Source organism: Typopeltis vanoorti, chromosome 17 (assembly GCF_054136105.1).
Source record: "Typopeltis vanoorti isolate ZY-2024b chromosome 17, IOZ_Tvanoo_1.0, whole genome shotgun sequence".
Classification (NCBI taxonomy): domain Eukaryota; kingdom Metazoa; phylum Arthropoda; class Arachnida; order Uropygi; family Thelyphonidae; genus Typopeltis; species Typopeltis vanoorti.
The window spans coordinates 6271405-6499107 of NC_143565.1; the positions used below are offsets into that span (position 1 = coordinate 6271405).

At 35.3% G+C, this 227703-nt stretch overlaps 1 protein-coding gene across 4 annotated transcripts; it reads right to left on the bottom strand.

Moving 5' to 3' along the window:
* Positions 1-4353: 4353 nt before the first annotated feature.
* On the bottom strand, positions 4354-210237 carry Dic1 (Dicarboxylate carrier 1). 4 transcript variants are annotated; one of them, XM_090407718.1, is made up of 11 exons: positions 210190-210237; positions 209876-210056; positions 170636-170751; positions 141449-141568; positions 112674-112837; positions 103663-103704; positions 97901-98015; positions 83373-83465; positions 40327-40407; positions 30397-30453; positions 4354-8453 (listed from the first exon to the last, which is right to left on the bottom strand). In XM_090407718.1, the coding sequence occupies exons 3-11, from the start codon at positions 170729-170731 to the stop codon at positions 8355-8357; spliced, it is 867 nt and encodes a 288-aa protein (XP_090263844.1). In that variant the 5' UTR covers positions 170732-170751; positions 209876-210056; positions 210190-210237; the 3' UTR covers positions 4354-8354. The 4 variants fall into 4 exon arrangements, with proteins under 4 accessions (XP_090263844.1, XP_090263846.1, XP_090263845.1 ...); XM_090407720.1 differs by lacking the exon at positions 209876-210056 and having other exon boundaries at positions 210190-210228; XM_090407719.1 differs by lacking the exons at positions 209876-210056; positions 210190-210237 and adding an exon at positions 208988-209348 and having other exon boundaries at positions 170636-170748.
* Between the last annotated feature and the right edge of the window lie 17466 nt (positions 210238-227703).

Here is a 227703-nt window from a genome sequence, read left to right on the forward strand (position 1 = left end):
ATTGTGCACTTGATCAACGATTTCTGGTGTTGTTACACTTTTTGGACATCCTTCACGTGGATCATCTTCAAGGGTGGTATGGCCACGTTTAAACTCGGCAGCCCATTTCTTAATTGTCAAAACGAATTAGAAGAGTGCCCATAAACTTTTTTTATGAACTTTGAATGAATTTCTTTTGGCGTTAAACCTTCTTTTACAAAGAATTTTTTAACCATGCGATACTCAATTTTATCAATTTCAAGGGATACAGACAGCAGTTTTGCTTCAGACAGCTGTATAAAACAAACTACTTGATAGAATGACTTGCAATTTCACATGGATGCTCATGACAGATGTACCAACTTTGAAAAAAAAATCTTGCCGATAGTGTTCCCATATATGGTCGACAACTTTTCAGACCACCAACATATAATAGCCCTGTAAGACCGTTGTATCTACATATATGAATATTTTTGGTTGAATAACACCTACTCGAACTGCCTTGCCACATTTCAGGTTTTCTTATTGGCTTTTTCTACATCAAATAAAGCCAAACATTCTATTATTCTTTGGAAATTGAATCAGTGGATGGTGGAAAATTAAAATATACATATAATATATATATATATATATATATTATACTTATAAGGATAATATATATATATATAAATAAAATAAATCAGCTAATGCCTTTTATTCCTTATAGAGGTGAAGCCTTTTAATCCTACCTAGCTTTTGGAGACTGAGTGGGAAGTTCACTCTCCATCAGTAGCCAATCAGAGATAGCTGGACCTAGACCTCTTACTAATTATAAGTGGCAACTTATAATTAGTGACTGGCAAGCAAGTGCTGCCATCTCTTGGTACCTAATCCTAACAGGATATATTCTTGTCTGAATAGTGCATGTCCTATGGTCGAATTTCTTGGGTTGACAGATTGAAAAACCTGCTTGCCCATGCCGCAGATCAACTAACTCAGGAACTGATTGAGGAAAGGCTTAGAAAAAGTTCCTCCAGTCAGTGACAAGACTTGAACTTAAGCCTATTTTTGGGTGGCCTAGCACAGAGTATGCAAGCACCACTTCCACTGAGCTACACAGGCCTATGATAATATATTGCAATCACAATAAATTTAGTTTAACCTTTTATCTAAGTGTAAGCAAACTAAGTCTGCGCCTAAAGTATCTTCAGGACTGAGGCAACTCGTGGACCAAGCTCTCATCACTCCTTTTCTTAGTATCTCCCATAATGCAAAGCACATCTCCTTGTGGACATGTATAATGCTATGAATTAAGGGAAGGGCCCACTACCCAGACTGGTTTCGACCTTTATTGAGGTTTCGTCAGTGGGAGCTAGACCCAAAGATGTGGACCAAGCTCTCATCACGCCTTTTCTTAGTATCTCCCATAATGCAAAGCACATCTCCTTGTGGACATGTATAATGCTATGAATTAAGGGAAGGACCCACTACCCAGACTGGTTTCGATCTTTATTGAGGTCTCGTCAGTGGGAGCCAGACCCAAAGATAGTGATACCAAGGTGGAAGCAATGGAGAAGTCATATTTATCTATATGAGTTGCCAAAAGGTGTCTCACCTTATTAATAAATTGCTCTTGATTTAGAGAAAGATGTTGGAAGTTTTTTCCCCACTTGGTTAGATTATAATAAATTTAGTCCTTAATCCTTTATCCAATTGTAAGCAAACAAAGTTTGCACCTGAAGTATCTTCAGGACTGAGGCAACTTGTGGTAAAGGTGGACCAAGATCTCATCACTCCTTGTCTTAGTATTTCCCATAATGCAAAATACATCTCCTTGTGGACATGTCTCTGATTTTAAAAATTTGTTCTCGAGAAAAAATCATTGCAACTTTCTGAAATTTTAAAATATCTGGCTAACTATTAATGAAATCTAACTTAAACTTTGAGTTTTGGATACTCGTATAAGCTATACTAAGACAAGGAGTGATGAGACCTTGGTCTACATTTACCACGAGTTGCCTCAGTTCTGAAGACACTTCAGGCACAAACTTTGTTTGCTTACATTTGGATAAAGGATTAAAGTAAATTTATTATAGTCTAAGTGGAAAAAAACTTCCAATATTGCAATTACATTTGTGATCATATGATCATAATTCTTTATATCCCTCTTGTTTTGTACTTCAAAAAAAAAAAAATAATAAAAATAAAAATATAGTGGTGTCATTCTGGCTCCACAAACTTCAGCACAGGTACTTTACTATCACAGTATTTAAAAGAAAGATGTAAAAAATAAAATCTTATTAATGCAATTGTTGGTTCCATTACCTACCAGACAGCACCATTTCAAATTTGTTGATTTTTTTTCATTTTAATAAATAATCGTTGTCAGATCAAAAAAATGTTATCAATAATAAAATTCAAGTTATTCTTTTAGGACAAAAGTGTGATGTTAAAATAAATATATATAGTATATTTGAGATGTACAATCTTTAATGGACATATCTGGCATTGCTTGTTTTTCTTTGCTTTCACTTTTTTCAATAAAAAGTGAATGTATCTTTTAAGTAATGTGATGCTAAGGCAAAAATAAAAGTTTACAAGTAACTGACTACAAGTTCACGCAGCTACCACTATATTTTTATGTTTTGTTATTCAGATAAAAAGGTTGACATGTTTTATAGTAGAGTGTGTAATCTCAAATATATCATCATCAAATTTCTGATATCATCTCCAAGGGAGTGCACGGAATGCTATGATAGTACCACATGATTAAGTTTACATTCAGGATTTCAATAATAACATCAATGATATGCACCACTTATAGACATTCGAACACAATCTGTTATTAATTATATACTTGGTTTAATCCTTTATCCAAGTGTAAGCAAACAAAGTTTGCACCCAAAGTATTTTCAGGACTGGGGCAACTCATGGTAAAGGTGGTATAAGTTCTCGTCACTTGCCCTAGTATCTCCCATAATGCAAAACACATCTCCTTGCAGACATGTATAATGCTATGCATTAAGGGAAGGGCCACTACCCAGACCGGTTTCGACCTTTATTGAGGTCTCATCAGTGGGAGCCAGACCAAGAGGTGATACTAAGGTAGAAGTAATAGAGAAGTCATATTTACCTATAACAGTTGCCAAAAGGTGTCACACCTTATTATTAAGATTTTCTGGATTAGAGATAAGTTGATGGAAGTTTTTTCACTTAGCTATGCTACCAATTATATATTTGGTTTAACCCTTTATCCAAGTGTAAACAAAGTTTGCACCTGAAGTGTTTTCAGGACTGGGGTAACTCATGGTAAAGGTGGTATAAAAGAGTTACCCCAGTCCTGAAAATACTTCAGGTGCAAACTTTGTTTGCTTACACTTGAATAAAGGATTAAACCCAATATAGCATAGCCAAGTGAAAAAACTTCCAACAATCTGTTATTCCTTGCTGAAACTCAAACCTCAATTGGCATCCTCTACAACTACGTCTCACCTTAACTTTCCACATTACTTCATGCATGATGTCTGCAAGGGGAGAACAAGAGCTTATGTCAGATCTCATGCCAAAGGCTATCAGAACTGGAATTTCCTTTATATGATCTGCTCTGGTTCAAGATTTCAACTATGAAAGTTGATCAAAACAGTCTAATTACTCAAAGGACAAAAAAATTTTCCTTGGAGATTCCAAAATCCATAATTCAATCTGGCTTCCTTTCTCTAATTTCATAGACCAGTTGGAAGCTGAATTGTTTGCTGTCAGTAATGATCTAGCACAAATTGTTCAGCAACACCTACCAAAATACTAGATATTGTCATCATGAAAAATGAGGATATTAGGAAAGAACTTGCCGTTGTGTGCATTCAGGAAAATGTGTTAGCAGAGCTAACCTCAGATGGCAATGGTCACTTAAACAGAATGGGAGAGGAATTATTAGCAAAACAAGTGTTCTTTGCCAGGTTGGCAGGAAGAAGACTCAGAGGAAAACCAAGATCTAGGTAGATTGATACAATAAATAGTGCTTTAGAAGACAGAAATATAAGATCTGATAATGTTGTAGTCTTGACAGATAATAGGAGGAAAGTGGTTGATTAGAAGTTAGTAACATGTAGTACTATCATAATATTGTGTATACCCCTTGAGGTTACATATCAGGAATTTGATGATGATAAATATATTTATAGATCACAGAATCTCAAATGTAATATACCAAAAGAGTAGAGATTACAAGAACAATTTCAATGTGCAATTCTTTCTAAAGTTGAATATATAATATGCAAATTATTTCAATAGATACTTTGACATGCAATCAAGTGTTTTGGTAATAGTCAAATCTCAATAAAAGCTGTATGATACCAATCAAGGCAGTAATGATGTGGAAAAATAACACAATCGCAATACTTTAAGTAATCAATCATATATTCCATGAAAAATATTATGGAAGAAGGAAGTACATGAAGCAGAAGATGTGCATTTTGTACACTTCAAAGAGTAATATGTATTGCTTAATTATGTCATTTCTTTCACTTTAGTCAGTGTCCAAACAAAAACAAAAACATGTATGATGCTTAGAGTGAAAGTATTACAATTCTTCTGTTGTTATAAAGTACACCCTGCTTATTGTTAATCACACTGGATTTATGAAATTTGATAACATTAATAACATCAGTTTATAAAATTTGATACTACTATTATGGGATTATAATAACTTATCACTCAAAAACTTTTTCTCATCATTTTAACCTATTTTACTTCATTACTATATATAAAATTCACATAAAATTATCACATTTATCTAACAGAGATAACATGTATTAAGATACATTTGATAACATGGAAACCTATACACCAAGAGGTATATACATTTTTTTTTTTTTTTTTAACTTTCTGACTAAATCTGAAACACTGAAATATGTATCTAAATTTTATTGCTTGAAATCTCTCATAATTAGATTTTAAATTTGTTGCTGTAAACTCTGCAATATTTGCAAGAATTATTTTAATTTCTTGAATATCTGGGAGCATACAATGTTCTTTGAGTAATACAAAAATAATGACTCATCATTATGTCATATCATATTTCAAATTGGGATAAACAGTACTTGCAAGATGTTATAATTACACTTTCACAGCTTAGGGAGAGCTTCTGAATTCCTGATGATGATTTTGTACTCTGACCACAAAACATAATAATTTTGCATTATTTGTATATAAAATACTGAAAATAAATACCAGACTGATCCAAATATGTAAAGGATATCATGTGTATTATGTTTTTTTTTTTTTTTAAATTTCATATATGTTGCAATGAATGAGTGATATCAATAACCTCTAATAAACAATTGGAACTCACTCTAGAAATAAAAAAACACCCCTCCCGAACGCATATATATAACTGGAAATTATATATGTGATGACTTAAAGTATATTAAATATAATCAGAAAAGGGCACTTTTCACATTAATCAAATTATAGTATGATTCATCTCTTTTATCAACTAATCAAAACAAATTATATCCAAAATATAACATTCCTTTCTTATTTTTAAGCTAGAACTACATATATAACCCTTCACAAAAGCTAATTTTAAATTAATTTTCAATAATTTTCATTTATGCTACCTACATTAGGCATCACTGTAATTTAAGGATAAAGTAGTATTTTCTAAAATAATGTTTTCAGTGATAGTAATAATGAATATTAAATGTAATGAAAACATTAAAAAAATTGGAACTCAAGCATCCCCCCCCCCCCGTTTTATAAATTATACATGCATTATACCAACTGGAGAAAAAACTATGAAAAACTGAATGATTTTTGAAAAAAAAAAAAAAAAAAAAAAAATATATATATATTAAAGATGGGTATCACTGCATATTCTGGTAGGAAGAAATAGGAAAATAAAATGAATGAATGTGTGTGTGTGTGTGTGTGTGTGTGTGTGTGTGTGCGTGCGCGCGCGCGCGCGCGTGTGTGGAAATGTTTGCTTAATGTGTACAACTGGTAATAATGGATTTGGAAATTTTTTTAACTCTTATTTTATGTAAGAACATCCAAATATATAAAAATCTATATAGCCTTTACCAAATTTAATGAATGTATATGGTATGCGTGTTTATAAAAAACATTAAACATTATCCGAATTTTGTGTAAGTAAACACACAGCTTTTGCATTAACTGCAAAGCAACAATGAGGTTAATGCAAAAGCATCAACACAAAATATGGAATCCAATCTTTTACAAAAATAAATTCAGTTATCTTTAACAGGTTTTTTTTTATGTTATAAATATTGAATGCCAAATATATAATTTTTAAAAACAACTACAGATACTACACATGTGAAAACTATGCCATCATTTGAAATGAATGAACAGCATCTACTAAGGATGCTGGATATCAAAAACGGAAAGAGGAATGACTCTTTAATAAACATGCATACTGATGCTTAAGTAAATAGTAAAAAAATGAATAATACTCTAGAACATTATAGACTTAAAATATGTTGATTAATTGAATGGAGAAAATGCATTTCAAAAATATAGACACTCATGCTATCTGATTCAAATCAAAAAAGATTTCTATTAATGATTCTTTATAAAGTAAGTTGACAAGTTCAATTAGTTGTATTACTAAAAGCTTCACATCCATAATTATAGGATAAAGTAAGCTTATATTTAGCCAGTCGTATCTTAGAAATTAATGTTTACAAGAGGATGAAATTACATGTACTGTTCAGGAATCTATTGGGATCATGAATATTTTAGATGCTATCCTGCAACAAGTTATGACTACGAGGTGAAAAATGAGTTAACTTCTTAGGGTCTGCTTCCCTCATAATCCTATATAAATGTCATGGATTAGTCATTTGGGCAATCTAATTGCAGAAAAAGTTACAAGTGACCTTGTAATTTTGTTTATTCACCTATTTTACAAAAAAAAAAAAAAAAAAAAAGAAGAAGAAGAAGATACAATACAACACTGAGGAAGTACTAGAAACTTTGAAAATTCCACGACAGGCCATCTCCAAGTTTGTGCTTCAGCTACAATGGACTATTCTATTACCTGCTTATTTAATTATTTAATTCAGAAGTTGCAAGGCTCTTCCTTCAAATATCTATGAATCTATAAACAAGAATGCATTATTCAAATACAGAAGAAAGAAAGGGTCATATACTGGGCATTCTGATTCTGTGAAGTGAACTTTTGACACCAATTGTGAAGTGAAATTTAGAAGTGGATGATCTGTGATGTGTTGATGTTATTTGAATGGAGGAAATGTATTTCAAAAATATAGACTATAAATAAACAATCATGCTAACTGATTCGAGACATATCCACTCATAACACAAATAAAAAAAAAATTGTGTTAATGATTTCTTTAAAAAAATGATTCACCGAGAAAGTTGCTCATAAATAATGTTAGAAATTATCAAAATTATCAGCATTGGGGAAGCAGTGTCAATCATTTCTAATATTTATGAGTGACTTTTTCAGTGAATCATTTTTTTTTTAAAGAAATGATTAATACAAATATTTTTTCCCCTTTTGAAAATATCAGTGGTTGATTTTCGCTATGGGGATATGTGAATCACTATACACTGATGAATTTCAAAGATATCATTGTCTACAAAGTATCAACCATAGTCAGATAACATGTATATTTAATACAGTATGAGAGATATAATTAAGTTATATTTCTTTAGCCAACAAGTTTTAATTAAAAATTAACTTTTGTGTTACAGTAAATGGCAAGTGAAGCATTCATTTTCTACAGATTCCTGATGAGTTCTGTGTACCTTTACCCTCTCATGTTTGACAGTCTCTTAACCAATACAGCTAAACCATTAACTTATTTTATAATTCTGTAGAAATCTCCAAATGACTATATAAACATTTCAGAAAATATATGATCCTAAACTTTATAATAATAAAAAAAAATACACCTATACAGACAAAAAATAGACAGATTAATAATTTTGATAATGAAAAATATCATATTAAGCTCTCTAGTGCATATGGAATGTACTTCATATATAAATGTTCAAGTATTAACTACAATCTCATTAATTATAAATGCAGAACTTTAAATGCAACCATTAATTTAATTCTTAAAAAACTAAGTTGAAAATTCAATCTTCATTTATATAAGGCAGCTATATTCATCAGATCATCATGGAAGACTCTCTGGCAAGGCAAACAGTTTCAATAATCTTATTTAATTGTAAATCTTTAGCTTGATATATTGAATCTTATGCAAAGAGAGGATCAGTGACTGAGCTTTTCTTTTTTTTTAATTTTTTTTGCAACATTGATTTATTCAGTGGAATTTTCCAAGCTCAATCTGTAATAGTCCAGAAGCAAACTTTAGGTGCATGGTTTTAAATGCTTAGATATATAACTATTGCTGTATATGTCCAAACCTGAGCCGAAGCTGTTCAAAGAAAATAAAGGTCAATATAGTCTGCGGAGCTAGACGAATAAATGCAGGTACATATCCCTGTAAAAAGATAAGAATATTACATAATGAAAAAAGATAGTAGAGAATGTTACTTAAAAATTAAGAAACAGTTTAAATATCAGTTTAAATATCTTATTTCACACTAGTCAGGATGAGATACATTCTGGTGTGAATGTGTTAAACAAGATGCTAAGTGTTTAATTCATTCTTTGGTTCATAATGTGTAAGTTACCTTCTAGTGGAAAACTATTATTATTTTTCGACCTCCATGAAGTTACAGGACTCACCATGGAAGATCAACGCTAGTCAATACAAAGTCTGTTGTACAACTCCTTAAACTCTCATCCACTATCAACACTTTTACCATCCTCTCAGACAATGCATTTCATTTCATACTACTACTTTCCATGCAAAAAAAAAAAAAAAAAAACTTACTTCTTACTCTTTTACCCACTACTTTCTATCCAGAGATGTCCCCTTATCCTTGTTCCTTCCCCTCATTCTACCATGTGAAACATCTCCTCAGTGTTAATATGGAAAATGGAAATAACCCTTCAACAGCTTAAATGGTGCAATTACCCCCCCTTCCCCTCATCTATCTACCAAACTCTGTCTACATGCTCTCTGTCCATTATCATAATCAATATTGTACAGTCCTGATATCATTTTTGTTATCCATCTCTGCACCCTCTCCAAGGTTACTTCATTCCCTTCAAAACCAGGTGACCAGATCTGAGCACAGAAATCTAGATGTGGTCTGATCAACCTTTATACAATAAAACTAACACACTTTTATCTCTCATCATCAAAACAGTTCTGTGTGATGTCTTCACAACCTTCGCAATATGTACTCTGAACTTCAAATTTTTATCTACAATTACCATAAGATCTCTTGCTTCCTCCATTTCTTCCAATATAACTCCACCAAGTGAGTACAAAGCATCCCATCTGCAAATCCGAATTTTCAAAACCTTACATTTAGTTGCATTAAACTGATATACCCATTCATTTGCCTATTCTATATCTATTCTACTACAATATATAAGATTTCTGGAATGAGAAGATTCAGGCCTTGCTTCTCATGCCATCGACACTAGACACAGAGTTCACTAGAACCAGACCAAGATGCAGCAGCACAGTAGGTTCAAATTTGATTGTGTATTTCTTGAATCGTGTGAGGCCCTATGCCACTGTACGAATTTTAATTGAATAGATTGTATGCCTATCTCTAAGTTCTGGGAAGGAATTGCTATTAATTGTTTGTAAATTTTTTTATTTTTTAAATACAACCATACTTACATCTCTAGAACTCTAATAGCATTTCCTCCTACTTGTACAGCTGCAACTAAGACACATGGAGGTATATGCTTTGGTGGCATTGCATGCCCATTTAGGTTGGGTGTGCTGTCACATGGCTTAGCAACCTGTGCTACAAAATTCACGTCAATTTGACCATCATCATCATCATCATCAAATTCCTGCCATGTACCCTCAAGGGGTGTACAGGATATGACAGTACTACAAGAAAAAAATTACATCATTACTAACTTCCTATCTACAATTTTCCTCCAAATCAGTCTGTTACTTGTCAAGACCCCAACATTATCAGATCTTATATTTCTATCGTCTAAGGCACTTTGTACCGTATCAATCCACCTATATCTTGGTCTTCCTCTGGGTCGTTTTCCTGCCAACCTGGCAGAGAACACTTGTTTTGCTAATCTTTCCTCTCCCATTCTATTTAAGTGACCATACCATCTGAGATTAGCTCTGCTAACGCATTCCTGGATGCTGACAATGTCAAGTTCTTTCCTAATATCCTCATTTTTAATATGATATTGCCATTGATGCCATCTGTTCACGCCTCTAATCTTTCTCAGGACTCTCATATCTGCGGTCTCTAGTCTTTGGTCAAGTGTTTTACTTCTGACCCAGCTCTCAGATCCATAAGTTAAAATTGGTTTGAACACAGTCTTGTATACAGCTAATTTAGTGTTCCGACTAATTTCTTTCTTATTCCATATGAATTTATTCAATTGACTTCCCACGATACCAGCTTTGCTGATTCTGTTGTCTATTTCTATATTTAGTTTACCATCTTCAGTAAAAATTGTGCCTAAGTAGCTGAAATGTTTTACTTGTTCCACAGGTTCTCCATTCACAACACAGTTGACATTTTCAATGATTCTGCCTATTTTCATTGTCTTTGTCTTTTTATTGCTGACCTTCATACCATATCTATTACAACAGCTATTCAATTTAGTCAGAGAATCTTGCAGACTTGTAGCGGATTTATTTAGAAGTATAACATCATCCGCATAAAGCAAACAGCTGACATTAGCATCTCCAATTTTGATATCAGGTTTAATACCACATTCCTTCATAATGTCATCCATATAGATAATGAATAACAGAGGGGATAATGTACATCCTTGTCTCACACCAGATTTAACATTAAACCATCTTCCTGTACTTCCTTCAATTCTAACTGCTGACTCACAACTCAAATAAAGACTAAGTATTGCTTGATATAATGCCCCATTGACACCATATAACTGCAGCGTATTGAATAGCTTCTCTCTTGGCACCTTGTCATATGCCTTTTCCAAATCGACAAAACTTAAATACAGATCTTTGTTATATTCCCATGCTTTCTCGACTATTTGTCGTAAAGTGAAGATCTGATCCTGACAGCCTCTATTCGGCCTGAATCCAGCTTGTTCTTCACCAAGCTTTTCTTCCACAATTCTTCTCAACCGTTTCTCAAGTATACTTGCATAGATCTTGCCAGGAACACTCAGTAGGGAAATACCTCTGTAATTCTCACATTCAGTTTTATTTCCCTTTTTATATATGGGTGCTATGAGAGCTCTACTCCAATCATCGGGAATTCGTCCCTCTGTCCAGGCTTTCTGAACTATGCAGTGCAGCCACTGTAAGACTCTTATACCACCATACTTCAGCATTTCTGGTCGAATATCATCTACTCCTGCTGCCTTTCCACATTTCAAGCCTTTGATGGCTTTTTCTACTTCAAGTATGGATATGTATTCCTGACTGCATGCCTGGTCAGTGTTTTTTATCACTGTGCTGTCATCACTGCTTGTTTCATTTAGCAGTTTTTCAAAGTAATTACTCCATACTTCAAGGATATCTTTTTCTCCTGTTTTCATTTCACCTTTATCATCTCTAATTCCTTTTACAGCACTCTTTCCTCCATTCCTAAGCTTCTTCAACAACCTCCAGAATATTTTGCCACCTTCTTGATATTTATTTTCTATATTCTTGCCAAAGTCCTCCCATGACTTTTGTTTAGCTAGTTTTACACACTGTTTAGCTTTCTTACATTTGTCTCTGTATTCTGTAAGAGTAAAAGCTGACTTATTTGCCAGGAACTTTTGATATGCTTTCTTCTTTTCCTTCACTGCCTCTTTAACTTCCTGTGTCCACCAGGGAGTTCTGATTTTTTTTTATCCTTGCACACAACCTCACCACATGCCTCTCTGGCAGAATCAATCAATGTTTCCTTCAGAGTTTGCCACTGAATCTCCAAGGTTTGATTCCTGTTCTCAAACTCTTTTATTTTCTTTTCAATAATATTTCTATATTTTAGTCTACAGTTTACATCTGAGAGCTGCTCAACTTTTATTCGCTTTAAAACTTTCTTACATGTTATTCTTTTCAATATGAAATTCAATTTTATCCTGCTCAAGACTAAATAGTGATCACTTCCAATTTCAAATCCTCTGTACACTCTGGTGTCCTGCACCAGGGAGAAAACATCACTATCAACAATAACATAGTCAATGAGACTTTTCTTATTCCTAGCCTCTTCTCTCCATGTGAATTTGTGCACATTTTTATGTTGGAACATGGTGTTAGTAATAACCAGTCCATGTCCTGAGCAGAAATCCAACAGATATTTGCCATTATTATTAGCTTTGCTCTTTTCTCCAAATTTTCCCAAAATATTTTTGTATGTCTCACAATCATTTCCTACTCTACTATTTAGATCCCCAACAAGGACCAACTTTTCCTTTTTCATTGTGTCAGTTGCTTTTTCTAAAGCCTCAAAAAATTCCTCCACTTCTACCTTAGTAGAACCTTCTGTGGGACCATAGGCACAAATAAGTCTCATTGTCCAGTTCCCCATTCTCATATTTGCCCACATTACTCTACTTGAGACTGACTGCCATTCAAGAAGATTAGCCTCGTATTTTGTGTTGAATACTATGGCTACTCCTTCTTTTCCTTGATTGTTATTGCCTGAATATAACATTTTGTATTTATTGCTCAGAAAGATCTCACCAGTTTTGGTCTTTTTTGTTTCAGTCACCCCTATTATGTCGATCTGGTACTTATCTAATTCCTCAGCTAGCTCCATTTCTTTGCCATTCAGGCTTCTTACGTTGATAGTACCGATCTTTAACTCTGGTGATGTTGAGTTGGGGTTTGTTTTCAGATTTGTTCCAGTAGCTGACTTTTCGCTGTTCGCCCTGGTTCCCTGGCGAAAACAACGGGGGCCTTGTTTAACCGGGCGACGCCCCAGCCGGCATGAAATTTTGTCATGTGATTGCATTTTTATTGATTCATGAAAGTTTTAAGAGAGCATAGCGCATCAGCACTTATTTTAACTGGTCTAATGCAATTAATTGTAGGATAACTTTGAATACTTTAATTTATCAATTAATATAATTTTTAAAATGGAATATAATTTTAAATGTGGAAAGCATAAAGGTCAAGTGAACAATAGCTATGCTTCATGCACACTGTTTATGTGAGAAGCACAAAGGGTTTATGCTTTTTTTTTTTATTTTAATCATTGATAAATACTAGATTGAGACATGAATAATTTGAATTTTGATAAGACTGTTAAATACAGCCATATAATACACACAGAAATCAGAAAAGTAATCACTTAGGAAATTATTTTTCCAGACTGAACCAAAGAAAGGCTGAAATAACTTGTTTTACTTACTTTATTTATACACAAGTTCCAATCTGTTTTTCTTTAGGAATTGTGTTTAGCACATCATAAAATTAAGTTTTATGATGTGGAACTGAAGGAAAATTTTTTCCTTCAGTTCCATCAATGTCTTTTCAATAGCAATTAAGCTTAGGCCACACAGTCTTTCTGTGTGGTTTGTGTTTCTCTATAACATGTACATATTCTCTTCATAGCCGAAAAAGAGTGCTCGACTATAGCAGTAGAGTTCGGAATTGACATAATAAGTTCTGCTAACTTATAACTTTCCTTGAATACAATCTAAAGTTGATTTTCTTGCATGAATTTTAATAAGTGATGCACTGGTTTTCTGGCAAATTCTTCAGAAAAAAATAGTACTTTCAGTTCATTTTTCAAGCGAATGTAGTCAAAAAATGGGCCATAGAAATCCTTTAAGTTTTCTAAATTACCATCAGGAAATGTCTTCATATACTGACCATATCTTTCACTACAAAGAAGTCGAAAAAAAATTCAAGTTTCAAAAGTGAAGAGTATCTTTCTTCCATCTCCAGGCACATGCAGTCAACTATTCCCTGGTATAATTGAAGGCACATACTTTTCTCTGTCTCTTCCGGTCTTATTCGTCTCTTAGGTCTCAAATCATCAACTGTATGCTTCTCTTTTGATACAGAAACCCACATATCATCAAATCCATGTTCCCTGTCATTCCTAAGCTGCTTCATAGTGTCATGCACTTTTTTACAACAGCACAATATATCATAGGATGAAGTTCGCAGTATATTATTCAAGACATCAGTATAGTCAAATAAAACAGAAAAAATTTCTAACAACAAAATTGTTTGAAAATTTTGCAAGAAATGCAAAAGAAAAACCCACGAATTTTGATTACAGCATCCAGGTCCCATTCCCCAGAAATCTCCACTATGTGTTCAAAAAATTCAATGAGTTGATTTCTGTGATGTTTTACTGTGCTTATTAAACAGGAAGTAAAGTTCCATCTGGTTGGTGCGACGGAAGGCAATTTTTTAGCAACAAAATCTTTCAAAGCATTTATTATTTTTGATAATTTAGAAAAATATGCTACTAATGCACTAATAGTTTGGAAAAACAATCTACATTCTTTGATATTTGAGAGGCTTTGCTTCAGAACGAAATTCAAACTGTGGGCATAGCAATGTGTAAATATTGCTAAAGGATATACCTCGATAACTTTCCTCTGTAAGGCATTAATATGGCCACTCATTACACAGGCACCATTATAAGTTTGGCCGACTAACTTGTCCTTGATATTAAATTCCTCAACTCTGTTTACAACATGTTTAAAAAGACCCTGTATTTACCCATTATGGACAAAACGGAAAACAGCTGATAGCTGCAATTTTGACATGACATCAGATGTTCAATCCAGAATAATGGCCACAAATGTAGTGGCAGCAATTTCTTTTTTTATAGCATCTTTAACCACATCAGATATATCGCTAATAATGTCATTTTGTACTGGGGAAAAAGTTCCTTGAAATACAGTCAAATCCTTTAAATGACTGTCTAAAAGTGGATCATACTAATGAAGCACATTTAAAAATTCTGTATAATTTCCTCGATTAGTTGAATCTTCAGACTCATCATGACCTCTCAAAGGAAGCCCTTGCTTGCTTTAAAAAGATTAATTGATGCTGTAAGCATCAATTAATCTTTTTAAAATGTCGCTATTTTTCTTTACCTATTTATTATTATTATTATTATTATTATTAAGAGAGATCTCCAGGGAGTCAGAGACTCATTGAGGGAGGCCACATACTGCACACACCAGCTATCATACTTATTCTTGAATTCATTCACACTGCTTGCACTCACAAGATCCAAAGACAATCATTCCAATCACACAACTCCCTCTAAGAGAAAAATCTAGCTCTCACTCCCTTTTTGGCAGCCTTCATTCTCAGTTTCCAAGGATGCCCTTTCATTCTTTCCCCACCCTCCATAAATTGAAAAATTCCATCAATTGAAATCCTGCATGATCCTTTCAGAAGTTTGTAAGTCTCAATCATATCACCCCTCTTTCTCCTGTTTGATAGAAATTCTCAATCTGTCTTCATAATCAGTATTCAATCCTGATATCATTTTTAACACTCTCCTTTGTACTCTCTCTGATATATCAGAATCACAATGGAAACCAGGAGACCAGACCTGCGCACAAGTCCAAGTGAGGTCTTATCATGGCCTTGTAAAGAGGCAAAATAACATCCTTATGTTTACATGTGAATGTTTGTTTCAGCATTGCAAGTATCTTTTGAGCTGTATTTGCGGTCTTTGCTACATGGCCCCCTAAATTTCAACTTCCTATCTATTAATATTCCAAGATATCTAATCCCACCAATGTAATATGACATTGGATATCTAATCATGCTGAAGTGAATGACTTTACACTTACTCACATTGAACTGACACCCATTTTTCCAAGCCCACAATTCCAGCCTATTCAAATCATTCTGCAAGTACTGCATATCAACAGCATTCCTGATCACCCTATCTATCTTTCCATCATCAGTAAATAGCTATATGTCGCTTGTCAAATCCTTCCCAATATCATTAATGTACAGATTATATAACAGTGGACCAAGCACTGATCCTTGTGGTACACTACTTGTTACCTTAAACCTTGCAGACTCAGATCCCCCGTATAATACATTTTGATATCTGTCAGTCAGCCATCCTCTTATCCATGCTAATATTATATAACCCAAACCCATTTTCTCCAATTTATGCAACAGTCTGCCATGCTGTAATCTGTCAAAAGCCTTAGCAAAAGCCAAAAGTATCATGGTGTATCCATTCCCCTTGTCTAGTTCAATGGTAGCATTGTTACAGAATGTGAGCAAGTTGCTAAAACATGACCTTCCCTTAGTAAACCCATGTTGTTCATTGCAAAGTAGAGATTCACTGTCAACCTATTTCTGAATGCGAGCCCTAACCAATTTTTCCAAAATCTTCACCACCACTCCTGAGATACTAATTGGTCGATAGTTGGATACATCGGTCTTTGAACCACCCTTGTGCAATGGAATTACCAAACATTCCTTCCATTCCTGCAGAATCTTCTCTGTTCTGAGACTCATATTAAACAGCCTGGTCAAAGGAATGGCCAGTTCAGCTGAACACTCTTTTAGCACATGTGCTGATATTCCATCAGTCCCTATTGCTAAGTTCTTATTAAATTTGTTCAACAGTTCTAAAACATCGGCCTCACACACACCTGTGTTTCTTCATCTAGTGAGGAAGTAACAGTGAGCTCAATGTTGCGTTCACCACGTTGATAGCTTTTAACAAAATGGGCACTCATTAGCTGAACAACCTATTCTGCATCTGTAACCCTCATGCCATCTGGATTTAAAAGAGTTATTCTTTCATATTCATTTGTTCTTTTACTTGCAGCATATCAATAGAATTCTTGTGAATTGTCTTTAGCACGCAGAGCCAGTTTCTTTTCATACTCAAACTTTGCTTTCTGTACAACAGTTGTGACTATTCTAGCCTGCTGCTTATAACGGACAGTACCGTCGACGGTGTAGCATAGAGGCAGCCTGCCTCATGGTGCCGCTTAATTAAGGGCACTCATTTAGCCATATTATGATAGGTGCCGTATTAGGGCAACAAGATATTTTACGTCTGATGTAAATGCAATAGATTTATTTGAAGAATTAAAAATTCTCTCAAAAATAATACAAAAGAAAAGTGGTTCTCACTAAATTTTATCATATATAACCAAAATCTTGTAGAAATTTATCCTAATGCAACCACCATCCTAAGGATATTGTTAACAATTCCTGTTAGCTTAGCAAGTGGGGAAAGAAATTTTTCCAAGCTTAAGCTGATTAAAAATCATTTCCAAAAAAAAGCAATGACCCAAGAAAGATTGGTTGGTTGGTCTAGCAAGCAACTATATCGATAGAGGTGAACATAGCTTATAATTTAAATTTAGAAGAGCTTATAAACAGTTTTATTGTGCGATATCCTCGTAGAGCAAACATTTAATTACTATTATTATGTAATAATTTTGCATTAATGTTTCTCTTGTAATAAAAACAAAATAGCAATTGGAGATTTTCTTATTTTATATTTTTGTCTTATAATCCATCAGGGGCGATATTTAATTGTTTGCTTCAAGACACGATCTAATCTAGCGATGGCCCTGATAATGGACATCATCCTTATGTAAATGGTATTCCTTCTGCATCGTCCTTTTCTTACAAATCTCTTGCTTAATAAGATTACACATCTATTTGACTCCTACTCTATTTATTCTTCAAACTCTCAGAACACATTCTGATATCAAATCATTCAAGTGTTGTTTAAATGCCTCCCATGCGCACTGTCGATATTCTTTCCATCCAGCAACTGATCCCATTCATTTGTCGTTTGTAGATTACATGCTGCTTTGTAGTTCAGCATGTAACCTTTTCTGAATGGAACATTCATAAACTTATTCACTTCCCAAGTGAGTACCACATGATCACTGTACTCACGAACCAGAGGCAGAACAGTTACATCTTTAACTGAAATGTCCTCTGACACTATTAATCAAATCTAACACTCTTTGCCCTTGAGTTCCTTCTGTCATGTGCTGCTTGAGGAAGTTGTCCCACAACAGCTCATTAAATGCATTTTCATTCTTCTCATGAGATTCTACTGCTACCCAATCAATATTTGGATAATTAAAATCTCCCATTATGATTACTCTTTTTTGCACTCATCTTTTCTATTTGGGGATGCATTTTTTCATCACTAGCAACCGATCCATCAGGTCTGTAATAACACCCCACCATGTAATTAGTCTTGTTAGATTCCACCTCACACCAGATGGCTTCAAACTCACTGCCACATGAAATATTGTTAGTAGTAGTACTACAATCATAGGTCTCAACTCTAACTGGATTCAAGTCATCTGATATCATTAGCAGCACGTCCTCTCCCCTCCTATCCTTCCTAAAAATATTGTACCCTTGACACTCGATACCAGTTAGTAGGTCTGATTCGGATAGCCAAGTCTCACTAATACCAACAATCTCAGATCGCAACATATTGACTAAGGCAGCAAACTATCTCTTTTGTTTCTGATACTCCTAGCATTCGTGTACACACATAATAATCTACCTATTTTTTCTCTTTTGTACTGTCTTGTCTGCAGCCTATCTGACACAGTTGGACAACTTGCAGTTGTCCAATCATGTGCAAAGATGTTTACATGTGTAACGCATTAGAGAATAGACATTTTTGTACACATCTGATGGGTCAGAAGCGGACGAACACAAACCCGAAATTATTCTCTCCTCGTCAAGATTTCCATGACAAAGCTCATTTGTGTCATTAACACAGTTATATAACATTGTCTCTCTTACACTTACATTCATACCATTCCTCCCTTTATAATTTAGTTTCCCTGACTCTCTGTGTTATTTCTCATACCAGTTATTAGTTTTTCTAGACTCCTGATACCAAACGCATTCAGGTGTAGGCCATCTCTCTTATACAAATCCAGTCTTCCCTCAAACTCACTCCACACATCCAAAAACTCTCATCCATTCCTTCTACACAGCCTATGCATCGAATAATTTGTCATCATAGCCCTTCTTCTTAATTAATTTTTATCATAGCGAGGTAAAATACTATGATGGGTAACTTTAATTTTTCTTTGTTTGTTTGTCAATGAGAGTGTCAATTCTTTGTTTTCCAAACATCTTGAGATTTAGAAATGATTGATCATGTGATTGGGAGCATGCAGATTTTTGCACTGCTGCTGTTAAATGGTTAAGATCAGAATATCCATGCTTATTCTAAATGCCTTTCTCTCTGGAGAATAATAAAAAAGGCCAACAAAAGTCTTGACTGCACTTCACATCCAGTTAACCATTCTATTGTACTGTATTGTAAAATAGAGACACGTCTCATATATACTCAGTTTCTGCATCTTTGTGCATGCTCAGTAAATTTGGAAAGGAGGACGAAGTTTACATCCTTTGAGTACAGTCATACAATCCACAAAAGTTCTGGCAGAAAATGGGACACTCAGTAGATTGTGAACACTGTTTCCCATTCTAAACATGGGCAAAAAAAGTTACAAATTTATAGAAAATTATACACTAAAAACTTGTTTATGTTATATATAAAAACTTGCCTACCATGTCAGTTCACACTTCACGCACGCAAAACAGATGAAACTCAGAAAATAAAAACAGCAACTCATGACAAATGACAACATTCAATTCGATTGGTTGACACAATAACCAATCACAGCCTCTAGATGCTATTGTTTCAGAGCTCACCCTGCCCAGCCTTCTCAGCAGGTTAAAACTACCAGAATGCTAAGAATTTGGCCTACTGTGCCCGCTTTACATCTTTTCAAAGGGTTCAAAGGTGTATGTATTTTGAAAGCACCTCCATGCTATTAACGCAAATGTGATGCAATGTTTATGCGTCGAAAAGTGCCCTCTTCATGAAGCACTAATGGTTCATTGCCCTCATGAAGAGGGGAATGAAGAATTAGTATACTGTGTAATTTTAGGAATCACGTGAAGCCAGGAAACAATTACGGGAGTCTTTAACGGGAATAAATGCAAAAATATAATATCGGTAATACTGATATTTTGTGGATGAGCACTGCACGCCTAGCACACCCAGAATATTCACATCATGAATAGGAAGATGAGAATGGCCGGACATATAATGAGAGGGTCAGCCAGAGATTTTAGTAAAGTAATTTTAGAAGGAATGAATTCCTTCTTTACTAAATTATATGGTGACATCAAAAGAATGGCAGAAAATAGAGTGGTGTAGAAATCCATAATTGCGAACCTTCAATACGAAGATGTTCCCACAGAAGACTGTACTAAGGTAGAAGTGGAGGAATATTTTGAGGCTTTAGAGAAAGCAACTGACATGATGAAAAAGGAAAAGTCAGTCCTTGTTGGGGATCTAAACAGAGTAGGAAATGATTGTCAGAAATATTTTGGGAAAATTTGGAGAAAAGAGCAAAGCTAATAATAATGTCAAACACCTGTTGGATTTCTACTCAGGACATGAACTAGTTATTACTAATGCAATGTTTCAACATAACAATGTACACACATTCACATGGAGAGAAGAGGCAAGAATAAGAAAAGTCTCACTAACTATGTTATTATTAATAGTGATGTTTTCTCACTGCTGCAGGACACTAGAGTGTACAGAGGACTTGAAATTGGAAGTGATCACCATTTAGTCTTGAGCAGGATAAAATTGAATTTCATATTGAAAAGAAGAACATGTAAGAAAGTTTTAAAGCGAATAAAAGTTGAGCAGCTCTCAGATGTGAACTGTAGGCTAAAATACACAAACATTATTCAAGAAAAAATGAAAGAATTTGAGAACAGGAACCAAGAAGAAAACACTGACTGATTCAGCCAGAGAGGCATGTGGTGAGGTTGTCTGCAAGGATAGAAAAATCAGATAAAAGTTACTGGCAAATAAGTCAGCTTCTGCTCTTAGAGAATACAGACAAATGTAAGAAAGCTAAACACAGTGTAAAACTAGCTAAAAAAAACTCATGGGAAGACTTTGGCAAGAACATGGAAAATAAATATCAGGATTATGGCAAAATATTCTGGAGGTTGTTGAAGCTCAGAAATGGAGGAAAGAGTGCTGTAAAAGGAATTTGAGATGACAGAGGTGATGTGAAAACTGAAGAAAAAGATATACTTGATGTATGGAGTAATTACTTCGAAAAATTGCTAAACAAAACAAGCAGTGACAGCACAGTGGTAAAAAACACTCGACACTGAACTACTTAAGTATTTAAGTAGTTTTCTTTTTGTTGCTTTGCATGGGGTTGTAATTTACCATTTGGTAGGTGTTGTGGTCAGATACCGAATGGTTCATTTTTTCTATGAACAAGCTCTTAACCATGAATATGAGACCATCAAACATACCTTTGTAAAAAATGGATACAGTATAAAAACCATTCACAAGATCCTCCACAAAGATCCTACTAATAACAAAAACGATTTCAAGAATGCTATTGTTATACCATCTGTTAGAGCCATATCTGAAAAAATAGACAGAACACTACACAAATACAACATCAAAACCACCTTTAAACCCCTGACAAAATTAAGACACCTACTCAGTTCTTCCAAGGATCCTCTGCCACACCTAGCCCACCCAGGGGTTTACAAAATACAATGCACATGTAACATGCCATACATAGGGGAAATAGGGCGAACCATCCCAATCAGGAAGGATGAACACAAACGACACATAAAATACCTCCATTTTGGAAAAACCGGCCTTTCTTACCACGCACTCCAAACATACCACAGAATTGATTGGAAAGGTACCAAGTCCCTACACCTCACCAAATCCTAGTTCGAACGGAAATTCAAGGAAGCATGTGAAATGCTCAAACATGATCCGAATCTGAATAAAAATAATGGTCTAACCATTCAAAGAATGTGGAGGACCGATTTGCAACCTTCATATCAACCACAAAGAAAAAAAAAAATCTCAATACAAGAAGACTTGGTGAAGTGTTTTTTTTTCCCTGACCATTCAATAGCAACCTTACTGTACAAATCCAGAAGATAATCGTAATATAACAATATGAACTGTATAATTCCAGAAGAATCCTAGTACATGAGGACTTTAGCAAAGTTTATTGTAGGTTTTTTTTTTTTTTTAAATCACTAGAGTGCAGGCTAAGAAAAAAGATTAGTTAACAACATAGATGTAATTTACCTGTATAGAGTGCAACAGCACGTAGCTTGGTTCTCACACACACGTATCCTTCTGATGATGACCTCAATACAGGGGTCGAAACGTCAAGTTATTATTAATCAGTAAAATAATCTTTACAACACGTGTGTTTTGTGTCCCTAAATTCATAAATATGAATGCTGATCACTGTGTAATAAAAGAAATAGTCTTTATTTGATTAGTAAGTCAGCAGTTAGAATGGAAGGAAGTACCGGACGATGATTTGATGTTAAATCTGGTGTCAGACAAGGATATACATTATCTATATGGATCATGTTATGAAGGAAAGCAGTATTAAACCTGATTTCAAAATTGGAAATGTTAATCTCAGCTCTTTATCTTCTTCGGTACTACAGCCCTATATAGGGCTTTAGCCTCCCATTTTTGGGCGTCATAATTCACTATGAGGTGGGGTCATTACCCCCACACTCAACCATGTGTAATTATCTGTGAAGCGTTCTGTTCTTAAGACTGGTTTGCCTGCTTTGCGAGAGGAAAAACCCTAGATAAACTGGAGAGAAAAACCCTGCAGTCCATGACCAAGACCAGCTAACTTGGATATATCTGAGAAAGATCCTTAGCTCCTCATGTTAGTGATGAGAATCGAACGCAGGACACTCCTTTCCCAGGCATTTGGTTGTGGAATGCGAAACCACTCGGCTAACCACACAGACTAAGCAGATGCTATAGTTTTAAATAAATCAAGTGCAAGATTCCCTGATTAAACTGAATAACTGTTTTAATAAATTTGGTATGACAATCAGCAATAACAAGACAAAGACAATGAAAATAGGCAGAAACATTGAAAATATCAACTACAATATGAATGGAAAACCTACAGCACTAGTAAAACATTTCAGCTATTTAGGTACAATTTTTAGTGCCTAAATAGCTAGTAAATTAAATATGGAAATATCCAACAGAATCAACAAAGCTGGTATGGTAGGAAGTCAACTGAATAAATTAATATGGAGTAGGAAAGAAGTTGGTCAAAACACTAAATTAGCTGTATACAAGACAGTGTTCAAACCAATTTTAACCTATGGATCTCAGAGCTGAGTTAGAAATAAAACATTGGAGACAGATATGAGAGTCCTGAGAAAGATTAGGAGTATGAACGATGGCATCAGTGGCAATATCATTAAAAAATGAAGATATCAGGAAAGAACTTAACATTGTTAGCATCCAGGAATGTGTTAGCAGAGCTAATCTCAGGTAGTGTGGTCATTTAAACAGAATGGGAGAGGAAAGGTTGGCAAAATGGATGTTGGAAGTTTATTTTGCACTTGGTTAGACTATAATAAATTTAGTTTAATCCTTTACCCAAGTATAAGCTGCCAAGGGATGTACTAAATTAATTCAGTCCTGAAGATATTTTCAGGTGCAAACTTTGTTTGCTTACACTTGGATAAATTATTATTAATATTTGACACCTCCAGGGAGTCCAAAGACTCATCGAAGGAGGGCACCTGCTCTACAACTCTCTGTCTCCACCACTATCCACCAACTGACAGCAACTACATCAACACCATCTACCGCCGACCAGCACCACCACAGACAATTACAAACATCCATGCCCACGGCGGGATTCGAACCCGGAGTCTTTTGGCTGGAGACTAACCACTCGGCCAACCAGGCCGGCAAAGGATTAAACTAAATATATTAAATTAAATTAAATATATAATATATTTAATATATGATATTAAATAATATTATTATTAATATTATTATATTAATTTATATTTACATATTTATTATATTATTATATATATAATAAATATATATAATTATAATTATTATTATTATTAATATTAATAATATATTAAATATATAATAAAAATATAAATATATTAAATAAAAATTAAATATATATTAAACTAAATTTATTATAGTCTAACCAAGTGCAAAATAAACTTCCAACATCTTTCTCTAAATCCAGAGTAATTTAATAAGGTGGTACACTGGCTGGCAACTCGTATAGGAATATATGATCTCTCCATTGCTTCTGCCTTGGTATCACCACTCTGGGTCTGCCTCCCGCTCTTAATGCACAGCAGTATACATGTCTGCAAGGATATGTGCTTTGCATTATGGGAGATACTGAGACAAGGAGAGATGATAGCTTGGTCCACCTTTGCTACGAGTTGCCAAGGGATGTACCACCTTACCTCAGTCCTGAAGATATTTTCAGGTGTAAACTTTGTTTGCTTACACTCGGATAAAGGATTAAACTAAATTTATTATTGGCAAAATGGATGTTGTCTGCCAGGTTGGCAGGAAAAAGACCCAAAGGAAGACAAAGATATAAGTAGATTGATATAGTAAAAAGTGCCTTAGAAGACAGAAATAAGATCTGATAATGTTGGAGTCTTGATAGATAACAGATTGATTTGGAGGAAAATTGTTGATAGGAAGTTAGTAATGATGTAAATTCTTCATGTAGTCCTATCATAATATCGTAATAATATTCCCTTGAAGGTACATGTCAGGAATTTGATGACAATTTCTTGTTCTGGCTGTATCAATTATGTGACTAAAGTAATAATAATAATAAGTAAACATACCACCTGCAGTTAGCTCTGTTCAGCTACTACTAACAGTATTAAGTTTCTTTCTAATATCCAGGGTGCTTAAGGGTCAAAACTGCATAACTGAGAGGAGACCTCCACATAGCCTTTAAAGGAATGCGAAGAACCAAACCAGGGCTTCTGACCTAATGTCCAATCCTCACCTTCTCGTGGTGCACCTTGTTGGGTATCTTATTAATGAGACTTATTTGTGCCTATGGTCCCACAGAAGGTTCTACTAAGGTAGAAGTGGAGGAATTTTCTGATGCTTTAGAAAAAGCAACTGACACAATCAAAAAGGAAAAGTTGGTCCTTGTTGGAGATCTAAATAACAGAGTAGGAAATGATTGTGAGATATATAAAAATATATTGGGAAAATTTGGAGAAACGAGCAAAGTTAATAATAATGGCAAATATCTGTTGGATTTCTGCTCAGGACATGGACTGGTTATTACTAACACCATGTTCCAACATAAAAATGTGCACAAATTCACATGGAGAGAAGAGGCAAAGAATAAGAAAAGTCTCATTGACTATGTTATTGTTGATAGTGATGTTTTCTCCCTGGAGCAGGACATCAGATTGCACAGAGGATTTGAAATTGGAAGCGATCACTATTTAGTCTTGAGCAGGATAAAATTGAATTTCATATTGAAAAGAATAACATGTAAGAAAGTTTTAAAGCGAATAAAAGTTGAGCAGCTCTCAGATGTGAACTGTAGACTAAAATACACAAAGATTATTGAAGAAAAAATGAAAGAGTTTAAGAACAGGAACCAAACCTTGGAGATTCAGTGGCAAGCCTTGAAGAAAACCCTGATTGATTCAGCCAGAGAGGCATGTGGTGAGGTCGTCTGCAAGGATAGAAAAATCATAACTCCATGGTGGACACAGGAAGTTAAAGAGGCAGTGAAGGAAAAGAAGAAAGCATATCAAAAGTTCCTGGCGAATAAGTCAGCTTTTGCTCTTAGAGAATACAGAGACAAATGTAAGAAAGTGAAACACTGTGTAAAACTAGCTAAACAAAAGTCATGGGAGGACTTGGGCAAGAACATAGAAAATAAATATCAAGAAGGTGGTAAGATATTCTGGAGGTTGTTGAAGAAGCTTAGAAATGGAGGAAAGAGTGCTGTAAAAGGAAATTATAGATGATAAAGGTGACATGAAAAATGGGAGAAAAAGATATCCTTAAAGTATGGAGTAATTATTTTGAAAAAACTGCTAAAAGAAACAAGCAGTGATGATAGCACAGTAGTAAAAAACACTGACCAGGCAGGCAGTCAGGGATACATATCCATACTTGAAGTAGAAAAAGCCATCAAAAACTTGAAATGTGGAAAGGCAGCAGGAGTAGATAATATTCGACCAGAAATGCTGAAGTATGGTGGTATAAAAGTCTTACAGTGGCTGCACTGCATAGTTCAGAAAGCCTGGACAGAGGGACGAATTCCCGATGATTGGAGTAGAGCTCTAATAGTACCCATATATAAAAAGGGAAATAAAACTGAATGTGAGAATTACAGAGGTATTCCCTACTGAGTGTTCCTGGCAGATCTATGCAAGTATACTTGAGAAGAATTGTGGAAGAAAAGCTTGGTGAAGAACAAGCTGGATTCAGGCCAAATAGAGGCTGTCAGGATCAGATCTTCACTTTACGACAAACAGTTGAGAAAGCATGGGAATATAACAAAGATCTTTATTTAAGTTTTGTCAATCTGGAAAAGGCATATTACAAGGTGCCAAGAGAGAAGCTATTCACTATGCTACAGTTATATGGTGTCAATGGGGCATTATATCAAGCAATACTTAGTCTTTATTTGAGTTGTAAGTGAGTAGTTGGAATTGAAGTACAGGAAGATAGTTTAATGCTAAATCTGGTGTGAGACAAGGATGTATATTATCCCCTCTGTTATTCATTATCTATATGGATCACATTATGAAGGAAAATGGTATTAAACATGATATCAAAATTGGCGGTGTTAATGTCAGCTCTTTGCTTTATGCAGATGATGTTATACTTCTAAATAAATTCGCTACAAGTCTGCAAGATTCCCTGATTAACTTGAATAACTGTTGTAGTAGATATGGTATGAAAGTCAGCAATAAAAAGACAAAGACAATGAAAATAGGCAGAATTGTTGGAAATGTCAACTGCGTTGTGAACGGGGAACCTGTGGAACAAATAAAACATTTCAGCTACTTAGGCACAATTTTTAATGAAGATGGTAAATTAAATATGGAAATAGACAACAGAATCAACAAAGCTGGTATGGTAAGCAGTCAATTGAATAAATTCATATGGAATAAGAGAGAAATTGGTCGGAACACTAAATTAGCTGTATACAAGACAGTGTTCAAGCCAGTTTTAACTTATGGATCTGAGAGATAGGCCAGAAGTAAAACACTTGACCAAAGACTAGAGACCGCAGATATGAGAGTCCTGAGAAAGATTAGAGGCATGAACAGATGGCATCAATGGCAATATCATATTAAAAATGAGGATATCAGGAAAGAACTTGACATTGTCAGCATCCAGGAATGCGTTAGCAGAGCTAATCTCAGGTGGTATGGTCACTTAAACAGAATGGGCGAGGAAAGATTAGCAAAACCAGTGTTCTTTGCCAGGTTGGCAGATAAACGACCCAGAGGAAGACCAAGATATAGGTGGATTGATATGGTACAAAGTGCCTTAGATGATAGAAATATAAGATCTGATAGTGTTGGAGTCTTGACAAGTAACAGACTGATTTGGAGGAAAATTGTAGATAGGAAGTTAGTAATGATGTAAATTTTTCATGTAGTCCTATCATAATATCCTAATAATATCCCCTTGAAGGTACATTTCTAATCATAAGTTAAACTAGCTCTATACAAGAACACTGTCTTGTATAGAGCTAGTTTAGCGTTTTGACTAATTTCTCTCTTATTCCATATAAATTTATTCAGCTGACTTCCTACGATACCAGCTTTGCTAATTCTGTTGTTCATTTCCATATTTAATATGTCATCATCACTAAGATCACATCTAAATAGCTAAAATGCCTCTGTTGTTCTATAGGTTCTCCTTTCAGAATGAGGACGAAGTTTTCAATGTTTCTACCTATTTTCAGTTTTTTCCTTTTATTGCTGATTTTCATACCAAATTTATTACGGCAGTTACTCAGTTTAGTCAGGGAATCCTGCAGACTTACACTGAATTTATTTAGGAGGATACCATCATGTGCATAAAATAAAGCACTAACATCTTCAATTTTCAAAGTCAGGCCCAATGCTACTTTCCTCAGTAATGTGATTTTATTTATTTGAATGGGGTTATCCCATTCTTCAACCATCCCTTAAGGCTGGTTGAGCCCTCCTAGTGAGGGATTATATGTATATTTTGTGACAGTAAATTTCTGTGTGTGTGTTCACAGGTTGGTCTGCCTGTTCTGAGGGACAAAAAAACCTGAGTTTCTGGGTGAAAAAGCCCTCTACCTCTGTATGAGACTGGCTAACTTACCTTCAGTCGAAAGAGACGAGATAAAAGTTCCTCACTTAATGAATGGGAATTGAACCCACAGCTTTCCGACCAAAGATCTTCGTCTATACTGACTGAGCTACGGAGGCTCTAGTAATGTGCTGTATATAGATGAATAATGGTGGATATGTACACCCTTGTCTCACAAATAACTCAAACAACCTTCCTGTACCATCTTCAATTTTAACTGCTGAATTACAACTCAAACATAGACAATGTATTGTTTCATATAATGTATTATTCACGCCATAAAATTATAGTGTTTCAAACAGCTTTTCTCTTGGCACCCTGTTATATATCTTTGCCAAGATCTACAAAACTTAAATATAGATCCTTATTATATTCCCACGATTTCTCAACTATTTGTCTTAATGTGAAATCTGATCCTGACAATCACTATTTGGCCTAAACTGAACTTGCTCTTCTCCAAGTTTTCCTTCCACAACTTTTCTTAAGTACACATAAATCTTACTAGGAACACTCAATAGAGATGTTACTCTGCAATTTTCACATAAGTTTAATTGCCCTTTTAATAGATGGGTACTATGAAAGCTCTACTAAAATCATCTGGAATTTGGCCCTTTGACAGTACCTATATTTCCAATGTATTTTCACTATATATGGTAAATGTAGAGCGAAAATAACTGCTACATTACTTCAGTTAGAGCACTACAAGGGTTGTTTGAAAAGTTTGGTAAAAAAATAAGTTAAGCATATTTTTTTGGAAAAAATCACCTTTATTTCTCAACAATCTCCATCGAGGTCTACACATTTGGTTCAGTGAGTTTCCAATTTTTTCATCCCATCTAAAAAGTAGGATTTGTCAAATTGTGCAAAATAGTCATTGACAGCATTGATGACATCCTCGTTTGAAGAAATTTTTTCCCAATGAGCCAAATTTTTAAGTTTGGGAACAAGAAGAAGTGACATGGGCCAAGTCTGGAAAATACAGTGGATGTGGAACCAATTTGAACCTCAATTCGTGCAATTTTGTCATTGTGACGGCCAATGTGTGGGACGGTGCATTGTCTTGATGAAAGAATACTTTTTTGGTATTATGCCAATCTTGGCTGTTCTTTATTCAGTTCTTCTTTTAAATGGTTCAACAATGATACATAATAGACTCCTGTTATTGTCTTATCCTTTTCCAAATAGTCTATCATGATAATTCCTTGGGAATCCCAAAAAACAGTGGCCATCACCTTCCCAGCTGACGAAACGGTCTTCGCTTTTTTTTGGTTTTGACTGCTGTTTGCTGGATCCAAGTTTCATCTACAGTCATGAATCGATGCAGCAAAAATCCTGCAAATTACAATTAAACTTCGCCAAACATTGCATTGAAATGTCTTTTTGCATGCGTTTTTGATCGACAGTCGACAATTGCAGCACCCATTGCGCACACAGCTTTTTCATGTGCAATTTTTTGTGCAGGATATTATACACCCATTCAGTTGAGATGCCTACAATCTCAGCAGTCTTATGCACTTTTACTCGGCAGTCTTCTATAACAATAACATGGATTTTGTCAATCATTTCTTTCATAGTGACCTCAGTCGGGCGTCCGGAGCATGCTTCATCTTCGATGGACTTATGACCATGTTTAAACTCATTTATCCAAAAATAAATAGTTTTTAATGCTGGTGCAGAGTCCCCATGAACTGCATGTAACTCGGCTTGGATCTGAGCGGCCATCCACTTCTTCAAATAAAAGTGTTTTATCACTGCACGAAATTCTTTTTTCTCCGTTTTTATGAAAAGTGAGAACACGGCCATTTTAAATGTTTGCCAAATGAGAACTACGCATCGCACGTGGCTAAAATTTTGCCTGCGTTCATAAAGATGTTACGTGCCGACACTGGTATGAATGAACGAATTATGTCGCCTTCTATTGGAAATTTACCAAACTTTTCAAACAACCTTCATATATCTCTAAGATAACTGTCTGAATTAATCTTAAGAATTTCAAAATGCCTTATGAAAAAATGTTATATAAAACTCTTATGCTTTTATTTACAATGCAAATTTAGTGTTTTCTTGAAAACAGCATTGTTCTTGATACATATGAATGAAATGCATTTGTGTCAAATGCAATTTTATCAACTGAATGATACTGTATAGTGAAGTAATATGATAATTTCGTAAACCTACCTTGAAAAATCCTAAAGGTCCTAATCTTGCTGTTTCAGTAATACAATGAAATAAATTCTGAAAAAAAAAAAAAAAAAAAATCAAATTGATTCATTTTTAAAAATGCATTTCTTGTTATATTTATTTTTCTTTAATTTTTAAAGGAGTTATTGTTCTGTAAAATAAATAATATCAGTCGGTCTGTTTGGGCTCTTATTATCTTTAATCTTTTTGTATTATATAATTACAAGTTTACAAAATTTACATAATACACCTAACAATTCTGCTATTAATAACAGTTATTGGAACATGCAGATAACACTGTACTTCCAAAACCTTGTAGAAAATTGTTCTGATAACATTTGTCATATAGAGAATGAACATGAATAATTTCAGCAGGTTCAAAAATTTACAAAATTGTTATAAACTTTTTTTTCCCCCAAATACAAATTGCTATTTATTTATTTTTTTTTGGACAATGATTGAAATTGTACAATCTCCAAAAGCTGTTTTTTTTTTTTGCTTGATGGTTTTCTTTTGTCTTATTAGTAGAGGGACTTCCATGGAGAAAACAAACTCACTGTAAATAGAAAAGATTTCAAACGTAAGAAGAATCTCATTACTAATGTAAGCACACCAACCTGTTTACTGGAGGCCTGAAATGCTTGGACAAAAAAAAAGTGTTTGATCTCTAGAACCAGGGGTCACTAGATTACCTAATTTTAACCCAATGATGATATTATTGTATTACAGGTTTACCTATTGTGGGTGGAATTCATATAAAAAAAAAAGGGTGATCACACAAAACTTTACATTTATGGTACATATTGGCAAATGCATTTTGCTCGTTAACCACTCTTCATTATCAAATTTATTTCTCACATCCTTGTTCACTGCACCCTTATAAAACTTCCAGGTACAGATTTCTTTCTCTTTGCTCTACAAATGATCAGCCATCTGTTTTAATCTACTAAAGCATTTGCACTGCCTTAAGTCTGTATCACCTGTTTTCTTCCTATCCATTAACTTTGCAATTTACATTTCCTTGATATCTTGTTCTTTTTCACATCCTTTCTAATCACTACAGCAAATTATGGGAATATAGGTTTCATCTGCATAAAGATGGTATATCATGTCACAGTAAAATAAATAATTGGGCATCAATTTTTTCTCATCATGTATTAGGCATTTGTCTGTTCTAGTTTCACTGGTCTTCCCAACTCCCCCCGTCTGTATTTATCACTTCTACTGAGCTGTGGCCCCCATAGTGATTGACTATATTTTTTAATTGATTCAAGTTAAATTTGGAATCCTCATCAAAGACCCATATATACAGATGCACCTTGAAGAACTAAGCTTTGCAGATGATACAGTCCTCATTGACTCCAACATCACAGATGCCCCAAACTACTTCAACAGTCTTATGAGAACCAAAGAAATATTTGGACTAAAAATAAACTCACAAAAAATAAAGATATTAAAAAATCAGACAGACTGGCACATCTATATAAATCAAAATGATCACCTTGACGAAGTAGAGGACTTGGTATACTTAGGATCACGCATTTCAGATTTTTTTTTGATTTGGTGTTGGATTGGTGGCCGAGCCATTTTATTTGGTTTCTTTGAACAGATTTTTTTGATTTGGAACAGATTTGGTTTCTTTGAAAAGATTTCAATTCTTTAACAGACATTAAGACAAGAAAACAGAAAGTCCAGTTCCACAGAAGTCTTAATCAAGTATGAAAGTTGCGCCTCATTTCAAAGGAAACAAAGATTCATCTTTACAAGTGCACCAGTCTATCTTTCCATATAGCTCCCAGACCTGGAACATCTGAATACAAGCAGCAACCAATATTATAAATAGCTTTGGAACTATTTGTTTGAAGTATATATCCTGGATTACTCCTGGCAAGATCACATTCCCAACTCTACTATATTAGATGAAACCCAGCAAGATCCTTTAGTCAGAGAAAAGAAACCAAATAAAACGGGTTGGCCAACAATTCAACATTACAGATGCCCCAAACTACTTCAACAGCCTTATGAGAACCACAGAAATATATTAGATGAAACCCAGCAAGATCCTTTAGTCAGTACTGTTCAAAGAAACCAAATAAAATGGCTCAGCCACCAATTCAGACACCCACCCTCTGCACCTTTTGATGCTCTAGTCCTCTATGCCCCTACAGATGGGAAAAGAAAAAGAGGCAGACCCTGAACTCAATATTGGAAATACATCAGCAATATTCTCCCCATTCCCCCCCCCCCCAACTCTTTGCATTAGAAATCTGTCAATTAGCATATGACACAGATGCCTGGTTTTACTTCATGTCATAAGAACCTTGAAATCCTTTTCTTAGTGTATAAAGACTACTTATTTGTTTTGATTGGTTTTCCTATTCATAATTGTAAAATTATAAATAAACGATGATGATGACTGGTAGCTGATATTTTTCCATTTCTCTCTATATTCCTTCTTTTCATTTTTAACTTTAAATACCCTCTCTCTTTTCTAATGTTTTTTGATTTTATGGATTCTTCCTTTTAATAGTCATTATTTCTGAATCATAGAATAGTAGTGAATCATTACTTAATAAAATTAAAGTTGGTTTCTACAAATTTTCTGAAATTATTTTCTTCGTCTTTTGTGATATCTTTACATTGTATTACAGGCTTATTTTATTTAATTCATAAATTGCTTTTGAAAGTCATCTTCATTATTTTGTAATATAATTATTATTATTATTCAGGCCTCCATGGAGTCAAGAGACTTATCATGGGAGGTCCTTCCTAGGAAACACAAAGTCTATCATACCACTCCTTGAACTCATTGACCGTTCTTGCTCTCACAACTCTATCGTGGTGAGATGCATTCCACGGTTCAACCGCCCTCCACACAAAGAAACCATTCCTCACCTTCTTGCTCACAGCTTCCTTTCATAACTTCCAGGGATGGCCCCTTGTCATCATTGCTCTTTCCCGCTGTTCTACCAAGTGAAAGAATAATCTGATCATATGCATGTAGAATTGCACTGATAATGGCTCTACTGGTTAAATGGCTACTTTGTTTTATTGTTATTTTCCATATTTTTATAATTTGATCATTATATATATATATATATATATATATATATTGAACAGATATACTACATCCTTGTCTTAGACTTTTATTAATTTCAATCTCTTCTGTTAGTTTATTACATAACTAACTTTATTTCTGTGTCTTTACATAAACTTTATATAGATTGAATTAAATGTAATAGATATTGTGGTTTTTTTGATTACACTTCATAATTCTTCTCTGAATACTTTAATAAAAGTTTTCTCATAACCTGTAAAGGCTAAATGCATCTCCAAATTCTTGTCTTCTTTTTTTAATCAAAATAATTTGTTTAAGACATACATGTTACACACAGCAACTGTGTAATGTTCTGGAAAGCTTAAGTTTATAGGAATGGAGGAAGGAATGAAAGCAGATGTTTCTAAGAACTGTCCATATTATTACTTAAATATAATAGTAATGAGAAATTATCTACTCGAAGCAAAATACAGCAGTAAAAATTTCAGAGGATCACAAAGACATTATCATTATTCTCTTGAACTCTATGGAGTCACAAGCCTCATTATGGGAGATCAACAAAGTCTATCATAGTGCACCTTAAACTCATCCACCATCTGCACTTTCACCATCCTCTCAGGTAATGCATTCCATCTCCTACTACTTTCCATGTAAAAAATTTACTTCTTACCCTTTTACTCACTACTTGCTTTTGGCCCCCTTGTTCATTCTTCTCAGACTACCATATGAAAAGTCTCCTCAGCATTAATATGAAAATAATCTTTCAATAGCTTCCAGCATAACTCTAGCAAGTGAGTATGAAGCATCCCATCTGTAAATCAAAAATTTCAAAACCTTACATTTAGTTGCATTAAACTGATATATGCATTAATTTCCCCAACCTTTCAGCTTATTCAAATTCTCCTGTTGAGGAGTCAAAACATCAGTACCATTACTAATAGGTCTCCCAAGCCTTTGTTTTTGCATCATCTGCAAACAAATGAATATCTACCTGGAGTCCAGTGACCATATCATTGACAAAGATTGAACAGTAATGGTCCCAGTATTGAACCCTGTGGAATGAACTCCATATATAAACTTCCTGCTCCATATACAACTCTAATATCTATCAGAAAGTCAGTTACCAATCCAATCCACTAACCTGATATCCAAAACCCATATGTTGCAACTTAAAAACCAACTTGTCATGTGGCACCATGTCAAATGCCTTTGCAAAATCCCCAAAAAGGCAGAGTACATCTGACCTTCATCCACTGCTCTTGTTACTCTATTGTAAAAATTAACCAGATTACTAAAACAAGAGCACCCTTTAACAAATCTATGCTGGCCTGCGCAAATAATATTGTCTTCATCTGCCATTTCTGTATACACCAGTTCTTATCCAAAATCTAAATTACAGAAGAAAAACAAACAGGCCTATAATTTGATACCGTCATTCTACCACCATCTTAATGCAACGGCACAATCTTATCCTTCCTCCACTATCCAGAAATCTTTATATTTGCAAGATTTTCAATAAACAGGCCAAGTTAATGGCATAGTCAGTTCCACAGCACATTCCCTTAAAATACGTGGTGAAATTCCATCTGGTCCCTCTCAGATTTACCAAGATTTACTCAGTATTCAGAATTTATCCGCTTTATTCACTTCTAACACTTCACCATTCCTTATTCTTCTAAGAATAAAGCCTGCTGAACCAGGATGTCAGTGATCATTAAATAGCTCAACTATGTCATCTGCATTGGTCACCCGAGTTCCATCCACATCCAGCAAGGAAATCCATATACAATAATTTTTCCTCCTATTTGCAACAGAGCAAAAAATAAAAAAATAATATAAAAAAAATTCTTTGGATTCTCCATGGACTGCAGTGCTAGTCTCCATTCATATTCTAATTTTTCTCTCCTTGTAAAGGTGTATATTGCTCATTCAACTTTTCTACGCTTCTCTCTGTATATGTCTTCCACAATATTTTTTTCACCAGCAATTCCTCTTTAATTTTCTCTTGTCATTCATTTCACTCCAAATCTCTTTATCTTCTTCACTTCAGGTATAGAATCTGCCACTGTCAAAAATTTTTTCTTAATATGTTTCCTGAGAGAAAACTGTGTATTATTTATATTGTATAAGTTACATGAAGACAAAATCAAAAAACATTTAATTAAGATAAATTAACTAGAGATATTTTGATTCATATATCATGGATCATCATCAGCGTAATATAGTTGAAAGCAAAAAATTACACACCAATGAAGGTATATGGAGAATGGAATTTATCCTTATATGAGTTGTGAAGCGGTGTGCCACTTTTTTTTATTAAATTACTCTGGATTTAGAGAAAGATGTTGAAAGTTTATTTTTCACTTGGTTAGACTATATCAGTATCTCCCATAATGCGAAACACATCTCCTTGCAGATATATATAATGTTATGCATTAAGGGAAGGGCCACTACCCCAGACTAGTTTTGACCTTTATTGAGGTCTCTTCAGTGGGAGCCAGGCCCAAGTGGAGATACCAGGCAGAAGCATTAGCAAGGTCATCTCTACCAATAGGAGTTGTGAAACAGTGTGCCACCTTTTTATTAAATTACTCTGGATTTAGAGAAAGATGTTGAAAGTTTATTTTTCACTTGGTTAGACTATAATAAATTTAGTTTAATCCTTTATCCAAGTACTGAGATAGGAGTGATGTTAGCTTGCTCCACCTTTGCAATGAGTTGCCCGGTGTCGTACCACCTTACCCCAGTCCTGAAGATACTTTCAGGCAAACTTTGTTTATTCACATTTGGATAAAGGATTAAACTAAATTTATTATTGTTGTTCAATTTAGTTAGTGAATCCTGGAGATTTGCACTAGATGTGTTTAGGAGTACAGCATCACCTCCATAAAGCAAAGAGCTAACTTTAACCTCCAATCTAATATAAGGCTTGATGCCACTTTCTTTCATAATGTGATCCATATAGATGATGAATAAGAGTGGAGATAATGTGTATCATTGTTTTATCTGTGATTTTAAATCAACAAGTAGAGAAATTCCTCTGTAATTCTCACATTCAGTTTTATTCCCCCCCCGCTTTTTTTTTTATATAGATGAGTATAGTTCGCCCACGGATTTGAGGTCCCTCGACACTTCTGCGCATCTCAGAAAAAGAAGAATCCATTCCGATAATAGGGTAATCAGTCCTTATAGTGGGATGAGTTGTTTATTATTACCGGTCGGAAAATTAACTTCTCTTTTATGATTATTGTAGTTAACTATGTTGCTTGTATAACAGTTGGAAAATTTTACCTATAAAGCACGTGATTTCGCGTGTTGGCGACCAATTCGGACGTCCTTCATTTTTTTCTCTCCTTCAGCATGAATCGACTATTCTTGGAAAGACGCGAAGCAGGGACCTGGAAACGGTGGGCGAACTATACTATGAGAGCTCTACTCCGATCATTGAGAAGAATTTGACCTTCTGACCAGGCCCTCTGAATTATGCAGTATAGCCACTTCAAAACTTTTATATCTCCATACTTAAGCATTTCTGGTTGAATATCATCTACTTCAGCTGCCTTTCCACATTTCAACTTTTTGACAGCTTTTCTACGTCAAGTATTGATATGTTGAAAATTTTCTAGTATGGTTCTATCGCTGCATTTTCTCTGTATTCTTTTAGGGCATCTGCAGACTTATTTGCTAGGAACTTTTGTATGCTTTCTTCTTTAATTTCTTGTGTCCACCATGCTGTTCTTATATCCTTGCAAACAACTTCACCGTACCTCCCTAGCTGAATTAATCAATATCTTCTTCAGAGTTTGCCACTGAGATTCCAAGGTTCTTGTTTTTTCAATTTGTTTCGATTTTTCTTCAATAATGTTTGTACAGTCGAGCCTACAATTTAATTGTAAATCCATTTTTATCTTACTTAATACAATAGACTCTCAACTATCCGGCCTCCGTACTATCCGGAGCCGGGATTTTATCACAGAGAATTATAATAATACAGTAATTCTCAGTGATAAAATGAGGAATACGTACTGTAATTTACTTTGCAAGGCGTTGCAAGCAGGCATCTGCTACAATCCTCCAACGTGCCGTGTGCATAACACACGTTCAGACATGCAAAGTACGGATTTCCCCGCTTCGTCAGTTGTGTATCAGATGTCCACAAGTGCGGAATACGTGTATATACTCTTGTATCCTGAACCAGCAGGGCTGCCATTTTGACTGATTATATGTATAATAAAATTCTTAAAAATTCTTATTAAGAATTTATCTTATCTTAAAAATATGTATCTTAAATTATACATATCTTAAAAATATGTATAATAAAATTCTTAAAATTAATAATTATATTTAAATTTTAAATACTGAATTGTAGATGTCAGAAAAAGAATATTGTAAGGAAAAAAAACAACAACTTTGTCTGGAGCCCAATACTGGAAAAGAAGATCAGAGAAATTGCAAAACAAACAAGAATTCACTGGTTTCTTAGATAAATTCTTGACTGCAGAAACATTACATTTGGAAAAGAAATGAAAGATTTCATCCACTGATGTTGAAGCTTTTTGTGATATTAGACAGTACTCTATCATTTTAAGGTTTATGTTGTTAAAGAAAAATAATGTAATATTTAAAATCATCCATAATGTCAAGGAATTGAAACACTGGAAAGAGAAAGATATCTTAAAACATTGCAAAGATTTACACTTGAAATTAAGCAACAATAAAAGTCATTATGATCGTGATACTGATGACAATGTTCTTTTCGAGAAACTCAAAACTTTACAATGTTTCATAAAAATAAGATATATCCCCTCATGATTTGTTGAACTTCATATATGAGAACAATTTACATGATATGTTTCTGAATATTTCAGTTGTTTTAAGAATTTATCTAACACTACCAGTATCAGTGGCTTCAGTGAAAAGAAGTTTCTCAAAACTCAAAATAATTAAAAATTATTTATGATCAACCATAACCCAAGAACATTTAACAAATTTTTCTATAATATCTGTAGAAAACGATATTATGGATAGTTTAGACTTGTGTGAATTAAGAATTTTGTGGCATTAAAAGAATGAAGGGTAAAAATTTTGTGATTTTGTAATTTGCATGATATCATTCATGATGTGATTGTATTTATAAACTTATGTATTTTTCATGTATATATGATCCAAAAATATTTTGTTATACATATAATATATACTTTACTTTTCATATGTGATTTCCTTGTTTATAATACATATTTATTACAGTAATAAGTATATTACTGTAATAAATATGTATTATAATTATAGAAATGTTTCCTTTTTTAATTACTTTACTTGACTTTCAAGGGGGGGAGGACATGGTTTTTTAAAGTTTGCACAAAGGCAGTTTATATGCACCTGGCAGCCTTGTGAACCAGCCTTATGATATCGCAATCGACAACGACAATCAATGAGGCTTTTCTTATTTCTCGTGTCTTCTTTCCATGTGAACTTGTGCACATTTTGATGTTGAAACATGGTGTTAGTAATGACTCCATGTCCTGAGCAGAAGTCCAGTAAATACTTACCATTATTATTAGCTTTTCCCTTTTCTCCAAATTTTCTCAAAATGTTCCTATATACCTGGTGGGATTCATTTCTTACTCTAATGACTCAAAAAAATTCCTTGATAGAACCTAATGTGGGAGCATAAGCACAAATAAGTTTCATTGTCCATGTCCCATTTTGAAGTTTGCCCACATAACTCTTTTTGAAATTTCTTCCAATCAAGAAGTTTATCTTCATGTTTGGTGCTGAAAGCTATTGCTACTCCTTCCTTTCATTGATCATTATTAGCTAAATATAACATCCTATACTCATTATTTAGTAAGATCTCACCTTGTTTTTGTCTTCTTAGTCTCAATAATGCCAATTATGTCCATGTGGTACTTTTCCAATTCTTCTGCAAGTTCAATTTCCTTTCCATTAATACTTTCTTATATTGATGGTTCCTATCTTCAGTTGGCTTTATTCTTCTTCTTCTAGATGTTGATAGGAACTTGATACCTCTACATGCTCCTTCATCCTCTCTAAGTCAGGACTACTTGGCCACTCTCACCACTGAGGACTAGTATAATATCTCAGTCACAACCAGATCATCTGTATGACCAAATCCAAAACTCTCGGTCCTTGTGTTCCCTCCACCATATGCTGCCTAATACAGTTGTTTCACAAGACAGCCAAAATTCAGTTCTATAGTGCAGGCTGCCTCCTCTGCCCAGTTTATATTGTTATAGTTGAAGATCCCAAATGATCACTCACTTTGCACTTGCCAAACTAATTTGCCTAAACATTTCCAGCTTATCATCATCTATATGGTCTAAAGCAACATCCCACTAAATATCTTGTCTTAGAAAGATCTACCTCAATGCAATTAGTATTATTTCAACTGAGATTCTCCATCCTGAGAGGGCATAATTTATCTCTTATCATGAGTAACACTCTACCACCATGTTTATCTTCCCTATCCTGCCATAATATGCAATACCCTTCAATTTCTATCCCTGTAAGAACACCCTCCTTAGTTAACCAAGTTTCAGTGATACAATCTTTGGAGAGAATGAGTCAATCAGTGCCATAAACTCATTCCCTTTATTCCTACATATACAAACAGATTAATGTAGTTTTGAGAAGACAAAAAAAGTAACAGCTATCATATCAGGAACCTGGTAAAAATAATACCAATCTGGGAGACAATTTTGATAAGATAATAGGAATGAAATCATAACTGCAGTTTATCATCATAGTAATGAGTATATTCTTAGAGGATATATACACCAGGCAAATGATGAGAATTTCAACTAACTACTGCAGAGGTTTGAAGTTCATATAATGAAAATAAAACTTACTTTATACTCTCCTGCTTTTGCATTCATAGTTCTAGTTTTAAGTACATCTAATGGCTGTGTCATTGTTGTAGCAACAGCACCCTAAAAGATAAACAAAGGAAGTGAAATTTCTTGTGATTTCATTATAATTAATTGCTTTTATATATGAAGGGTGTCCACGATAATGACTTCTGAAAAAAACGTAATTAAATTTTCCTTGTTGTCAAAATGCAAGTAAACATAGAATAACAAAATAAAAAAATAATAGATATGGTACATTCATGTATATTAAGCATAATTAATTTAAATAGTACTTAAAAATTAAAAAAACAAATGGCAAATAATGGCCTTTTTGTCGAAATGGCTGGACTGAAGTGGTTTTTTCCTGGCTAAGTTGGTGCCTATATAAAAAAATGGTTGTTATGCACACTTTTTTATTAATTGGATTGGTAATATCTGATTTTTTAATTAATTAATTATTTAATTTATAAATAATGATCAGATCGCATCCCTTGTTTTAAAGATAATAAATACTAAGGGAATTATTATACTAACAAAGGTTGGTAAGTGCTTCTTTATTAAGTAAGCAATAATACACAAAAAATGAAATATGATAAAAAGTAATAAAAATTTAAGTAGTTAAAATATTGTAGTTTTAAAATAATCATTTATTTCAATCATCTATTGGATGGTCATCAACGTTGTCGTCATCGCCATCCTCTGGAGCATCATTATTCAGCAAGTCTTCGTAAAATTTTTTTGAATTTAGCCACTCTAAAAACTGAATCAGGTGGAGTAGGTCGTTATACTTCGCTAATTTTATGGGTACTTTAGCAGTGTATAAGCTCTGTAGCGCAGTTTCTCTGTTATTTATTTTTTTATTCTTCTGATTCTTTATAGTATTCTTTACAATAGATGGACGCTTTTCTAGAAAAGCGGCCTTTACTAGGATGCTTTCTCATTATGGGAAAGATTGTAATTAGTACACTTAAATAAGAGTTTTGGTCATTATAGTTCCCTAATAAGTTAAAATCACGAATAATTCTTTTTCGTTCGGCATCAGGAATAGTTTCGAAACAACGATACCTTTTGCATAAACAGTCAGGACCAACTTCGTGCGTTGTTGCGTGAAGAATTTTCATTACATCTCTTGTCCTACCTGTCTTTTTTTGTTTCTTTGTGAGTTTTTCTTTAGTATCAGCTGCACTTTCATTAGAACTATTAGAATAATCACTTATCATTTTCGCATTACTTTTTATTATTAAAAAACAATTAAAATACTTGTAAAACCAAACAGTAAAACTATAATCAAAACTAGTAGTGATTCAACAAACCACTGATAACAAAATAATGGCTGATGCAATAGTGATAATAGTTGATGTGATTGGACCGAAATTGTTTTTCCATACAACCGCTCGGACTGAGGGTGTTCTTCACAAGTTTAAGAAATATTCTCCGTTCATTTGTCTGGACTGAGGTTGTTTATGCAGAAAGTCTTATTTATGAGATGAAATGAAACCTTCCTTTAATCCCCAACAGATGGCAGACATATATTATATGTATTGCTTTTTATATATAAATATATGCTAATAAACTGAAAAGGTATTCAATGGATTCTAGCATACTTATAAAGAACTAATGAAAAGTCTGGACCCAACAGGTATGGCTATTCTAAAGGAAATATACTATAAAAACTGTGCTCTAACAAACATTCTTGTGATTCTAATAATAATAATAAATTTAGTTTAATCCTTTATCCAAGTGTAAGCAAACAAAGTTTGTGCCTGAAAATATCTTCAGGAGTGAGGTAAGGTGGTATAACACTTTGGCAACTCGCAGCCAAGGTGGACCAAGCTCATCACTCCTTGTCTCAGTATTGGACTGTATGTTGGCAACTTGTATAGGTAAATATGACCTCTCCTATTGCTTCTGCTTTGGTACCACCACTTCTGGGTCTGCCTCCCACTGACGAGACCTCAATAAAGGCCGAAACTGGTATGGGTAGTGGCCCTTATCTTAATGCATAGCATTATACATGTCCGCAAGGAGATGTGCTTTGCATTATGGGAGATACCGAGACAAAGAGTGATGAGAGCTTGGTCCACCTTGGCTGTGAGTTGCCAAAGTGTTTGTACCACCTTACCTCAGCCCTGAAGATATTTTCAGGTGCAAACTTTGTTTGCTTACACTTGGATAAAGGATTAAACTAAATTTATTATAGTCTAACCAAGTGCAAAATAAACTTCCAACATTCTTGTAATTCCTAGAAGACTGCTATATTGGGAGTATACTGTACTTTAAAACATAATAAGATATATTCCATATGTCTGCTATTGATTTTGGGTTAATTAGTCAGAACAAATGTAGCAGTATGTTAGCCAAAAAATAACAGTATATTTTCTTAATTAATCAGAAGCTAGATAAACTTAGTTCCAGTCATATTAAAATAACTTTAAAAGCTTACAGATGTAAGAAGAAATATATAGAATTTAATCAAAAACTCCAGCTGAAGTATATAATATTACACTAGTAGAGTTCAAAGGAACAATTGTAGTAAGTGTAGTTAAAAATAATTTAAAATAAATATTAAAAAAAAATTATGAACAATTAATAGTGATCACTTTGCAAAACTTGGATATTAGCATACAGTCTGATCAGTTCAGACTACAATCTGATGTGAAAAGAATATCAATACCATACCTTAAAGGAACCTCTGAACAAATAGCAACAATGCTTCATAAATCAATCTATATGTTTCCTTCAAATCAGCTTAGATACTGTCTTCCTTCCTCCTATCAATTATCATTATATCTATCTATCTGTATATCTGTCAAGTACCTAATTTTGGACAAACTGGCCATTCTGTTTTGATTAGAATTAAAGAACAAGAGTATTTTACGTTTTTCGAATCTCACAAGCCTGGCCTTGATTCTCACGCTACTGACACTAGGCACAGAGTTCTTTGGAGCCAGACAAAAAAACTTATTCATTCCAGCAAGTTCAAATTTGATTGTCCAAACATGAACCAATCAGATTGCATGCCAATATCAAATTACTTAATAGAAATACAGAATTATATAGAAATAGTGGATAATAAAGATCACATTTCAAAACCAAATATATGTAGAAACTTCAGAAGTTTGGAAAATTTGACCAGAGAGCTTATGAGAATATAATTCTTGGCAATGGAGTTGCCTTGTGCTGCTTAAAAGACATGAGTGCCCAGGCTTCTGTATATTTGCCATTTATTAGTGCATTTGATAAATGTTTCACTGGCCTGACAGCTGTTTCAAATTGGTTTCTCTTCAGAGACCTTGTTTAAGTATAGGCCTCCTCCAAAAACTTGGGTGATCCCTCAGATCACCCACTCAATGAGTGACTTGAAGGATCATTTGACTCATTACTCAACAGTGGTTCTACTCAGTGACAGGCTCATCCAACCATCAAGCAGAAACACTCATATTCCAGGAAAAAGCATCTACAAAAATTGCCCTGCTAAATGCGATTTATATGGATCCCAATCCAAGGAAGCTCAAGAGAGCAAGAACTCTTATTCAATAGCAAAGCAATCCTATATCAGAGAGTTATATTTGTCATAAGTGTATTCATGGTCGATGTGCAATAGTAAATAACAAAGAGAGAGCCAAACAGCTTTATTTTATTTAAATAAATTATACAGAAATAGCAGATATTGAAGATTCAACATTATTTCAAAGCTGATTAAATATGTAGAAACTTTGGAAGTTTCAAAATTTTGACAGAAAGATTATGATTAATCCAGAATATATATGATACAGTCATATTACCAGAAGATATTTATTTGCATTTTGGTACCAAAAATGAATAATGCAGCAGAATGTAAAGGTTTTAGAACAATTAGTATCATATCCCATGTTTCAAAAATACTATTGAAAATTGTAAACAATAGAATTCTTTCTGGAATGAAATGATATATTTAATGAACAGCAAAGAAGATTCATGCTAGAAAATAGCATAATTAATGCAATTTATGAATTAAACACTGTTATTGAAAGATCAATAGAAATAAATAATAACATACATCTATGCTTCACAGACTTCCAAAAATAATTTAACACAGTAAGCCATGAAAAGTTGATAGAAATATTAAAAGACATTCAAATTGAAACAAAAGACCTTAGAATTATACTGGAATCAGAAGACAACTTATAAATGAAATAAATAATGAAACTACAAATATCAAAAGACTTTCTACATTTATATCTCCTCCTGAGATTTTTATTTAATAAGGTTATAACACCTTATGGTAACTTGTTTTGGTAAAATACTTACAAGCTCTGCTTTACTAAATCTTGATATTTCTAGCCTGGCTCCCACTGATGAGACCTCAATAAAGGTCGAAACCGGTCTGGGTAGTGGCCCCTTGCCTTTAATACAAAACATCATACATCCCCTTCTTGGAGATGTGTTTTGGCATTAAGGGTAAATATTAAGATTAGTGATCAGAGCTTGCTCCACCTTTACCACGAGTTGCCTTGATCTTGCACTACCTGTGGGATCAGCTAGTCTTGCATCAATTGCAGGCGCAAACTTGACATCTTGTCTGTTTGCTTACTTGGGAAAAAATGGAGTAAAACCAGGTTTAAAATTGCTTGGTATCTTTAACATAATTATACCCAAGTTAAAAATACTTTCTACAAATATCAAAAGAGGTATATAATATTCTCTACACTTTTCAATATATGCAGTGAAATGATAATGAAAGAACATGAAGAAATTGAAATGGGAATAAAAATAAATGGCAAAAGAATTAATAACATTAGATTTGATAATGATTTGATATTCGCAGCAAAATCAAAAACAGAGTTACCATATATGGTTGAAATACCAATCAAAAAGAGACAGAATTAGCTTAGTATTAAATCCAGATAGGATTATTCCTAAAGACCATCTTATTTCCATAACTGTTGTTCCATATTCTTTAATTATTACTCATAAATAATATAAGCCTTTGCATTTTGAGTGAATCATTATAATATCATAAATTTTTTTTTATTTATTTTTTATTTTTTATTTTTTTTTTTTTATCACCATATACTGAATTTCTTGAGAGACAACTATCTCAGGCAATATGTAAAGGGGGGGGGGGGATATGCGAGAACTGAGTTTTAGACATGATCATTTTATCAGAGGATGTAATTGTGAATGTGGTTTCACACTTCCATCTAGTGGATGAGAGTGATCATGAAGTGCTCACCTAGGTTGTGGCTAGCCATATTAAGACTTCTATAAGCTTAGGAGGCAGCGTGGAACTATAGCATGAAATGAAGAGTTTAGTGGGAAAAGAAATAAATGAAGCTTGGGAACTGACAAAGAAATACTTAACAGTATTAATGTGTGAATGTATTCCAAAGGTAAAAAGACTGAATAAAGTAGGTGTAAAATGGATTTAAGCATGAAATCTAGAAAAAGAAGGCATTTTGGAGGCAGCATAAGATGAATAATGGTAATAATCAGTTGTATGAAGAGCAGGTAATGAAAGCGATTCAGTTGGTAAGGACAGCAAAAGTGCAGTACAAGTAGAAATTAGCAAATTAAGCCAAGAAAAACCTTGGGAGTTTCTTTTAACATGTGGCAAGCAGAAAGAAGAATAATTATGGTAAGATGATATTATTGGATGAAAATGGAATACTGGTAACTGCTATAGAGCATATAGTTCAAGTGTTCCACGAGCAGTTCATCAGGGTGTTTCATCCTCAGTGTGAAATCAGAAGCTCAAGTGTAGAGAATGAAATTAGAGAAGACTTAATGGTGAATAAGCAAGAGGTATACAAGGAGTTAGGTAAGCTAGATGTCAATAAGGCAATAGGATTGATGACATATCACCATGTGTCTTAAGGGAATGTTCCAAGGAGTTAGTATTAGCCTTGGCCTACCTGTTTACAAGCCTTGCAACAGCACACGTTCCAAAGCATTGAAGGAAGATAAAATTGTTCCACTTCACAAAGGTGGTGTACATAAGCAAGCTGGTAAACTTGCTTATGTACCAAGTAAGCTAAGGTAAAGCTAAGGCTAGAAATTATTGGCAGATCTGTATATCTGGAGTTGTAGTTAAGGTACTGGAGAGATTGGTGAGAGATAGGATATAAAAGAGGATTGATAACAGTGGTATACTTTTGTGCTTGTCAGCATGGGTTTGTTAAATAGGGAGGTTGTTTTTTACCAACTTGCTTATGTCCTATATTATGTACTATTGCAAGGTAATAAATATATTGGACAAGGGAGATGCATATTAGTGGTATACTTAAGATTTTGCAAAGCCTATTGATAGATTGCCACACAACAAATTGGTAACTAAACTGAAGCAGATGGGACTGGATGATAGATTAGTGAGTTGGATAGGCAACTGGCTCTCAGACAGGTATCAGCAAGTTGTGTAGAGGGATGCAGTATCCCAGAGTTACTATTGGTGTACCACAGGGGTCTGTTTTGGGACCATTATTATTTAATTTGTATATTAATGATACTGGGATGGGTTTAACTGGTGATATACATCTGTTTGCAGATGATGAAAAACTGTGGAGAGTGATGAGGAATCAAGCAGATGTTGTGGCCTTACAGGAGGATTTGAACAGATTGTAACAGTATGCAACTGTCAGTTCAATGTTGCAAAATGTAAGGTCCTGAAATTTGGTAGGCAACAATGGGATGCAAAGTATGCACTTGGTGAGGAAATTCTGAAAGAAGTTGAGGAAACAAGAGAACTGGGAGTGTTGGTGGACAAGGATCTGAAGTTCATAGGTCACACACTGCACAAGTTGTCAAGTTATCATATCAGACTATGGCAATGATGGAGGACCTTAATGTGCAAAAATAGGAAGGTTCTGGATTGATCAGACCTTGTATGGATTACTGTGTACAGATCTGGTCCCCCCAGGTTTTCATGGTGATGAGGATATACTGGGAGGTTCAGAGAAGACTGACTAAGGTAGTACCTAGTCTTTGGGATGTGGGATATGAAGAGAGATTAAGGGAATGCAGTTTGCAAAGCCTTGTGAATAGGAGGAAGAGAGGGGATATGATTGAGACATTTAAGTTAGTAAAGGGTGTTACCGGATTAATGTGGAAAAATTTTTTTTATAGAATACTAGAAAGGGGGTAGAACAAGGGAACAATCCTGAAAGCTGTATAAAGAGGATGTGAGCAGGAGCATAAGGAGCAGGTTCTTTGTATAGAGAGTATAGTGAGCGGAATGCATTTCTTGATATTGTGGTGAATGCAGATACAGTGCATGAGTTTTAAGCCACATTTTGATGGGCTTTGTGCGCAACAGTGTGTACCTCTATGAAGGTTGATATATCTTAGCAAAGTGTGCATTCATTAACTGAGCAATCTCATTAGCTTCTGACGCTTGAGTACCATTTGCATTCAATAAAGTTATTCTTTCATATTTTCTTTCTTTCGATTGTGGCATGAAAATAAATAATTTTTCTGGATTGCCTTTAGCTTGCATGGCCAATTTCTTTTCTAACTCAGATTTAGTTTTCTGCACAATACTTGTTACTTTTCAGGCCTGAGCTTTATATATTTCATAACTCTTCTCACTTTTATTCTCACAATATTCTTTCCACATCAACTTCTTGTGGATATCTTGTTTAACAAGGTGGTATATCTCTTTCACTCCCAACCTATTTATTCTTCAAACACTAGGGATACATTCAAATATACTGCCTTATTTAAGCACTTTTTTTAAAGATTCCCATTCGGTAACTGATACCAAGAAACCAAAGATAGTATTCTCCTAAGTTGATCATAATTTCCAGCTTTGTAGTTCAGCATGTAACCTGATTTAATCGGAGCATTAATACAATTAGATACTTCCCAAGGAAAGCACAGCATGATCATCGTCACCGATTGGTAGTAAAAAAGCCATATTCTTAACAGAGGACCCCCCCCCCCCCCTTCTGATGCAATAAATTCAATAAATTCCTCTTCTTTCTTATCACGAGATTTCTCTTTTACAAAATCAATGTTTGGAAAATTAAAGTCACCCATAAGGCTAAATTGGCGATGCATTTCTTTGTTCCCTGCAACTGAAGCGTCAGATCTGTAGCAACACCCTACCATTCTATTAACCACCACTTCACACCAGATAGACTCAAACTCACCGCTACATGGGACATTGTTACCATCATTGTTTTTTTGTGTTTCTATCCTAACTGGACTTAAGTCATCTGATATCATTAGTAGCACACCTCTTCCTCTCCTATCTCTTCTGTCATTCCTACAAATAGTATACCAATTACACTTGATCCCACTTACCATATCTGATTCTGATTCTGATAGCCAGGGTTCACTAATGCCTATAATCTTTGGGCCACATCATATTCAATAAAGCAGTGAACTCAACCCCTTTGTTTCTAATGCTCCTGGCATTTATTAATTTATTATGTATAGACATAATAAATTACCACCTAGCCTATTCTTATAATTAGATAGGCTATCGATTTGGTTTTATTCTAGAATTTTCTCTTTTCCCTCCCCAGACATAATTGCAAGGTCTAAACCCAAAGCATATTTTTCCACCCCTTCGTCACATTCATAACCATGTTCGAAAGCATTCATATCGATATCATATTTGCATAACATAGCTAACTTTCACACACATTTTTCCCATTCCTACTTTGATGATCTAGTTTCCCTGACTTTCTGAATTAGGTCTCATACCAAGAAGTAATTTCTCCAGGCTCCTGATGCTAAATGAATTTAAGTGCAGGTCATCCCTCTTATACAAGTCTTTTCTGCCATCAAACACACTCCACACATCTAAATTTTTGCCATGTTACTATTTCTAGCTGCCTCCTAAGTGTATCATAATCACCTATCTTACAGTTCTATATATATCTCTTATTAACTGGAATTGCCACATGTTTTGCTACCTCCCAAGTCCACATGATCACTTTCCCTAATTGGAGGCAATGTAGCCATCTTAGTTATGGACAAGTCTTCTGACCCTAAAAAAAAAGATTAAACACTATAAATTAAAGATACCAAAAAGTTATATTCTTGGTTTAATCCTGTATCGAAGTGTAAGCAAACAAAGTTTGCACATGAAGTAACTTCACGACTGGGCAACTCATATATAGAGGCTAATGACGTAACATCATTTGTCTTAGTATCCCATAATGCAAAGCACATATCCTTACGGGCATGTATCATTAAGGCGACACTTACCATAATATGTAGCATTATAAATGTCCGTAAGGTACTTTGATTATGGGATACTAAGGCAAGTGATGTGAAGTCATTTGGTTCTATATATATGAGTTGTCAAGTCATGAAGTTACTTCACGTGCAAACTTTTTGTTGGAAGTTTTTCCACTTGGTTATACTATAAATTAAAGATACCAAGATATTATATACTTGGTTTAATCCTTCATCGAAGTGTAAGTTTGCACCTGAAATATAATCAGGACTAGGGCAACTCATATATAGAAGCTAATGGCTTCATATCACTTGCTTTAGTATCCCATAATCCAAAGTACATATCTTTACATGTATATGTAATACTATGCATTATGGGAAACGTCACTACCCAGACTGGGTTCAATCTTTATTGAGGTCTCATCAGTGTGAGCCAGACCCAGAGGTGATACTAAGGTTGAAGTAATGCAGAAGTCATATTTTCACATACAAGTTGTCATGTCAAAAGGTGTCATACATTATTATTAAAATATTCTGAATTAGAGATAGTTGTTGGAAGTTTTTCCACTTGGTATAAATTAAAGTTACCAAGAAATTATATACTTGGTTTAATCCGTTATCCAAGTGTAAGCAAACAAAGTTTGCAACTGAAATATTATCAGGACTATATGAAAATATGACTTCTGCATTACTTCAACCATAGTACCACCTCTGGGTCTGGCTACCACTGATGAGATCTCAATAAAGGTCAAAACCCGTCTGAGTAATGACCCTTCCCATAATGCACAGGATTACAGATACCCATAAGGATATTGTTGTGTTGTCTTATCTTGCCAACTGATCCATTTATGTTGGTTAGTTAGATCTATTCTTATTTCTTTAAATTCCGTTTTTATTTTGTTAGATGCTGATTGATACTGATCCGAATATAAGAAAATTTATACTATCCTGCGCCACCCTATATTCAGATTAGTCTATATAATACAGAGGAATCAATCATCAACTAACTTTTGCAATCTCACTTTATACAGGCCGAGGTTAATATTATCATTTAAGGCTTACACAAGGTTCGAATAAGTTTTATGAGTGGTGTAATGAAGAAAAATCAGGTAAACAACAAATGAATTCAATAAAATAAACATTTAATACAGGGTTATAGAACATGTACATTTAAGCATAATTTTCTAAGCAAGATAATCTAAATGAACAATATTCAAAATATTTCTGAGACACTAGTAGCCTCTCGGTTTGGTTTAAAGATTGAAATTAAATTTATAGATCTTATTCTCCAACGCTTAAATATTATTATCACAACTTGTCTCTATTCAATGAGATAATTCAATTCTTTTATACATCAACTCAGTTCAAATACTCATAACAAACATAAAACATTAGGCATTAAACATTCAGCTGTCAATTCTATATTCTTCCGAATAATTGAAAATGGTTCACACAATTCAATGTTCCAGAATTTTACAGTAATTATTCTTAAGGTAGAATTTTCTAATTCTCTCTTAGTCAACAAACACTTAATTTAATTATGAGGCAGTTATCATTTCAAAGGGGAAACACTTTAAAGCTCCATACTTCGGCTATTTTTAGTAGAACGCCACAGTTAATGTTAAGATATATCAGGCGGAGCTAACTCTTATTTCTTCACACTGAAATACAAAAAGGACTGCTCTTACCGGGTTACACCTTTTACACACTGGATTCACTATAGGCACAGTTAAAACTGTAGTTAACTATTACTTTGAAGTAACACTATTCAAAAGAAATCTTCACTATAATAATATTAAGTATAAATATGAAATATTAAGCATAGAGTTTCACAAGTCTTGATGCACTTGTTTTAGGTAATCTACTTATTTCTTATTTTCTTCTATGCATTAAATTCAGCTATTCTTTCTCAAAACAATTGGAATTCGTCATAATTTCAGAATTCCGTAGAAATATTCCGAATTGCCTATTAATTTCCCGGTCCTTTCTTAATCTATTTACGGCATTTCCAAATCCCCTTACTGCCACCGATTACTTCACTCCTTACCGTCCTGAATGCTTCTCCTTTTTCTTTACTTTCGTTTTCCAATTAAAATCGTTCGTTCTTCCTGCCAAAATCCTGTTCTAGCCAGTTCAGCTTACATCTACTGGCTTCACTCCATATCACTGAAGTTCACATTCTAAACACGTGCTGACTAAAACAAACTCCGTTTCTCCTTCAGCAGCCAATTAAATTCAATCAGAAGAATTATATAAAATCACTCTTATGTACAGAAACAAAATAAAAGGATATTTTACAATTCATATAATATACATTTAAATACAATAAATACTAATTCTTGTAATAAATTTTACAGAATAAACTAAATAAAATGAATGATATGTTTATATAGAGTATTTTCATTATTATTACATATTCTAAGATTAAATAATTAATTAATAATAAACAAAACTCAAAGTAATTATATGAATAATAATTTACAAGCAAGAGATTAACATCAAATAATATTTACAAGTCTTGCTTAAGTTATGGCAGATTATGTTAAATGTGAATGAAGAGTTATAATTCCCAAATATCTTCATTCACAATTTACTTCAACCTTAGTACCACCTCTGGGTCTGGCTACCACTGATGAGACCTCAATAAAGGTCAAAACCGGTCTGGGTAATGACCCTTCCCATAATGCATAGCATTACACATACCCATAAGGATATGTGCTTTGCATATTATGGGATACTAAGGCAAATGATGTGAAGTCATTAGCTTCTATATATGAGTTTCCCCAAACCTGAAAATACTTCAGGCGCAAACTTTGTTTGCTTACACTTGGATAAAGGATTAAACTAAGGATATAATTTCTTTTTTTAATTTATAGTATTATTATTATTATTATTATTATTATTATTATTATTATTCGTGACACCTCCAAGGAGTCCGAATAATTTGCACAATGGGTGTTCAATAAGTTGTACAATAGGTGTCCTCCTTATCGCGGGAGGACACCTATTGTACAACTCTCCTCTCCATCTCCACCACTACACTGACCCTCTGCTATCAATCATCTACATCAGTGCCATCTACCACCCACCACAACTAGTATTTTTTGTCTGTAAATTGCATGTGTTCTGAAGGGCCGATTTGTCTGTATGCGGGATGAAAAACCCGAGTTTCTGGGAGAAAAAATCCTGCTACCTCCGTATGAGATCAGCTAACTCACCTTTGATTGAAAAGTCCATATAAAGATTCTTCTCATCATGACGAGACTCGAACTTAGACCTTTTCCAACTGAAGGGGGCACCGTACCATCATTCTTCCAATTGCGCTATGGAGGCGCTTAACCAAGACATAACCAAGTGGAAAAACTTTCAAGATCCAACACTCTCAGTGGTTATGGTATTATTTTAGTTTAATTTAAGCCAATAAGTATAATTTAATCAACTAGATCCCAAATTGTCAGTTCACCCTTATTCATTTAATATTCATCTGCTAACAATGTGCACATCAGTATGGTGAGGATTGTACATTAGGTCAGAAGCTCCAGTCATTTCTCCATATTCCTTAAAAGGCAATTGGAGGGCTCCTCCCAGTTAGCCAGAATTGACTCTTAAGCAATCCATGCATTAAATTAAGAAGCTGTAATTATAAGGGCATATAGAATGAGAGAGAAAATTATAGTAAATTAGGCTGATGAAGAATGGAAGACTAGTTTTGTCAAGAAAGAAAAGTGAAAAGTATAAAAGTGACTGATTTGGTTGAAAATCAATCCCACTTCTCTATCTGAACTGACTGCATTTTAAAAGTTACCAGAATATTCATCACCCTGGTTGTTCGTCTCATGCTATGATTCCTAATGGGTGGTAGAAGAGCAGGATAATTCCATTATACAACAATGGATTGATTGAATGAATTATAGATCAGTGGCAAATTCTCGATGCTTGCTGCACAAGCTCATTACTTGAGAAAGAAGTAATATTTATTTGTTAATAAATGCATGCATTTATAAGCATTCCATTTAGGCTTTTATGTAGACAGAAGATGTTTTAAGCTTGCACAGCAATAAATGAGCTTTGCGTTGTGTATCAAAGGCCAACTAGTCAAGCTACCTTGGCTTGCTCGGTTGTGGGAGCATCCAGGTCTTCGCTTCAGCACTGTGATTTCATGTGCGTGCATAGCCATTTCCGTTCCCTCCACGTCATCTCGCCCTGTTGCTTAAACACGGGCCATATGTAGTCAAAGTAGCTCTAGTGAGCTTCAGCCAGCCTTTACAAGTGTGTGTTGCTTGGGAAAATTAAGTTACAACCAACTTTTTATGACGATGTTATTAACCAGTTCATAAGAAGAACCGTAGGGTAGAATTTGTATTCAAGTAGCTAAATTGAAAAAGAATATCATTTGTAAAATAAATGTTGTATTTATTTCACAAATATATTTCAAAAAATGAAAGATCAGCTCCTGGATTATTCAAAGTTTCCAAAGATAGAATTACTCTACTGTTTTGTAGTAATGCATCAGGTAATTACATGACAAAACCAGTGTTTATTAACCAATCCTCAAATCCTCATGCTATGAAAGATTAAAATATGCACTATTTTATTTTGCCTAAAACATTTATGCATTATGTGCAATGAAGTTTAAGTACAATTTGTAATTGTTATACTTTTATACTATGTATTTATTTCATAGTTTATATGTTTTCTTAACTTACATGAATTACCTGAATTAAATAAAAATATTTTTTTTTGTTTGATATGTCATTGTTGTTTATATAATTAAAAAAAAAACCGATTTCGGAACATAACCCTACTTTTTCTATGTGATCTAAGACTCGCATAATGCGATTTATATAACACGGCATTTCTGCGGAACCTAAGATCCGTGTTATACCAGGGTTACCTGTACATAGTTTTAAATGGTCAGTAATTCATTATTCCACTAATCAGACTTCAATCACACCTCTCATTCCCTGAATGATAACAAGAGCAAGTGTGAATTTCAAGACCAGCATTCGCCCTGTTGTAGATCAATCAGTATTTCTGGTGTGATCATGAAGGAATTATTGAAAAAGCTAGTTAATAGCTAATTCAAATGGTGGGTAGATAGCACAATGATTTTCAATAGAGGACAGAATAATTTTGTTATGAATAGGGCTTGCTTTAGCAATCTGCTCATGTTTTATATGACAGCAGAGATGAATAATGAAAATGGATGTATTATGATACTTTTGGATTTTGCCAAGGCATCCGACAGGATTTCACACAAAAGGCTATTACATCAAGTCAAAGGGATTGGTAGGTAAAACAGACTTGTGACATGGATAGGAGAATGGATATCTGACATGTATCGGAAAGTGATATATAGAGATGCTAAGCGAAGTTCAGCCACAGCTGAACTTAGACTACTGTTATTTAACTTGCATATTACTGATACTAGGATGTCCTACGTGCTGACTGCCAGTTATCACTCACAACTAATTTTGGCAATCAATTCCACTCATTCACCACTCTCCAAGCAAAAAAATCTAGTCTGCACACCCTTACTAATCAACTCTTACGCAGCTTCCAGGGGTGACTCCCTAGTTCTTTCTCTATTCATCACATACCGAAAATTTTTTTTTGTATCAATCTTATAGAGCCCCTTTTGTAACTCATAAGTTTCTATCGTGACCTTTCTTTTCGCCCATCAGCCAAATTTTGCAACCCATACAGCTTCAACTTATCCTTACAGAGAACATTCCACAGAACTATCAGCAACTTTAATAAATTTAGTTTAATCCTTTATCCAAGTGTGAGCAAACAAAGTTTGCACCTGAAAGTATCTTCAGGACTGGGATAAGGTGGTACAACACCAGGAAACTCATTGCAAAGTTTCTCTAAATCCAGAGTAATTTATTAAAAAGGTGGCACACCATTTGGCAACTCTATAGGTAGAGATGACCTTGCTAATGCTTCTGCCTGGTATCTCCACTTGGGCCTGGCTCCCACTGAAGAGACCTCAATAAAGGTCAAAACTAGTCTGGGGTAGTGGCCCTTTCCTTAATGCATAACATTATATATATCTGCAAGGAGATGTGTTTCGCATTATGGGAGATACTGATATAGTCTAACCAAGTGAAAAATAAACTTTCAACATCTTTCTCTAAATCCAGAGTAATTTATTAAAAAGGTGGCACACCATTTGGCAACTCTATAGGTAGAGATGACCTTGCTAATGCTTCTGCCTGGTATCTCCACTTGGGCCTGGCTCCCACTGAAGAGACCTCAATAAAGGTCGAAACTAGTCTGGGTAGTGGCCCTTCCCTTAATGCATAACATTAGACATATCCGCAAGGAGATGTGTTTTGCATTATGGGAGATACCGAGATAGGAGTGATGTTAGCTTGCTCCACCTTTGCAAGGAGTGCCCTGGTGTTGTACCACCTTACCCCAGTCCTGAAGATACTTTCAGGCACAAACTTTGTTTGCTCACACTTGGATAAAGGATTAAATTAAATTTATTATAGTCTAACCAAGTGAAAAATAAACTTTCAATATCAGCAACTTGTTCACTCATCACTGGATCTTTTCTATCACCTCTTGATACCCAAGAAGTCCAGGTGACTAAATCCGTGCACAGTAGTAAAGATGCAGTTGAATCATAGCCTTATAAGCAGGAATACCACCCTATATATTTACCCCCCCCCCCCAGCATTCAAGTAATCTGAGCTATTTTGGCAAGTTTTGTAATACGGTACTCTGTGTACCATTACCCCAATCTCTAGTTTCATCAATTTCCTGCAATCTGGTATTGTTATATGCACTTTGTTATCTGCATTTTTGCATATATGCAGTTTTATTTTGGTAAATAAGGACTGTTATTTTCTATCCAGGGTTGTGGTAACTTGCACACATTAGTCTTGTTTCATAACTCTCTCTGCTGTACTCAGTGTTCCTATCACCTTATTAGTTTATGAAGTTTTGTCTTTATCTGTAAATGACTTATGCACCTTGAGCAATGAAGATCTTCTAGTTATGGAAAACTATACTGGTAAGGAATCTGAGTCACTGTGGATGCCGAGCCTGAGAAAATTCTCAAGTTTTTAAGCTGATACATGTCAAGGCTCTCTTCAAAAACACGACTGATGATACAAAGAGTTCTAAAGTAAAAAGAAAGATTGATAACATCCTTAAATGCTACAAGGATGCCTATAATCAGAAGTTGAGAAATGCAAGTCAGGTTTCTATTGAGAGATTCTTCAAAAAGCAGTCTTCAGTCTCCTATAAGCCTTCAACTTAAGCATGTCCTCTAAAGAAAATGCAATTAAGAAGTGGTTACAATGTATTAATCTTGAAAATAAAGAACTATTTAATAGTTACTTGTTTTCAATGTACTGAATAAATATTTACTACTCTTTTACTGAATTTACTGAATAAATATTATTTTGTAAGAAGAATAGGTACATTTTTTATTAAATTAATCTTGAAAGATCAGAATTTTACTTCTTAGGGAATGCAACTTCCATTATCTCATGTTAAAAGCCTCCCATTTTGTATATTTTCGATATACACAATGATTCTTCAGAACACAAACCTGCATACAATGAGAGTTACCCTATACCATGAATGCAATACACAGCATATAACCTTTGATTTTGCAACATTAAATTGACAACCATTATCCTTTTCCCACAATGTCAATTTATCAAAATCATCCTGCAGGATATCTACATCTCCTTTATCAAATATTGCTCGCCCCAGTTTGTATCATCAGCAAGCAACTAAATATCCTCCCCCCCCTTAAATCATTCCCTATATCATTATATATTAAAGATTAGTGGCAATAGTATAGAGACTTAAGGCACTCTACTAGTAACCTCATGTGCAAAGTCATTCATTTTGGATTAAGGACAAATACAAGTTGTTATATCCCTGTTTTTCTTGTTCTATCTTTAATGTCTTCTTTACTTTACCTTAACTTTAACATTAGCTTTAAGTTTTGTATCTCTTATTCTCAGACTTCGGTTGCCGACAAATTTGTATAGATTTAAGACTGCGCCAGCCTGCAACTAAATTCTGATACACTATCTAAATTACTTAAAGAAAATTGTAGGGATCAAGATATATGTAGTCGTGGTCCCTATTCTCATATTACTATTGGTTCCCCCTTTAAATGCAAGGTACGAAATTTTCCAAACGGTAATTCAAATCCGCAGAAGATATGACAAACTCAATTGATTATGTAAAAGGAAACACATTTATTATTTCACAAAGACAAGTATACATGTTATTTAAATTCTTAACCTTAAAAGAGCCTGGGTTCCCCTTACTTAATTAAACACATTCAAACTTCTGCACTATGATCTCTTACTAGACATGAATTCCTCACTTCTGTACATATATCTATCCTCAGACTCTCACAATTAAGTTACCTGATAATATCATACATGAAACATTACATATAAACATTAGACAATTCAAAAAATCTGACATGTAATTCTCTAGGACAATAGTACTTATTTCTACTTAATTCTCTCCCCCAGAATATCTGTTTAACACTTAACTACTTTCTGAACGTATGACATTACTTTTCTTAAATTACTTAAACAGTTCGGAGCTTGGCCTCCTGTTCGGCTGGAGCCTAACATGTTTTCTTCTTAACAGTAGACACAAGTGTCCAAATTGTAGACTGTTCTTGTGGCACAACACGTAAATAGCGTGTGTTCTTAACTTCTGTTTCTTTACTCCACGGATACTTTAATCCTACACTAATATAAGAAAATCTTCGCTTACCATTCTTGCTTTGACTAGGTATTCTGATCTGTTCACTGTACCTCCTCTGATGGCGGGCTTTGTTCCTTTGTTCTACATGAACCGAAAACACTCATGCACAGACCTGTACACTGATGTGGATTTCATCAGCGGCTCTTTCTCCAATGTGTTTGAACACATTGTAGTTGCAGCTTTGACCGATGTAACATGCATAGCAAGGGGAGATTCTTGCTACACGTGGCAGCAAGCTCTACATAGCTCTCCTACAGGAAACTTGGTGCCGACGAAACTCGGAGATGAGACACAAGCGATCAGAGATCGGAGATAAGAGAGCGATTCGAACTCCCGCCGAAACTTTTATACTCCGGAACAGCTCCTTCACTCGGCGGTGTCGTCACGCATACGGCGGCAGCCGAATGGACGCCGTGGCTACGAACTGTCCTTACATGCTTTAATACTCGTACTTAGCTTATACATATTTACTTGATAATACTATATGACTTTCTACTATAATTCATTCACAATTACTATCTTAATAAACTTTGGGCTATCTTGACACTGTTTAGAATTTACACATCTTGATTATTTACATTTTCTTAGGACATTATACGGTACACTTCCCATCAGGAGGCATAAGCATGTCCTTATCCCTTCCTTTTGAGGTAACTTTAATGTTGGGTGGGAAAAAGGGATGACTCATCACTTTTTCCGACACAACAAAGTAAACTGGCAGTAATTAAATGGAAAAATATTATAGCGTAGGATAGAAGAATACAAGTTTGAGAGACTATTTTTAAAATCAGCATATAGAGTCAGGCAAATATTATATTAATGGGAATTTGCTGAAAGTAATCAATGAAACTAGAAACATGAGGAATTACTATGGATAATGAGTTGAAATTGAGGAACCATGTTACCATAAGGAGGTTAAGTCACCACATCAGATAACTGTACTGCTAAAGACAACATGTAATAATAAGTAAGTCATTTCTCACTTTCCAAGGCTTTGATAAGATCACATTTGCATTACTGTGGGCTGATATGTCTTCAGATTCTAAGGAGGTGGGGAGAAAGTTGAAAAGATCCAGTGGTGCATAACCATGATAACTGACCTATTGAAATGCACATATAAAGACAGATTAAGAAAATGTGATCTTAAAGTTTAAGGAATAGAAGAGGAGAGGAGATTTGATAGAAACAAACACACAAGTTAGTAAGGGGATCGCGTACAATACATGTGCACATTGTGGTTAAGAAATATGTGAGGTCCAGGTTCTTCTCATGGAGTTTGGTGAATGTGTGGAATGGGATAGTGAGTGTATTTTGGTCAGTGTGTTTAAAAGAGAGATATGACAGGTATTTTCAGGCATGGTTGGCTGAGTGGTTAGCATACCCACTTTCCAACTTACAGGCAAGGGATTCAAATCCCATTGTGAGCATGGATGTTTGTGATTGTCTTTAGGTGGGAGATGACTTTCATCATCTGGCATGAGACTACTTTCCCACTTGGAAGCTTGAAGTAGCTTGAAAAAAAAAAAGTTCTATGTTTGGTCTCTAGAGTGGGATTTCTAGATTAGGTAAAAAATAAATTAAAAATACAATATATATATATATATATATATATATATAAAATTGATAAAAATGGAAAAAATCTTTAGCCCACTCATAACACAAAATAAATGTACCTATAGATTTGCAAATAATCTTTCATTGTTTCATTCTACATGTTTAAACCTTTCATGGGTGGGAACAATATAAAAATTTCAATACAAGTAACTAAAAAGGGTCCTTACTCCTTGGAGGGGCAATATTAATAATCATGGCAACTCAGGATAAGCAGACCACACTTTGGATACCCATTCAACACAGGCTTTTTAAATGGAGGATGAAACTAGAGTAGTGATGTAGAAAAGTTGCTATAAGTTTGAGACATATAGAGAGAAATTTTTAGAGTCAGAATTAGTTATAAAAAAAAAGTTATGAAACAAAGTATGTTTGCATTAATTCGTCAAAAATCTGAGAGACGGGTATGTTTAAAACAACCTCTACAGGTTACATTGATAGGACATTAGTTCTATTTTTCATTACAATTTGAATTGCTTCCACAACTACTTGACTGAGTGCCTTTTGTACAGTGACAAGTACTTCTATGCACCAAAGATTAGAAATCCAGCATCATATTAGTGGTGTAATAAACAATTTGATTTGTTTTGATTTTTTGGCATTGTGTTCATACCATTAAATATTAATACATTTTGTTTGAATTAAAATATAAGCACATTTCAAAATAAAATGAAAAGCAGGCAAAACTACATATATCTAGGGAGGAAATGGAACCCATCTGAAATAGTACAGGATTTACTGTCTCTAGTACAGAGCATAAATCTTAATTAAATAAAGAAAGAGGGAGTGATATCATTAAGGTCCAAAGCAGAAGACAATTATTATTTTAATTATTTTATTATTATAAATTTGATATTGGGGTAACAATTACTGATGTACAGGGTGGCCATAAATTAACTGTCCCTCTTTGGAGTTATCTGTAACTAAAACTAATACACGGAATGAGACCACATTTTATATCGAGACTTTCGGAGGCATGGGGAGATGAATTCCGCGAAAAAAAGATTTAGTACCAAAAGTCGCCGATAGGGGAAATTTTGCTGTTGCTGGTGGAGCCAAAAAGCAGTCAAATATTTGCAGAAAATGCAGGTAAAGAGGATTATGCAAATTTTACTCTGCGCACATGACAGCAGTGGCACCAATTCCATTTAAAAAGGGATTGCAAATGTTCGAATAACTAACGAATTGTGCTCAATATGCACCCTACCTTGCCTCAGCATGGTTACGTTGTTTTACCTTAAACAGTGCAATGCCATAGTGGCCATTCGGGAATTTAGAAGGAGTCTTGAAAGAGATCATAAAGCAGGCTGTTATGAACACCCAATCCGACTCCTTACGCTCAGCTGTAGAGCATGTTGCACACCGGATGCAATTTGTTGTACACAAGAAAGGTCAGCACATTGAAAATCTGGTATGTGGTCCAGGGAACCCTGATTCTGATGAATAGAACATTATTTCCTGTGAGTTCAATCACTACATTAATTTCTGTCTCTTGCAAGTTGTCGTTTTAGTTTAATTATTATTATTCTTATTATCATTGTAATGTGCCACATATCCAGCTGAAATGAGTGACGCGGCTGTTGCTTACACCGTCAAAATGTTATTATTCCATTTTATCTGTCTTTAATGTAATTATCCGTTTGTTCCCGGCTCTGCCAGCATCAAAATTTCCCCTATCAGCGACTTTTGGCACTAAATCTTTTTTTTGCAGAAATCATCTCCCCATGCCTTCAAAGGTCTCAATATAAAATTTGGTCTCATTCTGTTTATTGGTTTTAGCTAAGATGCCTCCAAAGAGGGAAAGTTATTTTATGGCCACCCCTGTATATAAAAGAATATGTCGAGTATCAGTATTTCTGGGATAAGATTAAAATCAGAATGTACCATCAATATCAATACAGAACAGCTAAATTTTTGGATTTTATGCATAGCATAGCTCAACCTTATTGAAAGAGTGCTTCATATAAAAGATACCATGAAAAATAAAGGATACCTAACCCCATACTTGTTACTCCAGTTTGCTTATAGTGTTCTTATAAAGTTATATAAAAAAAGAGAGGGGAGAATTCCCTTGCTAACTTTTATAATGATTAAATTATTCTGACAAAATTCTGCTATGCTATATTCATGACATTTTTTTTTTTATTTGTTCTGCTAGTGTAGAAACACTCAACATATTCTTTACGCTTATGATTACATCAATAATGAAACATCCCTGCATCAAATTTACAATACAGAAAGAAGTAAAAGTAAAGAATTTACAATGGCTATACCTCATAATTCAGAAGGCTGGATCCCTGATGATTGTAGTGGATCTCACATTGTAACCAATCTACAAAAAAGGGAAATAAAGCTGAATATGAATTACAGAGAAAATTTCCCCACTGAGTATTCCAGAAAAACTTATTCAAACATACTTGAAAAAATGGATAAGAAACTGTCAAAAGTAATAAGAGTAAGCAAAAAAGAAAGAGACTGAAAAGTCAAACCCAAGAGAAACAGAACTTCTACACCCAGTATCATTAAAACTGATCTGCATACTATCCTTCAATGGGATAATGACAAAATGGTTACCTTCACTGCTTCTAAAATGCAATTTTGTCTTTAATCTCACAAAAATCCCCCTTTTTTCATTTTTAATAATAATAATTATTTTATTTATTTTTCTTGATAACACTCAGCTCACCAGTTAAACCAGATCTCTTTTTGGATTGACACTTACCTGTAACCCTTTTCTGGCATAAACAGAACTTTTATAGCACCCTCTGCAGATGGCACTGGATTTATTTAGGAGTATAGCATCATCTGTAGAGAGTAAAGAGCTGGGTTGAATATCTCCAATTTTGATATCAGATTTAATGCCACTTTCCTTCATAATGTGATCCACAGAGATGAATAACAGTGGAAATAATGGGCATGCTTGCCTTACACCTTATTAAACATCAAACCATCTTCCTGTACACTTTCAATTATAACTACTGACTTATATGTTACTTTTCATCTGTTCAGTTAATACAAATCTACCCAACCTTAGAATAATATTCTCATTTTGGATAGTGCATTAAATACATCATCATCAATTTCCTGATAAGTAGCCCTCAAAGGGTATAAAGGCTAATATGATTAAGTACTACATGGTTAAGTTTATGTTATTACTAATCTACTATTAACGATTTTCCTCCAAATTAGTCTATTACTTGACAGCATTGTCAAATCTAACATTTTGTTCTTCTCAGACAGTTCTGACTGAATCAATCCACCCATTCTTCTTTGGGTCTATTTCTTGTAATCTTAGCAAGACCTGTTTTTCAATCCTTTCCTCTCCTATTCTGCTTAAGTGACCATATCATCTTAGATTAGTCCTCCTCACACATTCTTGAATTAACAGTGCTAAAGTTCCTTAAATTATCTTCATTATTAATCTGGTTCTGTTATTGATGCTTTCTGCCTGAACCATAATTTTTCTCAGAACTTTCATATATCTGGTTTCTAGTTTTTGATCAAGAATTTTGTTTCTAACCTCACTCTCAGATCGATAACTTAAAACTGGTTTTAAGTTATACTGCTAGTTTAGTGTCTTGGCTAATTATTCTCTTATTCCATATAAATTTATTCAGCTGGTTCCCCACCATACCAGCTTTGCTTATTCTGCTATCTATTTCCATATTTAATTTGCCATCTTCACTAAAAAGTGTGCCTAATGAAATATTCTACTTGTTCTATAGGTTCTCCATTCTGAAAGCAGCTAAAGATTCCTATATTCCTGCCTATTATTATAGTTTTGGTCTTTCTATTGCTGATTTTCATACCAAATTTGTGATCATCATCATCAATTTCCTGATATGTACCCTCAAGGGATGTTTAGGAAAAAATGTTTTCAATATTATCTTCAGAGTTTGCCACTGAGATTCCCAGGTTTGGTTCTTGTTTTCAAATTGTTTCATTTTTACCTAAATAATGTTTGTATAGTTGAATCTAAAGTTTATGTATAAAAACTTCTCAACTTTCATTTTTTTTAAAACTTGAAGTATTATTTTTTTTTTCAGTGTGATATTAATTTTTATCCTACTGAAAAGTAAATGATGATCATTCCCAATTTCAAGTCCTCTGTGATATCTTCATAGTGATATGAAGATATCACTATGAACAATAACTTGAGTCAACAAGGCTTTTCTTATTTCTTGTGCTGTTTCTCCACGTGAACATCTTCATGCTGGAATATGGTTTTAGTAATGACTAGCTCATATCCTGAACAGAAATCCAGCAGATACCATTTTTATTAGCCTTGCACTTTTCTCCGATTTCTCCAAAAACATTTCTGATGGGATTCATTTCCTACTCTGATGTTTAGATCTCCCACAAGGACATTTTCTTTATGTCTGCTGCCTGCTGTAATTACTTAAAATATTCCACCCCTCTTACCTTAGCATAAATAAGTTTCATTTTCTATTTTGATAATTGTCCACATACTTGAAACTACCTTCCAATCATGAAGCTTATCTTTATGTTTGGCGCTGAATGATGCCGCTACTCCTTTCTCTCCTTTATTGCCAGCAAAGGTTGGTCGATTGGTAGAGCCTCTGCTACTAATGGCTCGTAAAAAAGTTAAGAAAGTTTGAGCACGGTTAGTAGCTGGAAGGGGATCAATCATTCGCTGCTGTTGGCACACTCTCCCTCGATGAGTCTTTGGACTCCCTGGAGGTGTTACATAATAATAATAATAATTGTTCTTTTATGAACATAACATCATATACTCACTATTTAGTAAGATTCCACCTGTTTTTATATTCCTGATCTCAGTAATGCCAATTATGTCTATGGAGTACTTTTCAGTTCTTCTGCAGGTTCAGGTTTCTTTCCATTAATACTACTTATGTTGATGGTTCCTATCTTCAATTCTTCTGACAATGCTTTTGTTGTTCTTCTTTGAGATGTTATATTCAAGTTTCTTCTAGCAGCTAACTTTTCACTGTTTGCCCTTGTTCTCCGATGATGCAATCAGGCAATGCACCAGTCAGCACATGAAATCTCATTATGTGTATTTCTGATTTAACCCAAAAGATAATACAATTTGGCTGATTAAGTCCCAAATTGCCAGTCTATTCTCACTTGTTTGGTACACAGTGGATACTTATTAACAAGGTACACAGTGCCGGCTCGAGAGTATGTGGTGCCTCCAGGCTAGTTTTATCAACGCATTGTAAGACAAGACAGGCATCATAAAATTCTTTATTGTTAAAAGCAGTTTATAGTTATTGCCAAAAAAAAGTGGTAACTTTTTGTACTATTACTTCAACTAATACCATTACTTTTTTTTACGATGTTGGTGTCCCAAAGCCATTGCACCCCTAGGCCAGTGCTTCTTGTGCCTAAGCCTAGAGCCGACCCTGAAGGTACACCATGGGAAAATGAGGATTGGATATTAGGTTAGACGCCTCAGTCCATTCATTGCATTCCTTAAAGGTGATGCAAAGGTCTCCTTCCAGTTATCCAGTTATTTAGAGAGGTATTTGACTCCTGCACAAATACCTCTCTAAAGATTTTTGATGTTGTTTGGAAGGAGGAAGTTCAGGTAAGTGACAATTCTTCTCTTACAGATAATCAGTTTCCATATTCTGTCTCTTCTACAGATATTTCCGTGGTTGCTCTTCAGCAGAATTGATTACTGTCTGAACCTTCAACTTTATTCATCTGTGGAAAAACTGTTCTTCATGAAGCATTCCTCAAAGACTATAGCTTTCAGCTCTTCAAAAGTACAGATTCATTCTCTTTTACGTGCCCACACAAGGCATCAATTTGCTATAGGTTCTGCAACATCTAAAAACTTTTCAGGTTTTTGGCTAAAATCTTTTTTATTCAAATCATATTGTCTCTATTATATGCATAATTAACAATTATAATTTTATTTTTTCCCCTTTTTGTTTATTTTCTTTCTTTCTTTTCTCCAATTTAACCTACTAAACAGAAAGTCACATTCAGATTTCTTCTACACTCAGTTTTGTGCTGTAGATTCTTCTTCATCTAAGTATTTATACAGTGCTTCCATCTTAAGTTTGGTCTTCCTCTCTGCATTATCACAGCATTCTTAATCCTTGGTTTGTACTGAATTACATTGTTTGATATCAGCACAATCTTGCTTCTTAGGATTTCTCTGAGATATCCAACACTAACTATAGCTCTTATACTATCTATCTTTACTACTAACACCAGTCACTCATTTCAACATCTTAATTTCAGCAACATTTAACTTTATTCCAACCTAAATCAGAGAGACTGATCAAGATTTCTGAATGGATATCAAAAAATTTCCTAAGTACTCAGAAAGAAAAAGATTTCTGATTTGACAAATTCCTTGCACCACAAATGAACAAAACTTCTATAGGCCATCTGTGCAATGTTAATTATTGATTTTAAAACTGTTTTTCATCACAAATCAAAACTTTAATTTCAGTGCTAACAAAATCCAGTCCTCTCTATTGCTAACAAAAACTAACCCTGCCCCCTCCCAGGTGCATATTAGCTTTGATAATTTCCAACCTCTACATATGATGAAGTTTCTCTTTCTGACATAATCTTTACTTCCAATCTTTCTTGGCATAAATATATAATATTACTTTTCTGCATCTAAAAAATAAGGAATTTAATTCTACAGCTGACATTACTTATTAACTATTTACAGAAAGTTACAAAGCCATCCAAATACAGGAAACTTATCTCATTTCAGGAGTTACTCCAAAAAGCTCCTAAAAATTCATTCTGTCCAAAAGAAAGCAATTAACTGATAATGGTGACTTATAGTTCAATTATTCACTCCATTCCATATCCCACAGATGCTTAATTGCTTACTCATTTTCTACATATATTTTCATGTCACTGTTAAAATTCCTATGAGTTCATCTAAACACATGCAATAATCAGTAATTATCTATTTACATTTAGAATTTACAGAACAAGTTTGTCTTTCTTTATGTTATCCTTCTCCTTTGGAAATGCTTCCCTTTTTTTATATATTTCCAACAAAGTATAGTCTACAGGTGTTTGAATCTGATGCTAATAAATTTCTGCCTCCTTAACAGCTTCCCATTGATATTAGTTAGTGTATTAGTGAACAACTACTCATGTTTGTAACTACATTTTTAAGGAAATTACAATGTAGAATAATTATTAATTATAATACAATTTAATTAATATTTTGGATATTTCAGCAAAGTCAAATCATCATCATCAGGAAACACAGTACAGTACAGTATGACATGTACATGCAAGGCACTAACAATAGGTAAATGAGACTGAAGCATGACAACCAAAGTTGAGCCTAAAGTCCTAAATAATGTCCCATAATGGGTGGGCTAAATGGTAGTCTTGGCTGTTGGGCTAAAGTTCAGAGGATGGAGTGCTTACCAAATTTGGAGAAGTTTTTTAAGATTGTGGCAGATTCTAGGAATAATCTCTGATATTTTTATTTGTTGCAGTGTAATAGAGTGGACTTTTTCTAGCATATCTTGTGATGGAACCAGATGTGGTCCTTGTGTTCAGCAAATCTGATATTGACTGTTCTGCCTGTTTGGCCACAGTAGGACAATTTGCAACTGCAAAGAGCCTGGTAAACACCTGGCAGGTGTAGGAGTTGGCTGGGCATTCGTGAATTGGAAAAGAGATGCCAATTTCCTCCATAGTCTGTGAGTGGTTGTAATGTTGTATTTTTTTTTAAGGAATTTTGTTAATTTTTCTGATGTACTCCAGACTGGATATATGGGATGGTGTAGTCTGTTCTTGGGTGAGGGTTAATATTTTTTTAATTCTGGAAGCAGGTGGTGGGGACTGTAGCATTGGCGTGTAATGAAAGTATTCAGGAAGCAGGAAGGGGAAGCTGACAACAGTTACCCCTTTCTAGGACATTTTGATTACATGCCAGCCTAATGGATCCCTGGCATTCTCTGTCTACAAAACATTTTCTGGTAGATACATTCACCAAGAGTCGCATTACCTTCCTCCCAGCAATATGGATTATAAAATATAACAGGGAAAATTAAAATCCAGTTTGGATAACAGTGCCCTCACCACTGAATTTGACCACATTCTCAACACCTTCTTAGCCAATGGCTACAATCCCAACTAAATTCAAAATATATTAACACATCTCCCTCAAGAACAGACTACAGTAAATCTATCACCATTCCATATATCTAATCTTGGGTAAATCAGAAAATTAACAAAAATTGCAAAAAAATACAATATTACAATCACTTAGACATACAGAAAATTTGCATCACATATCTGCTCCACCAAAGACCAACCACAATCTCTAGACTTGCCAGGTGTTTGCTAGGTTCCTTACAGTTGAAAATTGTCATGCTATAGCCAAACAGCCAATATCAGAATTGACGAACACAAAGACTACATCTGGTTCCACCACTATATAAGCCACTCAGGATTTGCTGATCATACTTTGGACACCTACCAGAAGACCAGTCTACTGAATCAGCAAAGATAAGTACAAGAAATTATCCCTAAAATCTACCCCAGCCAAAATAAATTACCCAGACCTCAACAACTTTGGTTGCACGACACTGCCCCAAATTTGGGAAGCACTCATCCTCTGATCTTCAGCCCAACAGCTAAGAGCTTCCATTCAACTCACTAGGGGAGGGGCACTATTTAGGACTTTAGGCTCAACTTTGTTTGCTATGCTGTTGTTAGTTTTTCCACTTGGTTATACTATAAATTAAAGATACCAAGAAATTATATACTTGGTTTAATCCTTTATCCAAGTGTAAGCAAACAAGTTTGCGCCTGAACTATTTTCAGGACTGGGGTCATTCGTATGTAGAAGCTTATGACTTCACGTCACCTGCCTTAGTATCCCATAATGCAAAGCACATATCCTTATGGGCAGGGGCGGCTCGTCTATAGGGGTCGGGCCCCACCTATATTTGTATAAGTAGCCCAATAATTGTAGTTTTAAAAAATATTTTCCTTGTAATTATTATTTTTTGATCTATTTCCAACATGTTTTATCGATTAATAATAATAAAAAAAAAATACAGTAGTATTTTGCAGCAATATTGTATAATGAGATTTAGTACGGTCTCTGGGACTAGTCATGGTTGGTCCAAATTTATACGTGTAGAACACAGGGCATGTATGAGCACGTACGTCCTATGAGACAACCACCATCTTTGAGTAAAACTTTAGTTTAATATAAACCAATGAATTCAACCAATCAGCAGATCTCCTCCCCGGTAAACAGCACCAACAGTGAACAACAAATAAGGGAGACAAGGAGCCACCAACCACCTGCAAGCAAGAACCATGTGATCAATTTATCAAGCCACACCTTAAATAGCAGCCAACTTGCACTACTTGAAAAAGGCCTTAACTATGCAATAGCACCTAAAAAGGTCAATAAATTGGATTTTATTTACCATATAGAAAGAGGCATTAAGTCCCTACCCAACAATATAGCCAATAAAATACGATTAGAAACCAGCAATGTTCTGAACAATAAGAAAACCATACATAACAATCTTACAAAAACAGAACTAGCAGCAATAAAGTCATTAAAAGCCAACCATGGCATCATTATAACGAAATCGGATAAAGGTAATGCCACTGTGGTCCTTGACAGGTCAACATCCATCCAGCAGATGAATCAACTAGTATCCGATAACAGCACCTATCAGCTGGTAAACTATAACCCAAGGATAAAGAATAAAACAGAGAAACAACTTAAGTCCGTCACTTCATGGCCATCAGACACAGTTAAAAAACTTATACCCCACAATGCCCACTCTCCTAAAAGTACACAAACAAAATGTGCCACTTCGACCTATTGTGGAAGGAATAGATAGCCCTAATTACCACTTAGCCAAGAAATTAGCATCAACACTCAAGGAGTTGGTAGGTCATTCCCCCTCCTACATAAAGAACACACAACACTTTATAAACAAAATTAAAAACATAACACTCGACAAAGATGACTTATTAGTCACGATGTTTCTGCCCTTTTCACAAATGTCCCAATCAATGACACAATCCTTTTACTACGGAACAAATTTCCACCCGACATTACGGCTCTCTTTGCCCACATACTACGGTCCGGTTACTTCATGTTAGGTACAGCGATGGGCTCGCCACTATCCCCCCCCCCCCCCCCAAATCGCTTCTATATGGAAACTTTTGAACAAAGTGCTCTTGATTCCGCCACACTAAAACCTACAGTGTGGCTTAGATACATTGACGATGTTTGTTATCTGGCCACATGGGCGCCAAATGCTAAACACATTCCTTAGCCACCTGAACAAACAACATGAACGCATACAATTTACCATCAAAATTGAAAATCAGAACTCGTTCCTCTTCCTTTAGGAATGGGAGCGAGTCACACGATACACTGGTCACACATATCTTCCTTCAGGCAGTCTATCCTTCACGGTCTACCGCAAACCGACACACACTGGCCAATACATACAAGCTAATTCATACCACCACCCATCACAAAAATATGGAGTCATTAACACCCTTAAAAACAGAGCAATAACAATTTGCTCCAACCAGCAAGCTCTGAAACAGGAACTAAAAATCATCAGCGACACATTCATAAATAATGGCTATAACAAAAATACTATCAATAAAATACTTCATAAAACATCAACAAAAAAGGAATCTAGACTACAGTAAAACCATAGCCATCTCATACATTAAAGGGTTATCGGAAAAAATCAACAGAATCCTACACCATTATAACCTCAATGCCACTTTTAAACCACCTACTAAACTTAAAAACATATTCAACTCCTTTAAGGATCCTCTCCTTCCATTAACACATCCTGGAGTTTATGGCATCCATTGCACCTGTAACTTACCATACATTGGTGAAAAAGGACATACAATCCCTATACATAAGAAAGAACACATAAGGCACATTAAATATAACCATTTTGGTGAAGCAGGCCTCTCAGATCACGCTCTCAACACCTTACACCAAATCGACTGGAAAAGTACCCGCTCTTTACACCATACTAAAACCTGGTATGAAAGAAAATTTAAGGAAGCCTGCAAAATTCTGATAAACCACCCAAATATCAACAATAATGGCGGCATGAAAATTCCAAGAATTTGGAATTTTCATGCCGCCCACCTAACACGTAGTATCCAGCATACATCAGGACTCTAGGCAACCTTCAGCCAGTATTGGAAACCATTCCATACCAACTGGTTGGAATGTATATGTATGATAACAGTGTTTATTTATATATATATATCCCCAAGGTAAAAAAACTTTTCACACACACACACACACACACACACACACACACACACACATATATATATATATAGACATATATATATATAGACTTGTTGCTCCCAATGTAATTTTACAAGTAGATAACATTAATAATAGGACTCTAGCGTTGATGTATATTTTTATTTTTCATTTCTTATTTTTTTATTTTATTTTATTTTTTCGCCAGAGGTCAGGTCAATAACTGTTGTAATGGTTGGTCAGTAACTTTAACAAACCATGTAGATTGTAGTGTAGCTTGTTTTCTGTATATAGTGCATATGCTCCAGAAGATGACCTTGATATAAAGGTTAAAACGTCGAAAGTGGATCTTAGTTTATATGAAACTAAAGTTTTACTCAAACACGGTAGTTGTCTTCATAATTTTCCAAAATGTATTCGGATCACCATGTAAGCCTAAAAGAAAGGATTCATGTGCAAGGTTTGTTGTTTACATTTGAATAAAGGATTAAACTAGAATATAATTTTTTGGCATTTTTAATTTACAATAATGCTATTCTCTCTCACTGCAGCACTGGGCACTTCAAAAAAGTGACTAGAACATTAAAGAAATATAATCTCTGTGGTGTTTTGAAACCAGATACGAAACTAGCAGTCTTTATTTGCTCTCCTTCAACTCTTAGTTCCAGATTTATACCAAATTTCTCTTTCTTGCAAGTCATCATACTATGGATCATACTATAATAAATTAGAACTGTGATATTCATCTTGAAGAACATTAAAGATATATCCTTTCAGGTGTATATAATGCTATGCATTATGGGAAGATCCACTACCCAGACCTTTATTGAGGTATCATCAGTGGGAGCGAGACCAAGAAGAAGTCATGTTTCAGCGCTTGACTAGAAAGGTAAGAACGAGAAGTCAACCCTGGAAGTTAGGTGAGAGTATGGTTAGTAAGGGCATGAAGACTCTTTTCACTTGGAGAGTGATGAATGAATGAAATGAGTTGTCTGGGTAAGTTGTGAGTACTTTGTCTGTTAACTGATTCAAGAAGAGGTGCAATAGATACTGTTGTTAGTTTGGATTTTCCACGATGAGTCATAGGACTCTGTGGAGGTGCCTTTGCAATAATAATAATATTTGCTGGCACAGTTATGGTTAGTCAGGTCAGTGATGATGGCTTTAACATCTTGGACAGAATCAAATGGGGAAAAAAAACTACTATGTACATTGACGCTTAGGTGCTGGTTTAACCTTAAAATTAGGTTTAATGGAAAGAAAACAGCACAAAGAAATATAAGGTGCTTAAGATTCAAAGCTGCATAACTGAGAAGAAATCTCCAAACAGCCTTTAAAGGAAAGCAGAGAACCAACCAGGGCTTCTAGGCTTCTGACCTAATGTCCAATCCTCACCTTCTCGTGGTGCACCCTGTTAGATACCTGGATACTGAACGAATGAGGATGGACTGGCAATTTGGGATTTAGCTAACCAAATTGTATTCTTACTGCTTAAACCACAATATAAAATGATGGCACAACATGACAGAATTTCATGCTGGTTGGGACATTGCCTGGTTAAACAAGGCCCCTGTTGCTTTTTGCCAGGGAAGCAGAGCAAACAGCAAAAAGTCAGCTACTGGAACAAATCCGAAAACACACCCCAACACAATATCACCAGAGTTCAAACATCAGTACTATCACCATAAGAAGCCTGAATGGCAAAAGAATGGAGCTAGCTGAGGAATTATGAGGATGGTCTGAAAAGTTCTCGGTCTAACAATGAAAAAAAAACAAATTTATAATTTCAAAATTATTTTTATTTTTCAACATAATCTCCCTTAAGACTAATACATTTATTCCAGCAATGCTCCAGTGCCATTATCACATTCCTGTAGTGGTTCTCAGTAAGATCTGCAAAATACCCCTCTACAGCTGCGATCACCTCTTGATTCGAAGAAAAACGCTGACCAGCAAGGAAGAGTTTTATTTTTGGGAAGAGAAAGAAGTCAGAGGGAGCCAAATCTGTGGAATAGGTATGTTCCAACAATTCATAATGCAGATCCCTTAATTTTCCCATTGCCAAAACACCTTTGTGGGCAGGTGCATTGTCCTGATGAAAGATGATTTTTATCTTCTATAAAACCAGGTCTTTTCTCACAAATTTTTTTCATCTAGTCTGGTTAAAAGATCAGAATAATATTCCCTGGTTACTGTTTTACCGTTTTCAAGATAATTAATAAACAAAATGCCTTTAGCATTCCAAAACACTGATGCCATGACCTTTTCTACTGATGGAACCGACTTTGTCTTCTTTTGTGCTGAACAACTGGCTTCTATCCACTGTTTTGCCTCTGGTGTATAATGGTGAACAAGTCTCATCCATAGCAATAAATCGATGCACAAAATCAGTTTTATTCTTGTTAAAATGCTCCAAGCACTGTTCAGAGATTTTCATGCAAGTGCATTTTTGATCTGCTGTGAGCAAGTGTGGCACCCATCTTGTGCAAAGCTTTTTCATTTGCAATTCTTCATGCAAAATATATACTACACATTCTTTTGAAATGCCTATAGTCTCAGTAATTTCACACACTTCAACTCACCAATCAAAATTGGAGAAGGGTGCCCATTAATTTCTATGTACTTTGAATGAATTTCTTTTGATGTTAAATCTTCTTTTACAAAGAATTTTATAATCGCACGATACTCAATTTTATACATTTCAAGTGATACAGACAACACTTTTGCTTCAGACAGCTGTATAAAACAAACTACTTGATAGAATGACTTTCAATTTCATATGGATGATTATCACAGATGTAAAAACTTAGAAAAAAAAATCGTACCGATAGTGTTGCCATCTATGATCGATGCCAAGAACTTTTCACACCGCCCTTGTAGATAAGTACCAGATCAACATAACATGGGTAAGTGAAACAAATAAGACAAAACTGGTGAGCCCTTTCTGAGCAATAAATAAAAAATGTTATATTCAGGCAATGACACTCAAGGAAAATAAGGAGTAGCCACAGTATTCAACACTAAATATGAGGCTAATCTTCTTGAATGGCAAGCAGTCTCAAGTAGAGTGATGTGGGCAAATATCAGAATGGGGAACTGGACAATGAGACTTATTTGCCTATGGTCCCACAGAAGGTTCTACTAAGGTAGAAGTTTAGGAATTTTTTAAGACTTTAGAGAAAGTAACTGACACAATGAAAAAGGAAAATTTGGTCCTCGTTGGGGATCTAAAGAGCAAAGTAGAAAACGAATGTCGGACATACAAAAATATTTTGGGAAAATTTGGAGAAAAGAGCAAAGCTAATAATAACGACAAACACCTGTTGGATTTCTGCCCAGGACATGGACTGGTTATTACTAACACAATATTCCAACATAAAAATATGCACAAATTCACATGGAGAGATGAGGCAAGGAATAAGAAAATTCTCATTGACTATGTTATTGTTGTTGATAGTGATGTTTTCTCCCTGGTGCAGGACAACACAGTGTACAGAGGATTTGAAATTGGAAGTGATCACCATTTAGTCTTGAGCAAGACAAAACTGAATTTCATATTGAAAAGAAGAACATTAAGCGAATAAAAGTTGAGCAGATCTCAGATGTGTACTGCAGACAAAAATGCACAAACATTATTCAAGAAAAAATGAAAGAGTTTGAGAACAGAAATCAAACCTTGGAGATTCAGAGGCAAGCCCTGAAGAAAACACTGACTGATTCAGCTAATGAGGCATGTGGTGAAGTTGTCTGCAAGGATAGAAAAATCAGAACTCCATGGTGGACACAGGAAGTTAAAGAGGCAGTGAAGGAAAAGAAGAAGTAAAACTAGTTAAACAAAAATCATGGGAAGTCTTTGGTAAGAACATAGAAAATAAATATCAGGAAGGTGAGAAGACATTCTGGAGGTTGTTTAAGAAGCTCAGAAATGGAGGAAAGAGTGATGATAAAGGTGGCATGAAAACTGGAGAAAAATATATCCTTGAAGTATGGAGTAATTACTTTGAAAAATTGCTAAATGAAACAAGCAGTGGTAAAAAACAAACATGCGGTCAGGAATACACATCCATACTTGAAGTAGAAAAAGCCATCAAATGCCCGAAATGAAAGGCAGCAGGAGTAGATGATATATGACCAGAAATGCTCAAGTATGGAGGTATAAACGTCTTACAGTGGCTACACTGCATAGTTCAGAAGGCCTGGACAGAGGGACGAATTCCTGGAGTACTGGAATTCCTGGAGTACAGCCCTCATAGTACCCATATATAAAAAGGGAAATAAAACCATGTGAGAATTACAGAGGTATTTCTCTACTGAGTGTTCCTGGTAAGATTTATGCAAATATACTTGAGAAACAGTTGAGAAGGATTGTGGAAGAAAAGCTTGGTGAAGAACAAACTGGATTCAAGCCAAATAGAGGACGTTGTCAGGATCAGATTTTCACTTTACAACAAATAGTTGAGAAAGCATCAGAATATAACAAAGACCTGTATTTAAGTTTTGAAATCTGGAAAAGACAACAAAGTGCCAAGAGAGAAGCTATTCAAAATGCTACAGTTATATGGTGTCAGTGGGGCATTATATCAAGCAATACTTAGTCTTTATTTGAGTTGTAAGTCAGCAGTTAGAATTGAAGGAAGTACAGGAAGATGGTTTAATGTTAAATCTGGTGTGAGACAAGGATGTACATTATCCCCTCTGTTGTTCATTATCTATATGGATCACATTATGAAGGAAAGTGGTATTAAACATGATATCAAAATTGGAGATGTTAATGTCAGCTCTTTGCTTTATGAGGACGATGTTATACTTCTAAATAAATCCGCTACAAGTCTGCAAGATTACCTGACTAAATTGAATAACTGTTGTAGTAGATATGGTATGAAGGTCAGCAATAAAAAGACAAAGACAATGAAAATAGGCAGAATCGTTGAAAATGTCAACTGTGTTGTGAATGGAGAACCTGTGGAACAAGTGAAACATTTCGGCTACTTTCAGGAACACTTTTTAGTGAAGATGGTAAATTAAATATGGAAATAGACAACAGAATTAACAAAGCTGGTATGGTAGGAAGTCAACTGAATAAATTTATATGGAATAAGAGAGAAATTAGTCAAAACACTAAATTAGCTGTATACAAGACAGTGTGGAAACCAATTTTAACTTATGGATCTGAGAGCTGGGTCAGAAGTAAAACACTTGACCAAAGACTACAGACCGCAGATATGAGAGTCCTGAGAAAGATCAGAGGCGTGAACAGATGGCATCAATGGCAATATCATATTAAAAACGAGGATATTAGGAAACAACTTGACATTGTCAGCATCCAGGAATGCGTTAGCAGAGCTAATCTCAGGTGGTATGGTCACTTGAACAGAATGGGTGAGGAAAGTTTAGCAAACAAGTGTTCTCTGCCAGGTTGGCAGGAAAAAGATCCAGAGGAAGACCAAAATATAGGTGAATTGATATAGTAAAAAGTGCCTTTGAAGATAGAAATATAAGATCTGATAATGTTGGAGTCTTGACAGATAATGGATAATTAGAAGGAAAATTTAAATACAAAATTAATAACGGAAAAAACTCACGTACAAAGATTATTTAATAGAATAATTTATTGACCCTTTTAGTTATCTTACTTACACCAGCTACTTAGGTGGCGCTTTTTGGAATTGTCAGTCATTGTTTAATTTGAGCTTAATACTGAAGATGCCTGTGATACACAGGCGAAAATTATACTATTAAATAATCTTTGTACGCGAGTTTTTTCCGTTATTAATTTTGTATCGATATGTCTACTCACGGTATACCTCTTTTAAAACTTAGAAGGAAAATTGTTGATTGGAAGTTATTAATGATACAAGTTTTTCATCTAGTACTATCATAATATCCTGTACACCCTTTGAGTGTTTATGTCAGCAATTTGAAGATGACTAGGTTTAATAGTTTTGTGTTTGTGTTGTTTTATTTCCATTAAATGTAATTATGAGAAAAACTACGATTCCATCCGTCCATATGTTCACTGGGCCACAGATGCAATATGGTCACTCCAATGCTCGATGATGTGCCACACCAGGCTTCACCATATAGTCTTGTTGTATGCTTTTCTGGCAGCTTCAACTCTCTGAAGATCAATCACTCCACACACACACCATCCACCTCATTGATGGTCTACCCCTTTCTCTTTTTCCAGGAACTTTACCTTCTATTACTATTCTGAGAAGTCCTCCTTCCATCTTTTCAATGTGTCCAAAATATTTTAACTATGCTTCACTGTAATAATAAATAATAAATAATAAATAAATATAATTTATTTATTATTTTTTTTTTAATCAGCTGGATAAACTTCTTACCCTCTTATTTCCCAGTTTATACAAGATTCCTTGTTCTTGTAATTAATCATATGAACAAAATGGAAAAAATGCCAATATTCATCTTGAAGAACATACGAGAGAGGGGGGGGGAGTCTGGAAAGTTCTGATAAACACATAGACAAAAATTATATTAAAGCAACTGATACATCCACAACTAAGAACATACTAGTAGCAGAGTTATGAAGGTAATTTATGTTCTTATATCTTTGTATGTTTTCTTCTGGTTATATTAGTTGCTTTAATATCATTTTTCTTCTAGGTGTTTATCAGAACTTTCCAGCCCCCTCATAAATATATCTGCTCTCATGATTCTGGCCAATCAAATCTAGCAGACTGCCTTGCACAGAATCAAACAGGGAAAAAAAACTTTCATGTTTATATTTACTGCAGTTAAGCACAGGATTTTAATCTTCTAGCCTAAGATCTTCCACTTATTGTTTGAGTGTGTTATTGCAATTTTTATATATATATCCCAGATGATGGCTCTGTGACAGAAAAGAAGCATTAGAACTGTTTAAACTAAATATATTTGGTCATTTTATAATTAAAATACAAACTTATTTAATACTGACCATTTACAAACAAACTTACATAGCCTACCAGTTTCGCCAGCAAACTGCCTGGCTTTTTCAGGGTAAGATGTTTCATGGAAAGACATAAAAACTAGTAAATGCAAATTGAAAGGAACATAAAAAACGTTGTAAAACAACTAGTAGCTAAGGTTACACGTTCGCATGACAGAGCGGACTTATTGTTCTTATTTATTATCATGCTTGCGTGTTTGTTGTAAACGTGTAATGTTACATTCCTTGTTCCTGTGGTCTTGCCTACATCGGACAAACTTCACGGAATTTAGAAATCAGACAAAAAGAACATGTTGGTGATGTAAACCACAACAGAAGTATCTCTTCCAGCTTAGCACATCATTTCTGTACATCTAACCACACGATAGAGTGGCAAAACAGCTCCATGCCATATCTGGATGACAACTACAGACATCGTTTATTCAAGGAAGCCACAATAGTGTTAATAACCTGCGGAAACTTCAACAGAAATCAGGGTGCAATCCTAAACAGTTCGTGGAAAAACCTGATCCTCTCTCTAAATCAATCTGAACTACACCTAGCCAGTAATCACATTACACGTTTACAACAAACACGCATGTGTGATAATGAATAAGAACAATAATTCCTCTCTGTCACGCGAGCGTGTAACCTTAGCTACTAGTTGTTTTACAATGTTTTTTATGTTCCTTTCAATTTGCATTTACTAGTTTTTATGTCTTTCCGTAAACGCCTTGAAAAAGCCAGACAGTTTGCTGGCAAAACTGGTAGGCTATAATGTAAGTTTGTTTGTAAATGGTCAGTATTAAATAAGTTTGTATTTTAAGTATTAGAACTATTAAAACTTTGTTTATTTCACTGGGCTGTTTTCATTCCATTAACCATAATATGATATTTAGTGGATGCTTTCAAAAAAAAAAAAGATATGATAGGTATTTAATTGGTGTGTTACCTGATAAAGAGGTCATTGACTCATCAAACTCCCTGGAAGAGTCAATAACTCCAGAACATTAGAGTCAGTAAATTCAAATAATTGTTTGAAGTGGATGTGATTGATATCATGATTTTCTGTTTCCATGGCAACAAGAGGTTCTGCTTCTGATATTATCCTGACAAGCCAAACATACCTTAGTGTAAAATACTTACCACTGCTGTTAGAGTCCTACCTACACCACATATATGTGGAATGATTGGGAAAACTGGAAATCAGAAACATAATCTGTGAAATTTCAATTCCTTATAACTTATGGATGGAGGTTAATATATAATGTTGCAGCTCACAAAAACTGATATAATAGAATTTAATGAAAAACTGTTCAGAATAAAATTTTATTGCATCTCTGTATATTCCTATTAATGTATTAAACCAAGTTAAATTAAATGTTTATAAAAGGCCAAAGTTATGTTTTGGTTGAGTCAATTTCCATACATTTTTTTTTCTTTTAACTGTAATATGGAAGTGTAAACACACACACACACACACACACACACACACACACACACACACACACACACACACACACACACACACACAATATCAGTGGTGTTGTATGCCCATTTAGGTTGGGTGTGCTGTCATGTGGCTTATGCAACCCACACTACAAAATTCACATCAGTTTGACTTTATGATTGTATTTTTATTGAAGTACAAGAGAGTTTTAAGAGTGCACAGCACATCAGTGTTCATCTTAATTGGTCCTATGCAATTAATTGTAGGATAACTTTGAATACTTTAATTTATCAATTAATATAATTTTAAATATGGAAAGTATAAAGGTCAAATGAACAACAGCTATGCTTCATCATATTGGAGGCTTAATGGATTGTATACAGCACTCGGAAAAGATTAAAACAGAATTTAATACTTCCTATATATTTCGTCTCAGTAAATGAGACATCTTCAGGGATTACAAAAAAACTAATGTAACATAAAAACAAATAACACACAATACTAAGCCCAACCACGTGAGTGACACTAAAGTCCTATCTAGGTGGAGCGCCCTCTAAGGGCGGTTGCAGTTGTAGGTGGCTTGGAATGTAAAGTGGGACCTCTGGTGATAAGCGTTTCCCAAATCTTAGGAAGCTTAATGCAACATATTTGTTGAGATTTGGTTGATTCCTGAGAGCTGCTGCTGATTCTAAATTCCAAGATTTTAAAAAAGTACAACCTACACACAGTATTTAAGCCCCACTGCAAACGTGCTACCCTTATCTGCTCTACAAAAGATCAGCTCCCTACTCTCTCAGTGCCTGGAGTCTATAAAGTACCCTGTTCCTGTAAACTGGCATACTTGACAGACAGGCAGATCAGCCACTATCTGCCTGGAGGATGATTTCATGGAAAAAAAACCACCATGCCCACCACAGGAAATTCAAAAAAGAGAGACTATTCTCAGAATCAGCAGCAGCTCTCAGGAATCAACCAAATCTCAACAAATATGGTTGCATTAAGCTTCCTAAGATTTGGGAATCACTTATCACCAGAGGTCCCACTTTACATTCCAGGCCACCTACAACCACAACTGCCCTTAGAGGGCGCTCCACCTAGATAGGACTTTAGTGTCACCCATGTGGTTGGGCTCAGTATTGTGTGTTATTTGTTTTTATGTTACATTAGTTTTTTTGTAATCCCTGAAAATGTCTCATTTACTGAGACGAAATATATAGGAAGTATTAAATTCTGTTTTAATCCTTTCTGAGTGCTGTATACAATCCATTAAGCCTCCAATATGATGTCCTCACAGCACTTAAGCCTCTACACACGGAAGCTATGCTTCATGCGTGCTGTTTATGTGAGAAGCACAAAGGGTTTACACTTTGTGGTGAGATTATCATTGGCAAATAGTAGAGTGAGACATGGATAATTTGAATTTTGATACAATTTTCAAATACAGCCATATAATATGCACAAAAATCAGAAAGAGTAATCACTTGGGAAATTATTATTTTTCCAGACTGAACCAAAGAAAGGCTGAAATAACTTGTTTACCTCCTTCGACTATAATCAATCATACAATCTGCAAAAGCTGTGGCAGAAAATGGGCAAAAAAAGTTATAAATTATTTATAGACAATTACTTGTCTATATCGGTGTACTAAACATGTCAGTTCACACTTCATGCATGCAAAACAAACGAAACTCAGAAAACAAAAATAGCAACTCATGACAAATCACAGCCACTGTGAAAAATAGTAACTCATGACAAATGACAACATTCAAATTGGACTGGTTGACATAATGACCAATCACAGTCAATGATTTGTGAGTGCTAATATCTCAGCGTGCACCCTGTCTTGCCTTCTGGGTGCTTTAAAACTACTGGAACACTAAGAATTTGCATCACTGCACAATCTATATGTCTGTTCAAAGGACTCAAGGGTGTCTGTATTTGTGACTGTACACCCGGGATATTAATGCAAGTACGATGCAGTGCTTACATGTCGAAAAACGCCCTCTTCATACAGCATTAATATATGGTGTTTAATTTTAGAAATCACGTGAAGCCAGGAAACGATTAAGAGAGCCTTTATCAGGAATAAATGCAAAAATATAATATTTCAGTGATACTTCTATTCCCACTGCAAACCTTGAATATATGCCCCTGATATATTATATATTATTCCCCTGCAGACAAAATATAATAAACTGTACAAAGTATATTATTATACAAAGTATATCCGAGCATAAAGCAAAACAAACTTTCTTGTCTTGTAATAATGAGTATACAATGGGTTCTGGAGCTATATTGGTTTTCATGAATGCTATTATGCAAAATCAAAACTAATAATTTTACGCTATTCAGTTCAGAGTGTAAACTGCATAAGAAATATTATTATTTCAAGAAACCTCCAGGGTGTCTAAGACTCACTGAGGGAGGCTACATATCACTCACACCACATGTTATACATTCTTTTGAACTCAAACTATCTGCACTCACAACCTCTAATTTTGTGTAAATGGAATGGCCATCCGCCGTTTCAGTTATACAATGACAACGAGAGAAAAAAATCTAGCTCTGATCCCTTTCTTAACTGCATTCATTCTCAATTTCCATGAATGCATTTTCATCCTTTTCCAACCCTCTATAAAATGAAAAATTCCATCTACTGGTATCCTGTATGACATTTTCAGAAGTTTCTAGGTCTTTTTAATATCTATAATATCACCCCTCTTTCTCTTGTTTGTTGATGTCTACAGTCCATAAATTCTCAAAATCTACATTTCATAGTCCTGATATCATCTTTAACACTTTCCTTTGCAACCTCTCCACTGTCTCTGCATCGACTTGGAAACCATGATATAAACCTGATCTGCACATAGCAGTCCAGATGTGGTCACATCAAAGCCTTATAAGGAGACAAAATGACTTCCTGATTCTTATATGGCAATGTTTGTTTCATCATTGCAATTATCTTCTGAATTGTATTTGCAATCTTTGCTATATGGCCTATGAACTTTAACTTCCTATTTACTAAAACTCCAAGATCCCTGACCTGGTCAGTTTCTTGTAGAATAAACCCATCAATATAATATGTCACTGGATAGTCTATTACACTAAAGTGCATGATTTTACATTTGTTAATATTGAGAACTAACAATCATTTTCACATGCCACACAATTCCAGCTTATTGAAATCATTCTGCAAGTGTTACATGTCAGCTGTATTCCTGATTACCTTGCCTATCTTTGTACTAGCAGCAAATTATTAATGTAAAGGCTGAATAACATCAATTAATTTAAATTTGTTATTAATTTAAATTAATAACAGACCAAATTCTGGTTGCCTTTGATCTTGCCAACTGACATCCCCATACACTACTTTTTGATATCTGTCAGTAAGACATCTTCATATCCAAACTATTAATTCAATCCCATATCTTTATGCAAAAGTTTTTTGTATTTTTTTTTACATTATCTAGAAACCTCACTTTAGAAACTCAACCTGACACTTTTTCAAACCACTTCAGGCCTCCAATAAACAGTGGTCTCATATCAGGCAATGAAATTCATCTCCCACTGAATAGCAAATATATGTGCCTTCAGTGGGATTGAAACTCAGAGCCTGTTTGATTAGTTTACTTTCTAAAAGGAAAATATGATGCATTTCTCCTTCATAAAAGGACATATGACAACCAAATAAAAATAAGAAATTCAATTTTGAAGAAACTGTATCCCCCACCCCTCTGTCTTTAAAATATAACTTTACGTTATTTGAGCATATGGTATTTTATTTTTTTTAATAATAAAAAAATAAAAAAATTGAATATACTTATTTGAAATACAACCACCATAAAAAAATGAAAATAATAATTACTTACTGCCATAAAGCTTGCAGTGAAATGTGTAATAAGGTTATCAGTAAAATATGAAGTTTGAAGAAGCATTTGCTTGAACTGATCATACATAGAAAGCTATAAAATATAATAAACTGATTATTAAAAAGAAGGTAATATATATATATATATATATATTATACACAGTAGATACTGCTTATTGTGATCACTTTGGGAAAGTTGCTTTTCAATAACAATAACCAGCTGATAACATTAAGGATATCAAAAATTGCATCATTTATTTCAATTTATTGTTATAAACAACTTTTTAATAAGCAACAACATAAAATTTATTTTAAAAACTTATCTAGTGTTATCTGTCATGTGTTTGAATATAGTAGTTCATGAATAAATTGCTAAAACTCATAATGCCTTTTGAAGTTTGTTACTCTGTGTTGCACACCGCGATGAAGTATTTTTAGAGCTTCTTGCATCTGGGCATTGGTTGGAGGAGCTTCTAAAATTTGTTCTTCTATACTTGTATTAGGTTCACTTTCTTCTACTAGTTTAAAGTTCTCATTGGAAGCAGCTTGACATATTTCCGACACCGTCATTGTAGAAATAACTTTAACATTGTTATCAATATCCAACCAATTTCAAATTCTTGTAAGATATTAAAATTCTTTGAAAGAAGGAGTTTCAGAGTTTGGCTTAAAAAATCCACCTTTTTGGAAGCAGTTTTTAATAGTCTTCTCTGAGATTTGCTTCCATGACATTGCTGCCAAATGCAATGCACCAAGAAGCGAAATTTTTTTTGCAATTGCACTTGCATCAGATTGGTCTTTTGTGCAATCAAGTTCAGCTATAATTCTTGCCCAAACTTTCCTGCGATAATAAGCTTTAAAAGCTTGTATGATGCGTTGGTCACATGGTTGAATTAATGATGTAGTGTTCGAAGGCAAGGAGATTACTTTGATGTTCTTTACCAATAAATTGTTTCTGAGTGCAGTGCAGTTGTCTACTAAGAAGACAATTTTTTGCTTTAAGATCCCACTTAACCAAGTATTGAAAATGGCATTAGTCATCTAAGCATTTGCAAAAGAACAGTAGTCATCAGGCAAACTTTTTTTGACATCTTTAAAACACCAAGGATTTTTACTTTTTCCAATCACTAGGAGCTCTCGTTTCTCATCTTTCACAACAAAGAATGTCATTCGCTCTTTTGAAGATTTATATCCTCATCATCATCAAATTCCTGCCATGTACCCTCAAAGCGGTGTAGAGGATATGATAGTACTACATGAAAAATTTACATCATTACTAACTTCCTATCTACAATTTTCCTCGAAATCAGACTGTTACTTGTAAAGATTCAAACATTATCAGATCTAATATTTCTATCGTCTAAGACAGGGATTGTCAACCTTTTCCAATGGCATACCGCTATATTTAATTCAAGATATTAGATGTACCAGTAAGGCAGTGACTCACGTACCACCAGTGGTACGTGTACCATAGGTTGAGAATCCCTGGTCTAAGGCACTTCGTACCGTATCAATCCACCTATATCTTGGTCTTCCTCTGGGTCGTTTTCCTGCCAACCTGGCAGAGAACACTTGTTTGCTAAACTTTCCTCGCCCATCTTGTCCAAGTGACCATACCACCTGAGATTAGCTCTACTAACGCATTCCTGGATGCTGACAATGTCAAGTTGTTTCCTAATATCCTCGTTTTTAATATGATATTGCCATTGATGCCATCTGTTCATGCCTCTAATCTTTCTCAGGACTCTCATATCTGCGGTCTCTAGTCTTTGGTCAAGTGTTTTACTACTGACCCAACTCTCAGATCCATAAGTTAAAACTGGTTTGAACACTGTCTTGTATATAGATAATTTAGTGTTCTGACTAATTTCTCTTATTCCATATGAATTTATTCAATTGACTTCCTACCATACCAGCTTTCTTGATTCTGTTGTCTATGTCCATATTTAATTTACCATCTTCACTAAAAATGGTGCCTAAGTAGCTGAAATGTTTTACTTGTTTCAAAGTTTCTCCGTTCACAACGCAGTTGACATTTCCAACGATTCTGCCTATTTTCATTGTCTTTGTCTTTTTATTGCTGACTTTCATATCATATCTACTACAACAGTTATTCAATTTAATCAGGGAATCTTGCAGACTAGTAGCGAATTTATTTAGAAGTATAACATCATCCGCATAAAGCAAACAGCTGACATTAACACCGCCAATTTTGATATCATGTTTAATACCACTTTCCTTCATAATGTGATCCATATAAATAATGAATAACATAGGGTATAATGTACATCCTTGTCTCACACCAGATTTAACATAAAACCATATTCCTGTACTTCAATCAATTCTAACTGCTGACTTAAAACTCAAATAAAGACTAAGTACTGCTTGATATAATGCCCCATTGATACCATATAACTGTAGCGTATTGAATAGCTTCTCTCTTGGCACCTTGTCATATGCCTTTTCCAGATCGACAAAACTTAAACATAGATCTTTGTTAAATTCCCATGCTTTCTGAACTATTTGTCGTAAAGTGAAGATCTGATCCTGACAGCCTCTATTTGGCATTGAATCAAGTTTGTTCTTCACCAAGCTTTTCTTCCACAATTCTTCTCAACTGTTTCTCAAGGGTACTTGCATAAATCTTGCCAGGAATACTCAGTAGGGAAATACCTCTGTAATACTCACATTCAGTTTTATTTCCCTTTATATATATATATGGGTACTATGAGAGCTCTACTGCAATCATCAGAAATTCGTCCCTCTGTCCAGGCTTTCTGAACTATGCAGTGCAGCCACTGTAAGACATTTATACCACCCTATTTAAGCCTTTTTTGGTCAAATATTATCTACTCCTGCTGCCTTTCCACATTTCAAGTCTTTGATGGCTTTTTCCACATCAAGTATATGGATATGTTCCTGACTGTATGCCTGTTCAGTGTTTTTTACCACTGTGCTATCACTGCTTGTTTCATTTAGCAATTTTTCAAAGTAATTACTCCATACTTCAAGGATATCTTTTTCTCCTGTTTTCATGTCACCTTTATCATCTCTAACTCCTTTTACAGCACTCCTTCCTTCCTCCATTTCTAAGTTTCTTCAACAACCTTCAGAATATCTTACCACCTACTTGATATTTATTTTCTATGTTCTTGCCAAAGTCCTCCCATGACTTTTGTTTAGCTAGTTTTACACAGAGTTTCGGTTTCTTACATTTGTCTCTGTATTCTCTAAGAGCACAAGCTGACTTATTTGCCAGGAACTTTTGATATGCTTTCTTCTTTTCCTTCACTGCATCTTTAACTTCCTGTGTCTGCTACGGAGTTCTGATTTTTCTATCCTTGCAGACAACCTCACCACATACCTCTCTGGCTGAAGCAATCAGGGTTTTCTCCAAGGCTTGGTACTTGTTCTCAAACTCTTTCATTTTTTCTTCAATAATCTTTGTGTATTTTAGTCTACAGTTCACATCTGAGAGCTGCTCAACTTTTATTCGCTTTAAAACTTTCTTACTTGTTATTCTTTTCAATACGAAATTCAATTTTACCCTGCTCAAGAGACTAAATAGTCCAATTTCAAATCCTCGGTACACTCTGGTGTCCTGCAACAGGGAGAAAACATCACTATCAACAATAACATAGTCAATGAGACTTTTCTTATTCCTTGCCTCTTCTCTCCATGTGAATTTGTGCACATTTTTATGTTGGAACATGGTGTTAGTAATAACCAGTCCATGTCCTGAGCAGAAATCCAACAGGTGTTTGCCGTGATTATTAGCTTTGCTCTTTTCTCCAAATTTTCTCAAAATATTTTTGTATGTCTCACAATCATTTCCTACTCTGCTATTTAGATCCCAACAAGGACCAACTTTTCCATTTTCATTGTGTCTGTTGCTTTCTCTAAAGCATCAAAAAATTCCTCCACTTCTATCTTAGTAGAACCTTCTGTGGGACCATAGGCACAAGTAAGTCTCATTGTCCAGTTCCCAATTCTCATATTTGCCCACATCACTCTACTTGAGACTGCCTGCCATTCAAGAAGATTAGCCTCGTATTTTCTGTTGAATACTATGGCTACCCCTTCTTTTCCTTGATTGTCATTGCCTGAATATAACATTTTGAATTTATTGCTCAGAAAGATCTCACCAGTTTTGGTCTTTTTTGTTTCAGTCACCCCTATTATGTCGATCTGGTACTTATCTAATTCCTCAGCTAGCTCCATTTCTTTGCCATTCAGGCTTCTTATATTGATAATATCGATCTTTAACTCTGGTGATGTTGAGTTGGGGTTTATTTTCAGATTTGTTCCAGTAGCTGACTTTTCGCTGTTCGCCCTGGTTCCCTGGCGAAAACAACGGGGGCCCTGTTTAACCGGGCGACGCCCCAGCCGGCATGAAATTTTGTCATGTTTACCATCATTTTGTATTTTGGTTTAAGCCAATAAGAATACAATTTGGTCGGCTAAATCCTAAATTGCCAGCCCATATTCATTCGTTCAGTATCCAGGTAGATACCCAACAGGGTGCACCATGAGAAGGCAAGGATTGGACATTAGATCAGAAGCCCTGGTCGGTTCTCCGCATTCCTTTAAAGGCTTTGTGGAAGTCTCCTCTCAGTTATATATCGTTGACCCTTAAGCAGCTGAATTTAAATCCTTTATTACTTTAATTTTTAAACAAATAAGTATGCTGAAGCATTGCACGAAAATAGAGTCATGTTTCGTCTGCATTGTAAATATCCTCAGGAAGCAATATCCTTCAGCAATAATTTTTGGCCAGTTGGTCTTAATCCACGCATCAGCTGATAAAAAATCAGCACTTTTTTCTTCACCATGAATATGCTTGTACATAATATTCTCTTGCTTTTTCCACCTGTTAAACGATCCATCAGTTGCGGTGAAAATTTATTTTCCTGTTGTTTTTGTGAGTTCTGCTTTTTGACACATCAAAGGCCCTATTCACAAACTTTACTAAACTAAATTTTTAATGCTGATTCAACTTGAGTATCCTTACCAAATCAGGCTCTCTTCCAATTAGTTCTCATTAGTAAGAGCTGAAGTTTCAATGTTTGATCTGTTTTTTAAGATCTTACGCAAGAGTGGTTGTGAAATTTTTAAATGTACAGCTGTACTATGCTGCCTCATTTTGGGCAACTTATCATAGCACTCCAAAATTCTTTGTTTTTCTTGAAAAGATAAATCTTTACATTTTTTTTACTTGCTCCTGTAATGCTAAGGGCTACTTTAATGAGCGCTTAAAGTCAAATTCACTTACTGAAAGAGAGCACGAAAATAAACTCGAAAAATCACAATTCAACTGTATTTATACCGACCTGCATTTGCCTGAAAGATATCAGATTTACGGAAGAATAAGATTAACAGAAGATTAACACAAAAGTCAGATTTCGACAAATGTTCTTTGTTAAATTTTCTCCTGATTAACCCTTAATGTTCTTAATTCTGAGATGCAAAAGGCTAAACATTCGAGGATTTTGGAAGTTTTTTTATCACTTGGCTATGCTACTAATTATATATTGGATTTTATCCTTTATTCAAGTGTAAGCAAACAAAGTTTGCACCTGAAGTATTTTCAAGACTGGGGCAACTCGTGGTAAAAGTGTATAAGTTCCCATCACTTGCTTTAGTATCTCCCATAATGCAAAGTACATCTCCTTGTGGACATGTATAATGCTATGCATTAAGGAAAGGGCCACTATCCAGACTGGTTTCGACCTTTATTGAAGTTTCATCAGTTGGAGCCAGACCCAAGTGTAAGCAAACGAAGTTTGCTTACACTTGGATAAAGGATAAAACCCAATATATAATTAGTAGCATAGCCAAGTGAAAAAAAAATTCCATAAACTTATCTCTAATCCAGAGAATTTTAATAATAGGGTGTGACACCCTTTGGCAACTCACACAAGTAAATATGACTTCTCCATTACTTCCACCTTAGTATCACCACCTCTGGGTCTGGCTCCCACTGATTAGACCTCAATAAAGGTCAAAACTGGTCTGGGTAGTAGCCCTTCCCTTAATGCATAGCATTATACACGTCCACAAGGAGATGTGCTTTGCATTATGGGAGATACTAAGTGATGTGAACTTATACCACCTTTACCACGCGTAGCCCCAGTCCTGAAATTACTTCAGGCGTAAACTTTGTTTGCTTACACTTGGATAAAGGATAAAACCCAATATATTCAAGGATTTTGGTACCAATAACTGGAACTTTGATTATAATAGATGGATTATTTTTAATTCATTTTAAATTGTGTTTTGGGACTGCCTGATTATGATAACAATATCTGATTGATAATATTATCTGCAATCACAATAAGTGGATTCTACTGTATGTATGCGTGCGCATGCACACACACACACACACACACAAATTTCAGAGGGCAGTTGTTATATAGTTAACTGATAAAAATGTAAATGCAAGAGAATTAATTTAATAGATATTTCAGAGATTCCATTATCAGTGATACCAGATTAGAAAAATTCAAAAGAAGGCTAAACTTACAACTGTCGACTAATTATTCATGCAAGTTTATATGTTAGAATAATAATATCCAGATTTAAATAATATTAAAGATATATATACAAATTATCATTATTTAGAAACAAAACCTCTCAAACTTCACGGAAGTCTATTATTATTATAGGATGTAACCATACATAGCTCACTATGGGGATAGGATGTTAATCCTATCCCCCATAGTCAGCTTACCAACAACATAGTCAGCTATGTCTGTAAACTACATGCATTATCTTGTTTGTCTATCTTGTAGGAATAAAAAACCAGTTTCCAGTAGGGAAAACACTTCTACCTGCAAAAGAGTTCAGCTAACTCAGCATCAGATCAAAGAGTTTATAAAAGTTCCCACTCAGAATGTAAGACTTAAAACCTAACTAAGTTTTGGTCTATGTAGGTTCATGGTATATTATAAAGGACAGAGAGCCTCATATGTCCACTGTGTTAACAGAAGAGAGGGCATTCCCAAATTCAACATTGGACTGAATATAATTATGCTGATTGTTAACACAGATGAAGAAGGTGAGAGACCTAGAGTCAACAAAAACATCAAAACATTAACTAAACTTTGGATTTTAAAAGGAGAGAAATTAAGATCAGCTTGCTCAAATGCTTCCATATAGAAATTTGCTATGGAGTAGGGGAGATGGACACACATGGCCATGTATTCTTTCTACAAGCAGAAATTGATCTTTTCATATAAAGTACCTAGATTAAAGGATGTGAAAAAAAAAATAAAAATAAATAAAATAACTATAATATCATGTGGAATTTGTTTTGCATAAGAACAGCATTTTTGAGTGGCAAAAAGAAGAAGAAATTTACCAACTCAACTCTATAAGTGTTACTACTAATTTCCTGTGGAAGTAATCATTTGCACTACCTGGTCAACTGCATTTTATGAAATGAAAAGGCCTTAAATTTTGATAGATCAAGGCATGATGCACAATGAATTTTTTTAATATTTTATATGACCAAAAGGTAACTGATTATAATATATATATATCTTTTTCTTCTCTCCAAGGATTAGGCATATCTGTTCCAGCTTCACTGGTCTTCTTCTTCTTCTCTCTCTCTCTCTCTTTCCTTCTGGTCTATATCTATCCATCTCCTTTGGCAACCAATATCTTTCCATCCTAAATAGAGGTTCTTTCCATTTCTCTCTATATTCCTTGATGTTTTCATTTATGTTATAAATATCAAGTTCTTTTCTGATGTCTTCATTTCTTATATAGTTCAATTTGGTTAATCCATTAATTGTTCTTAAATATCTCACTCTGCATTTTGTATTTTACTTTCATCTTTCTTTTTAACCGTCCATGTTTCTGAACCATATAACACAGTGGGAGTGGCCATTACTTTTAAAATTTTAGTTGAGTTTCTTGTCTTGTTTTTTTATTCAGTGTCCTTTTAATTGTTCCACAGATTTTCTAAAATTTCTTTATTTTTTCATCTATATCTTTATCTTTTTTAGATATGTTATTATGCAGCCTAAATAATTAAACTGTCATCTGTTCTATTATTTTATTTTCTATAACTATTTTTGATCTAATATGATCCCAACATTTAAATGCTGTGACTTTTGTTTTCTTTTGTGAAATTATAAAATTATATTATTGTCTTATTTTGTTTAATTTATAAACTGATTTCTTGAAGGTCATCTTCAATGTTTTGTAATATAATCTGATCATCTGCATACAGCATTGTATTGATAACAGTTCTTCTGGTTAACTGGATACCTGTTATATTGTCATCATCATCAAATTCCTGCCATGTACCCTCAAGGGGTGTACAGGATATGATAGTACTACATGAAAAATTTACATCATTACTAACTTCCTATCAACAATTTTCCTCCAAATCAGTCTGTCACTTGTCAAGACTCCAACATTACCAGATCTTATATTTCTATCGTCTAAGGCACTTTGTACCATATCAATCCACCTATATCTTGGTCTTCCTCTGGGTCGTTTTCCTGCCAACTTGGCAGAGAACACTTGTTTTGCTAATCTTTCCTCGCCCATTCTGTTTAAGTGACCATACCACCTGAGATTAGCTCTGCTAACGCATTCCTGGATGCTGACAATGTCAAGTTCTGTTTTATTGTTGTTTTGTATATTTTAATCCATCTATCCTAATGGCTTTAACAGGCCTTTAAGGCCCACAACCTTCCAAACATGCTTGGATTTCGTAACCGAAATACGAGGATAGAATGGTCACTCCTATGCCTCAAAGTATTTTTGGCTGTATTCCTGTGTGTTCACGGGGCCGGTTTGCCTGCTTGCGGGATGAAAAACACCAGATAAACTGGCGGGAAAAACCCTACTGCCTGCGCCCAAGACCGGCTAACTTGGCTATGGCTGAGGAAGATCCTTCAGCTCCTCACGTCTCCGACGGGAATCGAACCTAGGACACTCCTTCCCCAGGGGGTATATTTTAATAATCTGATCAATATATATATATATTCAATAGAGTTGGAGATAAGTTACATCCCTGCCCAATACCCTGATTTATTTCAATCTCTTCTGTTAATTTATTACCTAACTGTATTTCTGTATCTTTATATAAACTTTGTATAGCTTGTACTAAATATAACGGATATCCTTGTTTTTTAATTATATTCCATAGTTTTTCCTCTGTGTATTTTATATGGTCATTAATATTAATATGTAGTCATTTTTATTATATTTATTTAATTGTTTTTGTAGTTCCTCATAAAATTGTTTGAAATCATCTTTCTTACCTTCTATAAGGGCATATACTCTTATGATATTTAAGTAGCTTCTGTTTAATTTAACTGTTATAATTCGATCATTTACAAAATTGTACTTTTTTATTCAATTTTTTCATTTATTATTGATTAAAATGGCCACACCATTAGAAGCTCTGATATATTGGTCCACTCCATTATATTGTATAGTAAAACCATCTGTATCTTTGTCACTTTCTTTTTTTTTTTTCTGTTATCATGGCTATATTAATATTTTTAGTTTTTAGTTGTTTTACCAACTCTAATTCCTTTGTTGTTATACTTCCAGCAGCTTAGCTACCACTGGCATAGCTTGAGAGCAATGGTGCATGCAAGCCTCCTTACCGTGTGTGTGTGTGTGTGTGTACACACACACACACACACACATATACATATTATTTTCTTTCATAATCTATTGGTAGCATTATAGTTCTGTGTTAAGTAGCCACTGGAGTTCTACAGCCTAGTCATATTTTTAATATATGAATTTTTTTGGAATTGGTAGTGATTGTCACTTAGTTTTAAGTAGGATGAAAATGAATATCACACTGAAAAGAAAACAGTATGTAATAAAATTTTAAAAATAATAAAAGATGAGTAGCTTTTACAGGTAAACTTTAGACTAAACAATACAAACATTATTGAAGAAAGAATGAAACAATTTGAAAACAAGAACCAAATATCAGAGTCTCAGTGGCAAACTCTGAAGAAAACAACTGATTCAACTAAGAAGGCATGTGGTGAAGTTGTCCACAAGGATAGAAAAATAAGAATGCCATGGTGGATACAAGAAGTTAAAGAAACAATCCTGGAAAAGAAGAGAGCATACTGAAAGTTCTTAGCCAATTAGTCAGCAGATGCTCTAAAAGAATACAGAGAAAAATGTAAGAGAGAGCAATGTGTGAAAGTAGCTAAACAAAAGTCATGGAAAACTTCAAGTAAAAATATAAAAGGTAAATATGAGGAAAGTGGCAAAATGTTCTTTTGACTATCGAAAAGCTTAGAAAGAGTACTGTAAAAGAAATCAAAGATGATAATGGTGACACAAAAACTGAAGATAAGAACATTCTATATGCCTGGAGTAATTACTTGACAGAACAGTAGTAGGAAATATTCACGAGGAAAGCAAACAGAAATACATATCAATACTTGAAGTAGAAAAGCCTGAAAAGGCAGGTGGATTAGATGATATTCAACCAAAAATGCTCAAATATGTAAGTACAAAGTTTTGCAGTGGCTTCACTGCATAATTCAGAAGGTTGAACTGATGATGATCTTTCATAGTTCATATTTATAAAAAAGGAAAATAAAACTGAATGTGACAATTACAGAGAAATTTCTGTACTTAGAGTTCCTGATAAAATTTATGCACATATACTTGAAAAGAGGCTGAGAAAAATTGTGGATGAGAAAACCTGTGGATGGAGAAGAACAAGCTAGATTCAGCCTAAATAGAGGGTGTCAAGATCAGATTTTCATTTTTAACAAATACTTGAAAAATCATGGGAATATAACAAGGATCTGTACTCAAGTTTTATAGATCTGGAAAAGGCATATATGACAAGGTGCCAGAGAAAAACTTTTCAAAATAATACAATTATGAGGAAAATCGAACACGATACAGAATGTCTATATTTACGTTGTAAGTCAATAGTCAGAAATGAAGGAAATACAGGACAATGGCTTGATGTAGAATCAGGTGTAAAACAATGGTACGCATTATCTCCATTCATATTTATCATCTATATGGATTACATTATGAAAGAAAGTGGCATTAAACCTGATATCACAATCAGAAATATCAAACTTAGCTTTGTTCCTTGTGCAGATGTTTTACTCCAAAACACAACCACTGCAAGTCTCCAGGATTCAACAACTAAACTGAATAACAGCTGTAACAAATTTGGCATGAAAATTAACAACAGAAAGACTGAAACCATGATAATAAATAGGAACAAAGAATAGCAACATTCTCAATGGAGAACCTATAGTACCAGTGAAATATTTCATCTATTTAGACACAGTCTTTAGTGAAGATGGCAAATTAAATATGGGAATAGATAATCTGTTATCTATTTTCCTTTGCTGGTATGGCTCCCCACCATATCAGCAAAAGGAAGAGTGGAATTAAAAATAAAGCACTTGATCAAAGACTAGAGAACACAGATATGGTAGTTCTAAGAAAAATTAGGGAAGTGAGCAGATAGCATCAATGTCAGAATGTTAATATTCAAGAATGTATGAGCAGGGCTAATCTAAGGTGGTATGGTCACTTAAACAAAATGGGAAAGGAAAGGACAGCAACAGGTATTTGATGCCAAGATTGCAGGAGGGGGGAAAAAAGGAAAGCAAGTGGATTGATTGAATCAGAAGTGCCTCAGAAGATTGAAACATTAGTTATGTAATATTGGGTGCTGACAAGTAATAGACTAACTTGGATAAAAATTGTTGATAGGAGATTAGTAATAACCTAACCATGTAGTGTTTAATTTTAACTTAATCATGTAGTAGTGTTATAGTAGCCTGAACTCCTCTTGAGGATATGTATCAAGAAATCGATGATGATGAATTTTTGTGACATACTACAACTGTTGCACTATTTTTTATCAGCATTTTAGCAACTCTTCTATAGTGAGCAGGGGCTCTAAACAACTGAAATAACAACCATTATTACATATTTACATATAATGGTTTCAGCTAAAGAAAAAAAATGATAAAATTATTAACAGATACCAGACTTAGCATATAAATATAGGAAGGGAATTGCTATTCTTATTTCAAAGGGTGTTTCTGAAATATCCTTCAGAAATATGACATCTAAAAACTCCTTACAAAGATACAAATCACTGTACCATATTAAAACGCATCTTTTGCTCTTCCAAGAATCTCTTTATGCCACTGCCATAAATAGCAATAGGTATGACAAGTTGAGATGGAAAACAAGGATTATGAATACTATGTTGACAGAGTTATGTAAGGAGAAGGGAGTACAGTTGTAAATATGTGGGATGCATTTGAGGGAAGAACGGATTTGTACAAAAGTAATGGGTTGCATTTAAATGGATTTGGTGTACGTCAGAGAGACTGTTAATGCAAGGAGAAGCAATGAGTGATGTAAGCAAGAGAACAAAAGGAAGTAAGAGGTGAAGCAAAAGATAAGGAAAGAAGAACTGGTGAGACTGAAGTGGTTGTAAATGAGAATAGTAGTAGTAGTGTGTGTATGTGTGTGTGTGTGTGTGTGAGAGAGAGAGAGAGAGAGAGAGAGAGCAAGAGATAGTGATGAGAGAACAAGAATGCATGCAAGATGGACATGTAAACAGGAGGAGTGAGGGTGGCCAGGGAGCCTTATACTATGTCTCCCTGTCAGCATAGGAATGGGATGGCCTAGGATATAATGGGTGTAGTTGAATCTGAGGAGATAGGGTAAGTGGTGATAAAGGCAGTTGGAAATGATTAGGTGTGGGGAAATCACAACCAACAAGTGGCATGGGCAGGGCTGGTTATAGAACTAAAAGTGAACTGCTGTGTTTACTTGCAAATAGCAGGAACATCAGAAATAAGAGAGATGAAATGGTTTTGTTGATTGAGTTTCTGTTCCAAAATTGTTAGAATAAGTGAAACATGGTTGGATGATATCTTGATGGGAATAGAAATGGAAGGGTATGATGTTTTCTCTGAGGATAGGAAGGACAAGAAGGGAGGGTAAGTACTGTTAATGATAGCAAGTAAATTTGTTTGCACAAAGTGGAGATGTGAGAGGGGAAAAAGTGGCAATGATTTTGAGGTCAGCATAGTGTGTGGTGAAGAATGATAGGAAGAGATATTTAGTTGGATGCTGTTATATGCCAGAACATGTGTAGTGAGGTCATGAAGAAATGTATAAGCAACTTGAGTGTTAGTGAACAAGGGAAAAGTGATTATTATGAGTGATTTTAATTAGGACAGTATAGACTGGATTGAAGAGATAACATTTGGGTATAAAGAAGATTAATTTCTTGAGAGACAACTATCTTAAGCAATATGTATGGAAGGGCATGCAGGGATTAAACGTGTTGGATCTAATCATTTCATTGGAGGATGTGGTTGTGAGTGGGGGTGTCACATTTCCACCCAGTTGGTGAAAGTGACCATGAGGTGATCACCTAGGTGGTGGTGGCCAGCCATATGAAGACTTCTGTTAGGAAAGGATATATGTGGAATTATAAGGCCAGGGACTATGAGAAGCTTAGGAGACTGCTTGGAGCTATAGCATGGAACGAGGAGTCAAGCAGGAGGGAGATAAATATCTTTTAGTTAGTTCCCATGCAACATTTAACATCAATGTACGAATGTATTCTGAAGGTCAAAAGGCTAAGTAAGGTAGGTGTCAAATGGATGAATGATGGGATTAAGCATGAAACTTGGAAGAAGGGCATACTGTGGAGACAGCACAAAATAAATAATGGTAACAATCAATTGTATGAGAAGTATAAAGAGCAGAAGGTGACAGAAGGTGAACAGAAATTAGCAAATCAGGCCAAGAAAAACAACAAAGAGTTTTCAGATATGTGACAAGTAGAACGAAGAATGATTATGGTAAGATGATGTTAATGGACGAAAAGGTGGAAGAATAACTGCTGCAAAGAACATAGCTGAGATATTCAGTGAATAATTTATAACAGTGTTTCATCCTCATCAGGATGAAATCAAGAGCTCAAGGAAAGAGGAAAGGATGGCTTAGCTGTGAACAAGCAGGAGGTATATGAGGAAATAAATAAGCTTGATGTCAATAAGGCAATAGGATTTCATAGTATTCCACCATGTGTCTTAAGGGAATGTTCCAGAAATATTTTCAAACATAGTTAGATGAGGATGATATCCTCATTCAACTATGTTTCACTTACTGAAACAATTTTTGGGCAAATAAGTTCATCAGGGAAGCAATTTTACCTCCCTTATTTTTGATGCGCATGGAATTCTTAATAAACACAGCAGTTCACTTTTAAGTCTATGACTAGTTCTACCCATCTCTGGTGTGAATTTTCCACACCTGCCCATTCCTGATCACCTTTATCACCACTTACTTCATATCTACTCAAACTCAATAGTCTGCTTACATTCCAGGCTATCCCATTCCTCTTGCTGACCATCCCCATATAAACATAACGACAATATCAAAGTTATTCAAAACAGGAAAGAAATTCCATTATGATAATGCAAATACACTTTACTTTTCTCAAATAATTAAAAATTAAAAAAAAATTACCTGTCCTATGGTTATAAATACTGCTCTGCTTGTTGCTAGTGATGCCCCAGAAAAAAGACGAGGAAATCCTTCATTTTTATATACTTGCCATAAGCCATCTATTGCATGCCTGTAACTTCATGAAAAAAAAAAAAAAAAAAAAACTTTCAAAGCTGCTAAATATTTCTGTATTACAAATGCCTGATTTAGTACAATTATTCATATCATATATATAAAATCATCAAATCTGCAAATAGTGCTGACTGATAATAAAATAATAATCTACCAGAATGGCCCAAAATTCCCACTTTGGGTTTGGAAAGTGTCATGTAGCTTGTGTCTTGTAATATGTAAGTTTTCTGAGGCAGATTCCAGGAATAGCCTCTCATATTTATATTTGATGCAGTGCAACAGAGTGGCCTTCTAGTGTATCCTGTGGTGAGTGCCCAAAGCATAGTCATAGCAAGTTCAGAGTGGCTGTAATCTCTGAACATGGACTACATCCATGTGTTCAGAGATTCTGATATTGGCTGTCCTTAAGAAAGATTCTGGTAATTGGACCACATGTTTATTAAGATAACTAACAATAAAATAAACAAACATAACATCAAAGTTGCATTTCTACCTCTGGAAAAAATTTCAAGATTTCTACATCCCCCCAAAACCTCCACATCATCCTTTAAAAAAACCAGGTGTTTATAAAATTCATTGTTCCTGTGGCATCTGCTACGTAGGCCAGACGAGAAGATCAGGGGAAATTCGCATGAACGAACACCAAAAAAAAGACATGCAAAGAAGAGAACACATATCAGGCCTAGCATACTATCCAACTTCCGCTGGCTATAACGTAGTCTGGCAAAAAACAAACATCTCTTACATTAAAAAAAATCGTTACATAAGAAAATTTAAAGAAGCTGCAAACATGCTTAGAATTCCAATGCAATGCAACAAAAACCAGGGCCTAATTCTACACCAAGTTTGGTCAGCATTGATAAAAAACATACCCAAGTCAGACCTCGGACAATGTGAACGTGAACAACAGAATGTGATTCCAGCATTGTTCAAACTTAGCATTGCACTGAATCTGCATTCGGATATTTAATTTAATGAACAGTTAGGCGGCCACAACTGTATAGAATGAACTATTTTGAGTAATATCTCATTTCTTGTGTTTAAAATTTAGTTACCTTTGACCCCTGAAGATGCAAGTCAAACAACTTACGAAACTTGTCGGGTTTTTTTATTGTTAGTTATCTTAATAAACATGTGGTCCAATTACTAGAATTTTTCTTATGAACTGCTAAACCACAGAAACCTATGCCTACAATTGGCTGTTCTGTTGGCCATAGTAGGTCAGTTTAAAACTGCAAGAGACCTCGTAGAAAAAATAGATAGAACACTACATAAATACAATATTAAGGCAACCTTCAAACCTCCTGCAAAATTAAGAAATTTACTCAGCTCATCCAAAGATCCTCTTCCATATCTTGCCAACCCAGGAGTTAACAAAATTCAGTGCACCTGCAACCTACCTTACATAGGGGAAATAGGGCACACCATCCCAATAAGAAAAATGAACACATAAATAGTCATTAAATTCCTCCACTATGGTAAAACAGGCCTGTCAGAACTACGCACCTCAAACATGTCACAGAATTAAATGGAAAGGCACCAAGTCCCTGCACCACACCAAAACCTGGTTTGAAAGAATGTCCAAAGAAACCTGTGAAATGCTGAAACATCATCCAAATCTAAACAAGAATGATGAATTAATAATTCCAAGAATCTGGAGGACCCATCTTCGACCCATATAGCATCCAGAACAACCCCAAACAGAAGAAAACCTTAATATGAGAGGACTTGAGAAATTGTTTAATGTAGTTCTGCTCTAAACTCCCCCCCCCCCCATCAGTATATTATTATACTGACATGTGTAAAAATTTATTTTATTTTGTGAATTAATTTTTAATTTTGTTTAGTAATTTTTTTTGATTTATAGTTTTTTTTTTGCACCAGAAGCCAGGCTAGGGTAAACGATTAACAAAGCATTTAGATTCATCTTATTTTTGTGTAGTGTCATGTACATATGTATGTTTTCCTGATGATGACCTCGATACAGTGGTCAAACATCAATTGTTATTTTCTTAATTATAAGTAAAGTAATTACTCCAACACGTGTTTTTGTCTCTATAAATTCACTATGAATATATAACTCCCTTCTTTAAAAAGGGTAATAAGAATGACTCTTCAAATTACAGAGGCATTAGTGCGACGGTCTCCATGAATACGCTGTTATATAAAATTATAACAAGGTTAGAAAAGAGGGTTATCTTCTGTTTGTCAGATGAACAGACTGGCTTACTGCTGTAAGTCATACTGATAATATTTCCTTCATAAGACAGATCACAGAAAAAAGGATTGCAAAAAGGACAGGAAATATGGTTCTCATTAGCAGACTTGGGTTCGATAAGGAAGATGAATGTGAGCAAGTCAATCATCGGTTCGTGAACATACAGAAGGTGTGGAACACCAGTTAAGTATGGTGGACTGGCATTGGCTGAGTTTGTAACATCCAAAGGGATATGAGACAAGATTGTGGGATATCACCAACCTTGTTTAAGATTTACATTGATGCAGTGCTGGCATGTTGGAATGCTTCATGTAGAGCTATGGAAATTTAGACTGGAAAGAGTGTGATTCTTTCACTATTGTTTGCTGATGATCAAGTGATAATTGTTCAAGATCAGGATGATACTGATTCCATATAAGGAAATGGTTGATGTTATAAACATGGAAGGTGTAAAAGTTAATATTACCAATATTGGTGGTTTGTGGAGAAGGCAGAGACTTAGACCTCCTAGTCTGTAAAATCAGGGCAGTAGTGTCATGTAGATAATTTCAGATAAATAAGATCTATTATTCATAAGTCAGGAACATGTGAGAAAGATGTAGGTAACCATGTCAAGCAGGCATATAATACTATTAAGCAATTGAATGGTGAACTATGAAGTCAAGACATTCAACAGAAAACAAAGAAGATACTTCAAATGACAGCAGAGAGTATGAGGGAGAAGAGTCATATAAAAGTTTAAGATGAATGGCTTATGACGATGTATATTTGGCCTTCAAAAAGAAGTTTGGAATGAGACTATTGTCCAAGCCTAGTATAGGAATTCACTCTTTCCAAAGTATACTACTATTTATCATTTTAGAAAAATCAATATTAAAATGATAAATCCTATATTTTTCTGGATTCTTATCATTTGGTGGTTGTTCACCTTTTGAAAGAAGAATACTTTCAGATAAATCAATAATGTTGCCAAATCTGTTCCTTCAACTTTTCAAAAGGAATCCATCCTAATCTTCACAACAACAAAACCAAAAAACTGTTGTTTAGCTGTGCTACTGCCTCAATGTCTACACATACAGACATTCACTTCAAATTACTGATTAAAACTCAACAGTGCTCTCTTTGTTCAGGTAGGATGAAACAATGTGTAAAATAAACTTTCAGGTAAGAAAGATAGCTTTATTATTAGTTTTAGCCTATTAAAGTAAAATAATGATAATTTCTTGATATCTGCTGGTCTAAATGTAATGCAGTTCTTAAACTTGAAAACTGTCAATTTCATGCATTATCTCAATCATCATCATAAAATGTTGCTGAAGTTTTGCAATATTTTCATAACATCAAAATTTTATGAAATTATTTTATTAACATAATTTTTTTTTTATCTTTGAGGAGATGAAGACAAGTTCATTTAATTATAATGATAAATTAAAATTCACAACAGAGTAATAAAAGAAAACTACATATAACAATAGAGCCTCTGTAGCTCAGTCGGTATAGACGAAGCCCTTTAGTAGGAAAGACCTCGGTTCAATTCCTGTCCAAGACACGAGGAACCTTTATCTGGTCTCTTTTGACTAAAGGTGAGTTAGTCGGTTTTTTCACCCGGAAACTCGGGTTTTTTGTTCCTCAGAACAGGCAAACCAGCCCTGTACACGCACTGATTACAGCCATGAATACTTACAACAATATGTGGAAGGGATAGGGTCCTCACCCCATGTCGTTACGCCTGTGGTTAGCCATGAGTCACATGGTAGTCAACCTCTTTAGGATAGAAGATGGCACATAAATGGGAATGGGGTATATAACAATAAATGGAAAGGGGAAATGAAATACATTTCTTTCCAACTTTTTTATAACATTGCTTAATCAAGCCTATCAAGGATTTAGGCCTAGAGTGGCCCTGTTCTGGCCTTAGAAGTCATCGTTGAATCTTTTAAGAGGACGTCCTGGTTTTCTTTTTCCTAATGGCTTGTACTTTAAGGCTTATTTTGGTAATCTTTCTGTTTTCATTCTTTGAACCTGTTCCATCCATTTATGTTTATATTTTTTAATTTTTTCTATTACTGATTCCTGGTTTAATTCTTTCATAATTTCTTCATTTCTTTTGTGATCAAACAGAGTATACTTTGCAGTTTTTCTCATTAATCTTTGTCTTTTTGTTTTATTGTCCAGATTTCACTTCCATACATTAGGACTGGTAGGGCTAATATATTGTATACTTTTAGTCTGGTTTATTTTTGAACTAGGTTTGGTTTAAATATAGAGTTAATCAACCTGTTATTTTTAAAAATTTTGCAATTTTTAGCATAGCTTTTTCATTTTCATATGTAATCATACAACCTAAGTAGTTAAATTAACTCACCTGTTCTAAAATCTTGTTATTTATTATTATTTCAGTTCTTACTGGATCTTGTCCTTTAAAGGCCGTCGTTTTTGATTTTGCTTTGATATTATTGCACCATAATCTTTGGCTATTTCATTTAAATTTAAAATATTTTTCTGTAAGTTATCTTCAGCATTTGTAATTATTATTTGGTCATCGGCAAAAAAGGAGAGTGTTTAAGTTCACAGTAAGAGAAAGTTTAATACCTTCATGGAAAATTTTATTCCATTTTATTATTTCATTTAGGTAAATATTGAAAAGAGTTGCTGAGAGGTTGAAAGTTAATTTTTCACTTGGTTAGACTATAATAAATTTAGTTTAATCCTTTATCCAAGTGGGGGGAAAACAAAGTTTGTGTCTGAAAATATCTTCAGGACTGGGGTAAGGTAGTAAAGCAGCAAAGGTGGATCTTTGATCTCCCACTGATGAGACCTCAATAAAGGTCGAAACCGGTATGGGTAGTGGCCCCCCTTAATGCATAGCAATATACATGTCCGCAAGGAGATGTGCTGTGCATTATGGGAGAAACTGACAAGGAGTTGAGAGCTTGATCCACTTATGCTGCGAGTTGCCTGGTGTTGTACTACCTTACCCCAGTCCTGAAGATATTTTCAGGTGCAAACTTTGTTTGCCCCCACTTGGATAAAGGATTAAACTAAATTTATTATAGTCTAACCAAGTGAAAAATAAACTTTCAATATCTTTCTCTAAATCCAGAGTAATTTAATAATAAGGTGGCACACCTTTTGGCAACTCCTATAGGTGAGAATGACCTCTCCTATTGCTTCTGCCTTAGAATCTCCACTCTGGGCCTGGCTCCAACTGATGAGACCTCAATACAGGTTGAAACCGAAACCGGTTATTTTTATGGCTTAAGGCTTTTTTTTTTTTTTTTTTTTTAAAGTAAATATTTTAATTTTATTCTAAATCTGTTTCAAGACACCTGGAACAACAATTAGTTTCTGTATTTAAAATTTTTTTTTTATATTCTTAAACTGTTTAACTGATATACACATATTACTTATAATGCATTATGCTCATACTTACTTCCGGCGTTTTTCTACTGGAAGCTTTATGTCATTCTGCATTCTAAATGAATAAATAATGCAACAGAAAAATAGAGAATCAATAACCAAAAGTATAAAAAAATTATGACAAACACTGTCAATTCAACACACACACACACACACACACACCATATAATTTAAAAGTGAATTATAAAATATGTGTTTAATGCAGTATCCTGATGTTTTGTAAAGTCAAACATAAGTTTAGATTACTTCTACTGTGTTAGAAGATGACTTTCCTTTCTTACAATTTAAGACTGCTCTCACTGTTTCTAAATTTCCTGATAAGATGGCAGATGATGATCTTGAATGGTAATTTAACTCCCAGCATTTATGTTTTTATATGATCACTGAGCTTAGTATGAGTGATTTTGTACAACGCAATGTGTGTTCAACGTATTCATCACCAATGATTTATGGTATGAAAGCAAGAGTGGAGAGAGGGAGAAGGAGAGAGTGTGTAGGAAATGTTTCATATGTGAGTGAAAGAAAAGTGAGTCATGTGGAAAGTGAGAATGAAGTAACTAATATTAATGATGTAAGGAAGGATAATGAAAGTGTTGTAGAAAACGTGAAAGGGGTGAATGATAATGGATGAAATATGAACGAGAGTATGAAAGAAGTGGTTGAATGTAATGCAGATGAGGAGGTGGCAATGAGAAGCAAAAGAGTGTGCTTAGGCAGAATTGTTTGCAGTACAAAAACGTGACCTAGAGTGACTGTAGAAACAATTAGCATGTGATACAGTAGTAGGAGGGAGAATGAAAGAAAAAGTGAATGAGACAAGTATGAAAGTGAGAGAAATTGGGAGTAAGGAGAAGGTATTGTATGGAGATTTGACAATAAGAGGTGTACTTATGAGAAAGTGACAAAAGCAAGTTTCCTGGGAATGAAGATCAAGTATATTAGTGAAGCAGTTTGTAAAGGGAAGAAATGAAATAATTGTTTTGGCTGGCATGAATGATTTCAAAAGGTGAGATTAATTAAGCACATGACGATACAACGGTTATGAGTCTCTCTCTCTTTTTTTTTTTTTTTTTTTAAATGGGAATGCAGGGCCACCATCTCAATCCCCCAATTTTATCTGGGTTCGGAACTGGCATACAGCTAATGAATCTGGCCTATGGTTGGATCTAAAGTATTGCTGACTGTAATATCTGTGTTCACAGAGCCGGTTTGCCTGTTCTGGGGGACAAAAAAACCAGAGTTTCCAGGTGGAAAGCCCACACCTCCATATGAGACTGGCTAACTCACCTTTCATCAAGAGTCCAGATAAAGGTTCTTTGCATCATGGACAGGAATCGAACCCAGGTCTTTATGACTAAAGGGCTTTGTCTATACTGACTGAGCTACAGAAGCTCTAAAAGGTGAGAAATATTCAATGAAAGAGTTAGTAATAGAATGGGGGAAAAAAAATGAGAAAATAAAGATTGTGAGTCTGCTGCCTCGATATGATAGGAACAAGCTGAGAAGGGCCATGACAAAAAGAATTGTAAATGCTTGTTGCATTTGAATAGTTTTGAAGTTAGATGTTTGGGGAGAGTTGGTTAATGAGTAGCTGGAAGTACAACATCAGACAAACCAGAAGTACTGGGGGGGGGGAATACACTTGTGTAAGTTCAGCCACCCTGCTGGGACAAATGAATGTGTACAGAAATTATCATGCAATGCTGAATGAATTGGTAATGACATTGCACAAGAGTAACTGTGGGTCTCATCCTACAAGTATCAGAAATAATGCATAAGAGGTTTTTGCCACTGTCAGTTCAACTTAGCCAAAAGCCCTTGTTGACAGAAAATGATATAGTTATAGGGATAGAATATAAAAGGTATTGTGTTTCCAGGGAGGAGAGAAGAGTTACAAAGCTAAAAATTATGATAAACTCAAGAGAATACCATCTTTGGTCATGTGATATCGTTACTGCAGAGCTTTCCAAACTGTGTGTCGGCTGCAGTGTGAAGGTGTGTCGCGCGAACATAAAGCGTTAAACAGAATAATTGCTGAAAATTTCACAGCAGAATCCATTTTGCAAAGTACCGGTACGACTTTTAGTTAGCGCCATTAAAGAAGATATTTGGTCAACCGCTTGGAACCCCCTCCCTGAGTCTATACCACATGCAACCATCACCATCAGTTTCATTTTCACTGGGGTTTTCTATAGTTCATTCAAGTATGAGTGACAGTAAATGTAAACAGAAGCTAAATTGTGCAGAGCTGTACTAAGGAGTCCCAAAAATACTTTAAATAGAATGTAATTGCAAGATGTTTTACGTTCTAGAATTTAAATTTCACTTTCAAAATTATATATACAAACTATCTTTTAATTATTTTTAACCTTTAAGAATATTTCATATCAATATATTTTGATAAATAATGGAGAATAAATGCAGCCGAATTCATCCCTGTGGTTTTATCACGTAGTAGTTGCTCGGTTTTATTATCGTTCGACCAATAAAAATAAAGCGCCCTACTTATTCATGCAAATGTTATTATTGATGTTTACTCTACTGCAATGTGAATAAACGAAGAGCTGGTGTTTTTATTTTATGTTTACTTACTGTTAAAGCTTCACAATAAATTCGCTCAGTTTTATTTATCAAATTGGTGTTGAATTAACGGTCTGCATTAATACGGAAGAAGTGTAAAGGAAAATTTTCCATGCCTCGTTTATACAATAAAGATTATATGAAATTGGGGTTCACATTTTCTGGTAATGAAAACCATCCTTGTCCCTAGTGTTTAGTTTGTGGGATGATACTTGCAAATGAAAGTATGGTACCAAACAAATTAAAGCGCCATTTTACCTCAAAACACAGTCATTTGTCAGAAAAGCCAGTAGAATACTTTATTGAACTTTCAAAATCTATAAAGAAACAGTCTACATGGTTCACCAAGACAATGAAGACATCAGAGAAAGCTCAAAAGTCAAGTTACTTGGTTGCTCAAATAATTGCCAAAAACAAGGAGCCACACACTATTGCCAAAACCATTATAAAGGAATCTTGCTGTGCTATTGTTCGAACAATGTTTGGGCCCGATTTTGAGATAAAAGTTAATAAAATCCCTTTGGCAGATTACACGATTGGAAGACGTATTCAAGACATGGCTGCTGACATTCAGCAACATCATCATCATCATCATCATCATCATGCATATCAAGGTTTTAGGCCTAGCATGGCCTGTTCCGGCCTTAGAAGTCATCGTTGAATCGTTTAAGAGGACGTCCTGGTTTTCTTTTTCCTAATGGCTTGTATTTTAAGGCTTGTTTTGGTAATCTTTCTGTTTTCATTCTTTGAACGTGTTCCATCCATTTATGTTTATATTTTTTTAATTTTTTCTATTACTGGTTCTTGGTTTAATTCTTTCATAATTTCTTCATTTCTTTTGTGATCAAATAGAGTATACTTTGCAGTTTTTCTCATAAACTTAATTTCTGCTGTTGTTAATCTTTGTTTGTCTTTTTGTTTTATTGTCCAGGTTTCGCTTCCATATATTAAGACTGGTAGGGTTAATGTATTGTATACTTTTAGCCTGGTTTGTTTTTGAACTAGGTTTGGTTTAAATATAGAGTTAATTACACCTGTTATTTTTAAATATTTTGCAATTTTTACGTTTATATCTTTTTCATTTTCATATGTGATCGTACATCCTAGGTAGTTAAATTAATTCACCTGTTCTAAGATCTTGTTATCTATTACTATTTTAGTTCTTGCTGGATCGTGTCCTTTAAAGGCCATGGTTTTTGATTTTTCTGTTGATATTATCATACCATTATCTTTGGATATCTCATTTAGATCTAAAATAGCTTTCTGTAGTTTATCTTCAGAATTTGTAATTATTATTTGGTCGTCGGCAAAGAGGAGAGTGCTTAAGTTTACTGTAGGAGAAAGTTTAATTCCTGGATGTAAATTTTTATTCCATTTTATTATTATTTCATTTAAGTAGATATTAAAAAGAGTTGCTGAGAGGGGACATCCCTGTCGGACCCGTTGGTTTATCTCTCTCATATATGATAGCTCGTGATTTAATCTTATTTGTATTTGATTATTTTCATATATACTTGTGATAGCTTTTAGGATATTATTTGGTATTTGTCTTTCTTTTAATATGTTAAATAATATGTTTCTTTTAACTTTGTCAAATGCTTTTTCAAAGTCAATAAATGCAATATGTGTTTCTAAATTCTAAATTTGCAGCTTAATGTCTGTTGACATTAAGCTGCAAATAAAAGATATTTTTCAAGATGATAATATGATTTTTACATTGCAGTTAGATGAATCAAGAGATGTCAGTGGGTTAACGCAATTACTCGTATTTATGCGTTTCATTCATACTAATAGAATTATTGAGCAATTCTTGTGTTGTCTAGAACTTCCAATGAAAACTAGAGGTGAAGATATATTTAAAACAGTAGATTGCTTAATGAAGGAAAATAATTTGCTATGGTTAAACTGTGTAGGAATATGCACAGATGGCGCTCTTTCAATGGTTGGTTCAACAAAAGGTTTCATAGCTTTAGCAAAGAAAGAGAATGAAAATATTATAATTACTCATTGCTTTTTACATCACGAAGCACTAGTCACGCAAACCACTGGTAATGAATTAACAAAGGTTATTCAAACAAAGTTCAGACAAGTTGTTCAAATGGTCAATTACATTAAAAGTAGACTTCTTAAATCAAGATTATTTGCTAAAATTTGTGAAGATATGGAGGCAAAATTTAAAAAACTTATACTACACTCAGAAGTTCGTTGGCTGTCAAGTGCTTTGTCGTGTATATGAATTGAGGGAAATGACGCTTAAACTTTTTGAGGAAAATCAACAAAATGAATTCTGCGATCTAATTCAAAACAAATTATGATGCACAAAATTGGCATATCTTGTTGACATATTTGAACACTTGAATAAAATAAACACTAGTATGCAAGGAAAAGGAGAAAATATCTTAACAGCGGTGGATAAAATTTGTGCTATGAGAGACAAGATAGAAATTTGGAAAAGGAAAGTGAAAGAAGGAAATTTTGAAATGTTTTCCAAAATTGCAGATTGTGAACTGAAATGTGATATCAGCTCGCTAACTGTTGACCATTTAACAATGCCCGGAGAGAAAATTCATCACACTTCCCAAATATTGAAATACAAGACTATGATTGGATCAGAAATCCATTTTTTTCAACTGCAACGATTAACTTGTCACTTATTGAAGAAGAATTAACTGAAATAAAAAATGATCGAAGTCTGTTAATGATGTATGAAGAGGGTGATTTAGACAACTTTTGGATTCGTGTTTCAAAATTGCATCCAAACATAGGTAAAAAAGCGTTAAAAATTCTTTTGCAGTTTTCCACTACATACATGTGTGAAGTATCCTTTTCAACGATGGCAAACTTGAAGACATTGAAACATGGAAGCTTAAGAATGCTTGATGATGAAATGCGAGTGTCTTTATCTACTATTCCACCAAATATTGAAAAGCTGTGTTCATCCCATGAAGCTCATATATCTCATTAAAATTCTATTATTATATATTTCTTTCTTTTCTTTCTGTTTCTTATAACAATGACATTAATGTTGGAAATAAATATAAATATATTATATTTTTTTATTTTGTATATTTTATTATATATAAAAATACAGTATGATTAAAAAAACTCAACAAGCGAGCTATGAAAGTTGTTTTCCCTATATTAAATACATTGAAAATGCAAATAAATTTAACTTCCATGGATGCCTCCGTGTTCTCTCCTCGCCTTCCATATAACAAAAACTTCATTTTTGTTATATGAAATGCTCATCATTTGAAATGCTATAACACCCAATCAAAAGTTTATAGACCTCTATCATATCACCCCTCTTTCTCCTGTTAATCAGTCTGCAATCCACATACTCACAATCTGTCCTCATAATCTAAATCCCATAATCCAGATATAATCTTTGTAACTCTTCTTTGCACCCTTTCCACAGCTTCTTTATCTCCTTGGAACCCAGGAGACCAAATCTGCACACAGTAATCCAGGTGTGGTCTTATCAAAGCTTATAAAGAGGCAAAATTACTTCCGTATCCTTACATGTCAAGGTTTGCTTCAACATAGCAATTATCCTCTGAGTTGTATTTGCTATGTGACCTTTGAACTTTAAATTCTTATCCACCAATACACCAAGATTCCTTACCTCTTCAGTTTCTTGTAGCATAACCCTGATAATATAATATGCCGCTAGAACTCTAATCACGCCAAAGTGCATAACTTTACACTTACTAACATTAAACTGACAGCCATTTTCGTTTACCCAGATTTCCAGTCTATTCAAATCATTTTGTAATTGCTGAATATCAGTAGTATCCCTGACTCTCCTGCCTATCTTTGCATCATCAGCAAATAATTGCAAATCTGATGATAGACCCCTGCTTGATGTCATTAATGTATAGATTGAACAATAATGGCCCAAGGACTGAACCCTGAGGTACACCACTGGTTACCTTAAATCTGGTAGATTCACACCACTGTATATCATTTTTTGATATCTGTCTGCAACAATCCCCTGATCCAAGTCAATAAATTATATTCCAATCCCATATTCTCCAGTTTAAGCAACAGCCTATCATGTGGTATCCTATCAAATGCCTTAGAAAAATCGAACATTATCATAGTGTATCCATTCTCTTTATCCAACTCGGCCGTAACATTGTTATAAAATATGAGCAAATTGCTAAAACATGACCTTCCTTTAGTAAATCCATGCTATTCCCTGCAGAGTATAGAATGCTTGTCTACCCATTTCTGTATGGGAGTTCTTACAAACTTCTCTAAAATCTTCTTAAAAACTTCTCTAAAATAGTAATGAAGTAGACTACATAATAATTATTTCCTATATTTTGTCAAAGTTAAATTGGCATCTTCAGGGATTAAACATGTGCATGCAGGCCCACTTCAGTAAGAAAGATGGAACAGGAAAGAATATAGGATGAGCTAAAGCCCTATAATTATACCACCTACTGGCTTTGGTTGGGTGTTCTTGGCTGTTGGGCTGATGGTCTGCCAATGAGAGTTTGCCATATGAGAGGCAGTTTGAAACAATCATATTTGTTTAGGTTTGGAGGATAGTTCATAAGAGCTGCAGCAGATTTGAGAAAAGCTTCTCAAATTTAAATATTCTTCGGTGCAGTAAGGTGGCTTTTTTTTTTCTAACAGATTCTGTGCCAGGTATTGAGTGCATGGTCTGCTAATCCTGAACAGCCATAGTAGTGGAAATGGATGTAATCTTGGTGCTCCTATATAAGATGTTGGCTAACCTACCTGTTTGTCAATAGTATGAACATGTATGAGTTTTGGCCAAAACGTTTCTATCATGTCCAGACACATACTGACTAAAGATTTCATGATCACAAAATTGCCAAAGTTGCTTGCAAGCACTAAAAAAAAGTAGCCAGAACAATGAACCAGTTCACACAGGATGACACCACTTGCCAGACTGGCACAGAAAACTGCATACTCATGATGCCTAGTGGCATTATCCGTAACTAGAAAATGTGCATGTGCCAAGTTCAAATTCCATTTATTTTTGGGTAATCTCTCATATATGGAATAGAGCCCCACCATACAAGTTCAGAGTTTCTGGGGACAGACTTGTAACTGTCAGGGATGTGTAATCTTTCTTGAGGTAAAGCTATTCTGTGCCATGAGGCTTTGGATGGTGTATTCTTGTTGGATATCCTCAGGATTGGAGCATACAGCATGAGCTCTTAAGTATGGATTTAATGATGTCCTTTTATTGAGATGGATGATGGGTTGATATGTCCTGTGAAGGAGGGTTTGCAATGAATAGATGTTGCAAGTACTCCAGATATTTCCAATAATATAATTATTAATTCTTGTAAATATGCGTTTCTAATATGCATTTTTAATAGTACTATGTCAAAAGTACTATTAAAAAACTCATTTATGCAGCAGAATGACTTCAATCCAAAGAAGATCCAGAATATCATAGATACCTATACAAGTGTATTCCTAATAATTCTGATCCTGTATGTAGAGTTGCAATCCCTACACTGCTGGAATTTCAGAACCTTCAAGGATTCTAAAGAACAATATAACTTGATGCTTTCTTTCCTTTAACAATGAAGGGTTATTCTTAACACTATATGTCAGAACAAAAACATTTACTGATGTTCTAATGAAGGAAGATAAATTAAACTGCTTAAAAACTGACACTTATAACAAACAAACTGAATAAAGACATTACTAAAAATATTTCCAGTTCAGTGGTGTTCAATATAGCTGCATTTGCTATTTGTAGCAAATTGGTTCTTTTCTTTTTCACAATATTATTTTAAGATGCCTTTCACAGTGAGATGACTCAATAATAAACATACTGCTTTAAATATATTAATGATTCTTTAACATTTAACAAAAAATTAATTTATAATTCTACACACATTTAAATATAGGACCCAGAAAACAATACTAATTGTTGAGCATACATTGTTTTCTCCTCACTGTAAGTGTACAACACCTACTACAGTTTGAGACTGTAAAAAAAAGAGGCCTATTCTAAAATATCTTCAAAGTACAGTTCACAATTTTAAAATCTTAAATTTAACATAGAAGGTACAGAAATTTAAGAATAAACAAATATTTCTTTATAGAATGTCTTCAATTATGGAAATTATTAAACTGTTTTCACTTATCTCAACATCTATCCCAAATGTGCATCAAGTCACCTGCATCTAATTAGATCAATAAAAATTTTGCCATATATCCTCATAAAAAAGGCAATCAATTTTAATTACTGAGGCAGTGTGGGGGAGTCAATTTGTTATGTGTCAGAACACTTAAATTGGCATTCTTCTAAGAATAGCAACTATTTAAATATTTATATAAAATAACTATATGCAGCAGTAATTATATTTATTCCTTCAACAATGTTATTGAGTAAATTTACTTTTATGATATGCTTACTTCAGTTTATATATATAAAAATTTGAAACTAACCTTACATTGATCATATCTGCTGGTGTTCCAACAAAACCTCCTGTTGCTCCACCTATAGCAGCTAATAAAACTTTTTGATAAAATGGAAGCAGAGCATCTCCAGAACTGGTTAATTTTTGCTTTATGACTTCATATATTCCAAACCGGGTTGTACTATAAGTCAGCTGAAGGATTCAAAATTGTGAAAGTAATATTAGCAATTGTAAATGAAACAAAATATAATTTAAAACTATTAGTAGTACTTATACACTGTATTTCAAAATAATGTTACCACTTTTTAATAGACTGAAAAGAAATTTAATTTATAAAATAAATAGTAAGTTGTATTTATGTATTCACACAATGCTGTCTGAGGTTTTTTTTTTTTCTATTATTCTATAATGACCAACATGAACAATATCCATTTCCATGTTTTCTCATTATCATTGAAGGGGATAAATTAACTGTGGAAAAGGTACAAAGACGGATGCCAAAGATGGTCTCAGGACTGTACAAGGATAGTTATGAGGATCGGCTGAGGGAATGTGGACTGCAGAGTTTGGTGGATAGAAGAAGGAGAGGTGATATGATTGAGACTTTTAAACTGTTGAGAGGTGGTTACAGGGTTGACAATGGAGAGTTCTTTCGCTTGATTGAACAGCGGGAAGGAGTGATGACAAGAGGGCATCCCTGGAAGTTACGAAAGGAAACTGTGAGCAAGAGGGTGAGGAGTGGTTTCTTTGCATGGAGGGTGGTTGAATCGTGGAATGCATTGCCTGATGGGGTGGTGAGAGTGAGAACGGTCAATAAGTTTAATTATTATTATTTATTATTATTATTCAGGCCTCCAAGGAGTCAAAAGACTCATCGAGGGAGGTCCTTCCTAAGACAAAGTCTGTCAAGACTCACTGAGGGGAGTTCCCCCCCCGAGAAACACCAAGTCTATCATACCACTCTTTAAACTCACTGACCGTTCTCGCTCCCACCACTCCATCAGGCAATGCATTCCACGGCTCAACCACCCTCCACACAAAGAAACCACTCCTTACCCTCTTGCTCACAGTTTCCTTTCATAACTTCCAGGGATGGCCTCTTGTCATCACTCCTTCCCACTGATCAACAAAGTGAAAGAACTTCCCAGTGTCAACCCTGTAACCACCTCTCAACAGTTTAAAAGTCTCAATCATATCACCTCTCCTTCTTCTATCCACCAAACTCTGCAGTCCACATTCTCTCAGCCAATCCTCATAACTATCCTTGTACAATCCTGAAACCATCTTTGTCATCCGTCTTTGTATCCTTTCCACAGTTAATTTATCCCCTTCAAATCCTGGGGACCAAATCTGAGAACAATAGTCCAAGTGTGGTCTGATCAGAGACTTATACAACGGAATGATAACCCTCTTATCTCTGCAGGTCAGTGTCCTTCTCATAATAGCAGCAATCCTCTGTGTTACCTTCACCACCTTTGCAATATGTCCCCTAAACTTCAGGTTTCTATCAATCATCAACCCCAGATCTCTTGTCTCCCCTACTTCCTCCAGTATAACTCCTCCCATAGAGTATGCAGCATCCCATCGATGTTTCCCAAACCTCAAGACCTTACATTTTGCTGCATTAAACTGATATCCCCATTCATTTGCCCATCTATCAAGCTTATTTAAATCCTCTTGCAGGGCTACCACATCTGCACTATTACTAATAATCCTTCCCAGGATTATTAGTAATAGTGCAAACAACTGAATATCACCCTGCAATCCACTGGCTATGTCATTGATATAAAGGTTAAACAATATAGGTCCTAGTACTGAGTCTTGTGGGACCCCACTTGTAACCCTCTGCCTCCTGGAAACTGCTCCACCATACACAACTCTCTGATACTTATCAGACAGCCAATCCTGAATCCAGTTGACCAATCTGACATCCAGACCCATGTGCTGCAACTTAAATATCAGCTTATCATGTGGCACCCTGTCAAATGCCTTCGCCAAGTCTAAGAAAATTGCTGTATATGCCTTTCCCTCATCTAGGAGTGGTATGATAGACTTTGTGTTTCTTAGGGGAGACCTCCCCTCGATGAGTCTTGACAGACTTTATGTTCTTAGGAAGGACCTCCCAAGATGAATCTTTTGACTCCATGGAGGCCTGAATAATAATAATAATAATAATTCATCATTATCGCACATGTGTGATTAGTCTGCAATATTTTATGGATTTTTGAAGCTGTATTGCTTAAATAGCAGAATTTTAAGACTGGAAGTCCAAATCCACCATGCTTGATATCTGAAGAAATTCCTTTTTAAACTTCTTGGTATTGACTGGACCAAAAAATTGCACAGGTTTACTATATAATTGCTTTTCTTCAGCTTCTCTGATGTCTGTAATATTTATTATGTACAACTGAACAGGAAAGATTATGGTTTTGAGTACTATGGCTTTAGAAGAAAAGGAGAGTGGCCCTATTTTCCAGTCTTCTCACGTTTCCAAGTTTTTGTATATAAGTTCTTGAACTGGTAATATTGGGGTGGAGCCAAGTATAATGAGGGGTTCTTTCTTTCTTAGGGGTTAGTTCAAAAGGAATGGCTCCAAGATCCCACTTTCCAAAAACTTTTAATTTTGTCTTGTCTGCATTAATAGTTAATCCACTGCTTTTGCTGAATTTTTCCAAAATACCAATATATATATATGGAATCATTAATGCTTCAAAGTTCCTACTACATCATATGCCATATTATCATATGCTAATACCTTATTTTCCTTTATTGTTGAAGGAACTGTTATTCCTTGCAAAGCATGTGTATTGTTGACTTCTTGTAAAAAAGATTCAAGAACCAATGCAAAGAGCAGTGGACTAAGAAGGCAACCTTGCTTGATTCCTTTTTGAATTTTTACCGGATCTGAAGGGAACCCATTAACTAGAAGGCAGGTAGTTGAATTGGCATAGGTTCCTTTGATAACAGATAGCAGCTTTTTACCTACACCAATTTGCTGGAGGATGCGGGACATTATCAAATAATTGAGTAAGGTCTACTGATGGCACTGCCATCGACTGCTTTTTCGTGTAAACGGATTAGATCACGTAGCAGAAATAGATTAAACTCTACTACTCTACCTAGTACTCCATACACCTGTATGCTTTTAATTATGTATCTCATTCCCATTCAAGCCTGTTATTGATAATGCAGAAAAATATCTTGTAGTCAATATTAGACAGAGAAGGTCTCCAGCTGTTGATTAAGGTGTGATCTCTATTAGGTTTTGGAATGAGGACACTATGGCTTGCTACAAATTCACTTGGTATGTGTCGTGATGAAAGAAAAGAATTAAATAGTGTAACTAGAATTGGAAGAATAAAATCCCAGGGCTCACGATAAAGTTCTATCCCTAGACCATCAGGTCCTGGGATTTTCTTGTCTGACATTCTTTATAGGCTATGGTAATTTCAGATGCTGTAATGGGTCTGTCAAACCCATCTTGGATATGAACAGGAAAGCCATTAATGCTCCAAGAGTTATAATTTCCAACAGTATTATTGTCTTCAAACAGATTTTTATAGTGTTTTTGAAAGGAGTCAAGGATGTCTTGAGTGGTGGACATGTCTTTTCCATCAACGCAGATTTGAGTGATAGTCCTTTTTTTGTGAAATTTTGTGAATTACCTATTGAAAAATGCAGCTGAAGGGATATCTGCTAAGTGCTGCTTTATTTTCATCTTAAAATTTCTTTCTTTTACTTGTTTCTGTCTTTCCACTTCTATCTCTATGTTAATGTTTCTAATAATGGGCAACGTATAAATGTGGCTCCAATTCCTGGAAGAATTTTCATCTAACTGTTCCATTAGATGGAGCATAAACATTTATAAACCTTATTACACATACACAGTATTTTCAGTCTATTTTCAAGATTCCCTCTTCTGCATTCCTTTGGATATTACAGAATAACCCAAGGCGGGGATGGGGGGGCAAGAATAAGAACTCCTACTCCAGCCCTATCAATTCTTCCAAAGCTCCAATAAGAAAGAAGTGAATATCTATTAAACTTTTTATATCTTTATATTTCTGCAGAAGTATGTTTCTTGGAGAAACAAAAACCTGATATTATGGCATAGCATAAGTTTCCATACAGTTTCTTGTTTAATTTGTCTGTGGAATTTTTGTACATTTAATGAGACAATGCAGAAATGAGATGATATGATTAATGAAGTGTTACTGGTAAGTCTTTAACTTCTAAATTTTGGATGAACCCGATGAGGTCTTCAATATGTGAAGGAGCAATTGTAGCCTGCTTCTTGTAAATTGTTTTCCAGTTTTTTTCCAGTTTGCTTTCCATTATTTCCATTTCATGCCTATCGTTCTTGATTTGGAAGCTAGTTATTTTCTTTTCATGTAGATGATAACTGTACTGAGAAAACTTTGAATCAGTAAGCTTTATTATATTTTCTTTAATTGTATTCTCTTGCTTTCTCTTTATTGGCACGAGTTGGTTCTTCATAATCCATAAACTGTTCTGAGCCTGAAGAGTATTCATTTGATGATCCACGGCCTTCTCCATCTTTACATTTTTTATTACTTCTTTTTTCTTTTAGATTTAGTTCCTTTTTTTAATTTTTTTTTTGTTTATCTTTAATTTTTTTTTATTAATTCATCTTTCCTTTTTGATGATCTTGTCTGCATATTAAGTTCTTTCAGTTGTTTTATTTCATTTCTGTTTCTAACCAACCATATCTCAAACCGAAATGATGGCTTAAAAGTGCCAAAAATGGATGGCTCATTTACAACCCACATAGTACCTAGAAAAGAAGTGCAATAATTGTTTAAGCAGGAATGACCCACATATTGGATATTGGGATAGAAATTTAATTTGATAATGATTCAATGACCCTTAGATAAAAAAAACAGAACTACACAAAAGAAACTAACTGCTGATATAATTTTACCAATGTATTGTTTCATTTATTTATTTATTTTACTATATTTTATATTTTATTTTTCTGTTGACCTTTGGTCAACAGTTGACTAAAGCAGTTATACTTAGCTCACTGTGGTGTGCACCAATGTAGCTTATGATTCAGTATTCCTGAGGACGACCTTAACATAAAAGTCAAAACATCGAATTTTATTTTAATTTAATTAAAGTGAGTTCTATAACACAGCAGTGTGTCTCAATAATTATTCATAATGAATAACATACAATAAGTTTCAGCCTTTTCAGATTTAGATTAAAACAAAAATTTACAATGAATAATTGAATAATTCAGGATGATTGGAGTAGGGTTCTCAGGATCACCAGCTATAAACAGAGAAAAAAAATTGAATGTGAGAATTACAGAGATGAGGTTCCAGGTCAGATTTAATTAGGCATACTTGAGAACATGCTAATAAAAATTGTGGAAGAGAAGAACAAGCTGAGCATGTGCACACCAGTCAAAAAGGGGAGTGCACACACCTTGTAAATGAGCACACAAAATTTTTGCTTTCAGAATTAAAGTTACAGTCAATAATTACTGAATGTACTATAAAATGAATTATATGATAAATCATACTTGTCAATTATTTTATTTAGTAATTTCTCAAATGTTCCCTCTCCTACCTAACCTATATCCCTCTCCTACTCTAACCTATTTCAACTTAACTCACTAGTTAGTTACTTTAAGATTGCACCATGTATATGAACTGCAGAGACATATTTGTTTAGAGCAGGGGTGGCCAACCTTTTATAGTTCATGCGTCAATTTTTTCACTTTTAAGTTAAGATGCGCCATGCAAACTTATACCACTTTTCAGTCCTTTAAAAATATGGTAATATGGATATATTTAACAGCTTTGCATAAATGATTTATTATATATATGGTACTACAGACACTCTTAGCAGTTTTAAATAAAAAGATTTCATATAAAGACAAGATAAACATTAATTATTTTATTGAGACTTTTGAAATTGCTTTGCTTTTGCAAAGCTTGTAGTGTCTGGAGTTAAATCAGTAACAGAAAGCATCAAACAGTTTTTCAAATTTGAATCAGTCAGTCGCGACTGTAGTTTGTTCTTAATCATTTTCATTGATGAAAATGCTTGTTTGCATCTGTATGTAGTTCCAAAACGACAGATATAACTCTGAGCAAATTTTCTCAGGTCTGGAAAATGTTCACAGGGCAACGATCGCCAGAAATTAATTATATCAGAAGCATCTGGGAGTGATGGAAGTTCATTAAATTTCATTTTCAATAAAGAATTGGTTCTGAGATCAATAAGTTCCATTTGTATGTTACTAGACATCGTCAAGATTTTTTGTTCAGTAAGTGAAAAGGGATTTATGAATGCAAGTATGTGGTCTTCTTCTTCGGCAAAATCGCTAAAACGACCGTTAAAGAACTCTTGCAATAATTTGAGTTTCTCAGTATATTCTGTAAAGTTGCCATTATCTTCAACAGATTCATTATGTTCTTTTAAATGTGGAAATTGACTTAAATCCTCGTTTTCTAACTGGGAGATGAACAGTTTTAATTTTATTTTGAATGCACTGATGTCATTTACTAAGCTAGGAAACAATTTGTTCTTGCCCTGCGGTTTCAAATTTAGATCATTGAAATGGCTGGTAACATCAACTAAAAATGCTAAATCAAATAGCCATTTCTCATCACACAACAGGGCTTTTTCCTCATGCAGCACATCCTTCTATTCCAGAAAATTACGAACACTTTCTTTCAGCTTCCAAAATCTACTGAGAACTTGTCCTTTGGAAAGCCAGTGCACCTCACAATGAAGGATGAGTTCACCATATTCCATATCTAGCAGTTCACAACATTCTCTGAATTCTCTTCTGTTTAACCCTCTTGCTCTAATTTTATTCATACACTTTACAACTGGTATCATAACATGCTTCAAATTTAGAGTTTTCCCACACAGAGATTCGTTATGTATAATACAGTGATGCTTTAGTAGAGAACGACCTAAAAACCTTTCAAGTAAAGTTTAAGTCCCAGAAATTCTACCTACCATTGACGGTGCTCCATCAGTGCAAACACTGATGAGCTTACTAGAATCTAGTTGTTGATTTTCTAGACATGACTTTACTTTGTCAAATATGTCTGACCCCTCTTGTTTTTTCATGAAGTGACTCAAGACCGATAAGTTCTTCAAAGATGTTAAAATTACCATCAATTCCTCTTATAAAAATGCTTAATTGGGCTACATCATATATGTCAGCTGATTCGTCCAAGGCTAAAGAAAAGAAAGAACAAGCATGGACATGGAGTTTCAATTGCTCATTAACATCATGGGAACGTTCTTCGATGCGTATTGTAATTGTTTGCTTGGACAGAGCAATTTGGTTTACTTTTCTTTCAACATTCTTATCACCAAGACATTTTGCAAATTTTTCGAGCCAGGGCTTAACAACTTCCTCTCCATCAGAGAAAGGCTTTTGCTTTTTAGCCAACACAAAGGAAATTTTATAAGCTGCCTCCATCATTGCCACAATTTCACAACTTCGTTTCACAAATATATTTTGTCTCTTTTTTTATTTCTTCCTTTTTTTTTAACCACATATTCTTTCAGCAACTCAGCCCCAGGAACTAACTTTAGTTTTTCTTCTAATTCAGCTTGATGTTTTCTATAGTGTCTGTTAAGATCATGTCTTCTGAGAGAGTGCATTCACAAACAATGCACAACAGTTTTCCTGAAGGACCTGCAATAAATAAGAACTCATTTCCCCACAGTTCATTAAACTGGCGCTTGCTATCACCTTCTGCTTTTCTTCTGCTCATTTTCTTTTGCAAAGTAATGGGTAACTGACTGTAAAAAAAAAATTATCCCAAAAAGTAAAGCTCATTATTAAATAATTTATTTAAATTATTAAATTATTTAATAATAATTTAAATTATTTATTTAAATTATTTTATCATTTTTAACATTATGAACATTCAAAAACAGTTCTACAAGTTTAAGATAAGATTCCTGTTTTCATGAAGGCCAAATACAGTTCTATAAGTTTAAAAATCGTATATATATATATATATATATATTTTTTTTTTTTTCATAGAGAGTTTTCGTCTCTCTCTCGTAATATATTATGTCCAATGAAATACAAGATCGCTTCCTGCCATAAAACAGTCGATCAGCTGGCAATCCCACACACACAACCCAAACATCCTCATTACAAAAGCTTTGCTGATGATCAGTTAAATTTTAGGAATAAACCTACTATACGTAAATAAAAAGGAAAGATATTGTATAAAAAAAAATATAAAAACACGCACATACAAATACACTGAATAATTGCAGGTTTCAGTAATCAGCAAATTAGTTGAGCGGGAAAGAACTTGACATATGCGTTCAAAATGAAAAAAAAATTATTTTTAAATTTACAGAACTATATTAAGCCTTCATGAAAACAGAAATCTTAGCTTAAACTTAAAGAACTGTTAATAAAAACATATAAGTTCGAAAACACGGGATTGTTCAGTCACATCGAATCAGAAGTTCATCAAACGTTATGACACAAGAGTCAGCTGGAAACTGATTGAGTAACTGGTGACGCATGTCAGCATTTGCCAGTACCTGTTGCTTCAAGATCAAACAAGTATAATAAGTGCGCACTCTAGAATTCAGTGGTAGGTTAATTGTGTGTTTATATATAAATCGTATAGAAAATTTAAAAAAAATTTTTCTCTGGAGTTCAGTTAGCCACTTGTAATCATGCGATGCGCCACTTTTGGTGCATGCGCCATAGGTTGGCCACCCCTGGTTTAGAGTGTCTATGTCTAGACAGTACAGTCACTTGAACTTGTGCAAACTGTTAGATTTTTGTAGCTATGTGGATTTAAGTGAATTTAGTGCTCACAATTTTATAGGTTATAACTAGACTAAAAATAGGGCAACACTAACATGAGAAATATTAAATTAGCAGTTTTAGTGCATTAAACCCTTAAAATGTCACCACTGAAATTAAAGTGGAAAAACTGCAAATTCATTTAAATTTGAGTGGTTGGACAAATGCGACATATATAAACTGCATGTATATGCAGTACTTAAGTAGAGGGACTATTTAAGTTGCTATTATAGAAATGTTTAGCATACAAAGTAGAAAATCTTTTAAAAAAGATATGTGTGGCACACATACTGAGTTTGAGACTGGAAACTGGCATGGAAAATGTTTTTCATGCACACATAAGCTGGCAAAAATCAAAAGGTATATGAGTTGTCAGGATCATTTTCATGATAAAATAAAAGATTCTTGGTATTAATGATTTAGTACAATTTATAGTATGAGAATATAGTATGATGAATATGTTTCAGCCTAACATTGTTGGCATTAGTGAAATGTAGCTATCAAAGTCAGATGTTGTACCTAGGATAAGTGTAAAACGTACAGTAATTTCAAGAATGACAGAAGAGACAGGAGATGGGGGGGAGAGTACTACTAATGATATCAGATGACTTCAGGCCAGTTAAGATTGAACTTGTGAAAGCAATAACAATATTAATTACCCATATAGTAGCAAGTTGGAGACTAATGGTATACAAATAATGATTTAGCAACAAATATAGTATGAGAGAGGTATGGAAGGACTGTTGAAAGAAGCAAGAAATAAAAGTGAGAGAATTAAAACTGTCGGTTTGCTACCAAGATATTACAGTACCATTGGCCTTCATCTGAATCAGGAGTATGGAGAAATTATTTACTGGGGTAAGACCTAATGATGAGCATCAGAAAAACTAGATCATTATGGGAGGAATGGTGAAAATGTGTGCGAGTTCAGCTATATGATGCATATGTGATTGATATGAATGTCTTTAAGCATGGTTATGTATCTGGTGAAGGGGTGGAAATGTATATTTTGGGTTCAGACCCTCTGAATGTATCTGGAGAGAGAAAAAGAGAAAATTGTCTAACTGAGCAAGACTGCAGATTTAAGTATAAGAAAAAGCCAGGAGCATAAGGAACAAAAGGGATCGAGTTCACTGCTCTGGCGAATATATTGCAGCCAAAGATTGTTGGCATTAGTGAAACATAGCTATCACAAAGTCAGATGTTGTAACTGGGATCGAGTGTAAAGGGTACAGTATTTTAGGAATGACAATAAGAGACAGGAAATGGGAAGAGTACTACTAATGATTTCAGATGGCTTCAAGGGCAGTTAGGGTTAGAAGCTCATGAAAGCAATAATGACATTTATGACGCATGTAACAGTGAGTTTGAGGCTAAATGGTGTGAATTGGAAGTTAACAGGATTATATACATGGTAGGGTGTTGATACAGACCTGGAGATTCAGCTGCTGGGTACGATGAAATGCATTGCCAATTTATCCTGATGGGTACCAAACAAATGTTAATTATGGGTGATTTCAATTATGCAAAAACTGATTGGGTAGAAGAGAAATCTCATAAGAATGAGAGAGAGAATTTATTTAATGGTTGCAAGAACAACTTCTTGAAACAGCATATAAAAGAATGAACTGAAGGTCAAAGAGTGTTATATCTGATCATAGTGCCCAATGTGGTCTCAGAGGAATGTGACTATTTTATGAACAGTTGGTGACAGTGATCATGCCATACAATCCTTGGAAGAGTTAACTTTATGGATTTTCCAATTAGGACAGTTTATATGCTGAACCACTATGCTAGAAATTATTATGAACTAAAAATACAATTATCATTGGTCCCATGCTATCAGTTACTGACTATGAAAGATATCAGTAATGAATGGGAATCTTTGAAAAAGTGCTTAAATGAGGCATTATCTGAATTTGGAAGAACAAATAGGGCAGGAGTGAAATGGATGTGCAACCTTTTTAAGCAGGAGATCAACAAGAAGAACTTGAAGTGCAAATAGTGAGAAGGGTTATGAAATGTATAAAGCACAAGCCATAAAAGTTAGGGATATTGTGCAGAAAGCCAAATTAGAGTTTGAAAAGTAACTGGTTATGCAGGTTAAAGGCAATCCAAAAGAATTTCATCATTATGCTGCAAGGAAAATTAAGCATGAGTGTGGAAGAATAACTTTACTGGATGCAGATAGTATCCTTGTGTCAGAAGCTGATGAGTTCTCAAACAAGTTGAAAGACTTGTGTTGGCTTGTTTAATGTTATTGATCACACAACATGGAATGATGAGAAAATAATTAATATTTATTTATTAATATTATTAATATAATATTAATCCACGCAGTCAGCCTATTGGCTATGCACTTTGCAACCATATGCCTGGGGAAGGAGTGTCCTAGGTTCAATTCCCGTCGGTGACGTGAGGAGCTGAAGGATCTTCCTCAGCCATAGCCAAGTTAGCTGGTCTTGGGTGTGGACAGTAGGGTTAAAACTGGTTTCATATGAATTTATTATTCATTATTCCATATGAATTTATTCAATTGACTTCCAATACCAGTTTTGTTGATTCTGTTGTCTATTTCCATATTTAATTTACCATCTTCAGTAAAAATTGTGCCTAAGTAGCTGAAATGTTTTACTTGTTCCACAGGTTCCCCGTTCACAACACAGTTGACATTTTCAACAATTCTACCTATTTTCATTGTCTTTGTCTTTTTAATGCTGACCTTCATACCATATCTATTACAACAGCTATTCAATTTAGTCAGAGAATCTTGCAGACTTGTAGCAGATTTATTTAGAAGTATAACATCATCCGCATAAAGCAAAGAGCTGACATTAACATCTCCAATTTTGATATCATGTTTAATACAACTTTCCTTCATAATGTGATCCATATAGATAATGAATAACAGATGGGATAATGTACATCCTTGTCTCACACCAGATTTAACATTAAACCATTTTCCTGTACTTTCTTCAATTCTAACTTACAATTCAAATAAAGACTAAGCATTGTTTGATATAATGCCCACACCATATAACTGTAGAGTATTGAATAGCATCTCTCTTGGCACCTTGTCATATGCCTTTTTCCAAATCAACAAAAACTTAAATACAAATCTTCGTTATATTCCCATGATTTTTCAACTATTTCTCATAAAGTGAATATCTGATCCTGACAGCCTCTATTTGGCCTGAATCAAGCTTGTTCTTCACCAACCTTTTCTTCCACAATTCTTCTCAACCGTTTCTCAAGGGTACTTGCATAAATCTTGCCAGGAACACTCAGTAGGGAAATACCTCTGTAATACTCACATTCAGTTTTATTTCCCTTTTTATATATGGGTACTATGAGAGCTCTACTGCAATCATCAGGAATTCGTCCCTCTGTCCAGGCTTTCTGAACGATGCAGTGCAGCCACTGTAAGACATTTAAACCACCCTTTTTAAACCTTTTTGGTCAAATATTATCTACTCCTGCTGCCTTTCCACATTTCAAGTCTTTGATGGCTTTTTTTACATCAAGTATATAGATATGTATTCCTGACTATATATATGCCTGTTCAGTGTTTTTTTACCACTGTGCTATTACTGCTTATTTCATTTTGCAATTTTTCAAAGTAATTACTGGTACTTCAAGGATATCTTTTTCTCCTGTTTTCATGTCACCTTTATTATCTCTAAATCCTTTTACAGCCCTCTTTCCACCATTTCTGAGCTTCTTCAACAACCTCCAGAATATCTTACCACCTTCTTGATATATATTTTCTATGTTCTTGCCCAAGTCCTCCCATGACTTTTGTTTAGCTAGTTTTACACAGTGTTTCGCTTTCTTACGTTTGTCTCTGTATTCTCTAAGAGCAAAAGCTGACTTATTTGCCAGGAAATTTTGATATGCTTTCTTCTTTTCCTTCACTGCCTCCTTAATTTCCTGTGTCCACCATGGATTTCTGATTTTTCTATCCTTGCAGACAACCTCACCACACGCCTCTCTGGATGAATCAATCAGGGTTTCCTTCAAGGCTTGCCACTGAATCTCCAGGGTTTGATTCCTGTTCTCAAACAATTTCATTTTTTTTTTCAATAATCTTTGTGTATTTTAGTCTACAAATCACATCTGAGAGCTGCTCAACTTTTATTCGCTTTAAAACTTTCTTACATGTTATTCTTTTCAATATTAAATTCAATTTTATCCTGCTCAAGACTAAATAGTGATCGCTTCCAATTTCAAATCCTCTGTACACTCTTATGTCCTGCACCAGGGAGAAACATCACTATCAACAATAACATAGTCAATGAGACTTTTCTTATTCCTTGCCTCTTCTCTCCATGTGAATTTGTGCACATTTTCATGTTGAAACATGGTGTTAGTAATAACCAGTCCATGTCCTGAGCAGAAATCCAACAGGTATTTGCCATTATTATTGGCTTTGCTCTTTTCTCCAAATTTTCCCAAAATATTTTTGTATGTCTCACAATCATTTCCTACTCTGCTATTTAGATCCCCAACAAGGACCAACATTTCCTTTTTCATTGTGTCAGTTGCTTTTTCTAAAGCATCAAAAAATTCCTTCACTTCTACCTTAGTAAAACCTTCTGTGGGACCATAGGCACAAATAAGTCTCATTGTCCAATTCCCCATTCTGATATTTGCACACATCATTCTACTTGAGACTGCCTGCCATTCAAGAAGATTAGCCTCGTATTTTGTGTTGATTACTATTGCTACTCCTTGTTTTCCTTGATTGTCATTTCCTGAATATAACATTTGGTATTTATGGTATTTATTGTTCAGAAAGATCTCACCAGTTTTTGTCGTTTTTGTTTCAGTCACCCCTATAATGTCGATCTGGTACTTATCTAATTCCTCAGCTAGCTCCATTTCTTTGCCATTCAGGCTTCTGATGTTGATAGTACCGATCTTTAACTCTGGTGATGTTGAGTTGGGGGGTGTGTGCTTTCAGATTTTTTCCAGTAGCTGACTTTTCGCTGTTCGCCCTGGTTCCCTGACGAAAACAACGGGGACCTTGTTTAACCTGGCAACGCCAACAGCCGGCATGAAATTTTGTCATGTTGTACCAATATAGAAAATGAAGCCAATAAAAATACAAATTGGTCGGCTAAATCCCAAATTGCCAGCCCATCTTCGTTCGTTCAGTATCCAGGTAGATACCCAACAGGGGGCACCACGAGAAGGTGAGGATTGGACATTAGGTCAGAAGCCCTGGTCGGTTCTCCGCATTCCTTTAAAGGCTATGTGGAGGTCTCCTCTCAGTTATACAGCTTTGACCCTTAAGCACCCCGCAAAAAAAAAAAAATTAGTCTCATTCTGTTATTTTTCATCCCTTCACCCAAAAGAGCTGTTTCAAAAAATCAAGAAACCTGCAATTGTTTTGTTGCAAATTTTTGTTAGAGGAAATGTGTCACATTTAGTACTATACAAATGAAAAAAAAATTTTTTTCTGCATACTTCTTATACACTGGTGTCCAAAAGCCAAGAAAGAACTACATTTTTATCAATATATGAAAAAGATTTTCATGACTACAACCAAATGTCGACATAAGTTTATTGCCAGCATAAATTCTTACTGATCTTGTTAACTTTGATAAGAATTTGTACTAGTTCTTCCTTGTCATTACAAAGGAGTATTATATCATCAGCGTACCTCAGATTATTGATTAATCTGCCACCTATCCTAATTACTGTGTTGAGCTCATCCAATATTTCAAGCATGATGTCCTCAACATAGGTACTAATAGGTACCTGATAGTAAACTGGTTATTTTATATCCAAACACAAGTGGTACAATAGTAAGTAATTGGTACAACATTATTTACAATAAATTAGGATACATTACAAATGAGAACAGCTTAAATTTAGTAGGTAAATTTATACAGGAAATAATAAGTAAAATATGAAGGAAAAAGAAACTATACATAAGTTATATACAATAAATATCGTCAGATGTTCCTCCAGAATCTTGCAAAATCAACTACTCTTCTGTGCAGGATATAAGGTCCTCTTTTGTGCATGGTGATTAAAGAAGGGAGCAAAAAAGGTGTTCCATAGACTGGGTTGTCCCACACTCACAATTATCTGGTCCAGTGAGGTAGCCCAATCTGATGAGGTTTTGTTTGCAGTGTCCTGTTGTTCGTAGTCTGCTGAGGCTTTTCCAAGTATTCCAGTACAAGTGAGAACCATGTGGAAGATGTTCGGCTGTTGGAATATCAGTATTATTCTTGGGGTATAATGCAAACTACTGCTGAAGTTTTGCCTCTGGAGGGTTTTTAGGTGGTTCAACGGTTGATAGGAAGATATGCCGGGATCTTAGTCTTTGGGGGATGGCCAAATAGTGGGTGGCGCTCATTATTCATTTGTCTGCTTCTTTCTTCAGCTGAGAATGCAGATCTTCGAATTGAAAGGGGTGCAATCAGCCAAAGAATACAGGTCTTAGTGGTGTTGGTTTCAGGCATCCTGTAATTAAGCGGCAGCTTTCATTCAGTGCTAGGTCAAGTTTTTCAGCATGGCAGGATCTGGACCATACAGAGCAGGCATATTCAGCAGAAGAACAGCAAAGGGCCAAGGCAGAGGATCTCAGTGTGCTATGGTCTGCATCTCATTTGGAGGAAGTAAGCTTTCTTAGTATATTGTTTCTTGCATTAACTTTTTCTTTTGTTTTTTTCTGTGTGTGTTTTATATGAAAATGAATGTGATCTAGAGTCACACTAAGGTAGATTGGGTTACAGGAATGTTCTATATTACAGCCTTCACAAGAAATCTGCAGCTTTCTGTTCGCTTCCTCATTGTTAAGGTGGAAAAGGCCAGTCTGGGTTTTCAAGGGGGTTTGGTTTTAATTGATTACTGCTATAATACGTGGTTAGACTATTTAAGGCAAGTGATAGAGTAGCTGCAATGGACTTGAAATTTTTTGATTGAATAGCTATGGCAAAGTCATCAGCATAGATAAAATTTCTAGTTCCTGGAAAGATGGGGAGATCATTGATGTAGATGTTGAAAGTAATGGTGATAACACACTTCCCTGGGGAAGTGTGCTATCACCATTACTTTTCAACATATGCTGCAGTTAGGTCTACAAAGACTGCTCCTGTGGCTAGTTTTTGCTCAAAACCATTTTTTATATATATTGAGTGAGGTTGAAATTTGTTATGTACAGGATTTGCCTGGTCTAAACCAGCCTGCTCAGCAATGAGATGGGGTTCGATTAGGGATTGTAGCCTATTCAAAATTAATCGTTCATAGAATTTAAAGAGGTTGTTGAGTAGTGATATAGGTCTGTAATTTTTTGCTTCAGTTGGAGTTTTTCCTGATTTCAGAAAGGCCACCACTTTAGCATGCCCCAGATAGTTGGTATCCTTAGGATTCTGAGGCAAGTGTTGTATAAATTTAATAACCACTCTTTAGTCCTGGATCCAAAATATTTAATTTGTTCATAGAAAGGGGGATAGTAAATCCCTTTATGTTTTTATAGCCGGGTACGAAACTCGGATCGAAATCCATCAAAATCCATAGAGTTTCATGCCGAAAAAACTATCGGCGAGCCCAAGTGAAAATGATCACTTGGGTAGTACAACACCAGGACAACTCCATGCAAAGGTGGAGCAAGCTCTGTCACTAACTTTAATATTCTCTCATAATGTAAAACCCAGCTCTTAAGAGATGTATATATATTGTTTTATTATGAGAAGAGGTCACTACCCAGACCGGTTTCAACCTTTTTTGAGGTCTCATCAGTGAGTAGGTAGACCTGGAATATCAAAGTTTTAAGTGAACATGAACTTACATACCACTACTATCAAATTACTGAAGTGGTGTACTCCTATATTTATTGTTAGTTACTAATTTAATAAGCCGAAAGGTTATTTTACCGGCGAATATGTTAATAGAAAGGGGGTTAGTAAATCCCTTTATGATTTTATAGCCAGGTATGAAACTCGGATCGAAATCCATAGAGTTTCATGCCGTAAAAAAAAACTATCGGCAAGTCCAAGTATAAATGATCACTTGGGTAGTACAACACCAGGGCAACTCCATGCAAGGGTGGAGCAAGCTCCGTCACTAACTTTAATATTCTCTCATAATATAAAACCCAGCTCCTAAGAGATGTAAAGGGATTTACTATTCCCCTTTCTATTAACATATTCGCTGGTAAAATAGCCTTTCGGCTTATTAAATTATTTAATTTGTTCATTACAGATATCATCAAGGCCTGTAGATTTTCTAGGTTTTAATAGGTTTGTGGAGGCGATGAGTTCAGTGATCGTGAAATCCGAGTTAATCATATTTTGTTCCTCACTTCGGGTTCTAAATATCTTATTTTTTGGGTGCTTTTTTAGGGAATTTGCCATTCAGCAGCAGCTGGTAAGCAATTTGATTAGCTGTTACCTGTGGATGCTCATATTGCTCAGCAAAATCCTTCCTAATTCTGTTGATAAAGTTCCATGTCTTTCTGCTACTGAGTCATATGAAGGGCTTCTATTTCTTTTTTCCATGAGGAACGCCTTTCCTCTGCCAGCTCGGAGCATAATTCTTCTCCTGCATGGATAGTCTCCTCTGAGAAGGGGTTGGTGTTGTAAAGTTGTAAGTAATTTAGTATACTGGGTTTGTATATCACTGGAAAGGTCTGGAATGTAGTTTGTGTGGCATCCTTGGGAGATGTGTTTGGTGGAGATTTTCCTCAGTACTTATAAATTGGGGATGAATTGAGGGTTTGGAGGATCTGGCCGTATGGAGCGGTCAAGATCTTCCACAAAACCCTTCCAATTAGCTTTTTTTTGAAATTAAATCGTTGTCTGTAAGGGACTGTGTTAGGCATAATGGCTGGGTTGAACTGAAGCATTATAGGTCTATGTTGAGTATGTAGAATGGGATTTAAAACCTTTTTAACATAAGTGTTGGATATTTTTTGAGCTAACAAATATGAGGTTGGGGTTATATCCCTGCTTCCATCTCCCTGCATCACTGAAAAGATGCAGGGAGTTTTGGATTATGTATCAGGTTTAGAGAAAAGTTTTCAGCCCATTTTTGAACAAGCTCTCCATCATCATTGGATTTTGTGTAACCCCAGTTGGAGTTTTATCACCCAATACATCATTAGTCATGTATGCATTATTATTGAGAAGGATGTTGGGGAAGGAGAACGCTTCTGGCAGTTTATAAACTGAGGTGACTGAGATATTTTTAAATGTGATTGTAATAATCTCAATGTTTCTGGAATTAAGTTTTCTTTCGTAAATATTGCACTACCATATTTATCATGGGGTATCTCTTGATGAGTTTCATGCCATGGATGTAAGGGCTGGTGGTGCCTTCCCCTCTGTGAGTTTCTTGCAGGCAGAACATATCGCAATCATTATCTCTGCAAATATTTGCAATGAGATCTTGCTTGACACTGGAGAAACCTTCAATATTAAATGATATTATTTTTAGGCCTGGCCCCAGGTGGGATCCTTCAGGGCAGGAATTTGGGGGCATTTTAGTTTGATCACTTGCATTTGGTTGGTAGCAGCTTTAGCTTCCTCTAATGGGTACTAAAAGGGTACAGGAACGAGAACCTAACTGCTGCGCACCCCCACTAAATAGGTGAGAAGATAGTAGGCAACCTTGCCGACCTGAAGCCAATCACAGTTAATCTAATATCTGTTCTTACTGTGGCTTCCTGCTCATTGTACAAATTAGCTATCAACCTGATAATGTGTTTTTCGTTCTTTATATCGTTAATGCTTGTCGTAATTAATTACTTTAACTAATTCTTGTTTGGCTGCGCCTTTGTCAGATTCACTGTTGTACCCTTCGTGACTTCGTTTTAATGCTCTCTTATCTTAACCGAAACTATTTATTACTTAGATCATCTAAACTATCAAGATTTGCTTTGCAGTCGTAGCCTTCTTTACTTTTATTCCCTCCCTGCCTTGGTTCTACTTTTGTGAGCGGTTCAATAGGAAGAAAATCAGGCAAGTCAATAAATTACCATAACAAAAACATTTAATCATCAATTTCATGAAAGTATACAGTTATGAATCATTTCAAGCATATTATTATATCACTACTAAAGCTCTAGAGTACTCTGTTAATTACTTTAAATTTTTACACATTCTCTAAGACATTAATTAAGGATTACAGTTCAATTACAGGGCAATCTTATACTCTGCCAACAGCATTTCTGGAAGAGATTTGCACATGACACGGTGAAAATATCTCTAAAGCAATTCTACACAGCTCTTCAGATTAAAGCTCAAACCTTCTCTAATTTCTTGAGTGAGAACACTAAAGTCCTTTCACTATTCAGTCTTAGCAATTTGAAAGTCCATCATACTAGCAACACATGATTCTCTCAGTACAGTTATAAAACATATCAAAAGTCTACTTTACTCAGGCATGAAGAGATACTTGGCCTTCTACATGTGCGTCCAGGCAGCACATCCTTGGTCTCGTCCTAATTCTTATGAGACTTCATCTATGCAAATCTGCAATGGTCTCGGGTAGGGCACATCTTCATGGAAGCAACAATGTAGGTTCGCTGCTCTCAGGTCAATCAGCTCAGCATGGCACTCTGTTCTCCGATGGGCTCCTTGCTGGATCGGGAACTTTGCTCTGCTTGGCTACAGGTTGACTCTCGAACTCCCCTGGACACACCCACGTGGCCTTCCAACCTCCTGACTTCGTTGACCACTCCATTGAAAAAAAGGACCAAGAGACCTCTATAGGCACCAAAACCAACTTTATATTGCGTGCCCTATGTTTTTCTTCCTACAACACTGCTTTTTACTTCACTGCGCATGGCACTTGCTTCTCCCTGGCAACTAGCATCACACCATACTCTGGTGAGCTTCCTGGAGAAACTCGCATGCTACTCTGCCCCTGCTCATGTGTTTTGCTTTGGGCCATTTCCTTTTATAAGCCGATTACTTCGTTCTCCCTCTCGTACACAATTATTTATAGAAAGCACACAGTTATTACATTAGGAGATTTACAAGAATTATTGTTATTGTTATTATTATTGTTCCGGGCAACTCCAAGGAGTCGACAGACTCATCGAGGGAGGCCCTAACATCATGTCAAGAATAACTATTCGACATTGACACAGTATCTATCATACCTTGCCTTGAACTCATTCACAGTCGTAGCACCCACAACAGACTCTGGAAGCTTATTCCACTCATTCACCACTCTCCAAGTAAAAAACCTAGCTCTAACACCCTTGTCAACCATGCTCTTGCCCAGCTTCTATGCATGGCCCCTAGTCCTCCCACCACCAGTCATATTTTCAAAAATATCTTCTGGATCAATCTTATAGAAACCCTTCAGTAATTTGAATGTCTCAATCATATCACCCCTCCTTCGCCTATCGTCCAATCTCTGCAATCCACAAATCTTCAACCTATTCTCATAAGGTTCATTCCACAGACCTTCTATCATCTTGGTCACTCGTCTCTGGACCCTCTCCACTTCCTCCCCATCACGAAGAAACCCTGGTGCCCATAACTGGGCACAGTAGTCCGGATGGGGTCTTATCAAGGCTCGATACAGAGGAACAACAACTTGTTTGTCTCTGCTTGTTAAAGTATTTTTCAGAAGCCAAGTGATTTGATGAGCTGATTTAGTCACTTTTGCAATGTGCCCCCTAAACTTCAATTCCCTATCCACCAACACTCCCAAATCCCTGGCCTCATCAATCTCCTGGAGTACGGTTCCACCAATGCAATATACTGCTGCTATTCTTTTCACCCCAAAGTGCATAACCTTACACTTTGCCACATTAAATTGACATCCATTTTTCCTAGCCCAGTCCTCCAAACTATCCAAATCATCCTGTAACATTTTGACTTCCTGTGCACTCACAATTGCTCTACCCAACTTTGCATCATCAGCAAACAAGTGAACACTTCCTTTCAAATCCTTTCCTATATCATTGATGAACAAATTGAAAAGCAGTGGTCCAAGAACAGAGCCCTGTGGCACACCACTAGTCACAAGCCATCTTTTAGACTCCACTCCTGCATAAACCACTCTCTGGTATCTCTCCTTCAACCACCCTCCTATCCATCTCACCAACCCTATATCTATCCCCATCTGCTCCAGTTTACTGATTAGGGTTCCATGTGGTATCCTGTCAAAGGCCTTATCTACAATTAAATGACTCGAAACGGCATGTACAAAGAAAAAGGAATTATGTTGGTAAGTCTGATAAACCAATACTGACTCTGAGAATGACGTTTTGTGTTAAACTCGGAATGAAGCGCTTATAGGTTCAATCTTCTTTCATTCCGAATTTAACAGTATCTCTTGATGAGTTTCATGCCATGGATGTAAGGGCTGGTGGTGCCTTCCCCTCTGTGAGTTTCTTGCAGGCAGAGCACATCGCAATCATTATCTCTGCAAATATTTGCAATGAGATCTTGCTTGACACTGGAGAAACTTTCAATATTAAATGAATTATTTTCAGGCCTGGCCCCAGGTGGGATCCTTTAGGGCAGGAATTTGGGGGTATTTTAGTTTGATCACTTGCATTTGGTTGGTAGCAGCTTTAGCTTCCTCTAATGGGTACTCAAAGGGTACAGGAACAAGAACCTAACTGCTGCGCACCCCACATCTGTTCTTACTGTGTCTTCCTGCTCATTGTGCAAATTAGCTATCAACCTGATAATGTGTTGAGGAAAATCCATTAATTTCATACCTTCCACAATTTCATATGCTGAATAGTTTCACTTGTCATCCACTGTTGAAGAGCCAGGATGTAATCAATCTGGTGGTGTCCTGACCTATCAATATTAGATGTTCAAGTATAGGCCTGTTGTGGTTGTTTCTGGAAGCAAGTATTGGTGATAATTACGTTCACCCAGAACAAACATGCCTCACTCTCATATTCTTTCCCACTTTTGCATTAAAGTCCCCTATGATGAAAAGTACATTCCTTCTTGGCAGACAGTCCAACACAGTCTGTAGGAATATGTTGGACTGACTTTGAGGAGTTCTACTAACTTTGTAGAACTCCTCACTCTCTTCATCAGGCCTATCTGTGTAGGGTGCATAAACTACAATGGCTGACACATTGGTAGCCTTAAGTCTAATACAAAGAATCCTGTCATTAATGGGATTATAACCAAGAAGAACTTTTCTCAGTACCATAGCTACTCCATGATGCTTTGAGTAACCTCCTGAATAAATAACTAGTTTACCATTCTGAGTTTTGAAATGACCTTCTAGGATGTCAATTTTATACCTATACATCTCTTTACAGACAATAACAAGAGTACCAATCTGTAGACTACATACATAAAGTTCACCTTTGAGGTTAATCCCATACCTTCTGTATTTCTGTATTGCAGTCTCCAACATAGTAACGCTGACTTGTGTTGGAGACTGCAATATACTTCTCAAACAGGACCCTCTGCCTAAGCCCTGAATGTGGTGCTGATTATTCTGTGTGGCAACTTATGTGGCATGAGATGTATTATAAGGCACAAACATATTAGGACTTTGCAGTGAAGTCACAAGAAAAAAGTGGTAGGGTTGCAGAGGCCCTTTCCACATAACTGGGTGGGGGGGGTGGACCCAATTCATCCCAGATTGACCAGGTGGGGTTTGACTTTAGTCTAGTAGGTGGGGCAAATACCTGAGAGAGAAAGTAGACTCCCACTGCATAAGATGAAAAGAAATAGTAAAATAGGAAAGATTCACCCCCATCCCTCAAATACTCTAATAGCATTGGGGAGAAGGAGCAAGAAGAAAACAAACAAACAAAGAAAAAAGTGAAGGGACCATCTACAGATAATATAACAGGTGTATATTACATGAAGTAAGGCATGATCCAGAATGAGGTACCTCGGGTTTCCCACTCTCGTACTTACTAAAGTGAGCCTTTAAAAGGGAAATACTGGTAACACTCAATAATTCATTTATTTCTTCTGTTGGTGTTTATAGTTTAACGTACTATTATAAAGACTAATTTAAAATTTAAAAAAAAAAAAAAAAAAGAAATGTTGACATGAGTAGTATGTCAACATTTCTTTTTTCTAATCTAAATGTATCATGTGAGTACTATCATTGTATCCTTTTTGCACCTAAAGTATACATCAGGAATTTGATGATGATGATAATAATAACAACAACAACAATTAACACCAGACCTCCATGCACTCACTGTTACACGCAAAGCACATCAAATCGTTTTGTGGATGGCATCTTTGCAATCTGGCCTCACTTTGAAACTACTTGAGTTTCTGAATAAAATTAACTCCTTATATACCTCGCATGAGGTTCACTATCGAACAAGAATTTAATAATAATCTTCCCTTTCTGGCTACTTTAATACATTGTAACTCTGCTGGTAATATTGAATTTTCTGTTTACAGGAAGCCATTCTTTACAAGCCAATATATCCACATCTCCATATCATCATTCTTCACAAAAAATAGGTATTATCAAAAGCCTTGTACACTGAGCATGCATAGTTTATTTTTCTGAGTCTTCTATTAGAAGAATTGAATTAAATATAAAATTTTCAATAAGGAAATTCCATGAGTAGGCATATTTAAATAAATTATAATACAGGAATTAACTCATGTAAAATATTATTTATTAGTATAATTTTCACCTGAGTATCAAAGGGATCTTCAGTACAAATCTAATAGAACAATAACTGACAATTCCAAAAGGTGCCTTACCTATCTAGTTATTGTCAGTTATTGTTCTATTAGCTTTGTATTGAAGATGCCTTTGATACTCAGGCAAATATTATACTAATAAATAATATTTTGTGTGAGTTAATTCCGGTATTATAATTTATTTAAAAATAAAACTTACTCTATTACTTAATGGATGCAGCGAGATCTTGATAAATAAAGTATTTGATAATTACCATCCCTCTTCCAGATTGCAACCTGATGTTAAAAGGATCAGCATACCCTAAAAGGATCGTCTAAACAAATAGCAAGGACCCTTCGCAGATGTTATTTGTACACCACCTTCAAACCAGCCTGGAAGTTGTCATATTTCTTACTACCTATCAAAGATACATTATCACCTCTATCCTTGCTTGGTGTTTATCAAATACCCTGTTCCTTGTCATCTTTGCTACTTTGAACAGACTGGCCATTCTGCTACTATTAGAATCCAAGATCATCAAGATTACATAAGATTTTTGGATTCTGAAGGTTCAGACCTTGCTTCTCATGTCATTGACACTAGACACAGGGTTCACTGGTACCACACCAAAATATGGTACCATACCACTGCAATACATTAGATTCAAATCTGATTGTCCATTTTTTGAATCGTGTGAAGCCCTACACCAACGTCCTAATCTTAATTGAACAAACTGTATGCCTATAGGAAGTTTTCAGTATTGAGACCACATTGTAATATAAGGAATTTATTAAAAATAAACAATTAAAACCCGATCAGTAGTTTCATAAGACTTACATCATCAGGGGTAATGGTATGTATACATAAAAGTTTTACACAATAAAAGCCTATTAATGATTAGCAACAACTAGCAATGTTCCAACATGCATACAGTAATGAATGCATCATTTGTATTCTGGTTTATCAATTATTTAATAGATGTGAGGTTATTAAAAACATGTGATATGTGTAATTAATCATTAATAGGCTTTTAATGTGTAAAACGTTCATGTGCTATTAACCCTGATGTAAGTCTTATGATGCAGAAAACTTGTTGGGCTTTAATTGTTTATTTTTAATAAACTCCTTATATTACAATGTAGTCTCAATACCGAAAACTTCCTATAGAACTGCTTAACCATAGAAACCTACGTATACAGACTGTATGCCTATTTATAAGTTTGGGGAAGTAACTGCTGTTAATTGTTTATAATTTTTTATTTAAATTAAGGGGATATTAAATCCCACATAGTTTTAAAACCGAATAAGAAACTCAAAGATTGGAATCAGAGAGTTTCTTGCCGAATATAGTAAACTATAAAGTATCGGCGAACACTAGCGTTAGCCAATGCAAGTGATCCTAGTACGTAGTACAATACTGGGCAGCTCGTTGCAAAGGTGGAGGAAGAAGTTAAGATCGCTATTCTTAGGTATTTTCCATAATGTAAAAACACATTTCCTAGGAAATGTATGCTGTTATTACATTATGGAGGGAGGTCACTACCCAGACCAGTTTCAGCCTTTTCACTGATGAAGCCTCAAAAAAGGCTGAAACCGGTCTGGGTAGTGACCTCCCTCCATAATGTAATAACAGCATACATTTCCTAGGAAATGTGTTTTTACATTATGGAAAATACCTAAGAATAGCGATCTGAACTTCTTCCTCCACCTTTGCAATGAGCTGCCCAGTATTGTACTACGTACTAGGATCACTTGCATTGGCTAACGCTAGTGTTCGCCGATACTTTATAGTTTACTATATTCGGCAAGAAACTCTCTGATTCTAATCTTTGAGTTTCTTATTCGGTTTTAAAACTATGTGGGATTTAATATCCCCTTAATTTAAGTAATGTTTTCATTGCCGAATTGAAGCTTATTAGCTCTTTATACTTAAATAATTTTTTATATTTTATTTATTTATTATTTTAAAATTAATTAATTAATTATACATCTATTTCCATGTCTCTGAACTCTAATAGTGTTTCCTCCTACAGCTGTAGGAGGAAACACTATTAGAACAAAATAGCCTGAGTTCATTGTGAACTGAAAAAGGGCTGTGATATCGGGAGGAAATTTAGCTTGGATTAGCTCTAAGATTCTTTGAGTGGGACATTTGTGAATAAGGAGAATAAAAAAAGTTAATTGTGATCACTTCCCAGAATCTTGAGATGGGCATGCAATCAGAGTGGTGTGGTTAAGATTTATAAGATATTATTAAAGTTTTACAAGTTTCAAGGAACAAGCAATCAAATTTAAATCTGATGAGATGATGAACGTTGGTTAGTTTCCAAAAAACTCTTTGTGTTTAGTGTCAATAGCACAGCAAGCAAGGTCAGACCCGTTTGATTCGCAAAGGCCAGACTTTTCTGATTCTAAAAATTTAATGTAGTCCTGATGTTCCTGGATTCTAATGCCTTGTTCAGGTCAACTTTGTCATTTTGTAGATTGGTAATTCTGCTAAGGAATATCAACACTATATTAAATTTTTAGAATCAAAAAGTCTGGCCTTGTTTGCCATGCCACTGACACCAGACAGAGTTCTTTGACCCTAACCAAGATTTTTCACCCGAGCAGATTTAAACTGCCACTTAAATTGCCTCATATAAAACCTATTCTTATGAAGGGTAACAAATCTTTATCTTCAAACTACCATCCAATTTGTCTCAACTCAATTCTTTCTAACGTATGGAAAGAACCATCAACACTGAACTCCTATGCTACCTCGAAGATTTTCATCTAATAATTGACCGACAGTATGGATTCTGTCACTGTCGATCAACAGAGGATCTACTAACCTACATTACCTACCTCTGGACAAACAGCAGAATTGATGTTTGTCCAGAGATGGTTCATCAGAATTGGCTTCAATAATTCCCTCACCCTACACCCTATTGCAAATCCATCCAAATGTGCAGCAGCCAATGAACATCCTCTCACAGTTCAACTCCAAACCCAAAGAACAAATTTCTCCTCTTTTTTTTTTCACCCCCCTTCACTGCTGCCCTCTGGAACAGTCTGCCACCTCGTGTTTCCTATGGAATACAATCCACAGCTGTTCAAATTGAATGCGAACAAGTTCTTTATTGCCAATCATGGTACTAGCGTACAACAGCTTGACCAACTGCTCGTCGATGGATTATCCATAAAATTCAGAAACTCTGCAGAGACAGCTGACTTGTGTCTCACATTATTGCAATCTAATTTCATCACATCTCATCTGTTTCTACTAATTTGTGTTTTAACATCGGTTGCTTATTTTATTTCTTATATTATAGCCCTGAAAAAAAGGCTATAAGGAGAGAAATATAATATGCTACCAGAATATAGGCATGTAAAACTAGTTGGTATATTTTCTAGTATAACTGCCGGCCTAGTTGACTGAGTGTTAGTGTATCTGCTCTCCAGCCAAAAGGCTGTGGGTTCGAATCCCGCCATGGACATGGATGTTTGTGATTGTCTGTGAAAGTACCAGTGGTGGGCGGCGGTAGATGGCGTTAGTGTAGATGATGAAGCTGGTTGCGAGTGGTGGAGACAGAGAGTTGTAGAGTAGATGCCCTCCCTCGATGAGTCCTTGGACATCTTGGAGGTTACATAATAATAATAACTTAACAACCAATAAAATTTTCTATTATTGTTAAAAAAAAAAAAAAAATATCAGCTAACGCCTTTTTATTCCCGTATACGGGGAGTAGGCAAGGCCATTTAGCCCTATCTAACTTTTGGAGACTGAGTGGGCAGTTCAATCTCCACTGGTACCAATCAGAGATAGATGGCCCAAGGCTATCACTAATTAAGTGGTGCACAGTGAAAAGAGACGGCTCAAATGTGCCGCCATCTCGTGGTCCCTAACACAATATATTTAATGTCTGAAATAATGTGGGTTCTACGGTCGATTTTCTTGAGTTTACGGGACGAAAAACCCGAGTTTCCGGGAGGAAAAACCCGCTTGCTCGTGCCAGAGATCGACTAACTCGGGAACCGGTCAAAAAAAGGCTTAGAAAAATTTCCTCTAGTCGCCGACTAGACTCGAAACCAAGTCCTCCTTCGTGCGTCCAAGCGCTGTGGTATGCAAACGCCACATCCACTGAGCTACACAGGCTTCTATTATTGTTATGGTGTTTATTTATTAATGCTATTGCATGTGAACTGAGAGTGATAAATTCAGTTATTTTCTAATCATACTAGGGAAAGATAAGGAGTGATGCGATGTTAAGTCCCTTCAGAATGATTTAAACAGCTTTTTTTTTTTTTTAGTCAAATAAGCAGAGTAACTGCAAAGCTGATAAGTGCAATATGTAAATAAACAGAAATAGGTGAATAGAACCCACTGCTGTTATGAAAAAAAGGAAACAAACAAGTAGAAACAAGGAAACAGTTGTATCACAGTACCAGGTCTTGATCAGACCACACTTGGGCTACTGTGTGTGTAAGAAAAATAAGAAAATCTGGGGAAAAGTTTGAGGGAAGAATGTAAATTGCAAACTTTAGTAGGTAGACAAAGAAGATGAAAGATATGATAGAGACCTCCATTGGTGATGAAAGATTACCAGATTAATATTTAAGGAATTACACATTGAGTGAAGGGAGTGATGAGTAGATTTTTTCTTCAATGTGAGAGGGAAAGCCCGCACTAATATGAGAGTGTAAATGAGTTTAAGTACAATATGGTAGATATATTGCTGGTCAAATGAAACCTTTTAATGCCATCTTCACTAGACATAGAGTTCATTGGAGAAAGACAAGAGTTCTTCACAAAAGTCAGTTCCTCGTGGAACGCTTTTATAAAGAAATATGTGAAACTCTACTTCATTCTCCTAACTTAAACAGATCCAATGGCTTATTATGGGAGATAGTACTTTACAAATCAGCTAATCTTTCCTAACTTTTTATTGTATTGATTTTTTTTTTTAAGGAAATTTATTGACCTTTTAAGTTATCTTACACCAGCTACTTAGGTGGCACTTTTTGGAATTGTCAGTAATTGTTTAATTTGAGCTTAATATGTACTGAAGATGCCTGTGACACACAGGCAAAAATTATACTATTAAATAATCTTTGTACGTGAGTTTTTTCCCATTATTAATTTTTTAAAACTTTTTAAGAATGAATTTACATACTTCGTGGCGTTTTGGGAATAATAATAAAGCAATAATTTAAAATTTGTAAAGATGATAGCATGTTTTTTGTATTATCTTTTGCAAGCACCGGGAATCTCATGAAGAGAGCCTTTGCTAATTAAATTATACTATTTAGCAGATGGATAACAAGAATCATTAGTTCAACACATTCAGTTAAGATATATTCATATAGTAAAATTTTTCACTTACTTGCCTTAAAAGAGATGCAGAAAGACCATTATAAAGTGCCAATACACCCTGTTTCTTAATAATATTGATGCTATTTGCAATGAGACCTAGTTTTCCATTCTGTTGAGTTTGCAGATGTACCTGTAATGATGCAAAAATAACAGAAACAATTACATTTGTGTACAGAGTGGTTCCCAAACTGTCTGTGCTCTGGAGCATTACCACAGTGAACTCAATTTAAGTGTATTATTTTTTTCAAATGAGTACTAAATATTTATGACACAAATACTTCAGTACCATCATTTGTGGTTTAAGCCAACAGAAGTACAAGTTGGTCAGCCACGTTCCCAAGTGCCAGCCCATCTCCATTTGTTCAGTACCTAGTGGATACCTACTAACAAGGATGCACCAAATGAAGATGAGGAATGGATATTAGTCAGAAGCTCCAGTCAGTTCTATGCATTCTTAAAGGTGATATGGAGGTATCATAGTTATTTGGCTTTGACCTTAAGTCACAAAAGTCCCATCTATAAAAAAGGGAAAAAAGCTGAATGTCAGAATTACAGAAGAAATTCTCTACTAAGTGCCCAAGATAAGATTTATGCAAGCATATTTGAAAAGAGGTTGAGAAAAATTGTGGAAAAGAAACTTAGAGAACAAGTTGGGTTCAGAACAAATAGAGGTTGTGAAGTTCAGATTTTCATTTTATGACAAATAGCTGAGAAATCATAGGAATATGATAAAAGGTCTGTATTAAGTTTTGTAGATTTGGAAGTTGGTGACATAACAAACATTGACACGTACAGATATGGAAGTCATTTTGCTTCTTTACAAAGCCTTAATATGACCAGACCTGGACTACTGTGTGTAAATCTGGTCTCCTAGGTTCCAAAGTAATAAAGAAGCTGTGGAAAGGCTGCAAAGAAGAGTTACAAAGATGATATTGGGATTATGGAATGTAGATTATGAGTATGTGGACTGCAGACAGAAGAAAGAAGGGCAATATGATAGAGGTCTATAATCTTTTGAGAGGGGTCTTATAGGATATCGGCTGATAAAAGTTTTTGTTATATGGAAGGGAGAAGACAAGAGTGCATCCATGGAAGTTAAGTTTGTATGCACTTAAGAAAGCGGCAAGAGCTAGATTTTTCTCTCTTAGAGCTGTGAGTGAGTGGAACAGTTTGCCTGTTGAAATATACTGTGAGTACATCTAGTGTGAAGGATTTTAAGAAAAGCTATGACAGCTGGTATGGCCTTCCTCAATGAATCCTTGACTCCCTGGAGGTCTAATAATAATAATAATAATAATAATAATTTTAAGAGAATTGGCACTGAAGATGTTGTTCAGTACGTTAGGAAGAGAGAGAACAAGGGGGTAACCCATGGAAATTGTGTAAGAGTGTGGTTAGCAAGAATATTAGGACTAGATTTTTTTGGTTGGAGGATGGTGAATGAGTAGAATGAGTTGCTAGAGGTTGTGAGTGCTTCGTCAGTGAATGAGTTTAAAGAGAATATGACAGGCAAGCAATGTGTGAATAATAGATTTCCTGCAATGAGTCTTCTGATTCCATTGAGATTCTCATATAATAATACTAATAGTAAATAACTCAAAAAAATTGCTTCATATGATATCAAGCTGATCAAACCCATTCACACCACTTCATACCACATTTCTTCATTCACCTTTATATTCTATTCATGGCATCATCTCTTAACTCCTTGCCCACTGTTCTGTATATAAAAAATATTATTATTATTAGTTGTGACACCTCCAAGGAGTTCAGGAGGACACCTACTGTACAACTCTCCGTCTTCACGACTACACCGAACCTCTAATACCAATCATCTACATCAATGCTATCTATTGTCCACCACCACAACTAGTATTTTTTGTTTGTAAATTGCTTGTTTTCTGAAGAGCCAATTTGTCTGTATGCAGGATGAAAAACCCAAGTTTCCAGGGAAAAAACCTTGCTACCACCAAATATAGGAAATGATTTGCAGAGAACTAACTGGTTGGTTGCAGATGATGCAAAAGGAGAGAAATATAGATAATAAAGATGTGGAGATCTGCAGGTTGATTTAAATTACACAGTGTGCCCATTAAGTAATGAGACAACAATTGTTATATCAAAGCAAAGAACTATATTTAGAATTGTCAATTACACAGATTCAAAAGAATCTCCCTTCAACTCCAAACAACATTTACATCTATGTCGAAAGTTTTTTCACTTGATTATACTATAAATTAAAGATGCCAAGAAATTATATTCTTGGTTTTATTCTTTATTCAAGTGTAAGCAAACAAAGTTTGAGTATTTTAATAATATGTGATACCTTTTGGCTACTTGTATATGGAAATATAAGTTCTGCATTACTTCAACCTTGAATCACTTCTGGGTCAGGCTCCCACTGATGAGACCTGAATTAAGGTTGAAATCAATCTGTGTGTAGTGGCCTTCCCATAATGCATAGCATTATACAAGTAAGGATATGTGCAATGCATTACGTGATACTAAGACAATTGATGTGAAGTCAGCCTATATGCAAGTAGCCCATTCATGAAGTAACTTCATGCACAACTTTGTTTGCTTAAACTTGGATAAAGGATGAAACTAAGAATATAGCATTTACATCTGTTATACAGGTGTTCAAAGTAATCTAACAGATAAGCTTAAGTGTTGATGGTTATTCATGACTTCTTTTTCATGGTTTTAACAACACCACACACTTTTTTTCATAAAAATGTTTTATTAACGCTTATATCTTGTTAATTTTCAACTCAACGCATCATCACAGCACAACACACTTGTACATGCGACAGTGAGTGAGTGAAACAATATAACTGCAAAAGACCTATTTTTGGTGCCCTCTAACAACAACAACAACAAAAAAGCTATGCAGGAGTTTTTCTTAGGATAACTGTCTCCCAAATTTTTGGCAAATTAATGCAACCGTATTTGTTAAGGAGTGTCCAAAGCATGGTCTGCCAGTCCCGACTTGCCATAGTAATAGTAGCGAATGTATCTTTCATGTTCTTCCAGGCAGATGTTCACTGATCTTCCTGTTTGCCCATAATAGGCCAAGTCACAGTCACAAGGAACTTCATACACTACTGGGTGTATGAAGGAACTTCATACACCCAAGAGTGAAGTTTATCCTTCTTAGGCGAGCGGATCAGAGTTGCCAGCTTGACATGAGGTTTGAAAGTGGTGCGAAGGCCATGTTTCAACAAAACTTTGGCTATCTTTTCCGATGTACCTCTGATATAGGGAATAGAAATGGTCATGTTGTATTCTTGTGTATTAGGGGAGGGCAGAGTAATGGGCCTATGTAGTATTTTGTAGGGATTATAGCCGTTGGTTAAGAACGTGTGGCACAGATATTGGAGTTCTGTGGTCAAAGCTGTATCGTTAGAACAAATGGTTCTGGCTCTGTGTGCAAGTGTTTTTAAAATGCTGTACTGTTGGACTGGATGATGATGTGATTATTTATGTAGTATCTTCCTGTGTGTGTAGGCTTTGTGTAAATAGAAAAAGATAGTGATCCATCTGAAAGGCGGGTGACTAATGTGTCAAGCAATGATAAACAGTTATTTGATTCTTTTTCTACTGTGAAGTGGATTTTTGGGGTGTTGGCTGTTTAGGCAGGTGACAAATGCATCCAAAGTGTCTTGTCCATGGGGCCAGACGGCATACACATCATCTACATAGTATAACCACACTTGTGGCTTGTATGTAGCTGTGGTAAATACTTTGTTTTCAAATTGTTCCATGTGAAAATTTGCTAACGGAGGGAGGGGGGGAACCCATAGCAGTACCATTTTTGTAGAATTTTCCTCCCCATGTAAAGTAACCTGCATGTATGGTAAATTTAAATAATTCAAAAATATCACAGGGAAATTTAGACATGATTAAATTAAGACTGTATATAAGTGGTGCATTGGTAAATAAGGAGGTGACATCGAAACTATTATGTCTGAATCTTTTAGGATTAGATTTTTAATCAGTGTTTTGAAACGGACTGAATTTTTTACAAAAGTAGAGGAGTTGCCAGTGGGGGGGAACAAGCGACTTGGCTAAATACCAGGCTAGTTTATATATGGGACTATCTATACTATCGACTATGGGGATATTAGTTTTGTGGATTTTTGGTAATCCATAAATACGGGGTGGTTTAACATGAATTGGTTTTATTTTCCTGATGATTTCTTTGGGCCATGATATCACTTTTTTCAGTAATTTTCAGAATTTTTTCTTTTGAGACATCATAGGGTCTTGATGTATAATTTGATTACATTGAGATTATATTACTTGGAACTGTCACATAGGAGATCTTGCATTTTTCTGTTATACTCTTCTTGAATCATGATAACTGTTGCATTTCCTTTATCGACTTTTGTAATAATATTTTTATTATTATATAACTTTTTTAGGGCAGTTATCTGCTTACATGGCATATTGCTTTTTGGAAGCTTAGCCTTGTTTATCGATACAAAATTAATAACGGTAAAACTCACGTACAAAGATTATTTAATAATATAATTTTCGCCTGTGTGTCACAGGCATCTTCAGTACATTAAGCTCAAATTAAACAATAAGTGACAATTCCAAAAAGCGTCACCTAAGTAGCTGGTGTAAGATAACTAAAAGGGTCAATAACTTTCCTAAAAATAAAAAAAAAAAATTAAAAAAAAAAAAAATGAATACAATAAAAAGTTAGGAAAGATTAGCTAATTTGTAAAGTACTATCTCCCATAAAGGGGATCGACGTAAGCGTCGGATCTGTTTAAGTTAGGAGAATGTTTTTAGTTATCTTACACCAGCTACTTAGGTGGCGCTTTTTGGAATTGTCAGTTATTGTTTCATTTGAGCTTAATGTACTGAATATGCCTGTGACACACAGGCAAAAATTATACTATTAAATAATCTTTGTACGTGAGTTTTTCTGTTATTAATTTTGTATCGATATGTCTACTCACGGTATACCTCTTTTAAAACTTAGCCTGGTTTAGAATACTTGCTATATCTAGTCGCACGTTATTAACCATTGATGTTTTAAGGATATTTGTGACATAAAGACTGAATAATATAAGCACGTAAACACAAGATATTTAATTAACTAAATATTTCGGTCTGGAAATAGCAGACCATCTTCAGTGGCACTACAAGAACAGTTTTTTTTAAAAAAAAAAAGTTACTAACAATTGCTGGCGGAAGATCGTGGATACCCCATTCTACTTTCATCATGATTTCTAGTTTAGGAATTTGTTTGGGCGTGACGGCAAAGTTATGTCCTAGACTGAGAGCGCTCTTGGCTTCTTCAGTGAGTGTTTCCGACAACAGGTTTACGACCACGTGGTCTCGTCGAAGTTGCGGTCGGGACTTTGTATGTTGGCGCTGTTGTAGGAGTTCATATTTCTTGGTGTTCGCTTTTTACTTTTGTAAATTCTTTTTTTGCTGCAAATTCAGAGATGTGCTGTAGGACAGTCCACATTTCAGGATTTAACATGTTGATTAGTTCTTGTTGTAGAGCTGTGATAGAGTTGTTTAGCTTACTAAGCTCTAAGCGAGTAGCAGCGATTTGTTCTCGGAGAAGTGCTAAACTCGCCCATCAATAAATATGATGTGCCTTTGCTGATTGTAACTTTTCTTTGAATTTCAGAAAAGATGGAATGATATCGTTGTTGCAGCATCGTTTAAGGAAGGCTAACCTGTTCTATTTTCTGGACAATTTCAGTTTCAACTTACCGAACCATCGCGCGTTGTATATTATATCTTCTCCATGCAGAATCATCAATCTAACAGATAAGCTTAGGTGTTGATGGTTATTCATGACTTATTTTTCATGGTATTAACAACACCACACACTTTTTTTCACAAAGATGTTTTATTAAGGCTTATATTTTGCTGATTTTCAACTCAACATCGTTAGAGCACAACACACTTGTACATGCGACAGTGAGTGAGTGAAACAATATAATTGCAAAAGACAAAAGGTTATTTTTTGAGTCAGCAATGGCTTTGAAGAATTCTCCCAACCTTAACAAATATGGTTGCATTAATTTGCCAAAAATTTGGGAGACGGTTATCCTAAGAAAAACTCCTGCATAGCTTTTTTTTTTTTTTTTTCGTTAGCGGGTGCCAAAAATAGGACTTTAGATCTTTTGTCTTTTGCAATTACATTGTTTCACTCACTCGCTGTCGTGTGTACAAGTGTGTTGTGCTCTGATGATGCCAAGTTGAAAATCAGCAAAATATAAGCGTTAATAAAACATCTTTGTGTAAAAAGTGTGTGGTGTTGTTCATCATCATCATCATCAATTGCATCAGTCCTGGGACTGGTAGCTCAGTAGCAATTTCCTCCATTCCGCTCTGTCATCGGCTTTCTTCTTAATCTCCTGGTAACTCCTCAAACCCATGCTGTCTTTGACTTGGTCAAGAAAGCATTTCCTTGGTCTGTTTCTTCTTCTTTTCCCCTCTATTTTGCCTTCAGTTATTCTTTTCACAAGTCCATCAGGTCAAAGTATATGTCCAAACCACCTATCCCTTCTAATTTTGATCGATTTAATGAGAGTTCTTGTTTCATTTATCTCTCTCAGGACTTGTTCATTTGATTTTTTTTTCTGTCCATTTTATTTTGTTCATGCAGAGTCAGCACCACATTTCAAAAGCTTCCAATCTTCTTATATCTTCTCTGCCTAGAATCCAGGTTTCACATCCATACAGTGCAATGCTCCATATCAATGTCTTTACTGATTTTTTTTTCAATTGTAGGTTGAGGTTTCCTGTTAAAATGCTTTTAATCTAATTGGGCTTTTGCATTGGTTATTCTTGATCTTATGTCTTCTCTTATTCTGCCATCTTCTGTTATTAGGCTTCCTAAATATTTAAAGCTTTTCACTTGTTTTATTTGTTTCCCGCTGATGTCTATATGCTCTATACTGATAGGGATTTTGCCTGTAACAATGATTTTAGTCTTATCTGTGTTGATTTTCATTTTATATTTTTCAAGGTTATTATTTAGTAATTCTAGTATCGTTTTTAACGTTCTTCTGTTTTCTGCTACAAGGGCTATGTCATCAGCAAATCTCATACACATGACTTGCTCACCATTTATCTTTATACCACTATTTATTTTATCTATAGTTTCCTGAATGGCCTTTTCAATATATAAATTAAATAAAAGTTGTGAAAGTATACATTCTTGTCTTACTCCACTCCTTATATTTATTATTTTCTCCTTATCATTGATTTTAATCTGTCCATTTTGATTTTTGTGAATTTGATAAATTATTTTCCTATCCCTCAAATCTATGCCGATATTAGTTAGACAATTTAGGAGTATTTGCTGGTTTACTTTATCAAACGCTTTCTCTAAATCAAGGAAGCAAATGTAAGTATTTTGACTAAGGTCTAATCTTCTCTCTATTATTGTTCTTAAACAGAGTATTGCCTCTCTTGTTCCTTTATTCTTTCTGAATCCAAATTGGTCTTCATCCAATAGACAATCTATTTTTGAATAATTTTTAGCAGAATTTTGCTAACATGTGGGATTAAAGCTATTGTTCTAAATTGACTGCATTTGTTTGTATTATTCTTTTTTTTGGTATTGGTATTATGGTTGATTTCATAAACTCCTTTGGTATTTCTCCTCTATCATAGATTTGGGCTATTAATTGATAGAGTAAGATTTTTGTCTCATCACCTAGATTTTGTAGCAGTTCTATAGGAATATTGTCTACACCTGGACTTTTTCCCTTACTCATTTCAGACAGTGCTTTATCAAATTTTTCTTGCATTATTGGGGGTCCTAGATTATCTTCATTTTGATTTTCTATGCTGATATCAACATCAAGTTCATCACCATTATAGAGATTTTCAAGATAATTCTTCCATTCCATTAATATATCCTCAGATTCTATTAGTGATTTTCCATTTTCATCTTTGATGGCATTGTTTTTGCTGTTCTTATTAAATTTGAAAGTCAGTTTGTTAATTTCTTTATAGGCTTTCTCTATGTTTTCCTTTTTAAATAATTCATCTATGTTATTACACTGTTCTTCTAGGTATTCTTTTTTGGCTTGTCTACATTTTCTTGTAATTTGATTTTTAAGATATTTGTATTTGGCCACATCTTCTTCGTTAACAGTATTTTTATATTTTCTTCTTTCATCCATTATCCAATGTTTTCTTTTTTCTTTTTCTGCATTTTTCAATAATTGATTTGATGAATTTGTAATTAACTCTTTAATCATATTCCATTGGTTTTCAATATTATTCTGACTATTTATGTTTTCCGGAATATTAGGATCAGTTGCTTCTTAGTATCCTTTCTTTACTCTTTAATTTTTCAAGGTTCCATCTTATTGGTTTGTATCTTTGGATTTGTTTCCTATGTTTCAGTTCTGGTTGAATCCCCCCCCCCCCAATTGCCAGATTTGGCTCTCGCACACTTCAAATTTGGCAAGAGGAAAAACTCTGCGAGAGCCAAATCTGGCAATTGGGGTGGGGAGAATTCAACCACACAGATCAACTTTGAAGTCAGAAACTGCTTCACAGGCAGCACACAGTGCATGGGCATGTTGTCATACAACAGTTCTTTCCTGACAATCACATGCAGGTGTACAGACATTGCATTACTCCTAACGTAATTTTTTTATGGTGGATAACTCCAGCAGTATCAAAAAAACAGCGATCATTGTCTTGACACGTGACTTTTGCAACCTCACTTTCTTCTGTTGGGAGAAGTTCCATGCTCTGGCATTTCATTCAGATCAAAATGTAAACCCCAACTTTCATAACTGGTGACAATCTTTGCAACACAACATGATCTTGATCAACTGCATGGATGAATTTTGACAACATGCAACCCAGAGCTCTCTCTGTTCATATATCAACATGTGCAGCACAAATCTTGAACAAATCTCTTTCTAAGATTAATCTAGCCATTTCCTTACCAACATCAAGCTGCACAGCAAGCAGTTCAGTGGTTATTCATCTGTCATGGGCAACAATTTCCCTCGCTTTCATCACATTTTCATTTGCACGTGCAGAAACTGGCCATCCACAGCATGGTTCGTTCTCCAGCTGAACACCTGTGCATGGCTCAAACAGTCATTGCCATAAACTTTTATTTAGTTTATAGCAGTTTTTTCTAATTTACAGTAAAATTTTATCGTAGCTAGCTCTTTGCTCCATGATGCAACTTCTGACATGCTCCACACACACACACTCTAACTTCAATGGCTGAAACACAAAAACTGCTGCATCACCAGACTCGAAAAGTTGTACCTGTAACTGCAACACACTCTAGCAATCAAAACTATAAACACATCTGTTATTTTTATTCAAAGGGTTGTCCTGTAAAAAATCAATTTCGTTACTTAATAGGCACGCTGTGTAAAGTGACCACATGTTCCAAGTTTGACCAGGAGAGTAACATTTTGGATCATTTGTACTGCTGTCTGAAAATATACCAGTTATCTTCCTGTCATAGGTCATATACATTTCATACTGAATTCCCAAGAGAGAACTTCATTTGAAGTTTAATCATACATGATAAGTGGCATTGCTAAGTATAATTTTTAGTTAAATTTATCAGCAATTTTATAGAGATGCTAAATTGTCTCATACCATTCACAGGTTTACTCTGCAAATACTGTCATAAACTTGTTTATAAGCAATAAACAACACTGATTATAAACACTGTCAAAAAACATACAACAGATGAATATTAACCTCTTAACCAAATAATTTTCCGAGAAAAAGATGACAAAAAAATACCTAATTTTTTTTTTTTTTTATTTGTTTCTGTACTACGTCACACCAACCATGCAATACTCCACCAATAAGAACAATAAGCTGTGTCTAAAATACAAAATAAATGAATGGAAACAGCCATACGAGTATCTTCTTCATTTAAATCCTTAAAATTGGGAAGAAATGCAAGACGGACTTTTTCTGTGAAAATTATTTTTTGGTCTCATGAACCTGAATATATTCAGGCACAATTCATGCAGTTTTTCAGTAATATTCAATTACAGTACTGACAATACAGTACATAACTGATCTGATATATACATAATACATAAATGATATATATATATATATACATAATACATAAATGATATATATATATACATAATACATAAATGATATATATATATACATAATACATAAATGATATATATATATACATAATACATAAATGATATATATATATACATAATACATAAATGATATATATATATATATATATATACACACACACACACACACACACACACACATATATACATATATATATATATATACACACACACATACATGGGGTGTCGCACTGATTAGATCGTCGGCTTGTCGAGAGCTCCTGAAAAGATTAGTAGTATTTTGTGTTAACATTAGATATTTTACTAGAATTTTAAGTAGTATTGTTTGCTTTTTGTTTCTTGGTGTGTCTGTGCAATTTTTGCGTGTTTTCTGATATTTTAATTATTATTTTTAAGAAAAGATAGCGTACACATGGCACCGATAAAGAAAAAAAATGGTGGCCAGGTCGCCATGTTTGTTTAAGAGTTTTGATGTAAACGAATTTATGCAATGTGCTGTCTGTGAGATGTATGCCTTGCGAAGAGTGGTGGGAGTCTGGTTAGAAAGTGATAGTGGAGTTAATATGTGTAGAAAGTGTAAAGAGAATGAGGACTTCAAGCGTGTTTCGTGTGCCGAGAGTGATATCGTTAACGATAGTCAGAATGTAGAAAATGGCGGTGTGCTAGAGAATTGCGTGGTAGTGCCAGATAGGTGTGAGAGCATCGCTGAAAGTGTAAATGAAGGTAGAAACACAGAAAGAATGGATGATTTGATCGATAATGAAAATGGTGAGATAAATGCGAGTAGCGAAATTGCCCGTTTAAATGGCGCGATACACAGAGCCAAACGACAACTGGAGCGTATGCAAAAATGTGTGTTGAACGTACCGACAAATAACCGGCGGAAGTCTGTGACGGCAAATAATAGAATGTACGTAAACGTCAATAAAATGAAGGAGCGAGTGCTGTATGGGGATTCGCTATTAAGAGGCGTAATAATTGAGAGTTTAACGAAGTCGTACCAGCCGGGTGCGAACATAAAGGACGTCAGCGAATCTATTCGACTGCAAAAACAGAGGGTGAAAGAGATGATAATAGTGGCAGGAACGAATGATTTGAAAGAGGACAAAATGGAAATGATAGAGGATGTGAGGGAGTTGTTTGAGGTAGCAAAAGAGAAGAGTGAGAGAGTTAGGATGGTGAGTATCTTACTGCGGTATGACAGCGAAGTGTTTAGAAGGAGGGCCATAATTGCCAATGACTTTATGCGTGGGTTATGCATGGAGAGTGGTGTGGAATTTGTGGATGTGTGGAATGAGTTCGATGGGCGAAAGGACTTATATAAGATGGATGGGTTACATTTGAATGGAGTTGGTGTACGGAGACTTGAAAGAGTGTTGATGAATGATGTGGGAGTGGATGTACAGACTCAGGGAAACTAGATTTATTAAGAGGGGGGAGTAGATATGCAGACTTTAGGGGGGAAGTTAAGTGTATGAATGAGTATATTATGCCTGAGCGAGTGTGACGGACAACAAATCAGAATGGGATAGTTAGTATAAGGCATCAAAGTAGGGATGGGACAAATGGGCTTCTGCGATTCATGTGCACTAACGTCAGGAGTATCAGGAACAAGAAGGAAGAGTTTTTGGCCATGGTTGGCACTTCCAGGCTACAGGTTGTCGGTATTAGTGAAACATGGCTGACAGAAGATGATAAAGCTAGTGGGATTGAATGCGACGGGTATAGCGTGTTCAGGAGTGACAGGGTGAATAAAAAGGGGGGAGGAGTGTTATTGATGATAGCTGATGAGCTTCAGCCAAGGAGTATAGAAGTTGAACTGCAGGATGGGGAAAAAAGCACATTTGAGGCTGTTTGGTGTGAGATAGAATCTAGCAGAACAAAATATACAATTGGGTGCTGCTATAGACCGGGTGGAGTGGATGGTGGGGATAGTATGCATAAGCAAATAGAAGAAATGAGTGGAAGGAGGGTAATTATTATGGGTGATTTCAATTATGGTAACACTGACTGGAAAGAGGAGAGGGCACATGGGAGGAAGGAATTGGATTTTATGCGGTTATTAAGGGACAACTATCTACGGCAACATGTATTGGAAAATACCAGGGAGCAGAGAGTGCTGGACCTAGTAATTGCAACTGAGAATGTGGCTGTAATGAACATGACCATGTTGCCACCAATTGGTGAGAGTGACCATAAGGTCATGACTTGGGAGGTGGCTAAAGGAGTCAAATTTACAATTAAGACAGGGTACATGTGGAATTACCGGGCTGCTAAGTATGACAAGCTTAGGTGTGTGCTTGGCTCAATGCCATTTTGAGCAGGCCAAAAGAAATACCAAAGAGTTTTTTGTTATGTGGCTAGTAGAAGAAAGAATGACTATAGAAGGATAATTTAATGAGTGCAGATGGTAGAGAGATGACAGAAGCAGACAAATTGTTCAGTTTAAAAAAAAGTACCTCCAATTCATCAACCTCTGTTCTCACATCAGTCCCTATCACATCTGCTATAACAGTATCTATCTTCACTTGGATGATAAACATTTAGTAAGGGTATATCATCCAAGTGAAGATACTGTATAGCAGATGTGAGAACAGAGGTTGATGAATTGGAGGTACTTTTTTTTTTTTTTTTTTTTTTTTAAGAGAATTCCAAAATTGGAAAATTCTGAGGAGGATCTAAGTCTGTGGCAGCAAAGTATAGACAATTAGTATCTTAGGAGTGGTGGTAAAAGTACTAAAAAAGTTGGTAAAAGAAGAATTCAGGAATGGGTGGACAATAATATGCTACTCTATGAGAGGCAGCATGGTTTTGTGAAGGGTTAGTCATGTCTTAGTAATCTACTAACTTTTTATAATAGAGCAGCAGCTGAGTTGGATAAAGGGAATGGCTACAATGATACTGTTGGATTTTGCAAAGGCATTTAATAGAATACCACATGGAACTCTATCATGCAAACTGCAACAAATAGGGATGAATACGAAACTGATGATATGGACAAAAGGGAGGCTGATGGACAGATAACAAAAAGTAGTATATGAAGGATCAGAGTCCAGAAGAAGGCATGTGACTGGTGGTGTGCTGCAGAGCTTTGTGTCACTGCTGTTTAATTTGTACATAAAATTTGAAGGGAAATATTCAGTTGTTTTCTGATAATGAAGTTGTGTAGGGTCATAGTTAACCAAGGTGATGTAGAGAGCTTGCAAAATGATTTAAATAGGCCGACAGTATGGGCAAAACATAATGGATGTCAATTTAATATGGAAAAGTGTAAATTTATGCATTTTGAGATAAAAACATTACAAGCTGTGTACCATATTGGGAGTAACTGTAATCCAGGAAATTGATGAAGCCAGGGATTTGGAGGTGACAGTAGTAATAGATAGAGAGTTGAAGTTTAGAGGGCATATTGTTAAAGTAGTCAGGGTAGCTCACAGGATTAGTTGGTTACTGAAAGACATATTAAAAATTTGAGATAAAGAAGTTACATTCCTTTTTATAAAGCCTTGCTATGGTCACATCTTGATTACTGTGCTGAGGACTGGTCTCCAGAGTTTCATGGGGATGAGGGAGTGGTGAAGAGAAGTCAGAGGCAAGTGACCAAGATGGTGAGTGGTTTGTGGAATGCTTCTTATGAGGATAGATTAAGGGTATATGGGTTGCAAAAGTTGGTTGATAGGCAAAGGGGGGGGGGGAATTGTGGTAGTAACATTTAGGTTACTTAAAGTATTTTATAGGATTAATAGAATGGAAATATGAGATGAACCAAGTGGCCTAGAAACATTTGAAAAATTAAGAAAGAGTTATGTCATGAATTCATGAAATATATGTAGATACTAGTCTATTTTATCATTTACTACCATAAAATATACACAGATCTATTACAAAAAGTTAAGCTTTATCAAAACGTATGCACGAAACTTACAGACTGTTCATGGCACCATTCAGTCGAGAGAAATGCAAACAAACAAAAGTAAAGATGCTGTATTAAATCATCATTGCATAGAATTAACTGTTATTAATTAATTAGTTAAATTTATTTAATTAGAATAAAATAATTTTATAACGATTCATCCATTAGTGTATAGGCTAGGCTATTGTGAAGCAATCCTATCGATTACACTAGGCTACCATAGAGCAATCATATTGCTGCTTCTTCATTATGAATGCATGAATCATACCTGTAAATAAATACGAATGACTTCTTTTTCATGTTATCTTTTCATTTTAATGTCTAGTGTTAATAATACATATAACAACTACAGTGTTTTTTTTGTATCATATAAGACAATATCGATGTAGGTATTGTCTAATAGACATACGATTCATCTTGCAAACAGACAATGTAAACTAACAGTATCGATAAATACAGTAAGAATTACTTTCTTGTAAGAATATAGCATATATACATATAAAATGTGCTAATCAACTGTTTATGTTATCGGTAAGGCTTCCGGTCAACTGTAGGCTATTGGTAGTTAAGTTTTTGGGGAGTCAAAAGTTATAAGCGGATTTTCAAACAACGTGGGGGTTGGCACCCCTAACCCCCACGATAAATTATATCAACTGTATATTATATATATTTTTATAAAAAGATTGGATGTCTAGAACCGAGAGAAATGAAAACAATTAGTACTACACAACTAGTTTCAGCTTGTATCAGCCTTCATCAGGTGCACATTAAAAAAGAAGAAATAACCAGTAAAAAAACATGGAGGAAATAACTGCAAACAACACAGAAAATTAGTGTATATATATATATTTCAATGTTGAAACTTTGAAGTCTGCGCATTCAAAATTGTTCCCACATTGGGCGCATGCATGCGTATAGTATCTCATGAACGCCAGTATTTGACCACAGCACAATGACAGTCTGAAAGGTTGTAACTCAGGTTGTTGTTGAGATGTAGGGGGTTTGAGAATGATTTCCTTTGATTCTATTATCTTCCTTTCTACTTCATCGTGACAAAGAAAAATGTTATTAGATGTCCCCATAGGGCTGCATGGCTAGGGTTTTCTTCATTAGAATTGGCCGAAAATAGAACATGACTAGACAAAGCGCTGGCTCACATTATATTACCTTTTACACTATTGGTCTCTTCATTATGGCAACCGGGAGGATTAAATAGGAATTTATCAGTAGTTTTTCGAGAATAACCATTTAGTTGAAAAGTAGACTTGAGAAAATTGAGTTCTTTATTAAGTTCTATCTCAAAATCAAGAAGAGAGTAAGCATAATGTCCTAGAGTAGAAATGATTCCAAACTTCTGAGGAGGATAATGATGGGAATGACTGTGGAGATATCTGTTAGTGTGTGTGTAGGTTTTCTGTAAATCGAGATTTTAAGTTTTTTTGAGGAATGAGTCAATTTGACATCCAAAAAAGGAAGAGAACCATTAGCTTCAAACTCAGCTGTAAATTTTATGTTTTGGTGTTGACTATTTAGATGTTCAAGGAAGTTCAGGAGAGATTCACAGCCATGGCTTCAAATCAGGAAAATGTCGTGAATATATCTTCTCCAAATTCTTGGTTTTAAAGGATAGGAAGAGATGGCTTTAAATTCCAGATCTTCTAGATAGATGTTAGCAAGTACAGGAGACAACGGATTACCCATTGCAAGACCATGATTCTGTTTATAGATGGTATCCTGAAATTTGAAGTATTCTGAGTTGATGCAATGAGTAAGTAAGGTCATGATCTTTTTAGATAATTTATCCTTGAGTAGAACAAGAACTTCGTCTGTAGGAATTGGTGAATAAGGAGACTATGTCAAAGCTTGCCATGATTTCATCTTACTTAATAATGATATCTTTTATACATGATACGAAATCCACGAAGTTTTTAATAAAGGACGATGACTAACCGGAAAAACATTTAAGAGATTTTGCCAGATATTTGGAAAGGTTGTATGTTGGAGAGTAATTCCTTCTACGATAGGTCGAAGTGAGGTATTTACTTTGTGAATTTTAGGAAGTCCATATAATCGTGGTATAAGCGGATGGAGAGAATGAAGAGAAAGGTGAATGTTTCTAGGTAGTTCTCAATAAATTATTGGTCTGGTTGTGGAGTTCATGAGTGGAATCTCTCTCGAGGATCAAGTAAGTGTCACTCCTAACAATTCCATCATCTTATTTTGATATTCATCAATGTTAAGAACAATTGAGGCGTTGCCTTTATCTGCAGGAAGAATAATTATATTTTTGTTGTTTTGTAAATTCTTAAGAGCTTGTCGTTCTGATGAAGAGATATTGTCTGTAGGAGGTTTGGCGTTATTGATGATGAAAATGGATTCAATGCAGAGTAGTTTGTCTCTTGGGTAGGAAGAAAGGAGGTAGCTTTTTCTATCTTAGTAAGTAATAATTCTTTCGGAATAGATCTAGGAGATAAAACAAAATTTAGGTCTTTACTGAGGATACTTTTCTCTGCATCGGAAAGATTATAAGTTGACTAATTATATGAAGAGCCAAAAGCTTCAATTCAGCGACATGAACTTATTTAAGTTAAGGGATATTATATTCCATATTGTTTCTTAGCCGAATAAGAAACTCAAAGAGTTTCATGCTGAACATAGAAACTATATAAAGTTCGGCAATTCCAAGCGTAAGCAAATACCTGGATAGTGCAGCACCTGATCCATTAGGTAGTGCAAGCTGAGGCAACTCATAGAAAGGGTGGAGCAAGCTCTGATCACTATTCTTGATATTTACCCATAATGTGAACTTACCTCCTAGGAGCTGTATTATTGTTCAACATTATGAGAGAAGGTCACCACCCAGACCAGTTTCAACCTTTTTCGAGGTCTCATCAGTGAGTAGGTATAAAATAGGAGTTCATGTCTTTCATCATCGGCCTTTGGGGTATAAAGATCTGAGGGTTAGCAGGTAGTAATAGAGGAAGTTAAGAAAGGTAGAGTAGGATAGTAGGAGGTAAAAAGAAGCCTCAGTCAACCTATTTAGCTGTATAACTCAGAGGTTGTGGCTAAAAGGTCTGTAAAACATAATCTCCTTACACCTGTTCTAAAAAAAAACTTAAAATTTACACTTCACTTTACCCAAAAAACATAACTTTAGATTAGATTAATCCAGGTGTCTGGAGACGTCATCTCGTAACCCATAAAAAAGGAAAAATGTTTGGCAAAATTTGGAACTTAGATTATTCTTAAACTATGCCTTACAACTGAAAAAAAAAAATGCGATAGAGGGATCCATATTGAGGTGGCCTTTATCAACCAGGGAGCTGAGAATTGGGGGAAGAACCGGCCCGAGTGATGCAGCCCACAAGGAGCTGCACCGCCTCGACGTAAGCCTTCGCAGCCTGGGTTCTCAGGTCTACCCCCTCCTTAGTGGACTAGAGAACCAATAAGAAACAATTAAGCATTTAGTTGATCCTGAAAGGAGGACAAGTTTTTAGTTTGCCCTTAACTCTTTTTTTGTTGTATGTTTCTGTAAGATTTGAGAAGCAACTGTTTTTTCCCGGCCATTTATTATTTGGTGAAGAGCTTTATACAGCCTCATTTCCATTTCTTCGTTTAGTTCCGGGATTTCTTTTATCTGTGTCCCATTCGAAACTTATGGTTTCAGGACCTGTGAGGAGAAGCATCGGTGCCCCTATTTTGTCTATTGCCCTTTGGAGGATCACCTCGGAGTCTTCCGGGATTAAGCGCATTAGAACCCTTTTGGCGTCCATGGCAGGGATGGATTCTTCCTCCGATTCCTCAGCTGGGGTAATATTGCCTTTTCTTGATTCGTCAGTCTCTTCTTGGTTTTCTATTCTGATCTCCCTTTCTTCCTCTTCCTCAGAGTCAGATACTTCTTCTGGACATCTGTTATCTGGTTTTGTTCTCTTCGTTTTCTCCTTCTTCAGGGCTGATTGGTCTTTTTTCTGTGTTGTTGCTGGCTTCCATTTCTTCTACTTCTGTGCTTTCGTCTCGATGTGAGTTTTCCTTGCGTTACGGTTCTTTTTTTCCCTTTATTTTCCATTCTGAGTTTTTCGTGATGGCGGCTTAATTTCCTGTTGTTACTGTCACGATAGCTGGGGATTGGATGACTGGAGAGTCTTCCGGCTCCTCTGCTGTTTTGATTATAGCTGGAATGGCGTCCTGTTTTGTGGGTTCAGGTTTATGTACTGGAGTGGTTGCTGGGGTTGGCGATATAGCACTGCCTATTCGTTCTGCTTGTGTCCTGTTGGGACAAATGTCTACCTTGTGGGTTGTATTTCCACATTTCAGGCAAGGTGCCTCACATTGAGCTAGGGCATGTCCTGCTGCCATGCAGTTCCTGCATTTGTTCTTGGGGCAGTCAGTGCCTAGGTGTTCGAGTGATCCACACCGAAAACATTGCTTTCTTACACCAGGGTAGTTGACTACTACCCTGGCAGAGCCTAGAAATACGAAGTTGGGGACCTCGGCCTTCATCTCCATAAGTAAGGTCACCTCGCCAGTCTTCCAGTCGGGGTAGTTGGCATCGTTGGTGATTTTGACGTCCTGTACATCTCCCCATTTTGAGAAAACCTTTCTATTCGTGTCTTCAGTAGACTTCCTATTACGAAGGGATAGATCTTTTTCCCTTCACATTCTACACTTGCCATTAACTTATTCCTGGTTTCTATATCTTTCACAACTACCTGGTATCTACCTGCTCCATAAGGGGTGAAACCAAATATCTTTTTTGCCCCTACTATGTCGGCGAGAGCTCTTGCTTACGTCCTCTTCGGTATGTTGATGCCTGCCTCTATACCGAGGGTCTTCACTCGCGGCAAAAATGAAGTCATTTGGAAGAGAGAAAAATATCTCACTAGGAATTAGTCCCAGAAAAATGGAGAGACCTTTAAACCAGAGCCAAGCGTTCTGCATTTGCAGAAATCTCCTGCTACACTAGGTACAGGCGAAAGACTACAAGCAGGCACAAGGCAAAAAGAAAAGGGCAAAAATAACTAATAAAAAAAGGTCTCACCAAGGCTGGAAGCTTCTGGCAGCAGGACTGGAACATGCAGCTCTCTTTCATCAGGTTCACTGGATCGGGCACTCCTCACAAACTGGATCATGAACAGTAGGTAGACCTAGTTAATACCAAGTTTGTAGCAAACAGAACTTACATCCCTTTTATGAGAATTGCCAAGAAGGTATCCTAATAAATTACTAATTATATGAAGAGCCAAAGGCTTCAATTCGGCGACATGAACTTATTTAAGTTAAGGGATATTATATCCCATATTGTTTCTTAGCCGAATATAGAAACTATATAAAGTTCGGCGATTCCAAGCATAAGCAAATACTTAGATAGTGCAGCACCTGATCCATTCTGTTCGCTACAAACTTGGTATTAACTAGGTCTACCTACTCACTGATGAGACCTCAAAAAAGGTTGAAACTGGTCTGGGTAGTGACCTTCTCTCATAATGTTGAACAATAATACAGCTCCTAGGAGCTAAGTTCATATTATGGGTAAATATCAAGAACAGTGATCAGATCTTGCTCCACCCTTTCTATGAGTTGCCTCAACTTGCACTACCTAATGGATCAGGTGCTGCACTATCCAGGTATTTGCTTACACTTGGAATCGCCGAACTTTATATAGTTTCTATATTTGGCATGAAACTCTTTGAGTTTCTTATTCAGCTAAGAAACAATATGGGATATAATATCCCTTAACTTAAATAACATTATAAGATGATTTGTTAATCACAACTTTGTCAGGATAGAGTTGTGGTTTCAAAGAAGTCAAACTACTTTATGTTTTTTTAAGGGCTTCGGATTTTGAATGCGCAGACTTCAACGTTTCAACATTGAAATATATATACACTAATTTTCTGTGTTGTTTACAGTTATTTCCTCCATGTTTTTACTGGTTATTTCTTCTTTTTTAATGTGCACCTGACGAAGGCTGATACAGGCTGAAACTAGTTGTGTAGTACTAATAAACTTTGTTTTCATTTCTCTTGGTTCTAGTCATTCAATCTTTTTATAAAAATGTACAACAACCAAGGAAATCAATCTTCACACACACACACACACACACACACACACACACACACACACACACACACACACACACACACACACACACACACACAAATACGACGTGCAGTCTTTGCAACACTTGCAATGTGTCCAATGCAATTCAGCCAGAAATGCTCAAACATGCAATTATAAAAGTTTTGCAATGGCTACACTGCATAATTCAGAGTGCCTGATCAGAAGGTATTCAGAAGACTGGAATAGAGCTCTTATAATTCCCATCCATAAGAAGGGGAAATAAAGCTAAACATGGGCATTACAGAGGAATTTCTCTGCTAAGTATTCCAAGAAAGATTTATGCAGGCATACTTGAGAAGAGAAACTTGGAAAAGAACTAGCTAACTTTAGGCCAAATAGAGGTTAAGGAGGTTGCCAAGATCAGATTTTCACTTTACAACAAATAGTTGAGATATCATGGGAATATGACAAGGATCTGTGCTAAAGTTTTGTAGATCTGGAAAAGGCATACACCAGGGTGTGCAGAGAAAAGTTTTTCAAATCACCAATTATATGGGGTAAACTGAACATTATACGCAGCAATATTTAAGTTGTACGTCAGTAGTTAGAATTAAAGGAAATACAGGAAGATGGTTTGATATAAAGTCAGGGGTAAGAGAAGGATGTGCATTGCCTCTACTCTTATGCATCATCTATACGGAGAAGAAAGTAGCATTGAACTGGATATATCAAATTTGGCTATTTACTTTATGCAGATGTTGTACTCCTAAATACATCCAGTTTCCAGGATTCACTATCTAAGCCGAATAACAGCTGTAAGAAATTTGACATGAAAATCAGCAATTAAAAAAAAATGAAAAGTATGAAAACATGCAGAAATGCAAAAAACTTCAGTTGCATTTTCAATGAAAAACCTATAGAACAAGTAAAATATTTCAGCTGTTTAGGCACAATTTATAGTGAAGATGAAAAACAAACTTTGGAAATAGACAACGCAAGCCAAGCATATGTTGTCTATGTGAGGAAAGCTTATGTCTTTCCTGTATTTCCTGCTTGGGGGAGACACCAGGCACGTCCCCCGCGTGGCAGATGAGGGAAACCCAAACGGGTTGCTCTGAATAAAGAGCCGTGGATCAAAGGATATAGCAGAGGTATGACAAGCTGGCTACATTATTATGCCAGTAACTTCCATGAGTCGGAGAAAGTCTACAAACTGAGATAGTGCTACTGCATGCAGGACAGCCGATGCGCCTTGAAGACCACATAGAGTAGGTGAGAAACCAGTGATGTGGTCAGCAAAGGATGTGAAACACGCAGCCATCCTCAACATAAGATCATTATACCAACCTGTAAAATTGCAATTAGTCCAGGAAAATGTAAAACGACTGAAATGGAGTATTTTAGGTTTATCAGAGACACATTGGCGTGGAGATGGATTTATGGATTTACCAGAAGGAAGACTATCTTCTCAGGAAGAAAAGATAGCATACACAGAGAAGGAGTTGCATTATTAATTGAGAACAAACTTACACACTCAATAATTGAAATAAAACCAGCGTCTCTTAGAATACTCAGAGCCAAATTTCAAGCAAAAGAAAACGGTCAAACAATTAAAATAATCCAAATATATGCACCAGACAGTAACCAATCAGAGGAAGAAATAGAAAATTTCAATGAAGAACTACAATAGGAAATAGATAATACCAAAAACAGAGAATTCATGATAGTGATGCGAGATTTTAATGCTTAGGACATTTCACAGCAGACAAAAAAGATGTGATGGGGAAATTTGGATACACAGAGCTTAATGACAAAGGAGAACAATTACTCCACTTCTGTAAAGCAAACGATCTAATGATTACAAACACATTGTTCTATCAACACCCTAATAATAAATATACATGGACATTCCCAGATGGTAATATAAAGAACTGCATAGACTATATCATCATAAACAATGGAAAAGATCAGTAAATAATGTACAAACATTAAGAAGCTTTGATTTCGACACTGACCACAAAATATTAACTGCCAAAGTGAAGATGAAATTCACCAGGAAAAACAATATCAGAAAAGAAGAAAACATCAACAACAATAATAAACCGGGAATATTGAAGATATGAGAAAAATCTCGTCAAACCATTTTAAGACCATCTTTCCCCAAGGAAATAAAACTACAATGCCAACAATAGAAGAAAATAACGACCACCCAAAAATTTTAAAAGAAGTTAGATATGCAATAAAACAGATGAAAAACAATAAAGTACCAGGCATTGATACTATCCCTACTGAACTGTGGTCATATGGAGACAGCACATCAATAGAATATTTAACAACCCTATTCAATAAAATACTAAAAGAAGGAGAGATTCCAATGACTGGAGAACTGGAAAGATATCATGCCAATATACAAGAAAGGAGACAAAAGAGACTGTAGAAATTACAGACCAATCAATTTACTCTCCCACACCTACAAAATATTTGTAAGAATTATACAAAATAGATTAAAAAACATCTATAAAGAACAGATAGGCATAGAACAAGCTTGTTTGTTACTGAGGAAACTATTCAACAAACAATAGAACCAGATTTTCACATTGCACCAACTAGCAAAGCTCAGCTAGGAAGACCATAAAGAACTATATTGTTGTATAATTCTTTATGGTTGTATAGGACTTTAAACAAGCTTTTGATAGCATCAATCGAGAAATCCTTCTTAAAGTTCTACTAGAAAAAGCAATAAATAAATATATAATACAGTTTCTGATAAAATATCACTCTAAGACAAATACGATAATTAAAAAGGACACACTCACAACAGAACCCATAGAGATCCAAGGAGTAATGCAAGGATGCCCATTATCTCCATGCCTGTTCAACACATTGCCAGCCTGGCTGGCCGAGTGGTTAGCGTATCCACTCTCCAGTCAAAAGGCTGCAGGTTCGAATCCCGCCGCGGGCATGGATGTTTGTGATTGTCTTTGGAAATACTAGTGGTAGTGGTCGGCAGTAGATGGCATTGGTGTAGTTGTAGTCACTTGGTGTATTGAGTGGCGGAGACAGAGTGGTAGAGCAGGTGCCCTCCCTCAATGAGTCTTTGGACTCCCTGGAGGTATCTAATAATAATAATAACTAATAATATATCTAGAAATTGTAAAGAAGGCAATAGACAATGAGCTTGGAATCAATGTCAATGGTTTAAATATAAATAATATCAAATATGCAGATGATCTCGTCCTTATTGCAAGAACCCCAAATGAACCACAAAGGTTGATAAACAAGCTAAATGAAACCTGTAAAACATATGACATGACAATGAATATGCAATAGTGATGAAAATAGGGAGGAACAAAACTACCATCTCAGCCACCCTAAATGGAGAACAAATAGAACAAGTAGACAACTTCATATATCTTGGATCAAAACTAACAGAAACAATCAAACACAGAATAGCGATAGGATGGACCACCATGGAAAAATTACAGAAAATCTGGAAAATAAACAAGATATCTAAGCAAGCCAAAATCAAATTATATGAATCAATAATTATACCAACAGTTATCTATGGAGCAGAAGTGTGGACAATTAAGAAAAGAGAGGAGAAAAAACTGCTGGCATTTGAAATGAAATGCTTAAGAAAAATAAATAGAACAAGTTGGATAGAAAAGAAAACAAATAGCAGTCAGACAAGAATTATTGTATAAAAAGACAATAACAGAAAAAATTAGAAAACAACTAAGTGTGGTTTGGCCACACTGTATGCATGGATGCAGACAGACTACCTAACCTCCTAATCAATACTTTTCCAACTGATAAAGAAGTTCAAGAATTACCCAGAAGACCAAGAATTACCTGGCTGAAATTAATAAAGAACATTTTGGGATGCAAAACTTAAAAGGAACTTTTTCAAACAGCAAGGAATAGAGAAGACTGGAAGATCCTGCTCAAGGGAAGACTCAACCTGTCTTAGATGGAAGAGAAGAAGCAGAAGCAAAGCTGGTATGGTGGGAAGTGAAATGAATAAATTAATACGGAATAGAACAGAAATTAGCCAAACCACCAAGCTAGCAATATACAAGCCAGTGTTCAAATGAGTTTTAAGTTTGAATCTGAGAGTTAGGTTAGAAATAACATACTTGATCATTTAGATGGCATCAATGGCAGAAATCGCCGTGGCACAATTAGAAGAATAGCAGAACATTGCGCCCTTCAATTAGAAAAGATCTGGGTTCGATTCTTGTCATGATGAGGGGAATCCTTATATTGGCTTTTTCAGTTGAAGATGAGTTAGTCGATCTAAAAATTTTTTTCCAGGAGAAAAAAAATCAGGGTTTTTTTCTTTAAATGCAAAAAAGGCCAAATTTATGAAAATTGAATATACAACAGAATACAAATATTTAGGCACCTACTTTACTGCAGATGGAAAGCAAGATAAAGAAATAAAAATAAGAAAAGTCATAGCTAAAGATATCTTCTGGAAAAATAAAGATCTGCTCAGAAGTTCTGTGGGTATTGAGACAAAGAAAAGAATGAGAAGAACATTAGTGTGGCCAGTTTTCACAAATGGAAGTGAGACCTGGATATTCAAGAAGAGAATAAGACAACAGATAATGGCTTTTGAAATGTGGTGCTATATGAGAGCTCTGAAAATCTCATGGACAGATTAGATGACAAATTCAGATGTCCTATAGAGAATGAGAACACAGAGATCTTTATTACAGGAAATGGTCCAGAGAAAGATGAGATTGGCAGGACATGTACTGAGAGGTTCAGCAGGACAGAGGATGCTAACAGTTTTAAAAGGAAGAATTATGGGAAAAAGATCAAGAGGTAAAAAAAGAAGGACATGGTATGAAGATATAAGATCATGGACAGGATCACATGGTTAAGCAGAAACAAAAAAGAAATCCCCCCCCCATAAAAATAGCTCAGCCTGCACTTATGTTAATTTGCTGATGCATGGCATCCACATCTTTCTTTTCAAACCCCTCCCAGATCTATAACAACACCAACAATATATTTTGCTGTTGCCTCTATTTCACACCACATAGCCTCAAATGAACTGTCACCCTCAATCCTGAAATCTCTCATAACTTCTACTTTCTCTGGTTCCAGTTCTTCAACTATCATCAATAACGCCCTCCTCCTCCTATTCTATCCTCGTTGAAAAAACAATACCATTTAGATTTTAGCCCTATATCATCTTCTGTCAACCAAGTCTCATTCATGGTGATAACGTTTGGCCAAGGAGCTGTTTAATGCAAAAAGTCTTCCCCTTTATTTCTTATGCTTCTGATATTAGTGCACATGAATACATTTTAATATTACAATATTTCAAGGTTAGCAAAAGTGAAGTATAGGCAGCAGTTAGCTAATGAAGCCAAAAAGAATCCAAAGGAAGTTCTTTCGATATGTAGCCAGAAAAAAAAAAAGATTATAGAAGGATGACACTGAATGGAGAAAATGGTATAAAGACAGTTGTTGCAGAAGATATAGTGGAGATACTTAATGAGCAGTTCATAAAGGTCTGTCATTCTTGTGAATGTGACTTCATGGAGAGATTGACAGCAGTTGATGATGAGGAGGAGAGACTGACTTACGTGATCAAGATGGTGTATGGGGAGTTGAGAAAAAGTGATGTTAATAAGGCTGTAGGACTTGATAATATATCACCAGGTATTCTGATGGAACGTGCCAGGGAGTTGACATCTGCCTTGACATTTTTTTTTTATTTGAGTCTTGCACTGGATCAAGTTCCTAAGGAGTGGAAGAAGGGCAAGATTGTGCAGCTTCATTAGGGAGGTGATAGAACTCAAGCATCAAATTACAGGCCTATTTATGTGTCAAGAACTGTGGTTAAGTTGTTGGAGAAGCTTGTGAGAACTAGGATCCAGAATTGGGTTGACAACAATGGTTTTATCTTTGATGGACAGCATGGATTTGCTAAAGGTCATGTTTTAGTAATCTACTTACTTATTACAATAAGGTGACGGCTTCCTTGGACAGAGGAGAGGGATACACAGTAATATTTAGATTTTGCAAAGGCTTTTGATAGATTACCGCATGATAAGTTGATAGTCAAACTAGAGTGGATGGGGTTGGATATTAGATTAGTGCAATGGATCAGAGACTGGCTATCTGATAGGCATTAGTAGGTTGTGTATGGGGGAAGCAATATCCTAGGAAAGGAAAGTCACTAGTGGTGTACCTCAAGGGTCTGTTTTATGGCCATTACTGTTTAACTTGTATGTTAATGATATCAGCAAAGATTTGGATGGAGATATTCAGTTGTTTGCAGATTATGCAAAGTTGGGACGAACTATGAAGAGTAGAGAAAATGTTGTGGCCTTACAAGAAGACTTGAATAAATTGAGTGATTGGATATGGGAATGGGGATGCAAATTCAATGTTGCTAAATGTAAGATTTTAAAATTTAGGAAACAAAGATGGGATGTAGAATTTATGCTTGGTGAGAATACATTGTTGGAGGTGGAGGAAATAACAGATCTTGGGGTGATAGTAGATAAGGATCTGAAATTTAGGGGACACACTGCCAAAATTGTAAGGACAACACAAAGAATTCTGGGAATGATACAGAGGACACCGACTTGTAGAAGTAGGAAGATTCTTGTTCCATTGTATAAGGCTTTGATTAGGCTACACATGGACTATTGTGCCCAGATTTGGTCACCTGGTTTTTAAAAGGACAAAGAGATGTTGGTAGTTTCTGACCTCTGGAATGTCGAATATGAGGAAAGATTGAGAAGATGCAATTTACAGTCTAGTGTGGGGGTCGCCAAACTTCTTTGACCGTCGACCCCCTTCAAGAGATTCTTTACTTTTTTTTTTATCACCCCCCCCCTCTATTTTACTATTACATAATTATAATAGGACAAGCAAAAAAGACGCTTATGTGAGTTTTTAGATTGCTTATTTTATAGTTACAGTGTTTATTGTATGTATGATATAGTATATATTATTATATTGGTTTAACGTCAAAGGGATACGTTTTTGTTTTTGACATCCTTCTTAACAGTACATATTTGATAGGAGGGATAAATAATATATAAAATATAAAATTTAATTTAGATAACAAAATAACAATAATACAATCTTCCTTATATATATGTAAATAAGACTTTTATTAACTTAGTATACAATTTACTAACGTTGCCAACGTGAAGGGTGTGCTTCGTGACTCTTGACAAGATTAGCAATGTTGGGTTCAAAATTAGTAAGTTTCAGCCTTAAATCACCACGGAATTCTATATCTAGCTTATTTCTTTGTTTTGTTAAAATGGAATTAACACAGCTTCAACCATGTACGAGCTTGGAAATGCAAGCAAAAAAGGGGAGTACCACTTCAGAAAGTTTTGGATATTTTTCTGCAATATTTATATTTGTCCAAAAGTAACTTACAGTCCTATTTTTAAAAAGCATCTTAGCTTCAAGATCAACTGACAATTCAATAAGTTCATCTTGCAAGTTACATTCGATATTTTTAATATCTGCAGAAAATGGAGTGATAACCCAATCTGGAATGTGCATGTTTTCAAATTTTGAAAACTTGAAAAATATAAAACATCATTGTACGGGTAATATTTAATTCAGTTAACTTGGATTACCTCCATCCTGAATGACAACGCAATTAAGAGTGAATCGTGGGAACATTTTCATTACCTTGCTCCATCTTACAGGTCCTATTCATGTCACTGTTCCCACGATTCACTCTTTATTGCGTTGTCATTCAGGATAGAGGTAATCCAAGTTAACTGAATTAAATATTACCCGTACAATGATGTTTTATATTTTTCAATCGACCCCCAATCTACTCCTGAGCCCGAATCGACCCCTAACAATGTTATATCGGCCCCTAGGGATCAATATCGACCACTGGTCTAGTGGATAGGGAGAAGAGGGGAGATATGATAGAGACCTACAAGTTAGTAAGGGGTTGTTATAGGATCAATGTTGGAGAAGTTCTACAGAAAACAGTGGGAGATCAGGGGAGAACCAGAGGTCATCCCTGGAAACTGTATAAAGAAGGTGTGAGCAGGGGAGTGAGAAGCAGGTTTTTTGCATGCAGAGTTGTAAATGATTGGAATGCCTTGCCTGAGTGTGGTGTCCATAGAGAATTTGAGTGTGTTTAAGGCGCAGTATGATGAGCTGTGTGTATGATAAAAGGACCTTCTAGATGAGTCTGACTCCATGGGTCTTCGGGTAATAATAATAATTAGTTACTACTATTATGTGACACCTCCTAAGTTCCATCCGAAGAGGCCAACACTCCATTACAGAACTCCTATTTCTGCTACTTAATCCTCCCACTACCCAATGTTACTATTACTATCAGCATACAATGCCATCTACCCACCACAAATAATATTTTTGTCTGTAAATTGCATATCTCCTTAGCCCACAATTACCCTTGCATAATGCAAGTACTAACCCATTTGGCATTGCTTGATAATTTCTGTACTCATACTTGCTTGTCCTAGGTGTGGATTGAAGAATGCATATGCGCACACACTTGACTGTATGCTTCCCTAACACTATAGTTTCTCTGATTTTGCACTTCTAATCTCTCAATGAACAACACTTTTTCCATCTAACTATAAAACCATTCAAATGCCACCCATCAGACACATACATCAGTGCTTCCATTCATCTAATTTACTCCAAACGTCTACAAACTGAATACCACTAATTTCAATTCTGAACAAATTAATAAGCATAGAGATTGTTAGGTAGACTGTGAGATTGTTTTTTTATAAGATGGAGTGCTTTGGAAAATTCACTGCCTGGGTGATTTGTTTATTCATTTCTTTTGTAATTTTGCTTAGTATATAATAATAATCAGGCTTAAACCAAGTGGATTTTGTTTCTAGCATGGACAAATGTTTACAACCAGCTATTATAGATGTATAAAAATTTTGGCTTCATAATAACTACAATAAATCATTTTTAAGAACCAACAAAATTCAAATGAGTGAAACATATTGAGATATCTCACAGGAAATGAGAGGCATATGCAGAATCAGGTAAAATCCAAGAGTAATATCTAAAAAAAATACCGTAATTCATTTAGTCTCACAATTTTAATAGATCACTTGCTATTTCTTACCTTCAAAAGGTCTAATGGATGAGTACAAGATGCTGCACCTGCACTAGCCAAACCACCAAAATACCATCTTGATAGCCGTACCTCTTTTTTTTCCATTACAAACAACTTATTCTCTTCTAGTAGAACAACAAAAACATTTCATTAAAATTTTTAGAAGCAAAGTATAACTAAATCTACTATTCAAATGGTTAAAACTTTTTTTTTTGTTGTACAAATTCATTTACATTATTCTAATGTATTTTTAGGTGCTGAATCCAAATCTGCAATCCAAAAATTCAATCATGTAAGAATTCTGGTTAAATTTTTGATGGTTCTGGAATGTTTTATTCTGAATTAGTTTAAAATGTTAATATATATTAACATTTTAAATTATTGTCAATTAACTGCTTTTTTGTAGCAGTTGTTTCAAAATGAATGGAGGCATAGTTTAAAACATGCTTGAAGATGTCTGAATGTCTCAAACAGGAATATAGTAAAACAAACCCAGTCCTTTAGACTTCCCACTTGTGATCAGATGTCTTTGAATCTCTAATTTTTGTTCATTTATTATTAACCACATTTAAAAGTTAAACCCATAAAAACAACTTTAACTTCAGGAACAATATACATACATACATATATATACATATATATATATATATATATATATATATATTCAATCTCTATACATTCAAGCAACTCATTCAACCTATTCTACTCATTCACCACTCTTCAAGCAAAAAATCTAGTTATTACATTCCTGTTCAAAATTTTCAAGGATGGTTCCTAGTTTTCTTATTACCAGACCTGTTCTGAAAAATTCTGTATTAATCCTGTAAACATCCTTCGGTAATTTATATGTCTGAATCATATCACCCCTTTTCCGCCTGTCAATCAATTTCTGAAACCTACAAAATCTTCAACTTATCCTCATAAGGTGAAGTCCATAGACCTGCCACCATCTTACTCACATCTGGATCCTCTCCGCTTCATCCCCAACCTACTCATCTCTGTCAGAGAGTTCCCTTGGCAACCAACTAATCCAATGAGCTGTACTTGAGTACAGCTGGTAATCTTTTCACATCCAAATGAAAATTGAAATCATCTTGCAAAATTTCAATATTGTCTTTACTGACTATTGCTTTACCCATTTTTGAATCATCAGCAAACTGAATAGTTCATCTCAGATCATATACTATATTGGTAATGTAGAAAATAATAGTAGAGCCCAAGAAAAGAGCCCTGCAGCATACCACTAGTCACAGATCTTCTACTGCACTACTCCTGAATAAACTACTGCCTGGTATCTCTCCATCAACAACCCTCTTATCCACTTCACCAACTTTATATCCGTCCTCATGTGTTGCAACTTGAGCCTCCATAGCTCAGTCGGTATAGACAAATCCCTTTGGTCGGAAAGACCTTTGTCAATTCCCGTCAGTGACGTGAGGAACTTTTATCTGGTCTCTTCTGATGAAAGGTGAGTGAGTTAGTCTAATACGTAGGGGATTTTTTGACCTGGAAATTCAGGTTCCCCCCCCCCCAGGAAAGGCAAACCGGTGTAGTGAACACACGTATCTACAGAACAGATAGGATACACTGGGAGGCATAGGGCTAACCACCCTCAAGTTATAGTTGCGAAGTCCAAGTATACTTAGAAAGGTTGTGAGCACTTAAGTGCCTGTTAGGACCACTGACAGGATAGGATGTGCTGCAACTTACCGATTAGAATTCCATGCAGTGTTCTATTAAACGCCTTTTCAAAGTCCATTGGTATCACTGTAAACCGATTACTTTTATCCAACTTGGGATATATTATCCCAATCCTGTGTACTCACTCCTGGATTTTTTCTTAACCAAGTTCTCCAATACTTTGGCCACAACCTGATCAGTCAGTAATTTCTTACCTCAGTCTTGGGGCCTCTTTTATGCAATGAAACTATTTTCCATTTTTTCCACCCCCTTGGAACTAAACTGGAGCTGAGACTTAAATTAAACAATGTGATCAAAGGACTGCCAATTCCCTAGCACTTTAAAACTCAAGCTGGCATGCAATCTAATCTCATAGCTGTATTCACTTCCTATTCTAGACTTAAAAAGGAGTCAGGAATTCATTGAGAGAGACCATACTATTTGCACCAGCTGTCATTCCTGTTATTGAATTCATTCACACTACTAGTACATACAACATCCAATGGCAATCAATTCCAATCGCACACCACACTATGAGAGAAAAATTTAGCCCTCATCCCATTCTTGACAGCATTCATTCTCAACTTCCAAGGATGCTGTTCCTTTCCCCACCCTCCATAAAATGAAAAATTTCCATCTACTGAAATTAAGTATAACCTTTTCAGAAGTTTGTAAGTCTGCAATCATATCATCCCTCTTCCTCCTATTTGCTAGTGTCTGCAGTCTACAAATTCTCAATCTGTTTTCATAATTAGTATTCCTCAGTCCGGATATCATTTTTGACATTCTCCTTTGCACTCTCTCTCAAATGTATCAGAATCATTACAGAAACTAGGAGACCAGACTTGCGCATAATAGTCCAAGTGAGATTTTATCAAGGTCTCATAAAGAGGTAAAATGGCTTTCTTATCTTTACATGTCAAGGTTCGATTAAACACTGAAATTATTTTCTGAATTGTATTTACAATCTTTGTATGACTCTCTAATTTTAACTTCTTGTCTATTAAAATGGGGTGCTTAAGGGTCAAAGCTGTATAACTGAGAGGAGACCTCCACATAGCCTTTAAAGGAATGCGGAGAACCGACCAGGGCTTCTGACCTAATGTCCAATCCTCACCTTCTCGTGGTGCACCCTGTTGGGTATCTACTTTGATACTGAACGAACGAGGATGGGCTAGCAATTTGGGATTTAGCCGACCAAATTGTATTCTTATTGGTTAATCCAAAATAAAAAATGATGGTACAACATGACAAAATTTCATGCCGGCTGGGGCGTCGCCCGGTTAAACAAGGCCCCCGTTGTTTTTGCCAGGGAACCAGGGCGAACAGCGAAAAGTCAGCTACTGGAACAAATCTGAAAACAAACCCCAACTCAACATCACCAGAGTTAAAGATCGGTACTATCAACGTAAGAAGCCTGAATGGCAAAGAAATGGAGCTAGCTGAGGAATTAGATAAGTACCAGATCGACATAATAGGGGTGACTGAAACAAAAAAGACCAAAACTGGTGAGATCTTTCTGAGCAATACATACAAAATGTTATATTCAGGCAATAACAATCAAGGAAAAGAAGGAGTAGCCATAGTATTCAACACAAAATACGAGGCTAATCTTCTTGAATGGCAGTCAGTCTCAAGTAGAGTAATGTGGGCAAATATGAGAATGGGGAACTGGACAATGAGACTTATTTGTGCCTATGGTCCCACAGAAGGTTCTACTAAGGTAGAAGTGGAGGAATTTTTTGAGGCTTTAGAAAAAGCAACTGACACAATGAAAAAGGAAATGTTGGTCCTTGTTGGGGATCTAAATAGTAGAGTAGGAAATGATTGTGAGACATACAAAAATATTTTGGGAAAATTTGGAGAAAAGAGCAAAGCTAATAATAATGGCAAATATCTGTTGGATTTCTGCTCAGGACATGGACTGGTTATTACTAACACCATGTTCCAACATAAAAATGTGCACAAATTCACATGGAGAGAAGAGGCTAGGAATAAGAAAAGTCTCATTGACTATGTTATTGTTGATAGTGATGTTTTCTCCCTGGTGCAGGACACCAGAGTGTACAGAAGATTTGAAATTGGAAGTGATCACTATTTAGTCTTGAGCAGGATAAAATTGAATTTCATATTGAAAAGAATAACATGTAAGAAAGTTTTAAAGCGAATAAAAGTTGAGCAGCTCTCAGATGTGAACTGTAGACTAAAATACAGAAATATTATTGAAAAGAAAATGAAAGAGTTTGAGAACAGGAATCAAACCTTGGAGATTCAGTGGCAAACTCTGAAGGAAACATTGATTGATTCTGCCAGAGAGGCATGTGGTGAGGTTGTGTGCAAGGATAAAAAAAAATCAGAACTCCCTGGTGGACACAGGAAGTTAAAGAGGCAGTGAAGGAAAAGAAGAAAGCATATCAAAAGTTCCTGGCAAATAAGTCAGCTTTTACTCTTACAGAATACAGAGACAAATGTAAGAAAGCTAAACAGTGTGTAAAACTAGCTAAACAAAAGTCATGGGAGGACTTTGGCAAGAATATAGAAAATAAATATCAAGAAGGTGGCAAAATATTCTGGAGGTTGTTGAAGAAGCTTAGGAATGGAGGAAAGAGTGCTGTAAAAGGAATTAGAGATGATAAAGGTGAAATGAAAACAGGAGAAAAAGATATCCTTGAAGTATGGAGTAATTACTTTGAAAAACTGCTAAATGAAACAAGCAGTGATGACAGCACAGTGATAAAAAACACTGACCAGGCATGCAGTCAGGAATACATATCCATACTTGAAGTAGAAAAAGCCATCAAAGGCTTGAAATGTGGAAAGGCAGCAGGAGTAGATGATATTCGACCAGAAATGCTGAAGTATGGTGGTATAAGAGTCTTACAGTGGCTGCACTGCATAGTTCAGAAAGCCTGGACAGAGGGACGAATTCCCGATGATTGGAGTAGAGCTCTCATAGTACCCATATATAAAAAGGGAAATAAAACTGAATGTGAGAATTACAGAGGTATTTCCCTACTGAGTGTTCCTGGCAAGATCTATGCAAGTATACTTGAGAAACGGTTGAGAAGAATTGTGGAAGAAAAGCTTGGTGAAGAACAAGCTGGATTCAGGCCAAATAGAGGCTGTCAGGATCAGATCTTCACTTTACGACAAATAGTCGAGAAAGCATGGGAATATAACAAAGATCTGTATTTAAGTTTTGTCGATTTGGAAAAGGCATATGACAAGGTGCCAAGAGAGAAGCTATTCAATATGCTGCAGTTATATGGTGTCAATGGGGAATTATATCAAGCAATACTTAGTCTTTATTTGAGTTGTGAGTCAGCAGTTAGAATTGAAGGAAGTACAGGAAGATGGTTTAATGTTAAATCTGGTGTGAGACAAGGATGTACATTATCCCCTCTGTTATTCATTATCTATATGGATCACATTTTGAAGGAATGTGGTATTAAACCTGATATCAAAATTGGAGATGTTAATGTCAGCTCTTTGCTTTATGCGGATGATGTTATACTTCTAAATAAATCCGCTACAAGTCTGCAAGATTCTCTGACTAAATTGAATAGCTGTTGTAATAGATATGGTATGAAGGTCAGCAATAAAAAGACAAAGACAATGAAAATAGGCAGAATCATTGAAAATGTCAACTGTGTTGTGAATGGAGAACCTGTGGAACAAGTAAAACATTTTAGCTACTTAGGCACAATTTTTACTGAAGATGGTAAACTAAATATAGAAATAGACAACAGAATCCGCAAAGCTGGTATGGTGGGAAGTCAATTGAATAAATTCATATGGAATAAGAAAGAAATTAGTCGGAACACTAAATTAGCTGTATACATGACTGTGTTCAAACCAATTTTAACTTATGGATCTGAGAGCTGGGTCAGAAGTAAAACACTTGACCAAAGACTAGAGACCGCAGATATGAGAGTCCTGAGAAAGATTAGAGGCGTGAACAGATGGCATCAATGGCAATATCATATTAAAAATGAGGATATTAGGAAAGAACTTGACATTGTCAGCATCCAGGAATGCATTAGCAGAGCTAATCTCAGATGGTATGGTCACTTAAATAGAATGGGAGAGGAAAGATTAGCAAAACAAGTGTTCTCTGCCAGGTTGGCAGGAAAACGACCCAGAGGAAGACCAAGATATAGGTGGATTGATACGGTACAATGTGCCTTAGACGATAGAAATATAAGATCTGATAATGTTGGAGTCTTGACAAGTAACAGACTGATTTGGAGGAAAATTGTAGATAGGAAGTTAGTAATGATGTAATTTTTTCATGTAGTACTGTCATATCCTGTACACCCCTTGAAGGTACATGGCAGGAATTTGATGATGATGATGATGTCTATTAAAATATAGCTGCCTGTGTAGCTCAGTGAAAGTGGCGCTTGCATCTTTTGATCAGTTTCTTCTAGCATCATCCTGCCAATATAATATGACATTGGTTATCTAACCACACCAAAAGGTATGTGACCTTACATTTATTAACACTGAAATTACAGCCTTTTCACATTCCCATAATTCCAGCCTATTCAAATCATTCAGCAAGTACTGCATATCAGCAAATAACTATGTTGCATGTCAAATCCTTTCCAATGTCATTAATGTATAAATTGAATAACGATGGGTGGCAAGGAATGATCCTCAAGGTACATCACTGGTTACTTTGAATCTTGTAGATTCACCCTGCCCCCATATATGACTTTTTTGGCACCATCCTCTTATCCATGCCAATAGTTTATAATCCAATCCCATATTCTCTAATTTATGCAAGTCTTCCGTGCTGCATTCTGTCAAGAGCCTTGGCGAAATCCAAAAGTATCAATGTGCATCCATTCTCCTTGTCTAACTCAGTGGTAATATTATTATAGAACGTGAGCAAGTTACTAAAACGTGACTTTCCCTTAGTAAACCCATGCAAAGAAGAAATTCTGTTGCAAAGAAGAGATTCTGTCAACCCATTTCTGAATGTCAGCCCTAACCAACTTTTCCAAAATCTTTGCCATCAACTCCTGAGATACTGATTGATTGATAGTTGGATACAGTGGTCTTTGCACAACACTTGTGTAATGGGATTACCATACATTATTTCCACTCCTGTGGAATCTTCCCCGCTCAGACTCAAATTATATAGCCTGTTAAAGGAATATCCAGTTTTCATTATTACTCACCTACTTTACTTACCTGATTGCATGCTTTGTTATTTTCTGTCCATCAGCCTAGCTGAATTTTCCATTTTATTTCGTCATAAATGCTTCTTTTTTTCTAAGTTAAAGATTCTACCAAGGTATACGTATTCTTGTACTTGCTCTATTTTGTTATTGTCTATTGTTATTTCTTCTTCTGTTATCTGGTTTCTTTCAACATTTGTCAGTATTTTAGTCTTTTCACGGTTTATGTATAATCCTACTTTATTTGATACTGTGTTTACTTCATTGATCATTTCTTCTGGTTCTCTTTGTTGTTTGTTATACAATATCATCAGCATATCATAAATGATTTAGTTTTATATCATTAATATTACTCCCTTTGTCACTCCAATCTAATTCACTCAGGGCATATTCTAATACTGCATTGAATAAAATGGGTGCAATAGTATCTCCTTGGTGTATTTTATTTATTTGGAATGGGCTACTGTGTTCATTTATAAGGATACTAGCAGTTGCTTTTTGTATATTTCTGTTTATTAGCTGTATATAATTTTGGCTTATTCCATGTTCCTTCACTGCTATTAAGATTGCTTGTTTTTCAACTGAATCGAAAACTTTTTTTATAATTTATAAAACCTAGGTACAATGGTAAGTTTTTTCCCTGTATTTATCTCGTAGCTGATTCAATGTCTGCAGATGGTTGATTGTGCTTAACCCGTTTCTCAATTCAGCTCATTCATCAGGCTGAGCTTCATCCAATCATCTTGTGACTTTGTTTGTCATTATTTTTATAAAGCTTATAGGTCTGTAATTTTCTATCTTTTTCTTATCTGTTTTGAACAAGAGTATCATGATAGCATTGTTCCATTTGTTTGGTATATATTTCTGTTTTAGGCATTTATTAAATAGATTTTTTTAGCTCTGTTAATATTTCTCCTGCTGCTTTCATTATTTCTGTTGTAATTCCATCTTTTTCTAGCATTTTATTATATCTTTCATTGCTTGTTCAATTTCAAAATTTTGTATTTCTGGAAGACTTTTTTCTTTTTCATGTCCTTCTGGCTTCCATATAATAGTGTTTTCAACAGTGCTGGAAGCATCATACAATTCTGAAAAATATTGTCTAGCCCTTTCAACTGTCTTTTTTTTTTTTATCTTTGATATCTTGAGAGAGATAGAATCTTAAGTAGGATTAAGTAGAGGAGACTGAGTTCTGTAATGGAGTAGTATGCCCTCCCACTATGAGTTCTTGGACTCGTTGGAGGTGTCATGTAATAATAATCATCTCTAGACGCTATATAAGGGGGAAAGTGGGGGGGGGGGATTCGCATGGGAGGGAGAGCTAGTAATCTGCGCAGAGAGTGGTTTATGAGTGGAATGCACTGCCTGAAAGTGTGGCCAGTGCAGAATAATGTGAATGGGTTTGATGATTTTTTGTGCACAAATATGGACCTGCCAAGATGATCATTTGATTCCATGGAAGTCGGATGTTAATAAATAAAAACACCATCAAATGCTAGTGACTTCCACTCCATCACTTAATTGCAAGATATCCAAAAACTTTTCATGAAAGGCTTAAGAAAAGTATTCCTAAGGCATTTTAGATAAGAAATTTTTTTTTAAAAAAAGAGGAGATTCTCAATCAGAACGTTCATCATCATCAAATTCCTGACATGTACCCTGAAGGAGTGTACAGGATATGATAGTACTACACGAAAAATTTACATCATTACTAACTTCCTATCTATAATTTTTCTCCAAATCAATCTGTTACCTGTCAAGATTTACTAGCAACTGATATACATGAACAGATTCCACTTTTACTCTGCAAACACAAAACTATAACATCACACCCATCTTAATTTGACGATATTCTGTCTACAGAGCAGAATTCCTAGATTAACCTCCCACCCTTCAAAAGATTTAAATGTATCGACATTACTACAGCTGGTAGGCTAACTTTTTTTTTTTTAAAATTTTAAGTAAAATATATCATCATCATGCTAAATACTGGTATAGACCATATTGGTCTGTTTCAGTCTCATCATCCATCTAATATCCTCTTGTGAGGTCTATCTGGCCTTCTCTTCCCAATTGGTTTATATTTTATTAATTGTTTAGGATATCAAGTACTGACCAATTTCATTGGTATTTGTTTAGTTTTTCTTCTGTTGAATTCATTTTTATTTCTTTTAAAATAATTTTTTTTTGTCTAATAATGTTCATTTTGCAGTTCTTCTCATGAATCTCATTTCACTTGTTGGCATTCTTTGTTTATTTATTGCCCAAATTTCACTGTCATATAATAATGTAAGTACTGCTAGAGTATTTTATAGTTTAAAGTGTTTTCTTTTTATGCAATATTTAGATTAAGCATTCTATTTATCAGGCCTCTAATCTGTAAAAATTTTGAAGATTTAATTTTGTCTTTTTCTCCATCAAATGATATTTCACATCCAAGATAGTTAAAAGTATTTATCTGTTACATTATTTTATTAATAATAACTATTTTACTTCTAACTGGAGTTTGCCAAAGAATGCCATTGTTTTAGTTTTATCTATGAATACTGTATTTTCATTCCAAACTGTTCTAGTGTAATATTTAAATTATATATTTCTGTTTGTAAATTGTGTTAGTTATCTGATATTATTACCTGATCATCTGTAAATAATAGCATATTTATTATTTATTACAAGACAGATGACAGGCTAAGAAGGTAATTGTGCCTTTTGCATAAAGTATTAATCAGCTGTACCTGGACTACGTGTTTCTCTAGTCTCTTGTATATCTACGAGGAAAGTGCTGGAGAGAGTCTAAATATGATTAACTGAAATTATATCAGGACTGTGAAATGTTGAAGTCAAAAGACTCATCGCGTGAGGTCCTTCCTAGGAAACACAAAGTCGATCATATCACTCCTTAAACTCATTGACCATTCTCGCTCTCACCACTCTATCAGGCAATGCATGCCATGGTTCAACCACCCTCCATGCAAAGAAACCACTCCTCACTCTCTTGCTCACAGTTTCCTTTTGTAACTTCCAGGGATGGCCCTTTGTCATCACTCCTTCCTGCTGTTCAACCAAGTGAAAGAACTCCTCAGTGTCAACCCTGTAACCACCTCTCAAGGGTGGTTACTCTGCAATAACTCTGCAGTTATTTTGTTATTCTGGGAAATTTCTATACTTGAGTTATTTAAAGTGTTCCACTGTATTAAACAGAGGACATCTGTGTCTTAGTCTTTTTTTTTTTTTTTTTTTAATAAGTAAAATATATATTTTACTTAAGACACACATGTGTACGCTTTTGAGAGAGACTGAGTGTGTGTGTAAGCCACTTCAGTTCTCCAATAAGTGGAGTGGTGACCTTACACTTGACAATGAAACTATCTCCCACCTAAAGGTAATTATAAACATCCATATCCAACTTACCTGCAGCCTACTGGTTGCAGAGGTGGTAATGCTACCCAACCTGGCCAACCAAGCTGGCAACTCCCTAATTTTTTTTTTAATACAGTAGCCATTAAATAACCTTCAACATTAATCATACCCCCCCCCCCCCATCACAAACATGAAATACTGTCCTGCAAAATTTAAATACAATTAATAACCAAACATTAATAATGTTACATATCTTGAGTATATTTCCATTTTGTAAAAGTCAACTATTGAAATAACTTTTTTATAACGTAAATATACTCAAGATATGTAACATTATTAATGTTTGGTTATTAATTTTTATGTATAGAAATAAAGAAACTGATGATAACAAAGTTAACTGATGAATTAACACTGAGCTGTATTTTTCAGATTATTATTACATGACACCTCCAGGGAGTCCAAAGACTCATTGAGGGAGGGCACCTTCTCTACAACTCAGTCTCCACCACTCAGTCCACCAACTACAACGAACAGCAACCACACCAACGCCATCTACTACCATCCGCCACCACAAGTATTTTCACAGATAATCACAAACATCCATGCCCATAGCAGGATTTAAACCCGCAGCCTTTTGGCTGGAGAGTGGATACACTAACCACTCGGCCAACATAATAAATAACTGATCCTTGAAAATCTTTTATTTACACAATGTATAAGAGGGAGGAAAAAATGGTATATTAAAACTTGCCTGGCATCTGAGAACCAAGAACATAGTATATAGTTTGAAAACATCAAAACTTCACCTTAGTGAAGTAATAAAATATCCAGTTTACACATTTGAGTATTCTCCACAAGAAACTATTAAAAAAAATCCAGTGGTGAAGAAAAAAATTCAAGTGTAATCTTGACAAAGCCTTAATAGATGCAATATCACTGAAATAGCCTGTACATTTATACAGTAAAAACAAAAACCTCTAATGTGAAACCAACTGGATAATCACAAAAAGCAGTATTAACAAGTTAATTTTGAGTTCATGACATTTTCCTTATTTAATTACAACAGTGTAGACAGTTACTATTTCAAATTCATGTGTGCCTAAACTATATTTCTGATGAGACTACATAAAAAAACAAACAAACTACACAACCCTAATTATGATTAACAACTGAATTGTTCGACAAGCAGTTCCATTTTTAAAAGCTCTTAGAACTAAAAGAGGAAATAACCAAAACCTACCATACAATAAGCAACTACCATAAATGACAACAGATTAGATTATATGTAACACTAAATGCATGGAAATGTTCATATGTTAGACCATTAAGAATTTTGATATACCATCATCCCAATCCATAACAGGTGGGATAATTCTATGTAACAAATGGTAAGAGATGGAAGATAGCTTGGCTGTCCAATAAACTACAACACAAAGCCTATAAAAACTGCATACATAATTTAAAACATATGCAAAGAGCAAGGATTGAACAAGTTAGTCTGTCAAGAATGTTTTATATGTAGAAAGCACAAAAAATTCTTCCATGTCCAAACTGCAATTCGTGAAAAATATTAGTACAACCACAAATATCTTATCCTTCATTATTGCCACGTATGAAAATAAGTGATATATACAAACCACCAACCATGAACTTTGCAATCGACTCAACAACCAGTAAAAACCTTGAGATTGTCCAGACACCAGGCACTCAAATGAAAGTTCAGAAATGTTTATACATATAGGATTTGCAACCACCGTTTCATTTTGAACACCTTCTATTACAAAATTTACAAAAAAAATCAGTCAGTTTATTTTGCATACAATAAAATATAAGAAGTACAATATTAAATTATCTATTCTAGTATGTCATTAAAAAAAATGGGAAGCCTCTTACATATCACTTTAATAAGTGTTTACTTTTCTTGATGAATAAGCTGGTAAACAAATTTCACAAGTTTACTGGACAAATCAGTGAAAGTTATACACAGATGATACTCCTAGGTTTTACCATAGTGATGAGTCATTTTTAAAGCAGTGGCATGAAATTTAAGAAACATTAAAAAAGTTTGTATACACACATGCAATGACATGACAATGGAAAAAAAAAAAGTCGAGAATTTATGTTGTCTTTTGTAATCCCTTTTTGCCAATGAGAGACTTGTGAATATGAGGAATAACACCACCACCAGCAATGGTTGCTTTGATTAAAGAATCAGGTTCTTCATCTTGAGATTCACTTCAAGATTAAGTTATTAATCTTGTCCAAAGAATTATGAGAAAAAGAAAATTATATGCATTACTTCTGAAAATTGTATTTAAGTTTCCTAATTAAATTTAAGCATGATCTAAACATCTAACTGGGAGGAGGAAGAAATAAATACACACATTTTTTTTTTATATTAAACATAATGTTTTTGTACTGAATTTAGAAAATGTTTTGACTGCCATGCATTATAAATGAATCAGAAATTTTAAAGAAATTCAAATAACCAGAAATTTAAAATATTGATATGAGCAATTATTAACAACAAATCTGAAGAAGTATCTGACATTCAAAAAGATAATTATATAGAGTATAAGAAGTTCTAAACATCCATTAATTCAAATTAATGATAATTATATTGAGAGAAGTTAAATTCAAACTATTTTTCATGTTCACAGTACAATTTGAAAACTAGAAATATATTATCCCACTTGATAAAGTATTCAGTTTGAGAAAGGGAAGAAAAGAAATGTAATCACTGAATAGATATTTAATCAATAATCTATATCAAGTTCACACAGTACAAATATCATGTCATATCAGCCAACACATTCAGTTTCATCACTGCTTATTTCAAGGTCTTATAACATCTAAACTTACAACTGCTTTATATATGTAGTATGAAAATTTAATCAGTAAGGATCAATAACTATAGGCACTAACCAAGCATTAAACCCTTAAGCACTACAATTTAAATTTAAAGATCCATTTTCAGATAAATAATTATCACAAAATTAAGCTCTCAGAGCTACTATTTGTTAATATGAAAAATATTTCTAGTTGAGAGAGATTATGCAATCAGGAGGTAGTGTCATGTGAAGGCTTTGAGGAGAGAGGGAAAAAAAAGGATATGTTGAACAATAAAGCAAGTGATTATGATAGACAGAGACAACATCTTGAAATAGTATCTCAGCACAAAAAAATAGCATGGTTGTAGAAAGTATAATTTTATTCTGCAAAAAAAAAGAACTATAACATCACATTCATCTTGGTCTGCTAATCTAAGAGATATTGTGCTACACACTGTACTACACAATGTAGTACAATGTGTAAATTAGCACACAAAATGTGTGCTAATTGTAGTCCTTTACCCAAGTATAAGCAAAATCTGTAACATATCTTCAAGACTAGGTTACACGTACATATTATTATTATTATTATTCGTGACACCTCCAAGGAGTCCGAAGACTTATCACGGTAGGACACCTACAACTGTCTCAACCACTACACTGAACCTCTCCTACGAATCATCTCCATCAATGCCATCTACCACCTACCTCCACCACTACCACAACTAGTATTTTTTGTCTGTAAATTGTGTGTGTTCTGAAAGGCCGATTTGTCTGTATGCGGGATGAAAAACCCAAGTTTCTGGGAGAAAAAACCCTGCTAACTCCGTATGAGATGGGCTAACTCACCTTCGATTGAAATCGTCCAGATAAAGATTCCTCTCGTCGCAACGAGAATCTAAGCTGCTGAATTACCAAGCAAAAAAAAAAACTTTCTACAAATATCTCCGATCAAAAGTATTTTAAATAATATGGTATAGTTCGCCCACCTTTGTAGGTTCCTGCTTCGCATCTTTCCAAGAATAGTTGATTCATGCTGAAGAGGAGAAAGAAATGAAGGACGTCCGAATTGGTCGCCAACACGCGAAATCACGTGCTTTAGAGGTAAAATTTTCCAACTGTTATACAAGCAGCATAGTTAACTACAATAATCATAAAAGAGAGTTAATTTTCCGACCGGTAATAATAAACAACTCATCCCACTATACGGATTGATTACCCTATTATCGGAATGGATTCTCCTTTTTCTGAGATGCGCAGAAGTGTCGAAGGATCTCTAATCGGTGGGCGAACTATAACATAATTTTACTACTTATATTGGTTGTTAGATTGCATCAAAGCAATTAAGTTGTGAGGTGAGCATAGTGTCTTAAAATTGTCATGCTGTTTTGCATATTATGCAGAATGAACACCTCCATTCACTGAAGCAGAATTTTTTTTCCTTTTTAATTGTGATTTATAAGTTTACAAGCACAAAGTTGTAACCTAACATACATTAATGTGTGTTGGCTGAGGATTAGGTAATCTGGAAACCCTACATTAGAGACCAAACACACAACTTTTTAAAGCACTTCATACCTCCTGTAAGCTGTAGCGGTTGCACACTAGGCAGTGATATTCATCTCCCACTTAGATACTTAAAAACATCCATGTCATAGTTACATTTCAGTTAGGCTGGAAAATAGCTATCCACTCAGCTAATTAGACCAACAAATATGTATATGCAATAACTTTGGTATAAACAAAATTCATCATCATCAAATTCCTGCCACGTACCCTCAAGGGGTGTACAGGATATGACAGTCTACATGAAAAAAATTACATCTTTACTAACTTCCTATCTACAATTTTCTCCAAATCAGTCTGTTACTTGTCAAGTCTCCAACATTATCAGATCTCATTTTTCTATCGTCTAAGGCACTTTGTACCATATGAATCCACCTATATCTTGATCTTCCACTGGGTAGTTTTGCTAATCTTTCTTCGCCCATTCTGTTTAAGTGACCATACCACCTGAGATTAGCTCTGCTAACGCATTCCTGGATGCCGACAATTTTAAGTTCCTTCCTAATATCCTCATTTTTAATATGATATTGCCATTGATGCCATCTGTTCACGCCTCTAATCTTTCTCAGGACTCTCATATCTGCGGTCTCTAGTCTTTGGTCACGTGTTTTACTTCTGACCCAGCTCTCAGATTCATAAGTTAAAACTGGTTTGAACACTGTCTTGTATAAAGCTAATTTAGTATTCCGACTAATTTCTCTCTTATTCCGTATGAATTTATTCAATTGACTTCCTACCATACCAGCTTTGCTGATTCTGTTGTCTATTTCTATATTTAATTTACCATCTTCAGTAAAAATCGTGCCTAAGTAGCCGAAATGTTTCACTTGTTCCACAGGTTCTCCATTCACAACACAGTTGACATTTTCAATGATTCTGCCTATTTTCATTGTCTTTGTCTTTTTATTGCTGACCTTCATACCATATCTATTACAACAGCTATTCAATTTAGTCAGAGAATTTTGCAGACTTGTAGCGGATTTATTTAGAAGTATAACATCATCTGCATAAAGCAAAGAGCTGACATTAACATTCTCCAATTTTGATATCATGTTTAATACAACTTTCCTTCATAATGTGATCCATATAGATAATGAATAACAGAGGGGATAATGTACATCCTTGTCTCACACCAGATTTAACATAAAACTATCTTCCTGTACTTCCTTTAATTCTAACTGCTGACTTACAACTCAATAAAGACTAAGTATTGCTTGATATAATGCCCCATTGACAACATATAACTGCAGCGTATTGAATAGCTTCTCTCTTAGCACCTTGTCATAAGTCTTTTTCAAATCGACAAAATTTAAATACAGATCTCTGTTATATTCCCATGCTTTCTTGACTATTTGTCATAAATAACTGATAATTAGTTTATGGAAACAACGCATATAAAGTATATTAATTAAGTTATTTATTAAAGGTAACTTTAATAAATAACTTCTATATTTCGGCAACGTCACGTTGCCATCTTCAGGAACATAAAGATATGTGCACGCAGGCTCTAACAAAAGCAAATGAGGAAGAAAGCAAGAAACTATTATTTATTAAAGCTACCTTTAATTAAAATACTTTATATGCGTTGTTAATTCCGTAAACTAATCACCTGTTATGTATGACCAACGTATAAGCCTTGCTACTAGAATATTTGTCATAAAGTGAAGATCTGATCCTGACAGCCTCTATTTGGCCTAAATCCAGCTTATTCTTCACCAGCTTTTCTTCCACAATTCTCTCAACTGTTTCTCAAGTATACTTGCATAGATCTTGCCAGGAACACTCAGTAGGGAAATACCTCTGTAATTCTCACATTCAGTTTTATTTCCCTTTTTATATATGGGTACTATGAGAGCTCTACTCCAATCATCGGGAATTCGTCCCTCTGTCCAGGCTTTCTGAACTATGCAGTGCAGCCACTGTAGGACTCTTATACCTCCATACTTTAGCATTTTATTATTATTATTATTATTATTCAGGCCTCCAAGGAGTCAAAAGACTCATCGAGGGAGGTCCTTCCTAAGACAAAGTCTGTCAAGACTCACTGAGGGGAGTTCCCCCCCTGAGAAACACCAAGTCTATCATACCACTCTTTAAACTCACTGACCGTTCTCGCTCCCACCACTCCATCAGGCAATGCATTCCACGGCTCAACCACCCTCCACACAAAGAAACCACTCCTCACCCTCTTGCTCACAGCTTCCTTTCGTAACTTCCAGGGATGGCCTCTTGTCATCACTCCTTCCCGCTGATCAACCAAGCGAAAGAACTCCCCAGTGTCAACCCTGTAACCACCTCTCAACAGTTTAAAAGTCTCAATCATATCACCTCTCCTTCTTCTATCCACCAAACTCTGCAGTCCACATTCTCTCAGCCGATCCTCATAACTATCCTTGTACAGTCCTGAAACCATCTTTGTCATCCATCTTTGTATCCTTTCCACAGTTAATTTATCCCCTTCAAATCCTGGGGACCAAATCTGAGAACAATAGTCCAAGTATGGTCTGATCAGAGACTTATACAATGGAATGATAACCCTCTTATCTCTGCAGGTCAGTGTCCTTCTCATAACAGCAGCAATCCTCTGTGTTACCTTCACCACCTTTGCAATATGTCCCCTAAACTTCAGGTTTCTATCAATCATCAACCCCAGATCTCTTGTCTCCCCTACTTCCTCCAGTATAACTCCTCCCATAGAGTATGCAGCATCCCATCGATGTTTCCCAAACCTCAAGACCTTACATTTTGCTGCATTAAACTGATACCCCCATTCATTTGCCCATCTATCTAGCTTATTTAAATCCTCTTGCAGGGCTACCACATCTGCACTATTACTAATAATCCTTCCCAGCTTCGCATCATCTGCAAACAACTGAATATTCCCCTGCAATCCGCTGGCTATGTCATTGATATAAAGGTTAAACAATATAGGTCCTAGTACTGAGCCCTGTGGGATCCCACTTGTAACCCTCTGCCTCCTGGAAACTGCTCCACCATACACAACTCTCTGATACCTATCAGACAGCCAATCCTGAATCCAGTTGACCAATCTGACATCCAGACCCATGTGCTGCAACTTAAATATCAGCTTATCATGTGGCACCCTGTCAAATGCCTTCGCCAAGTCTAAGAAAATTGCAGTATATGCCTTTCCCTCATCTAATGTTCTTGTAACTTTATTATAAAGGCTAGCATATTGCTAAAACATGAGCGTCCTTTCACAAATCCATGTTGATTCTCACAGATAACATTACTCTCATCTGCCCAATGCTGTACACGGTCCCTCACTACTTTCTCCAAGATCTTAACAACTACTGATGACACACAGACTGGCCTATAATTAGACACTTCCAGTCTGTTACCACCCTTATTCAATGGCACTATCTTACCTTCCTTCCATTCCCTGGGCACCTTTGCCAAAGCCAGACTTTCATTGAAAAGCCACGTTAAAGGTACTGTCAATTCCCTAGCACATTCTCTCAAAACTCGTGGCGAAATACCATCCAGTCCCACAGCTTTACTGACATCCAGAGTACTCAGTATCTGAAACACACTCTCCTCCTGTACCTCCAGACCTTGTACCAGTCCTATCCCTCTAGCATTAAAACTGACTCCTCTAGGATTACTCCAATAAAGTGTTCATTGAACAATTCCACTATGTCCTCTGCATCAGTCACTCTATTCCCATTTTTATCCCACAATATCATTCTTCCACAGTCATTTCTCCTCCTACTGGCCACATAGCTAAAAAATTCCCTAGGATTTTCTTTGGATCTTAGGGCCAATCTCCTCTCATATTCCAGTTTCGCTTTCCTTACCACACTAGTCACTCTTCTGGCCTATGACTTATATTCCTCATGCATCTCTTCACCTATCTCCTTATATCTCTTCCATAGCCTCTTTTTCGCATGCAATTCCTGTTTAATATTGTTTGTCATCCATTTTACTCCAAATTGCATCCTCTTCTTCACTCGTGGTATACAACTTACCATTGCTGATAACAAATATTCTTTCACAATTTCCCACGCACTGGTGATATCCCGGCCTTCCAATTCCTCCCTCCATGAAACTTCCCGAAGTTGACGTCTAAGACTATTATAATCACCTGCCTTATAATTCCACATAAGTTCCCGTCTCTTTGATACTCCTGCATGTCTATTCATTTTCCAAGTCAACACCATATGGTCACTCTCTCCAACTGGTGGGAGAGACGTCAACTCAGTTATTATCAACTCTTCTGATGCTATAACCAAATCCAAAATTTTTGAACCTCTTGTTCCCTCTGTTACATGTTGCCTAAGACATTTGTCCCTCAAGAATTCTAGAAATTCCATTCCCCTATTGCTACATGCATCTTCCTCTCTCCAATTTATACTACTGAAGTTAAAATCTCCCATAACAATCATTCTTCTTGCACTTGCCAAACTTAGCTGTCTAAACATCTCCTGGTCCCCATCCTCTGTGCTCCTGGGTCTGTAGCAACACCCCACTAAATATCCTTTCTGGTAGAATATTATCTACTCCTGCTGCTTTTCCACATTTTAGGCTTTTGATGGCTTTTTCTACTTTTAAGTATGGATATCTATTCCTGCTTGAATGCCTGGTTAGTGTTTTTTTTTACTACTGTGCTGTCATCACTGCTTGTTTCATTTAGCAGTTTTTCAAAGTAATTACTCCATACTTCAAGGATATCTTTTTCTCCCGTTTTCATGTCACCTTTATCATCTCTAACTCCTTTTACAGCATTCTTTTCTCTATTCCTAAGCTTCTTCAACAACCTCCAGAATATTTTGCCACCTGCTTGATATTTACTTTCTATATTCTTGCCAAAGTCCTCCCATGATTTTTGTTTAGCTAGTTTTACACACAGTGTTTAGCATTGTTGCATTTATCTCTGAGCACAAGCTGACTTATTTGACAGGAACTTTTGATATGATTTCTTCTTTTCCTTCACTGCCTCTTTAACTTCCTGTGTCCACCAGGGAGTTCTGATTTTTTTTATCCTTGCAGACAACCTCACCCCCATGCCTCTCTGGTAGAATCAATCAATGTTTTCTTCAGAGTTTGTCACTGAATCTCCAAGGTTTGATTCCTGTTCTCAAACTCTTTCATTTTTTCTTCAATAATCTTTCTGTATTTTAGTCTACAGTTCGCATCTGAGAGCTGCTCAATTTTTATTCTCTTTAAAACTTTCTTACATGTTATTCTTTTCAATATGAAATTCAATTTTATCCTGCTCAAGACTAAATATTGATCACTTCCGATTTCAAATCCTCTGTACACTCTGGTGTCCTGCACCAGGGAGAAAACATTACTATCAACAATAACATAGTGAATGAGACTTTTCTTATTTCTTGCCTCTTCTCTCCATGTGAATTTGTGCACATTTTTATGTTTTTGGTTTAATGCAGAAAGAAAATTAACAGACATCTACACAGTAATGTCTGTTAATTTATATAATCTGTTAAACAAATATGAAAATTTTCTAAAACTTTCAAAATCCTTAGTTTTCAGTGCTTACCAAAGGGGAAAAAAAAAAGATAAAATGATTCACAAAAAATGCACTCTTTAATTTTAATATTAAAATCAGAATGAATGGTGTATATTTGTTCAAATAAACAGTGCAAAAGAATAAGATATTAATTTGTCTCTTTTTTTTAATTATAAAGTCCTGTTATTGTTTTCTTCACTGTTTTTAATGTATAACTTTTTTCAGTAAAAAAAAAAAAAAAAAAACATAAAAAAAATATTAAAGCACACAATTTAAGCACTGTCACCATTTTGTTTGCTCCATTTTTCCAAAACTCCTTCATTTCAACCGTGTTATCTCTTTGCATCAAACTTCAAGCTGAACACAAGCAAAGATCATGTAACAGCATAATACTATGACATTAAACATAATATCCTTGTATGAAGAACAGTACTGTATCTGCAGATGTATATATTGTAAATATTCTACAGACAGAATATAAAGAGAATATTGTTCTTCTTGTGAAGAAATACTTTGCATGTGTATGTGTGTGTCAACCTCTCACACATAAGAGGTTAAAAATCTATGGCTCAGAAACATTGCCATGTGTAGATACTGATTATGTAGAAAGAATGAACGATGTATTCGTGAGCAGTTAAAAGTTGTAGTCTTGGCAATATAGTGTGAGGAAGGCTCTCCCAAAGAACAGATAGATAGAATGACAGAGGAGAGGTTCAGTGAATTTGAAGCTGAATTGTGTATGAATGTTCACAAATGGCTGCTCATGTTTTTACAGACTTAGAGAAAGAGGAGGAATGATGGTAGCCAGGTCAGCAAAGGCAGAACAGTTATGAAAAATTGTATGTGAGGGAGAGAGTGGCAGGGGGGAGGGGGATTGTCTCCTTTTAATTGATGTGTCCTTATCCAAAAATAGCATCAAACATTTCAGGGTAATTTTTGATTCACCACCCCATATGTGAGATGAGTATTCTGAGGTTTGGAGATTTGGGATTTATATTGTATTAACAATTGTACTGGTAAGTGGCACTGTTTTGAATGGAAAAGGATAAAAGTTTTTTTGGAAGCTGAGGAGGCAATGGATGTTTTTATGCCAGGATAAACTAGATAATAAGTCAGACCAAGAAAGCTTGATTCTGCTTTAAGCTCTGAATAGTATCAAATATTAGTTAAGTGAGTTCTTCTTACAAAGAATAAAAATTGTTGTAATTTGATCACACTGAAATTCACTGCATTGTCTTCATCCCACTACAGTGAAGATAGCTTGTACCAATTTTAAAAGCACCAAGTAATAACAAATGAATATATAGTAAGTCATTTATAAAAGAAAAAAATAATCATGCTATTTAATGAAAGATAAAGTAAAATTATAATTGTTCCATAAAAATAGTGCATTTTAGATAATTTTATTCTCTGCTCTTTCCAGCTATGGCAAATGTAAGCATGATTATTGCTGTCAGAGGCTTTATGTTTCTTAACATAAAGCCTCTGACAGCAATAATCAGTTTTGTTGAGACATTAAACCTTCTTTAGTACCCTTTCTCCCTTTCCATTATAATAAAAATGAAAGAATGGCTTTTAGCTAATGTTGGGCAACCCTAATTCTTTATCAGAACACTACAAATACTGAATCTGTCTGCTACAAAATTAACAACAGTATCAATAATCAGATATATTTGCAAGATCCACATGTAACCTACTATTATACCCTGCCGTTTGATAGAAAAATCATAATGCAATTGCAAAAAAAAAAAAAAGGTCAGTATGCATCTAATAAAAATTATTGTGGTATATACCATAATAGTTTGGCACTGTATAACAATACCAAAATATTTTATATTATGAAGAAACTTATTATAATGCAGTGAAATATTGAAATATTTATGAAATGGAATTATTAGAATAATTTAATTTGTTTAATTCAAAGTTGATTATTTACTGTTCTTGAGTTTCATTTTAACCAAGATTGGTTCTAGTTAAATTTTTTGTAAATGTAAAATGGTGGATTATGAAAGAAAACACTAATACAATAGTCTTTCAAATTTGAATAATTGGTACTATGAATAGACGAGTGGGAGTATCTTTCCCAGTGTGATGCTATGTATACAGTGTTTATTAGATTAGTGAGATTGTTCTATAATTATAAAAAAAAAAAGATTGGAATGATGTGGTTACAGGGAGATTCAAACAAGTTATAAGTGAATTAATTCACCACAGTATAAGGCATTCATATTGCATTTATAACATGTAATGTTTTGCACAGATTTGATAACCTGGTTTATAAAGGATAAGCAAAGGTTGATCGATTAGAAGAGCCTCTGCTACTAATGGCTCGCAAAAAGTTAAGCAAGTTTGAGCACGGTTAGTAGTTGGAAGGAGTTCAATCGTTCGATGCTGTTGGCACACTCTCTCTCAATGAGTCTTTGGACTCCCTGGAGGTGTCACATAATAATAATAATATATCTTCTATACTGATTTATGGTCCCATAATTAATGCACAGCATATGATTCATATTGCAACTGGAAGAAAATGGTACATTTTGCCGTTCGACAGGACAAAAAAATTGAGTTAAATTCTTGTCAGGATGAGAGGAATCTTTATATGGGCTTTTTCAATTGAAGATGAGTTGACCGATCTCACACAGACAGAAGATTTTTTCTCCTGGAAACTTGGATTTTTAATCCTGCATACAAGCAAATCAGCCATGTAAACACACACAAATTAGAGACTATATATACTAGTGGTAGATGGTGTGTTGATAGCAGTAGTGTGTAAAATTTTGTCTTTTCTTCCTAATGTAATCTGTGGTTCTATTGTATTACATTGTAATACTTATTTCATCACTTTGTCTTTACTTTACTTCTATATTTAATTTTCTATTTTCTTCTATATCTCTATTCTTCATTAACCTTATTTAATCTCTCCTTTAACTTTATCTAATCCTTTCATGTACTCTATTAACTTTTGTATCCTTGCTCTACCTTCAGTATTCTTTACCTATACTGGAGATCACTGAAAATTTATTTTTTGATATAACGACTGCGTCACCAGCAGTCTCCCTGTGGTATAAGAAATATCAATACTTCCAGTAAAGTCGCTTTCTATCTTAAGGCCCTCCTTAATAATATTTTACAGTCATGTCTAATACTTAACTTCAATTCATAGCCATTTGTAAACTCTGCACTCACAGGATCGCGTTTAGTTGGAAATAATGCATTGCATAAAAGATCAGGCGGCACTCTTTGTAAATAAAACAGACATGTTTATTTGTACTGAAACAATCATACAATTTACACATTAACGAATTACTACTACTTATTCCATCACTCTAAGTTTAACATCTTAGAGAAAAACTTCGTTAAGAACATTTATGTAAGCATGCAACATAGCACAAATCATTAAGCAATTTAAAGAGAAAACTATTAGCCCATTTACAATATAGGAATTATCATGCCTTGTTAACTATAAACTCCTGCTTTCACTGTATATAACCTTCTCTTTATGCAAATTAATTTCATACTATATATAGTAACTCTATAAACTTATCAGTCCTTCTAGAACAGTCTTTCATAACATAGACAAAATTACACTGAAAATAAACTCACGTGACTTCTTTTTCTGTATAGTGTACTTGCTTACATTTCCTTTACAGATCCCCTGGCTTCCTTTCCATAACAGGTCTTGGGCTTTCACTAGGAGATTTCAAGAACACCGACATTTCATCGACGAGTGGCTGGCAGAACTTGGAGCACAATTTCCTGGCATTATTGACCTGGGCAAGGGTCTGACGGTCAAGGCTTCATGCAGGTCGTCCTACTGGCAGTGCATTAGGTCCAGCAACGCTGCTCCCACGGTAAGTAATCGGCTCCTGGGGCTATCCATCGCAACATCACTCGAATGGGATGAAAGTTGTGGATCGACGACGCTCTCTCTCTCCTCTTTTCTTCCCCTGGAAGAAAAGAGGAGTAGATCTCGATCTCTTTTTCCATGATGCCTTATATTCAGTTTTTGCGGGACCCTGAACGAAGGTTTGAGACCCCCGAACTTTCCTGCACAAACTTTTGACCTTTTTTTAAACTCTGACTTCTAGCTCTCCCTGAAGTGCACATTTAATTTCCTTAATGGAATGACATAGCCATGTTAGATGTATGCTGCCCCTTTTAACACTGACCTTGAAGGCAGTATCGGACTGGCAGGTCCCTTTTACATTTTATCTAAATAGTAACATCAATATATTTCTGATTTCTAAGGCATTGCCCTTGAACTTCTATTTACACAATTTAGCATGCTAATTCCTCTTGGTTTTAATACATGGGCTTTTAGTATTACTTACATAGAAAATTACAATATATTTCTGATTTCTAATTGCCCTTGAACTTAACATATTCATACATCTTCTATTTACACAATTTATCATGCTAATTCCTCTGGGTATTAATACATGGGCTTTTTAGTATTATTTACATAGAAAATTACACTTACTTTTGTGAATTTTGGATGTAACCCCTGTAAAAGTCGATGCAACAAAATTGGAGAAATTTACGCTGCAACCACTCTCCATGCAAAGAAACCACTCCTCATCCTCTGGCTCATAGCTTCCTTTTGCGACTTCCAGGAATGGTCTTGTCATCACTCCTTCCCGCTGTTCCAGCAAGCAAAAGAACGCCCCAGTGTCAACCCTGTAACTACCTCTCAATAAGTTTAAAAGTCTCAATCATATCACCTCTTTTCTATCTACCAAACTCTGCAGTCCACATTCACTCAGTCAATCCTCATAACTAACATTGTACAGTCCTGAAACCATCTTTGTTATCTGGCTCTGTATCCTTTCCATAGTTATTTTATCCCCTCCAAATCTTGGGGATCAAATCTGAGAACAATAGTTTAAGTGTGGTCTGATCAAGGTCTTATACTATGGAACGATAACTCTTTTTATCTGCAGGTAAGCATTCTTCTCAGTATTGCAGCAATCATCTGGGTTACCTTCACCATTTTTACAATTATGTTCCCTGAATTTCTGGTTTCTATCAATCATCATTCCCCAGATCTCTTGTCTCCCCTACTTATTCCAGTACAGCTACTCCAATCGAGTATGCAGCACCCCATCGATATATTTAACTTCAAGACTTTACATTTTGCTGCATTAAACCGATACACCCATTCGTTTGCCCATCTGTCCAGTTTAATCAAATCCTCTTGCAGGGCTGCCACATCTGCACTATTACTAATGACCCTTCCCAGTTTCACATCATCTGCAAACAACTGAATATCCCCTGCAATCCATTGACAATGTCATTCATATAAAGGTTAAATTACAGGTCACAGTACTGAGCCCTGTGGTATCCCACTTGTAACCTTCTGCCTCCTTGATATTGCTCCCTCTTTGTGATACACAACTCTTTGCTACTTATCAGACAGCCAATTCTGAATCCAGTTCACTAACCTGACATCTAAACCCATGTACTGCAACTTAAATATAAGCTTATCATGTGGTACCCTGTTATTTGCCTTTGTTAAAATAAAAAAAGTCAGATATGCATTTCCCTCATCAACTGCTCTTATCCACGTTTCTCCCCATCCTTTTGGCGTGGGGGGGGGCCCTCCTAATGAGGGATTATCATCAACATAATGCTACTTACGGATATAGATCATATTGGTCTCTTCCAGTCACATTATCCATCTAATATTCTTTTTTGAGGTCTACCCAGCCATCTCTTCCAATTGGCTTACATTTTATTATATGTTTAGGATATTGGGTGTTGGCCATTCAATTTACATGTTCTATCCATTTTTGTTTATAATTGTTTAGTTTTTTTCTCTATTCATTTTGTTTTTAGTTCTAGTTTTAATATATCAATAAAATATCTTTGTCCCTTTTTTCATCTAATAATGTGTATTTTGCAGTTCTTTTCATGAATCTCACTTCACTTGTTTTTATTCTTTGTTTATGGCCCAAATTTCACTGCCATATAATAATGTGGGCACTGCTAAAGTATTGTATATTTTCAAGCGTGTTTCTTTTTGTACTATATTTGGATTGAGTATTCTCTTTATCAGGCCTATAATCCTGCAAAAATTTTGAAGTTTATAATCTTTTTCTCCTTCATATGATATTTCACATCCAAGATAACTGAAAGTATTTATCTGCAATATTATTTTATTATTAATAACTATTTTACTTCTAACTGGAGTTTGTCCACAAAATGTCATAGTTTTAGTTTTATCTATGGATATTTTCATTCCAAACTGTTCTATTATAATATTTAAATTATATATTGCTCTTTGTAAATTGTCTTCTTATCTGATATTATTACCCGATCACCTGCAAATAATAGCATATTTATTTTATTATTCCAGGAAATTTCTATACCTGGATTGTTTAAGGTGTTCCACTGTATTAATATTTCATTAATATAAATATCGAAAAGTGTTGGATACAAAGGACATCCCTCTGTTACTCCTTCATTTATAGATTGTTTTTCAGACATTTTTTCATTTATTCTTATTTCATTATCTTTGTATATATTCAATATTGCATGTAGTAAAATATTAAGTACATTCATTGTTTTAATATATCAAAGAATATATATCTTTTTACTTTGTCAAATGCTTTTTCATAATCTATAAACAAAAGATGAGTTTCTATTCTTTTTTCTATAAGTAGCTTTAAACAAAAAGCTGCATCCATTGTTACATTCTAATAATATTTTTCCTCTCGGGGGGGGGGAATCCTGTAACCCCTAGAGAGCATGTCCCTTGGGTGGCGGATAGGGGAGCCCACCATGTGTGTGTGTGTGTGTGGGGTGGTCCGAATATACTGAATAAGGACTCGTGGACCAACAGGGCCACAAGGAGCAATCATCTTGATTGTAAGGGAAGCGGCACTCCCATGGACCCCTAGCTGGATCTGTCCTCTCCATCTACTTTGAGGAAGATCCACTTAATTTAATCTTTCCTATAAGGGCCTTATCAGCCAACTCTTCTTATTTTATGACCCTTATGTTATTAGAGTACTAGAGGGCCATGGGGGGTCTTTTCATTGCTGGCCTTACAACTATGCCCTCTCTATAAACCTTACTATAATTCTTCTATAATCTACTCTTTCCCCTTCAATATACCCTATTCCTCCTATGGGTTTAAATTTGGAAGAAGGCTAGTTCAGAAGCCTTAAGGTAGCAGCCCTACCACTGAACTATTCCATCGTCAGGCTAGTCCCCTGACAAGGAGAACATAATCCTACTTGTAAGCTGACAGAAAAAGATAATCGGATTGAATCTATAGGAAATGACCCTGGAATGGAAAAGGTAAAACAAAAATGGAAACGACAAAATATAATACACATAGCAAAATGGAATGTAAGAGGAATGTCATATAAAGAAATAGAATTAGACCAATTATTAAATGAAAGAAATTTTAAAATAGCAGTAATCACTGAAACAAAAAAAGAAATTAAAAGGAACTATGAGAACCAAAATTTTTAATGTGATATACAGCGGAGTCGACAGAGACCAAAGAGCACAAGCAGGAGTCATAATTTGGATTCATAACTCCCTTTCAAAACAGTTAAAACATTATAAATTATAAAATGAAAGAATAATAGAAGCTAGAATAAAAATAGATAGAGGCTAGTTAACAATAATTGGTTTATATGCCCCAGAAGAAGGAAGAGAACAGGATAATACTGATTTTTATAATCAGCTACAAAACATATATAATAAAATAAATAAAAATGATTATGTAATTTTAGCAGGAGACTTAAATGCAAGAATTGGAAACACGAAAATTAATAATAATTATTATTATTATTATTTCGGGAGACTCCAAGGAATCCTTAGACTCATTGAGGGAGGCCCTAAACATCATGTCCACACTACGACACAACATTCTCACAGTATCTATCGTACCTTGCCTTGAACTCGCTAACCGTCATAGCACCCACAACAGACTCTGGCAGCTTATTCCACTCATTTACCACTCCAAAAGTAAAGAACCCAGCTCTAACACCCCTGCTAACCACACTCTTGCCCAGCTTCCATAGGTGTCCCCTGGTTCTCCCACCACCAGTCCTGATCTCAAAAATATCCTCTGAATTAATCCTATAGAATCCCTTTAGCAATTTGAATGTCTCAATCATATCTCCCCTTTTCTGCCTATCAACTAGTTTCTGCAACCCACAAATCTTCAACCTGTTCTCATATGGTTCATTCCATAGACCTCTTATCATCTTAGTCACTCGCCTCTGGATCCTCTCCACCTCCTCCCCATCAAGAAGAAATCGAGGAGACCAAATCTGGTCACAGTAGTCAAGGTGAGGTCTTATCAAGGCTCAATTTTTATTATATTATTATGAACCATAATAATATAGGAATACATGGAGAACACACTCTAAACAGGAATGGTAAAAAATTGATTGACTTTATAGTTTATAATAACCTAAAAATAATGAATTCCTTTTATAAACATAAAGACATACATAAATATACTTGGGCAGCAAGAGGATGGAAATCAATATTAGATTACTTCATATTAAATGAAAAGACATCAAAATTTTCACTAAATGTTAGAGTTCACTGAAGATATGAAATAAACAGTGACCACTTCCTTGTTAAAATAAAATTAAGATTATCACCTAAATGGCTACAAGTAACAAGAACAGAAAGAAAAATTGAAACATTTGTTTATAAAACACTAGACTATTGAATGACACAAATGTACAATGGCTATATGAACAAAGAATTAACCAATATCTAGATAAAATAAAACAAAATGAAGAAATAGAAATAGAATGGCTTAATATAAAAACGATACTAAATGCAGCAGCAAATGAAACTTAGGAAAGGCCAAAAAATTCAATAAAAGGAAAAAACTGAAGATCTGGGATGATACAATCAAAGAAATAATCAAAAAGAAAAAAGAAGCCTATCACAAATGGTTAAGCAGTAAAAGATTAGAAGATGAAATAGAATATAAAAGAATAAGAGCCATAGCTAAAAGAGAAGTCAGAAAAAGACAGAGAATCATGGAACAAATTTGTTTCTAATTTAGAACATGATTTATATAAAATAAGACCCAATGTATATAAGATTTTGAAACACTTAAATGCAGATACCAAAGAAAACATAAAATTAAACAGCGAATTGAACTTAGAAAAATTTCTAAATTACTACACAGAACTGTGGACAGACAAATATTTTAAAAAATACAACTGGCAAACAATTAATGAAAATGAAAAGGAAATAACTAAAGAAGAATTAAAAATCAGCCTGAAAGAACAAGAGCACTTTGCAAGAATATATCATCCAGGTGATGACATTGCAGAAATGAATGAACCAATAGATTATATGGGAATTGTGGTAAATGAAGTGGTAGTCTATTGTAAAACCTCAATGTCAAAACATCTGTGGGATTGGATGGTATACCAGCTCGTGTTGTACGTGAAGCAGCTAAAGAATTGTCAGTATACCCTTGACCGTTTTGTTTACTTTGAGTCTTGGTTATGGGTTAGTCCCAAGGGGTGGAAAGAGGGGAAAATAGTTCCACTGCATAAAGAAGGTTCCAAGACTGCTGTTGTAAATTACTGACCGATTAGCATATCAGGAATCGTTGTCAAGGCCTTGGAGAAATTAGTCAAGAAAAGAATACAAAATTGGATATATGAAAATGGGATATTGTATGGGGGACAACATGGTTTTGTGAAGGGTATATCATACCTCAGTAACTTGCTCACGATTTATAACACAGTGACGGCTGAACTGGATAAGGGTAATGGGTTTACAGTGATTCTACAGGACCTTGCCAAGGCCTTTGACAGGATACCACATGGAACTCTAATCAGTAAACTGCAGCATATGGGAATGGATATAGGGTTGGTGAGATGGATAACAGGGTGGTTGATGGAGAGATACCAGAGAGTGGTTTATTCAGGGGTGGAGTCCAAAAGACGGCTTGTGGCTAGTGGTGTGCCACAGGGTTCTGTTCTTGGACCAGTACTTTTCAATTTGTTCATCAATGATATAGGAAAGGATCTGAGAGGAAGAGTTCACTTGTTTGCTGATGATGCAAAGTTGGGCAGAGCAACTATGAGTGCAGAGGATGCCAAAATTTTGCAGGATGATTTGGATAGTTTGGAGGACTGGGCTAGGGAAAATGGATGTCAATTTAATGTGGCAAAGGGTAAGGTTATGCATTTTGGGGTGAAAAGATTAGCAGCAGTATATCACATTGGTGGAACCGTACTCCAAGAGATTGATGAGGGCAGGGATTTGGGAGTGTTGGTGGATAAGGAATAGAAGTTTTGGGGGTACATTGCAAAAGTGGCTAAATCAGCTCATCAAATCACTTGGCTTCTGAAAAATACTTTAACAAGCAGAGACAAACAAGTTATTGTTCCTCTGTATCGAACCTTGATAAGACCCCATCTAGACTACTGTGCCCAGATATGGGTGCCAGGGTTTCTTCTTGATAGGGAAGAGGTGGAGAGGATCCAGAGACAAAAACCAAGATGACAGCAGGTCTGTGGAATGAACCTTAAGAAAACAGGTTGAAGATTTGTGGGTTGCTAAAATTGGTCGATAGGCAGAAAAGGGGTGATATGATTGAGACATTCAAATTACTGAAGGGTTTCTATAAGATTAATCCAGAAGATATTTTTGAGTATAGGACTGGTGGTGGGAGGACTAGGGGCCATACATGGCCCCTAGTCCTCCTGGGCAAAAGGTGGTTAGCAGTGGCGTTAGAGCTAGGTTTTTTTACTTGGAGAACGGTGAATGAGTGGAATAAGCTGCCAGAGTCTGTTATGGGTGCCACGACCATGAACGAGTTCAAGGCGAGTATGATAGATACTGTGTGAATGTCGAATAGTTGTTCTTAACACGATGTTAGGGCCTCCCTCAGTCTGCCGACTTCTTGGAGTTGCCCGGAATAATAATAATAAAATAAAAAGAAATGGAAAATCACCTGGAGAAGATAAGCTACGTTCAGAACTATATAAATATGCAGGAACAAGATTCAAAGAAAGACTCTTATTATTTTTAAATAAAATTTACTCAACTGGTATCCCCACAATAGAATGGAAAAAAGCAATTGTGATTCCTATCTTTTAAAAAGGTAATAGAGATGATCCTAAAAACTATAGAGGTATCAGTACACTAAATTCCTGTTACAAAATATACAGCAGAATCTTAAATAGCAAACTAATGAAATATTCCGAAAACTTTATTTTAGAAGAACAGAATGGATTTAGAAAAGGACGATCATGTATAGACCCAGCCTTTTGCCTAAAATTAATAATAGAGAAAAGAAGAGAATACAATTTAGAAACACATATTGCATTTATTGACTTTGAAAAACATTTGACAAAGTTAAAAGAAACATATTATTTAACATATTAAAAGAAAGACAAATACCAAATAATATCCTAAAAGCTATCACAAGTATATATGAAAATAATCAAATACAAATAATATTAAATCACAAGGATGTCCCCAAGGTCCAACAAGGATGTCCCCTCTCAGCAACTCTTTTTAATATCTACTTAAATGAAATAATAATAAAATGGAATAAAAACTTACATCAAGGAATTAAACTTTCTCCCACAGTAAACTTAAACACTCTCCTCTTTGCCGATGACCAAATAATAATTACAAATTCTGAAGATAACGTACAGAAAGCTATTTTAGATCTAAACGAGATATCCAAAGATTATGGTATGATAATGTCAACAGAAAAATCAAAAACTATGGCCTTTAATGGACAAGATCCAGCAAGAACTAAAATAGTAATAGATAACAAGATCTTAGAACAGGTGAATTTATTTAACTACCTAGGATGTATGATCACATATGAATAAGAGAAAGATATAAACGTAAAAATTACAAAATATTTAAAAATAACAGGTGTAATATATTCTATATTTAAACCAAACCTAGTTCAAAAACAAACCAGACTAAAAGTATACAATACATTAGCCCTACCAGTCTTAATATATGGAAGCGAAATCTGGACAATAAAACAAAAAGACAAAGATTAACAACAGCAGAAATGAAGTTTATGAGAAAAATCAAAGTATACCCTATTTGATCACAAAAGAAACAAAGAAATTATGAAAGAATTAAACCAAGAACCAGTAATAGAAAAAATTTAAAAATATAAACATAAATGGATGGAACACGTTCAAAGAATGAAAACAGAAAGATTACCAAAAAAAGCCTTAATGGACAAGCTATTAGGAAAAAGAAAACCAGGACGTCCTCTCGATTCAATGATGACTTCTGAGGCCCGAACAGGCCATGCTAGGCCTAAATCCTTGTTACGCATGATGATGATGATGAATATTTTTTTACTGTATATTTTCAATTTTTCATTAAGTATTCTACTATATATTTTGTAGCATGTATTGAATAAATTAATACCTCCATAATTAGGTTCTGTTTTATCCCCTTTTTTAAATATAGGTAGTACTATACTTGTATTCTTCTATTGGTAAATGTTCATTTGCATATATTTTATTTAAAAATTTTAATAATCCCTGATGAAATTTTTTTCCAGCAAATTTATACAGTTCGGAGTTTATCCCATCTTCTCCTGATGAATTACTATTTTTTATTATTATTTTACTTAGATTGTCCTTTAATTCTTTCAATGTTAACATCATTTAAAGCATTTTCTAAGTTTTTGGTGTAATTTTGTTGACTTAAGCATTGAGGAATAATTAGAGCAGATGTTCTGGCCTTATAGGAGGATCTGTACACTGATGAGTAGACATATCAGTGAGAGGAACTACGGTTTAATATAGCAAATGTTTAAGGGTCTTGAAAGGTAGGCAAGAATAGAATTCGGTATACAATTAATGAAAAAATTTTGAAAGAGGTTAAAGAGATAAGAGATCTGGGAGTGGTACTGGACAAAGACTAGAGTTTATGGCAATGAGAGATTATAAAGGTGACTTGAAAATTGGAGAAAAGGATATCCTAGAAGTATGGAGTAATTACTTTGAAAAATTGCTAAACGAAATAATCAGCGACAGCACAGTAGTAAAAAACACTGACTAGGCATTCAAGCAGGAATAGATATCCATACTTAAAAGTAGAAAAAGCCATCAAAAGCCTGAAATGTGGAAAAGCAGCAGGAGTAGATGATATTCTACCAGAAATTATTATTATTATTATTACGGGCAACTCCGGGGAGTCATTAGACTCATCGAGGGAGGCCCCAAATCATTTTCATCACAACTATTCGACATTCATACAGTATCTATCATACCTCGCCTTAAACTCATTCACTGTCACAGCATCCACCACAGACTCAGGGAGCGCATTCCACTCATTCACTACTCTAAAAGTAAAGAACCCAGCTCTAACACCTTTACTAACCACACTTTTGCCCAGTTTCCATGGATGTCCCCTAGTCCTCCCACAACCAGCCCTGTTCTCAAAAATATCTTCTGAATTAATTTTATAGAAACCCTTCAGTAATTTGAATGTCTCAATCATATCTCCCCTCCTCCGCCTATCAACCAATTTTTGCAACCCACAAATCCTCAACCTGTTCTCATACGGTTCATTCCACAGACCTGCTATCATCTTGGTCACTCGCCTCTGGATCCTCTCCACCTCCTCCACATCAAGAAGAAACCTAGGTGACCAAATCTGGGCATAGTAGTCGAGATGAGGTCTTATCAAGGCTTGATACAGAGGAACAATAACCTGCTTGTCTCTGCTTGTCAACGTATTCTTCAGCAACCAAGTGATTTGATGAGCTGATTTGGCCACTTTTGCAATGTGTCCCCTAAATTTCAATTCCTTATCCACCAACACTCCTAAATCTCGTGCCTCATCAATTTCCTGGAGCACGGTTCCACCAATGCAGTAAACTGCCTCCAATCTTTTCACACCAAAATGCATAACCTTACATTTTGCCACATTAAATTGACATCCATTATCCCTAGCCCAGACCTCCAATCTATCCAAATCATCCTGCAAAATTTTGACGTCATCTGCATTCACTATTGCCCTACCCAACTTCGCATCATCCGCAAACAATTGAACTGTTCCTCTCAGATCATTTCCTATATCATTTATGAACAAATTAAACAGCAGTGGTCCAAGAACAGATCCTTGTGGTACACCACTAGTCACAGGCCGTCTTGTGGACTCTACTCCTGAGTAAACCACTCTCTGATATCTCTCCGTCAACCACCCTCCTATCCATCTCACCAACCCTATGTCCATTCCCATATGCTGCAATTTACTGATTAGAATTCCATGTGGTATCCTGTCAAAGGCCTTAGCAAGGTCCAGTAGAATCACTGTAAACCCATTACCCTTATCCAGTTCAGCCGTCACTGTGTTATAATACGTGATCAAGTTACTAAGGCATGACCTACCCTTCACAAAACCATGCTGTCCCCGATACAGTATCCCATTTTCTTCTATCCAATCTTGTATTTTCCTCTTGACTATTTTCTCTAAGACCTTGATAATGATTCCTGTTATGCTGATTGGCCGGTAATTTTCAACAGCAGCCTTGGAACCACCTTTGTGCAGTGGAACTATTTTCCCCTCTTTCCACCCCATTGGGACTGACCCAGTCCTGAGGCTCAAATTAAACAAAATGGTCAAGGGCACTGACAATTCTTTGGCCGCTTCACGTACGACACGAGCTGGTATACCATCCAATCCCACAGATGTATTGACATTGAGGTTCTGTAATTCACTAGTTACCTCTACTTCATTCATCACAATTCCAGTATAAGCTGTTGGTTCTTCCATTTCCGCAAATTCACCACCTGGATGATATACTCTTGCAAAGTGCTCGCTCAGTAATTCCACAACATCGACTGATTCGGTTACCTCCCTACCCTCAGCATTTTTTAAGATCATTCTACCATGAGCATTTTTCCTTTTACTTGCAACATATTGAAAAAACTGTTTGGGATTCTCTTTAGCCTGCATGGCCAATTTCCTTTCGTAATCTGCTTTTGCTTTTCTTACCACCCTTGTTACCATCCTGGCTTGAGCTTTATACTGTTCATGCACCTGATGATCACCCTTCTCCTTAAATTCCCTCCACAATTGTTTCTTTTTTTGCAGCTCAAGCTTAATAGTGTTATTCATCCATTTAACCCCTACCTGATTTATTATTCGGACTCTTGGTATACAGTCAACCATTGCCTCCTGCAAACAGTTCTTAACCACCTCCCATGCACTATCAACATCCAGCCCTTGCAGTTTTACATGCCATGGCATTGAGCCAAGCACACACCTAAGCTTGTCATACTTAGCAGCCCGGTAATTCCACATGACCCTGTCTTAATTGTAAATTCGACTCCTTTAGCCACCTCCCAAGTCATGACCTTATGGTCACTCTCACCAATTGGTGGCAACATGGTCATGTTCGTTACAGCTACATTCTCAGTTGCAATTACTAGGTCCAGCACTCTCTGCCCCCTGGTATTTTCCAATACATGTTGCCGTAGATAGTTGTCCCTTAATAACTGCATAAAATCCAATTCCTTCCTCCCATTTGCCCTCTCCTCTTTCCAGTCAATGTTACCATAATTGAAATCACCCATAATAATTACCCTCCTTCCACTCATTTCTTCTATTTGCTTATGCATACTATCCCCACCATCCACTCCATCAAATGCTCAAGTATGGAGGTATAAAAGTCTTACAGCAGCTGCACTGCATAGTTCAGAAGGCCTGGACAGAGAGACGAATTCCAGATGATTGGAGTTGAGCTCTCATAGTACCCATATATATAAAAAGGGAAATAAAACTGAATGTAAAAATTACAGAGGTATTTCCCTACCGAGTGTTCCTGGTAAGATTTATGTAAACTTGAAAAACAGCTGAGAAGGATTGTGGAAGAAAAGCTTGGTGAAGAACTAGCTGGATTCAGGCCAAACAGAGGCTGTCAGGATCAGATTTTCACTTTATGACAGATTGTTGAGAAATCATGGGAATATAACAAAGATTTAAGTTTTGTAGATCTGGAAAAGGCATATGCCAAGAGAGAAGCTATTCAAAATGCTACAGTTATATGGTGTCAGTGGGACATTATATCAAGCAATACTTAGTCTTTATTTGAGTTGTAAGTCAGCAGTTAGCATTGAAGGAAGTACAGGAAGATGGTTTAACGTTTAATCCGGTGTCAGAAAAGGATGTGCATTATGCTCTCTGTTATTCACTATCTATACTGATCACATTATGAAGGAAAGTGGTATTAAATCTGATATCAAAATTGGAGATGTTAATCTTAGTTGTTTGCTTTATACAGATGATGTTATGCTTTTAAATAAATCCCCTCAAGTCTTCAAGATTCCCTGACTAAATTGAATAATTGAAAAACAGGCAGAAAAACATTAAAAATATCAACTGCATTGTGAATGGAGAACTTATAGGACAAGTAAAACATTTCAACTATTTAGGTAAGATTTTTAGTGAAGATGGTAAATTAACTATGGAAATAGACAACAGAATTAGTAAATCTAGTAATGTAGGAAGTCAACTGAATAAATTTATAAAGGAATAAGAGAGAAATTAGCCAAAACATTAAATTAGCTGTATACAAGACAGTTTTCAAACCAATTTTAACTTATCGCTCTGAGAACTGAGTTAGAAGCAAACCACTTGACCACTGACTGCAGATATGAGAGTCCTGAGAAAGATTAGGGGTGTGAACAGATGGCATCAATGGCAATAATCAGCGACAGCGCAGTAGATCATATTAAAAACAAGGATATTAGGAAAGAACTTAATATTGTTAGCATCCAGGAATATGTTAGCAGCAAGGGCGAATGCTGGTCGTGAAATTCACGCTTGCTCTTGTTATCATTCAGGGAGCGAGTGATGCGATTGAAGTCCGATTAGCAGAATAATGAATTACTGACCATTTAAAACTATTTATTTAGAAATTTATGTACATTTAATCATACAAATACAACATTTATTTTAAAAATGATATTCTATCTTTTTCAATTTAGCTATTTGAATACAAATTCTATCCTATGGTTCTTCTTTATGAATTGGTCAATAACATCGTCATAAAAAGTTGGTTGTAACTTAATTTTCCCAAGCAACACGCACACTTGTAAAGGCTGGCTGAAGCTCTGGCTAGAGCTACTTTGACTGCGTATGGCCTTGTGTTTAAGACGACGTGAAGGAAACGGAAAATCGCTATGCGCGCACATGAAATCAGAGTGCTGCAGCGCGAGGACCTGGAAGCTCCTACAACCGAGCAAGCGAAGGTAGCTTGGACTAGACGAGCAAGCTTCGGCCTTCGATACACAACACAAAGCTCAATTATTGCCGTGTAAGTTTAAGAAGTCTTCTGTCTACAAAAATAAAAGCCTAAATGGTATGCTTATAAATGCATGCATTTATTAACAAATGAATATTACTTCTTTTTCAATTAATGAGTTTGCAAGCATGAAGAATTTGCCCCTGGTTAGCAGAGCTAATCTCAGGTGGTATGGTCAATTAAACAGAATGCAATAAGAAAGATTAGCAAAGCAAGTGTTCTCTGCCAGATTGACAGGAAAAAGACCCAGATGAAGACCAAGATGCAGGTGGATTGATACTTTAAAAAATGCCTTGGAGGATAGAAATATAAGATCTGATAATGCTGGAGTCTTGATAGGTAACAGATTGATTTGGAGGAAAATTGTAGATAGGAAGTTAGTAATGATGTACATTTTTCATGTAATACTACTATCATATTCTATACACCCTGAGGGTACATGTCAGAAATTCGATGATGATAAATCAGCTAATAATATTTTATTATGCAACTATTAAAATGTTGCCAAATTATAAATAGGAAGATTTAACCAGGAAATAAAATTACACACTCTTATTTCTGATTGCCAATTGCCTTATATACAGAACATAGCACGATGATATACATATATATAAAAGAGGTAGTAGTAGTATAGTATAAGTCCCCTCCAAGGACTCGTCGCTCGTGACCCAAACTATTCACACGGTATCCATCCTACTTATTACATTTAATTTATTCTACGTCACCCAATAGAAGAATGAATAGCTGTTTCTTTTTCATATTACAAACTGTGGAACAACATGAGATAAAATAAATTTTTCATATAATCAATTCCTCGTGTATTCGGTCAATAAATAAAATGCATTCCGTAAATAAATATGAATGCATGTTTGAGGATACTGTTGAATGAAAAACTTCTATACTATTCTACGCACTATAACTTAAATATACAAAACCGTCAACGCTTACCAAATGAGTGAAGTCCAAATATTCAACTTAACAGTGGTTTCTCTTGCAAACTTTTATACCGCTTTAAAGTGCACGTTACGCAATTACGACCTCATTACTGTGATAAGCTGGCAAATAGCACTTATATAAACTCGGTTGTTCATTTTCACTGAATAGTTGCACAAATACAATGCCATGATAACTGCTATGCAGAAATAAGACGTAGTACTAAATAGATTTATAATAACATATATGATGATCATATATCTTTACTGTCAACATCATCACGTGAATTTCACCAAACATTTAAAACATACGATCTGCCGATTGCTATTCGTCCGTGCAGCGCACTGCCTACCTCTGCTTTTAAAATGTAGCATACAGCATATACAAAAGTTATTTGGTTTGTTAGTCGTACTACATATAAAACAGTCACATTTCTGATTCAAGCGAGAAAAACTTGTCTAAGAAAATCAAAATTTCTGCAACTGATAGCTGACAGTGTTGGTATCACATTTGGAATGTCATGGTATCCCACTGGGTAATAAGAGTGCTTAGTGCATTAATTAGTATTCTTTAATTAAGAAATACAGAAAGAATTGGGAAAAAGCTGACATTTCTCAAAGACAGCGCATTATTATTATTATTATATCAACTCTCCTGGAGGCAAAGTTTCATCCAGGGAAAGACAGAGATGTTTATACCATTAACAAGTACATACATTATATAAGAAATTTACATTATGTTATATTATAATGTGAAATAAGTATACATATATTACAAAAGTCCACAAACTCACGGAAAATTATAAAACAACTTATACTTTTATATGCTACTCGATGTACAACATATATTTTCAGTCAGGTTACAAATTTTGGTTGGTTCGGTATGTCGAATAAGAATACTTACCCTTCACTAAATATTTATTCGTTTTTTTTTTTTATTTTCTTTCTCATTTATTTTTTATTTTTATCGTACAAGGGTAGATTGCCGAATCTATATTACACCATAGCATGTGTAACTATAATTGGTGAAGAGCGGTGACATGCGGAAATATCAAACCATAGCCAGCAGTAATATATCGATTTTCCTGCAAATACAGATATATTGTATTATGAAGGCAGATAATGTCTTTATGTTATTACCTAATTAAACAGAGAATAAAAAATTTAAAATATTATCTACATTTTTTTCATTTTTCAAGGAGAGTAATCAGTACTAACAGGACCAAACTTTTTGGAAAACCGTTTGTAATCTCTCGCTCTTTCTTTCTCCATGTCCTCATTGCCAGATTGTGTGATATCTGAACAGAGTGAGGAGCTGAAAGCTCACGATGATATAGTAGACCAGTGGCGTAGCTAGAGATGTTGCCGCCCCTCTCAGTACACACCAAAAATACTACAAAAAGTCAAAACGACGTAAAGAGAAATAAATTAAAACACTATGCTTATTTTTGAAGTAAAACTTTTAATTTCAACATTCGAAAATGTTATTTTTCTTGCTTTTCTGTTAGCAAAATCGTCGATGACATTGGCGAAGTCATAGTAAGGTATGACTTCGCCAATCATATTTCATAGTAAGGTATGTAATTCTTAATTTTATTTAGGAAAACTCCTCTCACAACTACCAACACTTGCAGAAATTGTGAGAAAAAGTCGCAGTAGTATTACGATATTTGAAAATGAGTTCTCCAGACTGTATTTTAGAATTAACTGCAAACTTTCAAAAAGTTCGAACAGTCCGCCTGGGGCGGACCGCACCCCCTAGTTACCACTGTAGTAGACAATGTTATGTCCACCACTTAAAAGTTCCTAATCCTATCTAGTATTTTCGATTGAACTCGTACAATTTATTATGGATGATTTTTCTGAACTTTGGAGTGAAAACTCGTATTTCTGGAAAAAAATAATAACAAAACTACAAAAAATCTGCAAAATCAAGTCATTCAGTAATCGAATGAAAAAAAAAAACGCTTATAAAAAGTTACTTGTATAGATGACCAGAAGAAATAGATAACTATTTTTTAAATAAAAATACACAACAACAAGCAAAAATTCATTAAAAGGCCAGTGTAGTCCTCTGAAATGACGTTTGCATTCAAAGTGCCAGGCAATTCTAAGAAAAGGTGTTCTGTGTTCGATTCTCTTCACATACCCGAAGAACTTTTTGTTGTGCCATACTTCGCCTCCTTCCAAGTTCGTCGATCTCCGACAAGAGAAAATAGAATTTTCCTCCAATAGAAAACTCTAGTTTTTTTTTAATCCCACAACTCATAAAATCGACTAAGAACGCACCCCATTTTACATAATAATAATATACAGTGTTAGGGTTAAGTTCCACGAGATGAGCGTAGCTACCTAGATACCTTAAATTAATATTTTAATTATATTAAAATCATTGCTGGTCTTTAGTGCTAAGGAGCCTTGCCTATTCCCGTTGGGGAACAAAAGGAAGTACTAGATTTATTCATTTATATTATTTAAATCCAATAAACCATCATTATTGCCAAGCAGGAGAATTCAGTAATTTTCTTAGACTATTACTTGAAAAGACATAATAGCGAATTCGTCTAGGACCCAAGTAACTTTTATAAAGTTAACCAGCAAAAACAAGAAATAGGCTATTTCCTGTTTTTGCTGGAACCCAGCAATTATAGACGAGTAACGTTAATTGCTTCAGCAGTAATTCAAAAGGATGACAACAGAAGTAGTTAACATCTATAACACACTCGCTTTATAGACTTAGTTGCTTCTTCTTCTTATGTGCTTTATTTTTAACCAAGATTTGTATTATTTCTGAAAAGTTTTTATTATTATTATTCCTGATACCTCCAAGGAGTCCGAAGACTCATCGCGGGAGGACATCTTCAACTGTCTCTACACCTTACCTCTACTACGAATCAACGCCATCTACCGCCCACCTCCAACACCACCACAACTAGTAATTTTTGTCTGTAAATTGCGTGTGTTCTGAAGGGCCGATTTGTATGTATGCGGGATGAAAAACCCGAGTTTCCAGGAGAAAAAACCCGAGTTTCCGGGAGAAAAAACCCTGCTACCTCCGTATGAGATCGGCTAACTCACCATCGATTGAAATCGACCTGATAAAGATTCCTCCCGTCGCGACGAGAATCGAACTTAGGCCTATTCCAATCGAAGGGCGCAATGTACCGTCGTTCTTCCAATTGCGCTACGGAGGCGCTAATAACATACAAAGAAAATATATGAAGGTGGTCTGGAAAGTTCTGATAAACACCTAGAACAAAATGATAAATAATTAATGCAATTGATATAATCACAAGAAAGAACATACTAGTAGCAGAGTTATAAAGGTAATATATATTCTTCAGAACTTCTGATAAACATATAGAATATATGTTTATCAGAACTTTCCATACCACACTCGTAAAATTAGTGATAATTAAATCAATAAAGGCATATGTAGCTCCTTGGAAGTGAGGTTCGCATCCTCTGGGATAAGCAGCTTAAGAATGACTTAGATACGACTAGAGTAACTTTTACTAAGCCCTTTTGTTACCAGACCTTAGTTAATGGATATTTGGTGGCACAGACAAGGTCTTCTCCTGACCGTCTCCAATGTTTCCATATCACAATGAAAACCAGGTGACCAAATGTGTGCACAATAGTCCAAGTGTTGTCTGACCAGTCTTTTGCACAGTAGAACAACCACTTTCTTATCTCTATATGTTAGTGTAACTTCTTATCATCGCGGCACTACGAGGATGGTCTTTGAAACACTTGCACCATGCTCTCTAAACTTCAGTCTACTTCTCCAATCACTTCCAAATCTAGTTCCACATTCTACAGTACATGCAGAATGTGGAACTAGATTTGGTGCGCAGTATAGTGTACAGCTTTATATTTCTGTACTCCAAAAGGCAACACCTTGCTCTTATTAATATTAAAACTACTGTCCACTCCTTTGTCCCTCCAAAAGCTATTCAAATCATCCTGAAGGGAATTAATACTAGCAGAGCTACTTATAATTCTCCCAACTTTGCATCATAGTAAACAATTGAAAATCCCCAGTCAGCCCATACAGTATATCATTTACAAGTTAAACACAAGGCGCTCAAGCACAGAACCGTGAAGTACATCACTGGAAACCGTTATTTCTTGAGACACTGCTCCATCCTACATAACGTGCTAGAATCGTTAGCGTGCCAATCGATCTAACCAATATACTATTTGCTCCCATCCTCTGCTTGTACATCAACTTATCATGTGGTAATCTATCACATGCTTTTGCATAGTGCAAGAATATGAAGTATGCGATTCTCCCTTATCTGACACACGCGTTTCCTTATCATAAAATGCAAGTATATTGATACAAGACGCATCCTTTACAAATGCATACTGACCATTTGACTATCAACCCAATCTTTATTCTACAAGGGATTTTGGAAAGTTCTGATAAACATCTAGAACAAACGTCATACTAAAGCAAATGATATAATCACAAGAAAGAACATTTGAGGATATAAGAATATAAAAATATAACTGACCTTCATATCTCTGCTACTAGTATGTTCTTTCTTGTGTTTATATCAGTTGCTTTAATATCATTTTGTTCTGGGTGTTTATCAGAACTTTTCAGACCACCTTCTCATATACCTAACCAACCTCTTCGATGACTTGCCTACAACTGCAACTATTCAAATCCGTCTATAATTGGAAACGTCTGTCCAAGAACCATGCTTGTGGAGTGATACTAATTTGAATTCTTTCTACATCTTAACAACCTGACCGCATTTTAAGACTTAAGTGCTGTGAAGAATTCATGTTGGAGGTTTAATGGTATATTATCAGCATTGAGAAAGGAATAAAACTCATTTGAATGATTCCAATATTTCGCTATGTCACAGAGACATCTTCAGGGACTGCAAAAAACGTTTTTTTGTAACAACACACACAAATACAGTACAATGATAACTAAAACAAGTTAGTGAAACTAAAGTCCTATCTAGGTGAAGAGCCCTCTATGGGCGTTTATGGTGGCCCAGGATGTAAAGAGGGATCTCTGATAATTAATGTTTCCCAAATTTTGGGAAGTTTTATGCAACCGTATTTGTTTAAATTAGGTTGATTTCAAAGTGCAGACGCAGATTCAAAAAACAGTCTTTCTTTTTTGAATTTACTATAGTGGAGCATGGTGGTTTTTTCCAGCAGATCCTGCGGGTTGTATCCAAAACATGGTCTCCAAGGCCAGATTGACCATAATCGTGAGTGCAGATGTATGAATTGTGTTCTTCTAACTGGATGGTTGCTGATCTGCCTGAGATATCATTGCACTTCTTTGCGCGGTTTGGTAACCATGAAAATAGTTTTATTTAAAATTCTAGTTAAGGGGATCAGTGGCAACATATACAATAAAGGAGATAATGAATCTCCTTGGAAGATACTCCTTTTTATGTTTATCTCCACAATTTCCTCTCTATTCAGAACCAATATTGTTTTCCAAATTTTCATACGGGTTTGCATGAATTTTTATACGTTTTAGCTAATACCAAATAGTTCTGTACATTTTAAAATCTAGCTGTGAGGCAATGAAACAAACAGTTTTTTTTTTATAATCTATACAAGCCATATGAAGGCTGGTTTCTCTACGTTTGCAATTTTTCGGAACCATTTGTCAATTAGCAAGTGATCTTTTGTGCATCTCGAATTTTTGCTGCCACCTTTCTGTTCAATTGGAAAAAGAGAATTTGCTTTAAGATAGCTGTATATTTTGTCAGCTAGTATGCCAGTGAGTAGCTTAAGAGTAGTTGACAGGAACGTTATTGGTAGGAGATTTTCTGCCTTTGGACCTTTTTGTTTATCCTTTATGATCGAAAACGTTTTGCCTACTGTGAGCTACTCTTGTTTACTTTTTCCTTCTAGAACATCGTTAAATTGCATTGCAAGTCTTTCGCGTAAGCCTCTCAGCTATTTCAACCAGTAGCCATGTAATACATCCTTCCCAGGTGTTGACCAATTTTTTTTATCCGTTTAGCTTGCTTTTGAACCATTTCAGATGTTATTTTCACTTCCTCCATTTTTCCTTCTTCAGATTTGTTCAATCCACTTTATTATTGTGACTCTTAGGGTTGTCCCATAGATTTTGCTAAAATTTATGTGTATTTTCTTTGTCTGTAATGTTATTATTTATATTTCTTTAAGATTATCATTCCTGCAGCAATCAATTTTCTTGTAAAATTGGTGCTGATTCGCGCAAAACATGGAATTTTGCTTGTTCTGTTCAATGCGCGCATTGCTTTTTCTTATTTTAGCTACAAATGCAACTATTTTTTGCTTCAGTTCCTCTAATGTATCAACAATAGGTTGTGTTCCAATATTACACCTCTTTATGAGGTTATTTCGGGTTTTCGGGTTTTTCAGCTTCTTTTCCTTAAAGTTTTCAAATTGCTCAAGTCTGTTTCAACTTTAGCAATTTTATTCTCCACTTGATGATTCCACTTTAGTTTCTGAACTTTACTACTTTTGGGTTCATTAATCTTATAGACTAATTCAGATGTTACTACCTAGGCCATTGAGTACATAAGTTGATTCGTTTATCCAATAGTTCCAGTAGGAATAGTCCTTGCCGCTTTTTTGGCCTCCTATAAAGAAGTAGCAGAATTTTCGTGTTTTCCTTGAGGTACTTGCCTCAATAGTGGAAGTATAAACTCGTTCCAGCTTTTTGTTCATTTGCTCGATAATTTTTGTGTCGAGTTCTAGTTCCTTCTCTGATAGATTCCTTTCAACCATTTGTATATTTTGGACATTTTCAGCATTCAGCACGTTGGTAATTGGTTGCACTCCATTCATATTCTCCGTCAGTTCAGGGTCAGTGCAATCTCCTTTTACAGCTTGAGCTTTCATTGCTTCAAGCTGAAGTTCACAAATATCTTGCCATTGATAATGAGGCTGCAGTGTGCATCAACCTTTCGAATGAAATTTCCGAATTTGGGTGTCGTTCAAGCCAAACTTGGAACATTCGTTTCAGAAATCCCCTAACTGAGGGTTTGAACCGTAGAAGCAGTGCATGACTTGTCGATTTTCAGCCGTGCTCCACTTTTTCCAAGTAATTGCTTTCGAGTTATGTGATCTTACTCCTGTAGCCCACTTCTCACCGGATGTCCATTAAGCCAAACATCGAGAGCAGTCCTTGGTAATCCGCCGACGACCGATGCGGTGTAGAGTTCAGATTTGTCTTCACTATTTTTAACTGGGGGATGGGCAGGTACCTGAGGGAAAGGTTTACTACTAGAATCACTCTTAGCCCTCTAATATTCTAATAGCATTGGGAGGAAGGAGCAGGATGAAAAGAAATAATGAGGGAAAGAATAGGGACCAGTCTAAAGAGTGGGAAGTACGATAAAATAGTATTTTATCGTAGCAGTTGAGTACAAGTGATATGGCAATATACCGTGAAATCAATGACTTTGACAGAGGTGTCATCATGGTTTGTCAAATTGATGGCATGTACATATGTGCCATTGTAGCTCAACTGGAGCATCCAAAATCAATTGTTGGCGAGGTGTTCAACAAAGGGATATGTTCTGTCATCACTAGTGCAGGAAAACACACAGGGCGGTCGCCGAAAATGATTAACAGGAAATGAAAGATGTTAAAACGGGTGCCATGCAAAAACAGACTTCAATGGGCACAGATCAGCTGTGATGAGCACCAATACTCCACCAAAAGAACTCCATTCACTGGGTTTCCACGGAAGAACAGAGGACATAAGCCAAACAGCACAACAACGAACAAATCGGCTAGTCTATCCTGCTGCAAAGAGCGTTCTAACTGGACAATTGACAATTCGAAAACAGTATTCTGGAACGTTGAATGAAGATTCACCTGTTTCCAGTCTGATGGAAGGGTGTGGGTGTGGAGGTAACCTGGTGAACGCTTTTTATCACACTGTGTTGTATGCAGAGTAAAGTTTGGTGGTGAAGTACTAATATTGTGGGGTGTATTCAGCTGATTTGCAGTGGGACCACTAATCCTTGTCTGTAGTTCCATAACGGCGCTCTGTACCTTGATATTCTGGATATTGTGTGAATAAGTCTATTAGATTGCGATTAGGGGAGTGATGAATTCTTAGTTTTGGTTTTGATAAGTACAGACGTGCTTCTCAGTGCTTGGTCAGTGGTACAGTGTGGATTTTTGATGTGTCATCTCATAGTGATAAAATAATGCATATCAAGTGTCATGTCGATAAGAAGAATGACTGATTGATTGTGGAGCACAAGGTAAGATTTTGACTTTTGATACAATATACCAGCTATAGCTTCGCGTATTTAGTCCACACCCGGTTTTGCTGGTAGTCCTCTGTGGCTGCGGGATTTCTACTTGCACCCATACTCAATTGAATCACTATGAACATGCCTGACCTAGATGTCGTCATTCATCGATCAAATAAGTGACGACGTCTAGGTCGTCACTGATTTGCTCGATGAAGAGCCGGCTCTCATGCTCATTAATAAACTTCAAGCTGAAATGGCCTATTAACTTGATCGATCCAAACATCATCACTGAGTCACCTGACAAAGGGCTAGCACTTACTTTCGTCAAAATGCTTCTTAAAAAATTTGAACGAGAACGGCCGGGCTACTTAAGTTCTTTACCCGGGGACGATGGTGAGGAAAATGAAGACTCTCTTCAAATGGAGGGAAAGCTCAATCCAGTAGTCTCTGACTCGAATCCTTCTGATCAAGGAGAGATTCACACTCGTAAGAAGCAAAAAAATTCTCGAGCCTGTACCAACAACTGATGTTGGTATGGATGAAGAAGCTCCCAATTTAGACCCCCACTTCTTCCCCAATGAAAAGGTGCCACCGATTATCCTAAGGAAAAAGCAGAGATGGACAACATTAAGAACTACCATGGCTAACCTGCAAATTCATTTTAGATCGACGAAAAACGTTGATGAGGGCAAAAAAATTCAGTCCGTCAAGGTGGCTGATTATAGATATCTTACAAACGAACTGGACGCAAGAAGAATACAATATCATACATTTTCACTTGCCTCCGAAAAAAATCTGAAAGTAGTGCTCTGAGGAGTTTCCGAGGATATTCACCCGGACGAAATAGTCACTGACCTCAACATGCAGGCTCTACCTCCCATAAAGGTCAGTAGAATGTTTAGATCAAATACGATCCTATGCCTCTGGTTGAGGTAGACAATATTTACAAAGATATATTCAATTTAAAATCAATCTATGGACTTAAAATCACCCCAGAACCGCTGAGAAAGAGATAATCTTCTGGGCAGTGCCACAGATTTCAGAAATTGGGCCATGCCCAGAAGCTATGCAAAGCCCAGTGCAGATGCTTAAAATGTGGCGATAATCACCCCCAACAAACACCTGCACCAAGCCAAATTCCATCCTGGCTAAGTGCGCTAATTGTGGCGGTCCTCACCCCGCTAATTGTAGAGGATGTATACCTTAGCACAAAAACAGATGGATCGATCCAAATAATCAACCTACTTCGTCATCTAGTGCGAGAGTTCCTGAAATTGTAGTTCCTTAATTTTCCAAGAGTGAGAACATTACAACAGGTGCTTACCCACCATTAACTGAGCCTCTTAAGAAAATGAATCTACAACATCAATCCAGAACATATGCTGATGTGGCCCAAAAACAATACCAACCATCATTCAATAACCAACCCTACAACCACCAACCTCGAAATCACAGGTATTAATGTCCTCACAAACTCAATTGGAAACCTAAAATTTTTTTCTGCTTACAACCCTCCATTAAAGACATTGTTGACCTCAGATCTGGATTCCATCCTTGGAGTAAAAGGGCCGGTCATCATCACTGGAGACTTCAATGCAAAACATCCTGCCTGAAACAGTAAATCTACCAATAAAAATGGCCGTATCCTTTCCAACTACATAGGATCAACCTATGCTGTTGTGGCTGGACCTACCGAACCAACTCATCTCAGTACGTTTGGCACTGCTGACATCCTGGATATAGTTATCCAGCAAGACATTAAACATCAGTACAGCCTTAAATCACTAAACGAGCTGTCATCGGATCACAACCCAATTCTACTACAACTGGGAGAACAAGAATACCTGTCTCCTCCTTCTCAGTCTGGCATATCGTGGGACAGATTATCTAAAGCACTTAGGGATCAAATTGGACATGTCGTTAACATACGCACAGAAGAAGATGTGGATTCTGCAGTGACTAGCCTCACCCAATAGACCAAGTCTGCTATAACGGTTGCAGCCTTCCACAAACCTGTTCCCAAGCCTGGTCATCTGTCTGAGGGTATTATGGACTTGATTGGAGAGAGAAGAAGAGAGCTAGGAAGAGATTTCGTAACACTCGCGCACCTCAGGACAAAACAGTTCTTAATAGATTGAACGGGGCAGTGAGAGACTTAAAACTGATAGAAACCAAGATTGGGATAAAAAGTTAGCCTCTATCTCATTGATCACTCTATCTGGGGGTTACTGAGAACATCAGAAATAAAAAAAAAACAGATCCCTCCCCCCATAATGTCTAACCAGGGGCTAGCTCACACAGATGTAGATAAGGCAGAAGCTATAGTAAAGAATCTAGAGCAGCAGTGCAAACCGTCCGATAACTTAGATTTCAATCACTTTTAAAAAATCCACAGACAGGTCAGAAACGTATCGTCTCCCAGATACCAGTGCTAACCATATTCCACCCACATCACTTGTTGAATTATATTATATTATTAAAAAATTAAAGAACAATAGGCTCCTGGACCCAGGGCCGTATTCATACTTTTGGAGGCCCGAGGCGCGACATCATTATGAGGCCCTCAAAAATAGGCATTTTTTTAGTGCATTGAAAATAAAAGTCAACATTTCATTAATAACTCATTTTAATAACACAATACAACATTGGTATACATATATTTGCATTTTAAAAATTTAAAAATAAATTAGTTCAAATTTAAATAAAAACATTAATAAATAAAACGCTTTTTTTCTGACTTTGGTTTTAGCAAATATATCTATAATGTCATCATAATTGATCGAGTCTATTACATCTGATTCAATGCATAATAACGACAATGTCACTTGTTTTATTTTGGTGCAAGTTGCTTCTTACATAATTTTTATTCGTTTCAATACTGAAAATGAACGTACAGCACTTGCATTTGAAATAGGCATCGTCAAAAATATTTTTAAAATTGTTTCTACTTTCGGAAAAGTAAACCCTAACCGATCGTTTATAAATTTGTACATATTTTTAATTGAAGAATTTTCTTCCATTATCATTATTAAAAATTGCTTAACTTCATCAGTAAATTTTTCTGGATCAATATCAGTCCCATAAGTTTGTAAAATTTTATCAATACTAGTCCTGTACTTGTCTTGATCTATATCTTCCTTCAAAAAAATGCCAAACATCTCTAGTATGTCGAAATAGCTTTTTGTTCTTTCTTTAATTTCCATGTAATATTTTGGAAATAAATTTCCAAAATATTACATGGGAAATTTTCTTTCCCACGTAATGTAATTTTATTGTTAGATTGTGAAACTTAGTCACTCATTTTTCCCCCTTTTTTTAACTTTTTCCGTTTCAAATTTAAATTTTGTCTCATCTTAACATGAACTGTAAAATTCAGATATTCTCACTCAAAATAAAAATTTTGAATTTACTGTAATAAAATTATAGCAAAAATCATCATGTTTATGGAATTACAACATTTATATATCAAAAGATTTATTCAACTCCAGCTTTGATTTTTTTAAGTTGCAGTAATAAGCATAATAATTCCAGCTTTAGTAAAAACGTAGCGGCAATAAATAGTAACGATAACTTGCTATGCTTCCACTTTTTTACTCGACATTTTACCCTAAAATGACTAGAATCTTGATGCACAAAAAATGAACTGAAAAATCAATTTAATTTATTAATAATAATAAACTTGAAATTCAAATGCTCTATTTATGTGATATAGAAACTGCTCTTACCCAAATAATTAATACAAATAGCAGCAGCACACAAAAAACCTCTGTTGTCTGTGGGACTTGTTTCAAAATGATCGCAAAACCTTCTTTAACTCAAAAACTTATTTATTCTGTTTACAATTTCCACTTATTAAACTTCTAGTATACTTGCATAGAGGTTAGCTAACTCTATAAGATACTTTTACAAACTATATCAACATCAAATATGCCAATAGTATATCTTAATGACACTTATTATTACTGTTAATCTAAATTTTAATTGTCCAAATAAATACATTATAAAAGGAATTGTATAAAGGTATATAACTTATAAACGCTCTGTATCGCACATTCAGTCAAAGGTCTTGTACTAAGGCAATTCTCTCATCTCAGATCTTGAGCTTCCTTCAGGATATCTGGTTTCAGAAATATCTCATTGTGAAAACAGCAGCTTGTGAACTGAGCCCTATGGTACTCATATACAGCTCCGGCAAAAAGTTATTCTCCCATGGCGAACAGAAAAACTTCCGAGCGAAGGCGCTTCAGGTAATTTGTCTCACCTTTTCAGCTCTGCTTGGGCTCGCCAAAAATTCCTGGACGACAGCTTCCTTTTTCTGCCGCCTCCACTAACTCGAATTGCCGCCAACTGTCAACCGGGAATTCTCTCTGGCCTGGAATCTTTTCTCCGGCGATTGGAACATCTCCTTTTGCAACTCGAAGCCTTCTCTTAAGACTGGAACCAGGAAGTTCCTTTCTGGCAATGTCTGGAAATGGGAAGCCCTCTCTCTCTCTCTCTCTCTCTCTCTCTCTCTCTCTCTCTCTCTCTCTATATATATATATATATATATATATATATATATATAGCGACTTCTGGATCCGGGAAGCTCTATAAGCTTGGCTCTGTCCCCTTTTATTATGCCTTCTCTGAGACCTCGCACGAAGTTTGTAACCCCTCGGTATGATTCTTTCATCTTAAGTTTCAAGTTCGGCCCGCTCTTTGTTCTCTTCTGTGCCTTCTTTTGGTTGTAAGTTGCCGACCATCTGAAAGCTGTTTGAACCTTTCTGACTGACTTTGGAGGTGTATACGTACAGAGCTTGTAAGCCTTTCTCATACACACAAAATCTTATAAACAACCTTTCTAATGTTGCCATGTAGATCTATTACATACAGCTCCTGCGAAAAGCATTGCCTTTATTTTTAACACTCTAACATATTCTTATTAAAGAAATATATACTGTTAATTTCCAAAGGGCTATTTACAAAAATATCTAATACAAAATATACAGAGACAAACAAGGTTATGTTTTACAACATTCTTATGGGACTTGACCTAAGTAAAAATCGATGTAACGTGCTTTGGAATATTTAAGCTACAATCGAGTTTTTACAATATTGATAAGAAAAATAGTCAAAAAGTCCAGGTAGTCCAGCGAAAACCATCGGTGACAAAATGAAACTAGTTTATTTATTTAAAAACACAAAAATACAAATTTATTAAGAACACCTCTATAGTGTTCATAATTAAAAGGACTCTAATAATAATAATAATAATAATAATAATAATAATAATAATAATAATAATAATAATAATAATAATAATAATAATAATAATAATAGTTTCTACAGATGTGTCTCATCTTATTTTGGTATTATCAAAATTATCAAGTTATTCTGAAGCATTATGAATTTTGCTATTTTATTATTATTCCGCTAATATTTCTTCAAATGCAGCATTTTACAACAAAACTGGCTAAGTTATGTTGAATATATCAGTTTTCAAATATACTCAAAAATCCCTTTAACCTAATAAAAAGTCAGAATGCTGATGAAATTTCATCAGCATTCTATCTGTTAAAATGCAATTACCTCCCCCACCCGCCGTTAACGGATTATTGTAGTTATGTGCACTGTATTTCTTGGATACCCTTTTTTTGGTGCACAATTGACTTATTGTGTCTCTTCCCAAATAAAAACGAATTTCACATGTGCTAAAATAAATAATCAAAATGTTTGTTTGCATTGGAAATATTTATTATTATTTTTTTTTTAAATAACATTAGAGCCTGTGTAGTTCAGTAGAAGTGGCGTTTGCACTCTACAGCGCTTGACCGCACGAAAAAAGGATTTGGTGGTTCAAATCTAGTCGCCGACTACAGGAACTTTTTATAAGCCTTTTTTCTGCCGGTTCCCGAGTTAATCGATCTCTGGCACGGGCTAGCGGGTTTTTTCCTCCCGGAAACTCGGGTTTTTCGGCCCCTAAACTCAAGAAAATCGACCGTAGAACCCACATTATTTCAGACATTAAATATATTGTGTCAGGGTTAGAGATCACGAGATGGCGGCACTAGCTTGCCGCCTTCTTCACTGTGTACCGATGAAGCAGTGATAGCCTTGGGCCAGCTATCTCTCTGATTGGCTACCAGTGGAGATTGAACTGGCCACTCAGTCTCCAAAAGTTACATAGGGTAAACGGCCCCGCCTACTCCCTATACGGGAACTACATAGGCGTTAGCTGATTTTTTTTTTATTAAATAACATTTATTGAAATAAATATGACATTTTGCTTCCTTTCCTTGCAAAATAAGATTATATGAGTCGCACATTTCAATTTTAGGAACGATTTTTTATTTTTTATTTTTTTAATTATTTTTTTATGAACAAAAAATGGTGTTAAACTGCATTATTTGGGGTTTCCGATTATGAGTCTTTTTAATTTATATCCAATGGTATTTTATCAGAGATTCCACGCCTTTGTCTTTTGCTTAAAACTGCAACAGTGTACAATTACTTTTGAAAAATAACGAATTCAAACAAAAAGAAAGTGCGCACATGCGCACATGTTATCTAGCAGTATTGTGTGTGTGTGGGGGGGGGAAGTTAGCCATTAAAGGCGAATTAATTCTGTTATGAAAATTTTGAAAATAAAATTTCATTTTGACGCATGCACCTGCATATGTTTCAAAAGATAAACTGTAGGGAATATATCGCTACTTCAAAACTGCTGCATAATATCGAAATTAGCCGATAATATGTACATAACAGTTGACTTCATAACTGCCGTTTATTTTGATTTGTAGTGAGTTATTAGGGAGAAACCAAGAAAGTTGAAATGCAAAAACCTACAGATTACGTTATAAAAATTATGCATTACATGATATGATTCAAAATTTACGTATTATAACGCACCTTCGAACTAAGATTATGAATAAGATAGGAAACTTAATTTGGAACAGATGAAGTCTGTATTAATTTTTAGATTCGGATTTTCATGAATTTATAAAATAATTGTTTGACAAAAATAATTATCTTCAATCAAGTTCTTGTAGAATTTTAAAATGTATTGGCGATTAAAATAATTAGCAAAAAAATGATAGTGACATTGATCTTCCAAAGTGATACTATATGAAGTGAAGAAAGTATGAAAGGATTTCTTATTTTATGCTGGCATTAAAAACTATAATTATACGATCAAAATAAGCAGCAAAATGAATATAACTCATAGGTATTTAGTCTGATATAACTTAGATTCCGGTTACCGAGCAAACTGCGTTTCTTGCTGTAGGCCACAGAACGTAGCTGCTACGTAATCCAGGTAACGTAGTTAAGTGTTCTTTTCAGCATGATGGACATGATGATCAAACTACATTTCTTATCCATGTTGTTTCAGCAGTTGGACAGAATATTATCAAGGTTTGCTGGACGTATATACACGTCCAGCAAAGAAAGGGTAACCTCACAAAATTTTCAGCAGACTCTAGTTTCTATATTATGAATTTAATATTTAAAAATAAGTAAATTATTTTTCAACTATAACTACGCTGTTTTTTTTATTGTTCTTTGTGAGGAGTAAATTTTTAAAATGAGGCCCCTTAGAGAGTGAGGCCCCCATCTTGCGCCTCATGCGCGTAATGGTAAATGCGGCCTGCCTGGATCAGACGGCATCGCAAACAGGGTGATCAAGCTGTTGCCTCGAAATGCTGTAGTGCACCTGACCAGTATAATCAATGCAATCTTAAGATTTCACTATTTTCTTTCCTCTTGGAAACTGGATGATGTAATCCCAATACATAAACCAGGCAAGAACCCACACCTACCGCAAAATTATCGTCCAATCAGTCTCATCTCCAATCTGGGTAAGGTTGTGGAGAAGGTCATCCTCTCACCACTCCAAACCTCAGTATATAACCAAAACATCCACCCTAAAGAACAGTTTGGTTTTCGGCAACACCATACCCTGGCAGTCAAAAACAAAATACCTGGGTGTAATTCTCGACAAAAAGCTATCGTTCAACCAACACATCAAGTCTACGTGCGCACAGGCATCTAAAGCAATCGCTCAGATCTATCCTCTAATTAATATAAAAAGCAAGCTCAGCAGCAGAATCAAATTGCAACTATACCAGATGACGATTCGTCCTATAATCACCTATGCCTCTCCAGCCTGGAGCCATACCTCTGATGCTAACATTATCAAAATACAGCGAGTGCAGAACAAGTGCTTGAGAATGATTCTGAACGCCCCATGGCATGTTAGAAACAATCAACTTCATAGAGATACAAATACTACCTGTATTTTCTCTTTCCTACAATCCTTAGCATATAAGTTCTTCCTAAACACGTCCCTACACCCCACCGATTCGGATCAGCAAGCTGCGGATATATTCAAACATAGAACACCAAATGCTATATTAACCTCCTATAGCGATGCATAATCTCCATGCCCATTCATGGCGAGCAAACTACTCATAAATTTTACCCTCACTGTAACCACGACAAATAGCGGGGAATATGAAAAGCATCTTGCTTCACCCCTAAAGTCATAAATGTCATTGGTCATATTCTGGATATTCAGGTGCTGCCTAAACTGAGGAATTTTTATTTTATAAAGACGACAATTCCCCATGCCACAAAGCTGCAGCTGTTATGGAATGGTATGAAGAGATGGCATGTGCAGAGTCTAAGCCTCAACCACATCGAACAGCTGTTGGAAGGATTGGAATCGCTATTGTGTTCCAGAGCAACTCGTCCTTGATCTCCGGCTGAAATCAGTGTTGCTTTAATGGCGGCATGGAGACAAATTCCACCTGATATCTGCTGCACATTGGTGGAAAGCTTCCCTAAAAGGGTGCAGGAGATGATCAAATCAAAGGTTGACACTCCCGATATTAGGATTCGCCTGCTTGTATCAATTGTAAATTACTAAAGTGTCCAGACAATTATTGGTAGATAGCATGTGTATACACACTTTATATATATATATATATATATATAAAAATCAGCTAATGCCGTTTTATTCGCGTATACGGGAGTAGGCGAGGCCATTTAGCCCTATCTAACTTTTTGGAGACTGAGTGGGCAGTTCAATCTCCACTGGTACCAATCAGAAATAGATGGCCCAAGGCTATCACTAATTAAGCGGTACACAGTGAAGAGAGACGGCTCAAATGTGCCGCCATCTCGTGGTCCCTATCCCTAACACAATATATTTAATGTCTGAAATAATGTGGGTTCTACGGTCGATTTTCTTGAATTTACGGGACGAAAAACCTGAGTTTCCAGGAGGAAAAACCTGCTTGCCCGTGCCAGAGATCGACTAACTCGGGAACCGGTCCAAAAAAAAGCTTAGAAAAATTTCCTCTAGTCGCCAACTAGACTCGAAAGCAAGTCTTCCTTCGTGAAACCAAGCGCCGTGGTGTACAAACGCCACATCCATTGAGTTACACAGGCTATATATATAATATATATATATATATAAAGCTAAAGAATATCACATACATCAATACCCTCAGCCAGTTTGGAACTTGACATCATTTGGTTGGAAAGCAGATACGTTATGCACTCGTCGTATCAGACGAGTAGCTAAGTGGATGTGGCGTTATCACACCACGGCACTTGACCGCACGAACGAAGACTTGGTGTCAAATCTAGTCGGCGAGTAGAGAAATTTTTCTGAGCCTTTTTTCAACTGGTTTTACGAGTCCTTATTTGATGAATACCTCTGCAGTTCATTGGAAATGTCATTTGCATCTATAGTACTAGGCCACCTGAAGAAGACGTCATAAGTTCGATTCCAGTTGTTGACAAGAGGAACGTTTTCCGTTATTCGGTCACTGGAAAGGACAAATCTGCGACCACTGTAGAATCCAGACTGTTTCAGACGATAATACTGCATATTGCGTTAGGGCTAGGATCAAGAGATGTCCGCACTTTTCTGTCTTCATCGAATGCCGTTTAGAATTAGTGATAGGCTTGGTCTATTATCTCTGAAGGCGTTATTGATTGCTCTCAGTCTAGAAAATTAGATAGTGCTAAACTATCGTTCCTAGAGACACTGAAGATAAGCCGTGAAGGGATTTATTATCGTTATAATTTTTTAGCTGAATCTTTAATTAAGTACCCGAATCATATCGTGGTGTGGACCATTCTTTGTTACAGTCCCAGCTGAATCCGACGTCCGAGACCATAACTTGAACCGTACTGCATTTTTGTCTGTTAGCTACGTGTTTTCTGTGCCTTTTGTTATCGTTCTGGAATTGGGGTAGAAGCAAGTAAGGCAATGAAGCAGTGTATTATCCCTTGAAATGATTGTTTCCTTCTGGCCCATTTGTCTGATGAAACACTCGAGTTTACATGAGGAGAAATCCTACTATCTCTGTATGAAATCGACTGACATACTTTAAGTTGAAGAAAACTATTAGTCTCCTATGAGGCGTGTTGAACTTACCTGGAAGGAGAAGGTAGTGTATTGGAACAAAAAGAGCAAGATTTTGGAATTTCTGAGAGA

Coding starts and splice junctions, on each gene's coding strand:
- Dic1 (XM_090407718.1), bottom strand. CDS start 170,731: ATGGAAAAAAAAGAGGTACGGCTATCAAGATGGTATTTTGGTGGTTTG. Junction 98,016..103,662: donor CCAGTAGAAAAACGCCGGAA/GTAAGTATGAGC, acceptor TTTTTCATGAAG/TTACAGGCATGCAATAGATG. Junction 30,454..40,326: donor CAAAAGCAGGAGAGTATAAA/GTAAGTTTTATT, acceptor TTTTTTTTTCAG/AATTTATTTCATTGTATTAC.